The sequence below is a fragment of the Haemorhous mexicanus genome, chromosome 4, assembly GCF_027477595.1.
Source record: "Haemorhous mexicanus isolate bHaeMex1 chromosome 4, bHaeMex1.pri, whole genome shotgun sequence".
Classification (NCBI taxonomy): domain Eukaryota; kingdom Metazoa; phylum Chordata; class Aves; order Passeriformes; family Fringillidae; genus Haemorhous; species Haemorhous mexicanus.
In genome coordinates, this window is record NC_082344.1 from 4991082 (window position 1) to 5279439 (window position 288358).

The 288358-nt window shown below is 42.5% G+C and overlaps 4 protein-coding genes across 7 annotated transcripts; 3 read left to right on the forward strand and 1 right to left on the reverse strand.

The window, feature by feature from the left end:
* Positions 1–20768: 20768 nt before the first annotated feature.
* On the forward strand, positions 20769–43790 carry FGF2 (fibroblast growth factor 2). Its single transcript, XM_059843749.1, has 3 exons — positions 20769–20946; positions 35514–35617; positions 39180–43790. The coding sequence occupies exons 1-3, from the start codon at positions 20769–20771 to the stop codon at positions 39363–39365; spliced, it is 468 nt and encodes a 155-aa protein (XP_059699732.1). The 3' UTR covers positions 39366–43790.
* Positions 37564–51902, reverse strand: NUDT6 (nudix hydrolase 6). Its single transcript, XM_059843747.1, has 5 exons — positions 51708–51902; positions 50578–50781; positions 45718–45773; positions 43179–43233; positions 37564–40231 (listed from the first exon to the last, which is right to left on the reverse strand). The coding sequence occupies exons 1-5, from the start codon at positions 51865–51867 to the stop codon at positions 39843–39845; spliced, it is 864 nt and encodes a 287-aa protein (XP_059699730.1). The 5' UTR covers positions 51868–51902; the 3' UTR covers positions 37564–39842.
* Positions 51851–214315, forward strand: AFG2A (AFG2 AAA ATPase homolog A). Its single transcript, XM_059843742.1, is given in 17 exon segments — positions 51851–51941; positions 51944–52084; positions 52495–52619; positions 53188–53345; positions 54511–54569; positions 55391–56005; positions 58107–58236; positions 58868–58924; positions 59526–59649; positions 60767–61022; positions 72633–72787; positions 76974–77183; positions 88351–88404; positions 88784–88863; positions 100500–100626; positions 181096–181260; positions 213977–214315. Coding segments are annotated over 17 exon segments (2709 nt in total). The 5' UTR covers positions 51851–51865; the 3' UTR covers positions 214154–214315.
* A 6529-nt stretch (positions 214316–220844) lies between these two features.
* SPRY1 (sprouty RTK signaling antagonist 1) lies at positions 220845–236815 on the forward strand. Of its 4 annotated transcripts, XM_059843744.1 has the most exons (3): positions 220845–221008; positions 226675–227552; positions 234503–236815. In XM_059843744.1, exon 3 carries the CDS (start codon positions 234558–234560, stop codon positions 235518–235520), a length of 963 nt encoding a protein of 320 aa, XP_059699727.1. In that variant the 5' UTR covers positions 220845–221008; positions 226675–227552; positions 234503–234557; the 3' UTR covers positions 235521–236815. The 4 variants fall into 4 exon arrangements, with proteins under 4 accessions (XP_059699727.1, XP_059699729.1, XP_059699726.1 ...); XM_059843746.1 differs by lacking the exons at positions 220845–221008; positions 226675–227552 and adding an exon at positions 230470–230623; XM_059843743.1 differs by lacking the exons at positions 220845–221008; positions 226675–227552 and adding an exon at positions 231621–231754.
* The last annotated feature ends 51543 nt before the right edge of the window (positions 236816–288358 follow it).

Sequence of the window (288358 nt, forward strand, 5' to 3'; positions counted from 1 at the left end):
CATAATTTGGAAAAATTGAAAAATTACAAATCTAATTCCTCTACCTGCCACCAGCATCATTGCATTAATTAACCATTTATTGCAAAGCTGCAGGACCAAGACCTTTTTTTTTCTAATCAAGCATGAATAGATCTGCAGTCTTAAAGGGCTTTTTCTTTACAGATAATGTTGCTTGAAGAACCAATGTCCACAGGGATGATTCCAGCCCAGGTGAGAGAAGAGGGAGAACAGCTCGGGTGCATGCACGAACCAGAGACTGGGGTTGATACTGAATAGTGGGAGGAGAAAAAGAACACACCCCTCTGTTCTGGCTTCCTACCTGTTTATTCTGCTCATAATACCCATTTCTGTAGATTTTTGAAAAGCACCCACACTCGTGCTTCTGCTGATTTCGATGCTGCTTTGCTGTTAGTACTGGGATGAAGCTTGTTGCATTGTGCCCCTGAAAACTCTGTAGGGACAAGGGCACTTTGGGGCAGAGATGCAGAATGGAAGGAGAGAGTAGTTCCCCAGTTTCTCCTTCCACATCAGGCCCTGGATGACCCCTGGAGAGTGGCTTAATGTCACATTTAATCGAACCCAGCGTTCCCAGCAGCCATGTGTTCCCATGGTGAGAAGTGTTTGGGAGGAGTCTTTCTCAGAGAGTGGAAAGAAAGGCTGGGCCTTGATCATGCACAGATGGTGAAAGAGCTCATGAGAAAGGAGAGAAACCAAGGGCTGTATTTGGTTTCCCTGCCTAGCAGGGATTCAAAACAAAAAACTGTTTAGATCAAAAGGAATTCTTTCCTTGGGGACCAAGTGCTACTCCAAACAATAGGATTATTTTCTCATTATTGCAGGAGTAGCAAAGATAGCATGCAGTTTTGATTTAGAAGTAATGGGAAGATTTGCCTTGACTGTGTTTTATTCCAGCTGAAATTGGTAGAACGGGGTTTAGTGTATTCACAACTGTTGTCCACTGTGTTGTAAGACCAAATATTTAACCAGCATTGCAGATTTGGAGAGATGACTGAAAATAACACAGTTGGTGAACTTACTTATTTCCAAGGTATAATTTGAGTCACTGCTTTCACTGACTACACTTAAAAACAAAACAAAAACAAACAACAAAAACTTTCTATTTGTTAGGACTGGAGAGCCAGAATCACACCACAGGAGTTGTAGAAAATAAATCTTATTTATATATGTACTTATAAATACACATTCTGGAGCAGAACAGTTTCTCAATCAGCGGCATTAATTTACAGTGTAGTCATACAACTCTGAACTGATTCACCTCCTATTTATGTCAAAGAAAACCATCCAAATACCTCCTTTTTTAGAATGGCTACCTATTATCAGTTTGTTTTCTTTTTTTTCAAAAGAGCCTTGTAGAAAAAGAATCCCTCCAGTAAACTGAAAGGAACTGTGTCTTGTTTGGGGTATTAATTCCTGTATTCCTTCTGCTGCTCCCTGCATTTGCAGTTCTGCCTGTGAGTCACAGCTCCAAGATATGCCTGTACCAGTTTTAGGGGAAGTGAGCACAATTCCACATGTGTAATTCCGTATCAGGATAATGTCTTTGATTCCCTACACTGATGAAAATTACCTGGTACACCTGCAGCAATACAGATATGTTGATTAGATCAGGTTAATTAACTGGCAAAGCCCTGCTAATATAACATCATTCCAGCTCCCTGAGTATTCCTTGCTCAAGGTAAGGGGCAGTCATTGCCCAGTACCTCTCACTGCCTTTCATCTCTTGGTTTATGTGAGCACTGCTTAAATAACCACCCCAGCCATCCCACCCAAACTCTGGTGCTTTCTGGAGCTGTTCAGCTGGGACAGCGTTGCTGATGGCTGCCAGACACCAGGAAACTGAGATGTCACTGGCAGTAACACAGCTTTACTGGAGCTGAAGCCCAAATCTCTCTTTGTTTATCTGAAGTACCAGGCAGTTAACTTGAAAAATGGCCATTTATTGTGACCCTGGCTGTGCAATTATTCAGGCTTGTAATTGACATCTCAAACACAAGAGCAGTGCTGTAAAAAAGCACTGAGAGTTGCCAAATGTCAGTAATTGCTATACACGGAGTCACTGTGGCTAATTTGGGAACTGCTCTCACATCTCAGATTCAGTGCTGGATACTTGGGACTGTTTCCCAGCAGAGCTTGAGGAGGACCTCCAGCTTCCCAGATTCCTCTCACAGCCATTCATAAGGCCAGTGAAACTGTGGAAGAAGAGAGAAGTTTCAAGGCCAGGAGAGGCTGGAGGAAATCCAGTGTCTCTTGTTTGTTCACATCTCATTATTAAACAGACTTATTATTATTAAAGTGCTGAAGAAAGGCCTTCCAAAAATACAGGAGCTAATTTAAAAGAGTTATGTCTGTGCCAAGAGGTCCTGCTTGAATTAACTGTGTTTGAATTAACTGTGTTGCTCACCTTGAATGGGAATTCCCAGATGCTTTTGCTGATGTGTGTGTGTGACGAGATGTAATTTCCCAAATATGTTATTCTCCGGAGACTGGAGAGGAAGGAGCAGGGACCTATCCCTTTCTCATTAAAAACATCAGTGAAGTTGCCATGGTTTTAGGGATTGGTCCCTAAGAAACTGAATTTTGCAAAACCATGATTGTCCTTCTCCCTTCTTCTAAATACTGGCAAAGGGTGGCTTTTGGATATTTCTTAGTGGCAAGACATGCAAAACCAAAGACTGCAAGTGGTGAGGAGCGCAACCTTCATTCAAAGCCATTCTCTCTCAGATGAACCTCTAATAAGCTCAGGTAGCAATAAGCATTGGTAAGGGGTGACATGGAGAACATTTCCTTCAGAGATGCAGTACGTTGGGCCATGCTATCCACAGAAGAATTTGATGAGGTTTAGAAGCCCAGCCCATCCCTGGATTAAGGGATGCCTCCTGCAGGGAATGTCACTTAGGAAGAACAGTCAGCTTTGGAAACAGGCATATCCAGGTCTGTCAATCCGTTTCTTATCTTAAAACTGAAGACTCTGTAGAGAAGAAACTCTTTACTCTGTTCATATGGTCTGTAACAAAAGGAGGCCTTGGATAATAATCTGGAGTCAGTTGTAGGAATGAATGAGTGTTTGATGTCATCAAAGATACAGTTTCTTCACCTCAAAAGAAATTCCCTTGATTTGCAAAGCTGATGAAACTGATGGAATTTCTCTAAAAGCCTTCTCACATGGCCATACACAATTCCCACAAGTCTGAACTCCGTAGGGATAGTATCAGAGTAGCTCCTGGAGAGTAATTGTAGACTTTGACAATGAACACAGTAGCTCTTTTTTGGAATGTAGGGTGAAGATTAAACCACAGCAGTTAAATGTGCCAAGCAGAGCTCTGAGTAGTCCTACAACACACAGTGCAAACTCAGAGGAGCAGAACAGTTCCTCCACATCAGCTGGCAGGATGGCAGGAATGTTGTCTTTTCAAATGCCTGGGAAATGAAGTGAGACCACAGTATATGTGTGAGGGGTTGGAGTTTCACTAATTCTTTTTAACATCTCTTTGAAATAATTCCCCATAATCTGCCACCGTTTCCTTTGCAAGCCATCTCTTTATTTATGGCTTTAATACTAATCTGCAGGGCTGAGTCTCTCTGTGTTTGTCTTGGTCTGACAAAAGTGTTGGAAGTTGCCCCTTGTCACATTTCCTGTATTGCCGGTGCAGTGCTGGGTCAGGCAGATTTGTAGCAATGGTTTTAATATTGGAAGCAAAAAAATGAACAGATTTTATTGCTGCAGGTTTGAGGAAAATCCTTCCTTCTCCTCTTTGGTTTAGTTGGGGTTGTTTTGGTTGTGGTTTATTTTTTTAAGTGGAAACTTAAAATGCTTTTTAGAATTGTGCTTTCATCTGTCTGCCTCTTCCCCTGCTCTGTTTGCTCTTGAGTCCCCAAAATGAGCAAGAGTAATGTTCTAGTTTGCAGTGCAGTAGGAAAGAATAACTTGACTTTCTAAAATGTAATAAACAGTGTAAGACCTGGAACAGGTACAAAACCTTCAGACAAGGTGAAAGCCCCCAGAAGAATACCTCCATTCAAAAAGTCTGGGGATGTCTGCAAATACTGCCAGCAGCTTAAGTCTTGTCCTTTTCCTTTCCAAACATGTGTATTAGGTTTTCCTTTAAAAATACATACTGTATCCCTGAACTCTTCCATGCTCCCAGTCAAAGAAGGTAGTATTTCCTTTAGACCAGTTGATTCATACACAAAATAAAAGATGTGAGACATTATTTTGGTCTTGGTTCTTTCCCTCTTGTGGTATTGATGGAAAACATTCTCTTTGAAATATTTGAGCTTTAAAACCACCAATCATCTCTAGCTCTTGAGGGTTACCTGGCTCAACATCTCAGGAATTCCCCAGGGCCCACATTCAGTTCTACCTGACCTGATCCAGCTCTGTTTAAAATGTCCCTTATCCTCTGGGGCCCGTCTGTGCTGTACAGCAAATCTTACAAATCTGTACACTGCACTTTATTTCTTCATTGTGTTTTAGTTTGGAATGGAACTAACTATGATCTTCCCTCCTCTACAACAAAATACCTGCTTTGCAGACAGGGCAAAAAGGTTTTGTTTTGTGCAGGAAGCTCAGCTACAGACTTACCTTTCTGTAATGCCTGTAGGCTAAATCAATGAAGATAAAGCCCTTACATCCCACCAACTGTTCTGTACCTGGGTCTCTAAATGCACATGGGATGACTTAGAATAATATGCCTAATTTGTTCCTTAAAGATGAGCTTTGTCATTTTGGGGTCAAATATGATGGAGTGAGAGAGTGTCTGTTGTTTAATGTGTCATCTGTTCCACCTGGGTGACACCCATCTGTTGGAGCGTCCCAAGCAGAGGCTAATTTTGTAGCTGTGCTGTTGCCAGCAGCCTGAGAAGGATTCCTTGTGGCATTTATTTACTTCTTTTTATTTGCCTTAAAATCACTGCTGATTACGGTCTGGCTTTCTCTTTGTGGTCAGATGAGAACAGCAGTGAAAATTCCACTGAAATTTAACTTACTGGGAAGGAGCCACAACTGGTCTAGGATTTATTCTTGGGTTGTTTTGCTGTGTCACCATCTTTTATTAGCTGGTGATTTCCTGTTCATCAGTGACAAAGCAGTCAAACAGTACATCCTCTGCGGTGGAGGTTGTCCCTGCATGAGTAGCTTTCTGTATTTAAAGTCTAGGCAAGAGAGAATTCTTCATAGGGGTAAAAAATGTGCGTGGAAGGAAGGGATTAATATTAAGATGATGGCCTCATCATCTGATTTGGCCTCTTAAATCCTTCTGGAACTGCCAGGTCTAGAAATTCCCCCAATTAATTTTCTTACAATCCCCTCTGTATTCTGCTTCTTACAAAGTCCTGTGAGAATGACTGCAACAGATGAGAAAATTAACTGAGATTTGAATCACATTTGAAATTGGCAGGAAAGTGAGGGGCTTAAAGCCAAGCTCCACAACATCCTCAAATACGGAATATTTGGGATCAAGAGCCCAGTGTTTGCTTCTGAGGAGAACTAGGGCTGCTTCTGATTTGCTGCAATCAATCAGGACTTTGCAGTCCCATCAAAGAAATGTCAGTGGGAAGGAAGTGCATGGAAGGGAGAGCCACCCTGGAGGCTTGCCTGGAGAACAGCACCAGCTGTGGCTGGGACCCCCTTCCCGCTGTTGTCTGGAGTGTGGAAAAGCCAGGCTGGAGAATATAATTAATCCATTTTTTGTTGCTGTGGTTTTGTTTGGGTTTTTTTAGTGAGTTGATTAGCAGAGGTTGGCTGCAGTTGATAATGGAAATACCTGTGAGAACTGTGTGACCTGCTCAGATGTAATTCTGAAGGCATTAATTACATATTGCTGCAATTTCAAACCATAATTGGAGATCAATGTTATGTTGCAGCCTTTGCAGTAATCTGAAGCAGCTCAGTTCCACAAGAAATTTTGGAGACAAGTAACCACTTGAAGCCTAAAACTGTTCCATTGTCATTATTGCTCTTTGTTTTCATTTTTAAATCTTGCAATTAGTGTTCTTAAAAAAATAATAAATAAAGCAAAAGGCAAATACAGACCATCTGTGAAACAGAAAGAAATTGTTAAAAGCTGCATCCACGAGGATATCTGGGAAGAGTGCCACAACACAAGTAAGCATTCAGCCAGCATGATATAATTACAAATTAAACATCTCTAAAACAAATTCCACATTGAAAATAAAAATGAATTCTGCTGCTTTCTTTGTGGTAGAGGATCATATTAATCTCAGTTCTAGAAATTACCACCTATCCTGCAAACTGCAAGGTCTGGGGGATCTGCATGCCCTCCACAGGTGGGGTTTTTTGGAGGGGGCATCTCATGGGGCATTGCTCAAATCCATGTTTCATTCTAGAGACTGAGTTCAGGAGGATTTAGAGCAAGTGTGGAGCTTGCTGTGATTTTTAGAGCTCTGACATAATGGCAGGTAATGACATTTTGTATTCATGGCATATAGAAACGTGCTTCTTGTTCCAGGAGATGGCTTATTCAGCTCATATCAACTGGATTCATTGAAATAAAGGGCCATTGACAATGGTCCTTTATGTTGAGACATAATCATTTTTCATTTAACTAGGACACACTCCAATATGTTCTCATTTCTTGCTTTTATCTAAAGGAACATTTTTCTGGTTTAAGCCAGACTGGATCTGATGGCTCTTGGGGCATGCTTGAGGTAAAAGTGCTTTCAGCGAAGCCATCTAAGTATTTGTAATGACAGCTTATGTTATCATTTACTGCTCTGTTTGCAAGAGGAACAAATGGAAACTTTAGTCCTTGAGAAAGAAAAGCCAGTAGAAGAATTCTGTAAATAAATGAAATGGATGATGACATAATATTTAAAATTATTCCTGAACAATTTTGTCATTTAAACAAGACTCTTTTTTTCTAGGCATGCCCTGCCTTTCACAGAAAAGCGTCACCCTCAGTTTTGGATCAGAGGTTAGATCTGTCTGTTAAATAGATCTGTCCTCTCCATCGAAACCAGAAGTATTCCTAAGAACTGAAGATGATTGTAATGAAACAAAAATCTCCAGAATAAGATTTCTCCATGAAGATCAGATTAATCCTGAAACTGAATAAACAAATTTGTTTCTCAGGAAAGTTCAAAGTAGCTGCAAGAAAATGGTTTGACCTGTCAGGCACAAAATAGTACATCAAACACAACACAGTTTTTGGAACCTTCCTAATTTAAACCAAAAGAAAATTCCTGTACCTCATATATATAATTTTAAATAAATAATCAGTTATTAAAATGTTGGGAATAGGAAAAACTGAATTTTCTACTTTGAAGAGGAGCATAAACCAATGGCTTTTAAGGGAAGGCCAATCAGAGTTTCCTTTGGACATCTGAAACCAATGAAGATGTCCTTGGTAAACACGAGTACTGCAATAACTGTAAAAATTCAAGCTTCTTTGCTTGCTGATCCAATGTTTTGCTTTTCCCTTGTGATACTGTTGTAGAATTAGAAACCATGTATTTCATTGTGAATTTCTTTATGCAGTTTTGGAACTTCAACCTTAGATTTTTCCACACCTCTGAAGAGAGATTATTTAATTTCAGAATTCTGTTTGATGTGCATTGCAAGCTTTACTTTGGTCACAAAAGCTCCTGTTTCTGACGCAATTACCACCAGTGTATTTCTTTAACAGAGGAGTTGTATGGGGAAATAATTGCCATTCTTTTTATCCAGTCTGTTCATCTCCATACTTCTCAGCTCTTCCCTCGTGTCCTAGGTGTGTTAAATCAGGAGGTCTCAGCACTGCTGTGATCTGATCTGTGCTTTCTGGCTTTCTACCCTCTTTGAAACCATTCCCTGGAGAGTGCTTTCTGCAATTAGCCTTCTGTGCCTCGTGGGATAAAGATGAGCAGCAGCAGCCCAGAGCTCTTGTGCTCAGTCAACTCGAAGTGACAGCTGCTGTTAATAACAATTAGAACTCAATAAAACCAAGTCCACTGGTGGTTTGTATGAAGTGAATACCTGCTTGCTCACTGGCTATTTAATTGATGTACAGACTGTCAAGCAGACAACAACAGCACTGACTGGAGAGACACTATAAATCCAGCTGACTTCCCCCATTTTCAAATCTCCAGAGACTGCTGACAAAATTACTGAGATTCTTTTCCCCTCCAGTGAATAAGAAATGCTGAGTAAAAGGATATTACATAAATTGGCTGACATTTGGAGTGGACTAGCTAATTCTCATTGCCTCGTGTGTGGTGGCTGTGTGTGTATGTGCACATGTGCCTGGTATTGTCAATGAGCTCCCTGCCCACTCCCCTCTGCTCCCAGCAGGCTGTTGGGAGGCTGAGTTTTGGGGGTTACGCAAGAGACAGTCTAGGAAAACATCCCAACCATTTGGAATTTACCCTCAGCACTAACCTCTTTCCTCCATTGTGTCATGCACTTGAAAAAATTATTTTTTGTTTAGTGGCGTGACCGGGATGTGTCTCATCTGAAAAAATGAGGTCTGTCTGTCGTGGGGAGGGAGTTGGGTGTACCAAAATTGACTTTTGCTCACTTCTGCTTTCCATGGGCTGTGGCTGCAGTCCCTGGAGTCAACAATCTCTCCTTTCTCTAAAAGCTGGGAGTTGAAGATCAACAAGGGCAATCGTGCAGCAAAGGGAGATAAAAATTAGCTATTAGGGCTGTATCTTCACCCTACTGGCAGCAGCTTCCTAGGAAAGGGCTAGCAGCAGGTGCTGTGTCTACAAACATTTCTGACAAATAACTTCCCTTGAAAAGTAACAAAAAGTAATGTTGTGAGGTTACACTTTATGGCCAGAGAAATTGGGGTCATTCGTAGTTTGAATAAATTGATGTGAAAATCATAAAACACATTCCAGTGAAAGTGCATTTCACCAGGAACATCACTTGTTTGCCATGTGTAACCCTCCTCTGAGCTGTGCTCATTCTGAATGCAGCTTCATATTCATGCAGATTTGTGAGGAGTTTTATCCAACAAGTTTTGGTTGGCCTGTCTTTTAACACCAGAAGCACACTCCAGTACACTTTTCTTATACCCCTTTGGAATAGTGCAGTGTTACTTTATTACATGAGATTTTTCTCTTGTGGCCTAGAACTTTAATCCTGATTCCACTCAAGTTTCATAGCAAAGATAAATTTGTGTAAGCAAAGTAATATTTGTGTTTTCTTTTTAAAGTGGTTGGGGTCAGACCTCTAGGCCCTGTCTCTGCTTTGAAATGTTCTGCTTTGAATCTCTTAAACATTCTGTTCTCAATCTTTTGCAGGTTGAAATGAATGAGAGTTCAGCTCCATACAACAGAGCAGGAATTACACCTGAATTCCTCCCAGTACCACTGCTTTTCATATGCTAAAATCAATAGATTGGATTCAGATAGGAGGTAAGCAAATGCAACTCCTTTGTTCACACTCATTCCTCACACATCTGGATTCTGGCCAGTTCCATCCAGTCTCTTGTGAGAATTGCACACAGTTTGTTCCAGTCTTTTCATCCCATTGCTTACAATGCTTACCATTTGTCTTTCTTGCATGTAACCATCCTGGAAAAAGACTCTTGTCTGAGAGGTAATGTAATTGTGTTTTCAATTATCCTCTGTGGGAGTAATCCAAACATCATAATAAAAACTAATTTCTTATTTTGAAGATGTTACACAAAGCTCCTGTAAAGAAACTGGAATGAGAATAAGGCTATTTTGTGTTTGAGTGGAAGAACAAAGGTACCCCACTTCACTCCTCCTAACAACCAAACCTATTCACCTCTGTTGGCTTCTAACACAGGATATAGCAACACACAAGCTGCAGCTTTTTCCCTAGGAATTTGGTGTTGTGTCTTGGGCATGTGGCAGCCTAAAAGCATTTGTTTACCCGCTCATAATTTTCAGGGGCCTCTTTTCCTTCCTCTTCTCAGAAAAATTACTTCCATCTGCAGTTGTTAAAAAAAAAATAGTTGGATAAAGTTAAAAATTATGCTTTTTGCTTTTTTTTACACAAATCACTTCATCATTATTTCTGTCACATCTTTACTCCGTTGTCCTAACTGCACGTCCTAGACCCAGGCAGTTTCACACATGTGATGCATGGAGCCAGGACTTCTAGTGAGAGCTGGCTGGGAACTCAAATGTCTTAGAAACAATGGCTGCCATCATCACTTCAAAGAGTCCAATAGATTTTTATGGGATTTGGATCGAGGCCTGAACTGACTCCAGAGTGCTGAGATGCTTTATTGGTGCTTAATTTGGAGAGCACGGGAGATTTCTGGGAATCAGCTGTTGGAAATGGCAGGCAACATAGGGATACCCAGAGCATTAATTTCTCTAGAGGCTTATGCTCAGGGTATTGAAGGTGAGAGACTAATAAAAAATCAGAGAAAAGTTTTGTCATCAAGCTAACAAATAAATTGTCACAATTCCTCCAGTGACAGGAATTTAATTGTAGTCATCCCCTAAGCTTGAGGAAAGTTTCAAACAGAGCTCCCAAATAGGTCCTGAGTCGACTCCTGAGACACTAATTGTGTGAGTCTGGCAGTTGTGCGGCACTGGCCAGGCTGCACTAAACGTGGAATCAGGTTGGTTCTGAACTAATTGCTTAATAAAATCACAGATTTATTAGATTATTAACCTAACTTTTTATTTGTTATAGGTTCTGGAGAAAACATGCATTGGCAGTAACTCATTCCTTATATTGCACTTGCCACTTCTTCCTGCTCTCCTGCCCTGAGCTCCTGAGTTTTGCTGTGATATTTATAACTGTCTCATCTATTTGCCTTTATAGAGCATGGAATCTTCTAGAAACCAGAGAAGAGCACACAATATAGATCGAGAAAAGCAGGAAAGGGATTGGCTCTAGTGTGTACAGGAAAAAACCCAAACAAACATAAGGAAAGGCTTTTTTTTTTTACTTCCCTAAGTAAATTCCTTGGGCTGTACTCAGGTTGTACTCGGCCTCTCCCCCTTCCGAATTTCTGAAACTGGTTTTCTAAAGATCTCAGCTCTCTGCTGCTCCATTCTGTTCTCCATTCCACAGCCACAGCTGGGAAAGGTATTTATTCTCATCCATGTCTCTGTGGTGAAACTGGCCACTAGGAAAAAATCCAGTGTTCCATAAAAATAACTCTGCTCAATAATAAATTTGAGCATGAGGTCATATTCTTAATCTGAAAATAAATAGCTAAATAGTTAAAAGAAAAAAGGTCCAAAGAAGCAGCAAGCAGTTTATAAGGAAGAGAGCCATACTTCAGCAACTAATGAACTAATGATGCCTTTTGGGCTACTTGGTACCACTGTAAGGAGGAAATTGGAACAAATAATTGTCCTTGAAAGTCACCTCTACAAATATCCTTGATAAAAATGAAGCAGTTGGCATGGCACTGGTGTCACTTTACATTGTCTGTGGTGGGGGGTTGTGACAAGAGACCTGTTAGTGAAAATGACAGGAATTGCTCAGCATGAGTTGAAGTCATTTGATGCACGGCCATAAAGGCTCTTGTACACTTTCCTTGGGAATGCACAAGTGCTTTAGGTAAAAAGATTTCAATACCTTCAGATGATATCTGTGTGCACTAAAAATACCGTCTGGAGGTGACTGCCAGAGAAGTCAGTGAGAGCTGCTGTTTGAAGGGTGTGAGTAAAATGTAATGTTACCATAACTTCCAGCCAAGTAGGTGAGGTAGCCTGGGGATATATCCTGTGCACATCCTGTTCTTCCTTCCGTACTCTGCACGGGGATTCTTCCCTCTGTTCTCTCCCTGCTAACTGTGCATCCAGCCTTTCCCTTGGCATGGTGTCCCCACTTCTCCTGCTTTGAGGGACAGCAGCTTCAGGTACAGCAGCCACAGCATCATGGTAGCTTCAGGGAGGCCAGGGAAGACATTGGGAAGTAAAAACCTTAAAGGGATGTTAACCTTGAAATCACACTCTGCTTGCCTGTCTTCAAATCATCCCAGAGCAATTTTCTTTTACATCAGTAAAAACAAGGAAGGATGTTGGCTCTGAACAAGCGCTACTTAATACAAGCACAGCTTGGCCAGCAGCGCCTGCTCCATGGCCTGCCTTGGCAGCACCCTCCTGGCTGTGTGTGGACACCCAGGGAGCTGCTGCAGGAGCTGAGCCCGGGAGCCAGGCTCTGGCAGGCTGCAGCTGCCCCGGGATGGATCCCAGCCCCCGGCACAGCCCCACACGCTGTGTGCTCCCAGATGTGACAGAAGGCACGGTGCTCCCTGCAGGCCTGCACAGCTGGGCTGAGTGACTAACCCTGGCTGTGCACCCACACACTGATGTCAGGAGAGCAGCCAGTAGCCCAGAGTGACTCTCCTTGTCTCTGTGTGCACGTCAGCCATGACAGTGGCAAACCCAACAATGGGCAAAGAAGCAATCAAAGGAAAACCCAACTTCAGACTAGGAGCAACTGATGTAAAATGGGATGTGTAACTCCTATTTCCAGTGAAAGGAATCATCGATATTAGCTCGCTCATTTTAAAACAAATGAATCACTAGATGACATAGCCCATAAATTGATTCATAAACAGCTGTCATCTTAATATGAAAACTCTGAGATTAATCTGTCAGAAAAATTGCAGTTCAATTGTGAATGGAAACAACAGCTAAAATCCAGCATTCATCTTGGGCAGGATGGATTTTACAAAATAAACCTCAGAGTACCCTTCAGAGTTCTGTCCATCCTTGCGTGTATAATATGTATATGCAAACAGATGTGCTAAAAATGCTGTCTGGCCACCTGGATTTCAGTTAATATCATTAATTGCAATGACTTTGACTTGCTGGTCTTTGAGGGGAAGGCTTCTATCACTGTTTGCTTGCTGAGTTTTTTGTTGTTTTTCCAAGGTAGTTGGCTGTGGTGCAATGACTCAGGGCGTGCGATTAGTCAGAATGAGCCCTCAATACTTACAGCAATAAAGTTTGGCACGTATATTTTTGTTATTTTTCCCTGCAGTGAAGCACTTAGACAAGGTATGGGTTTGGGATGGGTTGCACTTGCCGAGGTAAAGGATGCCATGGTACCTTCTTTGAAGAAGACTGGAGAGGTTTATAACCTGAGTTTTCTGGTAGGCAGGTGATGGGCAGTCTGATGGGACTCAGGGAGACTGCCACCCTGCCAGGGAGTGAAATGGGGAGCTGGGAACTATGGTGAGATGGGGAAGTCCTAGGGAAAAGGAAAATGAAGGAGCCTATGGAAAAATATAAGTTATAGGGTTATGAGGATTTGCTGAGGAAGCAGAACATGGGCTTTGAATTTCAAGAAAGGAGGCAGGGATTAAGAAACATTGGGGAAAGGAAACACAGCTCTGGAACACATGGCTAGGAGCCATAGTGAGATACAAAGGAAAAGTAGTCCAGAGGACAGAGCTTGGCATGAGGAGCTGGGGAAAGATTTAAAAACAGGCCAGGAACCTGTGCCTGACAGCAGGGGAAGGGAAAAGAACAGGGTGGGGACAAAGGACAAGGAGACGAGACAGGCTGGGGGTGGAGGGTGGGGCAGCCAAGAGAAAGGAGGATGAGTCTGTGCCTATTTCAGTGTCCTCCTGGTTCTCACTCCTGGGTCTGGCATTACACAGCCTTTCCCTTCATCTGCTGTCAGGAGACACTGTCATCCCCTGATAACGTGCACTCATGGACTCCTACACAGCAGACAACCTGCCACAGGGGACAACCTTTCACTGTTTGGGACACAGAGTCACTGTGGCCTGTGGCAAAGCCAGTGGGCCCAGCTTTATCTCCAGTGTCAGCTGACAGCCCCCACAGGGGATGGGTAGGGAATTTGTGAGTTTTAGATCAACAACATGAACGGCCCACAAAGGTTTCAGAGCAAACATTCAGACTTGTAACGACTCCCGTAACTCTTGCCTTTCACTCTTAAGTCCCCGTTGCTTGGAGTTTGCGCCTTCAGCATTCTTTTTAAGGTACAGCTGTTTTTTTCCCTGGAAAACTCTTCCCAAATGCCATGTAAAGTATGTGATGGCTGGAATTCATGGCAGTATGAGTTCAGCAGTTAAACAAGGCAGAGGTTGGTATCTGGCCACATTAATGTCAGAGTGAACTTCCTCTTTAACATTTGCTGGGGCGCGCTTGGAGCAGGTAATGCAGCTTTTACAGAGAAAAACAATCAAGACTGCACTTGGTAAAAGTAATGAGGGTATAACAATGTGGCTTACACAGGCATTCATCCTCTATTTTTTCCTGAGGAGGAAAAGGATATAAATTAAATAGTGATTCTTATGTAATGAGTATTGCTTTTGCATAAAAGGAGACAAAACACTGAGCAATTTAACCTCCCAGATGCTTGGATGCTTGGAAGTTAATGATTGCAGGTCAGCTTTGAGATAATAGCCTGGGCAGTGCTGGGAAAGTAATTTTCTGGCAGATAACAGATTCCATTTTGGCATATGGACAGTGGATTACAGTCCTTTAACCACCACGAAGAGCTGCACTAAGCTCTGGTCTCTCCAAGAAACAAACAAGATTTCACAAGAGCCAGCTGGCTTCAGTTGCACTTACAGTACTTGTCACTTCAGATATCGTGGGAGATGCAGTCATGGTGAACTTGAAGACATACAGGGATGGTTTCCTAGCTGACAAAGGGGGGATTGCAGAACGTGTTTGTCCCAAGCTGGTCACTGCATGGATGGATGCATTGGGGTGTGGTGGAGCAATAGCTGCATCCACCCCAGCACTGAACCCTGCCTCAGGCTCATTTGGGAGAGTTCTCCCTCCCTAGAAATAAAAGCTAACGCAGCACAAGGGACCACATCATTTCTTTGCACTTCCAAAGGCATTCCGGGACTTGTCTCTCCTTTCTCAGATGCTGCTGTGCCGATACCCTGTACAGGGAGCTGTCTTTGCAAGGGCTTAATGTGTTCACTGTGCCACTGGAATTCTCTTTGTGTTCTGCATGTGATCCTCAGTCTGTGACCTGCTGCTGCAGGGTGTTATGCTCTGGGGAACCCTTCAGTGGGGCCTAGGTTTGGGGATCCATGGAAACAGTCCTGAAACAAAGAGAAAACAAATGGGAGAGTTGTGACATTCCTTCTGGAATACTATCAGCACAGATTGTTACCAAGAGAGAGGGGTTTCAGTTGTTTCTTTATTCTTGCTGTTTTCTACCTGCCAGCTAATACATCCTACAGAAATGACGCAGAGCAAGATTTTGGTTGTGCAAGTGGTAGAAATTAAATTCATGATGTAGTAAAATAATTTTTTTTCTTTGTAATGTCCCGCTGATCTCATCTCTCCTTGCCCTTCAGTGTGACATGATGAAAGCTGCATGATGTGGTAACTGCTGTTCCTTGGGAATAGTCTGTCTTTGCTCTATTCCTCCATGAGGTTACTTTGGCTTTTACTATAACATACCAGGGAATGGAAAGTGTATTTTCCTCACTTCCACCTATATTTCTATTTCCAGCTGCAGTCCTGTGAATAATGTAACATTCTCCAGAATTAGCCCATGTGGAAGTTATGAATTCTATGACCTGTATAAGAATCTAATTTAAATGAGGATTAAGACAAATCTATAACAAAACTTCCACTATTTCATGATCACTTGCTAGGAGAGACAGTGAAAGAGACATTTTTGACTTGTGAGGGGTTTATAGTTGATGTGGAAATATTTAGAGCTAAAATTATTGCAGGCAGACTTGTTGCAAGCAGCCCTGCTTGAGCTTTCCAACCTTAACTATTCTGTGTTTATGTGAAGATCTGCTTCCTAACAATTTGTGAGTGCTCTGATCAAATGGGATAATGGGTTTCTGAAATGACAACAACCCCACAGGCAGGCACGGGCTGTATCTGCCCCTCACACGCTGATTTTCCCCCAAACACAGGGAAAAGATCTTCCTCTAATCTCTCAACATGTGTTCGAGTGCTTCCAGTGCAAAAGCACTTGCTTTACCCTGTAGCCATACAACAAAATGTGTCTTGATTTCTGAGCAGGGGCCAAGTTACTCCAAGACACTTTTTGCCACCCTTCCAGTGACATGGGATCAGGAGAGATAAATAATTAAACCATGATCTTATGGTTACAATGCAATGCTATGAGAAAGAGATGTGATTTTATGATTGGAATCTCTCAACAAGTCTGGATTTCTTTGAAATCCAATATTAACAGAAATTGTTTGAGTTCATGATGTTTGATTGCAGAGTATTTTAAATTTTTTTTTTATTTTTAATGTATATCATCAATCTTTATACTGACATTGTTTCTTTTCTTAGCCCAGAGTAGTTTTGCTAATTTAGATGTATTGCTCTATGTGATGTGGATACAGAGAGAGAGAGAGAGTGTGTATATGTGTTTGTGTGCACATTGGAGAGGAGAAGAGGGGTGATTTTGCTAATTCTGAACTCTAACCCCCATAAATATTTGTACTTAAGGCATTATTTCTCATTTCTCATAAGCTGAGGTCACTACTCCATCTCTTAGACCTGCAACAGCTGCCAGTGCTTCTAGACAGTTCAGATCTTTTTCCAAGTGCAATTTTTCTGGACTACAGAAAATTTGATTTACTTCCAATTTAGACCTCACTGGATTATTTGTTCTCTTTTCTTCAGCCATGCTGGGCTGTTGTGTTTCCAACATTCATAAAGACAATCCAAAACAAAGCTTTGGTCATCTGTGGCATTCTCAGATTAAGCATATATTGAGAAAATTTTATTTAGAAAGACATATACAAGTGTCCACTGGTGCTTTAGAGGAATAAAGTACTCCTTTGAACTGCAATGGAGACTGTAAGAGGTTTGTAATAGGGAGGAGAATTGTTTTTCTATTGTTGATGTAATGTCTTTCTACTATTTGCACCAGAAAAAGAAAAAAAAAATTGAGGAGGGAAGAAATAAGCTTCTGTTTACAAGAAATATTGATGAAGGGTCTTAAAGTCTTTGGAAAGGTAAATGAAAAGCTGAACTTCTGTTACAGGTGTTTCTAAAAGAGTGACCACACAAGTAGACTTTCCCAGGCACTTAATATCCATATATGTTTCAAGCAGAGAAACTTTGCCTCAAAACTGCACCTACAAAAGTAAGTGGGCAAAAACTGAAGCTGCTTTCTATGGTAATTAATATTTAGAAGGGAAATTCAGTTATAGCCAGATTTGTGGCTGTTTGCTTCTGTCATACAAGGCAGGAATCCTCCCCCCAAATTTAAACTCAAGCAGTTAATGTACATCAAGTTTTTACATTTCCTGTGACAAGTGAGTGTGAGAATTTGTGGGGGAGCTTTGGTGTCAATATGTGCTGGAGAAAGGAGATGGATGACTTTTTCCACTGTTAGCTGAGCGCTAGACAACACAGGAACAGCTTCAGAGGGGACACAGCTTATCCATCTCTTTTTGGCTAATTGCTTCTTGGATATGCACCAAAGAGAGGGATTGGGAAGCCAAGAGCCCCAGGGAGCAGAGAAGCTCTGTGGTGGAGTGGAGACCTGGGCTGATGCTCCATTTCCAGCAGCTGGAAGCGTTCCCTGCCGCCACAGAGACACAAACCACCCACTGAGGTGTCCTCATGGTGGGAAGATGGATGAGCCTGAGTATTCCTGGGTGTCTTTGCTTTCCTGTAGTTCTACTTACTTTTCAAATGTGAGGAGCTTGTTGTTAGTTTGCGTGATTTTAATTCTATAGTAAGTACTTTTCAAACACTATTTTCATTATTCCAGTGGGAGCAAACTGGAGATGTCATCCTGATAAACTATCAAGGACATATGGCTGAAACCTTTGAAAAGCAGCTTCTGAGAGGGGATTGACATTTCCTGGGCTCGTCATATGGCAGGATTTGTAGTAGTAACTGCTGGAAAGCCAGGAAAGTTGTTGCCCCTTGGATTAAAAACCAAAAACTAACGGATGGACCTGAAACTGACAGATGGACCTGATGGAGTTTCTTACTCTTAATTTAAAATATCTCAAAAATGACTCTTGGATTTTTCAGGGTTTTCCTGTAACCACGCTAACAATATAATTTAGGTTTGAAATGTGTTTACTCTGGAGTTTTTTCCCAGATGTTCATGCTGACAGTCTCTAGAAATTTAAGAATTATATATTGAATAAGTGAGATGATTGGATGAGCAGATGAGTGCCTTGTGTTTAGAATGACCTCTGTGTGTGAGAGCAGCACTAAATAAAAGAGCTTTTTCTCTGTAAGAGGTAAGGCATTCCTCTGAGGAACAGGGAATTGGACTCAGATGATCCTTATGGGTCCCTTCCAGCCTGAGATGTTCTCTCTGATTCCATTAAAAATTGTAGCTGGTTACAAAACAGTGCAGGACAAACAGAGAATGGCAGCAGTTCAGATAAATGGATCAGGTTAGAGAAAAGGTCTCTAAGAGGCACTTTTGAAGTAGCAGGAATGCAGGCTCTAAGGCATTGTGACATGGAGTGTCTTACACAGGCCAGGAGAAGACTTGTGAAGGGGTTGGATAATTGATGGTCTGGGTGGAGGGGAAGCAGCCATATGGGTGTGATTGTGTGGAAGATCTGAGTTGAGGAAGGGTGGTGGAAGAGGCCACAAGAAAGGAAAATGCTACTGCCAGAATTGTTTTAGTCAATGTTCAAGAGCAGTATTAATGACCATATTAAGAGGCTGGACTGCAGAAGAAAGTAGAGTGGAGGAAAAAAACCAGGCGTGTTTTCCATTTGAAGAAGAGAAAGGAAAATATATTAAAAAATATAGAAGGTTGGCAGATCTTGAGGTGAGTGTAGATTACTTAGGGAATAGGACTTTCATTTTAGCTCTGTTGTCTTTTAGTTGTAGTCCCCAGGTACACAATTCCCAATGACAAGCTTCTAAAGAGTTCTCAAGCCTCACAATTTTATTGGTGCACTGGATTTTACTGATTTTCAGAAGGATCATTTGATAAGGAATTTAAGCTGGTTGCCATACCTACCCTGCCACCACTGGGTTTGGCCCCCTCATGGAGATCAGGGCTCCAAAGACTGAGAAATACCAGGAGTCTGTCCTGTAAAGCGCGGTGTCTATGCTGCAGCTCTGTGACAGGGCATCCAGCTGAGAGCTGTGAGGGCTGCCATGCATGCAGGGAATGTAAAGTTCCAGGAGTGGCTGAGCAGAACCATGGGTGTTTAGTCTTTAGAAAAGTTTTTTGGTTTTAAGCATTTTGAGATTGCTTTTTTGTTTTTTAAAGAACTTATCAGAGTTTTTTAAATGACATTTTCACCTCTTCCCTTCATCTACTTGAATTCAGCTTCATCTTCCCTTCATCTGCCTTCCAAGAAAGACACAAGGACTTCAGAAGGCTCCCTAGTGCAAGGACACAAAATGCCCTGAATTGAGCTTCTGTTGCAGGGGAGGAGCAAGAGGAAACAAGAAGGGTCTTCACTGTTGGCTGTGACCGTCCAGAGCTCTCAGGTACAGTGATAATGTGGGATTTCCATGAGAAGTAGCAGAGAGTGTTTGAAGTGGATGGGTGGCTGGGAGACTTAGGGAAGGGGGAATGCTCATGGAGCAGCAGGGCTGCAATGCCCATTTAGCAGCAGACGCCTGTCCCTGGGCTGTGCCTGTGGCACTGAGGGGGAGCAGCTGACACGGGGTGAACCTGTGCCTGGGCTGGGCCGTGCTCTGCCTGCTCCCTTCATCATGAGGGTGTGGGAAGCAGCATAATTGTCTCTGATTCTGGTAAAGAACTAAAATTTATGGCTTGCCAGAGGTCAGAGCTGGGCAGGGAAGTTAAGCGGCAACAAAATATCCTTGACTTATTTGCTAGCAAAGTCAATATTGCAAACTGCGTGAGCTGGACGCTGTGTCTGCCTTGGCGTTGGTTTGTTCCTGTGGGTTGCTGCATATCGGCACTGTGAAAAGCCCAGTGTTTGCAGTCCCACTTGGGACTGTCCAGGGCTGCTTGTGCTGCCTTTGAAGCCAGAGAGCTTCCCGAGCTCCAGGCATCAGAGCCAGCCTGCTGTTACACAGGAGATAAAGGGCGCAAAGCATGTTTCGGGAAACAAACCTTTTCATCCTGTTTTGTTGTCACCCTCAGGCGTGAAGTGCATTTGATGGGTCACTATACTTTAAAAACTTTGTACATTTGTTTTATTAGAGGGGGAAGGCCTGTACCAGAATTTTCACCTGTTGCCTTTTGCTATCACTTTGCTCCTGTTGGATGGGAGGAGAACTAGTGAATTCTCTGGTGAATGCAATGGAACAAAACGGTTACCACGGATTTATTTTAAACACATGTGTCATCCTATTGTGATTTAAACAATTTAGTGTGGTGCAGAGGCCACACAACTTCTTCTGATCTAAAATGACTCTCCAGTTACTTTTTTTATAAGGCCAGAGGAAAAGATGTCCGACCGACGTTCGCTGCATCCCGTTTCCAGCGCTGCCGGCAGCGGTGCTCAGCCGGACAGAGCCCCGCGCTCCAGGCCGGGGTCCCTCGGCGCGGGGACCCGCTGCCGCCCCTGCCCGGTCCCCCGGGATGGCCGGCCCGGCTGTGCCGGCGCAGGGAGCGGCCCCCGGCGCGGCGCGGGGGCGGTCGGGGGCGGGGCGCGGCGGGGGCAGCCCGGTGCCGGCGGGGAGCCCGTACCCGGCGTGCTGGGTTCTGCCGCCTGTCTTGCTTCCCGCTCTCCCGATTCCGGCAGCACCGTTGCGCAGCTCCCGCGGACCGGCCGGGACGCGACGTGTCGGGAGCTCGGCGGGGATCGGGGCTTGCGAGGCGAGGCGAGGCGAGGCTGGACGGCCGGGGCAGGGGCCGAGGCCGCCCGGCGCTGGCGGCGGGGGGCGGCGGGGGCCCGGCGCGGCGCGGTGCCGCCGGGGCCCGGCGCATGGCGGCGGCGGCGGCGGGGGGCATCGCCACGCTGCCCGACGACGGCGGCGGCGGCGCCTTTCCCCCGGGGCACTTCAAGGACCCCAAGCGCCTGTACTGCAAGAACGGCGGCTTCTTCCTGCGCATCAACCCCGACGGGAAGGTGGACGGCGTCCGCGAGAAGAGCGACCCGCACAGTGAGTTGTCCTGGGACCACCACGGGCGGCACCGGGGCGGGCGGGCGACTCCTCGCCCGGGCAGCGGGGCTGTGAGAGGGGCCGCGCCTCGGCCGTCCCGCCCTGCCGAAGCTTCGGCAGCGAGCCGTGCTTGGAAAGCGCCCGTCAATGTGCCGAACGTTCCTGCGCGAATAACCGCGAGTACGCAGACGGAGTTAATTCATACCGAGTTAATTCATACCCACATCCCGTAGCCGCTGGTCCCGCACCGGCACCCGCGGGATGTCCCGGGGCAAAGCCTCGCTGGCGGCTCCGCGCTCAACCTGCTGGGTACAGAGCTTGTCAGGTGCACAGAGGTTTTGTTACGGGCTTGAAGGGGTCTCTGTTTGCGTGGCCCTTACACGGGTCTGATGGCACTTGACGGCTCTACACGGCGGTGAATGCGCTGGATGCATCAGGGTAGAGAGGAGGCTGTTCGTTTTCCCGGTGCGGGTAGGTGCTCATGAGTAGGAGCACTTTTGGCATACAGGTACTCTTAGGAACAGAAGGGTAAATGTGGCCAAGGAAGCAGGATTTATAACAAACTGCTGTCAGAACACCTTTTTGGCTTAAAATGTTACATGTTGCATTGTTTTGATTTTTTAAAAAAATTAATTAATGATGATTTAGAGACAGATAAAATGTATGGATACCAGCAGCAGCAGGATGTTGTCCCTCCAGTACCCGATCTTTTGAAGGGAGGAAAGGCTCCTGGGCTGGGAACACAGCCCATGGACTGAATGATCACAGGCTTTCAGGGAGTACGTTGGGCAGGTTGCTGTTACCAACACGGGCTGCTTTTTGTCCCGCAGACAAATTTCCTTTTGCAGAGCTCAGAATATTTTGGAAGTATTCGGCATGGAAGTTTTGTGGATGTAGTGCTGAGTTTTTGATGCACCTGTGAGGCGTTTCCTTCAGCAAGGTACAGGGACTCACTGGGTCAGATCGTCCCAGTGAGATTCCTGGTTGGGAGGAATTTGTTACTGTGCTTGGTGTGCAGGCCTGCCTGCAGGCACTTGGCATGAGGAGCAGGTGAAATGCCTTACTGGGATTCTTCATCTGCTTTGCACCTGTGCTCTGGGTTGTGGATGCAGAGACTGGGCTAAACTCAGGGACTAGGAGGAAAAGGAAGTGAGGAGACAGACCAAAGATTCTTAATATTACTTTCCACTTTGAACATTCACCTTTTGCAAAACAATTAGTTTTACCCAGCAATTTCAAAGAAATCTTGTAACAGGAATCCTTAAAGGAAGTAAATCTCATTGGTTCATTAGACATGTCACCTCACCCTAGAAGTAGCTGTGGAAATGTGCTGCAAAGGGAGGTGATGCTGAGTGGAGGATGTACAAGGCTGAAGCTGAGTCCAAGACATTGCCATGGCTGTTGGGTTCTTGTCTCATTCCCTATCTTTGCTTTTGAAAAGTGCAGGTAGTGGTGTGTGTTCTTGTGCACTCACCTGGCTGGGCCAGGCTGCCCTGAGTGGAGGTGGCATTTATCACTGCTGCCTTTTTCATCATAGAGCTCCCCCATAATAATTTCTTCCCGCCTGACTTTTTTTTATTATTCTCTCAAGAAAACTAATACTAGTTTTTCATTCTTGAGTCTATTGAATGTGTTTTCTCTTCCTGTTGAGCTTTATCAATACCAAAATTTTCAACTGACATCTTGTGCTTTCCTAGTAGTGAATTCTCTCCTTTTTTCATTATCAGACAGCTCTTGGCGTGTTGCTTTTTCTTCTTTCTTTCTTCTTTTTTTTTTTTTTTTCCTGGAAGAAGCCTAGTTCTGAGAAGCAGAGAGAATAATCAGTGCTTGAAGCATCAGCAAGGCTCATTGCTGGGGCATTGCGTGGTTCACATCCTTAGCATCCTTGCTGTAAATACGTCATTCCACACGACTCTGCTCAACTCTGACCTGGTGAGTGCTGCTCTGTGGAAGTCTCTGTGAAATCTCGTGGTATTCCTGGCACGGCAGAGGGCAATAAATCTTGGACAACGTGAGAGGACTTTAAAAAAGAAATTAGCAATGCAAATATACACTTCAAGTAGTTCGGGGTGATTTTCTTAGTTAAGCAAAAGGTTTTGTAAGGTGGTTTTGAGAAAAGAAATAGAATGTCTGCACAATTTGGTTTAGAAATAATTAAAGGCCCATTAGTAGAGATGCTTGTGGTTGCTGCTATTCTTAGGAATTAATTATACAAAATAACATTTCAGTAGCACATCATCCTTCTTACTTTTAAAGGAAGTTCTTATTTTAGAAGGCAAGTTACTGTCTCCTTATGTTTCAGACCAAAGTTTTAATACTATAAACAATTTCCATGACCCATGTCCTTTTTAGCTCCCCTCCTCCTGCCTCTATTTGAAGTACACAATACACATCTGCTTTAGGTCATGGCATGGTTTTACACTCACCCCACTCACCTTCATTTATTCATAATGGTGTTGTTAATGAAATTAAGAATGGAAGTTGACATCCTGTGTGCTGGAGGATTGGGATCATATGATTCACACAGCTGACACCCAGGACAGGGCACCTTCCGTGGCCGTTATTGCCACATGTGACACATGCACTGCCGTGACTCCAGTGAGTGCCCCTTTGGACGCACTCTGGGGACTCTGTCCAGAGTGTTTTCCCTTGAAGAGGTACTTTCAGACAAACAAGAAACAGAAGGCCCTTTCTGAGAGTTTTGTTGTCTAAAGCAAAACAGAAAACATGGCTGGTTTGTTGTTGTTGTTGATCAACAACTGTTGATTTATGCCCTGGACATTGTACAAAGGACACAGTGTTTTTGGGAAGGTTCTTAGAAACTCTCCAGAGGTGTTTCCCTCAAAGAGGCTACAGTGCTGGTGAGGGAAAAAAACCTGGAGAATGGAAAGGGAACACTTATCCATACATTTAGAACATGTCTAGTAGCACAGCTGGTTCCTTTCAGAGTTTCCCTAAATGAGGAATGGTTGGCATTTATGTATTTCCATAATTTCTTAAGCAGCTTTGTTTCATGATGAGCATAACCCAAGACAGTATCCAAGGCAAGGCATCCTGAGCCATTCTTGTCCATTCCTTAATGAGGTGACAAGGCTCCAGCCTCTCACTTGGAAAGGATTCAGCTGTGTGAGCTCAGTCAACGCTGCAGATGTATGAAACATATTCTTCCTGCTCAGTACCTCTCTCCTCTTCCATAAATATCTGAAGAAAATGTAAAATAGGGTAATACTGGTCCAGAAAAATTTTTTAAGAAGGTTCCTTTCATAAATAGTTGTTAATATTAAGATTTTGACTTGTCTCTCTCACAACATTTAAATGGTTACACTCTAAAGAAAGACTTGTTTTGGAAAGACTGCTGAAGTATAGACTGACTTTCAGAGAAGCTCAGTGCAGATGACGGAAATCTGATCACTGATCATGCAGTGGGAGAAAACTCAGGGTGATCCTCAAGCTGAGCAAATGTCAGGACGTGTTTCTGTATGAAGGTTCAGGGCCTGGTGTTTAGCTTTCATCAGCAAGTTGTTTGGGACTTGGATTATCTTCTTTCCCATTTTGGTGTCCCACAGACATGGCCAGAGCTGTTGACAGGGAAGATCTTTTCCAGATCTTAGCACTAAGTGAGAGGTGACTTGTTTAAAAAAAAAAAACCCTGCCCCTAAATGCTCAAATACGTTGCTTCTACCTAATTCCTTCTGGAAACAGACTCTTTTTGCATTACTTTTGATCTGTTGCACAGATCTGGACTGCTTTGCCAAGTACTTTGTGGCATAGCATGGAAATTCCTCTTGGCTCCTGGATGTAGCTGTCTTTAGGGGATGAGGTAGCAGAGATCCCCTGTGTGGAAAAGTTTGGAATATGCTTCCTTTGCTTCTTTTATCAAAGAAATACCATCATGTTCCTGTATGTTCCTGCCCAGGGGAGGATGCCTTCTCATCTCTCGCTGTGTCTGCTACTCCTCTATCCCGGTTCCTGGTGAGTCTTGCCCACCCCAGAGCTGTGTGATTCAGTAGCAGGTACACTCCCAAGGTGAACCAAGGCAACACGGGATGTCTCCAGTGGGCAGTGAATTGTCCTGTCCCTCCCAGCTGTTTTCTGCCCAGTTTGGTAGTGGGGAAGGTTCTAAGGGCACCACCACCCACAGGTACACTAGAGGGCAGGATTTAGTCCTTAGATTGTCTCACATAGGAAATCAGGAGCACTTTTAGGTACTTACATAGTCTGGTTTGCAGGAAAATGATAATCCAGCTCCTGTTAGCTGCTGCACTCCCAGAGCTGGAAAAGAAATACAGATAACATGTGAGATCAGGTGGCTGCTGTTGGTTTTCATTTATTTCATAAATGCTTGAAATTTGTGCAGCTGATTCTAAGAAAAAGTTTATCTGTAGTGGGGTCATATTTAAAAGCATTTTATAGAAAGTAAATTATTTTAGTAACTCAACCTGAATTTTAAATCATAGTCTTTTCAGCGACACTTTATCTCTGTAAGCCTTCCCAGCTCCCCGGGATTACAGATAAGGCAGGCAGTTCTAATAAATAATTATTTGATCACTATGGTTTTTAGCACTCTTGGGAGTGTTGCCCTGGGATCAGTGGCCATCTGTTCCAGGATACTTGAGAGGTGATGGATTGTGCTGAACTGGAGCACAACCCTGGAATTAATGGTGCTTCTGACTGTTGGTGACAGTGTGTTTAGTGCAATTATCTAATATAAGCAAACCAGACCTGAGAATGCTGCAGCCCAGAGAATGCTCACGTTACTGTTGCTGAAGAATGTACGTAAGTGTATGACATCTGTAAATTGAATGTCTATACCAGGTGGTATCTGAAATGCTTACGGCATGATTTTTGAAGCCTTAAAGTTGGTAATGAGATAGTGTTTCAATCCTGACAGAGAACTAATAGCCTTTGCTTTTGTTAGCAGGTTAAGACTACGCATTTCAAAATAAAGCAGCTCTCTCACCCTTCATCATTTCCAGTAATGTTTGGTAACAATATGCAGGTCAACTGTTCGCCTGTACCTCTTCTGCTGCCTCCAGGCTTGTCAATAAAAATATTCAAAGGGCGACTCTCTGGAGTGCTGGTGGCATTTTAGGGTTATTATCTTACGTAGTTTTTTGTTTGTTCAGGGTAGGGCCAGATTTTGACTGGAGCTTGATAGGATCAGCCGAGAATACAAATGAGATGATGTCTGCACTGTTGGGTGGAGGTCATCCTGCAGGAGCTGTCATGGTGCACTGCTGCTGGAGTGACCCTGGCTGAGCCTGTCGCTCCTCTCTGACTTTCAGAGCTTGAAACCACATTGGCCGAGTGATTCACGGGAGAAGGAGACTGAGGGTACTGGGAAAGGGCAAAGTAGGGCACAGACTCCATGGCCATGTGCAGTGCCAGTGTGGTGAAATTCTGCTCATGTGCTGCAGAGCTCGGGGGTTTGTCTGTTACCTTCTGATAGGGTTTAGCAAATCTCATAAAACCAGAATGATTAGGATTCCCGGAATATGCAAGTCACAGAATCCTTGTAGCCATGGCTGTGGAATCCTGCATGGTGGGGTTTTGTAAGTGCAAGGAGAGATGTCAGTTGGGATGCAATTTGAAAATATTTGTAGTCTGTTTCTTGGTTCTTTCCTTCCTGCTCTCAGGCTGGCCCATGATGCCTGATGCAGACTTACCCCATATCCCCAGACACTCGGTGCCATTCTCTGGGGGTGTAGTTTTGGGGTTATATTTGGTGTTAAAGGATGTCGTTAACATGCTCAAGTGTGCAGTTACTGCAGCATCTGGATATGCACTTGGGGGAAGGTCTGCAGCACCTCTGGCAACTAGCATCAATTTTTTGGTATCTTTTCTTGGCATTTCTGGATACTGGGGGAAAAATCTTGAAGTCTTTATTTTTCACCACATATCCATCACTGAGATGCCAAGAAAAGTGCCAGAGCTGGTGCGAAGGAGGGGGTAGAAGTGCTGGTAGTGTGTATCCTGTGATGCCATGTCCTGAACCATCTCGTCTGTTAAAATGCAGGACAGGATACAACATCTTCCCAGATGGATGCTTTGGAAAGCATGAACAGAGTCTATGCAGTAGTCACCTGTGTTACAGTTCAGGTTACAATAGTAATTTTGGGACTGTATTACATAGAAAGTTCATAGAGTCCCACAACTCTGGGAAGACCAATGGAGAGACCAACATTCCTGGGCAGAGTGGCTGTGTGCAGTTACTCTGTGGGACCTGCTGGTATCTGTGGGAACAGGGGTGGATACAAAACCAGGAGCACGTGTTAGTGTGGAGAAGCAGCTACCAATGGCCATGCAGAGGCTGTTACCTCTGTGGAAAAGTCACTTAGGGAATCCTGCTGCATAGACCTGCTTGGCTGAGCAGTTCCTGGGAAACAGTATGTGGATTCAGTTCCTTGGGTTCCTCCACCTGTAATGGAGCAGTTGGGATGAACAGTTGAGCGTGCTCCTGGCTATTCCTTGGAGTATGTAAATAGGAAGGATTCATTTTGTGGTTTTAGAGATGTTTACAGACTCACTGTGGATGTTTTGCTGACAGTAATGTTGTTCATTCAGGAAGATGGAGGAAAAAAATGTAAATGCTCATGTCCTTAGAAATGCAGGAATTCCTCAAAGCTGAAGAGGTGCACAGAACTGGCTCATGTTGCCAGGTATTCTTTATTTCAGTCCCAACCTTCTGCTTGCTTTACAGCTTCAAGCAGTAGCCTCCTCCAGAGTACTTACCTGTGCTAGAGCAAGTACCAGTAGTAGCAAGGTGTTTTCCAGTGATCAGGCTCTAGTCCCATGGATCAGTATTGTCAATCGGATATCTAATTAGGAGAAAATGCTGCTAGGAGCGGGGTGCCTGGCTGCTGCTTTGATGTGGGGTAAGGTGAGAGAGTTTGATGGCCAGTGCTTGTAGCTGCTGTACTGCAGGAGCACCCTCTTGCAGATGTCTGGAGCAGTGTGGGCACTGAAACCATCCCATAGATCTAAACCAGGATATGGGCACTAGCAATGGTCAGGCTGAAGCAGCAGGGAGTCAAGTAGGTTATTCCAATCTGCAGGTTCCAAGGTCCCTCTTGTGTTGTCAGGAAAGTGCTCACATCCCTTCTTAGTATGGTTCAAATGTATTCAGAGTAAAATTGAGGCGTGTTACCCAGTTAGGTGCTGTGTGTTTTATTTTCAGGTAAGGAATTTGATTTCTTACAAAGAAGATTCTTTACTCAAGCAGGGCTGCATTCAAAAGCAAATTAGAGCCTTTTTGTGAAGACTGGGATTCATTACTGTGCTGGGTCAGCAGTGATTGATGGCTCTTGTCCTTCACTGCAGCTCCTGCTGTTCCCCTGTGCATGCTTTATTTAAAGGTCAGCACAGGGTGGTTACACAGCTTGATGGAAGGGGATGGAATAGGATGATGGAGTAAGACTGAGCTTATTGTAGCATTTGCACTGTCCTTGCAATAAAGGAGCTGTGCTGGCACCAGTGCTATACTGTGTGTGCACGTGTATGGCTTTAAATTTTTAAAAATTTGTTTACTTTTTGCAAAAATATTTATTAAAGTCTCAATGATCAGTTCAGTTTCATTGGTACTGGAGATGGGGGAAGTACAAACCCAGCACAGTCGCTGTGTCAACCTTTTGGTGAGGTTAAGAGCAATCTGCTGTAAAAGGCAGCTCAGTTCACAGGAGCTCCTCTGTATGGGATTGTTCCTTCTTCCTCCCCGTCTGCTGTGCCATCTCTCTGGATCCTGGGTGCCTGACAGAGTTCCTTTTTCGCTACTGTGCTCCACACTCCCTGAAATACCATTTACTTATTCTTCTTGGTGTTCCTAAAATCCAGTTTTTCCTTTCCAACTGTATCACTGAGTCTTATTGAGCCTATGGGGCAGCAATGTCTCACCACTGCTCTGGCAGCCTTTGCCTTTCATCTCATGTGTTACTGCTCCGACATCAGTCACAGCCCTGAAATACCGTGTACTACTGAGTAGTTGTGTGAGTTGTACCTGGAGGAGGAGCACTACAAAATACCTTCTAAAAAAAATTACACATTTTACCTTCTCTGTCTTCTGAAATGCTGTTCCTGTGTTTGCCTTGGGTTGTCCCTGGTTTTATGTGTTTTGCTGCAAGAGAAAAACAGGTCATAGTTACAAGGAGATGAGTGAACGCACAGTAAGCATAAAGCAGAATCTCTGCAAGTTCTGTACGTGTCTTCTGACACGGCTGCGTTGGCTCAACACTTGCACCAGCTTTGTTCCCAAGTTCAGCACCCAGAAGGGGTTATTCTGTGATTTACTTGGGTCAATACTGAACAAAGTGAAAGCAGATGAAAACAACGCGGGGCATACCTTACCCTTGCTAAGAAAAGCCCTTTGGGAACAGTCCTGAAAAAACTACATGTGAACAGGCATGCATTATTCTTTTGATAAGGAAACCCTGAAACATTTTTCTAAATCAAGAATATGGAGTGAAAATAATGGTAATTTGGAGACTGAGCTTTATTACCCGTACCCAGTAAGGAATGAAGTTCTTCTCTGGTAAAGTTAGGAATTTTTTCTGTTTGCTTTTGCCCTCTTGACTTCCAAAGATGCATCAGTTCATCTGCAACGCCAAGGAGTCTGCAAACAGTGTGGCAGAAAGCATTTAGAAGGGCTTTACATGACGGTGACTTGGAGTTTCTGGCGTACAAAATCCTTTCGTAATGCGAAGCAATCGCTGTTTACTTTACTCGGCAGCACAAAATGCCCAAGTTGTGCTTTGTAAGCAGAATTCACAAACTTTGGATTTGCTTTTGCATGACATTTTTACTTTTAAAGGGCTCGACTAGGTTTGATCAACCAGATTATGCAAGCTGTGAGAAGTGGAAAAGTGTGGCTGTGCGTGTTTTACATGTGGGCACACAGGCAAGAAGCAGTGTTACACTGGTGCCAGAAGTGTTGGATGTCACACTATTCTGAAATTATTGTCCTGCATGATGACTTTACTGTCTTTTACATGAAATTTATAGGGAGCACCAGAGAATGCTGTGTGTTTGGTAATCATTGTTTCATGGGGAGGATTCCCAGTGTCATAGGTACGTTAGGTAGAACGGGGTACTTGCAGGAATTGAGGTCAAGATAAAAATCAGAATAGGTGGAGATCCTGAATAGGGAAATAATTTCCATTGTATTCAGTATCTGTACTACTTAAAAAGATGAAAACTTTTAAAATCTGAGAATGTCCATGTTAATGTGGTTGATTACCATAGTGGGTGAATGCTTAAACAGTTACACAAGTTACTGCTCTGCTTTAAGCCTTGGTTTACTCTTAAGTGTAATCGGAACTTCCTGAAGTGTTTGCATTTCACGAGTGTGTATTTTTGTTGTAGATGTTTACATTTTGGACACCTTGGGTCTGTCTGCGAGTGGTTTTATGCCTCTGGCTGGCAAAAAGGAAAAAGATACACTTAGAATGTTGTCATGCAAAAGCAAAGAAATGTGCCTTTGTATGGGAGCATGACTCACTGTTTCTCGTCCTGACACTCCATTGGCTTGATTGTTTTTGTTGCAATTCTGATGGTTTGGTTTATAAGCAGCCCACCTCTCCTGCTAAGGTTTGTTGGTTGTTTCTCCTCTCTATTTCTCCTTTCGGTGCCTCATATGTGTTCCAGGTTTTAGGCAGTGTCTGCATTAGTGATTCTGGCAGTGGCTCACTTTTACCATGAGCATATGAACAAGGAGTTGTTCTCTTGTTCACTCTGAAGACTTGGGGATGCCTCGTATGTCAGCGCTTATCAAATAGCAGAAGATGTTAAATTGCTAATTGTGCCTTTGAGAAGGAGGTATCAGAAACTGTCAGAGACTGATGTGAGCAGAGGGACACAAAGATATTTGTAATTCTTAGAGAAAGTTACAGTAGGCATCACCAGGCTGGGGTTTGATCTGATCCAGCAGACAGGAAAAGCCAGAAGGAGGGTGTTAATGTATGTGTGTTTGTAAATGCATGTGTAGCTTTGAACCAGCCCCTGGGTTTGGGAGGGTTTCTCGTGTTAGGTGTGGAGCAAGCATGTCTGACTCCTTGTGTTTTGCTTGGACACCTGGCTGGGAATAGATGTTGCCCCGGAGCATGAAGGAATGGCCAACTTCAGCCACAGAGGATGGCGGGGTGGGAATTCAGCCGTAGGGTGTTGCATTTAGCAAAATGTTGTTGAGTCTCACTTTCCCCCTTTTTTTGTAAACTTCCTTGCAATTCTGATGCTTATTCCCTCTGGAGCTGACCCACCTCTGCAGTGAGGCTGCAAAATAGCTGCTTTGTGCTTTCCTGTGGGCACGGAGGTGCGGCAGGATGGGCAATGGGAGCTGGCGCAGCAGCTTCACCGCGCTGTCACTCAGGGGGCCTCGTGGAAGGATTTTCCTTACAGGGCCTCTGCAAATATGTTGGAGATGGGCCCTGAGCCTTTGGCTGGGGCTGAGCTTTTCCACAGCACACTGTAGTAACACTAGTCATTGATCCAGAGACGTGCAGCCTGGGATTTTTGGGGGTACAGAAACTCCCTTCTCGTAAACTGAGTGAGAGGTGTTTTGCTTTTTGTTCCAATAAAGCAGCTGTATGTTATTGAAAACGGGGGTTGAAATAGTATCCAATTTTTCCTCTCTTCCCAGGCCATGAGCTGCTCTCTTAGCTGCAGTCAGTGTGGCAGGCAGGGTTCTCACTGTGAAGTGATGGAGTCTCTTCAGCAGGAGGTTGGACTAGAGGGAGTCCTTCTGACCTGAGTTTTGTGTGATCCTGACACTGGCAATGGTAATTGTAGTTCTAGTCTGCACTGAAGTCTGTCTCTAGGGTGTTAGCTAGAAGGGTTACAGTGAAAATACAGCTGAAGCTGTAATCAAACCTTTATTTGCTGTGTAAATGCAACCAAAGCCAGAAGCTCATAGTTGGTTTTTACTTCATTCTTTCTCTGATATAGTGGTTAGAGTTCCTATTTTCTTGTGGAGTAGGAAAATGGGGGTTTTATTAATCCCTTTGGCTAATACATCCTCAAATTCCATATCCTTCAGATGTGTGAATTTGCCTCATGCTCCAGTACAGCACCCTCCTGTACTGCCCTTACTCTGCCCTGTCTTCACTGCTCTTTGCTCTTTTTGTTTGCCTTTTATTCCAAATGTGTTTCTGTCCCTTTCTCTCCTCCCTGTGACCTTTATTTTCCCTTTTCCTTACTAATCCTGTGGCATTCTCCTGCCCCAGAACATCTTAGCCAGTGCAGCTGCTGTGAGTGAAATACCAGCACGTGGCTTTGGTCACAGGGATTGCCCTGGGCAAAGCGCTTGCCAGCAGATTCCCACTGGGAGTCAAAAGGTAGTACCAGCTCAGCAGGGAGCAACTTCCAGAATGTGCAGCTTTGTTTTCCTGAAGTATTAAGTTGGTAGGTTTTGCCCAGGTCTTTGAAGTGAACCAATTTTCAAGGAGATTTTTGGCCGAACTGTTTATGATGCATAGCAGTGAAACCTTTTGGGACCGTTTAAGTTGTGCAGTTCCTGGGTCTGGGCCACTCTGAAGCTTTGGTTTATTAGAACTGTAAAAGGACCTGAGAGTTTACATTGTACGTGTGATTTTCCAGTTCTAGTGCTCAGGACAGTAAAAGTACTTTTGGAAAATATTCATGTTTTCTTTATTTTTTGCATTTGCTAACAGCTTTCCTGTCTAGCTACTTGTCCTTAAAATTATTTTCTCCACTGGACTGTGCAAAACTGCCTTGGAAATAATTTTTTTTTTTTTTATGAGGTCTCTAAGAAAACGAGGAAGATCCATTTTTTAACAGAAATCTGAAACTTTGCCAACCACAATGCTATTAAATACCACTTTTCAACTTCCATATTCTTAGAAAAAAGTCTCTCCAAGTTGTGAAATAAATGCCCATTTGTAACTCTCTGAAATACACTGTTTAGTTTAACCTGCAGCTTGTACATCTGTCCTGGCCACATACCCTGTGAAAGAACATCTCAGTGCCTGTTGCAGTGTGCTCCAGCTTCCTTTAGTGCCACAGATTGTACTGGTTTCTGCAGGTTGGACTGTACAGATTGTGGTGTTTTTCAGCCAGAACATCAGTGAATGTGAATCTCTAACAGACCTCTGTGTATTGCTGGGAAAAAACATTCCCTCTCTGTCCGTTTTTATATGAGTGTAAGTAAGGCACTGTAGGTTCACTCGAGCTACATCACTCAGTTTCTCCACTGGTGTGAAAGTGCAAATGTACATCCTGCAATTCATTTCTTCTTATGCAGCAGAATGATTCTATTAAGCTTATTATGATAGAAAAGAAAGTCTTTAATAGGAGCTGTAAATTTCCTGGGTCCTTTGAGTTGGTTTTATTGTTTAATTTAGTAACTTAATGATGACTTAGCCCCAGTCCTGGGGATGTTTGCTCAGCGGGTGAGCTCTGTGTTCTCACAACACCAGCAGGCACCAAGCAGAGCCTTGTGCTTGGCGTTCCTCGTGGATTGCAGGGCATGAATGGGAATAGGGAAATAACTAACTGCCGTGCTAGAGGAGCCAGAATATCTGGGAAAACCAAGGGCTCATTAGCCCTTGGTTAATGAGCTCTTTCACAACAATCTGCTACCTTTTTTGGCCCACAAATTATTGGTCTTAATTATTTGACTTTCATGGAGGGGGTCTTGAGGTTCAGTTGTGCTGAAAACAAGTAGATGTGAAACGATGAACGGAGTCTGCACTGTTGCTGTTGGTGACCAAAGGCTGCAAAACACGCAGATCATCGGTGTCAAGGGATACATTTCTCTTACAACCAATTTAGTTGCAGTGAGCTAAACCTAAAATTGTCACTTCTTATGATGATCATATAGTCAAAATGTGTTTGATCAGTAAGGCTGTGTTGTATCTTGGCATCTCCAGTTCAGTGTAACCCTGTGGCAAATACTCACTGCATTAATGAAGCTGTAAAATAACACGGAAATCTGAAAAACTCACAGTACTGTTCTGGCTCTGTTTGTTCACGTGTTTTTGGAGTTGGAGAGGAAAACCCAGTGAAGCTGATTTTCCTTTTGGAGCTTTCAGTATTGCAGCTCTTTTCAAACTCTGCAGGAATACCTTGGGGTTTTTTTCTTTTCACAATCCATACAAATTTTTATAGGACTTAGAAACCTTCACCAGAAGTTTATTTTTACAGAATTTGAATTTCTGGCCCAGTGTGATGCTGTAGAATTTCATGTGTGTTTTTGCCCACAGAAAGTCATGAAGCATAATAAGTCAGTACTGTAGTAATTAATATTAATTTTCAGCTGTTCCACAGCTGTTTCTTGTTAAGTGTGTGGTGAAAGCTGTGTGCTTGGCACATCTCAAAAGTCCATTTCCCACAGTCCCTGCCCAGAGCACTTTTCCATGTTCTTGCTTCCCCAGAGGCTAAGGAGTTACACCAAAGTGTTTGGAGCTGTTCACAAGTCTGATTTTGGCCTCATAACTTAGGAGCACTATATTTTGGATACTTGATTCTGAGATTAAATTGTGTCTGCTTTTTAACTTTTAACCTGAAAAAGGGTTTGCAGCAATTATCCCAACAGTTTTGTGTTCCCTGTATTCCTGGTGTTGGAGTTTTGGTTGGTTTCTTCAGTGCTGTCTTTTTTTCCCTTCAACAAAAAGCCAAATAAGCAACAAGCTCTCTCTGAATCTAAGAGATGCTCCTTCTCCCGAATTTACAGTCACTTCAGGCATTTATTCTGATGGCTGAAAAGCTCAAGCTATTTAAAACTGCATCTCCAACTGGAATAAAGTACCTGCTGAACCAAAGCAGGTGGGTGAGGGAAGCTCTCATCTGAGATGTTGTATGCAACAGGCAAAGGCAGGGAAAAGGGGAAGCTTTCATGTGTTCATCCAAACTATCAGGTTTGATTTATGGCTAAGAAATCAGTTAAAGTGTTGTGTTAATAACTCACAGGTAGTAGCTCAAAGCTGTGTGATAGGACCTTACAGGTTTTCATTTCTATAAAATCTTTAATTTCTTTTAATTGATGCAAAACATGTTCCTGCCTCGTGTAAGACTGTTTCTTGTGCCTTTGCTGCCTTCACCTACTGCTGCAGTTGTGTTTGTTTGTTCCACCCGCTTGCTGGATGGATGAGGTAAACTAACGATATTTCCTGCTGGGAACTGCTGGAGACCTTAGGGAGCGATACAGACCTGGACAGTCTCAGTTAGGCTCACTGATAGTCTGCCTGTACAGAGCTGTGTGCCATGCTGTTCTGCAAACATTGAGAGATACCTCTGGAAAAATTGCCATGAAAAATTTCCATTTTCTGGAAGTAGTTGACTGTACCCTAAGTGTCCTTTCAAGGAATTTCATGGGTTTTAAGCTGCCTTTATGCGAAATGAAGATGGAATAATTCAGTCTCACCACTGCAGATTTGGAGTAGCTACTTGCTTTCTAAAACTGGGATCAGAAAGCCAAATGTTGAGAATTTACTATTTTCATTGCAAGCTGAAGCTTTCTGTGGTGGAGGGTTTGAAGCACTGCCTGCTGCAATCCCATGATGGCTGAAAAAGGTGAACAAAGGTGAAACCTTTTGTCTTCTCTTTTTTTTGTTTGTTCGCAGTCAAGCTGCAGCTTCAGGCGGAGGAGCGAGGAGTGGTGTCCATCAAAGGTGTCAGTGCCAATCGCTTCCTGGCCATGAAGGAGGATGGCAGACTGCTGGCCTTGGTAAGCAGCACTTGCCTGATGTCTCTGTGTTGCTGTCCTGCCCTTGCTCTGTGTGGGGTAGCCTTTCTTCCTGCAGGACTTACTCAGCTGCTCGGCGTGGGGTTTATCAGGAGAAATGAGCTCTGCACAGCTCCGGTCAGTTACTTTAAATAGGAATTAGGAGGAGTTGGGTATTTTCAGCCCTACGTAGGAGCTGCAAAATTAAACAGGAATGGCTTGTCTGAGAGGCAAAAAAATCACAGTGATCAGGAAATTATAAAAACAAATGAAGAGTAAAGTGTCTGCCTTTTTACCCTCAGGAGTAATTTTTTCTTCTTTCACTTACTTGCACATAAAGCGATTTAAAAGACCTCTTTGAAGGGGAAATTAAAACCAAATTCTTTTAAAAAATTACTTTCATGGTACTAATCTGTATAAATTACTTTCTCATTTTCCTCTTTGTAGAGAATCAAGGTTTTTTTGGGCACTTGTACTTTCCAACTAGAAAACTGGCAAGAAAAATAGTTTTGAAAATGTGATGATAAAATTTTAAAAGTTATATGAAAGTTTGGATAAATTAAGCTGCTCTCCAGTGAGACTAGTTTTAGTTTCAACTCTGTGTATTTTATTGGTATCAGTTGAATTTTTAACTGTGTTTTAAAACCAGTGTGTGCAGACTCGGAGAGTTAATGTCTCTCAGAGCCAAATGATAAATTTTGCTTTAAGAGCCGAAGTTACCTTAATTTTGCTTATGAGACCTAGACACTGTAAATCCTTCATCCACATTTATATCCTTCAGTGCCTGGTGAAGCACCTGGTGAAACACCAGGACATTCACCCTGCCAGAATTTTGGTTTGCAATAGCCCCTGGTGCTTTGTGTATTCACACAGCCCCATTCAGCCTCTGTCCAAGCCTGCTCCGTGGCTGGGGCTAACAATGTGCATTCCTAACCCTGGCTGAACTGCAGCTAATGAAAGACCCGTGCCAGGGGATGCAGAAATTATTTGATTCCCCTCCTCTGCCTCCATGAAATGAGAGTGAAAGTAGTTTTACAGGAGCAGGGCTCCCCAGGACGCTCCTCAGTTCTGGCTCCAGGGAGTTTTGTGTGGGCTCGGGAATGCAGTAAAAGAACCTGCTTCAAGTTACTCGGATATTGTGTGACAGCTCAGTTGAAGAAAATGTGAGTAGTTGTCCACTGTGCTATTCTTGAGTTCAGGATAATTGGGAATTTCCTGTGGTGCTGGTGCGGTGGCATTCGGCTTCCCATTCTAATAGCACTCTGTACCCTGAGTGATGGGGAATGGTCAAAATAGGCTGTTTAGCACCATTTGTGAAATGATAAACATAAGCACGGGGCTGTGTTTATATCTGGGATTTCTGACTGCTGCTGCATGGTGGGTTTGGTTGTAGAATATGCTTCCCTTGCAGCAGTTTCTGTTTGCTTAGTTCCCCTAAGGCGAAACGCTTGTAAAGTATCGTCCAGTCACTCGGAATTACTCTCTCAGAGTATGTGAAGTTGGGTCACTTTGTGCTTCTCGCTTGAGCTTGTAAAACTCTTTTTTTCTTTGGTGTTGTTTCTGGAAATGGGTATTACTTGAATCATGTTTGCTGCACGCAACATTGTTGTTATTCAAAGGTGGAAACTCTACTCTTTTAAGACTTTTTTTTTCTCCAACCAGCCTAACAAACGCTGCTGCAAAGTCATGGCTGTTTTCTGTAGCACTGGCAATGTTTTTCCATGAGGATTTCTGTGCTGTGACTTCCAACAGTCTGTGGCTGGCTGTGCCTTTACCATTCTCTGCCTCTAAACACGTTCATGAAACTGTTTCTAATTGCCAGCGTCTCTTGTTCGGTTAGAGCAGGGCTGTGTTTCATGAGAGCTCGCAAAGAGTGTACACTGGAAATGTCTGTGGTGAATTGCACACGGTGAAACACTGCTGAAATTTCTTTCAAGACATAATGGAACTTTTAATTTCTAATCACATAATTTATTCCTCTAATCAGTCACTCAAGTACTAATCTGTCCTTTTTAATGTCTGGGGTTTTTAATTATTTTTCGGTGTCCAGGATCAATTTGCATAGTGTCCTTCTTTTACAAATTAACGTTTTTGGAAATATGTTTGCAAATTCTTATTCAGGCCTGTTTTTCATCTTGTTGGATGTTTTTGTAATTACTTGTTGAGACATGCTGCAGGGTTTGTTCTGAGCTGGGCTTTGCAGGATGATTTATTGCACAGCCCGTGGACCACTGCTCACCCTGGTGACCTGCGTGGGGGTGCAATGGGTCGTGTTCTTGTGTGGAGATCTGGATGATGCAGCTCTTAATTGAGCATTTTTCATGTTCTTTACTAACAGAGTCAGTCGTGGGGGAGAGGTGATCTCTACCACTGGAGGAAATGGCTGGATGTGAATGCAGATAGTCAAAACCTCCCCTTGGAAAATGCTCTTTTAACTGAAAATATTTGTGCAGAAATGCATCTGTTCCAGCAGATTTTCGATGAAACAAAGGGAAACATTTCCCATCTCACATGGCTTATTTTGACTTTCCAGATGAATTATAAGAATGAAATACTTTCACTTTATGGAGTGAAATGTGATTATTTAATTTAATGAAGAAATTTCCCAAACTTCCCATGAAGGGAAGAATTTTGACTGACTTGTATTTTATGATAAATAATTTGTTATTTAAGGATATGACCTGTTCATTCTGTCATGCTTACGTGGCTTTGCTGTGAATAGCCACGTTTTGCCAGACTTGAAGGACTTGACTCGAAGGGAAATTTTTGTCTTTTGATGTTATGGATTCAAATTGTGCACAAAGAATGTGAAAACACCCTGCATTTAGTTTGAGCAGAGTTCAGGTGTTTCGTGAGGTGCTGAGAAAGCTTCTGCTGTCAGATCTTCACTCTGGAGGCAGCCTGGACTGAAGTGTATTTGAAAGGAAAAACCACAGATATCCAGAGTTTTTCCAGGTGCTGAGATTGACAGTGCAGTGGCTGGCATCCTGCTCTCGCTAGACAGCAGTCCAGCTCCTGAAATGTCACCTCTGGGGGATGTTAAGCAATACATAGTTCATGAAGCCTGAGCTATCATTTGTCACCTTAATGATGGGGTTTATGTCAAAATGTTTACACTGACAACGGACTGTAAGAAAGCATTGGTGTCACATATGCTTTGAGGAGAAATAAGGACTTTTCTTTTTTCACCCTTTTTTGATGTGCCTCTGCCCGAATTTCCAGGTTGGGCAATCGTATTGAATTGTCTATATTCTGCTTAAAGTTTTTGTTCTTAAAGGCTTCTTTTATACATTTTCTGATCAGAACAAAGAATTACACAGTAATTAAAAGAAAATTAAAAGCTGCTAATCTGTGTTAGAGACAATAAATGAACCATAGGTAAAAACCTCTCATTGTAAATTTTTAACAATATTTTCACAGTAAGTATCTTTCTTCAGTTGTGAAACAGTTAATCTCTAGTTCTTAAAACCAAAAATACTGCTCACATTCTTGTAAGTTAGTCCCCTGAATGTGAAGAATTGATTTGTGGTGCTACACCAGTAATGATTTCTCTTTTCCCTTTTAGAAATACGCAACAGAAGAATGTTTCTTTTTTGAACGTTTGGAATCCAATAACTATAACACTTACCGGTCACGGAAATACTCGGATTGGTACGTGGCACTGAAAAGAACTGGACAGTACAAACCTGGACCAAAAACTGGACCTGGACAGAAAGCTATCCTTTTCCTTCCCATGTCTGCTAAAAGCTGACTTCCATGGCACATTCTGAGCACCAGTGCCACACAGCACTAAAGATGTCGCCTTTCCTACGCCTCTCTGAAGTAGCCAAATATAAGCAATTATTTGCTGATATTATAACTACTTTTGCAGATACCAGATTAAACCATGAATGTTTCATACTGTCTTTATATTGCTCTTTAAACCTATTGTGCCAGTGTGCGTGGAGGTAAAATGACTTGCAGAATATATTTTCAGGATCAGTAACACTTTTGTTTTCTTCTAGGTACCTATGTATTTTATTTACCTTATGCTTGCTTTATGGAGTAGAGAACAAACCTGATGCACACTCATAGCAATAATTACCTTTAAAAATAATTTATATCTTAGCTTATTAGAGAATAATTATGTTCTAATAATTACCTAAAAATAAGTCCACAGATAACTATAATATTCAACACTGCAATAATTCTAAATTATTACTGTAAGGAAATGTGAAATGTATTGCTATCATGTCATGTTTCTGTAGGACTCGGGCAGCTCCCTGTGGTAGAGCTTGTAGAACAGGCCTGTGTAGACAGCTGGGAACTCCCTCATGGTTATGTCAATCCTATCAAACCCTTCCCAGTACCCGAACAGTAAGAGCTTGGCCACGTTGCTGGTGATGGGCGTGGTGTTTTCCGTCCTGGCCAGCTCCTCCAGGTCCATCCACTCGCACCGGAGGCACTCGTGCTGGCAGAAGCTGATGTGGAAGGAGGAGGGCTCCATGCGGCAGATGATGTACATGTCCGACTTCCCGAAGGCTCCAGGGTGCTTGTGTTGCTGCCTGATGCTTAGGATGGACTTGAACTCTGACTTGATGCCAGTCTCTTCAAAAACCTCTCGAACTGCTGTGTCTCCTGGGTGGAAAGAGCAATCCTTGCAGTACATCTGAGAGTAACTTAGCACTCCTTAAACCTTTTGGAAAGGTGGAAAGCCTCTTACTCAGCATGTTCTCTATTCTACTTCATAAGGTTTCAGAATGTAGGTCTGTTTTTCCAACACAAGGATAAGCTAATATTTTGTTTCCCAAACAACAGTAATTGCTGTGTGCCTTTCCTGTGTATATCCTACAGAATTACTTTGGTAATGCTGTGCAGGGTGTGGTTTGTAATGGACACTGATGGCTGCTGGCTCCACTGATCTGTTAATCCAAGACAGCACTGCACTGTCTTTGTTGTCCTTTGGATTTCCATCCCTCTTCTTGCCCCTGCCTAGTCTCGGGTTCAGATGCCGTGCAGCTGCACCTGTACTGATGTCAGATCTCTTGATCAGATCAGCTTCACTGCACTTCACCCCAAGGGCTAACAAAATGGGTAAAATTCTTCAGAAAGTGAAAGTTGGTGCCAGGTCCTTTTCAAGATGACATTTTAAATATGCCACAGCACCAGTGCAGCACAGAGCCTGTTCTTGCAGGAAATGTGCTGTAAACGTGCTGCATCTGTGCTGCATGTGTGCATTCTGTGTGCCCCAGCCAGAGTGAGGTCAGTGCTAACATTCCTCACCACAAACGCAGCAGGAACTTTAAGGGTCTACAGGGTCTGTGTGCTGCAATTACAGCCAGAGAACCACCCATCCATCCAGAACTCCTCCAGAGATATTTTTCTCTTCAGTAATAAATTGAGGAGCTCCTAAGAAGTTTTTTAATATTCCACTGACTTCCCCGAAGTCTGCAGTTTCATCATAGTCAAGTCAAATCCTACTTGCCTGGCGTAAGTACTGGTAGGTTAAAATACTGGCTTTTCCCAAATTAATGTATCCTCCTGGTCATCTCTGCTTTGAGTGGTCAATGTCCAGAACTGTTGTGCAATGTTACCTGCTCCTGTTAGTTCATTTTCAGTAAGAAATGTGTGCTGGCTTGCTTCCAAAAGGAAATGCATTTTAAAAGAATTGTAGAGATTCACCATCCTGTGGAGGCTTGCATGTTGCCAAGTCAGAGGAGAACAAAACAGATGTTTCAGGGGTAGTTTCAGATATTGGAAATAGTAACTCCCTGTGGCAGGTGGTTTTGTTAGTGGGCAAGGGGCTACAGAAGTGAACTGAGATTGTGAGGACTGCTGAGGCAGGCTGTGGTTAAGAAAATTGCAGTAATGACGGATTTCATTAAAGCTTTGAGCTTTGCTTTTAGATTAACCGCCATTTTCTGTTTCCATTTTATTTAAATGTGAGTGTGTATATATATATAAATATCTAATGACAATTAAACTAGAAAAAACACTAGGGCGGGAGTTTCAGAAATCCTCAGATACAAAAATGTGTGCACTTTGCTTAATCTGCATTATGAAATTGGTGTCACTTGCATGAGTCAGTTTGCACTCATTTAAGTAGGCAGCCAAGCATGTTGTCACTTCATGTAACCAAAGGATTTTAAGCAAGGTAATGGCAATTTTTAATTGTAATTTAAAATTTAGTCCCTTGAGTGACTTGTGTTTTTAAGGTTTGATGTAAGAATGAAAAAGGAAAATTAGGCTCTATTATATTTTATGCTTGACTAATTTATATCTTCTTATAATATAAGATGTGATGCAGAGAATCGTAACTTTTATTATTCTGTAGTTTAGAAGTGTCAGGAGGGAAGCTGTAAGACCTTTTCTCCTGGGTGATTTTCAGTCCAGGCTCCAGTCATAATCTCACCTGTGAAGTGAGGGATGGCTGCTGTTGTACTCAGTAGCAGTATCACTCTGGGGAGTCCCACTGGAATGCTAGTCCTGATCATTTGTTGTTCCCTTGGGTACAAAAATCTTGCTGCTGCTGGCACTAGAAGTGAGAAGGAGCCTGGCTAGACAACAGCCATGGCATTTGGGATTCTTTTGAAAACATGGATCCATTTCACCATGTTACATTACATTGTCCAGCAAATATTTTGGATTTCCATCACCAGGTTTGACAGAAGGACTTATGAGAACACGACTCATGAGTTACAAAAACTAAACTCAGCCATATCCTGACAACTAGCAACTTTCTCCATGTATTAATAACTGGAATACAACCCTGCCACACATTGTTGCAGGGAGACTGCTAAAACTGTTGGTATTTCTAAGGTACGGAACAGTCAGGAAACCTGGGCTTGACACCCAGCTCGAGTAACGAGCCTGTGGATCAGGATTTTAAGGGCTGAGATACAAGGAGAAAAAACCCAGATTTTCCCTCTCCTCATAAACACCCTTGTTCATTCATTCACCTGTGAAGAAAAACTGCAGCAGTGTTCATCAGCTGTGCTGTGTTGGAGAGAAATGAGAAGTTTCCTCAAACCAGCATTGTTTCCTACCACAGGAGTGCTTCATGTCCCTGTTGGGAGTAGGTGTCCACAAGACTGAGGCCCTGCATTTCACTCTGGCCCTGTGCTGAGGAGCTCTTGGTCCAAACTAATCAAGTGAAGGGGGTGGAAGGAAGCAAGTGCATTTATTGAAATGGAAATTTTTGCTCCATCCATCCCTGAGGTCACTGCCCTGGATTCCAGTGTGAACCGAGAGCTCCCTGTTTCAGTTTTATTTGGGCTAAATATGGATTACCTTAATCCTCTGCACTTCTGGCTCATATTGCAGCACATCTGACCTGCCTACAAAAACTTAGCTGGCCTCACTTAAAGAAAGTGTGGGAAAGAGTAAATGTTGCAAACACAAAACTTCTTTGTCCTGAACATGCTACTGTGTTACCATTAGGGTCCCAGGATTGTGTCACTCCATTTATTCCCCATTAATTCAAGGAAACAATCCATCACAGGAGCAATGTGGGTCATGCTGCATTTCAGTGGTGTTCATGTCTTTATAGTTCTGTTGATGGCTGACCTGTTCTCATAGGACTTACCAATGTCTTCTCCTGGATTAGACAGACCTCCTGGAAATTTCCATGCGTTTATAGTCTGTATTGGAGGAAAAATCCATTAATGAAGTAGTCAGCCTGTGTCGCACTCTTTAATACGAAGGAGACAATTAACACATAACTTTTTTTTTTTTTTTGGTTGAAGTTGCAGTATTGTTATTTTACGAACATCAGTAAGTAGGAACTTGTTTGTTCCTGCTGACAGGATCATTAGAGACAGCTACAGTCTGTAAGAACCATGGGAACAAAACACCTACTGATTGAAAATACAAACTGTCTAACAGTCATTAGACAATGTTGCTGCTAGATAGAGTAGTTGAATATTTTTTTAAAAGCTGCTATAGACTATATAATCTTATATTTAATCACTAATGTATTCCACTTCCATTGTTTTGGCTTTTTAAAAATGTATATATATTTAATCTTACAAACAGGTATTATGATTGTACTGTTCTATACTGCACTGGCTTTAAGATGTGTCTGTAATGATCATTTAGTGTAACTTGTCATTTTCATGGAATACAAGAAATGAGGGCTTGTGTGTGATTTATGTATAGAAACATTTATTGACAATAAAGTTCAATATTAAAACGTGAAGTGCAGGCTTGGTGTTGTTACTCACGCTGCTAAAGGAGTCCCAGTCCCTGCACCTCTGGCAAGAGCACAAAGATTTGTAGGCTTTACCTTTACTTCTATGTACTTTCTATTTCTTTCCTTGTTAAAAGTTTATGTAGGAAGAAGTTACCCTTCTCCTAGAAATAAATGCAGTAAAAAGGCACAGTGGCCCAAAAAAAGCTTTTTTTGTCTATGTAGCATAGCAGGGAAGCTGTGTGCTTTCCAGTGACTTGAAACCCTAATGACTACATTGGAAAACTATTTTTTTTTTCCTGGGCATTCTTAAAGAGCTTGGATAGGAATTTAATGTAATAGATTAAAAATAGTGCAGATGGAAAATACATATATTTGTCTATTGGCTTTCAGACTTACTTTTAGTTCCTGGAAATCTTTGTGTGCTGTGGAATTGTCCTGTCACAATTAAACCCAAACAGCTCTTAAAATTCCAACAGCTGTTACATTTTTTTTTTTACTTTGATTCTGTTCAAGATAATTACTAAGAGGTAAGTATGAACATTTATATTTTTGTGTATAAAAGGGTAAATAATAGGTATTAAGGGTATAAAATGGTAAATTTTTGTGTATAAAAGGGTAAATAAATATCATGTTTCTAATGTTTACAGTGTGCTGTTCTGTCCCTGGAGACTCTCTGGAGCTGGAACCACTTTTGGAGTCTACAGCATGAGAGGTAGGTTTATGCTTTAATTGGTAATTGTTGAATGAAAGCCTGAAAGTCCTCCTAAGACAAGTCCTCATCATTTTAATTTATTGTAAGTAAAAATACAAAATACAAAAATGAAAAATAGATATCTTTAGTTACAGGAAACAAGTTTAGAGGAAGAGAAATACCCTTGTCTCTTGTGTTAGAAGCTCAACATGTGCTATGATTGAACCTGCCTATGAAAGCACTCTTTCATTGAAGTTCATTAACTGTGTTGTAGGTCCTAATGAACTGATGTTTTGGGTCCTGAGGAGAAAAGTCTTAGTAGCTATTTCAGGAAAGACAGGAGAATGCAGCCAGTAAGATTCCAGCATAGTTTTAACTGTATAAAATGAAAAATATGCATCCAAGTGTATTTCAGTCCACCTAGCTAAGCTTTGACTGTTTCATGTTAAAATGGCATTAATCTCACTCTCTCAGAGAGTTAATTAATGCAGTTTTAACATGAAACACTTTAACTTGCAAATGAAAGTGTAATGGAGGCTAAATGTCTCTTGAAAGGAGTAGCACAGGCAGCTGCCAGTGAGCCTGAGAGCTTTCTGCAGCGGCTGAGTTAAAACCTGGGACAGTCTGATAGGGTCTGGCAGACATTTCAGTGATGGATGCTCGGTGACCTCAAGCCACATCACACGAGCCACCCTCACCACAGCACTGCTCTGGTCTGGCATCCTCTGTAGTGAGGGCGGGCACTTCCATGTGTGAGGAATTAAAGATCTTTACACCTGCTGGACCAAGGTGGTCTCCAGGTCATGGCCGACCATGCTACTGCTTGTTTAAAGCCACAGATATGCCTGGAATTTTGGAAACCAAACCAAATCGGAATAATCTCAAAATCTGTTTCAAGCCATGGGGATTTTCCAGAGGTCTGCACGGATCCAAACAAAGATCAGGGACTTCTGGGTCAGTTACAGGGGAAAACAGAAAACTCTAAACAGGAAGGATACTTAGTTCTGATGAATCAGTCTGCAGTTATAATTTGTAACAAAGCTGTTGATTTTTAGAGTTGGTTTTTTTTCCCTAATATGGAATTCAGCAATCTGTTGCTAGATGTGTTTAAGTGTAAAAGGAAGTAACTTTTTACTATCACAATTTTGGACTGGAATAAAAATAAAATATATTTTGTTTTATATTACAGAATAGGCTTATCTAAATGAACTTCTCTATTTTATAATCCTGTAACAAACTTACCTTATTTCTGTCTTGTACAACCAACACCTTTCCAGTGCTTTCATCTAGAACAGCACCTGAAAAAGAGAAAGTGTTGAAAAAGAGAAAGTGTTGGACAACGTCATTCAATCCTAACAACCAAAATTTAACATGTTTTGATAAATTTAACATGTTTTAACATGTTTTGCTAATGTACAGTTAACAAGGTTTGTATGGATGAATCAAAGTGGTCTGCCAGTGGAAAATGGATGCACAATAAAATATCACAAAAAGGTTAAGTATCCCATAGAAAAATTCAAAGCTGGCAGTACCAAGATAAATAATTGCAGTTTTAAGTTCCAGATTAGACAAGAAATGAAAACGTGCTTGTGTTACTATCAGAACTAAAGAATGCAAGATCAAGAGGTTACCCAAACATTCTGGCAAAGCTGCTCACTTCAGCAGAGATGGGCCTGTAATCTTCCTCAAATAACAGAGAATTTTCCAGTGACTCTGGCTGAGAAGCCACCCTTAAGGGGGGGATGAATTTTTCTCCTGTGAAATTCATGACAAAGCCCCCACCTGCTGTAGTGAAGATTTGAGTGTTTTTTGGTTAACAACACACCAGGTTTAGTACTCTGTGCAGATAATGTTCAGCTGTGTGACTATCTCTGAGCTCGCACTACCCAGCTGACAACTCATGACAGGAACTGCACCATAACCTGAGTCAACTTCTTAATCAAAAAGTGTTGCTTCCAAGTGGAAAAGTGACACTGTCACTTGGTGAAAAAACCTGTCTGACTGAGAAGTGCAGCTTTTCCTTATGTCCTCATGCTCAGCCCATGACTTTCTCCCGCAGATTACAAGTTTTCCTACTTTCTGGAACCCACGTGCTTTCATGTTTAATTATGTCATACTTTAAAAATGTCCTTCCCTTAAAACAGGTATTTTTCTCAGATTTTAAAGAGTGCTGTGGTGAGCAGGATGAGTGCTGTGGTGCAGCTTACCAGGGTCTATTCCACATCAGTCATGCACAGCTTTTAAATTAGAGGTTAACAGTAACAAAATGCTCACGTCATTTTACAGCAGGAGGAGGAGGATACAGGCACATCTGTGATGACATGTGCATTTAAAATGCTATGGGGAACTATACCCACAGGAAGGAATTATTAGGGAGTGAGTGTCCAGCTAAAAACATCCTGTTTTTTAATAATACATGGCAGAGTTATGTGTAGGAGGATATTTCAAAGATGAAGTCTTTGAAAGTCTTCCTTCAAGATATGTCAAAGGACATGCTTTAAGAGGGTAGTCACATATCTGCCTTCCCGTGGCTTGTGACTTTATGATTTCATTCCTCCTGTAAATACTTAGCAGTGTCCAAGTTCAACTACTGTAATCATTAAAAGAGGCAATAAAAGGAAACAGGAGGAAGTTTGTGATTAGAGGATTTGTTTTCTAGAAAAGCCATTCCTCAGCCAAAGGCTTAGCTGAAACCAAGGACGGCTGGCGAAGGCAGCAAACTGCCATTTGAATCAAACAGAAAGTGTGTTTGCTCTCCTCTGTTTCCCTGAAATTGAAGCCTGTGAATGTAATTTTTGGTGGGTGAAATTCCCAGTGAGGTGATCAGAATTTCTGCTAGAGGATACCTAAATCCAGAGCAAGAAGGAAGAAAACACAGGAACAGGATTTGCTGCCTGGTCTCACGTTCCCTTGCTGGGCCACACCTGGTTGGCATCAGTGAGATTAGAGTTTGACTGCCCTGGATAGTGGCTCTTAAAACTCTCCCTCCTGCTACAAATGTGGTACCTGGAGCTTTAACTCATCCAATGCCAGGATGACTTTCTGGAAAGGTTTATACTTGAAACCCAACCAAGTAATCACTATTACAATACCATTTGGTTTTGAATGTTCTCTTTTGGGGAACAGGCAAGAAAAGCATTTAAACAATAAAAAGAATCCCTTAGATAACTCCAGATAATGAGTAATGGAGGAGAAATGGAGATATCCTTATCCTACCTATTTATGACTGATAGAAAAATGCATGCAGAGATGTTCAGTGTTGAGATGCACTTGTCAACCACAGAATAAGAGCAGACACCACTGCTTGCACTGTAAGCAACAGCAGACAGGAGAAGGTATTTGTTAAACAATTTGGGAACTACTTTTAAGTCACTTTTCATAAGTGGCTTATCAAACCTATCCATCTCCACCTCCCTGTGCAGTTTCACAGTCGTGCAGCTGCTCAGTTTAGATTTCTTTAAGTACTAGGACTGGCTGATGATCCTATATGTGTGTAGGCTCTCCTTCCTGGAGTCCTTCAACTCCAAGGACTTTATTTTAACAAGTGGATTAAGGTGGTAGCAATGCAAATAACAGCTATGTTGTAAGGCTTGTAGACTTTGTGAGGGGGAAGAAAATGCCTTTCACATTTCTTCCTCTCCTTTTACTTTCCTTCCTCAGCTTGTCCTCTCATGCCATTGTTGCACACTTACAAACAGGTCATATTTACAATCATGTCACTTTCTGGATATGCTGCATATTTACAAACATGTCACTTTCTGGATGGCAGGCCACATCCTCCTCGGAGGTGGAGCATTTTGGAAATGCTTTTTAAAAACACGTTAATCACTTCATACACCAGAGACTCCTCTGTATCTTTACACATGTGGAAAATCCTGCCGCCTACAAACGGATGTAGTAACTTAGCTGGAAGACACATCACACATTCCACTATTTCTGAACAATAATGGCCAAGCCCAATGAGTAACATTTGCTACTCTCTGCTTGGCCACTCTGATCCAGTCTGGTAAAACATGACCTGACCCTGCTTATTCACACCTTTGTCATCACTTGGCTGCATGGTCCTGAGGCACAAGCCCTGGCTGTGCTGCGTTTGCTGCGTGGGAAACTCCAGACAAGAGGAAAACCAGCTGCTGGTCTACTTGGCAATGAGACTCACTACCTGTTCCCTGTTCCTGTGTTGGCTCCCAGCTGGCCAGCCAACCACTCTCCACATCTCTGCTTTCCATTTCAGGATGCTCACAGGACTGACTCCTGCATTTCACAGCTTTGAGATGGAGACTCTCACCAGAAAATTGTTTTTATTTACTGCAGACACGTTCTAAAATACTTTCTGGTTAGGGAATAAAGAAAGCCTTGTGTTTGACCCCTTCCCCAATATCCATATTTAAATACTTTAATATTTCAAGAAAATGAATTAAAAATAGAATGGACCCTTTCCACTACCCCAGGTCTCCCTCCTAAAGTAGAAAGATAATGGAATAAATGTACCAGGTGGTATCTACCTGCTTAGTGTATTTTTGGGATGTGTTCCAGATCCACTGAGAGTTAATAGAACAAAGGACAAAATAACCCCACATAGCAGTCATTATTTCACTTGTTTACCTGCCTAGAACGCCTTCTTGAAGTATTTATGTCCTTTAAAGAAAATCCCAATAATGACTAAAAGTGTACACGTTCGAAAAATGGTAGCAAACAACACATACATTGTATGTTGTGCAATTTTAAAATCCATACAAGAAATTATGAAATCTGTATACCTGCACTTACCAAAGTTTTCTTTAATGTTTTTTTCCTACTTGCAGAGTGCAAAGTGTTTTGAAGCACAGCTGCAAATTATGCTCTGAAAATGTATTTTTCAATATTTGTGAGTCTTTCAGAGTTATGATTTTTCTAATAGCTCTTTCTGATGCCCGCCAGGGTCCCAACTCATCTTTTATGTGATTTCCTTTCAAGCAGCACCTTCAGCTGTGCAAGTTCTATTCAGAAAACCTCTCTTTCACTTAGGTTTCCTCACAAGGAACAACCCAGTGCTTTCGCGAGGAGAATGCACTGTCCTGCTCCAGTTTAATGCCACATATTTTAATGGTGAGGTTTCCATACCTCAGGAAAACATGCTCCAACATGTCCATTGACAAACTCCAAGGCCGCCTTCGTCATCCACCCTGCCCTCTGCTGGCCTGGGAACTGAAGACTCCCACTACTGATGGCAGCAGCACGGTTTTGTAATTCAAGGGGTTTTCACCCCAAGCTTCCTTACACAGAACAAACCATCTTTTGTGAGTTCTTCCTAACTAGATTTTTCAAATTGCTGTTTATGGGCCTTAACACCACTTGGTGGAGAAATAACAACCCACAGAGCCCCTGCAAGCCAAGGACAAACAAGTCAGGGCTGCAACTGGAGAGATGTGCTCTCCCCAGCCTCGTAATTTCTGTGAGTTAATGTAACCCTTAACCAGTACATGAGGGGTCCCAACCAATCTCCAATTACAGGTAAATGAGTGATGGGATAGGTAATGGCTTATCTGTGGAACTCTGCTGAGTGAGAGAACATAACCACTGGAATTTGGTGAAGCTAACTTCAAGATGACTGTATTTTTGGCTCATCCTCAGTCCCTTGTCCTGTGCTATATGAAAAAAGAAAAAAGGGGAAACTGTCTTGTCTAGCTCCTCGGAAATTTTCTGTTATGGAACAACTTTCTAGCTGTGGTTGTGGGAGGTCTAGATGGATAAGAGTATGGTGTTTGAGGTTTTTTTGTAAAATATATGTTTGGATTAAACATTTCTAGGCACAGCTTAGATCAGCTTTCAGACCATTGCCACTGAGGCTAATAGTTGCTTTAGCTTCTGAACAATCCCTGTTGGGTCAAGTTTTCCCCATTTACAGACATTAACTTGGACATAGTTTGGAGAGATATACATATTAAGCACACAGAGCAGAGTAGCGCTTTTTTCTCTACACTGGTGGTTGCTTTTTCATTCCAAAATGCAGTAGCCAGCAGGTTTCCATGGGCTAATTGTACAGAGGAGCAATTCCTACTGAACGGGCTCCTAAGGGCTCCTTCAAGACTTTCTGTAGGTGTAACTACTCTTGTAACTCACCTGCAACCCCCAGCTGGTGTGTGGCGAACCCTGGCAGCCTGCTGGCCCCCTCTCCCAGCCACAGCGTCAGGGTGGACGAGCCCTGCTCAGCGTGGTGGAAAGCAAAGCCTTGGGAAGCCGCCACTGCCACAAGGCTGCTCTGGAGGATGGGGACATGGAGCCAGACAGCAACACGGCCTTCATCCCGCCACTGAGACACAGACTCTGCAAGAGAGGGAAGTGAGGAGGGTAAGGGACCCCTTGGCCCTTGATCTGTGTTGCTTTAAACTTTACCACACACTACAGCTGTTGGTAATGTGCAAAAATCTGTATTTTTACGTCATTTACCACAGGGTAAAACTATTGTTGTTGTGAGAAACTCACCGGCAGTTAGAGAGGCTGCCAGGTCAACATTTTATGTGGTACAACTGGGTGTTCACGTGCAAAATGACATTTAGGGTCTGCCATGAGAAACAGGAGAACTACTCTCTGGAGTGCTGTGTCCAGGTCTGGGCTCCTCAGTATAAGGAAGATAAGGAACTACTGGAGTGGGTCAAGTGGAGGCCACAAAAAGGATGAGGGATCTGGACCATGTCTCCGTGAGGAGAGACTGAGGGAGCTGGACCTGTTCAGTCTAGAGAAGATGAGTCTCAGATGGGACTTCATCATTCCATCCAAATACCTCTAAGGTGGGTGCCCAGAGAAGGATTTCAGACTCTTTTCAGTGGTACTTAGAGACGGGACAAGAAGCAATGACCACAAACAGAAACACCTGAAGTTTCACTTCAACACGAGGAAGAACAACTTCACACTGAGAGTGGCCGAGCACTGGATCAGGCTGCCCAGTGGGGGCGCGCAGCCTCCTTCTCTGGAGACATTCCAAACCCACCTGCTGTGGTTTGTCACTCCTGTGTCACCTGCTCCTGGCGATCGGACTGGATGATCTCTAGGGGTCCCTTCCAACCCTAACTATTTTACGGTGCTGTGAACGATCTGTTTTCCTCCTGCCAGCGCCCTTCACCTCCCGGCCGCGGCTCCGGCTCCGTGAGGGGAAGGCGGCGGCTGAGGGCGCCCCCTGGCGGGCCGCCCGCCGCCCCTCACACACCGCCCCCCGCCCGCCCCGGCACTCGGGACCCCCGCCCGGCACTTGCCCCGCAGCCACCGCCCGAAGGCGGCCCGCTCCAGCCGCGGGGAGCCGCGCAGCTCGCCCAGGTCCACGCTCACACCCCCGAACTTGTCCGTCCTCGCCCGCAGCCCAGCCAGGGCCGCCCAGCCCCTCGCCCTCCGCAGCCCCCGCCACGGGCCCGCCATGGCGCTGAGCGGGGCGGGGAGCGGCCGCCCCCGGGGCGGTGCCGGCCTCTGCTCCGGAACCGCTCCGCGCCGGCCGCCGGCAGCATGTCCGCCTCCTCTTCCAGAAGGAAGAGCAAGGGGCGCCCGGCCGCGGGTGGCAGCTCCCCGCGGGATGCTCCCCTCGGAGCTGCCGCGGGCGGGCCGCTGGTGCTGCGTGTCGCCGACGCCGTGGAGGCAGGTACGTCGTGAGGGAGGCGGGCACGGCCAGCCCCGGCCCCCCTGCCTCAGCCCGGCGCGCTGAGGGCGCCTCGTTTGAATCTGAGTCCCTGCCCAGCCGCTCTCCGGGCGGCTCAGGAACGCGGGACCGGGGGATTTCTCACTCCAGGCCCCCATGAAACCTACCCTTATCCCGGTGGAAGGGTGCTGGCGGTAGCGAAATCCCGGTGGAAGGGGCGGCAGCGGGGACCGGCCGTGTTGCCAGCCCCGCCGGCGGCACCGCCTCACGGGGGTCCGCGCGCTCCCCTCAGCGCGGGCGCCCTGAGGGCTGGCGAGGCCGTGCTGCCCGGGGAGCGCGGAAAGTGCCGGGGTTACTGAGGGGAAGGGTAGAAAAAATTAATTTTTTTTTTTTTTTTTCTCCCGAAAACTTAGGAGATGACAAAGTCCCGAAGATGCTCCGCCGAACGCTGGCGCAGCTGTCGCTGAGCAGCATGAAGTCTGCGGATCTTTGCATAGGGAGGCCGGCCCTGCTCACCTCTGCTGATGGGCGGCAGGAGGTGAGACCCTTTCTTGACCCTATAAGTGCTTTTCCCGTGCTGTTAGCCTGTTCCCGTTGTACTCAATGGAACCTGCATGGAGCATGCACTGAGAAAGATGGTGAGTGTGCTCTTCCGTGTTTTCTGCACTGTAGTTGCATCTGTATGTGTTGGAAAAAATCTATGCAGCTAGTTTTATTTTCCTATAAACTTATAAGTCATGTGTGAGTAAATGGGTTATATATTATGTCTTGCATAAGCACACACATCTGTTTTACTTGCAAGTAAAGTGTATAGTTATTTGCTCATCTTCTTTTCACTGATGCATAGCTTTTTCTAATCAGCATAGCGTATGCTTTTGAGTCATCTCCAGAATGTGTAGAGAGTCCTTGCGGAATTTTTTATCTGTAGGCAAAATATAACCCTATTAATTTTGAAAGTGTCTTAGATCAAACCTTAAGAGCTCAGTGCCCCTTGTCTTTTGCTCAGGGGAACCAGGTTTTAACCTAATCCTTCATATTAATCTTGACTGGAAATGAGAGGGGCAAGACCTGAACTGACAGGTGTTTGCTTTGAAAACTCTTCCTAGGTCTGTACTGCTTGGCCCACCACAGGCTTCCCAGGGGGGAAAATTGGGCTGGCTGAAACCACACAGAAGAACCTGAAAGTAAATCCAGGTGATGCCATCACTGTGCAGCCCGTGACTGGTGCAGTCATCCAGGCAGAGGAAGTCAATGTAAAGTTGAGGTATGGAACCTGTTATAACCTTATTGAGGTTTTTATTCAACCAGATCCCTTGAAAATGTTGTCATTCCCTTATTATTTCACAGAGTTGGCATTTGGATTGTTGTAGAGTCTGATTATAGTTATGTCCTAAATAAAGTTACTTTTGAAAGTGTGACTGTGATGTAAATAAACATCACAGTTCCCAGGCAGTCATTTGCAGCTTTTTTTTTCCATGAAGAAATTCCTCCTGATGTCCAGAGAGCCATAGTTTCATGTAACAAGCAAGAACATAAATTACTAAAAGCATACATTGAAGTTCTGTTGCTCAAGTACTTCCTGCATTTCTAGATGCTTTACAGGTGTTGTTCATTCTCTGCAAATTCAACATCTCTGGGTCGTGCTTGTATGCATAATTTAGCTTTTCCCCCACTTAAAAGAATCAGACCCCAACAACGCGTAGTTAACTATGTGTTTACTCATCAGGAAAGGCTCTGATCTATTAAGAAGTGTTCTCTAAATTATCTCAACACGCCTGTTTTCCATCAGGCTGCTTGCTTGATGGCTAAAATCGGGAAGCGGCTCTCATTGGTGGGCTTAGGGCTCCCCCCGTTGTTCACGCCTGGAGTTGCAGCGGCTGCGTCCGCTGTCCGTGCCCTTGGTGCCGCTGCTTTTCGGCCTGCAGGTGTGTGAGTGCTTGCACAAGTTCAGGGCTTCCCTCTGCAAAATGGGGGTGATGAAGTGACTCTTAGCTCTGAGTCAGTTAACTAAACACCTAGAAAATGCTTTGTTTCCAAGGGAAACCTTGGAGTGTTTTGATAGTGGATATGCAAGTGCTCAAGGCATTGCTTTAGTCAGTAAAAGTTGTGTATGTGTGTCTGCAAGGCTGAAAGAGACCTGCCTGATTTAAATTCTTCTCAGTACCTGTAGCAATGATTATCATGCCTGGACAGCTAAGATGCCTGCTCTGCCTATTTGTGACCCTAAGAAATTATAAATACAATTTAGGATTTTGTTAATTACAACATTTTGTTTGGCAAAACTAGATTAAATAGGTACACTTGTTGTGTTACTATGTATCTAATACCTTCAGGGTTAAGTCCAGATGATATGAAGACTGTGAAGTGCTGTGGACTGTAGTTTTGGTTTTAAGTGCCTGGAAAACCAATTTTTTTCCTTCCTACCACAGGGACAAAGATGCCACCGTTAATGCTGAGGAAATGTCTGTCTGTCTGCTGAGAAACCTTGGTATGAGTTTTGCTGCTTCTCTTTTGACAGTTCAATTTTTGTAGTTCTGGATACAAGAGCAAACATTTTTCTCTATGTTCTTAATCAAGGGCTTGTGGCAAAATTGGGGATGTTACTTTGTTCACACTTTGTTCAGGGATCTGTCTTGGGCTAACTAATTATGTTATGCTGCAAATATCCAATTTCATTAGTTGTGGTTCCATTTCTCCTGTCCATTACTTGTGTTGCTGGCTCAAGATAGTGTTCAGCACCCATTGACAGCCTTCAGGCTGATACTTTGGAGCACTCCAGAGTTTACTTGCACTGTGAGGAAAAGAGTGCACTGCTGCACGTTAATAACAAGTTAAAGGATCAACATTAACTTGAAATTCCAATCTCTGCATCCCTTTTTTTTATGTCGGTGGTAAAGAGATAAAGTTACTCTTCATTGGGTGGTAGGTGTACATAAGGAAGGCGAAAAAGCAAGGTAAAGTTATTAAAGGTAGTGAATACAAAGTTTTTACTTCTTACAATACAAATTCCAAAATCCTCTCTTTGTATGAAATTTAAAAAGATGAAATTAATCATGAGTTTAAGTGTAGGGAGATTACTGGATAAACATTTGTCAGTATCTTATGTAGAGTCTGCTTGTGCACAAAAGGATCATTCAAAGAACCTGAAATTACCTCCTAATTACCTTTTGTTATGTTCATTTATAGCACTTTCTAAGCTTCCTGATAAAGAAGTATTCTGATGCAAGAATATCTGAGTGTTAATTGCTGCCAAAGTAGATTGAAATAGCATCATCTTTGTCTTTTTTTTCTTCTTTAATCTTTTCACAGATGGTAAAATAGTCCTGCCAGGAAACCTCTTGGCTTTCACTTACTATGGCAAACTTTGCAACATCGTGGTGTTGAAAGTGAAGGGGACTGATGGCACAGAGCTGATTGCCCAGGGCAGCGCCATTCCTGGTGACTCCAATGAGCCAGACCATGAGAGGTCTGATTTGGAGAGCAGTGCCTTAGACTTGTCCTTGCAGCTGGGCAGGATGGACATTGGTGACAGTCCAGAGGTTGCCTCCATGAGCACCCCGAGCAAAGCCGTGGATCCAGGCTCACCAGTCACACCCAGTGCTCCAGACTCCGGGCACAGAGACAAAACCAGCAGGGGAGATGGTGCAGACCTCACCCAGGATCTGGAGCTGGCTGGGGAAGGCAGCACTGAGGGACTCCCACTAACTGGCAAAATCGGAGCAGTGAGCAATACAGATTGTTTTTACTTCATTTCTTCAAGAACTAAAATCAATTTTATTGAACCAAGGACCAGTGTAGCAGAGGATGGCGAGTGTCAGTCCCGGGTCACCTATGACATGATAGGAGGCTTAAGCAGCCAGCTCAGAACTATTAGAGAAACTGTTGAACTGCCCTTGAAGAAACCTGAACTGTTCAAGAGTTACGGTACGATGCCTGAGAGTTGGCTTTCTTCATTAACTTTCTTCTTTAATGTGACCTTTTTTTTTCTTATTTTTAAACACTAATTACTCCAGGATTATGCACTGAATTTTATGTAACTGATCTGGTAAATTTATGTGTCCAAACAATGTCAAACTGCTTTATAATTACACTGTGTGGATACTGTGAAGATGTTCTGGTTAGCCTGTGTGAAAAACAGTTGAGCAGGGAAGAAATGTGTGTCTGCACCAAAATTCAGGCATGCATGAGCAGAACTTATAGCAAATAGGACAGACTTCTGTACTTGGACACTTGAAAGGGGCAGTCGCTTGTGTTGTCATAAGATTTTGTGTTGGTAGACTCAGTTAATCATATCTTTTAAATGGAGAAGAACTCAGATTAATTCTTCTGCTTTTTTTTATCCCTGTGTGTTTCTGCAAAATTTTAAGGAGGTCTTTTGAGCTGTTTACTCAAACTGCTCAGTGTGTTCAGCATGGAATTGCAGTGTGGAATACCAGATACATTTACTGCTGCCATATATAAAGCTATAGCTATTATATATAAAAACTTGGAGGATTTTTGTGACTCTGTGCTCTGTATTTATCACAAATGGCTGTGTACCTTGTTGAGGTGTGCATTGCTGTGAGACAGGGCTCTTTTACCTATAAATATTTCTTTACTCTCTTGTCTTGGAGGCCCTTTATTTCTCTCTATGACCTCTTTCCCCACACACAGGGGAGGTGATTTCAGTGGGGACAGTTTCCATAGCACACAGGTGGCTGTTTCCTTGCTGTGATCCACAGGTGTCACCACACCACAGTGGGGTGGTGTGAGGCATCTCCATCACGACTGGTCCAGCTCAATTTGGTCCAACCCCAGCATCGCCACGTGGTTTTGTGGCAGCAGGGTTTGCTTCAGCATGAGTGTTCTTCATACCTAATCCCTGAAGCTTGAGCAGATTCTCTACTAATGACATGATGGATGATGATGTTTTCTCAGCAGTTACAATCCTTTAGCCCCCATCCAAACGTTGGGAGTCCTTGTCTGCTCATGGGCAGCGAGGCTGGAGCTGAGGTGAGCCTGTGGTTCCACAGCCCCTTGTATTGCCAGTGCCAGAAACACCACAGGAGGGAGCAGCGCATGCTTTAATGGGCTGGTGTGAAGGACCCTGTCTGTAGGGATGCTTTTATTTTTTTATCCTTGGTCAGAGGGCAGGTAATTTTTTCTTAGTTTTTCTTAATAGTTTATAAGATTTGGGCATGTGGCCTGCCCTTGAGGCATCATTCCCTGTCTGATTCCCAGTCCCACCTGATGTTTCTTTGGTTGTGTTTCACCAGTGTCTTTTGTGCTGGGGTCAGGCCTTTGTCAAACGTTTGTCTTTGCTTTTTGCTTTCTAATTTTTCAACTTCTGGTTTTGGATTTTGTGCCCATTTGATTTGGCTTTGCTGGTCTTAAACTTTCTTTGGTGGGCTTTTTTTGTGGGATCACAGTTGTGTTTCATGCAGTTTACCTGTATTTTCTGTCCAGCTTCAATTGTACACAGCAGTACCTTGGTCTTCCTTTCTTCCTTATGTTTCTGTCTCTTTGGCTCTTAACATGTGCCATTAAATAGGCAGATTCATCCTTTTAATGTGTGTTTTTCATTATCTTGCAAGCATACTTAAATCAAGCCTCACAGCATTTCTAGAACTTCTTGGAGTGTTGAAGAGAAGTGGTTTTCTGATGTGGGAAATTTGATATAATGACACTGTAAGAATTATGAATAACTTGAAATGTATTCATGGATGTTACCTACTCAGCTGAGTAATTTTCTTGAGAAAACACAGGGAAGATGATAATGAGCTGCTGAAAAATATAATGATTTAAATAGGTGCTTTTTAAACAGAGTCTTTTGGACTTTCAAAATAAAAGTGTGTATGTGTGTCCCTTTTAAGAGCGATCTTTTCCCTGAAAGCCTAATTCATCATAATGACATGTCTGTTAAATGCTGAGGTCAAGTTATTGTTGGTAGTAACAGGGACAGTGAAGTGTGCAAGTGCAGGCTGGGCCTGGCATTTATCACCAGTAACTTCTTTACTCTGTTTTTTCTGCATGTGCTTGTCCCAAGGGATCTCTCCTCCTCGAGGAGTGCTGCTCTATGGCCCTCCAGGAACTGGGAAGACCATGATTGCCAAGGCCATTGCAAACGAGGTTGGCGCTCATGTTACTGTCATTAACGGCCCTGAAATCATAAGCAAGTAAGTCCACCCACTTAATTTGCATTTATTCTGTAAATAAAGTGGCTCAAAATATACCCTGGCATTTCTTCATCCATTGTGGAGAGATGTAGTGTTTGCTGTGGGTTACCTGCCTGAAAGAATCAAAAACAAGTGGGAAAGGGTTATTTCAAGTAGGGCTTTTATTTCTTGTATTAAAAGAGGTTTATTGGATTTGGCCAGGAAATTTGTGTAAGGCGTGGACTGAATTAAAAGATGGGATTAAAGCTGCATCTGCAGTTGCCTGTAGGTTACTTCTGCAATTAGAAGATGAACTTGTTAAAGTGTGTTTTCAGTTAAGGTGACCCTGCACAGACTGATGTCTCCAGAGAGGTAATTTTTTGGTTGTAGGTAAAAAAATGTCGGTAAAATTGTTTCTAACACAGAAGAGAAGCAGTTCCCTTTATCTCTAATGTTTCTAACTTTGCCTGTGCCGCATTTCACCTTAATTTCTGGTCCTTGTGGAAATAAAGATTATTGTAGATTTGCCTGGACTTCAAGACTTTGAAAGTGTGCACTACGGCTTTTTGTAACTCACAAACAGTAATTTTCCAGGTTGCCTGGAAAAGACAAAAAACGCAAGATTTTTATTAAAATATTTTACTTCTCACAGGTTTTATGGGGAGTCTGAGTCGAGGTTACGTCAGATATTTGCTGAGGCTTCTCTCTGGTATGTTCCTTTGGAGAATTTTATTTGTGGTATCTGTTCCAGCCTTAGTGTTCTTAAAAGAAAAATGTTTCCAAGAAGCTTTGAATTGTGCCTTTTTTCATCCAGTGCTTTTTAGAATAAAAGAAATTTGTTCATGTACAACTTAGCTAGGAGGAAAGCAGTCAAATTTTAGGATGCTTCTTAAATCCTTTTGGACACTGCCCTTTTTTAAGGGATGTTAGGGACGGTGCAGAAGTGCTCGACCTGTGTTGTTAGTGCATTGTGTGCTTATTTCAACAGATGGAAGCATGAGCCAGAGTTTCACCAGGATCCAGATTTTCCTCTGGAGTAGGGTGGCATCTTGCCCAAATTTGTAAGACCTGGCTAAGGCAGGCTTTAGCCTTCCATGTGACCGGTGCTCATTGTACATTAGCAAAAGATTATTGCATGCTGAAGGTATTAGTTGTCTAATATATTATTAATTTTAGTTTTTTCTCTGAGGGGGATGCTTGTTAGTTTTTGTAGGAACTGGATGTTTTCCATGAACAGCTTTCCTCTGCCTTAGTGTTTTAAATCTTCCTGAGCACCCTAACATTTTTTCCCTTTATTTTTTTCCCCTCAGTCGCCCCTCAATTATATTTATAGATGAGTTGGATGCACTCTGTCCAAAGAGAGAAGGGGCTCAGAATGAAGTGGAAAAGAGAGTTGTTGCTTCACTGCTGACATTAATGGATGGCATTGGCTCAGTAAGTTGAATCTAATGGGGCAATTAATGTACATGGGGACTCCCTGAACAAAATAATATTGCTTCTACAGTGGAGCCAATTTGAGATGTATCACTTGTGGGGAAATGAAACAGACTTAGGTGAGACTTAGTAGAGTAATCTAGTGGTTTTTTTGGATGCTAAGCAGAGGATGTAGGAGAGGAATGTCTCCTGGAAACTGTTAGTTTAAAAGAAAGTAGGTTTCTTCCATTCACTGCCTTTCCTTTGCCTTCTACCCCTCTTGTAGTTTTGGAGATCAAACTGAAGTTTCAGTGGTAGCCCATCATTGAACTAAACCAGGTATTTTTAATTGCTCTGAAATCAAAGTCATCAGAATACCTCTGGTGATACATAGGCTACATGATTAAAGGCAACAGCAGCTATTTCGAGTGCCAGAGCAGTATGTAGGGCATAAACAAAAACCTGATAAAGATACAGTAAATTTAATTAAGTTGAGTAAATTATGGATTAAGCCCATAAAGTCTGGTAATCTCTCATCTATTGTTTTATGATTATTAGCAGGAAAGATGAAAGAACTCTGTCCAGAGTACGAAAATAAATTTCTTCTGTTTATGTAATCTGCAAGTTTCTCATTATTTTCCTGCATGGCAGTTTGAGTTGCCCAGTTTGGAGTTGTTCACAGGCAGAGCATATTTCCTGGTGGCAAAGGCTGATGGATATTCTTCCTGGAAAGAGTGCTTCATTTACAAGAGGAGAATGACATTACAGGGGACCTCCTAACTGATGGTGCCTCACTGTAAAAATGAAGAAGCAGAGCTTGAGGAAATTGGTTAGGATTTTTGACCTTGCTTTTCCTGCTGGACTTACAGGAAGCTTTATGACCTCCTCTCTCTCTTGGGTTTGATACCTGAACTGATTTGTTTCCCAACGGTGTTTATTCAAGGTCTGCTGATACTGTTTTGTTCTTGTGCCAACACTGCATTTTAGCTTAAGCACTTCTTTTTCTGTCCTTAGTTCTTAATTTCCTGATTTAGGAAAGGAGATTCTTGGGGATTAAAGTGGGAGTGCCTCTTGTATTATCTGTTTGACAATTAATTGTATTTTAGAAGTAATATTTTGTGCTGTTTGATGCCTTCAGGAAGGCAGTGAAGGGCAGCTGTTGGTCCTTGGGGCCACCAATCGCCCTCATGCCCTGGATGCAGCGCTGCGCAGGCCGGGGCGTTTCGATAAGGAGATAGAAATTGGAATTCCCAATGCCCAGGACCGTCTGGACATACTCCAGAAGCTTCTCAAGAAGGTTCCCCATTCGCTCACAGCAGAGCAGCTGGCACATCTGGCTGATAGTGCACATGGTTATGTGGGTGCAGACTTGGCAGCCTTGTGCAAGGAAGCAGGTAAGGCTTTGTTTATCTTATTTAGGGTATTATTTTACTGTTAGTCTCTTCATTAAAGAAAAAAAAATCCGCAGTCTGTACCAATAGCTTTTGAAACACTAAAGGTTTATTAATTTTTGTGCCAAAGAAAACACAGCCAAGCTCTTCCCAAGCAGATGGGAAAAATTCTTTGAATAATAATAACTTTTAACATGTGGTGTTAAGATCAATAACCCTGGGGAATCCTCCGTGCCTTTTCTAGGATCTTAGACAGCTTGCTCTCAGTTAACCAGTGGTTTTGGGAGTTAACTAACATCCCTGAGAGTTTTTCTACTCTCTAGACAGCCCCTTGCACACAAAAATCTTAAGTCGCTCTGTCTGCACAGCTTGTCTGCAGGTCCTTGTTCCCAGGATGTGGAGGCTGTGGGCCTCAGGGGTGTTTCCTGTATCCCCCTTCCATATTTTGTGCCTGTATTCCATTTTCCTGCAGATGAGGAGCTCCTGGCAGGGGCGAGGGTGCTGTGTGCACCTGGCTCAGGTTGTGCAGCAGAGCTGAGAGAGCTGCAGAGCACGCCCTGAGCTGGGGGCTGGAACATGGCCCTTGGCCTTGGGAACAGGCATAGCACTGAAGAATTATCCATGCCAAGGTTCAGTATGTTCCAGGGAACGCTTCAGCGTGAGTTCACTTCTGTTTTCATTGGATGAAATATTGCAAGTATGCTCTATCAGTTCCTGGGTTTTGCTAGAGTACGTCTGCACAGTTTGAGTGCTGGAACTGAAATTTGCCCACGAGCAGCCCTTTAAAACAGCTGAGTCAAAATCCGACTGTCCAGCCCTTCTTACACATATTTGCTCCCTTGTAGTTCACAAATAAGTTTGCTGCATGTGCTGGTTACTTTTGTTTCCTTTGGCACTGGGACAGCTTCCTCTGGCAGTGGCACAGAGCACGGATAATTCTTGCATCGGAACTGACTGTGAAGATGACAGATGTTTTATTAGGGGTGATGGCACCTGGAACAGCAAGGGCTTTGCTTGCCAGCTAGCAGAATTTTTAAGGGATAGTTCTCAAATAGGAATTTGTGGAGTTTTTATGGATCAAGAAGAAAAAAATATTTGAGATTATTCGTCTTCTAGTGCTTTCCTCTTGGCTTCAGTTGTGTTTTAAGCTCTATTTTTAGTTAGAAAACATAATTTTTTTCCTGCTTGTATATATTTGGTAATAAAAAAGATAAACTCCCTTTTTATTTTCCTTCCCCTGTGTTTTTGGAAGCCTGTCAGTCTGCCTGTGTCTCAGTGCTCAAATAGTAAGCACTTAACTAATGTAGTCTCAAATTCTCAGTGAGAAGTGTTGTGGTTTCAATTCCAAACATGACCCAGCTGAGGCTTTTACTTCTGCATGTGCAGATGGATTCATAATCCAGCTGCAAATAGATGATATTTACCCACTTCTTGAGGACCTCTTAGAAAATAAATCTGGAATGTTGTGCAGGTTGAGCATTGCATAGATAAAAACCTTCAGGCATCTAGCTGTGACTGGTTGCAGGACATGTTGTTATCCAGGAACTTTGCATCCAAAGCCAGTGGTGGGAATGAGGGGAGGAGGATGTCTCCTTCCTATTGCACTTCTTTCTTCAAGTTTGAATCCATGCTGTCAGATTTCCCTGCTGTTTGTTACCGTGGGGTGACCTCTGCTGGGGAAAATACAGTCCAGCACCGTTAACTCCTTGCAGCCCGCGTGAAGTTTTCCTCTTCAAGAAGTTGCACAAGCATGAGTCAGTCGAGCTGTTACATAAACTGAACTTAAGTTGCTCATCATTAAGGAACATTCTTAGTTGGAGTCTTTTTTTCTTTTTTTTCCCAGGTAACCACTTTATCTGTTTTTTATATTACATTTTCAACACCTTGTAAAATATTACTGCTTTCACTGGAGTTAAATTTAGCAAATACTTTTATAATATGCTGTTTCTCCTCAGCAGAGCAAGATTCCTTCATGTGGCAAATTTTGCAGTGTTTTGTCTAGTTTTTTGTGTTGTTCCAAGATGCATGGGCTCCTATTGCTTCACTTCAGAAACTCTGCTGTGGGCCAAGCTAGCTTGCTGTCCAGGAATGCTCTCTGAAATTCAGCCTAAGCTTCCCTTGTTTAGTTTTATCCCATTATTTCTATTTACATCCTTGTATAACACGTTTGCTCTCCCTCCTTAGTGTTTACACCCTTCAGATATCTCTATGCTGTTCTCATGTCCCCTACCTCCTCATTCATTACTGAGCCAAACTATAAATATTTAGCTCTTTTAATCTTTCCTCATAAATAAGTCCTTCCTGCCTTCCGAGAAATTGTGTTGATTTTTCTCTGAACTGCCTCCAGTTTGTCAATAACTTTTTTTGGTGATGTAGGCCTTAGAATTGAACATAACATTTCATATGTATGTATATTACATCATAAAACATGGTATAAACACGTAGGTAAGACGTCTAATGCACATTTCTAAATGTCCAAAATGCTTGGTATTAAGACAACATCTGAGTTAAGAATTCTTTCACAAATGTTAAGGTTATTTTTGCTACATTAGGACTTGATGTATATCTAAGTACAGGGGAAATGTGGAAACTAGCTTAGAAAAAGGATTTCAGAACTCAGGAATACATGTTCAGTTTTTGGCATAGGGTTGCTGTTGCTTGCTGATTGTATTTCTGTTGTGGTCTGTGGGAGACTCTTGAGTCCTGCATACCCCATTTATATCCTTAGGTTTGGGGCTGGAAAGACTGCAAGTTTGCAAGCTAAATATGTTTATATTCTTAATACAAAGTTTAGATCATTTTCCAGAGGACTCATCTTTCCTTATCTTTCTACTTCAACTCTGTTTTTTTAACACATGTATGGTGTATATACTGCTTACATAAACCAAGAGTGTAGTAATTAGTGACATGGTAAATGTACTGTTTGTAGGGCTTTTGCATCTCTAGTCAAGTTTCCTAAGATACTTCATTATAAAAGCTTTGATGTTTGCCTTCTATATAATTCTGAAAACCGTTTGTTAATGGGAAGTAAATAACCATTGTAGAATTAAACATATTCCAACTGGTTTTTTGGCAGAAGTTGTTTGTTCTCCAGTGCAAGATTTGCTCAGTGGTTCTGCTGGGGTCAGACAGTCAAGTTTCATGTTCTGGTCAGCAACTCTGCATTTCCATGGGAATTTTGAAGAAATTTTTGGGGCCTGTAATGTCCATTTTGTGTTGAATGTTTCTAGGCCCCCTTGACTATGGTGTGTACAGAATTGTGGTGTGGTGTATGCTGGGATGGGCAGGGAGAGGAAAAGAGGACAAGAAACTTGAGATTCTGTGCAGTGTGATCTGGACTTTCCCAAACAGGGTATTGTGTCCAAAACTCATGACACCTTTATATGGAGATGCTTATGATAATCAGCTAAAGCGGTTTTATTTTTATAAAGAAGATATGCTGAAGATCCAGTTCTAGCCTCTCACAAAAATGAAACCACAGAACTGATTTTTATAGGATATCTACATGTCCAGGGTTACAATATCTGTAGTACCTACACTGGAGAAATTAAGATTTGCTGTGATTCTCTACTGCTTAGCAAGATACTTGAGATGTCCACAGAAGTTAACAGCCAAATGTGATAAACCTGCAGATTCCATGCTGGGCACTGGGCCGCATCCTGGGTCAATCAGCTTGCAGTGGGCTGCTCCTGGTAGCCTCCTGAGGACTTGAGTACCATCCAAGGGATCCACACACAGAGAATCCTTGACAGGAAAAGGGCTGATTTATGTGTATAGCTGAGAAAGTCATATTCTTCAGGTTGGGAGAGGTCTACTGTATCCTAAATTATTTAGTAGACTGGTTTTTAGTGGGAACAGCTGCCTTCTGAATTGTTTTATCTTGAGGAGTGTATAGAAGATAGACTGCCATATCCTGGCTTATGATGTCAGTGTTTGTATGACCTTGAGATCTTGATGTTTCTCCTTTATTTAATTTGCCACGTGGTCTTTTATTAATTACCTAAAAAACTATAATGGTTTTAATTTATTGGCAAAGATAAGCACTGTACTTCTTTAGAAAAAAACCAAAACATATGAAATGTTAATTATGTAGCAGGGACATGAATGGTATAAACTGTACTGAATGTTAGAAGATGCTTAGCAACAAAGGTTTCCAAATATAGCAATTTATTATAAACTTATCCTTCTATGGCTGCCTGTAGGATTTCAAGAGGGTGAATATAAATATAGCTTGATTTCTTCAAGGAGTGGGTTCAGTCATATTGTTTACAGAGAAAGGAAGTATTTGCTTTGTGACTCTCAGAATTTATCTTGAACATCCTTGTTCACTACACATCATTTCAGTGTGCTGATATAAAACACTTGGGCTGTGATAAGATAGCATCGTGAGGAGAGGAAGAACAAATGGCTTTGTTTAAATAGTGGTCACTCCAGCAAGAACATTGATTTGCTTCCAGTAAGGATGCTGCAACCACTGAGACTTTGAAACTTCTGTGGAAGAGGCGCTGGTGACTTTGTTTTGCATCAGAAGTTTTTTAATTGCCTAAAAAAGGTATCACCCTGCTTAGCCTTTAGGATTAGAATGCTTTACTGCATTAGAATGGTTTGCTGGCTTGAGCTGTCTGTTACAAAATAACCTTAGAGAAATAAGAGATTGAGATGCATTTTTGACCAGTATGATTCAGCATGACTCTGCAGAATCTGTGGAGCCACTTTCAGAGGCGTGTGATAATGGTCAACAGAGTCAATTCTTGGTCAGCAATTGTGGGTCTTGTGCTCATAACTTTGAGTCCTGTTGTTTGGAGATCTTGTCTGTGCTGTTCATTTGCCCACTTATTCACCAGAATGCAGGGATAATTAATACAGGATGGAGAGGCTTTATGCTGTTTAATCCATAGCTCTGTATATTGATTTTATGTGGATATTAGATCTGTAAAGGTGTGATTTATTTATAAGCATACTGTACTTAGCTTTTTGTTGGAGCTGAGAAACTTCCTGCTGTATCTTCTACCTCCCAAAAAAGAGTTTCTGCCATCCACTTGCATTAAAAGTAACAATTAAAAACCAATAATCAACTGAAGGTCTGTCTCCTAGGATTTTTCTGGTTTTCCCTGTCATTGGTGGAGGAGTGAATTCCCCTGAAGCCCAGGAATGTCTCTTTGTTAGACCTGTGTGGCTTTTCCCCCCTCCAGCTCCTGCAGTTGCGGTAGCCTGGCCACCTGCAGGAAACATGAGCCGTGTGGGCTAATGTGATTAACAGTGAGGCTCTGTGCACCCCGAGGAGCAGCCCCTGACTGCTCTTTCAACCACACAAACGCTGCCTTCAATCCCTGCCTTCCCAGCCTCCTATCTCCCATCGAGCTCTTCCTTTCAGCTCAGGCACAGCCCTGATGAAACAGCCCAGTGTTAGGGCATCAAGAATATCCTGCCTTTCTTTAAGCCATAAAGATTCTGAACCTTTCCCAGCACTGTCTCCACCGGGTTCTGCTGGGGGTGTGCAACAAATGTAGATATTTTTCTTGGATTGTACTGCTAAATGTAGGAATGTGGGCTTGAGATGCTGTTGAAAATGCAGATTTTGACAGAGGCCGTTGATGACCAAGGCAGTGGGATTGTTTGTTTGGCAGGGTGGATTTTGGTTTGCTTTCTAATTAACTGACTACAGTTACAGATTTGAAAGGGGAAGCACTGCTTGACCTGCTATAATTATTTTATTCCCTTATGGAAAGTGACTGAAAATACCATGTCTGTGTTGTTATTTATTTATTAGTAGCAGGGACAAATACTGAAGCTATGCTTTTGCAAACAATCTGCTATTGCATTGTCTGAGTGCTGGTTCCCATGTGGCATTCAAAATGAGGTGGGAAAGGCTGCTTGCCTTTTTGTGAAAAGGTCATGTAGAAAATGTGGGAGTTTGGGGAATATTAATAACATATCTAGTCAGATGGTCAATATAAAAAAAGTGTTATGAAATTTTTGCAGAAAGGGCAGAATATTGGATTTTGAAATGCACTGAAAAGCACAGACACAATATAAAAGTCAAGATACAAATGAATTTTTGGACTAGGACAGCTAAGTTTTCTGGCACTGTGTTCCATCACTCTAATTTATGGTGTAAGGAGAGCAAGAAAATCCAATGCCCATCTTCAGTGCCCATCTTCAGTGTTGAGAGTGTTAAGTTGGTGCTGTGTCCTGTGGTGTTTCAGTTGGGTCCCAGGAGCAGAGGGTGTTTCTAAACCCAAGCAATTGGCTGAGCAGGTTAGGAGCACATGGGCCCTTGCTTGCACACACCCATGGCAAAGCAGTGTGGCTTTTTTGGCCTCTGTAGCCTGGGTGTTGGGATTGTTTCTTCCAGCAGCAGCTTGGAATAATGGCTTTTCTGTGGAAGTGGCTACAGGTGGCTGCTGCCTCTCTGAAGCAATGCCGGTGCATGCTGTGTTGGTTTTTGAAGTTAGTTTTTTCTTAAAGAAAATCTTTGCTCTTTTTTTGTTTATTTGTTTTGTAATAGTACTTGATTTTTGGTTTTGCACAAGGAACATTGCACTCACTGCAGTCAGGGCATGTGAACTTTTGGTTTTCATCATAACTAATTTTAAGTGTGTGTTTATCCAAAATCTGCAGATAATTGGATGATGGGATTGCTGACTTCATGCACATGATTGTGGGTTGAGTACTTAATAATCTGTTTAAAGCACATCCCATTCTGCCTTCTGATATTTATATAAGCAGGAAATAGGGATTATTTTTCACAAGAGTTGATCAATAACTGTAACTAATATTTTAAATGAACCTTCTTGGCAGATAAGTCACCATGTTCTTTCTTCTGCAACTTGAGTGGTATGAAAGAAATGATGTTACTCATGTGGGGCAATGCAGTCAGCAGTAGGCATTTGTATGTAGAATGATTGGTTACTGTTGGGGGGCACAACTTAAACATTTTCAGGTAAAGTTTTCATAAGTCTCCTGACTTTAATTTTTAGCTGTATCCCTTGCCAACATTACTAATTACAATTAGGCTGGGCAGTTAGCCATTAGCTGTTGCTTATTGTCTTTCTGCCCTTGCTGTTCTGGTAGCCTGGCAGTCCTTATTTTTCTCCTCACACACGTGTGACCACCCTTAGGTACATTTATGTCTGGGAGCAGGCTAGGAACAGGCAGTCTGGTATTCCTTGTTTCCCTCTGTTGTCACAGTGTCGGGATAAATGACGTGTGTGTGTGTACCTGACCTGGGAATAAACCATTTCCTCTACGAAAGAAGTTCTGAAAATGCAGTTCCTCCTTCCTTCCTTCCTTGCCCTCCCCTGTCACACCTCTCAGCAGCTCTCAGGCAGCTCCACAGACAAGTTCCAGCAAATGTTGGGGCTCTTCAGGAAGGACTATAAATCGTGGATATAATCCCTGTAGTAGGTTAGTGCTCAGGTTAGCCCAGTGAATTTGCAATGTTATGGTTACAAGGGATTTAAGGGCATTATCTTTCCTGTGCAAACAGTGCATGAAAGTTCTTCAGGGATTTTTCCCATGTAGCTCTGGCAGCTAAAGACAGATTGCAGAATATGGTTTTGAGAGCAAAAAGTCAAGGTTTCTGCTTCCTGACTTTTTTCCTAAATACAGTTTTATGTACGGGTTAAATTAAAAAAAAAATGTTTAAAATACATTTTTTAACTGACTTTAAGTTACATGAAATGCTCTTTCTATGCATAAACCTGTTAAATTTTGAAGTGTGATATGTAAAGATCTGGAAGTAGAGGAAGATGCCCCCTCCAGTGCCATAAGAAAGCTGGGGTCTTACCCATCCGTGCCCCTCTCTTGAGCATTCCACTGCCAGCCACGTGGTAGAGGATCACGTTGGATCTGACAGGGAGAAATGGTGTGTGTCTTCTGGGTTTGGCCAGAAGAATTTGGGAGGGAAATGCCAAATCAGCAGAGAAAGAAGAAACGTTTAGTTTTGTAAACAATCTTACAGGAAGATAACAATTTCTTTGAAGCTACTTAAAAATTCTGGTATTGGGATTCTGGTAGAGTAAGTCCAGACAGGATGGATTTGCACAAGGAATAGCTGATGGGCAGTAAAAGATGCATGATTAACCATTTTGTTGGGCTCAGTTTATTTCCTCAAGTGCTGTGTATATATTCTGTTTTGGAAACCTAAAGCATATATGTTGGTCATTCTGAGTGGCTGCTTCCTATTATTTACAGTGGTGTGTAATTATACACAGACTCTGACAAATAAGAGCAGTGTCGTGGGATCTATTTTTAGGCTTAGATATTTGTTATTATGACCTAATGTGCCAAAACTTAGCCAAGCTATGAGCAAGAAAATCTTAGAGGCAGACAATGCTGTCGACCTTGTGCACAGCCTGGTACCGAAGAAGGATCATCTGTACCAGGACAGGGCGTTCTGCTGCGTTTTTCCCCTCTGTCCACTTGGTTTCCTCTGTTCTAGACAGACAGGATGAGTTGGTGAGGTAGAGCACACAGTTGCTGGGCTGGAACAAACTGTTTATTTTCCATTGTTTGTAATCATCCATGCCTTATTATGCTGCTCTTTTTTTTTCCTTTTCCTTTTTATTTTATTTAATTTTTTTTTGTTTAAACCGGGGTTTTCCATTGCCACTTCACTGAGGATCAGTGTTGTTCACTATCCCTGTGCTCAAAATAGATATCTCATGCCTGTGTAAAGTCCCACTGATCCTTCAGCACTTCAGTGCTTCCTCCCCTCATGCAGGACTGGAATAAAACAGGGAAAACCCACTCGCCCATTTCTGAGCCCCCCCAGGCAGTGCCAAAAGGGTTATTGGAACTCATTAACCCTAAAGAATGGAGTAACATCTGAAAAGCAGCAAGCAGAGCTGAAACAAGTGCTGTGCTCAGAGCCAGTTCCCAGCAATGACATTACGCTCAACCCAAAACATTCCCATGTGGAAGACACCCAGGTGCCTGGTGTTTTCTGAGGTGTTCCTGTCTGTATCTGCATTATAACTTGTGTAGTGATGAACATGCCTTTGCTGTAGGGTTCTACATTATAACTTGTATCTGCATTATAACTTGTGTAGTGGTGAACATGCCTTTGCCTCTGCACTGCTTCTGGCAGCAGGGTTTGCGTCCTACCCTGCATTTCCTTACATTAAATCCATCTTTCAGCGTCTTGAGACAAGGATGTGTTTTCCTGCCTCTGGCAAGCCACTGGCTGTATCCTTCTCTTGTTACTGAGGCTCCCTCCCCCACCCCTCTTGTTAGAGGTCAATCTGAAGTGCAGGAAAGAATGATTATGATAACAGGAGGAAACAGGAAGAATCATGCTTTCTTTTTCAATCTGTTTTTTATTATTGTTTTAATGTAAAACATTGTTTCAATTAAATGCTGACCTGTGCAGTGGCGTGTGCGTGCACATGTTGAAATGAATTCTGGCTTTGTTTGGAAAGCTGTGACCTCTTTATTCCTGTTCTGGATCAAGGCTGTTGCCTTTCAAACCCACTGCTGAGGACTGAAATTTCACTTGTAATCCTCGTAGCACTGGCTGTAACAAAACTTAAGAGCAGTGGTCTCCTTGGGCAATTTTATTTGGTGTTCTCTCTCAATTTTTAAAATAAATGTGCTTGGTTTTAAGACTTACTCATGTCAGGGGGGGAAAAAAAAAACCCATGACATCAAAAATGCCTCAAATGAGTGCTGGGCTACACTGGCACTCGGTGGAGTAGATAGGTATAGAAATAAGTGGATATCTTTATCGTTTACTTGCTTTCTCTGTGCTTTAATTTTGTGTGCTGTTATTTACTTGCATTTTTTTAAACTGAGATTCCCATATGAATTGACTGCCCTGAAAGAAATGAGAAGACTGGACCCAAATGCCTTCTCCCACCCCACAAAGTCTTAGCTGCAGTGACACTGTAGTAATATGTTGAGTTTGTTTTTTGTTTGGATATAAATTTTAAATCTGGGGGGGGGGTGAATCTATGTTGTCTCATTTAAGTTGTTTGTTTTGGTTTTTCTTTGCTTGAAATGAACTTCTCTGGAGGAAGGAAGAAGTGGGTGAGAAATTTGCCTGAGTTGTTAAAATGAGTCAGTTACATTTTATACTTGTCCTCTGGTGACCAGATTTTCATTTTTCTCCTTGGCCTCATGGAATGTTTTTATTTATATATCTTATTAGTTTTGGATGTTCTGTGCAAGGAGAAACCTGAAATACAAACTTTTTTTCTTTCTGTTATTGTATTAAGAGCCTGCGTATTGGATGCAGGTGCTCTGACTCTGCCGTAATTGGCACTTTATGGAGAGACACCAGCTGTACTGCTTCACAGGGGACGTATTATATCTCTTCACACATTGTATATATTGTAGGAAATGCAGAATTCCTGTCATTGTCAGAAACTTTGCATGTCTGCATCTACCAGTGCCTCTGCAGAAAAAAAAAGACAACAATCTGCTGAAAGTTAAAACCACGTCTATTTTCAGAAATGGCTTATCCCTTTTATTGTCCTTTCATGTAGCACTAATTGATGTTTTGTTTGGTTAAATATAGAAGAGACTTAACAAATGTTTGTCTTTTTATGGTCATGCAAGGTGAGCTGGTGTGGTTTGAAGTGCTTCATTTGTTTTGGAACACAGGGCAACAGATGCTGCGTATCTGGATGTGTGTGTACCTGCACATAAAATTATACTCATCATGTAATAATATGACAAAAAAAAAAGTTTAACACTTTCAGTCACTGGACAGGTTTGGAAGCAGAAGCAATAAAGCTCTAAATTATATTAGGCCTTAAAAGGGATAATTATAGAGGGGAAATGATTCTGCTTTTGGGCATCTTACACAACAGGAGCTTCAGTTGCTCTCTTGGGAATGCCTGGGAGCTGCCAATGGCACTGCTCGGTCCTGCCGAGGAATATTGATGTGTAAGTAGGTGGGACTTGTGTGGCTTTTGAGGGATTGATTTATAGGAGGAAACTAGGAATTAGTATCAAGATTTATAGATACTGTATGTGAGTGATTTGTCCAAACAAAAGAGCGGGTAAAAGCTCTGCCTGCATTTGAAAAGTGTAATTGCTGAAGGGAACAAAGAACTATTGAGTGTCACAGGGAGTGTTTGTTCCATATCAAGAAAAATGCAGGTGTCTGGCATCTTACTGCATGGGAAAATATGGTTCCAATGGAAGTTAAAGCAATCTCATCAGGTTTTTTTAAGAAAGTTTTGAAGATAACTATCCTGATAATAATAGAAGTGGATGAGGTGGATTTCTTCTGAGCTGATTTAACATGTCCTTGAATGTTCATTGTCCTGCTTCCTCTGTGGTTTAGAAATATGTTCAGATCAATGTATGGGCATTTGGAGGGTTTGCCCTGTAAGTTTCATCTCTGGGAAAACGGGAACAAGGCTGTTTGATTCTGTCTTTTGGAACAGATAAAATTTATATTCTATCTGTGGTTGTTAAATTCCCTTTTTTGTGCTGTCTTATCAGAAGCATCCTGCACGTTCTTTGACGTAGTTCAGGCCCAGCACTGAGAGACTTTTGAACATTATTTCCTTTCCAGTGCTGCAGTATATTTGTGTGTGGAACACTCTGCTCACGAGAACCAGGAGGAAGCCTACCTATTTCCATGTTTTCTTGTTTCGCTAGGTTTGTACGCGCTGCGGAGAGCGCTGGGGAAGAGGCCCGGCCTGTGGGACACCGCAGTGGCTGGGTCAGTGATGATTGCTTTCAATGACTTCCTGCAGGGGATGAATGATGTCAGGCCCAGCGCCATGAGGGAGGTGGCAATTGACGTGCCAAAAGTAAGTTGTTTCGTGCTGTGGCAACATTGTCAGGGCCATGTAAGGAGAGGAATTTCATGGAGTGGAAGCCTCAGGTTACTGGTGAATGTTATGCATCATCTTTTGTTTGGGTGTGTGTTTATTTATTTATAATTTCGAAGAACTGTTTGCAGAATGGTTCCTAATGCTCCAGGAAGAGTTTGGAGTGCAGGATCATATCTCCTGATCTGTAGTTTTTTGTGCTGAGTGGATTAATGGGGTAAAAATCTTCAGATTTCTGTTCAAGGGAGATCTGGAGCAGCCATGGAAGCTGGAGCCTTTTGGGAAGCAGACACAACCTAAAGCAGAAAACAGCTATTAGCATTTGTAACCGAAGTGTGTTGAAACAAAGCTGTGAACAGTTTGATTGCTCTGATTTTTATGTAAATGTGGCCTGAATGTCTTCAGTGGTATTACTTGGTTTTATATGAAGACAGAATTCAGTGCTGCAGGCAGATTATGACTGCCAAACAGCCACCTGTCAGGTGACTGTCATTATATGAACAGTTCATTTGGTGGTGCCAGGTTCATCTTTACCATGCCCACAGCCCTCTTAATTACATAATATAGTAGTTCAGTAGCAGACCCAACATAAGTTGAGCTGGGGAATTGACCTGGTTTAAGGCAGCTCTGATCTATGTTAAGAAGATTGAGCAAAAGAATTTTCTATTTAATCTGGCTAAATCCTGATTCTGTGAGCAGTTGTGTTGGTGTTCCTCAGCAGCTCCCCAAGCCCTAGAATAAAACATTTATGTTTCATTGCATGGGAACGAGTCATTTGGGAATTAGATTGCACAACTGTAGGACTTTATTCCCAAACTTATAGGAATGGGAAATAAAATCTGGGAACCGGATGCCGCACGCAGCCAGCTCGGATGTCACACTTGGCTTGCTAAGAGTCCATGCTGTGCAGGGTGGAATTGCCTGGGCTGGCCCCAAACAGCTTTTCCTGGAAATGGTGTCATGGCACCAATATCCTCAAGGCTAAGTGGCTCTGCTGAGAGCCAGAGTTACTGATTCTTGCCTTGCTTGTTGTGCTGCTGGCTCGTGGGCTCAGGTTGTTATTCCTTTGCTGTGCCTCTCAGGCACTCCAGTCCCTTTGGAGTCCAGTGGAATGCTGCCCAACGGCACGACACAGGCAGGTAGAAGCAAGGTCTTGAGGTACTGCAGGAGGTCTGTTCTCAGTCCTGGCCAACCTACTCCTCAGGCTCCTCTTGTCCACTAAACCATCCTCCTAGTGATTGTTTTCCTTGATTGTCACTTAGTTTTATTTGTTAAACATCCACCGAGTTATTGGAGTACTACTGGAATTCATTCCTTTATTAGCAGCATAGTGGAGATTATTTTTGTGCTGATAGGACTTGCATTTCCACAAAGTAATGCATATTCTCTGAAGATGTAGGGTAAATTTCAAGCCATCTGCTTGCTGCCTGGGGTGAGTTTGAAGTAGATTCTGAAGTAATTTGGATGCAAGAGATTTTGTGTCCTCCCGTATCACTTACCAAAGGAAGGGAGTTTGGAACTAGATGATCTTTAGAGTTCATTCAATCTCAAAATATTCTGTGAATGCTGTAATCTAAAAAATCCTTGCTAAAAATAACTTCAAACACTAAATAAACTGTAAGAGGTGAGACTTTTTTTTTCCCCAAAGAGAAGACAGGAATTTGAACTACATTAATAATATCAGCTTTTTAGGTATTTATTGCAGATACAGTACTCACTTGGCATCCCCCTTGGTGTGGATGGACCTTTGGCCCATGTAGTTACTTACAAGTAAAAGCATTGACATACATGAGGTTTTTTTTATTTTTAGCTTCATTTTTCAGATGGTAGGGCAATTTCATATTTCATTGCTTTGCAGTAGGCATGTGCCAATCAAATGGCACATGGCTACTGCAAGAGTTCAAAGTAACTTCTGAATAAAGCCACAATTCCTTCCTCTTGTGTCTGAATTGTGTTGGCTGTGAGCAAGGCAAATGTAAAATCCTTGCTGCCTAGTTCTGTGTAGCATCTTGCCTTCCATTTTGAAGAACCTTTCTTGAACTTTGCTGTGTGTTACAACCTTTTTAGAAAGCTGTTTTTTCTGCAGCAAGGATTTAGGGGAGAGAGGATGCACATTATAAATCAGGAAGTTAATACTGCAGTTCTTTGGAGAGTTGCACTGCAGTTGCCGTTCCTCCCTCTCCTATGGGTCTTTATGAAATTTTTTTCAGAGAGTGCTGTGGGTTTTGCCTGCCTCTTTCACTCCCTTACTGTAATTCAACACTCAGATTTGTCTTTGCAGGCAAAAGATTCTGGATAAGACCTCCTTTGCCTGTCTGCTTTATTTCTTTATTACTGGTGCTTAATAACCTCTGGGGAGCTGCTGCTCTGCATCTCACTCTGAGCCCTGTTGACCTGGGGGGAGCTGAAGATTGTAGCAGTAATGAAATGTTGGTGTAGCAGAGAGCTGCTATTGTATGTGTGAGCCCAGCCCCAAGGCTAATCTTTAAAGCCATTTCCACAGTGACAGAACATCACACCTCATTGCTGGTGTTGCAAGACCTCTCCTTTGAGTTCCTGTGCAGGTGAGAGCTGTGTAACTATTGCTGGTGGACTTTCCCCAACCTCTCTCCCCTCACCTCTCCCCCCCCCCACACTTACTTCTCTCCTTCTGAAATGAGGACAAGTTTGTTCTGTTTAGAATTCACCAGAATGTGAAGGTAATGGTTTATTAGCTATTTTTGCTTTTAATACTATTGCTGCACCAGTTCCTCACCTTGTACTGTCAGAATTTAAAATGTAGGCAAAGTCAGAATAAGTCTCCAGATTGCTGAAAACAACCTTCATGTAAGGTGACCTTACTTCACCTTTTCTGTACAATTCTGTCACTTGTGCTGGTCTTAAATGTCATGTAGTGGGTCTGAAAAAAATCACTTGAACGATGCCTGACTGATATTCAGTAGATTGAATATTTGCAGAAGGTAAATGACTGAGTATTTAAGAGAGTAAAAGTAACATTTAAGTGTTTTCTCCCTGGCTTTTTATGTGCATGTAAAGTACTGCTAATAGATCTTGCCTTCTGTTGCTGAAACTTATGAGGAATTCATGATGGCCTAATTAATTTCAAGATGCTCTTGTTCATGTTTGTTAAAATCTTTTGTCTAGATAGAAAGTCATGATAATAGAATGACTAGTCCCTGCTTTGCCAGGTATGAGTAAAGATTGATACTGAAAAAAGGAGAACAAGCTTATGTTGTCTTCTTCCCTCAGAAAAAGTTGTGTAAGAGTGTCAAATTTAGTTCTGTGCAGTTACAAAGCTCCTATATAGAATCAAGAGCTGTAGGAGTAGGTAATACATCTTTTTAAATGAAATTAAAGTCACACTGTGACTATGAATAGTCATGTTATTTCAAATCTGACTCATAAACACAAACTTTTGTTATGTTTGCTGTTTGCTCTCTGGTCTCTTTGTAATTTTCTTCTACGTCAAAGTCTGACAATCTAAGAGAAATTTGATTTGAAGTTTTCTTGCTCTTAAATAAAAGTGCTTGCACCATATACGAATGCTTTCTTTCAATCCACTTCAATAGTAGACTGAATTACCTTTCTCACAGACTGTCTACTTGTAGTTTCCACTCCTTGTCCTGGCATCAGGGGAAAATAGGGACAAATCAAGGGTGACACCAGATTTCAGCTTGGAGGAAAGGCAATACCTTACCTCTCAGCAACATTCTGCTTGCTTTTCACATGTAACTCACTTTCCAGAGCTGAAGGATGATTTATGTTGAGCAAATTTCTGGAAGAGTGTTTTAAGGCAGAAGATCATTTGATTTAGATGTGTCTTGACATGTTTAATATTTGAAGTGAATGGGAGTGGATGGCGACCAGAGGAAGAACTGGCTGGGAAGATGTGGAGAAAAGTCTCAGGCTTGTTGACAGCCATGTAGGAAGAGGTGTGGCAGGTTTTAGATCTGTCTGCTTTTTTGGTAGGACATAACACATGCCTTTATTCCTGACAAGCCTGTCTTATGCTTCTTGTTTAATAAAGACTTTTTGAAGAAGTGACTCATTAAAAACAACTTTGTTAAAGAACCAGTACACATTTTACAGAGCATTTCTGATTTGTTTACTTTTTCAATAGTTCTGCTCCATGGTCTGAATTCAACAAAAATGCTCTGTTCTGCAGGTATCTTGGTCAGACATAGGAGGACTAGAAGATGTCAAGCTGAAGTTGAAGCAGGCAGTGGAATGGCCTCTCAAACATCCAGAGTCCTTCATCCGAATGGGGATCCAGCCTCCCAAGGGTGTCCTGCTTTATGGACCTCCTGGGTGCTCAAAAACCATGATAGCAAAAGCTTTGGCTCATGAAAGTGGCCTCAACTTCTTGGCAGTGAAGGTAGGCCATTCTCCTGCATGATAACTGGTGGTTTACCAGTTTCCAGTGTTGAAATCCAGTGGCTCATAGTGTTTCTGTTCCCTATATATGCTCCTGCAAACACCTTGTAAATATCAAGTAAGTTCGTGTTTTCTTGTACGCTGTTAAAGAATTGTTATTTATTTTGTCATAGTGCAGATGTGGGATGGACGGGTAAGTTGTGGAGTGAGGTCTTAAATATTGGCATTGTTTAAAGTCTTTCTAAAAGTGGCAACAATATTTATACTGCAGTTAAATCAGTGTAAATGAAAAGTGGCTCTGGATAGTGGATAGCTGCTGTTACTGTAATAATTACTTGTGTGCATGGAAATATCATCTCATCTCTTATGTTCGTTTTTGTTCCTCAGGAAGGTCACTTTCTTTATCTCACTGTTTGTGTTTCATTACAGATTTTTCTTGTCCTATTTGCCTTTTTTTTCTGGGGAAGTAGTTCTATTTCATCAGTTTTCAGAAAGCTTGAAAAATCAGTTATATCTTGAATACTCTTGTATAAATGGGATATTCTCTCAGCGTTAAGAAACACTTAGTATAGAAAAATTTTGGATTTCATTGCCTATGAATCAGTGTAATTGATCACTGTGGGTTGTATGGATAACACATGAATGGAAGTTATTTAATAATAATACTGAGCTTCACTGCATAGGAAAGGAAAAAAAAAAAGATAGAGTGATTCCACATGGGGTAGTCTTGCAGCTGTGTCAGAATGTTAATGAAGTGCAAGAAAAAACATTTGTTTAAGTATTTTGAAAGTATCTCCTCCTCAGCAGTAAGATCACGTCCCCTTCTCTGTTGACCATCTCTTGACTCACAAAGCCTCCTGTGTTAGTTTCCACACAGCTTCCTCCTCCTCCCATCCTTTCAGGCACGCTGTGGATCCTCTCTGGGAGCAGAGGCAGTTGTGTTGACCCTGAAGCCAGCAGCCCTTCACTGCCTGGGCTCCCTGGGATTACAGGCAGCCCTCTGGGTCACAGTCACATCAACAAGGGCAGCCTTGGAAACCTCAGCCCTTAAGAAACACTACCTTTACTGCCTCTTCCATAAAGACAAAGTAGTTCTTTGTGCTCCAGAGTTACTGGTAAACAAGGTAACCTTTTCCTCCGCCTCTGCTTAAAAGAAAACATTCCTCTTTGTCTCACCCTAAGCACTGGTGCCTGGGAGGGTGGGGAAAAAAGGTAGCAGTCTGGAAATAAGGAAATTGGTTGAAAATTGGTGTTGTTGCTATCTTGTATCCCTCGATGGTTTTACTGATGCAGTTAATTGTCTGAGAGTAAAGGGTGGCTCATGCTGACCAGGAGGTATCCAAAGCTGGAGTGATGGGAAATGCTGGTGTACAGTTGTGCAGTGTTTTTCCATGGTGGAGTTCTGCACGTGCAACATTCTCTATCATTGACAAGCTGCAGAAGTGTCTGGCTCTAGGAAATTGCCTGTGATTCCCAGTTGGTTTAAATCCCCTAGCCTGGAACTGGTCAAATATTCAATGTACAGATGTTTCAAGAAGCACATCTCTGGAGCATGTCCAACCTTGGACATGTTGACTCCAGGAAAGGAACGTAGCCCACTTTCTCTAACTTCACATTTGTTTCCTGGACAGAAAAAGGCAACATCCATCATGTACTAAATGTGTTAAACATCGTCTATAGCACTTTTTCAAGCACAACAGGCATGAATTAATTTCCACTGCAAGTGTTCCTGCAATAAATCCAAAGTAGATGAATATGTGGGGTTTTGGTTTGTTTTGTTGGGGTGTTTTTGAGAGGGGATTTTTCTTTTCTTGCTTATAGCCCTATTAATTCTCCCCTTCGCTATATTTTATCTTGGATATCCATCCCTGGAACTGACATCAGGCATTTTGAAATGAAAGTGAGATTCTTGATGATTTACTTTTCAGACTTGCATTTCCCTTCCAGTCTCTCGGGAGTAAGTAATTCTGGTGAAAAGTGTCTGCTGTACAGCTTGTAGGATACTCTTTTGGGATAGTGCAGAGGGCAGAGGTTCTTGGGCCCTTCTGGAGCAGGGGCTGCAGGCAGGAGGCACAGCTCTAGCTGTGGGAGCCTGCTGCTGGATGCTGCCTCTCCCTTTGTCTGTGAAGCCTGAGAGGAGATCGATTCTGTTACGTGCAGTGCTTGCTCAGTTCAGTGATTTTTGGAAGGCTGGGCCTATTGTGTCTGCACGCTGCGTTTAAGAGCCATGAGCACAGTAAGTCCCAGCTCCCATCAGTGCTGGATGTACTGTCCTTGTCTGAGCTGGCTGTCCTGCTTCAGTGCAGCAGGTATCGCCCCAGCCTGCCTCCAGGCAGGCTTTGTTTGCCAGATGTGTCTGTGCACTTTGGACAGCTGACTCTGTTCAGTGAGACGTTTCAGCTGGGTTATGAGCAAACTGTTCAAATGTGACCTTTCCATCTGTCTTGGGCATGGGGAGCTGTCACAAGGCAGCCTCTGGCCCACGTCTGACTGGCCTCTCGTGAGGTTTGGGAGATGGGCTGAGTCTCCATGTCATTTCTGGGCAGAGGAGCTGAAGAAAATAACGTGATAACAGATGTTTGACGTTGCATCCTGTTCTCTCCTGAAATCTATTGTGAGGTTTGAATGGTTAGTGTTACAATGAATGTTGCCCTTTTGTAAACATGCTCTTTGATACTTGGCCAAAAACTTTTTATAGCTGTATTTGCACCAAGATTGGTGACCTTTTGCTTTTCCAGAGCAAAGCAGCTTGTTGGTTGGTTTGTTTTACAAAGCAATCTTGCATATAATTCCTAGGGGGAATAGTTTATTTTTGTTCCTTCTCTTGACTTTCTTTGTCTCTAATACAATGTATCTGCTAAATTTACTTGGGGGGGAGGTTGTCAGCTACTTTCCAGGGGATGGCTCTTCCTGCTCCTTCCTGCCAACCTCTTTTTCTAAATCTCTTGTAGCATTGAGGCTTTTCAGGGTTTTAGTGGTCATCTGGATTATTCCCCCCTCCAAACCTCTGTTACAGAAAAGGCAACTGAATTGTTTCAGCTGCTTGGAGATTTTTCAAAGTTTTGCACTCATGGATACAAGCGAGTGTAAGACTGCGTGAAGGAATGGATTAGGATAATTTTTTCATTCTGCAGGATTGAACATCAGTCTTGATTTATCAACAGCTTTTGATCTGACTGCTTGTTTCAGTCAGCCTTCTTTGCACTTTGTCTTTTGCAATCCTCTTCTGCTTGTACCAAAGTTTGTAATTTTCTTCTGAAATGTGTTTTATGCATTTTTTGTACTAGTAAGAAAAACCCCTTATATTCAGGTTTTGGACCTATCCATATGAATATGATGGGGATATAATTTTCAGCTTCTGCCAGGCTGATGACACCTTCCTGTTATATACAACCTGTCTCTCTTTGACATTTTTGCTTTAGATGTCATCTAGCTTTCTGAAACTGAACATAAAGGAAATGAAGCCCTTTGTCATTGTATTCCCTCGTTTGACTATTTATGCCATAGGTATTTTTGTGGACTGTTTTGACAGTTCCTGCACTTAGGGTCAGCTTTGACTAGCTGGTTTTTTGAGCTATATTTTTGTGAGACCACTAGGATTTTTGTGGTGATATTATATTTTTGGAAGAAACTCACCTGTCCTGCTGTATGGCATAGATAATTATCCCTGCATTTGTCTTGCATCTTGGTTTATTTAGAAGTGTTACGACTGCCCTCTTGGATTTTTAATTTCTTGGTTTATTTTATTTTTAGGAAATCCTGTGTCATTGTATTGTGCTAAGAATCAAATGAGTATTACTTTTCCTTACAGATTTTCTGTTGCTTTTCTGGGAAGCAATTTGCAGAGAGTCTGTGTGGAATTTTTTCCCCCTCCTATTATTGTGCTGTTTAGGTCATTAACTTTACTATCAAATAAAAGAACCATTGAGCTTTTTTTGGTTTTAACCCAATTCAGAATGAACACTGGAGTCTGCTCTTAGGATGTCAGGCTGAGAGGCACCATGAGGATACCCATCCAGATAAACTCTTATCACCCAGCTGTGATGATCTGATCCATGGGGAATTGGAATTCTGTCTTCTGTCCAACAAACAGATTACCTGAGTTTATAAGATATATAGCAAGAAAAATTATGTAACATCTATATGCTTGTGCAGGTTTCAGAAACATCAGTTTTCCTCTTGCTGCTTAGTGTTTTTTAACATTTGTCGGTTTAAAATCACAAGTAAGGCAAAGCCTCACTTAGGGGTAGTGACAAAAACCAGCTTAAATTTTAAAAAGGTAAATGCCTTGCAGTTCAGCTAAGCGAGGCACGGTAATTTTTGTAAACAGGATGAAGCAATACATGAAAAATCCCCACCACCCAAAACAAAGAGAACCAAACCCACCTGTGACAGTAAGGAGTGTTTTAAGGATGTCAGCAGTGAGCAAACCAGTGGTACAGATGATGTGAATGATACTGTTCTTAAACTCTAATTTGAAACATTCATTAGGAGATCCAGCTACAGTGTGATTAAAAAAACCACCAAATATTCCTGACCTTTTATTTGCTGTTACTTAAGAGCTTGGGCTGAAAGAATCTTTTTCTTTTTTCAATGAGCAGTAATTACAAAAATATACACTGTTCCCAGGGCTCTGACTTCACCTTGGCTCGCTTTAGCTTCCTGTATCACCCAGCCGATGCTTTTGTACCACTCCCCGTGCTTGACATGTGCTTAAGCTTAGTTTGTCATCTGGGTCAATTATGTCAAAATATTTTCCAATTCAAGTTTCCTCTGCTTTTCCCTTCAGCTCTTGGCTGTGGCAGCTCCAATAGATTAATGAGGCTTGGAAAGGTCGACTGCTTTGCTTTGTGAAGAACTGTCACTGAGTTTTGGGGAGATAGCTTAGCCTTTTGATGGGGATTTCAGTGAGCAGAAGCCTGAAATAAGAAAGCTTGGTCACTGTAAGTAGTTTAAAAGCAAGGCATTTAAGATGAAAAATGCAGAGCCATTGTGGTTTTATGAGAAATTTTGGCAAACATTTGATAAAATTTCTAAAAAGATTCACAGTAACACATTTTCAATAACTTGTTAGTTAATTAGCAGATAGTAAAAATAACTCTGTTTTAAAAATTTGACATTTTTTACAAGGGATAACAAGTTGAGATACTTTGATGAGCTATTTAATCTAGAAGCTTTCTGCATATTGTACTCAACTAATAAGAAATCATTCATCCATTTTTACCATAAGCTTACCAAAAGTGAATATGCAGGCAGAAAATGGTTAAATATAATCCCTATCTCTTTGTCCCTTCTCAATTACCTTGCAAATTTATTTTTTATTAGCACTTAGTTTCTTTCTCTCTCTTCAAGTTACCAGTGGAGGAATGGAGTGTTGCTGGAGGTGTGAAGTCTCAGCAAATAGGTTTTGCAGCAGGGGTGGCTCCTTTTGTGTGGTTGTGCTGTGTGGTTTTTGATCCTGCATTGATCCTGCCCTGATGATGTCAGAGGCACTCCAAAGGCACTGGTGCATGCAGTGAGTGAAATTCAATGTTTCCAGTCAGCTCATTCTGCAGTGCAAATCCTGGCTTCTGTCTTGTGTAAAGAAGCCTCAGAAGATTGTCACTGGAGTTTGCTGGTTAAGACAAATGGCAAACAAGTAGACTCTGAGGCCAGGCAATAAAGAAAATTGGATATTATAGTTGCCTTTGCAGTCTTACCATTCTGCTTGTTACAACTCCACTGCAGGGATTGGGGATAACAGGGTTTTGCCAGTTTGCTCCCTTACATACTTTGGAGCTCACAAGCACCTGCTGAAATTGAAGTTTTTCAAACTCCAGACAGGTGTCAACAAGTTTTTAAGGTCCTCTGGAATGCAGGGCAGAGGAAAAGGAAGTGATTAAAATGGTGCATGGTGCTCAGCCTGGGGTTTCCATGTGCTGAGAAGCTGGGAGTGATGTAGATGAAATCTTGAAGCAGCCCTGAAAGAGAAGAAGCAGGCTTTATTCTTAACAAGCAAACAGAATGCATTTTCTGAGCAAATATTTTTCTGTGTGGCGTAACCAATTACCAAATCACACATGTACAGCCTCTCCTTAGAAAGAGCCTTACTGTTAAAATCAAGGAAGTTTCAGTGTTTGTCTTTTAACTCACTTCCCTGCAGCCGCCTTGAGTTATGTGCTGCTTTGGTTGGACTGTGGGAGGGATGAAATAGCACTTTGCCATGGAGATTACAGTGCCAAAGGACTCAATAAGTAATTGCTGAGTCTCTTCAGTGTTGTTACAGTAGAGCATAAGGCTGAGAGAATTGAGATTGTTCAATCTGGAGAAGAGAAGGCTTAGGAGTGACCTAATTGTGGCCTTCCAGAACCTAAACAGAACCCACAAGAAAGATGGAGAGAGACTTTTTCCAAGAGCATGTAGTGACAGGATAAGAGAGAATGGTTTTGAAATGGAACAGAGTAGATTTAGATTAGATAGATTAGGAAAAATTCCTTACTGTGAGGATGGTGAGGCAGTGGCAAAGGTTGCCCAAAGAAGTTGTAGATTACCCATCCCTGGGTAATGTTGAATGAGGCTCTGAGCAATGTGGTCTGGTGGAAGGTGTCTCTGCCCATGGCAGGGAGGTTGGAACTAAATCATCTTTAAGGACTCTTCCAACCCAGGCCATTCTGTGGTTCCATGACTCTATCTCACCTTCAGTGTCCAGACTGGAAAGAATTAAAAAAATATGCTGGTTTTAGCTCTATCAAGGGTGTATTGGTGAGGTGGGATCAAACTTTGCTGCTCTGAGCTGGATGTCTAAGCATCTCCTGGAGTCTTAAGAGAAATTAGCATATGGCATCTGAGAGGTGAATGTCTGTCTGCCCAAATCAGCTAATATGAATGTCTAACTCAGATGCCAGTGTGTGACTGTGGGCACTGAACATTGCCCTAGGAACACAATGTGAACAGTTGAAAAAGAGTTTTGGCACCTCTGTACTTTTTTTTTTTTTGTTTGTTCTTTTCTGAGATTCTAGAGACATAATTTGAAATTGAATATTAATTATGACTGATCCTTTAATGTCTGATCATCTCTGCTTTGAATATGGCAAAGAAGGAATTGTGCATTATCTTGTAGTAATAATCTAGAGTAACAATCTAGATAATAATCATTATCTTGTAGTAATAATCTATTGGATGTGATATAAGCTTTCTAGCTGGATCTTTAGAACATAGGAATTGTACTCTGTGGCTAATACAGTTTAATGTGTCTGTGTAAGAGCCCAAAACCTGTATGTGAGGTTATCAGGGTATTTCTGAAGAGTCCAGACTGAGCTGTGTGCTGGAGACATCTGGAGCTGTGCCCATGTGACTCAGAAAGCCTAAGTGCATTACTTGCCTGATTGTCAAAAAAGTGAAAAAAAAACAACATGTAGGAGAAATCACTGACTAAATTTCCTACCCAAGTGGTGGAAAAAATCTGCAAGTGGTCTTAAGCCCTGCTCAGAAAAATGTGTGATACTCTTTAACTTCAAGGATAGCAGATGTCCCTCTTCCAGTTTAAAAATGCTTTGAGAACTTCTGTCAAAACCATGTGTGCACAAGCTTATCTCGTGCTGCTGCATGTATACAAGGGTTTTGTCTTCTGTGCAGTTAATCTTTCAGGAGTTGATTCTGATAATATTTTAAATGCAAGATTTTTTTTGTTTTTATTAAAATAAAAAAGAAATTAAAATTCATCCATTCCAGACCATAAGCAAGTAGAAGGTTTCATAATACACAGGGATCTATCTTGTAAGTGGGGATGGAATAGTCCTTAAGCAGTCTTTATGCCTGGAAACTCTCTACTTTGAGGCTGAATAAAGAAACCTCAGCAGTATCCAGTGGGCCTGAATTGGCAGATTTTTTACTGTCAGTCTGGACTCTAGCTCACAAATGCTTATGTGCATGGCTAAGCTACAACTACTTCTGCCAATTTTCTGCTCCAAATCTTCTGCTGGTTTTGGAGTCCCTCTGCCAATGTCCACAAGAAACAGGTTTTATTTCTTCATGTCTGCTTGTATGGAAGATGACTTGTTGCAGATGAGAACAGAGCTATGCAGCATTAAACTGGCCCATTTTTTACTAGCACCTCTTGGTCAGTCTATCAACAGCTATAAAAAGCTTTTAAAAAGAATCCATATGCTCACCCCTTGGCCAGAAATAATCTTTCAACAAATGTCAGCTAAGTCAAGCTCATGTCATTTGATTTTTAAAGCATTTTAAAGAGCACTGAAAAATAAAATTAAAAAACTCTCCTGGTATTTCTTCAGTGACCTCCAAAGTCTGCTAAAGGTGAGCTTTGTGAACATGAGAAGCTGTAGCAGCTGCCAGCAGGTGACTTTGTGGTGGCCTGCAGACTGCCTGTCCTGCAGATTTGTTTTTCAAATAAGAGCTGCCATCAATCTGAGCTAAAGGGACAGCACAGGTGCAGACAGGGCAAGGCAAAGGCTCAGCTCAGGTGGGACCAGAGCTCACCCAGTTCATTTGCTACCTCCAGCTGCTTTGAACATTTCTAGTTTTTGTGTTGTGGTTTTCAGTGTTTGCATGATTGAATTGTACAGCAATTCCTCCTCTTCTGTGTGTGCTTTGTCTTACTTTGGAGCCTTTTCTTTTCTTGCCATGGACAATAACGATTCTGAGCTGCGCGCAGTAAAAAATGTGACACTCAAATGGAGTGCTGGTATCCCTCATGAAGGGTGAACTCTAGGAAACTAGAGTTCACCTTTCATGCAAACTAATTTTCATGAAAATTCTCCACAAAGAGGCACAGGTCATTAACATGTAGTAACTCACCTGGAGTTGCTGCTTAATGGAGAGAAAAATGGAGAAAAACTTCACGTCGAAGCTTACAGCAAAAAGTTGTGTTAAAAATAATTCTCTTTGAAACATTTTAAATGGTATTTATTGCTTTGATGTTGCCTTCATCATATTTTAATGCTTAATTAAAAATAAAACTACAAGCATCTGAAATGATGTTGTACCTTAAAGCTCAAATAGGGTAGTTTTTTTGCTGAGACAAAAGAAAATGTCAGGCTGTTTGATGTTGGGTCATAGGAGAGGAGCACACTGTTGGCACAGATGTGTGTGATGTTGGTTTCCATGGGAATACTGATCTGAATGAAGATTACTTATGGGAATAAGGGCATGAAAGAGAAAGTCCACAGGCTCCAAGGAAAAGTTAGTGAGAGAAATCTATAATTGTGGGTAGAGTCTGCCGTGATTTCTCATTGTGACAGAGCTGGATGGAAAGACAGGACTCTGCCCTTGGTCCTTAAGGATTTGTCAGGGCCGTGCTATCGGATTCCTCATCTGCCCTGGATGTGATGAATGACGAGGGCCTGGAGCAGCTGGGCTGTCTCTGAGCTGCAGTCTGGCCCTCACTGACTGCTCCACTCTCCTCATTGGTGATGTCAATAGCAGCAAAAGGCTTTGTGCTTCTTGTGATTTTTTCACAAAAAATCACCTTGTTTTTTGTGGTTCTCTCCTCACCTTGTTTTTCCCTTCTGTCTTTCCTGTGTTCCTTGGTTTTGTGTCTGAATAATTCTGGTTCCACACAGGTACCCACCAGACTCCAGTTTTGCAGTCATTGGAGCCTCCAGGTGACGCTTTAGCTGCCACAGCAGTTGCTTTAAGGGTGGATGTTGCTGAAAGAAAAAAATGCCAGTTGTATAATTTACCTTTCCTACAGGCAAGGCACACAGTGCTGGCCCTATCACCTTTTACAGTGTGGCTTTGGCCTGTGTGGTGCTCTCGGTCTGGCTGCTGCACTCCTTTGGATAAAGGACAACTCTTTGAAAAGAAAGAAATAAAAATGGTGTCTATGCCTGGATGCTTTGCTGATATCAGATAACTTGTGCTTTGCTTTTCAGAGGATATTATTTTTTACCCCTACATGAGCACAGGTGTTTTCCAGTGTTAAGGTAAAGTCAGTGCATTAACTGTTACTGCAGGAATGAAAATGAGCGTGGAGAGGGGAGGCTGCAAAAACCAGTGTGCTGCATTTTTAGAGTGATGAATCTGTGTTCCACCGACCTAGGAACAAAGTCCAGATGGTCCCATTCAAAGAGGGCTTGTAACAGAGGCTCTGTCATTGCCAGTGCATAAATGTGTGTCTGCCACACGTTCTTAATTGTGACATACCTGCTGTTAAAACTGCCCTGTGCTCTGGGCTGTTACCTGAAGGCACCCACAGCTGGGAGGAGGTGGTTCAGCTTTCTGACTGTGAAGGATGTTGTTTCTTCTGGGGGAATTACAAGGACACCTGTTGTTGCCTGGAAAATAGATTGGAGCCACTGGCTCTTTTCATTCAGGGCAGCAGATAATGATCCTTGTTTGTGGCTGCAGGTCAATGTTGATGCAAACCAGGCTGAAGTCAATGAGTCATTACCAATCCCAGGAGAAGCTGAGGCCCATTAGGAAGCATTATTTAAGCAGCCTATCTTACAGGATACAGCAGAACAGAAAATACTCTGAGAATCTGCCATTGTTTTACTTTTTATAATTGTAAGTACTTGTTCAAGACTGGAATGCTGACCCTGTGGTCTCCAGTCTGTTCCTGGTGGACAGGGCTGTGAGGATAAACAGGCACCACAGCAGCTGGCACTCATAATCCTGCTTGGCAGCCTCGGCAGAGCAGCAGGAATGTGCATGAGCTCAGACACTGAACAGCTCCCTTGCTAGGGATGGGTTTCAGGTGTGCTGCAGTGGAGCTTCTTGCTTCACCCTCAGAGTGTCAGGTTCAAAGAAGTGCTGTTAGACATTGGTTTAAGTCACTGCTCTGGTGCTTGGTTGGGCAGGATGCAGGTTGAGAGTGCAAGTAAATGCTTTGCTGTGATTTGTCCTTCTGGCTGATTTGCAGCCCCTTGGTGTGCTGTTGTTGAGCACTTTTAAGAACCTCAGAGCATTTGTTTTTTGGGTTAATTCCATTTCTCATGGAGGCACTGGTGAAGTATCAGGATGAGAGGACTAACCAACATGCATAGGAACTAAAATAAATGGAGAAAGCTTGGTACAGGTAGAGGGTAAGTAAAAATGCACCCATAAGACTTACAAATGACAAAATCTCAGAATTTTTTGTAACAGAGCATGACCAGTGTAGCACTGGCAGATTATCTCAGTCATTTTGTATACAAATGTGTAATGCTTTTGAATTTTCTATTTTTCAGGGGCCTGAGTTGATGAACAAATATGTTGGTGAGTCTGAACGAGCAGTGAGAGAGGTGAGAAAAGGCAGGCTGTGGATAACATTAGATGCAAAGCTTCCTTGGCTTTCAAATTCTTCTCTGCTTATGAGGTTACCATTAAAACTTCTGAAAAACTCCTTCTGGTGTAAACTTAAAAAAAAAAAAAGAAAGAAATGAAGCAGCAGGGATATCTAGCTTTCTCCTGCATTGATACATGTTGAATTTGGGATCCTGTGGCAGCTTTTATTATTCTTTAATAAAAAATCTGTTTTAAAATAGAAACAACCCAAGACAGGCTGATGTTTGTTACATGAAGCTCTGTCACTCTTGAGGTGTGCAGGGGGTAATAGTGTGCTGTAAATGCTTCCTTCCTTTAAAACTGGGTATTTCATTGATTTTTATTTTTTTTTCGTAGATCTTCAGGAAAGCCAGAGCAGTGTCTCCTTCAGTTCTCTTCTTTGATGAAATAGATGCCTTGGCAGTTGAAAGGGGAAAGTAAGTAATCCTGTTACAAAAACAGCAGACACTATTTCCTGATAAATTATTCTTACACTGTACAGTCACAAATTTATTTTCCTTTTTAGAATTATTTTATTAAATATCTTCATTCTTTATACAGAAGGGTAATGTGTGACTTTTACTCAAGCCTACTTAACTTGGCATAAACAGGTAAGCTGATGGAGTTCCTCCTTTCTCATCTCATTAGCAGGAATGAATCTACTGGTTCTCATGCTCTTTGGCTCTTTTCTGTGGTTTTACCTTTTATTTCCAGTAACTTAACTCCTTTCTTTTCCCAGGGTTGTTGCCCTGGCCTAATTTCATGTCTCCATCAAGCAAACAGTAGGATCATAAGCAACATAACACAAATTTCCAAAGAGAATACTCATAAAACTAAATTTACACCTATGTTTAAATGTTTTGCAAGACTGGAAAAACTTCATTAAAAGATTTGGGAACACTTGTGTCCTTTCATGTGTGACATTGAGAAGGGATTATTGTGCAAACAGCTAATAGTATTTTTTTAAATATCCTGCATTGTGATGGTTCCAAGAGATGTTTAGCTCATATCTAAAGAAGAATTATTGCAGTTTTGAGTTGCCACTACACAATTTAAGATTTGACAGGCTCTGTAAGTGGACTTTCTTGGGGGATACATCATTATAAGTGAAATTGCTGCAATAAATACTTTTATCCTGTTTTATTATGCATGAAAAGCTACCAGATAGGTGCATTAGAAAGTATTTGTCCTGTTTGAAGGCACACCAAAACTTCAACATTTTTCTGAGAAAAAAGCTCCCTCAGCATCCCTTTTCTTTTTCTTTAGTATTGTGAGAAGGATAACAGGAGAGGACAACAGGTGTCATTTTGATGTTTTGGTGACACAAATAAATTATTTGTCACAGGAGGTGGCATCACATGTAGCACAGAGCTGCCCTGTGAAGCTGCTAAGAAATGAACATTCTTACTGTTGAAAATGCAAAATCTGGTGGACGATGTTTTCCTCAGAGTCCTCCTCATGTGCAGTGTGTGCAGCTGTGAAATTTGTGAGCTTCCTAGAAGTGCCATGCACTGAAGCAACAGAGAAATTGCAAAATTATTTGCTTGAATCAAGCCAGTGGAGAGGAAAAAAAAAATCATCCCCTTCTGCAATTATTAATGTGTTTAGCTTCCAGAACCAGTACTTCATCAAGATCAAACCTCTTGGAAGGTTAAGCCATAATACATTTTAAAGAGTTTTTTCACACAGTGCCCTGGAGGTGGTGAGTTTGTTTGTTTGTTTGCTTTTTAGGTAGTAAACAACCTGATTTTACCTTTCCTGGGACTGTCTGTGGGGGGTAGTAGTCCTGGCAGAGCTTGCTGAAGAATGTGGTGTGACCTGCTGCAGTGGTGTTGTGCTGGAGACATCTGGTTTTGGAGCTTTAAAAAGAACAGGGCGGGACGCACAAATATTTCATTGTCAAATCTGAACCAGATGGGAGGTAAAATATGTAGCAGAGTTCTCATAAAATTCATCTGAAATTAAATGGTGTAGGAAACCAGACAAGGCACTTATTAGAAATGGCCCTTTTTTACAGGCTGACTTTGCACAGTAGGAATTTGCAAATGCACTAGAGATGCTAACGATTTGTGGCCTCTGGAGATCCATTTCCTGTACTATTACTGACTGTGCTGAAGTTTTCAAGGAAACACCTGTTTATATTGTCTCCCCATTCTCTCTGTTGGCTGAATTAGTTTTCTTTGCCTTGGCAGTGAAGAGCACTCTGTGATACAGCTTTGTGAGAGTTTAAATCCTCGCTAGGATGCTGTGGGCTTTGTGCAGAATGTGCTACATTCCATATCTCCTGGGTAGGCAGCCTCTCCTGATCCTACCAGGGTATGTCCAGAAATCCAGAGAATCTGAAACTGTTAAGTTGTGGGAGTAATTTTACCTATAATTCTGATCAGAAATACAGATGTGAAATAACCTCGAGTAAATCACTTAATGCTTTTGTTCTTCAGTGCACCCTGCCAAGTGTTCATTAACTCATTATTTAGATTTGACTAAAACTTGTGGTTGTTTTACTCCCAGCCTTGTGTAGAGATCACTAAACAATCCCTTCTCAGTAGCAGGGGCATGTGAACTAATAGATTTTGTAATTAAATGAGTGTAGAGGTAGACAAAGAAGGCTAAGGAATTTTCTTGTTTGGGCCATTCATGATAACTCCTTTGTATCAGGTAGTGGATTCTGCCACTGTACAAGCCTTTGTGCAAACACTGTGGCTGCACTCAGTTATGCCACACTGTTTTATTTATTACACATTCCCAAGCCATAATTCATTCCATAATTGTAATACATCTAACACACTACCTAATGTGACTGTCTTGTGTAGCAGTTTTGTTTTACAAAATCTATTTGTGTGTGTTTATTAGTTAGAGCTAACAATACTTTGAAGTCAGCAAAAATTATAGTAATTAACACTGTTCACTGTCAAAATGTTTTATTTGGGAAAGTTTATTTCTTATCCAGCCTGCTTAGAAATTCCATATGTTTTATTGATATGAACAAAGCTCCTGGATTTTTTCCTTGTCTGCCCACACCCTCCCTATTTTGCATGTAGTGGACACACCAATAAGTATTGATCAAGGAATTAAGAATGTGGGCTGGACCCATACCAGTTTTAAGGACAGTTTATGAAAATATAATGCTGCAACTCTGAAGAAAAATAGTTCAATGTAAGGAGCTTGAGATAAAAATCTGATGATCACTGATGCAAGAAGTTGAGAGAGTGATTCTGAATGGTCTTGAGTTTCCAGTGTGGCAGTGAAGATGTAAAGATACTTTGAGCTGTGCTCACTTCTGCATTTTGTTCTGTTACTCTGAGCTTCTAATGCTTATGGAGGATTTTTCCATCTCTTTCTGATTTATGTTGAGATGTTAGAGTAAGTTTAGAGAGAACTGAAAATGAAAAATTAGTGGCTCAGTGGCCTGACTGTGGGGAAAAAGGGAGGCATTCACCATGACTGCTTCTAAAGAAAAAATTATAAACCTGTGGTAGAAAAAGGGTAGAAAGTTAGAGGTGTCACAGTGAGGTCTGAAGAGGAGAAATTATTGAGAAAGGAAAGACTTCTTCTGTCGTGCACCAGGAGAGGTGAACCATGAGATGCACGGAGCCTTTTTTCTCTGCTTTGTGGTTCTAATTAGCATTTGCTTGCACAAGCAGATTATGACTTTTTCTCTGCTTTCCCCATACTTTTGAAAGATGCTGTCATGACTTTTTGTAGGACAGATTGCGCCAAAGCAGGACTGGTCCAGATACAGCAGAGTTTGCCTTGAAGTAATCCTGTGCCTGCACAAAGCTTGGGAGACTTTACAAATTACACAGCTGCTGAGAGTTATGGGTATTTGTTACCCTCAGTATCCTGACCATGTAAAACCTAATTCTTCTGGCCATTAGGGGTTGCCAAGAGGGAAATGGCTTGGTAATTAGACTTGAAAGTGATGAATGAACTTGGGTCTGTGTAAATGCAGTGCAGACAGTCTGTTTGCTGAACTTCAGAAATCTCCGTGCTTTGGAAATGGGACATTGTTTATGTAAGTAGGATTTTTAGGATTTTTCAGCAAGAGACATCCTTTTCTTGTTTTTCAGAAGCAAAGCATTTCCCCTTTAACTGCAAGTCTCTATAATGTAGGATGGGAAATGCTGCAGACTGCTGTGAAAGGCAGTGATAAATTCTGTTTTCCATGGGGAAGAAAAAAAAAGGGACAAAATCAGTACCTTGCATTTGACTTATGGAGGCCAAAAGTTGGTAGATGAATATTGCTAACCTTTTCAGAGTGAGTATAGAAGTGACAAAGTGAAGGGACTTTGGTACCAATCCCCTGAAATCACAGAATGATGGTGCTTTTTTTGGGAAAATATATTATCCTGTATGCTGGGGGAGGATAGATTCCTAAGCCACAATTTAAAATCATCAGAACCTCTGCAAGACACACTCACTGTTTTCACTTTAGATATTAAAATCTTTGCAGTCTCAAGTTCTGAGGCTTTCAGGCTTTTAGAAGAAACTGTGAGGAAGAGCAGCTTCTCTTCTGTAATGTACCACCTCTTCCTTAAACAGGGATAGTGATGAATCTTCTCTTTTTAAACCAAGACATCTTTCTGGGATATTTTAGCTCATATTTATTTATCCTGTACCCTTGAACTTGTATTTTAGTTCCTGTGCAGATTCTCTGATGCAATGGGCAGCATCTGTTACTGAAGGAGCTCAGTGTGTTGCATCCAGTAATAAAACCCACTGAATTCTGTGGGGATGCAGCACAAGGGAGAGGTTCTTGGCAGAAATCCACCTTGCACAGGGTAATTAGCAGTACTGAAACTGGAGGAAGTATTGTCCCCCTGGTATTTCTCATGCAAAGACAGGAGGACATGAGCAAAGTACACCTGGAAGATACGGAGTTTTCCCCTGCCATGGTTTTTATGGGGGACCCAATTCTTGTTCAGCTCAGATAAACAACTTTGTGTCTCTGGCCTCTGTTGGCACTGGTGCCCCAGAGCTGAGAGACATCAGCTGATTCCCTGCAATATCTGAGCCATGTTTGCACATGATGGAGAATTGAGGCATTCAAAACTTTTGTGACTGCTGTATAAATTCTTCAAAGTTTTGGAATTTGGTATCCAGACAAATATTGTCTGGGGAAAAAATCTGCATGCCTAGTGCCAGCTTTTTATTTTAGGCCTAGCAAGGACTGGTGAAAGAGGAAAGTTTTGAAACAATTTTATTTTACAGTAAAGCTTGTAATTGATTTTGGAAGAGCAGTTTTAACAAATTGCTCATAGTTCTTGTGTATATACAGTAAATGTCTGCAGTCCCTTTCATTTTAAAGTAATCTTGTTAGTGCTTTTGGCTGTCAAGAATCCTGTATCATAATGTGGTTTTGAATCTGTTTTTCTTCCTTTTGGTTTACAAACCCCAATAATTTGTAACTTCCCAGCCTACTTTATAATTTGGATATTTGAAGTCTACAGAGACTTTCATTAACATCAGCGAAAGCAGGGCTGGATCCATAAACCCTTTTCTTGAAGTCATCATTTTAATGATAGGCAGGAGGAACATAATTGGAACTAAAATTTATGAACAGTGAGCCTATTATACATAAATATTGTTATAATGAAATGAAATCCAGTCTAGTTAGTTACTACTAGGTCTAAAATACTTTCAGCCTAAACTGTGCTTGCTTGCCTGGTAGGCGTGATTGATTACAGATTTAAACTTGATTAACTTCCAGGAATGCACAGAGGAGAAATGCTGAGAAAAACAGAATGAAAGGAAGTGGGAAATTTACTGTGCATCAGGTGTGTGCTTGGTTTGGGGTTGTTTTTTTATTTTGTTTCATTGCTTTTTTTTTTTAAGGCAACATTAGTGTTAGCAGAATAGTAGAACTCAAGATGTTAGCATCCTTCCTGTGTCAACCAGGCAGTGCTAGGGCAAGCTGCAGGTGTGGGCTAATGTCGGTCTTCCATGGATGTGCATCTGGAATCAGCTCCAAGCAGATGGAAATGGGTGATGGATCACCACCTAGGCACTCAAGCATTTGGAGATGTGCTTGGGGAAAGCCCTCTGGAAGAAAGCCTGTTGATTCCAAACCTGTCTCAAGCTGGCTCCTTTCCTCCTTTTCTCTCCTTTCACTGTGTTTCATTTTTCTGGCCTACTTCATTAACTTTTGGAAGCTGCAATAATGAGAAATTTAGGTGAGTGGAAGAGGCTGCTTACACAGCCGTGAAGGATAATTAGGATGTGTCTGCAGCTGCCTGCAGGCCACTTGTTTCAAAGTCACCTGCTGACAGCTGAGCACTGTTTCCTGTTTTCACAAAGCTCATCATCTTTTTAGGAAAGCTTGCTTGCAAGCTGGAGACCACTCAAGGAGTACTTAGAATTCTTTTATTTTTCTGTGCTCTTCTAATGCCTTGCATAACCAAATTACATGAACTGCATTTAACTGGTGAATCGACAGTTGGCATAACATCATTTCGGCATGGAGGTGACAATGAAGATAAATATTCCACCCAGACTGAATTTCCCAGACTTTGCTTAGGTTTCCTCTGGATATTTTCCTTCTGTGGTACATGAATTTTGTACTTGAGACCGCAGGGAAGGTATGAAACAGTATGGTGGGTAGTAGTTGATACAGTTGGTGTGTACAGGGTCCAACAGCATCTAATTGTAAGGTGCTGATGGAGGGAAGGGTTTAGGATGCTCTTCATGCAGGGTTTTCCTGATCACACAGGTAGGAAAATTCCCTCCCATGAGGAATATTTCTTGTCTTAGCACTGAATGGGCTGTGTACTAGAATGTTTTGGGGTTGAGTTTTTTTTTTTCAATGAATAGTGAAGCCTTAAGTGATCATATTAAAGATTTGCATGCTGTATGTTGTTCTTAGGCTTTTTAACAATATCCAAGCCTGTAGTAGCTGTAGTGGTCTGAATAATGATCACTGAACTTGTACCATTCACATAATAGAACATTCATAGAAGTAGGTTTGGCCCAGTATTTTTTTATATTTGATAAGCCTGCTTTTCCTGACTGTCGTGGCAGTGTCCATTCTGCTGGACAAAATGCCCCAGTGATGGAATTTTTGCACAAAATTTGATATCAGGGACCATCCTGCAGTTATTGTCTTTCTGATAATGCAATTGGAGTAGATAATTTATTTTTTTTTTCAAGTGCTGTGGAAAACCTTAACCTGCCAAAGGCGTGTTTCACCCGAGTTGGTGAGGGAGAGCAGTAAAAGCGTGTGACAGTTAATTAGGATCACGGCGGCCGGATGGAAAAGCCAGCCTTGGCAGGTGCTCCTTGCTGACAGGTTCCCCCTGTGCAGCCCCCACACAAATGTCAGACTCAATAAAAATCCTTCAGGCTGTGTGAGCGGGGCGGCTCTCGCGTGGGAGTCTGCTGGCAGGGCGCTTCTGTATTTCAGGGACCTTTTACCTCTGTAGTTCATGGAGAGGTGGAGAGTCCTGCCAGGAGGGTCTATTTGAACCTAATTTTTTTGATACTGAGCGTTTTGTCATGTCAATGAGTTTTACATTTGTTTTGATATGAAATTATTTCCAGAGGTTTCAGTGAAAGGGTTATTTGAGATGATACTGCGTCCACAAGTATTTTTAAAACCTATAAATTTTGATTATGATTGCGATTCTTTTGTTTGAGGGGTAAAAATAATAAAGCCGGGTTTTATCTTGTGTAAATCTTGCCTGATGGGATGCTTTGGAAGAGAAGGTGGGCTGGACTCCCTTGTCACAAAACCTGCATTATAGATTTCAGCTATGTGGGGATTAATCCATCTGCAGTAATTTATCCTGGATACTTCTCCTGAGGTCAGTCTCTGACCTCACAGCTCTGCCTGAGGTAGGGTCTGCTGTGCAGGAGAGGGTTCTTCCCAAACAGTTGCTGTGATATTAACAGCTCTCAGAATGTTACCGTGTCAAGATTTCCTGCATTTCCACATCTACAGTTTAGTGTAATTAAATTAAGGTCCTGATTCTGAAGCCAAGGTGTTCTGACAGGCTTTGGTGCCATTGAAGTCAGTGGTGGGATGGAGAGTCACTGGTTCTCCTTTATGAGATTTAAGTGGTGGTGGAGACTTAAATACATTTTTCAGTGAAAATGACATCTGGTGTTAGAAAGGCAGTGAAATGAGTATTTTTTTCAGAAGTGCTCTAGATGGTCAGATGGTGCAAATGTATGTTTGCTTTAGTTCACAGTGGTGATGCTTACCAAATTTCATCTTGGGGTGAAACCGCAGTGACTGCATTCTCAGGCTGTTTTTAGTTTTCAAATATTAAAGAATCTGTTAGAAAAAGGGTGGGGAGGGGGAAAGGAAATTAAATAAGTAAAAATGTACAAAACAAGAAGTTGCTGTCAAAAAAATGCCTATAGCAGGAAGGGTAACAGATTTAAATGTGATTTCATACATCTGGTTATGTCTGGAAACAAAATCTTCTTGGCTTGAAGATCTGTATAAGCTAGTGAACTGTATGTACTCTTTGGTGCAGTGATAGGATCAGGCTGTGGTTGCTTTTATATCCCCTGGAAGAAGTATGAGAGTGGTTTAAGGTGTCCAGGGGGAAATTTCAGTGCCCACTGATACATGAATCCAGCTGGCTTGAATGGTCATTGGATACAGCCAGAGGAGATAGAAATAAAAGCTGTGGAGAGCCCTCTCCTTCTATATTGATTTTGGAGCTGGTGCTCCTGATCCATCAGGACAAAGGCAGAATTAATTCAGATTAATTGTGATTCTTTGGTAAACTGTAGAATACATGGTTTATTCTGCCAAAATGTGTATTGGGAATGCCTTTAGGCAAAGTAAAATACCAAGGAGTAGTTTGTGTTTCATATTCAGTGTGGATAGTCTTACCTGACAGGCTTCAGGAATCTTTTCTGGTGGTCAAAGCTGAGTGCACACGTGCTTTGTCTGAGACTGGCGGGACACTTGCAGGAGTATCACACAGAGGAGGATTTCTGTCTCTAATTGCTGGAACGACCTTCTCTACCTTTAAAAACTTCATTGAGGATTGTAAATAAAGTGCGGTTGGCAAAAAATTAAAACAACACTTAGCCTAATGTATTTCATTAGGGCAGCAGCAGCAGTTGCCTGAAACTCTCAGGCAGGCTCCTCTTTGCTCACACATTTTTTTATTTCAGAGGTATTTCACGTTGGGGCACAGCTCCTGGTGCACACAGCCGTGCACACACATGGCCCTGCGTGGATTATGTGAGGGGCTTAGCTCTGGCTGCCTGGATTTGCAGGCAGTGTGTTGACAGGAAATTAGTTTGTACCAGGACGTGCCTTTGGAGGACCATTTCCAGGCAGTTGTGAGGATGACATCAACGTGTGGAGGTCAGGTGGAGGCGGGGGGAGCAAGGCAGCCCCTTGGCTGGAGGTTGGTTTTGGCAGTGCCTCCGTGGGACTGGAGGGTTAATCATGGTTTGTTTCTCTGGCTGCTGTTTGCGTCAAAACTCCGGGCAGCCTTAATGAACGTTGCCTGTGTTAATTTGGAAGCCTGGTGGGAAAGCATGGGAAAATGGAAAATCACATCCTTGCGCATCACCCCTGGAATGAACGGCTCGGCAGCACCAGAGCTCTCGGAGCACACCGTGGCTCTGAGGCAGCTCCCAGCAGCTGGGGAAGAGATCTCTCCCTGTGCCTGCCTGGGATTTTTATAGGGTGTCCTGTTCAGCCAGAAGCTAATTTATTGTAGGCTGTGCTAAAATGGTGTGATAGCTTAGTGAACTATGTCAATAACAGCACTGACATCAGAAATCCATGGTGTCATAGGAACCAGGCACTTCTTCACTGGATACTGGTTTTGTTATTGATATTTTTTGCATGCATGGACTTAAAATTGTTTAATTCACTTTTAAGAGATAATAGTAAAGCCCCTAATAATGTCCTAGAAGCTCTGCTATTTTTTGAGCTGTATTATGCCATGAGTGATTGCCTAACTTCAATTTTCTGATGATGCCCTAATTGCATGGAAGTTTTTGCAAAGTGCATTTCCCTGTGGGGATTTTCCTTAGAATAAACATTTCTTTAATGTGTTGTGGGTTTTGGTTTTTTGGTTTTTTTTTTTTTTTTTGTAGTCAGAAGCTTGTAAGGGAAATGTTTATATTGGTGAAAGATGCAATATCCGTTCTAGCCACCTCTCTCTAAAATGAAATATTTCTTTTTTTTTTTTTTTTAAGGAAATAAAACCTTAGCATCTCTTCCAAAGTCTTCTAGCTTCAGATCATCTCAAATAATGTTAACATTTTTGTCCCAGTTTTGCAATTCTTTTTTCCTTTGCTGCTTAGCATTTTCTTTTGCTCAGTCTATTGGGTATAAAGTGGAGTAAAATTGAAACTCATGCAAGATGGGAGGCCTGGATCCCTACTGAGACTAGCTAATGTTACAAAGTTGATTTTAATTTCCTTTAAGCTGTGTGTCTTTCCAAAAGCATTTGCTATCCATGTCCAACACCTGAAGTGTTTTATCACACTCAGCCCTCTATAAGTCAGTGGGACTCTGACCCATGGGTGCATTAGAAATACTCAAATATGGCTTGGGAATTTCCAGTGTGGCTGCAGAAACTCCAGAATCTGACAACCAGGTAACCCAAGTCCCTTCTCTAATATTTCTTAGCAACCTAAATATTTTACTCTCTTAGCCAACATTTATTATAGCTCCTTTAAGATGTTTTCCAGACTTGGTGTGATAAGTTCACTGTTGTGCTCTGGAAAATTGCAGAACCAGTTGTAGGATAGGAAAGTTAGGGGATTTATTTGGAGCTCTGCAACAGTGATGGAGCCATTACTGTTGCTTTGGCTCTGGGACATCACTGTGGTGGCAGTGCTGCAGCAATATATGTGTATAATAACTGTACAACTGTACTTGTGCACTCTCTATCTGATGGAAATAATTGAAGCACTTACATTTTAGTATATTTAATATTTTTATTCTTTGGAAAATAAAAACATCAGGAGGATCAAACTGCACTTCTGTGTGTGTAGGTGCCTGTTTATCTGTATAAGCCTTAAACAGGACTTTTGGAAAAGGACTTTCAAAAAATTTGAGATTAAAAAATTACCTCAATCCTGGTCTGGTTTTAAGTATCAGACTTCTTTTTGCTTCTTAGTTTATAGGGATCCAGAAGAACTGGAGAGATTAATTTTTTAAATTAAATTGTATTGAGAAGAGCCTATTTAAGGGTAGAGAAGTAAAACCTTCCCCTGTGCAGCAGAGGAGGGAATAGCCCTGGAAGAGCAGTCCCATTGGTGAAAGATGGAGGTGTGTGCCTGCCATCCAAAGGGGAAGGTTGTGTGGAAAACAGTGAGGTTTTGGTGTGTGCAAAGAGAAGGATTCCCAGTTTCTGGCAAAGGAGGATAAAACTCACATTTTTGGTACAATCTCCAGCTGCTGTCTCTAGTCTGCTTCAGTTTCCCTGCCCCTTCTCAGCAGAAGGAATACTTTATGCTTGTCTGCTTAGGTTTTTCACATATTGGTGATTTTAAAACTGGAGTTTTCAGTTTTTTTAGTGTTGGGTTTTTTTCCCTGGTATCCGGAAAACAAACTGAGTTAAAGGACTGACAATGCAATTATGAGGCAGTTGGTCAACACTCAATTTATTCTCACATGATGGAGAGAATATAAAAATGTAGAGCAGCTCTGCAAAACACATAACTGCCTAATTTTTTATACTGCATAGGGTGGTATAAGCTCTCACTTGGATGGTGCTAAAAATGAAGGTTTGTCTGACTAGTAAAGAAGCGTCTTGAATTCAGTTTTCTTAAAAATGTTTATTCCAGATGCCCACATTGTGCTAAGTTCTTTACAACCTCCATAGCAGGGCAATAAGTAAAAAAACATCCAAATCTCAGTTTTTTTGCTGAATACCAAGAAAACCTATGGAACTCAAGTTCTCTAATTTGGTTTTACTCATTTCATATCACTGATGCCACTTCAGAGGTTGAAAGCGAAAATAAATGTTATGAAGAATTAAGGCAAAAAGGTGCATCCCTGTGAATTGGAAAGAATAGTGTATGTTTTCCTTTCTCCTATTTCTAGGAAGGCAATGATAATGCTTTGACTTTTTTTTCCCCTGTAAATCAGCTCTTCAGGTGCTGGGAATGTAGCAGACCGTGTCTTGGCTCAGTTGCTGACGGAAATGGACGGAATAGAACAGCTGAAGGACGTGACAATCCTGGCAGCTACCAACAGACCAGACATGATAGACAAGGTACAAATAGATACACTGTTTATATCCTGTTCCTCTTGAAAAGACCAGATTTTGGTATAGTCTCCAAACTGCTGTCTGATCAACTTAATGATGAAGAGTAGAAGTTTGAAAATGAAGACAAGGCAAAGCAATGGTCCGTATCCCTCGCTTTTTTTCCCCTCTCTACAGAATTTTTAACAGAAAAAAAAATGTTTTATGGTAGCCTTAAATATCTATTTCCTAGAAGAAGCTTTCCTTAAGCCAAACTCATTGAACTAGTGCAGCAACATTTCTGTCAAAGGGCTGCTGTGGTTTTTGCTTCTGTTGTGTTTGTTTATGCAGGAGTTTGCTGGAGTTTGGTTTCATTAGTTGCTTCCTTTCAAGGATTAAGTGTCTCAGCAATTCAGTTACCAACTGTAAACAGGGAAATTTCTCCTCAAATCCCACAGCAGCTCTGCTGGTGTGACAAGAACATTTCAAGTTCATAAAATCTGGAGGGTTGTAACACTTACTGCAGAAAACATCCAAGCACAAACCCAACCCAGCAGCCCTCTAGAAAATCCACTTTAAAACAGTTTACCACTGTGATGTCTTCTCACAGCTAAGTGCAGTAGATGGATCAGTCTGAAGTGATTTCCTTTAAGATAGGATTTGTGATGTTGGTAAGATTCTTTATTCCGCAGCTTTTCACCTTCACAACATTATTGAATTTGATGACACATTAATTCATTAAGTTTTTATTATCTTTTTAGAGTTTCTTAAATAATTCTCACATTCTAAGCTGTTTTTGGAATAGTCTTTTCTGTTTTTCTTGGAGCATTCAGGCATAAAATACATATTAATTGTATATGTTTAAGGTATGGTTTGTATGCACATGAAGTCTTGAGAAAAAAACTTGCCTTTTGGCTCCAGAACACCGACTCTTCCCTTTTGCACTGAAGGAAGCCACACAGCTGATGGAGACCTGACAAAGGCTTCCTCAGAGTTTACTTGTACATTTATCTGTGAGCCTGCCATGGCAAAGCAGAGCTAGCAAAGAGTTTTCAGTAAAAGGTAATAGAGCTCATCAGTAATAGAGCTCATCAGTGAAAATGATCAAGCAAGATTGAAACTTTCAAGATTTCACTTTTATCAAATTGATTTGTGTAGGCACACAGTTTGTGGTGATTGGGAGTGGGGCTGCAGCTGAGCCTCATCCCCAGTTGGCTACAGGTGTGCAGAACAGGTGAGCAGCATTGAAGGTAAGGAGTGCCCAGGGGCACTGACCAACCACCCGAGGGAACAGAGGGCACACAGGTGCAGTGCATCAACAGGAGGGGATAAAAGGTTGGGCTGAAGAACAATAAGGGCAGATGCCTGCAGCCTTCTGAAGTGGTGTGGTGTGACTCTGTGTGGGCTGAAGCCTTCTGGAATTGTATGGTGACACTCTGTGTATTGTGGCCATCTCAACTGCAGTTTATCGTGTGACAGGTTTGGAGTTTTTTTGGTTCTTTGGTGTAAGACTAAGCTGAATTTGAAAGCATTCTGATTGTTGAACAGCAGGGAAATTTCCTTTGGTGTCGGTTCAATATTCTACTGTGTTGTCTCCATCAGCACCTGGAAATTGAGTTCTATGTCATTCTCCCTTTTGCTGGGATTCTCCTGGACACATGGAGAAATATAATATAATTTCTTATATAATATATAAGAAACAGTGGTTTCTTATATATTAGGTTTTATTTGAAATACTGGCAAAATTGGAACAGAACTACCATGAGTCAAGGGTGCCACCCAGCAACACAGAGGACTTTAGGATAGCACCTAAGTTACTATGTACTGTACCTATATCACTCCAGATGCAAATCCACACCTCTTTGCCTGGGAATGAAAGTTTTCATTTTGATATGATGCATAAAAATGTAATGTCTTCCGTACATAAGAATTTCATGGGAATAGTGAACTTTTAAGAATGAACAACAGTTTTGTTATGCAGACCAGACAGGCTGTACCATCCCACTGTCTTTTCCTGGGTCCCTGCAATATTTGCAGTGCATGAGTTGTACTTCTTTTCCCTTCCCTGGAAGAAAGAAGATGATACCAGAAAGCATTTGTACTTCACTAATGGGAAATCTTTCAGTAGGGGTTTTAGTTTATAATTGGTGATCCCTTTGAGAAGGTAAGAGTTTAAGTTAGTATTTTATATGGAAATAGTTATGTATGTCAAAAAGTGAATGTCCTGTTTTCATAGGTAGGTATGGTGACTATATAGTAATTTTTGAGGGTATGGCTTATCCATATGGTATTAAAGTGCAATGCAGTTTCTGTTCTCTACTGCCAAGGACTGAGAAAACGTCTGCAATGCTTTTTTTGTGACTATTTTTCAGTTTTCAAATCAAGAAATGATTGAGGAATGTGTGTTTTCTAAGGTTTCTGTGCTTGCAAAATTGGTAACAATCCATCCAGCATTTTAATTTATGTGCCTCCTGCTTAACTGACAATGATGTGATGATTAATCTCTTGTAATTTGCAAACAGCACGTGGGGATATCAAATATAAGGGTATTCCCCAGAGCCTAGTGCAGACTTCATTATCCCTGCAAACACTACAGTACATTGCTTTTGGAGAGTGAATAGATTTGAGTCAGACTTTATACAAAGTTATGTGTAATGAGAAACTTGTTTGGGCTTGTCACGGATGCCTATTAATAACTTATTTCTCTAAGATGTCATGATTGTATTGAAATAATACTGCATCTCAAAGTTGTTTCTCATGTTTGTGTCTCAGCTACTTTGCATCTCAATCTTGTGATGCTGGGGAGACTTTGGAATAGTTTCTATTTTCTGTAAGAATACAAACCCAGCACGTACTGTTTTCAGCCATGTATGGTACAGAAAGTGATTTCTCTTGGAAGGGAAATATTCTGGAACAAGATGTTCTGAACATTCTTTGAAAGTGATACAGAAACAAAACACTCTGAGTCAGTAATAATAGTAAAATCTTTCCTTTTCTTCTTCATTCTATAAGCAGAATTGATGAGCAATAAATGGAAAAACTGCCTTTTGGTTTTGGTGACTTACCCACTCAGGAGTGATTTTTCATGCCTAAAATATGTAGCAGTAACTTTATGGAGCTGCTTATGATTCAAAGCCTGTTTGTATTTTCCTATGCATCAGTTGTCCTAATGAGAGATCACTCATCCCCACATGAAATATTTTGAACCCTGTGTATAAACTGATCAGCTTGAAGTGAAATGTTCTGTCCAAACATACATGTGAACGAGTTTTCGAGTATGGTGTGACAGATTTCCGTGGAAGAAAACCTATACCAGCTCATCAGGATTTGTGTGCCCTGTTTTTCTTTTTCTCAGTGGAACCTGTGTTCCTGGTCTTTTAGTGCTGGGCTTACTTCTGGTGTAAAAAGGGTGAATTGGTATCATTAGCTACCCATGCCGATATCTTTTTTCCCCCCCTCTTAAGCAGCATTTCAAACTCCATTAACAAGAGTACATAGGGAAAAAAAGGGAGACTGTCAGATCCCCAGGGACCTCGGTGAATGTTTTAGCACAGGAAGCAATATGCACGTTTCTGCATCGGATGGTTTTCCCTCCTGCTGGGTCACATTTGAATGTCAAACACTTTAGCTGTGATGTAAAACACGAGGTGAGGCGCTGAGTGAAGGGATGGCCCGTGGTACAGGGTGACATCCTGGTGCTCCTGACAGCTTCACTTCTCCTTATCTTGGGGTGCAGAAAAGAGTATCCTCAAATATGCTATTTGCATAAGAATGACAGGATGTGATAGGACAAATGAAGATTAATGGGTGGCTGTGCTGTCAGCATTGCCCATTGTCTCCAGATTGATGATGGTCTGGATTTTGTCTGCATTCATGGGCTTCAGTGTAGTTTAAACTGGAAGCTGTCCTGGTACCAGAATACTGAAGAGCTGAACCTTTGCAAATGCTTTGTTAGCACAGGAGGGCAGTGCTCGGCTCCCATTTCCAGCCATCCTGCTTGTTGCTATAAAAACATGTATTTTGCATATTGTGCCGGTGCAGGGGATTTTTCCTGCCTCCTTTTGCATGTTTATTTTGCTTTTAAAAAACTTCCTGCTCCCTAGCCTTCGTCCTTACTTTATTCCACTTCCATCACCTGTAAGTTTTTCTGCTCCTTATATAAGCTTTGTTGACTTCATTCTATTAACCACTGGCTTTGAAATTAGCTTAATTTGTTTAAGAGTCATGTGAATAATACTGAGTTTTCTGTTATGGTTGCATGAACAAAATAAAACAGAACTGCAGATGATATTCTTCCTAGCAACTGCCTAGCATGAGGAAAGGGAATAAAACTCCCTTCCCCATGCTTCAATTGGATTTGAAGGAGTCTTCTGGGCAGAGAAATCAAGCAGAGGTTTATCAAATTGATCTGCCCCTCAAAATGTTGATTACTATGTAGTTATGGGACAATCTTAATTTAAAGTGGCTTATTTTGATGATAATAAAAAATGCATGATAGAACCATTTGGCAGAATCAGTAAAGAAATTATAATTTCTTGCCTGCAGCAAAAGTGAATAATCTTTCCTCTTTAAAAACATCAAAGTTCACTCATTCTGAAGGCTCATGGAAGAAATTCAAATATTTAGGTTTGCAGTTTTACAGGTTAAAAGGAATAGGAAGGTATCTTGCACATTTATTCCTTATTGTCTGGAAATGTGTATGTGCCATTACAAAGCAGGTGATGCAGTGGCACAATCTTACTTCAGTACCACGTCACATATTCTCCTGGTTACATATTTGCCTGTTTGTGATTTCTGTTTTGCCCAGATACATCTTACTAAAGGTTATTCCTGTGTTACAACTCTGACTTGGTAGGATTTCAGTTTTCCCACATGTTGTGTAGGACTGTAGAGTTAGAAGCCACATAATCCATCACGTGTCTTGCAGTGGTAGGGAATGAGAAGGGAAGGAAAGGGGGATAAGTGTCTTGCTGCCACTTCTCAGCAGTGCAGATTTCATCCAGATTTGGAGGACAGGGGACCCAAGCCTAGGTGCTTTTTAGACAGAAATGTTGTAGGAACATTTGACTTTCCCACCTCTTGTATTCTTGCAATGCAGTATTTCGGAATAGGAATTAAAGTATGGGAACGCAATCACCACATCTCTCCACACTGCTGAACCATTAATTATTATTTTTTTTATTTTATATGCTGAAATGCCTCTCTGCTTGTCATAGGACACTCCTCACATTCTTGTGAAACCCTGGGATTAAAAACAGTGAGTGAGATTTTGTGGGTCTCCTTTTCAGTCAGCCAGCACCTAGAGCATTTACATCATCTTGGCCAGGTGCAAGTATGATTCTTTGAAATAACAGAAGATGTGGGATTTCTTTTGAAGACAAGATTGTTCTGGAGCATATAATAAATTTTCAGAAAATGAAGCTTAAGGGAAAAATGATATCAAACTACATGACATTGAAAAGAGGATCAGATATTCGAAAATACTTTCTCAATTTTGGCACCATCACATTTTCCATCAATTGGTTTTCTTTGGTATGTGTTTGAGTTTTTCCTTTTAATTTTCACAAACTTGCAGCTCTGACTGGGACAAAGAGGTGCTCTGGAAAGTTTTTTTGAGGTTCAACTTTCCCTAATCACCCAGCTTTTAGGGTGATTAGAAGCTTATTACCTTTACCTAAAAAAAAAGGAGCAAAAGAGTAAAATGTAATTATTGAAAAAATTTTACGTGTTCTTTTCACCAAACTGAAATGGCTGAATTGATACAGCTGATGAGCAGTGTGGTTTACTGGCTGAGACTTTCAAGGGGCTGAGACCTCCAGACTTTGAGGCTGGATTACGTAGAAAATCCATGGCTTCTAAAGATCCTGACCACTCTTACTATGCAGAGGTAGTTTTGGGGTTTATATATATATATATAATTTATTTGTATCTCTTTAAGTCAAGAGCTCAGTTTTAAGATTCACCTGAATCTCCCTGTCTCCCTTCCCTTCCCCCCTCGCCTCCTTCCTCGCAGATGAAAACTTTGTTTTCTCATGAGCACAGCAAATAAAATATTTCCAGGTGTGCAAAAGTGATTTTTGTTCCCAACTATTCGATTGTCAGAGTGTGGAGGGCTGAGTAGTAAATCAGCCTTAAGGCTGCTATGGTTTTAAAAACAAAATCTTAGTGGTGACAGCTGAAGAGCACAGTGACTTTTTCACTCAAGATTTATTACTTGCCTGAAAAGAAAGGTTGGAGGGAAAACTTGTTGGTCTGCATATTTTCTCCTTTAGCAGATATACTATAGGGCCAGGACAAGTTGGCTTTATTTTGTCCGTGAAAACATACATTTAGACAATATATGTAAAAATATAATAGTTTTGCTTCAAATAGAACAGAAGAGTCAATACGCCCTTCTCTTGTTGTTTAGAGAGGAAAGCGTTCCTTGCATCAGCTCGGTCGTGTGTTTTAGCATCTCTTAGACTTTTATAAACTTCCCTGCAGCACATGCCAGAAAATTTACTTCAAGGTATCAATGTGTTTTTATTTCATTCCAGAGATGGAAAGGTAAAGGCCACGAGCCAAAGTTTGTTCTTACTCAGACCTCCTGCCTGGAGGTCACAGAGTCCAGCTAAGGTACACAGGGTGCTAGCCAGCCTCTGGACACAGTGGGAACTTGGAAAGGCTCTTGGATTCATGTCTGTTGTGTAAATGCTGTCCTGGTTCAATGAGTCTGTAACTGTGATAGCAGGTGTGGTTTTGGAGGTTTGTGGTTTTTTGTTTTGTTACTTTTGTGTGTGGGATTTTTTTTAACAGTGACATGGAAATTATGCTGTATTTCTAAAATAACAAGGGAACATCTGGGCTTAAAATGAATAATGCCTCTAAAAATGAAGGGCATGTAAGCAGTACACAGACTGGGTGTAAATTCCTCATTGTTGGGTTAGATCAAGTCTATTCTTCGTGTAGGTTTAGTGACAAAGCAAAAAAATCTAGAAAAGTAACACTGATTTTATGACTAAGTGTAATGTACGTGTACAGCAAAGTGCAGAGAAGCAAAGTACAGCAAGGCAATATGGCACTATATTCTACAGTCAGTGTGCTGCACGGCATGAGTCTTGGTTATATTTAATTAGCTCCATTAGAGTGGTGATAACAGTTAAAGGAGAGACATTCCAAACAGCCTTGGGTTTTAAATATTTACGGGAGTGTTGCTGAGAGGGATGTAAGTGTTATACTGAGAGCTGCAGAAGCTCGAGGAAGGGCTGCAGTTAGGGTATTGGAATAAAAAATCCCAATATTGCCGGTAGGAACGTGCCTGGGCTCGTCCAGCCCTAGTGCTCTGCACCAGAGATATCAGCTGTGGATATTTCACCTCAGAGACACCTTTGGGTGGCTGGCAGTTAGGCACTCGGAATGAGTCTAGGCAAAGTAGAAACTCAGTTTACCTCTAGTGGAAAAAGTTCAGGCGATGGTGAAGAGAAAGAGAGCGGATTCTGCCGGAGGGTTAAATCCAGAGTTTATTCCAGGGTGACAGAGTTCTGAAACTCGGTCACAACTCCAACAGAATACAGACCACATCGGTTCAGAGTCTTTTAAACCCACAGGGAGGGGGGAGGGAGAGGATGGGTGAGCCACCAACCAGGTGGGAGGGGGAGGGTCTCAGGGGACAATGACACCTGGACAGGCCAATGACCCCAGGTCTGAGAAGCATCTTTTGAACTTCTGCCAATCACACAATGCCCTAGCTGGAATGTGGAACTTGACAGACAGCAATTAGGAAGAGGGCAAGGGGGCAGGGGGAAGGGAAGGAAGAAGTTGGCACAGCTGAGGGACAGGATATAGCTTCACACCACAACATTAGGGTATTTGGGCTGTAGCCACAGACACATTTAGAGCTTGCTTTGCACTTGGTCTTCTGCCCAGCTTCCCTCTTTGTGGATGCAAAATGCACAGTGTTTGTCCAGCTTTTTGTGTATGCTATATTAAAATAGCATTATAGGGGATGTTGTGATTGTCAAGCACTCATGAGTTAAGAACTTGCTACAATCTTCATTCATTCATCTGTGTGTGCATCATAATGCAGTCTCTGTTTACATTAATTAAACATGTGTGCATTGTGCACAATTAATGGAATTGCATTCATTTAGAAAATTATTTTTGCAAGTCATTATGATTGCCTCTACTTCAATTACTTTAATACTCACATTTCCTTGCTTTTGGGAGCTCTGATTAACACTGTTTACAATCAGATGAACCATCTCTAGTTTCTGGGGGAGAATTATCAAGTTTCATTGTTTTGTGTCATACTGAGAACTTTGTGGTTATCAGCAGTACAGGACCCTCTGGGTCTGCCACAAAAAACTTGTTTATTTGAAATATGTGATAAATTGACAACATTAAGCTCCTTTACTTAACACTTTACTGGTTTTTTTTGTGGGGTCTACTGCACAAGAATGGGACTTTTGCCTGTTACCCAGGATATTTTCTGACAACAAAAGAGTGCTTTTGCTCCAGTGTCCAGACCGTTGGCTTTCAATGTGTTCTCTCTTCACATCAGGTATTTAGTTCTGGTGTCTTTTTCCTTTTGCTTGACTATATTCAAATAGCTCCAATAAGGGGAGAAGTCGCTTCCCTGCTGTCGTTTTGGGAGCCTAAATCCAGCATGGGCTGCAGACTCCTTGAGCCTTGGTAGGATCAGTCTTTGAGTGGGCAAAATTTGGAAATGGTGTCTACAAAATGTCGAGAAGCCTCACAAAGCCTTTTCAGATTGAGATGTTTCAAGTCCTCTGGAATGTGGTCAGGTCTCAAGACCTCTCTCCAAAGGTTAGGGTGAAAGAGTTTTATTTTTATTAATTTTTAAGAACTGTAAATAAAGCGACATTTTTCCTGGTCTCCTTCTCATGCAACAGCTGAAATGTTTTGACTGGAGCATTACAAAACAAATCAGTCTAAGGCAGCCAGCCAGCTTGGAAAGGACAAGAAGGTCAAAGCTCAGAATAGCATAAGCTACTAAATAGATTATTTTATAATATAAAATGTTGAGTGACTTCTATATTAACTGTTGATAGTTATCTTCCCCTAATAGGGTAGGGAGCTGTTCCAGTAAAAAGGGAAGTTGTGGTGAAATTGGAGGCCTGGCTTTGTACAGATCACTGGTTTGGTGTCAGTCAGAACCAAGGGCAGCTTGAGAGGATAAGGTGGCCAGCACACAGTGCCCCTGTTTGGTTGCACACATAAAGATTGTGAACTTTTTACTTCTTGTTTTAGGTTTTGGAAACCTCTGAACCTCAGAGCTTTATAATGAGCAAGCTGAAATACAGTCAAGCTCTTTGCATCAGTAAAAGACTCTAAAGAACAGCTGAGTTTAGGGATTAGGTGCTATGCACTTGTTTCTCAGTAAGGATTTTAGTAATCTTTTATTTAATGTTCTTTATAGATATTAGATGCCATCATTAATCCTTTCAGTTGGTTAGAACCATTAATTTGTGAAATTTCTGTGGGGAGAAGGAAAAATAGGAGATTACAATCAGAATTTCTAACAGCTGATTTTTAGAAAATTTTTATTGTGTTAGAAGAGATCCAGCTTTAAATTATATTTGCTCCATCTGTGATGAAAGCTGGATGTCTTACACATGTGCTGCACATACTTTCAGGGATGAATGGAAATACCCTTCCTGTGCAGTATATATAACACTGAAAGACAATAGGTTTGTTCAGGAAAGACAGCTTCTTTCTCTAAGAACTTAGTGGAGTTCTTAACATAAAGCTGAATGTGGTAGTGTAATAATGTAGCACAGGAGGAAAGGGAGCAATCTGGAGGTGACTGATTAATAATGTATCATTTCATAAGGTGTGTGGAAGGATTGATGTGCACTGAAGTGCAAAGCTAGGGCTCTCCTTGTCCTTGTGAGATGATAACATCTCCTGTGAACAGTACAAATTTGGTGAATGACTGCTAGAACACTGGATACCTCAGGGTTTGGATATGCATAATAACAAAATTTTGGGTGTGTTTTAGGCTGTGTGTAGTTCAATGTGTGGGCAACTGTAAGAGTTAGCTCAGACTCAGGACAATTTGTGATATTTTTTGGGATAACCTAGAAAAACATCTAAATGACAAGGTGATTGAGAGCAAAGGGTCTGAAAGTTTAATGGGTATTTTGTTTGAGTGGTGCCAGGTGGGACTCAGCAGTTCTGGAAATCTGAAGTGAGTGCTTCTTTTGGGGGTTATATATTACATATTCTTACCTAGCTGAGGAATTCAATTAAAGAGGGTGTAGTCACTTTTTCCTTTGTTTTAAATGTATGTGTATTCCCTCTGTGGTAAGTGAAGTTTTGTGCTACAGAGAAGCATAAACCAGCTATATGTGCTTTGAACACACTTTAAAGTAATACTTTGTTGTCTACAGCATCTTCTTGAAGTGCTCTTCCTGGTCAGGCACTGGAGAAGAAAATTTTGGGAACTGCCCTTTTTTGGGGGGGGGGGGGGGGGGGGCTTGGTCATGTGATATTGTTCCATGCAGAATGAAAGGAGAATCAACTCTTCCTAAACAGAAACTGGTTTATGCTTTTGATCATCCTATCTGCCCTCCTCTGAACCTCTTCCAGATCTATTACATCCTTTTGGAGAGAAGGGGACCGAGGTGCAACATGGGTTTGTGTGATGTTTTCTGGTCTGATCTTCACCCTTTTATTAGCAGTCCTGAGTTTTTAATGCCAGAATTGCTTTTTTGCCTGCCGCCAAGAACCAAGCTAGAGTTTTCATCACTGTCTATTAAGATGAGAAGTGGTAATGATTCATCTCATGGCACATCTGTTTATTTATGAAGAGACTATTGAATTTCCCCATGTTTGGTGCTTTGCTTTTACTTACATTGAATGTTATCCAATTGCTGTCTCCTGAGAGTCTTGGACAGTTCTTTACCATCAGTCTTCATCCCAGTTTCTTTGAAAAACTCTATCATTAGAAATTATGGCTCCTATATGATGTAATTTCTCTGGTATTAAACCTCAGGAGGTGTAAATTAAACGTAAAGGAGGTGTAAATTTTATACAGGAAAAATAGATGGAGATGAAGGGGTCTGTATTGTGTCGCAATAGAGAGGTAACAGGAAAGGCCTCTCCCCTGCCAGTGCATGCTGTTATCTACAGACAGATCCTGACAAGCACAGTTGGACTCTTACTGGAAACAGAGAAACAGAAGAATGAGAGATAAAGCATCACACAATATAACGAACTTGGGGGAATTTGTATTCCTTTGTACTGCTGTTTATTGGTTCTGAAAAGGAAAGGGAGAAGAACGAGAAGCCTGGCAATGGTTTTGGTGCAAGTTTGGGTACAAAATGAGCAAGCAGAAGCAAAGCAAAAATTAAAAAAAAAAAAAAAGTTAGAGAAGGATCATTCTAAAAGAAGTTTGTCTCTGTAAAACAGCGTACATGGAGAGAGCCTAAACATGTACGTGTGTGGAGAGCCTAAGCCTGCCTATCTGTTTCTAAAGAGGAAAACAGTGAAACAGGCAGTCATTGAGGTTTACTAGGTGGTAGGAAAAAAAGCAATCTGTAAGGAGGGCTGTGTCTTAACAGTAGGCAGCAATGCACAAGAAAAGTGCTGTGTGCCAGTCCCCCCCTGTTCTGGGGGGATGCTTTCCTGAGAGTGGCACAGAAAATGGAGGGATCACAGCGTTGGTTCTTGCAGACAAGAGTGAGTCTTCTTCAGACTGCAGAGAGCTTAGCTCTGCTTCAGAAGTTGTTTTTCTTAGTGGTGAATGCTTTCTGCAGAAGTCACCGAGCGAGGAGAGGCGGCGTTAGCCAGTTTGCAAGGCAACTCTTATTCCATTACTTAACAGGGAGGCACGTGAGCTATGTAAGCAAGAACACACGCCAGGGTGTGTGTGTTCATCAGTCAGCATGTGGGGTGTGTGTAACTGGCAAACACACACCTTGGAACATGTTCCTGCACCTATAAAATGGCCATTTATTTTAGTTTTATTAAGGAATGTAAATACCCTCTGCTAGCTTACAAAATTCTCTTTTTTACATATATAAAATCGAAACACTGTTCTTTCATGCGTTTAGTGCTTAAGTGTGTTCAAGTCTTTAAATACCTGTTTTAGTGCTTAAGTACTAGTTTGATCTGATATCTGAGCTTCTCTGTTGTCTCCATGCACTAACAATTCCATTTGAGTGGGTGTGAGGAAATGTAACTTGACTTCATCCTAGATTGCCCTGTTGATTCCTATTCCTTGTGCTCCTCTGAGCTTCCCCACCTAAGTACAATATACCAAGTATATTGTATTTAGAAACAATGTATTTCCCAGGGGAGCTGCAGTACAAACCTTATTCTTTACCCAGGATTGGCTTCAGAGGATATCACTCTTGGTGATGTGTACCAGCAGGGAGGGATTTTATCATGTTGCTTCAGCTGTCTGCCTGCTCTTCAGAAAAAAAGTGTTGTCAAGGGGTGGAATAGAGAAAGAATCAGTGACATGCAAATAGGCTGTGCTTGAATCAGTGACATGGAAATAGGCTGTGCTCCTTGCTGCAGTTATGGCAGTGTACTGCCTATAGAAGACTGACACCTTCTTATTGAAGGCCTCTGTCTCCTCTGTGCGTTGTGAGCAAGAGTGATGGAAACAAAGTGAAAGAGCTGTAATTGCTGTAGGCACTGTAATTGAGGCATTAGGTGCAGTTCTGTCACTGTTTCTCCAGAAATTGCTGATTAACATTCACAGAGCTCAAAAGTCTTCCCTCTGTGCGACCCCACTGTGTATGAAAGGATTTCAGAATTATGGCTGAAGGGGAAGTCTTGTATTTCCTCCTTTTTGGGTTACTTTTTTTTTGAGTTACTTTCCAGCAAAGAGAGCAGGGAAAGGAAAGAAGCCACCACTGAAGGCTCTAGATCATGTGCAAGACTTGTACAAAACTATTTACTGGCTTTGTAGATAATAGGACTCTGTCCTGCCTTTGTTTTTCATGTGAAAACAGAGTGTGTTTTACAGGAGATGCCACATCACAAATAAAGAAACTGTTTTAGCAGACACATTTCCACAACAAAGGCATTTTTTGACGTCATCTGCCAGCAATGCTGTGACAGAACATAAATAATGTGGGCTCTTAGAAAAGGAAAAATATTAATTGGAACCATTAGCCTTCTGAGACAGTGAAGATATTTGGAAATAAATGATTTTAATTAGTACTGTTCTAAGAGAAGAAAAGTTGTGGTTTGATTCAGAATCTCCAGGATTTGTATACCTGGCTTGCCACCTGAAGTTTTGGGCTCACAGAGAAATGCAAACTCATTATTCAAATGGCAGCCTGGTTTGTTTTGGTTTTTTGTTTTTATTCTGTGGTAGGATTTCCATGGGTTTACATTTTATTAACGTGGATCTTATTCTCATAAAAATACTGATGCAAAAGATCTTAACCTGGAACTCCTTCATGCTCAAACAGCTTTCTTTTCCTGGAAGCTGAGGATTGCATTTCTTTCTGACACTGGAATCATGTATGTATATGCTTTACTGTAAAGCTCAGTGTGGATTTGAATGTCTGCAGAATTGGAATTACAGAAACTAGAAAAAGGGTGACTAAAGTCAGTATCTGATTAGGCAGAAATACACCATGCATGCAAACAGGGCTGAAACAAGGTTTGTTTTGGCAATTCTGAACCCTTTAACATTGTCTGCTTATATAAATAAAACACATTTATACAGCATACCTAGATAATTATTAATATAATTGCTTGTTTTTCTACTTTTCTCATATAATAATGGAGTGAAAGAACAAAGCTTTGCTGAAGGAAAAATATTGAGAAAAAGCTTGTGGGATATAGGAGTTCTCCCACCTCACCAGAGGTGAGGGAGAGAGTGGAAAATGAACTCAGTGCTTTCTCAGCCAGATGGTCCTGATGGCCTGGGCTGATAACTTCCTGCACATGGACAGGCTGCACAGCCATCTTTTGTAGGTGCACCACATAAAGCTGAATTTGCCAGAAAAAATGTTCTTGTGTGCAACATGAGAGTACATCTTGCTGCTTCAGTTTCAGCTTTGAGCAGTAGCAATGTGTCTAAATGTTGGCTTGTACTGATAAAAAACATTCTGGGTTAGAAAAAAACCCACACTTCAAGCCCTGTCCTCATCCACAGTGTGCTCTCTTCCAAAGAGGTTGTTGCTGTATTCACATCATTCAGCCCTTCACCAAGTATATGTTATCTTGGAGGAAATAAACAACAAATGTCAGGGTCCTGAAGGTGAATTTGCTTTCTTTTGTGCATGTGTTTTATTGGGGTACGATGGAACAAAGACTTTTTATAATTTTGAGTATTTTTGAGGTAAAATGGGTTGTTGTGGTGTTCTCCCTTGTGGAAGAATATAAAGATAGTCTGTTATTATTCTGTATTTTCCTTGGGTTTTTTAATAGTTGCTTCAACTGTGATTCCCTATTCTGTAGGGATTCTATTTCTAACTATCACAATGGTCCTGGGCATTACATGCTTTTGTTTCAACAGGCATTTTACTCATGCACGTGAAACTATTGAATTTTCTGTGTCTGCTAATCTGAAAATTAGCTAAGGGATTCTAAATGTCTGGACACTTGGTCTAATTGTATTTCTTTAAACAAAGACACCTGTTATCTCTAGTTATCTAATTTATTTGTTACCAAGAACTGGAAGAAGAAACACTGAACATTTTGAAAGTTTTGTGCACATGTTTTTAAATTAATCTTCAGGTTCCCAAAACTTGGGATCAGCAGATGGCAGTCAAACCAAAGTTCCATCTCTTAGCTTGCACGGAGATTTCCAAATCCTGTGCCTGTAGGAGAAAGTGGGAAGAGAGACTCTGTGGCAGAGTTGTGTCAGAAGAGATGTTCTTACACATTTGTAAATAGATGTTTGTCAGACCTTACAAAAGAGAAGCTTTGATTTCTCTCTGTCTGGCATTTGGAGAGTCTGTTTGTTTCAGGTCATTGGATTTGGGAAGCTCTTGAATTTTATTTTTTTTTTAAAGCCTCTGTGGATGTTTTGAAAAAGAGCAAACTGCTGATTAGATTGTCTCACTAGTGTTCTAGATATCTATTTAAAAATATATTCTTATTCAACATGTGTAAGGAAAGGGCTTTGATTTTATACCTGGAGTGTCTGTCTCACTTTGTAGTATGTGTTTTTTAATAATTATTTTTTTAATAAAAACCGTAAGTTTCTTTAATTCATGGTGGTTAATGCTGAAAAGGAAAGGTTTTTTTTACGCTTTCTACTTGTAGTTTTATTATTTTTTGGTGGAAGATCAGCTAAGTGGCTGAACGTTGTTCAGTATTATATGGTTTTTTTATTTAGATCCTATTCTAAATAGTTTGACACTTGCAAACCAGTACAGCTGTATTTAAGTTGTCGATGGAGTAGCTTCCTAGAGCTGCACCTTCCATGTAACACAGTTATTCCAAAGCTTAGTTACTGAAAGCATGAGAACTGAACGGAGTTGTAGGGTTTGAGGTATCATTATGCATTTATTGTACTATTACTTTATTATATTTTCATGTTTTTCACTTTACAGTGTCATTGAACTCTAACCTTTGCCTTTTTTTTTCATTTATATTGCAAATTCTATTTTCTGTTTTCTCTGTCTGCTATGAGGAGGGGAGAGGGAGAAAATCCCCCTAATGGAAAACAAGCCAACAAAACAAAACACTTTGTGGGAAAAATACTCACAGGTTTTATCATGAGTCAGTATTTTCAGTTCACACTTCACATCTCCCTTTTCCCTGGAGGGATTAACACTGCCTATTAATTGAAGAGCACAGTTTATACTGAGCATTATTTAACATCTACTGGTGGAATTACTGTACTTCCTGTTTTGTATTCACAATAATGGGTTTCTGAAGAGTTGCCTTTGTATAAATACCTCTCTGACATTTTAGGCAAGTGTATTCATGTCTTGGAGTAAGCACGAAAGAGTAATGTGTTGGAACACTGCAAAAGAAGGAAATCTCTTTGTGCTTCATAAATGATACCCCTAAAGCCTTTTAAAAATCTGTGTTTTTAAATGACAGCTCTGCAATGGTTTTGTTTCTTTTTTTTATGTTATTCTGGCTGGAATTGGCTGTAGTAAAGCATAAAAGGAAAATTGTGGCTTCAGCAAGGAATCTTCTCTGCACCTGGAGTGCTCTGCCAGGAAGCCTGAAATGTTGTCACATGGAATAGCAAATCTGCAGAATGTGTTAATGTTAAAAGGAAACGAAAACTTCATAACAAACGAGCTATTAATGCAAGTACAAATTTCCTTATATGTCTCTTAGTCCCATTTAAAGTCACTTGCAAAAAATCAGAGGGCCATGGGGAGCCCAGGGAGTGAAGGTTTCCACCAGACTTCATGTCCAAGTTTTGTCTGTAGTGGTTGTGGGACTGCAAAGTTCTTATGATGGCCAAAGCTGATAATGCATGATGGAGATCAGGTCAGAACTAATTAGGTTTTATTATCAAAAGTCATTTGCTAATGCTTATTGACCATCTGGTTAGTTCTGAAATTTATTTTGAGTCTCTAGAGAAAGAGAAAAAGATTAGAGATAACAGTAGTAATGGCTTTTTTTTACATGAATGTTGAAATTAATAGAAGATATTTAGCCTCTGTTAAAGGGTTGTTAGCTCTCTGATAATGTTTATATTTAAGGCTTATTTTTTCAAAGGTGCACAAAATTGACACTGGGCTGAATCACTGGTTCTGTTTTCTTTACCTCTTAATTAGTTTTTACCATGTGATGTAGGCTCTCCAGGTTGTGTGAAGTGGTTTCTTACATTCCAAAATGTGTAGAAAAAGTAAGAAATGGGAGGATATTTTTTTCTCCTTCAAATGAAAGTTGCTGGGTATAGCTTTACATATTTGCCACATTTACATATTTGTTGAAAATACTGTAGAAAAAAACCCAGTCTTGTGTTTTTGTGCTCTCAGTTTCACTCCAGTTTTCACCTGGTCTGTAAGTGACACTACAAAGATAATGTGTGTTTAATCCTGAGATCATCTTTGTCCTGTTTCATAGTCTGAGAGGGGAAAAAATGTGGGGAATTTCCTTTTAAGATACCCTCGTTTCCTGCCTTCTCTTTAATCTCCACACAAGATATGCTTCCCAGAGAAGTGTCAGCTGGCAATTGCTAGCAGTAGCAATGCTGCATGTGCAGGCCCTCAACTGAGAAGAAATTCAATCAAATGACACATAAACCTGAATTCCCAGCAATTTAAGCAACCTGGCAATACATCTCCCCTGTACATGAGTTTTGATTTGCCTGCCTGAAGCTCTTCTCATGTCTGGGCTGCTGACACGGTTTGCACATTTGTGACAGTGCTGGTGGAACTGAATGTCCAAGAGCTGCATTTCTCTGGCTGAGTTGGCAGAAGGCTCTGGTAAAGACTTTCTGCTGATGTAGCTGTACCTTTTCCCTGAATGATGTGAGCCAAGCAAGACCAAAGGAAAAAAAAAAAAAGCCTCAATTCTTTCCAATTCTTTGACTGCTGTGGTACTGAACCTATGTACCCCTAAAGAAATAATGTCCAGCATGAACCACTCTGACTGAAACATTCTGGGCTTGCTCTTAGTTCTGGGCTGACTTGTCTCTTTAAGGTTTCATGGCAGTGTTGCCGATGATTCTGAGAATTAAAAAAAAGAAAAATAAGGGCATAATTTGCCTAGATTAAATCAAGTCTCTGAAAAACTCCAGGCTCTTTATCTTTGGAGCATTGGTGATGATCCAAACAGGAGGATTGCTTTCCCTGGAAGGATTCACCTAGATTTGGCCATGGAAAATATATTTGCTCAGCAAATTTAATCAGCTTATCACAAAGTTCTGCAGGCATGTTCTCTGTGTTTTGGGTAGTCTGGACAACATACTGCTTTCTGAGTAGCTGCAGCCCCATTGTTCGTGATGTCTTGTCTGCAAAGCACAAATCTGGACTTGGGGCTTGGGGAGAGGAAAGAGCTAAGAATTCTGAGGTCCCCCTGCTGTGCTTTGTGGCAAAGAAAAGGGCAAAAGGATCCAGAAAAATCCTAGTTTCTTGAGTGGATGTTAGCTTTCTGGATTTTATGGTTGTCATGGCACAGTACTGCAGACAGAAGGCAAGCAGGGAGCGCTCACCCTGTTTGCAAAATGACATGATTGAGATGTTGCTTGTGGTCATATTAGATGCTTGTGGAGAAGCAGAGGTCTAATTGTAGCTGCACCAGAGCTCTTAAATAGCATCTATTTAGTCACCCAGACTTTGAGAGAAGTCTGTGTTTGGTTGTGATGCTGGTAACCACTGCACCACATTCCTCCTTAGGGGCAGAAAAAGAAGCCAAGTCTTATAAAGAAATAATTTCTCTGCTGCCTTGCAAATAGTAGTGCAATCCACAGGCTACGGATCTGTGGTAGGGTGTTCGGGTGGCTGGGCTCTGCACAGAATAACATCCTCCTGCTACCACAAGTTGTTCTCATCATCCAGATGGGAAGTGTCTGGGCTGGGGATTGGCTATTTATGTTGGTAAATTCAGGAAGGCCATGGTGATGCACCAACACCACGTTGGGCACTGTACAGGAAAAAATCTGTCCCTGCCAGCCCCAAGAAATGAGGACCCCAAGTTCCCCTTCTGTCAGCAGTGTGTCATAGGATAGACTTCCTGCTTCTCCTTCCAGAGAGCTTCCTTTAAGCTTCAGAAATAAAACCTGCACAGAATCTGATAAAAGACACTTTAAGGTTGTAAAGGTAGATGCTGGGAGTTAACCAGACCTGCATGGGCAGCTGCAGCTTGATTTTGTTCTCCTGTGTGTGTGTTACAGGGTCCTGCCAGAGATTTCCCAAGTGCAAAGTATTTGTTTGAGGGATTACTTATGGATGGCCTAGTGCCAGTGAAAATATCTGCTCTGAGTACAGCAACAATCAAAACCCAAACAAAGCATTTCAAGATATATGCTGAGCAGTATGGGCATGATGTAAAAATAGTTTGGTGTTTTGCTCTGGGATGGAACAACGTGGCCAGTGCCCACGCGGAGCTGTGGAGGAAGCTCAGAGATCAGCATCAGTCCTTCCCTTCAGCCACTCTCAGATAAGGGAACATGGCTTTTATCATTACAATTTTAAACTTGGCTAATTAAAAAGAAGGCAAAAGTGGATGGGAAGCAAAGATGGAATAAAAATATCTATTTGTATTCCTTGTAAGCTGAAGGAGATAATTACGCTGAGTGGATAAGCAGCTACCTGGTGACTTACAGGGCTAAGTGGCTAATGAAAGAACTGACTTCAGAAAGCTATCAAAGAGAAAAATGGCTCACAGCAATCACTGCCATGCAGTGTCACTGAGGTAAGCATCTTAGCCAGATTACACAAGGGATTTTCTGTTTGTTCAGGTAATGAAATGATCTAGGTTTTAAGAAAAAATATTATAAAAATGTGTTTTGTCATGTCTAAGTCCTTAAAGTTGATTATATTACTCACACTCTGCTTCCTGGAGTTTGGAGAGTCCTCACCAAGTGGAGGCTGAAGGTTTTGACACACAAACAGCGGCAAAGTTGTGGTAACTCTTCCTTTGCACAGCACGTTCTTCATTTGCTGCAGCAAATGTGTGGTAATTTGCCCATCTGGGTTTGAGTCATACGCTGTCTCTCAAGGAATATGTGTGTTCCAGCCACCATGGCAGGGAACCTGAAAGATCAAATGTGGTTGCCATATAAAAGTGTAAATAATGGAACTTCTTGTCATCAGATGAGTCATGGTGGTTCTAAGTCTGTAAGTACATGCTCAGCTTGTAGGATGGAGAGTACACAAGTAATATTTCTTCTCTGACAAAGGTGTGTGTGAGATGACATGTTAAAATAGGTAATCTTTGTATAATAATGGTTGCTCATTTTCTGATTTGGAGCAGTTTTCTGCTTTATGCAGTTCTTTATGAGGGAGTTTGTTGTTGCAAGCTCTTTTATTATTATTTTATTTTTATTATTGGTTTTATCGTGTTGGCTGTGGAAATATTGCCAAATCCTTCATGGTGAGCTGTAGCAAAAACACATGGGATTAATCAAAATGCAAAATAATATATATTATTTCACTTTTATAGGGTAGGAATCCCATGTGTGCGTGCCAGTTAATTTTGTTCAAGGAAAACTTTCTCTTGCACGGCTACTTGTCACAGAAGTAGAACTAATATTTTAGTTGCATTTTTAAAAATCCAACACTTTACTCTGAAGGTAAATTGGAAATTTTTTTGGTTGATTTGTCACGATGCTGTCAGTTAACTGGAACAGAAATAAAACCTCTTTCAGTGTGAACAGGCAAGCAGAAAAGCAATGCAGAAGTGTTGCTCTCTTTGCCCTGTATACAGCAGGTGAATATTAACATGTACTTGTAGGTGTAAATACCTGTACAGAGTATAGGCATATACAAGTTACATTTTTACATGTCCAGATCTATCTGACAGCTTTGGAAGATACAAAAATGGTGCAGTAAGGAACAGTCCTACAGACAGGTGAGTCCCAGCCATGATTTCAAACATCCCTGTGCAACTTGGATAGTTTCACACACAGTAGCAGACCAGTGCCTTTTATAAATAAACAAATGTCATAGATGATGAACAGTTAACTAATTGAAACTGTCCACCCCCAGCCAGCTTTATAAATGGACTGCCATTTAGCAAGTCAGAGAGGGCTGCACTTCTTTTTTTTTCTGATGGTTAGATGAAAACTCTTTTATTTTAAGCAACATTTTCAGTAAAGTGGATTGGATGTCAGGTTCAGTAATGCATGTAGAAAAACTTGGTAATTTACTGAGGTGTGGGATAGTTTCACTCATGTGATTTTGATGTAGTTGCATTACTCAAACTGTGGCTGTAGGGAGCTTTTTTAAATCTGTGTCAATACAGTATTTAAACCACACCAAACAAAAAAAAGCCCATGTAGTGCCATTTTTATATGTCTGTGCCATATAATTTTTTGAAAAAGCTTTGTTGAATGAAAATGTGTTGACTGTCCTTATGATACTTTTTGGTTAATCTTGAAACTGACTGCTCCTTGTGCTTGTAAGAGATGACAGTGCTTAATTAAGAGATGGTAAGAAGTAAGTCTAAAATATGTAATTAATAATATCTAAAATAATCATAGAAGCATGGCCTGGTTTGGATTGGAAGGGACCTTAAAGATCATCTAGTTCCAAGGTAGGGACACCATCAACTGCACTGTGTTGCTCAGAGTCCCATCCAGCCTGCTCTTGAAGAAGGAGGTCTGCTGCATTGCAACCTTACCAGCCAAGGAAAAAAATGTCAGAAATACAGATTTCATGGTGAACTGCTTTTTTGGCATAGTGGTGGCTGTCTGGACTGGCAGATTCTTGGGGAGGGTAACTATCAGATGGTGTGCAGGGCAGGCAGATGATAGTGCAAGAGTGGCCCATCCCTTTATGTGGTTCTGGAATTCTGGCTTCCAAGTGTCAGTAGTAGCCAAATGTAGACAGTGATTAAATTCTAATTATTTGAACTTGAATAATGTAATTCTTCATATTTTAGTAGCTATCTCTTGATTCTTTCTTTAGCTCCATCTCCTGTCTCCCCTTATCTCAGCTGTTTCATTTTTGCATGTCAAGGGAGAGGAAGAAAAGAGGCTGCAAATGTGTGGGGACAGCCTTGTGCCTGTGGAGCAGATTACCTCCGGGACATGCAGCTGAAGTGTTTGAAACACCCTGGAGTTTGGCAGCTTTCCGTTTGCTTTCCCTTTTCCTTCCTTTTTTTAGTCCTCCAGTAATAGCTCCCTTGTTCCAAAGAACAAAACCAGCACTTAGTGGTCATTCAGAAAGATTCATTAAAAACAGGAATGGAGTAATTGTAAACAGGCACCCCCCTCCTATCATACCTCCCCGCTTCCATTCTAGCCCAGGGCACAGCAGCCTTGTGTTGTCTGGCTCCAGACAATTTTTGGGAGAAAAAATGGAACAATAGCCTTTGGAGGTTAAAATAACCTTTCCTTATTCGGCTGTTACAGTACTTTCTTAGAAAACTGAGAAAATAACTACAGTTTTAATTTTTTGAAACCACACACTTTAACTGATAAATGTTCTCTTGTTGTAAAATCATAGTATGACTTTTATAATAAAATAGAGGTAATGATTGTGCTCAGATTTCATTACAGAAGGTAAGAAAGGTGTGAAACAGCAATGAGAATGTTAATTAATGCAGTTTTCTTATAGACTGGGGTAATCAGTGGCTGATAAACCTTGGTTCACTCCTGGTTTGTCTTTTTTACGAGAGCTATCCAATAATATTGGAGATTTGTTAACCTTTGTGCTTCCCAGGAATTATTGGCAGCTGTATTGGCTGCAGGGAATGGCAGTGGTTTGCTGGATAGGAGATGTTTGTGGAAATTGTTTCATGGCTAAGAAACTTTTTAAATTATGGAAGGGAGTTGAAGATGTGCTCTGGGTACCTCTCTTCCTTCCCCTTTGCCTCTGCAGCTGCAGAACCCTTGTAGAGTATCTGCTGCCTTCCCACCCTGTCAGCTCTGCCCAAGACTGACCTGGAGCTGCTAAAATGCCATGGATTTAGGTGCAAAAACAGGTGCAGAGTTGCAGCTTGCAACTGCTCCAAAATTGAGCTTACTGTTGATAGCAACCAGTGCACCGGACAAGGGGTGGGTACTTAGTAAGAACTGTGGCATTTTTGATTGGCAGATGGTTTGGCAGTGCTTCTTGTAGAAACTATTTCATTATCTGCAGTAGTGTGAGAAGCTAGAGTTTGATTGGAGAACCAGCCAACTTCAAAGCAGGACAATCCATGTGGTTGTCTGACCTGGCATGGGGTTGCTGAGAGGTAAACTGGATCTGAGTGAGGCACACCAGGCAGTGACACTGTATGGCAGTGATTGGTATGAGCAATTTTATTTTTCTCTTTGATAAACAGTACAGTGGCAAAACCAGCAGAGCTGCTCCTCATGGGGTGTGAAGAAATTTATTTAGTCTGAGGGCTGCATTAATCAAACTGGTACACAAATTAATTGGGTTTGAATCATCCTGGATTCCTTGTCATGACCCACTGTTTTGCCAGGAGGGGATCTAGGTGGAATTGCTATGAGAGGATGGTACTGCAAGGTCAAAGTACAAGGATGTTAAGGCCAAATTACAGCCCTGTTGCTATCCTCACTGGGTAATGTAGCTGCTTAAAAATACCATTAGGAACAGCCTAATCCATTTAAGTATTCACTGTTGTTATGCAAGTGATTGGGAAGAAATCCTATGATTAGCATTCCTGGGCTAGGATCTATGCTGTTTATTTAAAAGCTTCTCAGAGTGACCCATTTCATCCCCTTTTTCCTCTCTGCCTTAAGCAGAAGAGGCCAGAGCAGGAAAGCATGGGAAGGACAGCACATGTAGGGTCTCTTCCCGCAGCAAATGTTAAGAGACAGGTTTGGTGTGCTGGATTGATGGGATGTGGCACAGCTGCCCTCACCTCCAGCCTGACCCTTGTGGCAGAAGACAGAATAAGTGCTCCCAGAAGCCATGGGTCTCTAATGGGAAGTCGTGCATGGCTGTTGAGCTGAAGCTCCACACCTGTTGTGTGTCACAGCAACATGCCCTGAACAGAGGGGAAGTTCTATGAGTTATTTATTTGGGTATTCAATTCCTTATATCCTGTTCTATCAGCAATGCTTTCACCTAAGTCTTTTTGGCTTGTCCTCCTAAACTTGCATGTAACCATGTGCATGTCTGCATAGACCATTATTGCAAAGGCCTCTGAAGTCATACTGGATGAAGGATAATAATTACTTTTTTCACAACTTTTTGTCACTTCACAAAGTAAGCATGAAAAAAATTTTGAGAATTTTCTAATGTATTATGGAAGAATATGCCAACCCCACCCCTGATTTGGCATGCTGTTATCCCATTTAGCCTTCCTTTAGCTCTGGCCTTGACCAGATTTGCCTGTTACAGATTAGTGTTTTCAGTCAGAGACTGTAAAAGCATCACACCTTGGCAGCATCTTCACACCCACACAACCACATCTTCCTGTGGTTTTTGACTTGCTAACCTCAGTCTTTCATTGGTTCATACCTGTTTAAGTAGGTGGTTGTGCTGTGTCTTCAGAAAGCATCACCAGAGCTGTGTGCTTCAGATTATGCTTAGGGAAGATGGAATTTCTCCCTAAGCCCGTTCAAATTGCAAGGGAAGTGCATTATCATGATCTTAGTATTAGTTTGGGTCAGTGTCACCCACCATAAAGCTATTATGCTTTGATAATGAGTTATAAATACAAGGGTGTCACTCTGAGAGTGGTACTTGGGGGCTTTCTTTTATCATAATGCATGTAGTAAGTTTCTTTTGGTATAGAAATCTTAAAGCTTAGTTTAATATTGTACTAAATATCTGCATACCTTATAGTCATCTACCTCTTCCCTTACTCCGATCTATTTTGTAATTATTTTACATTTGGCTGTGGTTAAAGACCCCTGATGAGAGTGATCAGGCTTGGGATGCAGTGATTAGTGCTGTTTTAGATATGCAGATACCATTTATACAGCTGGACCCAGCTGTTTCTGCCTGATTTTGATTCCAAGCTGCTAATTGCTGTTGGCAGGGTTTTTTTAACTACTTTGCTGCCCTTGGTTGTCCTTGTAGTTGTGAACTGTCAAAATATTGGGGTTTTGGGGCCCTCATTCTTCACCACATCACAGTTGTTGTCTTGAACCTTGCACAGAGGGGTTGTTGCAGGGATCATCCTGACTTGGTTTGTGGATGTGAGGAATTACTGAAGTTAAGGCACACAGGGATTATGAAGTACAGGCATCTTTAGAAAACAGGATCATTGGCCCCAGAAAATCCAAAGCAAAAGCTTCTTCAGCCTGGCCTCTCAACAATGTTGAGGTATAAAAGAAATCTGAGGAATTTGTGTTTAGAGTCTTATCAGGATTTCTGAATGTGCTATTGAGAGACTAAAATTTATGTTTAAATAGTCATTGCATGTTATTGCTAGGACTTAGTGACAAGAAAGGAAGTTCAGGCACGTGATTTTCCTGTCATAGAAAATGTCTGTGCTTTTGAGTAGGAAGACATACATGGAATATCTCAGCTTTCTGTGTGTGTTTTTAGTTCTGACTTCCACTGTTGACATTCTGCACAATAGCTTTTGTGAGGTGTAGATGTAAAGAGTGTCCAGCAAAGGGTGGAGGCAGGTCATGGTATTGACAGAGGAGATAATACTGGGTGGAAAAGAGGAGAAGAAGCAGGGAGGCAGTGTAAATTATACTGATTCAGTTACTTTTGAAGTGGTAAGTGCTGTAGTATTACCATAGTTGCTCTTCCTTGCCTTTGTTCTGTCATTACCTAAGAGAAGATTGTTGTTTGATAAACAATGTGCAGCATTGGATGCCAGATGAAAGCATAGCCAAGAGATTAGATTACATTATCAAGGGGGAGAGGAAGGAAGATGCATTGAGAATGGGTCTGTTACAAGTCACCAGGTAATTATCAAGCTCCATAATTATAAAGGGACAGCATCTCCTTTCTAATGTCTGTTTTAAATGTTACTTGTGATTAAAAGCAGATCATTTTGGGAGGGAAGAGGGAGCTTTGTTATTTCTCCATCCAGATTGGTGTTGAAACAAAGAAAAGCTGCAAAAGTGGAAAAAGTCCTCTGATGGTGTCTATACATGTGCATGTTGGGAGGGCAGAGATGTGATTGTGAGAGCTCTGAACTTTGATTTCCCAGCAAAGTGGATGCAAAAATCAGTCTGAAAATAGTGTGGCATGAAGTAAATTAGTTGTTCTTCTGGTAATGAAGTCACAGGTCTGGTTTAGCTAATGTGAAGAGTTGATGGTGATGTGCTATGTTGGGGTGTCCCCACAGGTTTCAAAACTGGAGGAAAGACCAAGTTCCAAATGTCAGGTAGCTTATTCTGTATCCCACCTAATGCTGATATCTCCACTGACAGATATTATTTGGCCATGTGACATCCTTTTCCTTCTGTGTCACAAGTCATTAGAAACATAAATTAAATTTTGCCAACTCCAATTACTATAATCTTAAAAGGAAAGACAAGTTTTTTCCTCTTTAGAATCACTATATATGTGGTCAAATAAGGGCTGTTTTTCAGGCCCATTTCCTGAAATGGCCAAACAGCCAAAACAGGTTTCCACCCAGATAAAATTGTCTAAATCCCACAAGCAATGCTATGGAAATACCTGCATGACCACCGCTCCTCTGTGTTAAATTCTCACTGGTGATCTATGAGGATATTGGGAAAGAAGACAATCTCAAAATTATGCACAACAGTTTAGAAAATGCCTTTTTATGTCTTCAGTGTTTCTAACTCTGACATGCTAGGAAGATTGCCAGTATGATGGGACTGCCATGGCCTTTCTACTGGTAGAGTTCTTTATTTTCTGTTGTTGCTACATTTGCCTTTTCTGCCTGTCTGTGGTTGAATATGTTGATGCCGTGGTTGCAAACATTTTTCTAGAAAGGGTGAGGCTCACCAGGTGCAGAGCACCTGTCACTGCGAAAGGGCTTGGGAACACCTTTCAGAGAATGTGTCCTGGAGAGCCAGGGAAAGGACAGACTATGGCTAGAAACATACTTTAATTGGAAGAGAATTAAAGTTCCACAGAAGAGGAAGAAGAGAAAAAAAACTGATATGAAAAAACCCCAAACCAAACAAATTACCTAAACAGCTTTCAGAAATATGAGAGAAGGCTTCTAATTTGGGCTCAGACCTGAAATATGTCTTAAAACTCAGACTACTTTGTCAATTAAGTTCAGTTGCAAAGGGAGAGCAGTCACATGCCTTTGGGAGCCAAAGAGAAGTATTGATAAATAAACTGCAATGGATAGTTCTTCCATTCCTTACAAACAATGCTGTTAGAGAGGACAATGAGGGTGTTGTTTTAATGAGATTCTAATCCGTGACTGGAATAGCTTTGCATAGAACATGGAAATTTTGCTTTGTCAGAGGCCTGCGAATGGTACTGAAACTGTAATTGTGGTCAGTGCTGTTGTGAGATGCAAACACTGGAAGATGTGGTCTCTGCTATGAGTTTTCACATGTTCCTTTTATGTGCCTGGTGGCTCCTGGATAAAAGCCTTTTCATAGTTGGAAGAGCAGGGAGCAAATGGACTTGCTAATGCCAGAGAGTCAGCCCTCAGTTGGCATGTGGATGGCTGTGGACTCAGCAGCATTTACTGCACAGTCTGCTGTGTTTAGCCTGTTAGTCCAGAGTAAAATCTGAAATTCTTAGAGTCCCATGTTAGACCTGATTCTCTATGAAGTGATTAACAGGACTCTTTATGACATTCACTACCATATGTGGTCCACATAATGTGGATTTGTCTGTGAGGAGCAGACTGCCCTGACGAAATAGAACTTAGCCTTCATGAAAAGCTTCTTCCCCTCCCACACCTTTTTTTTTTTTTTTTTTTTTTAAGTAGTTTTTGTGGAAGTGAAGTATTCCTGTGGTATTTCAGAACAGAATCCTTAGATCTTAAAAAAAAAAAAAAGAAAAGAAAAGAAAACTAAAGGCAGGGGGCTAGAGGGATGGAGGAAGAGAAAAGCTCTGCATGGCAAACCATTGTCTCCGGAAATGGAACACGCCCACTAGGTATTTTTCCATCAGGAACTATTGAATTAGTCCTCTGCATCCTGATCAGAGAGATTGTAAAAGTAGGAGGCTTGCAGTGAATAGACTGCTTTTTGTCAATAGCTTTGAAACTGCCTGCCAGAGCTCGCATGCTTTTGTGCAGTAATTTGTTTATTATTACTTCCTTCCTATGAAAACAGAATAAAAGGAGTGACAAGAAAAATACACATTTGGGTGAGATTTTGCAGTTTGAAGTGTTTCGTAAGAATAATTCAATGGTGTGCGTTTGTTCCCTCTTGCAGTGGCAACCCAGAGGGGGATATCTGCTGGGGTGTGCTCTTCAGGAAATGGGAAAGCAGCAGGATGCTCCATCTCTGCAGGGGACACAGTCACTACTGAGATGTGAGAGATTGCATTGAACTCAGTTCCTTGAAATACTTCACGATACCATTAAAAAAATGGTTTGGCAGCACAAATTAGTTGCATCTCGTGGCTACAGCAGTGTGGTGAAAGTGTGGGTCAGCAATCACAAGCTGCAGAGTTCCCAGGTTGTGTGATTTTGCTACCCCTGAGACAGGAGTTGCTGCTGAGAAGGAGTGACTGAATTATCAGTGGATGGTTCTCTTGTGCCAAACAACTTAACTTGAGCCATGAATGTGATTTACCTGAACTCATTTTACTTGTTGTTTCAACCTGCAGACTTTAACTGGGGTCAGAACTAAGGCTTGAAAATGTGAATTTAGGTGAAGGGTTTTGACCTTCAGGTAGCTTTGGTTGGTTCCTCTCCTTTGGCTGTTGTGTCTCAGTGAGGAATGTCACAGTGGGTTGGTGGCAGGGGCAGTGTGAACGAACAGCCACTCGTGTTAGCTCAGCGCCATCATGTTTAACCAAACAGCTGTGAGGGGAGATTGCAGCTTTAGATTTCTCTTAACCACAGGTAAGAATAAGTTGCTGACCCTCAACATTAGGCACTCCCTACCCCACTTCTTGAGCTGCCTGGTTCCTGGAGGAATAGGTACACTAATGTATTTTTTTTTTTTTGTTCAGAAGACAAGACATGATTTCACATCACCTCTTCTTTAACAAAATAAGTTATACACAAGTGCAGCACAGACTTGGTTAAAAAAGTTGGAAGTCCCTATTGTTTTTTATAAGTATTTGCTAGCTATTCATTTCTATTCAGACAGCATGCAATGCCTGGGTTTTTTTTTCATGGAGGCTTGGCATAGTCAACGATGAGACCATCTTAACCTTGCAGCTCTCAGCAGCAGTGAGGTGAAGGGAGCCTGGAAAGTGGGACGTGTATTCCATAGCAAGTGTGGGTGATTAGCAGTTGGCAATGAGCTGATATGAAATGATAATGCAAGAGTGGCTGTGGTAATTGTTGTGTTGTCTGTGTCTCAGGAAGAGGTGTGTCTGCCTCTTGCCTGCAGTAAAATTGATGACATGGTCTGATAGACAAGTGCTACATAAAGACTGAGAGGAATTTATAGGCACCTGAAGGCAGTACAAGCCGATGATGAAAGGCGTTCTCAGTGTTAGACACTAATTCATAGTGAAGTGAAATCCTCACAGGGGCTTTGTGTCTGCAGCGCAGCTCACCGGGATGAAAGCCCACCTCAATGGCAGCAGGTTGTAATTCAAACACACTTTGGTGCCATGTTCAATTCACAAGCAAAAAAAAAAGGTAGAAACATTAATTAGATCTTAGAGCTGCAGCAAGAAGTTGGCAGCTTCCTTAAGAATCTTCTCAACTACTCCACCTTTTACTCATCTGTTATTTTGCTATCTGCTTTTTTTCTTTTTGGTTATCTCAAATATATGTATTCAATGCACATCAATAAATGCTTCAGAAGCAGTGTAAAAGATCTATTTGAACCAATTGGGTTAGGATTTTACAATTGCCTCTTTTACAGCTAACTAAGCATTTTGTTCTGGGGAATAGCACATTTTCTCAGTCTTTGTCTGTCTCCAGAGCCTGCTTATGTAGTTCATCAGGTTTCTTGAAATAGGGGTAAGGTGACACACTCAAAAGACTTAATAGTGCTTAAGAGCAATTTCCCTTCCTAAAATATTGCTCATGGTTTAGGGACTGCTGTGAACTAGTCTTACTATTTTGTTTTCTTCCAGAAGGTACCAGTTTCCAGTGATAATCCACAGAATTGTTATAGTACCAAATGCAGAATAGAAGACTGGGGCAATTTATGGGAGCAGATTAATTACTGTTATGTCCTGTGCTGTAATCATGTTGTTATGGTCATTGTGGTCTGGCTCTGGAAGAGAGGCCAGGCTTGTAGAGAAATACATGAAAGAAATGGAAGAAGTTTCAGGCACGGGTTACCGTGATCTGGAGAGTGATGTGTTTGCCAGGAGCCTGCTTTTTTTCCTTTGTCAGCTGATTCATAAAAGATAGTGCTTTTCCTGTGTCCTGTTGGAGAGAGAGTCACAAACTGCATTTTGGATGATGGTAGCGGTCTGAGGTAGTGAAAAATTGGTGTCTATTCAGAACCATCCTGTCAGATGCTCAGTGCACTGGTGGAAGGCCATGTTCTTTCATTTCTCAGAATGCTGAAATTCAGAGACTCCATTTTTATGTATGTATAAATATTATTACATTGTACAATTGTCTTGTGCTCACCTTTTCCCCACATACTCAAAAATGCTTTTCTGTTTATGGTCTGTATCATTATGTTTGCTTGCAAAGCTAAAAAGCAGTGGAGTGGCAGAATTCTTTTAGAAACATTAGAGGTGCCAACAATAATGGTGATGATACAAAGTTCAGAAGTATTTTTATTTGTTTCAGGACTAATTTCTTTCACAGTCTCTCTTCACACTTTGTCTTTTTGTAAGTTTGAAAAAAAAAAAAAAAAGAAATTGGACTATGTCATTACGTCCCGTTAAAGGAGGTCAAGTTGTACTTAATGCCTAAAGTTATCTGAGACTCTTCTCAAATATGCCAAACAAATTCTCCATTTCCAAGGTCAAAACCAGCTAGATTCCAGTGACTCTGGAGGCTGTCTTTTTTTCCTTTTGGAGCCATCTTGCTGTTCCCTGGATGGCGTCTGCTGTTCACTCATTCAGTTCATTCACTTGAGTTAGTCTTTACCAAATTCTGTGTGGGTTTCCCCCCCTCCGCCTCCAAATCTTTCTCAATTGTTTTTCTCTGAACCACAACTTGCCCTTTTCCACCACTAATGATGCTTTTTTTTTTCCTGACTTGCTCCTTTTGTGAACACTGGCCTATTCAAGGCTGAATTTCTCATTGCTCCCAGCTTGACCTTTCTTCATTTTGTTGACTTCATGCTTTCAAATTTTGCCTGCTTTTCCTCCCTCTCTTTTTGTTCTTCTTCTCTTGTCTTTTCCCTGGCACTGTATTTCTCCATCTTAGTGTGTCCCACCCTTCCTGTTCATGTCAGCTACCTCTCATTTTGTCACTTGTGGCAAAATCAATCACCTTGGTAAGGAAATTCCCAATTATATTGTATTTTCCTTTTCAAATCTTTGCTTTGGAAATGGTTTTCCTGATTCTGTCCCATTTCCAGCAGTCATTTACTACCTCAGGTTTTACAAATTGATTAGCGAAAAGAGATGTACTGAGTCAGAAGAGAATCAGCATCTTCACATCAACATCCCTTCCTCCCAGAGCTAAAACAGGAGCTCCCACAAAGCTGCAAAACTAATGAAACTTATGATAAATTTGCACTTCTGCTTGTTGACTGACTTCTGCTGAATTTTAGGAGGGCTGCAGCTGAATTTCTGGTGTATTAAATACCATAGAACCTACTGCAGGAAAGAAATAGTATGCCCAGCAAGCAAGGGCTAAAACCTTAACTGGAGTTATTGCCAGTGTGGACACTGGATAATTCACATGGGGATGGTATTGTCTCTGTTAGCCTTGGACACAGTGTCCTGGCACAGACCTGATTTTCTGGTGAAAACAGACCAACATGTGTCAGTGGTCTCAGATCTGGCAAAACAAAATTCAGGAAGTTGAAGACTGATACATGTTATATGTGTATCTGTTTGCTGTTGTAGTTATTTGGTTTTGGTTTTGTTTTTTAGTATCTTGTTCCAGGTGTAAAAGCTTTTAAGTGTTTTTCTAAGCTTTATTTTCCTCTGATTCCTTTTACACACTTCCAGCATTTTCTTCAGTTGCATTTCTTTCTTTACTGACTCTTGTCCATTCCTTACCTCTGCACTTCTTTCCCAGACTTCCCTTTCCTGTTATTTCTTGCTTTGAACTGATGGTTGCTATGTAACATATAGCAAACCTTTCTGTTTTTTCTGAAACTCTTCTGGTGAGATTTTCTTATATTATAATTTCTACTCTTATTTCTCCCTAGTGCTAACTAAAACAAAGCCGTCGTGGTTTGAATTCACATTATCACTGTCTTTTGACCATTCAGATCCTTTTCTGAAATGGACAAGTGGTTTCTTCAGTAACAAAAGCAGTGATGCCACCCCAATTCTCCTTCCCCCTCCCTGCAATAGCTAGTGAATTAAAGTTACAACAAAGGGAGACAAGGAAAAGGACTTGTGATGGCACAAGTGGGCAGCAGTGTTGCTTTGGTTGCCATAGCAATGAAGTTGCCCATTTTGGCATGAGAGCATCAAGAGATTTAAGTAATGACATCCATTAAAATATGGTGTGGGTTTCCTGCAGGTTGGCAGCAGGGCTGCAGGATTATTCTCAGCTATCTGGGGCTTTTTTTGTCTGCTCTCTTAACCTTCCTGATTGACCTGTTTGCAAAAACATTCTGTATCCAGTGGCTGCCTTCCAATCGGAGACAGCCCCGAGGGTAAAGTTCACTGTTTAATTCCACAAGTGCTTAGGGACAATGCCTATTATAAAGGTACACAGAAGACTGTTGTGCTTGCTCTGCCAGTGTTAATGGAACTAATGTATTTGTCAGGAGAGGAAAATACAGCTACCCCTCTCCAGAGGGTAAGCACAGACTCTCACTGAAAGGAGAAAAAAGAAGAAAAAGTAAATATCAGGAAAACTGTATTAGTAGTTATATGAATTCTCTCCTGGTCTGTAGGATACATATACTTGGAGAAGAATAAAATGACAGCTAAATCCTTGCTTCAGAAATAAACCACAGATTGAAAATCTCTTTGTAAAGCATCCCTTTTCTTGCTTACAGCATTACTTCTTCTGCTACAGTAGCTTTTGCAGAATTTCTCATACTTGAGATACTCAGCCATTTAAAAACCTGGTAGCAATATGGCTGTATTCCTTGGCAGAGATGATGGCTATTAATTTGTCAGGGTGACTTCTGAAATGTTTTTTTGTTGCTGTGGTCATTTGGTGCTGTTTGCAGATGTACTTGAAGGTGCATCCTCTTAGAATGCGATTTTTCTTTTGTTCATGGCAATATTTCTGCTACAGATATTGAGCTGTATTGCTTTATTTACACCCCTTATTTTTACTAGCAGAGGAAGCATTTCTGGATATTGTCATAACATAATAACATTAAAGTAAGCATTGATTTTTCTAATCTAATCTACTCAGAAAGTAATGTGAATGGAAGGGACATTTTCAGTTTGTGAATACTTCTTTGTTTTTACTTCTGTGCTTGCAAGTCAGAGTATTAAATATTTATTTAAGTATTAAATATTTAATTATTTTTCAAAGCCCTGATATTTTTCTGCTTGATTGTGCAGCATTTGCTGTACTTAATTAAAAAAGAAAACCAAACCAAAGGAAATTGGATTCCAGCTGTCTGTGACTGTTGCTCGTAGAAATAAAAAAGTTAAAACTTGAGCTGAATGGTTGAAGAAAGTGTGAGTTTAGACAAAGCTTATTAATTGTTATTTAGCCTGCACCAATGAGTATTAGGGAACACCAACATAAGAGTTTTCGTGTAAACCTGCAACCACAGCTATATAAACAAGTCTCTCAGCTCCTTTGAAATCACAGGGAGCTTGAAACCATGAGCAAGTTTCCTATGGAAATAACTTCGGTTTAAACCCTTTTAAATTCCATTGGCAGTTGGGAAAATAACCTGTTATTTAGGTCATGGAACATTTTTGTCCCTTACTTTGCTTGTACCCATTGCATCAAAAAAGCCTTCCACTTCTATTAAATGTGACTTCTTACAATTGGTTTTAGGCTTCATGTTTATTGTAGCTGATGGTGGGGGGCAGTGGGGACTAAACACGTTTTGAGTCTAATTGCAAGTGATTGGTTTTTCATTTTTCCTTACATGTCATTGTTTAAATTCTGCTCTTTTGACATGTTTTGTCCTAAAGCACTGCCTGTTTACAATTCAGTACTTCTATTAGCTTAAGGCCCAGCTAAGCAAATCCTGTTCTGTGTTAGTAAATGTCTTAGTTCCTGACAGATGCTGCAGCAGGAATCTGATGGGTATGACATTTACAGCATTAAAGCTGCAATGGTGAGAAATAATCTCTATCTTGTCAGTTCACAGTAGAATCAAACATCTCTTTTAGTGGAATGAAACAGTAGCTGTTTCCCACTGCAAATTAGAGATACATTTTTGGTTGGTTTTATTAGGTGGGATTTTTTTGTGATTTTTTTTTTTTTTAATTTAATAGGAAAAAATACTCTTTCCGACAGCAGTCTGAAATTGTAAAATAATTGTGGTTGTTACAAAATTTTATATAAAATGTTTGGATCCATAAGCATGAGGAGATAAATATCGTATTTCTCAGACTCAGAAGGCTAATTCCAAGTCTTTTTTATCCACCCAGATGTTTTGGATTTACTGGGTCTACACTGAAAACTGGGTGAATTTGGCCCAGAAACTACATGACTTGATCATAAAAAGTTGTGTTATCTTATTAGAAAGAAAATTTTCATGGTAGATGGAATAGTCCCTGAGCTGTCCAGCGGTTCCCAAAGTAGCAGACAGGAGAACTGCTGGTCTTGGCTTTCCTTTTCATTTCAAGTTAACAGGAAAAGAACAAATGTGTGGAGATAAAGGCTTTATCCTCCAAGGAAGTTCTTTGATCCTGTGGTGGCTATCCCAGTGTAACTCTTTACGAGGACATTTGTATTCCAGGATGAAAATTCCCCTTTTTTCTGTGTACAAAATACAAGCAGGAGAGGGTAGGGAGCATTAATCCTGGAATACAAGTGTCCCAACAGGATTAGCATGACCATTAATGTCCCTTTAGACAAGCCTGAGAGGAGAGAGAGAGAGAGTTAAATCGGTCTGTATTCTCCTAATTTTCTTTTTAAAGTTCAAAACACTCCCTGCCATGCCCGAGGCTAAGTTCAGAGTTGAGGGATGCTTCATTGTGAGTGTTTTTTCTGTATCTGCAGTTTCCCCTTGGGTATCACAAAGAGGTTTCACACCCAAAATCTGCAGCAGGCTGTTCACCTGTCCCAGTCACAGACCTTGCTAGAAGGGAGTGTTTGCTTCAGGTGGGGTAAGACGAGATCTGTGCTGCCTCACTTCCAGAGCTTGGGGTTATTTAGCATGTACAGTCATTCCCAACTTGCTTTTTTTTGTTTTGCTCATCAGTGCAGACGTGTTCTTAAGGACAAAAATCACAGTGGCCTGAATAAGAAGGAAGCTGCTGACAGCTTTACTGCTGGTTTTTAATTGCTGTTATTCTCTGTGAGCAGTGTGGCTTTTCCAGAAGTAGTTCTGTGGAATTCAATGAAATTCTGAAAATCATACCCTAAGTGTTAAAAAGGTGCTGTATTTTATTGGGAAATCTTCCTTACTTATTTTTTTCCCTCCTAAAATTATGATAATACTGTTCACTTTTTTCCGTATTTATTATTCTGAAGTAGTCCCCACTCTGCTTCATAGTTGACCTTCTAATTTGTGCACAAGTACTACTTTTTTAGGAGTACTGGATTTTTAACAGTAACAGCTTGAATTTAAATTATTTTTCCAAACTCACAGGCAAACAATATCCCTGTTTTATAAAGAATGGGTGGAATAGACCTCAATTGCCAATCATGGGAGCTTTCTGAAAAGCTGTGTGACAATTTTAGTTATACCAAGGGTGTGAATTTTTTTTTCCAGGTTTTCATGTTTTAAGGAGTCTTCTGAGGTTGAATCTATTTGTAATCCATACGCCATGTGTGGAGCACTGTCCTTTATTCTTTATTACACTCTGCAGGTTGTTGATTACATGTACCTTTTGAGTCTACCCTCTGGCATCCAGGAGCATAAACAAAGCTGCAGACACTGTGTTTTCCTCTCCCAGCAGCATGATGTGTTTGTGAATTAACCAAGTAGCCTTGGGTTCTACTTGGGTTTCCCCATTGCAGGAAAGACAATTTATTCCTTTAATGAGACCGGAGATTAAGGATTGAATTAAAGGGAAAGTGTGGGTTGATACAAAAAGCAGTTAATAAATAAGTTAAATGACTGGTCTTTTTCAGTTTTAGTAGCTGATGAGGTGTTGGCTTTCTTTTAACAGTGCTGAGTTGTTGTTTTGGTTTTTTTTTTCAGTTATAACCTCTAAAGAATACTGTGCCCTTAGTTTTTCATAACTGAGAAACCACTGAAGTAAAAAAGTAGGCAGCTCCAGAAGTGGGAATGTGTGATTTAGGAAAGATCATGTGAAGATCCTGTGGTTTAGAAAAGATCAAGCTGTGAGGAGGAGAAACCACCCAATTTCTAGAGCGGCATAAAAAGATTCACCGCAGGAGGGATATTTTGCAGCCATGTCTGTGAGCCTCCTTAGCCATGTTAGGCATGCAGCCACATGAAAATTTAAATAGGGAAACCAAACACAGTTCCCAGATGCATCCTAGAATCAATCAGGTGTTGGCTAATGGACCTCATTTCTGTCTCACTCCTGTCTACCGTGCTTATGCTTTGCCACCCTGTGCTTTTTCATATCCTGAAGGGAGTTTTATCTCATTGCATGGTGGTGTTACATGGGTGCTTCTCTCTCATGGCTCCTTGGGGATGTGTGCCTTTTCCCTTTCCTCTTCCCTGCATCTCCCTCTTTAGAAGAGGCACAGTTCAGAGCCAGCTGCTCTTACCAGAAATTCACACAGTACCTGGCAGTAGAAAGGGAAACCCTTTGAAGTTGTGAGTAGGAAGGAGCAAGGACCATCTTGGGACTCTGGTGTGTGTTTCCTAGGCATGGCCACAGGCTCTGAAGTCGCAGGTGGCAGGAGGGAGCTCCTTTTAGCCCCAGGTGTGTGGGCAAGAGGCCACCCCGCAGGTGGAGGAAGCTGCAGCACTCCTGAGCCATCTGGCACAGGTTAGGCATGCTCATGGGTTTTGCTCCTTGTAGTCCCTTACGGAGGTACAACAGGGAGCCAGCCATGGCCCAGGTCCCTTTGTAGTTGCAGGGGAAGTTGCTGGCTGGAGATAAGGCTTCCAAAGATCCGGCCCAAATCAGACTGGATGTCTGGCACTGGGCTGCAGCCGCGCGAGGAAGTCCTCCGGCATCGGAGTCAAATGAAACGCGGGTCAGAGACTATGGGGTCACAAGACAAAAATTGCTAAGTTAGCTTGAAATTCCAGGTCAAAAGTTTTTCCTCCTTTTATTAAACACAGCAAAAGGCATTTCTGATTACCAGGGATACTGATAATGCAGTATTCTAGAGATGCAGATCCTTTTGTACTCGGCCTCGCACTGCTGCCTGTGCTCTGAAGATCTTTCTTGAGGTTGAGACTGGTACATGAAAGCAGTATTCCCTGGGATTTTGTGCAAGAAAACTGGCATATTTTAAAGCAAAACAAGTATTGAAAACCATGATAGCGCCATGTTTTTACTCTTTTAAAATTACTATATTATACCTAATAAAATATAAATAAAAATATCCTCGATCATGTGCAGGGTGAACAACATCCTGTATGTTCCAGGGTCCCCTGTCTCATAACCAAAGCCATCCTGGAAGCGAAGGGGGGATGTTCCCCTTGAGACCATTCTCCTTCTCCCTCTTTACTGTGCTATTCTAGATTTGTCTCCTTCTCAGTGGCTTTTCCACCTCCTGTCCTCTCCTTGCCCAGGAGCTACCTCAAGGACATGAGCATTTGCCCTTATTGGAGTTTCAATCCTTTTTCTAGGCTCTTTTCCCCACTCCCCTGCAAAATGGACTTGCTGTTGTTGTGTTGTTGGTTGTCTCTTGAATGGTTCAGTTTACTGGCTTCAAGGGTCTGAATGACACAGCTTTCTGAATCGTGTGGCTGACATATCCTCTTCAGATTTTTGCTAGCAGTCCAGATTATAAGTAATGGTAGTAAGATGTGTTTGCAATCAAAAGTACAGCATGTTATTTTCTTGGAGCCACTCTCTCCGCTGTCATTCTGTCTCGCTGTGTACAACACTGTATTTTCCTCCACATTTGAATGTTTTGCTTCCCTCTGAATGAAAAAGCCATAGAAGAGCTTTCCCTCTCTGACAGTGGAGTCCTTTTTTATGATGTTTAGCCACATATGTTGGTTCATCCCTTTGAATTTACCTTTCTAATTTACCATTACCTGTCCTTGTTTGTCTGTGAAGTAACTTCTTGATGAGACTGCAGCCCAGTGGCGGCTCGCCAATATTCTCTTAGTTGTTCTTGGAACATTCAGTTTAGGAAGTGGACTAATTAGCACGTAAACATTGTTTAGCAGAAGAACTCCAATTAGCAGTGTTTGGCCTGGCTTCAACGATAAACAAAGTTTGGATGCACATCAGTGTTTGTCCTAACAGTTTATAAAGTCCATTTTGTGGTCCTAGGGGACAGCACACATTAAATAGTCACTGCAGTTGAGGCCATGAGAAAAAGCTTGCTGTGTCAAGCTTAATAGGCTGTGCATGATACATTAGTGAGCTACGTTGGAAGTTTTCCATTCATCTTAATTATTCTGAAATACTAACTAAATCTTTACAAATATGTCTTTTTCTTGTTATTGTCTGTCTGGTACCATAAGAAAAAAAACTATGAAACACACTTCAGTCCTTGTAAACTATTGGAATTTAGGTTTTCAATGTGTATTTTTGTGTTGTCACTGTATTTTTTCCCTGTTTTGTTAAAGCCTAAAACTAAGCTAGATTCTAATCAGCACAAGCATAGGCAAGCTTCTTGCCCCAAGAAAACAACTATCCTTGTTTTGGCATGACAGAATTAATACTGATGAATGGGTGGGATAAGCTTGGACTACCCTTATGGTAATATTGCAGGTAGCCAAGTGTAAAAGCATGCACTTGGTGGTTCTAAGGGGGAGGGATGCTTGTCCAGCCATGGGGGGCTTATCTGTAAGAAACTGAAGACAAGAAGGTTGTTGAAGTGTATAACCATTCCTCCTTCCCTGCTCCACATGCCTTAGTCACAGTTTTGTTGACTTTCTTCCTGGTTGTCATGTGAATTCCTGTATATGAGCAGGGCAGTTGGAGAGAGTGGATAACTTCATGTGCCCATCCCTTGTGTTGGGACTTTTAATTTATGATGTAGGCAAACTGGCTCAGAGGTTGAATCCAGTAGTGCTATCTTTAGATCATAGACAGTATTAGATGACTAAAGTAAATATGAAATATTCTGTGGGTACTAAAAATACTTGAACTAATGGATGTAATCCTAGCTCTGCTTGAGAAGAGGATGCATGGAAGCTGCTGTTAATGTTTTGCTGGATTAGCTCTATTTGTATTTCAGAAATTACTGTAACTAGAGGATCACACAGGACAGGTCTGTTCTTAGCTGTATAGTGGCTTGAAAATCTCTTTTTTGGTCCTGACAGCAATACACAGACCACAGAGGCAGCCCAAAAGAAATCCACTTTCTGCTGAAAATCTTTCCAACCGATTAAAAGACATTGTTAAATTGTCTAAATTTAGATTTCGTCAATCTAAATCTAGTTAACTGAAAAAAAACAGATGCAAATAAAGGAAAACTATTTCCTTTTTCTTTTAGACAGTGAGATAGATCCAGAACTTCTAGGCAGCCATGCAAAGGTGTCTGTTCTTCACTGCAGAATCCTGGGTTGCATGTATATTACTTGTCATTAAACAGTGCAGGATGTGAAGCTGCCCTTTCCCTCAGCCCTGGGTGGTTAACTGAGAGCGTGAAATAGTCCACTCACCAGGGGAAGGAGGACTCTAACCTTAATGTTTAACTATTCCTGGCACTTCAGTGTCACCCATGCTCTGCCGTGGCAGATTCCTTGTGTATGGAGTCAGTGGATGGCATTCTTGATACTCCAGCTGCAAGAGGATCATGTATTCCTCAAATTAAATTTGTTGTAGGTTTTTTATAGCAGTTGGGGAAAGCTCTTTCTTCAAAAGTGAACATCAGAATCTACTGTTGTTCCTGAAAAAAGGATTGGATGTGATTGGTGACGTGGTTTAAATTCATGTTAGCTTTAACTAAACACATCCACATTTTCTATTTTTTTCCCCTTTTATGAATATTTTACTCTACTATGTTTTCTAAGTTACCAGTATGTCTCCTCATTCCCTAATGTTCTTCCATTTCTCCCTCTCCCTCTCATTACTCCCCTCACCAACAGACCAGATTTTGATTTAACAGTGTCGTGGTTGATACCTCGCCCAAACACTTGAGGAATTATCAAGTGAATGGTGCCAAGGTTCTATGGAAAGATTTGCTCCTTGGAAGTTTTTTTGTCTTCTACAAACAGATTCAATAAATTAGCTTATAATTACATTAATTAGAAAATAAAGACTCTTCCTACCTGCCATCACGTGAAGATACTTCAGAGGAGTAGCCAGGTATCACTTAAAATTCTTTATTTGGTTTGTAGTAGTGGAGTTCTCCATGACTTTAGTATATCTAAAAAGAAGTCTTTAAATATATGCCATGTGAAAAGGTGCACAGAAAATAATTTCATTTTAGATGTACAAATTTCCTAATTATTCACATTTGTAAATTTAGTTCTCACTTGCAGTGAACTGATAAATGGTGTCTCATTAATTTCCAATTTGGTCAAAGTTTGTTTGTGGTGGGTTTTTTTGTTTTTTTTTTTTTGTTTTTTTTTTTTTGTTTTTTTTTTTTTAATTACAGGGGACTACTCTTGGGAAATATTCCAAAGGCCAGGTTAAAAATGAGCTGTGATAAAAAAGGTCCCATAAAAGATAGGAACTGATTGATGGCAAGGTAAGTTGATAAAAATTGGTCTCACATCAGAAAGTAAGTTATTAACTGCTTGATTTTTCTTTATCTTCTGTTCCCTTGAGCCTTAGAAACTTTATTGGGGTTCTAAAACAAAATATACCCCTGATCTAATTCCAGCACACGCCAGGTAGGTGTTGTGCACTTCTCCTGCAGGTTTTAGAGAGACTGCAGGTGGTTTTTGTTATACTTGCAGTCTTAACTGTGGGGCTGTATTCTGGAACACACCTTTGTGAAAAAATAAATATGATTTGAAAAGATACAAACAATTAGTGGAAAGCCTGTGAGTGATACCTAAAAATATAGATTCATTAAAATAGCTCAGGAGCTCGCATTCATGCAGTAATGGATGGTGTTTGTACATCTAAGAAACAGGTGAAGCAGTGAGCAGCTGTGGCAGCACAGGTTACACTGTATAGGAAACTCAGAGCGAGCTAAGAATTACATCCAAGTTTCTTCAAGTCCAGTAACCAATTTTGCTTAACTACTCTTTTATGGTTTTTTCCCCTCCCTGTTGATTTTTTTTAAAAAGTTAGCTACAGAACAGGGCTTTAGTGAATTGAGCAACAACTCATTTCCTTTGCCATCACCAGGAAATACACTGAGCAATTAAGGGTGGCTGGATGGGAAAATGGCTTTCATTTCACTGAGATACAAAAGTTCCCAGGCTTTCCTGGCTTTTCAGCAGCCTTCCAGGTGGTCTGACTTGGAGCTAAGTCCCCTATGTTCCAATGTCCATGGCAGCAGCAAATTTGAGGAAACAGGACTGACTGCTTGAAGGATTTAATTTTTTTTCTCTGTGTTTCATGGTTTAACAGCTCCTGTACGAATCTCAGCTTCTATTTCCTGTTTCTTTATTATCTATATAAAGAGCAAAGAACTTCCACCAACAGCCTATAGATTGACAGAGTTGTTCTTTAGTAAGAAGGAATATTTCCCAGTATTCCTTGAATTCTCAATCTGTGTAAAGATTAACAAGTATGGGGCTGCAAGGGAAGGTGACCATCTGCTGGTCTTGTTTTGCACAGAGATGCTCAGTGGCTGTTTTTCTTTCAAATGTTGACCTAAAAATGTAACATTTCCCCACGATGTGACAGCAAGTTGTAGCTTGTTGAAATGCACTGTGCCCACTGGTGTAAAATGAGAGTATCAGGATTTCATGTGGAAACATGACTTTGGCTTGAAACTGATATAAGAGATTTACAAGATAAAAAACCTGAAAACTCCAGCAAGTCCTAACAAAATGCTCTCTTTAAGTAATGTGCACTGAGTAAATATTATTGTTTATTAGAAACCCTTTCCCTGTTAGAGTCTGTTTTGCTGTTTACTTCTCTAGGATCTGAATGACAATGTCAGGACTATTTTCTAGGATAAAAAAAAAGAAATCCGAGTTTTAGATCTCTTTTAAAAATTCAGAGTTTCTTTTTTCATTGCTGATTTATCCAAACTGAAATAAACTGAATTACAGACATATCCATATCTAATAAGGTGGTGTCAGGTTCTGCTCCCTTGCCTCCATGGTTGAGAACTCACTATCTGCTGTTAAACGAGATCTCACAGTTATAACAGATGCCAAATGTACTCAACTGTTTTGTTCACTTGCTGATAATACTCTGGGTTAATTTATTGTAGAGGGGTTTGTGTGTGGGGTTGTGTGCACGTGTGGATTATCTCAATGTTGTGTTGTTTCCCTCCCTTATATTAACGTTCATGCCATGGCAGTGTTTTCAGTGCCATTTTGAATTAAGTTTAAAGCTGCTAGCCAAATAACTGTTCTGAATGTTAATTCTCTTCTGAGCAGTGGTAGAGTTCCTGTGTCCTTCCTGTCTGAGGCTCTTAAGTGCACTGTGATCTGTAAGACCCATCACAGGATTAAGGAACAAGAAGTGCTAATCTGAGTTTTACCCCTTCTGGCTCTGTAGTTTAGGCTGCCTATGAAAGGAGAGAGCTGACATGACTTTCTCACAGGGCTGGGTTGAGGATTAATTAACTGCAGACACAAATTGTTGCATGGGTGCTGGGGAATGTTTCACCAAGATTTTCAGCTGGTGCAGTTCAGCTGAACTAAACAGAAACTTGCCTTTTGTTTCAAGAAATATGTAATTATCTGATGGAAATAGATCTGAAATGTTTTTAGCCCTGTAAAATGCAGAGGAACAATTTCTCTTGTATCTCACGGTTCAATATACAGACCAGACTTTAAAATTTGCCTGCACCTGTTTTGCCATCCAATCCAACTAGGATTTTCTTTCTGAAAGGTAGGAATGCAGTTTGTAACCTGGAATTGTAAAAATAGAGATCGGTGCCTTATACTGTATCAGCAAAATGTGTTCTCAGCCTTCAGCAGGGAGTTTTGAGTGCAGTTCCCAAGGGGCCTTCACTACCTGAGACTTCCAAAGGCTCAGATGCAGTCAGCTGGAAATCCTGGCCTAGAAAAATGTTTGTATATTTTAATTTTCCACCTCAATTTTCAGTAGGTACTCCAGTTTTCAATAATATTATTTGTTAGCTGGAGCCAAGACCAGGAAAATATGACCACACTGGGAGTACAGTTTTCTCTGTGTCCAATGCTATCAAACCTCTTTAGCTTTTGTGGAGGTTTGATAGCATTGGACACAGAGAAAACTGTACTCCCAAAGTAGTGTTAATATCATTGAAACACCTGATTTTTGTATAATCTCTTTTGGAGAGCAGATGAGAGAGAGGGTGCTCTATACATGTGCACATAATAAATGTCAGTCTGGTTTATTCCTTCAGAATTAATGTATGTGGGACTGGAACTTCTGTAAAAGGCATTAGCACGGTGAATATTCTTGCCAATGCCACATTTGTGTGATTGATGAATGATGCCTTGGTCATGAAGCCCTTGAGGAACAGAGTGCAAATAGCAGATTTTAATTTTTTTTTTAATACTTACTTTTTCAGAGATTTTACAGGTAAATCTTTGAATAGAGTAGAATTTTTTAAATGTTGTCTTTTGACCACAGTGCACAGGGTGCTACATTTCCTTCTCCTGAGTTCCTGTTTGGGACAGACAAAGCAGATGTTTGGCTTGGAAGCAGGCTTTATTTGGCATGGTGGCAGGAAGTACTGAGAGATTTGCTATTGACATTTAATCCCTGATGTTTCTGTAGACTGAAAGAACTTTTTTTTTTAATTTCTCTCTTTTTTTCCTTTTTTTGTTGCTTGCTTGAATCTATGTAAAATGAACTGAACTCATAATACATATTTGGCAAGGGAGCTGGAAACACAGTATTCTGTTTCTTACAATCTTGACAGTCTTACTCATAAACCCCAGTCCCCTGATTCCTCTGATCACAGTGAGATTTTTTTTCTTGCAGGTGTTTAAAATGTGAAATTAGATGTTTCCCCCAAAGCTGTATGTCTGATCTCCATCACTGCAGCAATGCGACTCAAGGGCCTGTCCCCAAATCCTTCTGGCTTAGGGAAGTTTCTTCCTGCATCTGGTACACACTTTGTGTTAATCTGCATTAAGTTTAATTAATATGTAATATATTAATCTGTTTTAAAATTAGGTTGTAAAAAAGGGGGGAGAGCAGCTGAGAAGATAACTGGGCTGTGAAGGCAACCAAGCTGATTTGCATGAAATACTGGAATGAATTACTGTTTTAATAAATTCTGATGGTTTTTCTGTAAAACCGCTGGGAAGGGAGTTTTCATGCATAAAGTTATTCAGCAGAGATTTTTGCTGCAAAAAGCATAAGTGTTACAAAAAGAACTTCACCTTTTTTTCCATATTTGCCTTTTCACACAACAGACTTTTTCTTTTTTGGGTGATAATCTTGGTTTGTGGAGACCATGAAACTGCCCCTCTCTTTTCCCTCACCTGTTGTTCAGGCTGTGATGATCTGAGCATTCCTGTGCTGTGCTGGAAGCAATGAAGTGATGCTCTGTGCATTTTATATACAGCAGATTTGAATCCTGCAAAAGTAAAGTTTCTGGGGGGAAAAGCAAACCCATGGAAGGATCCAGCTAGTGAACTTCATTCTGGGTCAATACCTGGAATGCTTCATTTTTAGTGGACTGGATTGAGGTGGGTTTGGGCTTTAGAGCTGCACCAGCTTGAACTGTGTCTCAGATGGGAGTATGTGAGGGCAGCTTCTGTTGTAATAGGAATGCTTTGGAACCAGAATATAACTCCTCTATTAGACAGTCAACAAAAATTTTAAATGCCTTTTGTTCTTAGGGGTATTTTTATAAAATCTTAACAAGCCGTGGTTTCCCGTTTAATTTGAATATAGCTTAATTCACCAGCTTGCCTTTCAAGATGGTCCTGGATTTACCACCTGAGCCACAACTTCCTTAATGTCATGCCAAAGTAGTTTTAAGGGAAGGATATACTCAAATAATGTGGAAAATGTGTCCAAGAGAATGAGTGTGTGATAGCTCTCGGGTTACAGAGTGCAGCAGAGTCTGCAGGAGAGGAACATGTATTACCCTTTAACACTTCACAGAAATGAGTCCTGCAAAAATAGTCACTGAATGGAAAGAGTAGAAAAAAGAAGGCCAATTATTTTTCTTCACCAGTTCTATTTTTCAGCCCTTCCTGCTGATTCTTGAATGTGGGTACTCTGTTTTAAAGAAGAGCTTATCTGTATAATTATGCAATTCTATTATTATATAGTGACTGTGTGCTTACCAGCAGTCACTAAAGCAGTTCTTCCACACCAGGTGTACCTGTCCTTGGGTGGCACTGAAAAACAGAGTGGTTTTTAAAAGCTGTTTCAAAAAGCAAAAGAAATAGTAAAGCCAGCAAACATACCAGGAAAGAAGCACTGGGAATGTGAAAAGCTCTTCTTTAGAGCAGGAGGCTTCATGCAGTAAGAAACGTTAGGAGTTGAAGCATTATAAAGGCCTAAAACAAGATGTTCCTCCTGCCTTTCCACAACTGGAATATTTTTTATTTTGTGCTTTAGTCCCAGGCCTTGTTTTTGTTTAGGTAATCTTTATGTCAGGTTGCAGGGTATGTTCCTGTGCATAGTTTTTTCCTAGTACTGACAGCCAGAAATGGCTTCCAATCCATGGTTTTTAAAAGTTTTCTAGGCTATTTATGAATTAAATGAAGCTGCCTCAGGTCCAATAAATTTACTCATTAATGGTATCAGCATTAGGTTTTGGAGCTTTCTGTTATTCCCACTGCAGCCTCCAGACTGTGGTCTCTCACCAGGCATTTCTGTGCACACGGAGCTGCCAAAAAATCAGAATAGGAAAGAATTACATGCCTCAAGTTGTCGTCACATTGTTCACGGGAGCCTGCCTGTGGGAGAAAAAAATAAATATTGAAGGCAGAAAACTCTCCTCCATTCCTCAACCAAAACATGGCTGTGGCAGCAGAGAGAGCTTCGCTGTCCCTAAGGAATGAGGTTGTCCATTTTTTTCCCCACTGTTGATCAGCTGTGCCAGAACTACCCACCCATCCCAGGTACTTGCCTGTGCCTGGTTTAATGGGAAGAAATCTCAGCAGCTCCAGCAACCCAATTCCCTCTGCAAAAAGTACATATTCCTTGGCACAGGCATGGCTGTTGATCCCCAGAGCAATTGGGATTGGCCTGGGAGTCTTTGGGAGTGGGGAACATGGGCAGGAGGTGGTGATGTCTAATGGGTGAGGCCTGGTGAGAAAGGGTGGAAATTTGGTTTTTTTTCCTACTGCTCCAGTTGTTTTTGATAGGAAAGTTTGGCGACAGAATAACCCCAGGCCTTGTGTCTGGGAGCTAAAGGATGGCAAGGATAAATTTAAAGTAAATTTAAATTATTTAAATCTGTTTTTTATTTTAATTTCCTTTTTTTTTCCCATGGTTTAATAAGTTAGCACACTCTGATATTTTTATCTACAGCTTTAGCACGAACAGTAATCGTTGCCAATCCCTGTAATTATTATTTTGTGATCCTTTGGGAGCCTGCTGTACCAAGGCATTCTCTTCCCGTTTCTTCGGCACCTGGGAATTCAGGCTCCTATGATATTTTCCAGCAGATGTGACTCTCGGGGCTTGTTTATTTTTAGCTGGGGATTGTGCACCTTGATCTCGGTGGGAAGCTTCCTGTCCTCATTGTCTTTTACAGCCGGTTGTAAAGGCAAGTGGCTTATAATGACCTACCCTTACTTCCCCTTGCTGCTTCCAAAAGACACAGGAATGTCATCATCACATGTTATAATTTACTCAGGGACTTTCCGATGAGGACCTCACAGGTTTAACCTTTCCAAAAGCTGTGTTTGTTCAAGAGGGTAATAGTGTTGGTAGCTTAAATGTTGAGGCTAAGAAGTTAGCTGATTGTGTTTGGTAGCTTCATTGATCTTTGTTCGCTGCGTGGTTTTTATTTTGGGGCAAGTGGATCTGTGTTTTTCAGTGGTACGCATATTTTGATCACCTGATTGCGTTATAATGAAATTTCTGAGGAAAACCATTTTTATTTTTAGTGTTACATATCAAAGTTCTAACTGTTCCTTATTTAGTTTTAAATAGTGGAGAAAACAGGGGAACATACAGGCATGATTTATATTTCTCCATCATAAATGGCAGCAACTACTTTTCTTAAAAACGTATTTTAGAACATCTTGAAACTTTAAGCCTTGTGTGTGCTTGTGCTCCTGCACATAGGTGCCTGTGTTTACATTGTCTCTGTGTCTTTAGACCAGTTTAAAAGCCTTGCTTAGCAGGTTGTGAGGAAAAGTTTTTCTCTTTAATTTATAGATACTTCCAATGTTTGTTAAATGGAAAAAGATTCAGCAAGAAGGGGCTCTGATCCCAGGCTCAGGTATTTCTGTAGCCCCTGCGAGTGCTGCTGTTGCAATGCTGTTTTGTCGGTTTCCTGTTGTATGAAAAACAGTTTAAGGAGCAGATTTCCATCTATTATATTCTTCAGAAAGCAGGCAGGATGATCCAGCTGATGGTTGGGTTTCATATACAGGGGGTTTGGAATAAAGCCCAAGCTTGTGGATCATTTAATCTTTTGCTCACCTAACTTGTTTTGCCATTACAGGGAAAATAACGTTTGTGTCCTAAATATTCCATGTGGTAGATAGTGGGAACTCCATGCCCACTATCTTTCTTCCCCAGGAAGATCTTTCCCCACTAACGATTTGCAGATTTTATTTTTGGCAATTGTTTTGAATTTTGGAAGAGGGACATGATACAAGGATCCTCTTTCAGTATTCTTTTATTAAAATTGGAAAAGAAAACAGAGCTATTTTTTTTCTTTGCAAGGTGAGCAATTAACAGGAGAGTGCTGCTGCTGTTGGTGCTTGCCATGTGATATTTATTATGGGGTAACATGGCATGCTAATAATCCTATGAGTTGTGTTTTTGGGAAAAGACTCAGAGACCTTCAGTTCTCCTTTGAATTCTTTAAAAAAGCCAGAATTGTTTTGAATGGTTTGTTTCAAACACCTGTCCCAGAACCATCTTTAGTGAGCTGTTGTGATTTCCAGTGTACTCTGAGAACAGCCTGCAAAGTTTTGATGCTTTCCTAATTGCTGTTTCACAATCATCACCAAAACAGAACTCCCCAAAATATCTGGGTTTTTTTTTTTTTGTTGTTAGAGCAGAAGGTTGTACAGAAGCTTCTCTTGACCCAGAATTATTCTCAGTCAGGCCACTGTTTTCATCCCTAACAGGAGAAATCACTCCTAAAATGCATTCTGTTGTCAGTGAGGGTGCTGCAGAATTTTGGCTTATGTAAAAAACAGTCAGTCTTGGTAGGAGGGACGTATTGGATGTGTTGTGCATTTTTTTCCACCTACTTTTTACAGTGTTCAAATCAGTCCACACTTGTAAAAGTGATAAGATGGTCTGAGAGGACCTGGTAAACTGGTATGGAGATCTCCCTGTTTTGTTCTAAAAGCATTTGTGTGCACTCCTGGTAGTGATCCTGAAAAAACCCCTCCCAACATGTACCTACAAAGCTCTGTTGAATGGCACATCCTGACATGTGAAAGGAGAAGTAGTGGGGCTGAGCTACCTGAAGGAATGGCTTGGCATTCCTGCAGCTGAGGAGAACTGCTTTTGAGGAAAGAATGGAAATGGGGAGGAGCCTGGCCAGTGGTGAGGGGGTGGGAGGGGGATCAGGAAGGCAGGCTGGAGCTAAAAGGACCACATCCCTGTTTTTCCAGGTGTCTCTTTTGTAATATTTCACTTTTTTTTTTTTTTGTTTGAAGAGGCAGCACATCCAGTCATTCAGACAACTAAGTGACAAGAAGAGAGAGAAGCCAGGCTTGTGCTGTGCTTTCATTAAGTGTTTTACTGCAAGTGGAACCTCATTTTATAACGCTTTCTCAATTACAGGGTCTCCCACACACTCATTGCCCCTCATTTTCTTCCTCATGACTTTATTGCTTTGTTTAATCCTTTATAATGTGTCTAACCCACTGCTGGGGTTGCTTGCAAAGGTCAGGCTGCTCTTGAGATGTTTTTGCTTGAAATAAGTGAAATGGTTCCAAATTGTCTGTGTTTAGTGTGACCAAAAAAACCCAAACCAACCCAATCTTTTAAAGCTTCAGAAATGAGTGACTTCTTCCCTGATCAAACAGGACTTCCAGAATTGGTGCTTACCTTTACTTAAAAAATTCAGGAGGCCCCCTCCATGCTTGAAACATATATAAATGATGAAAACAATTAAATGTGTACATATTTTACAAGATTTAACTTGACAAGCCTGAATAAACTAGCTTCTGCCCTGCACCTTTGTTCTTGCCCTAGGACTTTTTGTGTACTTGTGATAGACTTTCAACTCAGTCAGAAAAAATTCTTCATAACCAAAAGACTTGGCATCAGAATTAAAACCCAACTGTTTCGGGAATTGCTCATACCTTTCCCATTGCTTTGGCAGTATGACAATTACAGGTAGAAAAATTAAGCCACAAAGTTCTCCTGAGCCCCCTTTTGCTGCAGTTGTTTGGTGCAGTTTTTACAGAAGGATGTCCTGCGAAAGCAGCTCGCTAAGAGAAGAGGTAGTGTGTGCTGCAGTAAAAAAATCTGTTTTTCAGGTTAGATTTGCATCTTTCCCTTGCATTGTTTCAAGGTGAGTTTCAGTTGTAAATAATAAATCTGTCTGGAACTCTGCACTGGTGTATCTTGTGGGTTGGGTGTAGTTGTTGGTGAGAGCTTCCATCTTATTATCTCGTCAAATTTATTTTCATTTTGATTTTATATGGTTCCTGGTTAACCAGAATATATTTGTATATTTCAATGTTTAAGTTCAAAATATTTCGGTCAGTGATGTCAGAAAGGCAAGCACTATGCTGACAATATTTATTCAAACTTTCTCAGTGTGAGCAAATGAGAAATTTTTTTTTTATGGCAAGTGGCCTTGAAAAAGTGTCTTCTTTTCCTGTTTTTCTCGAGAGGTGAGATTTAGTTCCATGTTGCTGGCTTTTTGACTTTGGATTTTTTCAGCATGTAGTTCCAAAAGTTTATTTCATTTTATAGCTCATGAGCCTGTTCAAGGTTCTCTGATCATTGATGCAAATGAATACATTGATGCAATATTCTGGTGTAAAAGAAAAGCCTTGTGACTCTCGGTGATATGAAGTTGTTTACATTTGAATTTACAGGTATTTCAGCTTTTTTCCTTAGCCTCCTGCTAATTTTTCCTGTTTCAGACTGATCTTGGTGGCCATAAAGCCTGATTTCCATGTGTGTACAGCTCTCCCAAGTAGCAGAACTATGTATCTTATGCACACACACAAAAAATCAAATAATATCATGGTGTAAGGAAGAAGCCTGATGGTGTCTGCTTGTATTTGTGAGTGAAACTGTGATTCCCCCAGAAGTTATGGCTGCCTTTCTGGTTGTAATCATTTACCAGCTTGTTGAAGGGCAAAGGGGCTCCACTACCAGAAAAAAAAAAAAAAAAAAGGCACAACTTATATTGAAGGCATTATCTTTGAGTATAAAATGGTAAATAGCAGTAGCTCCTTTGTAATTTGGTAGTGCACACTGAAGTTTAGGAATGGTAGCTGGGGATATGCAGTATAGCCAAGAAATACATGAGACTTTACAATCAGCTAATGCATTATGTTGTTTGTTTTCATGGAATATTGAATTGTGCAGGAATTAAGAGGCTTGGGGAAGTGTTGAAAGAAAAACCTTCACTAGAATTGCTGGTAGGGCAAGAATTGTTCCCTGTTCCCCAACCTCCATGTTTTCTAAACTCAGGTGGCTTTGTAGCAAGGAAGTTTTTCAAACAATTTTTTTTAAGATATTGTAATTCAAAAGTTGTCACGTGTCTCATAACTTTTAGTGAGTGATCTGAGCTACTAAACTGACAGAACCATCTTGGTAAAGGCCCATTAAAGGATCCATTTCTGGCTTCTCATACAACTATTGTGGTTTTATTATTGATGACAGAGTAGGAGACCCAGTGATATAAAGGACATATCAATTTGGAAGCATAGTTGGCCTTTAAAGAAAAAAGTTGTTGTTATGATTGTGGAGAAACCTGAGCCATGAAGTTATATAAGTTGCAAACAGCACTGAGCTCAGTTTACAGCAGAGCTGTGTGTGATGCTTCTGCCTCTCACATGACTGTAAATTAGTGTTACCTGTCAACAGGTTGTTATTCTGTCTGTTTGGCCTGTGACTGTTATGGAAGGAACAGGGAAAGGGAGGAAGTCAGCTTTGGTCATGACCCAGAATCTGATGAAGATATTGGAAAGATTTTTGTTGATTTTATTATGCTTGAGGTCAGATCCTTGGAGTTTGAAAAAAAAAAAAATCCAGGAAAGGAGAAAAAAAACAGAGGCTTGGAGAAGAATTTATGTCATTTTATTGCTGTGTGAAACTATAGGTTAGTTCAGGGCAAGCATTTTAGTCCTGAGTAAAGAGAAATAATTTAGACATTTTTCACAAAAGAAAGCTTTTCTGGGTAGCCATGATGTGAAAAACTTTGTTCATGCACAGGTGCTCTGCCAATTTATCAGGTTGTTTTAAAGTAATCTCAGGAATGGCAGAGTAGCCAGACTAAGGATTCATCTAGTCCAATTTCCAGTCTCTAGCAGTTGCCAAAAAATAGATGCCTAAGAAAGAACACAGAATGACTTAAATTCCCAATTTGCTGCTTCTTGCAGGGACAGAGCACCAGAACATGTATCAGGAATACTGCTACCTTTTCTCTCCTGTCTCTTAGAGTAATTGACAAAATACACACAACCAATGGTTTCTTGACTGAGAGAACTGCAAAGTAAACAAAATAAGGCCCAAAGGAAGCTTTCCACTAAGACTGAAAAATATCATTGGATGGCAGTGATACAGTTTTAGCTTTGCCCATAGAAATGCTAAGTCACAACCCTAAGTTATTGTTTTACAACTCTGCCTGATTTTTCATTATGAACATTGTCTTTGGCTATTTTGTTTTCAAATATTGTTGGATCAGCTCTATTAATAAAGGTGCCCTCAGGGTATTTGCAGCTAGTGAGGTGGTGTTCTGGGTACTGATTCAGCACTGAATAAGAAACTATTTGTTACCTTTTTGTTTGCAGCAGCAACAAGTTTTAACATTAAAGCATTATGGTATCTGATTGCCTACAGGAAAGGGATATAATATTCACTTAGCAGCCAATGAATGAATGATTAAAATCTTAAAAGCATTTAATAAGATGGAAACACAGAGCAGGGCTGTTCTCTGGTGTAAAGTTACAGAAGAGGTTCACTGGGTCAGAGAAAGAGTATGGGAGATTGGATTTTTTTTGTTGTTGAAAAAATTTGCAGTGTTACTTTTGCTGTCAAGTCAAGACAGCTCTGAGGGGAAAACCATAGATGAGTGATGGTATGTTAAAAACAGCACAAAACCAAACAAAAGAATTGGTTCCACGCCTGTAATATGACCAAAAAGAAAAAAAAGTCATTATTATACAAAGATGTGCACACAGTTTCTATCCTGACCATTAGGGTGATATAAACAGAATCTGAATGTAAGGGAAGTACTCAGCTGAAACTGCAGTTCAAGGAGTTAATTAAGCACAGGTACAGCCTTGTTGCTTGTGACAAGCTCTGCAGTCTGACAGCTACCTCTTGCTTACTTGTTTATTAATAAACAGGCTGTCTTTAATGACATCTGAATACTTCAGTAGTTCAATATAAAGTGTTTTGTGATGCTTTGTGCATTTTTAGTTTGGCAACCTCTCTCTGGAAGATGAGAGGTTATCATTGGCTCTTTAAGGACGTTAAGTTGGCCAAAAATTCCTGTTAACAATTTTTTATGAGCAGGGAGAGAGCCCAGGGTGTGATGTGCCCAGCATCCCAAGCACAGTTTGTGCTCAGGTCCCCAGGGTAAGGAGCAGTCTGAGAGACATCACAGATGAAACAGGGAGGAAAGGGCACTTTGGAAAGGTGAAATTATCTCCATTTAATCCTCTATAGCTTGATGAAATTTTGCATCTCCTGAGTAAGTTGTACTGGAAGTCTAGGACTCCAGGACTAGGGGGATGTATCTCTGCATATGGGAGCTGCTAATATTTTCCAGGGATTGTTCTTCTCCAACTTCATGCTAAGGCTTGGAGGCAGAGAAATGGGGGCAGTGCAGCTTCAATGTTCCCAGGAACACTGGAAAAGCCTTGGGATACCATGGTCTTCATCTGAAAGTGCTATTAAAATAAGTTATGTGATAAATTGGAGGGGGTTTCCTGACAACCCTGAGCTGTTTCATTTTCTTCCATTTCCGTCTGTCTGCCCTGTAAAACCCGCATTTGTTGGGTACAGAAATTGGATTTGGCTAGAATAGGATCTTCTGTTCATTCACGAGTTTTTCTGAATGACTTGATCCAAGCTGATAATTGCCTGCAGAGGAGAATGCCCCACCTCACCAGAGCATCCCTTCACTTGTATCCTGGGCATGCAAACAACTGTGAGCTTTGCAGTCCACTTCTTGATTTTTCAGCTTTAAGAAAATAGCTTACTGACATAAGAATCTTAATCCTGTCAATAATATAACAACAAAAAAAAAAAAAAGGAAAAGGAAAGGGGAGGCTGACAGGTTTCTCTTTTCTCTAACCCTGAAGACTGTGAGGTGTTGGAAAGATTTTTCCCTTGTTCCTGTCTGTCTCCGCTGCCCTCACTCACCCTAAGGACAGCAGCACAGCCTCTCGCCATCAGTGCTGGTGGCGGCAGCCAGTCTGACCTGGAAAGGAGCCGAGGCTCCGGAGATCTCCCCTCAGACCCGGAAATGTCAGGAATTCCCTCCCTCATCCCGCTGTGTTTATTCAGGACGCTGAGAGGCGGCTTCACCTGATGGCACTGTCAGGAGGCAGCCGGAGGCTCTTCCACAGCGGTGCCTGTGGCTGGGGCTGGCTCGGCTTTGTGCACTCCGTGCTCTGTGTGCCTCGCAAGGGACAGACTTCCATCCAGGCTTTTCTTTAAGTCACAGCACAGATCAGGGGAGGGCACTGCAAGGTGCCCAGTGAGTCCCTGGCAGAAGCTGAGCTCCTCTCCTGAGCTAGTTTGAGAGACAGGTCTGTGTCTAAAGATGTGTGACGTCTGGTGATGTGGACTCCAGACTCACCTGGACTGGTCTTGGGAGATGACTCCTTTCACTGGAAAGCATTAATTTATATTATCTGTGCAAGAGATGGTGTTGGCATAGGTTCCACCCTGGAGGTGGCTGGGATTTAGTATTGCATGCAGTGATGCTGGACCTCGTGCTTTAGAAGTCCTTGGTATGAAATGAGACCTCATTAGACTTTTCTTGGGTCCTGTGCAGTTATTTCCACAAGGTCCATTTTTTTCTGGTAGATGGAAAAGCACAAGCACAGCTTGTGATGTTGAATTTTTAGTGATAAGCCTGCCCTTAAAGCCAAAAGTTTTTCATTTCCCTCTAACTTTGTGGAGAATATTCTCAGTACTATGGATTTTATTCTCAGTAGCTCCGTTTCAGAATAAAAGCTGTTTTACCAGTTTTAGTTGGTAAAGAATCTCCGTCTATGCTTTAGGAAGACAAATATGAATACCTATATGGATGTCAGATAACATCATTGGAAAACGGGGGGAAATGGTTTGAATATTGGTGAGGAACATAATTTCAGAGGATTTGTGTTAAAGAGACTGGTGGAAAATGTCAATGAGGACAGGAAGATCAAGATGCCACGCAGATATGGGAAGAGGGTTGGGATTGGGCTGAAGTGAAGAATGAGATTTTGAGGATGGTAGAAACCAGGGATGTGTTTAATGGAATAAGAAGTTCTAAGTTCTTTTTACTTAAGTGGGAGAAACAGAGCTGACTGAGCTAGGATTGTGGCAAAACTAACAATGCAATGGAGGGCATCAGCCAGACCTTGAGCCTTCCAGCCCAGATGATCGATGGCACAAGAACAAGAGCAGAGGAAACGGGTGTTGGTTTATTGAGAACATGCAGGTCTCATGCCAGGTGTTTGGTTATTAGTGTGTCACTGAATATAGATAGTGTTTCTTAAGTCACTGTTTAGAAAATTGTTTCTCTGAAAAAGCCTCGACCATGTTGTCCTCTTACAAAAGTTATTCCTGTCCTAACATGCTGTGAGTTGGCAGGAGAAGGTGTGACTGTTCCTGCACTGTCTGGAATTTGGACAGTTTTTGGCTGTAACCTCTCAAGTAAAGGTAACAATAACAAGAAGTCATTGCCTTATTGTTTCTTTTTTCAACTATAAATTACAGACTTTGGGTTGTACTGTCAGGAATTTAGAGCTGGAAGCAAGTTTCTGCCACCTTGTTTCATTTATGTTTTAAATCTTACTTGATGAGTAATAGAAAGAGCAGGCATTCTAAGTAAAGCAGGATCGAGGGAGTGAGATTTTTAGAATTTTCAGCAGGACTGTACTGGGGCAGGAAGAAATGCAGGTTAATAGAGTTCAAGGAGTTGTGCTCAGAACCTTGCCGTTGCGTAAACCAACAAAATCAGGAAAATTATTGCTGGGATTTCTTTGGTCCAGTCTACTGCTGAAGTCCAGTCTATCTGCCTTTATTACAGATTGCTCTGTGGCAGTGACATACACGTTTGTACAACTCAGGAATTGCTTGAGACCTGTGAGGGTTAAAAAGCTGCACAAATGTAAGACTAGAAGTGAAAAGCTGTATGCTAGTTCTAATTTGAACAAAAATTTCTATGATCCTTCTGACAAACCACTCCAAGTCTGTTCTACCCAATTTCCACGTCTGTAAAACTCTGATATTCTTTGTTTCACAGAAATGTAACAAATATAAGCTATTGCTGTTATTATTACAGTACTTTGAAGATGGAAAGTGATAAATTATTAGCCTTAACCTGTGATACTGCTTGCCTGACAGAAAATCAGACGAGCTGTGGATGCCCTCTCCCTGGAAGTGTCCAAGGCCAGGCTGGAGCTTGGAGCAACCTGGTCTAGTGAATGTTATCCCTTCCCATGGCAGGGGTTGGAACCAGGTGATCTTTAACCTGAGGCTTTCTCTGATTCTGTGAATATCAGCTGCCAATCAGCAGGTTGAGAAAGGCTGTAGCTTGGAGTCCTTCTCAGTGCTCAGTTGAGGGCATGGATCTGTGTGGGTGCTGGGTTTGGGGACAGTTTGAGAAAGCAGAGCACCGAGAGGTCCTCAGGTGGTTTCTAGAAGTGCAGATGTTAGGGGTTTTACCTTTTTGCCTTCCTGTTCCTCCCCCAGAGGAAACATTTTCTGCTGATTTTCCTTCCCAGTAATGATGCATTTCCATGTGTTTTGTGTGAAGTTGCAAATGAAGGTGAAGTTGTTTGGGTTTTTTTTTTTTGTCAGGGGTCTGGCTTTCACACTCCCTCTCTCTCCAAGTCCAGGCCTGCAGTCTGTCCGCTGCGTATCTGATTCGTTTTAGTTCCTCCAGGGATGTGTTTGTGTAACCTTTTAATACCAGGGACCTGGGTGACCTTGGCATAACACCATGAATCATATATGGGAAATGTAAAGTTAGCAAAAAGAAATGAAGTAAGCGTAGTTACGGTCAGAAAAGCAACTGTACAAATCTCATCTCAGGCAGCAGATAGACTTCCTGTGTATGTTTTCAGTTGTCTCTGCTGACTTCCCTGACAAAAAATGAACCCACAGGGATCTTAATTGGCTCTCAAAACCCAAGCTGATCTTACAGGCTGATAATTAGTGTGTTTCTGTGAGCATGTTTATATACATGTTGAAAACAGCCTGTATCTAATTTAGATCCTATTGAGAGACACAAGACAGGGACATCCATGGTGTGATTTCTGTTACATTTATTTCTACAGATTTCTAAAACTCATTAAGAGTGCATTCTGCACTCTGGACTCATGACACATAAATCTGCATGTGTATCACTAATTTATTATTTTATATAAAGGCCCACTCAGCACATCTTAAATCAGATGTTACCACCCAACAGTAAAATCAGCAAGTCTGTAGCCACATAAATCTCTCCAGCCTGTGTCCATCTCCTCTTTGGAGTTCAGTTGCAGTTTGAGCACAAGATCATGTGTGGCACATCCTGGATTGCAGGCACTCAAGAGTGAGTTATTCCCGAAACAATTTTTGAAAATTGCTTTTCCTGAAAGGACTCTTCTTTTTGTTTCTTACCCCTTGCCCTCCAGCTGAAGAAATGTTATTAGCAACTGTGCTGAAGGTGTCTCCGAAAATTGCCTGAGCTGTAGTCATTTCTCTAGGTAATAAAGATATTTTATATAGTACTATATCATTAATTCAGTATGATGAGACCTCACTCTAGGTGAAACTCTCAAAAGTACTTTACTGAATCTTTTTTTTCAGAGCGGAGGGCCTGACTTGTCACTGGAAATAGGAAAGAATCACATATTTGGGACTCGCACTTAAAAAGCACCTTGAAAAATCTTGCAATGCAATATGAAATTCAAATACACATTCCCTAGCTGACTTAAGCATTCGTGTTTTATGATTTAGTCTAGTTAAGCAAACTACGGTCATTATTCCAAAGATCCCTGCTGGCTTTTTGGTGGAATGCTTTAGAGAAAACAGATATAAAATAGCAGAAAATACTATTGGTTGTCATATTTTCCCCCCTGCCTTTGCCTCCCTTCAGGTGAGAAGTTCATTTTCTTTGACAAGGCTATGCAGAACATTTCCTGCATGTCACATCCAATATTCATTTGAATTTAAATGATTTACAAGTTGTTATTTTAATATGTCAACAGAATATTTTTAAATTAGAAAGCAAATGAAGGCACCCACATCTAGAGGGTCCTTAAAAAGCCACTGATACTTTTCATCCTTTCTCTGTGCAAGGTCATGGAAAGATCTAGAATCAATTCTACTAAGTTTGGGTTGGAGAACATTTTTTTCCAAGCGACTGATTAATGCTCTGAAGTTATCAATAATTAACCGTTAACTTTAATTAGCGGCAAAACATGCCCATTAAAACAAATGGCTCCACTTCTGGTTAAGATGCAGCTGAGAGCTTTTTTCTTCTGACATTGCTTGCTGCAGTCTCACCTTCTCTGAAATGTCTTTTTCTTCATCTTTTGTTTAGTTTAGTTTTATTTTGTTTTGTGAGGAGGTGTCATTACGGTGCAGTTCCGTGCGCAGCCAGCAGGGGCGCTGGTGGCTCCCGGCCGGGCAGGGCAGCGCTCACATCTCCCCTGTGAGAATTCCGCCTCCAGGGGGCGCCGTGGCGCAGCCGCGTCTCCCTCACGCGGGAATGGCGGCCGTGAAGCGGCTGCAGTGGGAACCTCGGAGACACGGCTGGCATTGGAGAGGGAGGCACCTCCCCGTGGTGACAAACAAAATGTACCAGAAAAGTCCACAGCCTTAGCAGGAGTCATGGAGGTCAGGTAGACACACAGCCCAAGGCAGTGGCAGCCAGCTCCTCTGTAGCAGCTGCTGCCCACAGCCGGGAGCTGTGCTCCCCGGGAAGGCGTCGGGGTCCTGGGTTTTCCCCTGAGCCATCCTGATGGATGCTGAGGGGCTTTTGCAGTCAGATTGAATGTTAATAAAGTTCAGCTGCTGCTCTGATGAGCAAAGCTCCACTCAAGGTAGGAGAGGACAGCAGGAGAGAACCCCACGGTGGTGGCGGATTTTCCCCTCAGCGATTGCGGCCTGTCTCCCATGGGATAGTGAGAGAGGGAGAGGAGCCGAGCCCTCACTACCTGCCCGAAATCTCCTGGTGTCTTTGCCCTCCCAAAGAGAAAACCCCTCCAGGTAAGAGAGTAGCTGCACCCTTCCCACCTTGGCCATGTCTCTTCTCTCAGTTGTTATTGTCTCTCAGCAACAAGTGGGACAAAATTCTGTCTTTCATTGGTAGTTTACCCTTATATGTATGACGGGAGGCAATCTTTAATTTTCCTTCCTCTGAATGAAGCTCAGATTTTCAACTATCCCTTAATTTTATGTAATACCTTAATTTTATGCTATATGATTGCCTTCTTGGCAATAAAATCCTTCATACTGTGCTGTATGGTAATTATTCTCCTTTGGAAGTCAGCGTGTTTTCATCTCATAATTGTCCCTCATTATCCAGGCCCTGCTGCAGGAGGAGCTTTGTGTTTCTGAGAAATATTTGGAGCCAGTTGGCAACTAAGGCACCCCAACATAGTTAGCAGAGAGAGCTGTGGCCTCACTTAGGCACGAGTGTGAGAGTCTGCATGTAACTGGAAACATTTGTTTTCCTGCTGTTTGTGAAATTATTGCCAAGAGAGGAGCATCAAACAATGCTGTAATGTCTTTTGATGTTTCTCCCTTGGTCTTAAATTGGGCTCTGATGTTAATTAGTTTGGTGAGGTGGGTTTGGTTTTTTTTAGTAATTTAATGATGAGTTTTCGAGTATAAATAAAATCATTTTCTTTGCCTGCACCAAAATATTGCGGACTGGTGAGATGCTACTAGAGGATTAGAGAGGCTGTGTAAAAGCCAGGGCTTTACACAAAAATTCTGTCAGTTACAGACAGAACAAGTATGAGTACAAATTCTTTAGCAGCTTTAGGGTCTGCAGTTGCAACCAAATGTTGATAGGAGCTGAAAAGTTCTTTCAGTAGCTCCTAGAGAGCCAGGAGCCACCCAAGACAAAAGGTTAACTGGTGGCACAGGGTTTGTAAAGCCCTACCAGCAAATCTTTGTGTTCAGTAACTTGGGTTTATTCTGAATCTTTCAGTATTTCTTGATGCAGCTTTCCCCCCATCCTTGGAGCACCCTTTGTTTTAACAGAGTTTTAGACTTTCTGTAGCCTAATATGGACTATTTGTGTTCAGTAGAGTTTCTCTAAAAAAGCCACTATAGAGAATGACCTTTAAGCAGAGAAGAATGGTCATTCCAGAAGATTGAACAGTAATAACTTGAATAAAATTAGGAAAAAACCCTTATGACAGCTTAATTATATACAATCATCTTATGACTACACAAAATTATATTCATTGTACTTCTGGACTATGATAATCTGTATTTTCATTTAGAACATACCAGATAATTTAAACTATTGCACCTGTTTAATATCTGTTGTTACATTAGCATTTTGCCACTAGTCAGATCTTTTAAGTAGTGTTTGTTCTTAGTTATGCTGTTGATTATATATTATAATTCAATATCCAGAGGCCACAATAATTTTGTAGGCTAAGCGTTAAGGGATACACAAATAAGATGATAATTTTATTGGTGTAAAAGCAAATCATAATAAATGCTTCTGGGTTTTCTTACATTTTTACCTTGGGTTTGTAGTAGTGTTGATGAGGGTAGAAATAAATTCCAGCAGTGAAGAGCAAAAAAAGGATTCATCTAAGCTAACCAAACTGGTTTTTCATTTACTGTGATGTTGGAACAGGCTGGCCAGGGAACTGGTGGATGTTCCACCCCTGGAAGTGCTCAAGGCCAGGCTGGATGCGGCTTGGAGCAACCTGGTCTGAGGTAAATGTCTCTGCCCATGGCAGGGGAGTTGGAAATACATGGTCTTTTAGGTCCCTTCCAACTCAAACTGTAATTCTGTGCTTTCCTTTATAGTCTTTTGCACTTTTATAGTCAATTGAAAGTTTAAAGGCAAAAATAATTTTATTTAGGTATCTTTGAATGAAAAAAAGAATTGGAGCTTGAACTGCCCTGACTATCAGTGGTGTGTGCAGTGATTAACTTCAAGACAAGCAACTGGAACCCCAATTCACTGAGGTTCATTATCAGACACTTAAAATGGTCATGGTCATGACACAAGTCTGACTTACCCTCCTCTTAAACAAGAAAAGAAAACACTGGAATATTCTAAAGAGAAGTTTCTTTAGGCCTTGCTCTCACATAATTATGCCATTGCCTCTCACCCACAGAGACAAAGACCCTAAATATTTTGTAGAAGTCTTTGATCCAAGTGAGTACATTCCTGAGAAGTATTTTTTGGGTGTAGCAAAATTATTGATTTTATTTCTGAGTCAATCTATGAAGGTAAATCATAGATCAGTTTAATATTTCAAGATCAAGTGTCTAGATGTTTGGCAGGGACAACATTTTGCTTTCGTTGGGAGATTATGAATTTTGAGTGTTGCCCTTTTTAAAGCCTTCAGAAGCTTTTCCCTGTGTAATGTTGTTCTGAGACTGGAAGAGAAATGCCCTAAGTATAGCTAATTATTTACTTCCCTCATCAAAGGTAAGCAACACTACTCCTTGGGGTGAGTATGTGACTCACCACACTTAGCTGTATCTGCTACCTTTCCCCTCTTAAATATTTTAAGTAGAGATAGTGGAATGTGAGCATGCGTCTGGAGCCATGAGCTAGAATGTCAATTTTCTGGGAAAAGAAATAAAGTATACCTTAAAAGATGCCACAGCTGATTCTGAAATTCTGAAATTGTTGTCTTTGCTGGCAAGGTGGAATGGCACATCCATGCAGCCTGCCTTAGTGAAGCTCAAGTCCTAGATGCTTTTTAGAATTATTCTGGGTGATCTAGATAGTGCTGTCTGCACTTCAAGTTGTCCAGCTCTGCCAAATGGATTGGTTATAGGAATCTTTATAATGATGATTCTTGGGCCATTGGGACCATTGTCTGCTTCAACCTTTCTGCATGTCAACAAAAACCACTTTTGTTTTTCTCAAGAAAAGCTGACAGGAGATTATCTCTCACCACAGTTGTTGGTTTTGCCCATACCAACATTGTTGGATTTTTTTACTGTGGTTTGGTTTAGAAATTCTCTCATCCCTTGCACAGTATGCCTGTCATATCTTCAAACTTTTCTTGTGTACCTTTTCTTACCTTTTTGAAAGTTCTGTCCAGATTTGGGTGGATTTTACTTCTAGTAAACTTTCTTTTCCACACATGACAGAGTCTGGCAGCTAAATTAAACAGTTGTCATTGGGTGTGATCCATTCTGGCGTGGCTGACACTTTGGTTTTGTCACCCCCATCACTGAGAGGGCTGAAAGTTGAGAACGGGGTGTAGGGGAAGTGTGGAGAGTGACAGCATCCCTGTAGCTTGGTATCAGGTGGCTGAACAAATTGGAGACAACTGATGTAGAAGTCAAAACTGGGAAAATCAAGCAGATGGATCTTGTAAGGGGCACTTTAAATGTCACAGAGAATCTAGATTACTCTGCACACTTATGAAATCAAAACAGAGCTGTGAAACCCAAAGGCAGGGTATAATCTTCGTTTTCTTCTGCTGAGTGGCCCACCTAACAGACTGCTACTGCTTTATTAGTTCCAGTGGTAGATGTCTGTACTGATATTTCACATAAAAACTGTATTATTCCATATGGTGAAAGGGGTTTTCTGCTATGCTTCCTTTTCTAAAATGTCACATGGGAGAAATTCCCATAAATAATGTTGTTTTCACCCAAACAATGTTCATACTAGGAATGGTTTTCCTTTCTCATAGTATAAAACAAGTTGGGTCATTCTGGAAAATATTGACCTAGTTCTTTCATGTGAAAAAAAAAAAAAAAAAAAGGCAAAGGGAAAACCACAGAAATGAACAATATAGTTAATTCCACATGGATCTCCTTTTGTATTTTTATATGTGAAATAGCATTATGGGCAATAGTAAATAGGCTTTTAATGTGCCAGGAATTTAACCTCAGGTATTTGGCTGCCCTCCCACGTCCTGCTTCTACTGTTCTGTCAAACCATACAAGGATAGCCTGTCCCTGGATGCTGTGTGTGCATGCTAGCAGAGACTCCAGGGTGACATGTTCAGGCAGTAGGGAAGGTTGGGCATATCCCCTGCAGGAGCTCTAGGATGTGCTTATCAATTTAAAGAATAGGCATTGTTACTGTGTTCAGTCCTTCAGATTGATTTTCAGTAAAATGTTAGCAAATAGTTTTCATGCTCAAAAAAATTATACAAGAATAATTTCTAAAATTGTTTGACATTGGCTAGCCTGGATAGAAAAAGATACCTTTTGGAAGGTGCTGCTGTAGGTTAAAAAAAAGAAAAACAAACAAACAGCTTTTTCTATGAATAATCCATGTTTCAGATTGGTTTCTTTTAACAGAAATTAGTGTTTTCTTTGGTAGCCAGTTGGGGTTTTTACAAGAGACATCTGGTCATGGGAGGATATACTTTGGTTTGGAAATGCTCTTGTTGTGCTTGCAGAACATTTCCACCAAAGTTTATGGCATCCAGGCAGAGCCCCAGGGAGATACCATATGACCTTTTCTGAGTCTTTAACTTGATTTTCTGACCCAAAAGTTTTTAGCCTAAAATTTTTCCCAGAAAATGAAGGTCTGCAAAACCTGTGCAGCTCTAGCTGCTGGTGTCATTCCAATTCACTGTCAAGCTGCAGTGCTGATTGGGGCAGATCCTTCCAAGAGCTGCTTTTGTGTGTGAATCCCATTGACATCTTTGACTCTCTTGACTTACCTTAATGGAGAATACTCTGTCTTTCTGACTTCTTCTATTATCTTCCTCCTCCTATGTTTCTCCCACTTTCCTCTCATCCCTTCCTCTGTGGTCTGGCTCCAGCTCCAGGTGCTTTTCCTCTGTGCTAGAAACAATTAATGCTGGTTTAGTTTTTTAGCTACAATTCCTTGGTAGAGAAGCTCTTTAACCTGGGATTTAATTCCCTGGAGCAGGGTGGAGCCATCTGTAATCCTTGGGTGTTGATCACAGTGAGTTAATTTCCAAAGCCTGGAATTCCTGGTTGGCCAGGAGGATTCGGTGATGGTACAATGAGTAAGATTCAACCACCCAAGTTTTAGGATTTTGAGATTATATAAATTTGCTGATTCATATGATGAGAAAGCCACTGGCCACTGTTTAATTTCTGGGATCAGCCTCTGCTGCTGTAAATATTAACACAGTGCCAGAAGAGAGGAGCTGCTGTGGTTTACAGCAGCAGGCTGGGGCTCTAATGTCTTAATAAATAAGTGTGCATTGTTACAGTGATTGTAATGTAATAAATGCAAGTGTGCATTGTTACAGTGATTCTCCCTTTGCTGGACTCATCAGTGAAGAATTTGGAAAGGTAATGGAATGGTACTGTAAATAATAATAATCCAGGCTCTCAAAAAAATATGTTTCTAGTCTATTATAGAACTGACTGTGAGCACTCCAACTGAGATTGATGCATAAAAACACAGTACGTTGTGATGTGTAAACTATTTGTATTATTAAATCTCATTAAAATGATTGCTGCTGTGGAAGAGATTTTGTCTTCCAAAAAAACCCCAAAACCCACGCATGATGCAGTTTCCTGTTAGAAGAATGAAAATTGTAGAGCTTAACAGCTACTTTTCTACTATATACATTTAAAAATGCCACCTGAATTATATTCTCTCATCAGTTATAAATGGTATTTGAATAGCTTTTTTCTAGATGAATTGTCAGATTTGTAGAGCACACTGTTAATTCAGACTCATTTGGAGAGATTTTTCAAAAGCAGAGCCGGGTATTTTAAGAGGATTAGAAAACAGTGTTTGGAAATCTGATCAGGTCTTCAATTCCATGGTTTTCTCTAAATCTTTTACAGCTGCTTGTAGCCTCTTCTGACTGATTTTCATTAGTTTTATTGCTCCAGTCCGTTCCTGCCAAGTGTGCTGCAGACTCTGGTGTCGGTGGGGTGATTTGCAGGCAGAGATTCTGTGCGAGGGCCTTGTCAGTCTGGTTCCTGATAGGACCAGCTCCTCATTAAACTCCCCTAGGAACACTGCAGAATGAACTGCATGTACATTGCCCTGCAAATAATGCATTGTAATTAATGTAAAATGACTCACAGAGAATAATTTTCTTTGATAATCATGCCATTATTTAACAATAATTCTTGTGGGTTTACTTTTAAGTAACTTCTCGTAAGGAGTGTATATGCCCACAGGTACTGTTTAAAAGCTAGTTGGGTAATTAAACATTTTTGCTGTAATTGTTACCTCTTACAGCTGCTTCACTGAAATTAATAAGAAAGAAAATCTGGAGGAAAAAACCATCAGGAAATACACAATTGAAAAAAGTCTGACTTAATTTAAAAGAAAATACAAGTAGGAAGTAAAAGGAACTGTCTCTGATACAACTTGGATGTGTCAAGTTTCTTTTCAGCAATATGAATAGTAACATGAGCTGCATGATGATAATTTACCATCCATTAGTATACAGTACTGAATTGAAATTTAGAAGGCATTTTTGTTTTATTCCAGGCTTGCCAAGTTGTAATTAAAAAATGAGTGAGAAATCTTCCTTTTGATAAATTCAGTACCGTTTTGCAGTGATTATTGTAAAGGTGATGGAATTTTTTTTTCTTTTATCTTTGCTCTCCTCCAGGCACAGACAGGGAAGGCAGGGATGTGGCTTGTTTCTGTCAGCCTGGCTGAGCTGGTTTGTGGATACAGAACTGAGAGGAGGGAAATGGACACTATGTGATGAAATCCCAGCAATTTGTGGACAGGTGAAGCCTGTGCTTGAGAGAGCTCTCAGAGCTCCCTGGATTTCTGCAGATAGAGTGTTTCCTTGTCAATGGCTGGCATTTTTGGCAGGCAGAGGACCAGGGATGCTTGCCTGGCAAAGCCCTGCAGTTCTACACAGCTGTGACCAAGCAGGCTTTTGTCCATCCTAGGACTGCATTGGCATAAGGAAATTAAATAAAATATCAAGGACTTTGCAACTCTGCATTATGGGCAAGGAATGGGAAGATTTTTCCTATGAGCAAAGAGGAATGAAAAAGCAATGTTAACTGGGAGGTTCATTTCCACCCTCTCAGCCCCCCTGAAGTTTTTGTCTGTGGATGTTTGCACTCTCAGAGGGGCTAAAAAATGTCACTTTGGCTAATAAATGTTTCAGGAATTTTGAAGCCCGGTGAGTTATGGAGCACTCATGTTGGGCTGTATGCAGGTCTACCAGAAGTTAGGGTAAAACCTGCAGAGATTCTGAGTGCTGCTGTTGGAGACCGTCTGTGCTGCTGAGGGGGTCTCCAGCACAGATCTCGTCACCCAGCTGTGTAGATTATTGTGGTCTGGCGTTTTTTTGATTCACTTCCCTTTGAATGCTGGCAGTTCTGAAGTTACAGTTTAAGAATGGAAGGTTTCTGAGCTTTTAAACTCTGTTCTCTGTTATACAAGTGCTGGTTTTGAAATATCTGCCCGTGAAAAAGAGATGTTAAGTGTGTTTGCAAAGGGGGGGGGGGGGTTTGAATTGTGCATTAACTGAATTTTAACTTGCCTTAAGCAGATGGAAAGTTGTAGTTTTGTCAAAATCTGACAGTCATAATCCCCAGCTCTGTCCAGGGAGCAAGTTATTTCCATTTACATTTTATTTGTCTTCATTTTTGTGTTTAAAATGGAGTTTGATTCATTGTCAGCACCGTTTGTGACCATTTTGATGGTGCTCTTCATGAGAGAAGCTGACTTTCCTGGCACACATTTCCCATAGAATAATTTTTGCATGCATGTGCCATTGGTACAAAAAGATTATATCTTTGCATCCCCAGAAAGAACCTAAAACTCTTGCTTTTTCCATCAGAGCATCTTGAGCAAAATGAGATTCTCTGTTTCCTCCTGCATATTCTGGCCTTCAGCCAAAGCATGGCTTTATGAATTCAGAAACTTGAAGAATGAATATAATTTTGAAAGCTAAATAATATGTGGGAGGAAATGTCGGTAGTTGTAAAGCTCTTGTGTTAGAAATGTAGCTATGTGAAGTAGGATTTTTTTTCCCCTGAAATTCCTTTGATAAATCCTAACCCTAGAGCCCAAGAGTTGTCTCTATTCAAAGGGCAATTTGTATTTCCTCTTGGTTAGAGGGCAGCTTTGAATACTGATGGCCCTGTGAAGTAAGTTAGAGTAATTTAAATTTTAAATGTCTCAGTGCGGTTCCTGCAATTTGCAAATGCTTTGGGAAGTTCCAGATCAATAGGAAATCGAGGTAGGTGTCTCCTCAAGAGCCACATTGCCTTGGGGCAACATCAGGCTCTGGGCACACCATTCCTGAGCTGCATCCTGAACTGGGCTATTGTCTGTCTTAAATGGTACGTCGGGAGGAGTAATCAGATAGTTATGTTAAATTGACTACGTTTGAATCTTCCTCTGAACAGTGATTAGAGCCCAAGATAAAGCTGGTGGTTCAAAGTGACTCCCTGGCAAGTCTCTTAAGCTTTGAGGATCAAACACTGCTAAATTCCGGGAAGACCTTAGCATGAACGCTGAAGATATTTCCTGTTTCCACGTTGCAAAAACTTACCACTGTAATTAGGTAGGAAAAACACAACGTTTCTTTTAATAATGGGGCAGTCGAGTCTTTTATCTAATACATTGCAGTTCCCAGGTGCTGAAGAGGGGGATTCTTGGCAACAGGAGGATGGGAATGTAGCAAGCTGTTTACTCTATTAGCTGACAAAATGTACAGCTTGGGTTATGGCAAGAACTTTTTTGTGCTTTGAAATTGCTTATGATTTCCAATATCTGCATTCAGTAAGGAGAAGAGGCTTGTTCACTTAGGAAGTTCACACCTAGTTGGACACCTCTAAACTGAAGGGGAGTAAACCTCCCTCAACACTTCACAAGAAAACTTAGCTGAAGGAAAAAATTCACCTCAGGAGCTCAGTGTGGCTTCTTTTGGGCCTTTCTGCCTGACAGCTTCATAGCTGGCACATGAATGCAGCTTTCCCGACAGCCAAAAACTAATAAATCATAGTTGGTTTATATATGTAAAAGTTGTTGAAATTATGCAAATTCACTGTTCAAACAGACCCTTTCGGGGGGGAAAACCCAATTTCTGTGACTTATGCTACAAGTAAATGCAGTCTGAAATGAGATACGTTGCTGACTGTATCAAAGGAGCATGAACAAGTGTTAAAAAGGTGATAGGAAAGCACTTTACCAGCATAGCTTATATCTCAGGAGACTTCCTCAGGAAATAAACTAAATATTTTCAACAAGAAGAGAAGGAAATAAGCAATGATAATATTAAACAGCTGAGTGGAGCCATGATCTCTAAATCTTGGCAAAGAAACAAGCTATAAGTAGACCATCATAAAGCTCACAGTAGAGAGAGAAAAGCAATACAAAGGGAGAGCTGTAAATGAATATGAATCCAGAAAATGACAAAAAAAAAAAAGGTAAAGGTAACTGAATTTTTAGTTGTTAGAAAAGTGTAATTAAGGAGAAAAAAAAAAAAAAACAAAAAAAAAAAAAACAAAAAAGAAGAGCAGAAATTAAAGATGGCCTGAACTGCTGTAGTACTTAATATGGTTCTTTGCTTTTTTTTGTTGCTAGAAGAGTCTTCTCCTCTGGTGTTTCAGGCAGGATAAAGGAATGAGTTGAAGTTCAGTAGAACATGAGTTGACCTTCAGTAGAAGGTCATATGCTGACCAAATTTAATCATGAGCATAACTCAACTAAACCCTTATTTGAAGCACTTCCCCTGATGTTTTAAAATCTAGATTGTACTCATAGTTTTAGAGATATTTGAATCTGTCCATCAGGACTGGTACTGTAGCATTTTGAAATGATGGGGTTTCTTAGGAGAAGTTCATTGTGGCTTTAGGTCAAGGTGCAGCTTTGTTGATTAAGTACAGGTTGACTTGGTGAATAGTCATTTATGCAGACAAGTAGAGGTGCAATCTTTCACCCCTGCTGTTTGGAGCCACTGTTCATTTAAGTGGGAAAAAGTGAGAGATAAATAAGGTAACTCAGGTAGAACATACATTATGTTAGTTAACAAAAACCACAGCTGGGTTATTTTCCAGCAGACACGGGCAAGAGAAAGGGGGAGAAAGAAAAGAAAAAAAAGAAGGTGAGTTAAAAATCAAATAGACTTAATGAGAACCACAGTAATTTTCAGCCCTGATAATGTGATGCAAAAATAAGCAAGATACAAACCAGACATCTTCACTTTGCATGGTAGTAAGATGGGGATGGACAGGATGTCCAGAAGGGAATAGTGCAATATATCAATGAGGCAGCAGCTGCATCTGACCAGCATGAAGAAGATGTAGATGTTGATAATCCACAATTTAAAACTGATGTAGGAGTCTTCCACTGGAATTCTGTTTTCCACCTTAACAGTTCGATGTGAAAGCTGGAAATCCACCAAAGGTACAGACAGACGTCTAAAAGCTTTTGAAATTAAATGCCTTGGGGAAATAGTAGGTATTAAATGGAATGAATTTATAACAAATACTGAGATTCGTCGGGGAGTTGAACAAGACTTAATCTCCTAAATTATCCAGAAATGAAGATGGAAATATCTAGGATATGTGGTAAGAATGAAGCCAGATCTGATGCCAGACTGTCTGCCATGGCAGGAATGCCTTCAGGCTGACTGTAGAACATGTAAAAGGGATTGACCAAAATAATTCCTCTATGGGAAAGTGCTTAGAGCCAGAAACATCACAGGTGGCTTCACAAAGTGGGGGACAGTCAAGGAGAAAACCAGATGGGCAACAATCACCAGGGTCCCGCATTTGTTTGATGGAACTCTTGGCAGCGTAGGGAGAAAATGTGAGTTCAGTGGCACCAAATGCTTTCCTCTAATATTTTGTGTCTGCTAGGGTTTATAAACGCTTGGCAGACCTGCAGAATGATTTCAGGACTTTTATCAGCACTGCTGCAGTCCTGATGAGCTGAAAGGGCGTATTTTAACCCCAGAGTTGCAGCTCTCTCTGTCGCTTGCAACTGGCAGCTGCAATGAGCTCTGTAATTTATGTAAACCCTGCACCACCCACAAGACTCCAAGATCAACACACAAAGTGGTTTCTGCCGGTATGAGGGAGAAAACCACCAGGTTGTCTTCCTGCATCCGGGTGGAGGAAGTCAGTGATTGTCTGCTTGCACTAATAAGAGGAGGCATGTCTGTGGGGCCTTTTCTCCAGGCAGAATGTCTTGGCTTCTGACCCAGCCAGTGCACTGCTGTTCTTAATTAGCCGTGTCTTGACTGCATTAATATCCTGGCATGCAGCTATCAGGGATTCTGGAGTCAGCCGTGCAGTTCTTCAGTGTTACCCGCTCTTTGTCACTGGAACCCTGTCACCTGCTCTGTGGCACCAGCTGCAGCCTCAGTGACCACATCTGGCTGTTCCCAAAGTCTTTTTGCTCATCTGGACCTAAGAAAGTTCTTTAACTGCTTAAAGACTCATGCTGCATATCTTCTGCCAGATGTTCTATGTCAAATATTGCTTCGCTGTGTGGGCATCTCACTTTGCAGGTACTGGTTAGAGGCTTCTTACCCACCTGTTTCTCTTTTTCTCCTCAATTTATAACTTAAACATGGGTTGAGAATGCACCTTTTGAAAGAAGGAAAGGGCTTCATTGGTGTTCAGGCATGTACCCATAGCAGAGTTGAAATGAGATGGTCTTTAAGGTCCTTTCCAACCCAACCATTCTGCAATTCTTCCACTACCAAGAAGTGAACTAAAACCCATAGTGTGTCTTCTGGTTGTTCCTTTATCAAAAGCATCGTTGACATCCTATAGACAGAGGCATCCTGTGCTGTTTGTTCTACTCAGCAGGCTCCTGCCTCGCCACCAGCTATGCCCTTGGCAGGAAGAAAGATCCCTTGGATCTCCCCAAGACTGCCAGGTGTTCCCAAGGTTGTCTTAGTGTCGGTCTCAAATGGGTTTGGCACCTGCATTGTACCCGGTGCGTGTTAGTGTGAAAGGGCAGGAGGGCTATGTCTCCCAAAGAGGGGGGTTTAAACCGGGATGTGTTTTTTTCACTCCCTGTTTGTTTGGAATATAGGCCTCAAGATGGGTTTGTTAAAGGCATAATCACCTTGGTGTTCAAGTACACATGAGTGATATATTTTGTACAGTGGCTTTATTCTCTTTCTGAGTTGAATGACTTTTCCTTTAGATTACAGTTATTGTGACTGGTATCTACTTTATTGCTTTAAATGGTCTTCCAGAACCACAGTAGTAAAATAAGATCTTTCAAATAATGAAAACCAGAAATTTATTTTTTTTTCAGCCACAGCGCTGGCAGTAATGACGGAAAGTCATTGATTTCCTTTTGAAACTGTTTCTGAATTGTTTCCTTGATGTTGCCTACCTCTCTGCTGATTTCTTCCTTTAGAAGCAGCTGCTTTCACATATGCGGTTTGTTCTGGGAATATTTCTTTTGCACTTTGTTTATCTGTAGTTTGACAGACAGGTCTGTAAGGTTTGGTCACAAGCCAGGAAAAGTCATGAAGAATTTTGTGGTAGGGTGGTCACTGAAGTAACCAGGTGTAAGGAATACAGAAACTGGTATGACAAAAGGGTATATAAAATGGATCATGCAGCTTTTAGAAATACTACTTCTTGTCTGCAGAGCAGTTTAACTTCTCCTTGTCATACGCTGAAGTATGTGGCCTCAAGAAGTGTTCAGAGCATGTCCTGTGGATGAATCCTAGGAAAACAGAAAGTAGGAGATGAAAAGCTGTTGCAAGACAGGTCCTGATGGAGCTGACCTGCTGTCGGTTTTTGTCATTTGAGGCTAAGTTGTCTCTCAGAAATACATCTCATCCCATGCTGGTAATTTAATCAGTCAGAGCACTGGTAATCTAAAGGTAAAGCTTATATATGGAAAATAGTGCATTATGTGGTAGATCATTGTTGCAGTGTTCGAAAGCTTCTGAGGAGATTTGTGCTCTTTTGGCAGGGGTTCAAAATTCTCTTTCCTACAAGGAACAGGTTCGGTGGTTTGTTTTTTCTCTAACATGTCATTTTGAGGTTACATGGTAACATCTGTCAGAGCTATGCTAACCTCTGTCATCCAGCTGTTATAATTGTGATATTTTCCTTCCTTTTCCTTCTCTTTCCTCTCCTTTCTGCTTTCCCTTTCTCCCCCCTCTGAAAAAAAAAAAAAAGAAAGTAAAAAACCCAGCAATGAAAACCACCTCCTTTTATACTGAAACTTCAGGTGGAATGAAGTGGTTATAAAAGCATCTGTCAACACAGGAATGGTTTGCCAAGCCAAGTATTTGGGTTGGAAGTCATGCCTTCCCAACTGCTTGAAAACAGGAAGTATCTCTGTTAAGTGATGGATAGCTCTACTTTGCTGAGAGGAAGAAAAGGCTTTTTTTCTTTTTTCTTTTTTTTTCCCCTTTCTTTTTTTGCCTCTGGGCCAACAAATGAGTTCTTCAGTTGTTCCATGTATGTAAAGAAAGATTCCTGTGGAAATGTAGATATGGGTGCACACATCTGTGTGTATGTGTGTAGATAGATATATGTATGTATTTGTGTGTGTGTGTGTATTAATATACAAATGAGAAAAAAAGTACAGAACTCAAAACCAACAATACACTTTGTACATGATTGGTCCCTGTCAGAAGCCAGCCCAGGCACATCTTATCCCAGTGATTCCTGTAAAGCTCTCAAAATCTGTCAGAAACAGCCTGCAGGATTGCAACGGCTCCTGGGTGATTAATTGCCAAAAGAGTCTGGTTCCAGGTTCCATTACATGTAATTGTTATCTTTTTCTAAAGGGGTTCTTTCATTAAACCCCCACTCACCACCCCCCCCCCCAAAAAAAAAAAAAAAAAAAAAGGGAAAGGAAAGGAAGAAAAGAGCTGACATTCCTGAGGTTTTGCACCTCTTAGACAGGAGCATAGAGGACTCTCTTATGTAAACATACACTGAAGAGGGTGTGTTATGTTGTTTATTAGGTGATGATAGATTTTTTTTCTTCCCCTTCACTTAATTTTAACTTTACAAAAAATCATTTTATTGGAAATGGCGAGAAAAGGCTGCCTGGAGTGGGCATCTTCCAGTGTCTTCTCCACATTAAAATCTCACTGTGAGACCCAGGAAGTGGCAAAGGACTAGATTGTTCCTGCTCATTGCTAAAATTGCAGGAAAACAAATGGAAACTGGACATCCTCTGTGCCATTGTGGTAAAACTGCTCAGACTGGACACGGGGAGAGGACAAAACCCTGTGTCTGACACCCGCTTTGCAAAGGAACTTTGTGGCTTTAAAACATGTGGCTGAGTGTCCTGAAGGTACGGTCAGATTATGAAGAATAAATTGTTTTTTCTGAGGCCATGTTGACAAAGCAAGGGGGGATTGAGAGCCTGATTCCGTGGCGGTGCCTCAGTGGGTTTGAACACACGTAATTTGGAGCTGAATTTCTGTGGTGCCAAACTGGATTTGTATCAGCATGGTTGCTTGGGTTTGCACTGCTTTTACTGCATTGAAAATGGGCCGTGTTTCTGACGGGTTTAGACTTTCATAGATGGAGGCCTGGGCAAAGCTTGGCTCCCAGTGAGCACTGCAGTGATTTGTGCCAACTGGCCAATTTAACTGTTTGAAATATCAGATGGAGAAAAAAAGCATGGAGATACTGGTTCTGCAGCTGCAGAGTTTCTGTCTGCAGATGTTTCTGCCAAGAGAAATGGTTGAAACTCAGGTTCTTGAGATATTTTAATCCTATCTGAACAAAACTACATAAAAACGTGCCCTGGTATTGTCTGCATGGGCCAAGGAGCACATTGTTCCTCACAGTTGTGTTTGCACGGTCACATTGCAGCAGAACAAGTCTCCTCAAGTCTCCTTTCTCCATGATTCCCTGTAAATTGGCTGTATCAATCAAATCCTGCCAGTGGCAGGATGGTGATGTGCAGTGGTCAGAGCAATGCTATTAGTCTGGTTAAAAAGATGAGAATGTTTTGTGGCATCCAGCTTTGTGCAGGTTTAGAAAGCCAAGCCTGGCCTTCCTTAGAGGTTTTTGAGGCTTGATATGCTTTCACATCAACTCTGGAAATTTTTGCTTTCTTGAAGCACTTAAAGCACTGCCTATTTGTAGTTATTGAAGTTACATTCATATCTGTTTTAAATCACCACCTTTAGTGGAAATGACTGGGTGCTGTAAAACATGCAGAAGCAGGGCATGTTGTTCCAGCAGGTGATGACAGTGGTTTCAATTGATTCAAGGCAGTTCTTTCCCCAGGTTTCATCTTGTAAGGAAGGATGATCTTGCTGTGTTCCTGCACATTGTAGGGTAAACTGTTTTGCTGTATATAATAGCCAAGAGACTGATCTGTAGTGCTGGCTGAAGGTGTTAGTTCATGTGGGTAGCCAGCAAAGAGAGCAGTTCCAGAGGACACGTGGAATTACATGGAGAAGTTTCCCTCTGTTGATGTGACAAACTGGAAACAGGTGTGAATTAGGTTGAAGGGAAAAGATTAACTGAAGATGTATACCTGGAGGATGGGCAGAGGAGTAGCTGCTGCACAGGCAGGGGCATCTGAGGGACAGATCGTGTTCTTGTTTTGGAGATGGTTCACTCTCTGTATCTTTTCATCTTGCTTTGGACTGGGATCACCTCCCAGTTGGAGTTGGTTTGCTGTTTGCCAGGGTATCAAAGCAGAGATTTGCCTTTAATTCGTGCTCCTGCTGAATGCCTGAGCGGAGGGTTCCTGCCGCGCGGCTGCCACTCGGTAGCGTGTTCCTGCTGAACACCTGCTGTCAAACTATCATGTCCTTTCTTGTCAACTTGCACAACGCTCCAGGTCTTGAGCAAGACTGACACCACGGAACGGCTGTGCAGCCTGGCTTTTATAAATCCGTGTGCAAAGCGAAGCCTTCGCATAGGGAACCTGCAGCATTTTCTAGGAGCTGGTCTCTAATAATATTTGATTAAATTCTGTTAGCAAATGCATTTTATGTAGTAGTGGATGCACCGTAGGTTATGGAACCAAAGTGCTCCACCCTGAGAGGAGTAGTAGATGTTGTGTAATGACAGCAGAGAGTAATCTGCACAGATCTTGGGAGATGTACAAGGGTGGTGACCAGCAAAAAAAGTCATCAAAGAAGGTTAGAGATGTTGGCATGTGCTGAGGGTGGTGACAGACGTTGGCACAGAAGGAAGAAGGTGGGGAGGTGGAGGAGTGTGAGGAAAGGGGCTCTTGGCAGGAACAAAGCAGTATCGCTTGACTCAGGAGCCTGTAATTACAAGACTCCAGCCTTGTGACACAGTGAATAAGTGTGTCACCTGGAACAGAGGAATTTGGAGTTGCCTCCTGAAGCAGCTAGTGCCAGATGGAGTGGAAGTAAAAACCTTGTGGGAGAATAACATTTAGTCTCCACTGCACTATGGTTTTAAAGTCTTTAATGGTAATACTCCCATGTGTCTTTTCCCCTCAGCACCTTCTGTTAATTTTGGTAATTAAGCCATGGTTGCAAAAAAACCTCCAGTAATCTCTCAGACAGGATGGATGAGCTTCCTGTACTTGAAACTTTCAAAGATCCTGAAATGCCTGGCGCTTCCTGAGCTGTTGGGCTGGGAGCATGACCTGCCCTGGCACAGAGTGAGAACGAAAACATCAGGCACTGAGGTGAGCCTCAAAAGCGTAGGGGAAGCACCTTGATGGGAGCTGCCTTCACTCCTGCCAGAGGTAAATGATGGCACAAGAAGGCCTTAACACTTCCCACACTTGCAATGCATCTGTCCTGACATGTGGGCAAAACCATGGAAAACATCTGACAAACAGCTACTGCTTGCACAGGCTGCAGGAAGGCTGTGATGGGGTGGTGAGGCCCTGGCACAGGCTTCCTAGAGAAGCTGTGCATTCCCCATGCCTGGATGTGTTCCAAGCCAGGCTGGATGGGACTTGGAGCTACCTGGTCTAGTAGAAGGTGCCCTTGCCTATGGCAGAACTGGATGATCTTTAAGGTCCTTTCCAATCCAGGCCATTCTTTGATTCTATGATTCTATTTCTTTAAAATGACTTAGAAATGTTCAAATACTGTAATGGTGAAAGTTTAAAAAAAAAAAAAATTGCCTTGCCCCCAATGAGGTTACAAGATACAGAGCATCTCTTGTATTGAGGAGTCCATGTAAGTAGGAGCCCTGACCACAGTTCATAAATAGCACTTGTTAATCTAAATTGGAAGGATTGAGTTACAAAGGAACCTATTCCCAGTCCTCTCATTTTCATCAGTGATCTAATCCCTAATCAGTCTAATCCAAGGACTCTGGAGTCCTTTGACTCCAGGGGCAAAATTAAACTTTTAGTTGCCTTTTTTTAGGTTTCACATTAAAAGCAATGTATTTGCTTGAAAGGAAACAAATTTAGTATAAAAATTTGTTCCTACTTGTGGAGATTAATTGCAGCAGAGAATATGTAGTTACACTGATTCTCCAGATGACCTTCTCTTCTCTACCTCCTGAACTGATCTGCTTTCTCTTACTCACCTCAATATGCCACTTATTGCTTGGGAGTTTTCAAGTTTTATTTATTTTTGCTAAAGGTAGGTTACCCTCTTGCACAGTTCACGTGTGAGTTTTTTGTTTTAAGATGTGATTAAGAATGCTTTTGATGAATTAAGCATGGCTGCTGGATTCCCATCAGTAGGAAAATAATTTTTTTTTCCTGTCCCATAGAGAGCTCAGCTAGTTATGCTTCTGCCATTGTTGTAGTTCTGCATTCTGTGACAGTGTGATTTTTAAAATGGCCAAGTAACCTTTGAGAAAGCTAACTGAAGGTAGATGCTTAAAAAAAAAAGGGAAAGGGAAAGAGGAGGAGGAAAATTAGCAAAGCCCTAAGGTTAATTCTGGTCTGCTCTCAACAGGAGCCACAAATATTTTCCAGGCTTTACCTATTAATGTTTTCTTTCCTGAAATAATTGTCTTCATAATTGCACACAAAATACATGTTTTTGACCTAGCTATCTTTTCCAATGATATATTTTGAGGAAATAATCCATTTTAATTACAAGAAAATGAAACGTTTCTTTTTGAAAGGGCGGCAGTTTCTCCTTAAAAAACTGTGGTTTTGCTGTCGATGATACTCTATATTACATGAGAACTATTCCACTTTCCTAGTCTTCCCCAGAGGAGCATTCTATCTGTGTACCACTCATAACCTTTCAGTGCATGAGCACTTGCATAACTGTTGTGGTAACAACAACAACAACAATCACACAAACCTGCAGAAGAATTGCTCAGTGGTACGAAGTATTCTGGGTTTGAACTATTCTGGTTTCTATCAAAACCCCAATTACTTAATTTTGTGCCCTTCCTGGTTGAAGTAAATTATGCAGCCCTCACATCTCGACATCAGTGAATTATGTAGCTCTGTGCACACATCAATTAATTTTGGCCCCATCAACTTCCCACCTCCTGTGTGCTGCTCGCCCCGAATCGGGTTTGCATCTCCCAGTCGCCAGCAGTTCATCTCATGCTCCCGGCAGCTGCATCTGCCCAGGCCTGCAGCCCCACTTCAACTCTTCACCCTCCCCCTCCTGCCTCTGCTCCTGCTGAATTCCTCCTCCTCTGGCTCCACAGCTTGGATCTATCCTCCTGCTGAATCCCTCCTCCTTCTCCTGCTCCACAGCATGGATCCATCCTCATGCCTTGCCAGGTGGTCACCACCTAATCCTGTTGCACACAGCCCAGAGCAGTGGGGCTGGCCCAGAGGTGATCTGGCTGTCCTTATCGCTCTCCTCCCCATTTTCAAAGTGTACATTGCAAGATTGAGGCTCCATCTTCTGGAATGTCCTGTGAAAGTCATGGCATGCTTGGAGCAGCCATCTGCAAATCCCTGCCTGTGGTGAAGACTGGATCACACTGAGGTCATCCCACTGAGAAAAGCAGAAGCTTCTAGGTCTGTACAAAAACTGGTGTTAAGGAGAAAGGTGGTGCTAGCACCCATCCAAATCAGCCCTGCTGGTTAGCATGACCTGGGCCTTGGGCTTGAAGTGCTGCAGGTGCCCACATCATGTGTCCCAGCAGGTTTCCCTAAGCAACCCAGAAGAGTTCACTTCTCTCCAGTGAACAAAGACATCATGAGGGATGTCTTGTTCCCTTACTGCCAGCCTCTGTGTGCAGCTTGGTTCTGAATTCTGAGTTATTTTGGCCAGAAAGGAAAAGCATCTCAGTGAGAAGTGTGCAGAGTTGAGAAGCCTGGGAGGGCAGCGTGATGCCCTGCAAACGAGAGAGGCCTTGACTTGCTGTTGTGTTCTGAGCATCCAGCAGTAGAGCAGCTCTGCAGCCCACCCTGGGCCCCTCACCAGGCCCTTTTCCTCCAGGAACACCAGATAGGTCAAAGAAGGCCCCTTCCTCACCCTCTCCTGCTGATTTTAGCTTCTCAGGAACACGGAGAGGGGGAGCCTGGTGGCTTGCCAAGGTGGTGGCAGCAGAGCCAGGAGCAGTCAGGCTGTGCCCAGGGTCTCCCAGGGTCACCACATTGGAAGGGCTGATGGAGAGCAGCTCTCAGTTCAATCTGCTTTTGTCTGCAGGGGCTGGAGGGAGCCTGACTCTTGTCTCAAGCTGAGGTTATAGAATATTTTCTCTCCTTTTTTTCTGTGTTGATATTGCCAGCGTGCACTGCTGTAACTGACTTGTGCTTTTTTTGTACAGTTCCCAGCACATCTGGTCGCCTTGGATAAGGTCCCTGGGCCTGATTGTAGCAAAAAAGTAATCATAGCATGCTTAAAAATTGGGCCTTCAACTACCAACATATGTAAAACACAAAGCACTGGGGACAAACTGGAGGAAACACAGATTTTAGTCACTGACCAGAAAAAAGTATGTTCACTGTGTTAGATCTGCAGTTGTGCTTTTTGTGTCTTGGAACTGAGAGCCAGGCAATGGAGTGCTTGCTCCCAGCTGATTGGCATTGAGCATTTTCCCTGTCCCACCTGCACCACAGCCCTGGTCACTCATCAGTGGGAAGTTAAGCTGGCTCTAGAAGATATTCGAATTATCTGAGTGTCCTGATGAAACCTGCCTTGGTTTGAAAGAGGCACCACTGTACTCTCGTGAACATTTCTTGTTTCTTCTAAATAATAGAATTAGCTATGGGCATTTCCTTAAGAGCATGCAGAACACAATTGCAGTTTAATTCCACTCCTTCCAAGCCTAGTCTTGAAACATGCAAATTTCTCTTTCAAGTGTGTTGGCAAAAAAGGGCAACATCCTGATGAACACACACGATTTAGACACTGAATTATACGCTGGTCAAGACATTGTCAGTGAGCTGAGTTTTTGGGTGGGTTCATCAGGAGCGGAAAACAGCACAGTCTGCTGAGCAAATATCAGTGGACAGCTTGTTTCTTGCTCTATTTTGTAGGGATGCAGCATTGGCCACTGCAGACACAGGGTGCTGGGCTGGGTATTGACTTGTGAGATTCCCAGCTTTGCTCTGTCCTTGCACAGCTCCATGCAGCACCACAGGACTATGCATTTTCTGCTGAGCATTTTCATGTTTTGTTTTAAAAATAACGAGATGTCTCTTAACATTCAGGATACATTTTTCTGCTCTGAAGCACCACAACAGTCTTTTTAAAGAAACTCTAGGAAGGGTGTTAACTTGATCAATGCTGTGCAGGAAGGAAAGCTCTTTCCTACTGTTTTTTCAGCATGACTTTCACTGACATGATCAGGCTGGGAAAAGACTTATTGGCTGACAGCCCAGGACAGCCATGCAATATCTCTAGTCATCTGGAACTCAAACTAGTCTACCCAAGGGAGAACCATAACATAAAAACAATTTAGGTTACACGCTGAATCTTATAAACATTGTTCCGTTTCGAAAAAATAGTTTAAATACTATTTATATGCATTTGCTGTGCATGGGATTATTGTATTTCACTTTTCTTTTTTTTTCCAAATGTTAAGCAAGAAAGGCTGGAGGGTTTTTTTTTTTTTTTTACTGTAGATGGTTTTCAAAAGTCTTGGAGATTTTTTATAAACATAGGGAAATGAGCTTCCTCCCTTCCCATAAATTTAAGAGCTTGGCTTCTCCTCTATATTGGGTATGATTGTTTTATATATAGATAAAGTTTACTTTTTGACCCTGTCCAGAAAGATGTTTGAAGGGGAGCTTCCAGAGGCCCAGTGGTCTCCCTCCAGCTCAGGACTTTCACCAGACCAGATCAGAAAGAGCTTGGCTTCCTCTGCTGAGCCATAAAACCCCCAAAGGCAGAATTTCCACAGCCTCCCCAATAACCTGCCCTGAAGCTGTGCTTCTCTTGTATGAGTTTTTTCATCCCATCCAGTCTGAACCCGTTGTGGGCATTGTCCCATCTTACATTTTCTGTCTCTGTTTGCTCAGCCACCCTCCCACCTCAGTTTCAACTGGACACCTAAAGGTCATGCTACATGTGTGTGCAAGGCCAAACACATGTAGCACGAAGCTGTGCATCACTGGCCTCTCTCTGCTCTTATCTTATTTTGCATAAAAAAACCTCACCAGAGTGATCTGCTTGTCTGTAAGCATGTGCAGCTCTAATAATGTGGGATAAAGCAACGTGGATCCACAATGTAAGATTCACTCCAGCAAAACCCTTCTTTTCTCTGCTTGTTGTCTTGTTGGAAGAGCTGAACTTAGGATGTGTCAATTGCCACCTGTCCTTCTGCCAAGTCCAAACATTCCAGCACACCTTGCAACAAGTCTAGAAGTATTGTTTTAGGAAAATGAATGTGGTTCCTTTATGATTCCTTTTTTCCATAAACTGGTATTTCACAAGCTGAGTAGCCTCACTGTCTTTTCTTGTGCCGGTTCATGCTTTGGTTTAAACTGTTGCTTATTTGGTGGTGGTGTTGTTTTTGAGCTGTGGTTGTTTTACTTCCTTGATGTGCTGTAACTTTTGCTGTGACGGTTTCGTTGCAGGCCTTGCTGAGGCCGGGGAGAATAGACAGAATTATCTACGTGCCACTGCCAGATGCAGCCACTCGCATGGAAATCTTCAGGCTTCATTTCCAGTCCATGCCAGTCAGCGATGAAGTCTGCTTGGCCGAGCTCGTGGAGCGCACGCAGAAGTACTCGGGAGCCGAGGTAAAACCTCCTGGAGTCGGTGCACAAAGGGTGTTTAAAGTTGAACTCCAATGTCCCTTGAGCTTTCTTGGAGTGCTGGTGGGAATTATGAAAGGAAGTATTTCAGATGTTCCTGTGTTTTTGCAATCTGGGGCTTTTTTACTTCAAGGTCCCCATCAGAGGAGTGGTGCCAGGGGAAGGGTCTCTTTCAGGGTGAGCCTTCATACAGTTGCAGGCAGCCTCATTAAGGGTGTGCTGCCAGGACTGGAGGGAGGTGGAGGCAAGCTCTCCCAGACTTCCCAGACAGATCCCCCACATCTCCAGGAATCTTTTTGAGTGCAGGATTGTGACTGAGAGCCTCAGGAGGAGAGAGGAGAGACGGAGGTAAGAAACAATGCAGGAGAATTGCAAAGGAGTCGCTTTGAATCTTGTATTTTCCTATTCCATATAATCAAGACTTCACAGCAGCACTTATTGTTACAGCTCATTGCTATTATTTAGCTTCTGACAGTGGATGTCAGACAATTATTTCCTGTCCTGGGCAGAAGGAGAAACTTTTTCAGATGCTGCTGCCTAGCAGTTATACTAAATATCAGTACATTAGTGGTCACCGTTCTACTCCCTGAATGTTATTCATGTCAGTGTCTCATGAAAGGATATTTCGTTCTTTCCTCATTTTAATTAATTGAGAGTAATTATATTAATTCAAAAATTCCAAGAATGTTAATAAGGTTGCCAAGTTGAGCTCTTGAAAGGTATGAAATACCAGAATTTCCACCTTGCTGTAGCCAGCCCTAGAGTCTGCATTATCACACCATCTAATTACATAGCCACCTTCTGCTTTTTCCATAGCAGAGTGGAAAATGCGCTGTGCTTGCCTTGGCTCCCCATCTCTCTGTGTGCTGTTTACAAGGGCAGGGAAATAAGCTAAACTTTTGTTTTGGGTGATTGTGGAGGATTTGTGTGATTGCTTGAAGGGCCTTCTCAAAGGACTAGTGGTGCTCCCAGGCCGAGCTTCTTCTCATTTAGCTATCACTTAGATGCTGGTGGGCTGGAAAATGCTGTGCTGCCTGCTCATAATTTCTGGCTGGTGTGGGCACTGCTGTGTGTGCTGTGGGGTCATTTTGGGAAGCTGTGTCACAGCAGACACCAAAGCCAAACCCATGAGAGATTTCCTCCTCCACAGCACAGGGCAGACTGCGCTCTGGGAATGAATGAATGATTGGAAGCTGTGTAGTGAGCAGAGCTGGTTTGTGTAGCACATCTCTCTGCCCAGAATGTGGGCTCTCACAATGAAAAAAAAGGGGCAACAATGAAAAGGATTTCATGCTTAAATGTTGGTCTGGAAGACTGTCACAGCTTTACTGCTTCCACGTTTTGGAGCAGTGACCTGTAACAGTGTTATGTTTATATTTGGGGGACAGTGACACAACTTGGGAAAATTTATCTGCCTCTGGCTGAGTGACAAGCCTCCAAAAACATAAATATAAACATTTCCTCTGTTGCATATGGCAACTGTCGCCTTACCAGGCAACAACTGCAGTGCTTGTATTTTAGAAATTCCAAGCATATGGGGATTTCCTTTGGATCTGGATCAGCTGAAAAGCTAGTGGTGAATTCCAGTGCCTGGTTGATAATGAGTCACAAATGTCTTGGTGCTGGCTTTGTGCAGAATCAAAAATAAGTTAATGGGTCATTGAGTGCAGCTACAGACTGGTTGCAGGGAAAAAAAGAAAAGCTGCCTGTTTCTAATATGGCATTTCTCACGAATTTCGTTCTTTTGCATCATGCAAAGTATTATAATAACTGGGATGTAAAGAGTAAATACAGAAAAAGCCTCAGTCAGGGTTCCTTGGAAGAATATATAAAGTCTTGATAGTTGGCACGCACAGTGGCCAGTTTCATTAAAGCCTTTTCTTCCCAGTGTCTCCAGCTTCCCAGCTTTACAAACAGTTTCCGCTGCTGAATGGCAAGTTCCCATTCCACTGTTCTAGCCTTTGTTCAGAGAAAGAAATGGAAAATGCCTGGTTTTGTGACTAGAAGATGCTGTATGAATAGGGAGCTGCATGTAAAGATGCGTTGAATCATCCTGACATGAGCTGAATAAACAGCCAGGAAAGTGGATAGTTCAGTGTGCTTCCAACTTGGCCCCTTTTCAGATCAGATACTTGTGTATTTTTGCCTGTCATTGCTTATGACCAGTTATCTCTGTTCACCTGCTGGATGTACGTTTCTCTTAATGACTACCTTTAAAGATACATCAAGATAGCAAAATGGGGTGATTACTTCCCACTGTTTCATGTGAGAGAAGGTGGAAGATAATTTATGAGGGTGAATTACAGTTTCCTTCTCTTGTGTGTCAGTGAAGTTTAATAAGAAAAAAGACATTAGATGAGCAATGTCTGTACAGTTAACTTTTAGGTCGAAGAAATCCTCAGCTTTCTGGAACTATTTGAATTTGAGTGCAATCTTCATTTCCAGACCTTTCTGAAGTAGTGCTTAGCAGCAGTACTTGGGCTCCTCTTCAGGGACACTGCATTTTATTTTGGGCCAAATTGCAGGAGGTCCAACTTTTATATAACTGATAATTTTATAATGGTTTTACATAATTAGAATGACTGCACTCTGAGCTTGTTCACAGTTTGATCACAGCTTTTCCTAGAGCATTTTCACTGTTGCACTTCATGCTGAGAAGTTTTATCTGTTTCATTTCCCACTGAAGTAGCGATGATTAGAGATCTGACCACAGAAGTATTTAAAATCAGTGTTTTAAAGTACAAGCAGTGTGAGTTTTTTGGGTCTCATTTGCTTGTTTTCATGGTGCTGCCACAGCCAGCTATCCTTAGGAAAGATAAGGCTTTCCACAAACTTAGGTGCTCCATTTTTCAGTTTGGGGTTAGAGAAGCAAGGGATAAAGAGAGTGTTTCCCCACTGGATAAATATTCTGTTCCAGAAAGTAGGTGATAAAAAGGAAAACAAACCCAGCAGAGTGAGAGATGTTCTTTTATTGTCTTAGCCACAGTCAGATGAAGTTTTTGTTGCGATTTAAAAGGCAGAGAGGGAGGTTGTAGGCTGAAATCAAAATCAAGTGTTGAGTTGTTTTGAGTTTTAAGTTGGTTGGAAGTAATAAAAATTAAATAATCTGGGTATGATGACAATATTCTTCAGATGAGTGTGCTTATAAAAGTAAGATAATGGGGACTGACTGCTTTTAAATTGGTGGAAAGCAGGTCATGGTGAAAGCCAAGGCTGGCATGGTTTCTATAGTATTATCAGTTTCCATGCTTACAGAACACAAGAGTAGAGCAGGAATCTTGGAACCTGTAAATCTTTCACTGGTTCTGAATCGAAGTGGAACAGTTAATGTAAAAAATATCTTTCTCACTTCGCAATAACTCTCAATGGGAGCCCAGAAAATGAAAGGGAAGAAAAGCAAGCTGATGAAGGTTTGCTCTGGCTCAAATAAGAGCAGATGTGATGCCAAAAAGATTTGTGCAGCAGCAAACTAGCTGAAATAAACTCAAGTCTTTGACTCTTAAAATATGTATTCCAAAACATGCTTGTTCTTGTTTACCAGATATTGACATATTTAAACTTGTAAGTTTAATTAAAAACACCCCCAAACAACCAGACCTCTCCAAAATCCTCTGTTTCACGCAGAGGAAGGTACTAAGTACAAAAGAAATGAGGATGTGTTCCACCACAGGTTCACAGGAGGGTAAAGACCCATTTAAGAGACTGGGGAAGATTTGTCTGTTTAGTAAAGAACATCTACAGTAAAGGAGAGAGAGGGTTTAGCTATAGGGGAAAACTGGACATTCAAAAGATAATAATGTGTTATCTTCTTTACATCTAGCTGTACATGAAGGAAAAGATCTTCCAGACTTAAGGAAATGGCTTTCTGCTTAACAGTATTAAAGGGCAGTGGATTCAATCCTATACAGTAGCCTGAAGTATTACAGTGAAATGTGATTTTTCATGGTGAGGAATGCCATCAAATTGAAATGTAGCAAGATTAAGGCCTCAGGTGAACCTCTGATGTTTCTCTTGGACTGGTGCGGAGGATCTGGTAATTTATGTCACTCATTGAAAAGTGAACATTTTTGTGTGGGTGGATAAGGAAAAGTCTCAGCCTTTATCCAATATGGGTAGCATGGGATCACCTCCTTCCTACACACATTTATCAGTGCTAAGGATGTGTTTGGCACAGGTGTCTGGAAGGTGAGGAAATACCTGGCATTGGGAATGTTTTCCAAATGTTAGTGTTTGGGATAAACGAGATGAATCACCGGAAAGGAAATCACTAACTACACAGACTGCCCATGGGAGTTTGCCTGCTGCTGGTCTCGCAGGAGGCTCCTACGTGCGGAATGTGCTCGGGCACACTGGGAGTGAGGGCAGTGTGAGCACCTGGGGATGGCTGGGAATGGCATTGGCGTGGCAGTGCTGAAAGCAGGACGTGGGGGCATTACTCTGCCTCTCCCTGCTGTTTTCAGTCACTCCAGAGAGATCTGGTTCCTGTCGCCCCTTTTCAGAGGTGTTGCCCAGAGTGGGTGGATTTTCATGGTGCTGTGTCTCAGCTGAGGCCTGATAAAGTGCTGTGTGCTCTGACCTAGTGAGGGTGTAGAGCATGTTTGGCAATTTATGCCAAACATGAGGTTTGGTGTAGAGGGGAGTATTGGCACTGAAATTTATGCATGGCAAGCCATCTGGGAAAGAACATTTTCTCCTTCAGTGAGATAATGATTTGCTAATAGTTTAATCAAGCAGGGGAGATTTAATGCATCTGGCTGAAGGGACATTAGTGTTTCCGAAAAGGTCAGACACATTAACAGCTCAGGAGGACACAGTTGAAACTGCTTCCTAAGGAACTCAAAGAACAGTGATCCTCAGAGGAACTTGGGGAAAAAAGCCAGGGGGAATTTGAATGAGCACCAGCCAGTGCTGAGGTATGAAATTTTGCTTGCTTCTCAAGCCTGACTTCTTTTTTTCCCCCCCCATTAAGCCCAAAGAGCTGATATTTTGATTCTGTAAATGCCAAAACAATTCAAATGCAGGAGTTTTACAGCTGATTTCAACATGTTTTTCTTCATTAACTACTTTAAAGGTATTGTCCACCCAGGTTCTTTAAGTGAGCACTCTTGTTTGCTTTTGTGGGGCTGTTTTGTGTTGTGTCCAGTGTCTAGACAAAGAACATGAGTAGGAGCATCACCTTTTTCATGAGCAAGCTCCTTTCCCTTGAGCTTGCACAAACCAGCTGTACTTTCACCAAACCAGCTGTGCCCAGGGGAGATGCCTGGCTTTGCCAGCAGCACCAGCTGTGCTGTTTGCCTCCTTTCCCTGTCTTCTCCTTCCCATTTTCCCACAACCTCACCCGTGGCAGAGTAACCAGGAGCTCCCAGTTGCTGAGGGTGGCAGAGGGGTGCATGCTGCCAGCACAGCAGGGCACTGCTGAGCTGCCACTGTCACACAGGCTTCTAAAAGAGGGACCTAGGCCCAGCCTCTGTCAGCCAGCTTTACTTGCCCTCTGCTCTTGCCTCTGGCTTTGCTTCTTTATTGTCCTGGGCTTGGCTGCAATTCCCAGCAATGGAAAAACATGTTGCTCTTTAAAAGCAGATGGGAATTCATTCCTGAAGGAAAAAATATGTCTCTTTAGCCTACTGCTATTGTTTTCTTTGAGTTTTATTTTTTGCCTGTGAGTTATTTCTAGCAACTTTTAATTTAATTTTTTTTAATCAGACAGTGGGGATTATTCTTCAACGTCTTAAAGCACATGCTTTTAGTGTAGCACTGATCACAAGTGGGGGTATGGAAAGTTCATAGTGAAAATTGCATTTGCAGTGATCAGGAAGGAATTGAAAGTGTTGGCTTATTTCTGCCTTTTGAAGTACTTTCATTGGTGTAATACAAATACTTGTATCAGCTCAGAGTTGAAGAATTGGCTTTTGTGTTAAAAAAAAAAGGGAAATAAAAGATAAAAAGTGTGTTTTTCCTCACACTGACCTGTTTTTCTGTTTTAAACCTGTAGTGCTGGCACTTGAGCTCATAAGTTATGATGTGTCATGGGGTATGTGGTTAGGAGTGAACTTGCTGCTTGGAGTTTGTCTCAGATCTAGTCCTAAAGTATAAGACAAGGTGTACAAATTGGAGAAAGTCACCAAAAAGTTATTGCAGTTCAGAGAAAACTTATTCCTGGTCCTCTACTCTTATATGACAACTTCAGGGCCAGATCCTCTCAACATACACAAGTTGTTGTAAATATTTAGTACAGTAGGAAAAAGTATGTCTTAAATTTTCTTGTTTCATTGATTTGTATCCACTTTTTTCATAAACTGGGGTGAGTGGGGAAAGTAAATATTCTTACATAGTCATTGCTATTTCTCATGCCCTTAAGATTAGCAAGTGTCTGACTTGCTTAAGTGCCTGTTATGATTGAATACTACTAAAATTAATGTCTGACTGTCCATCCTCAGTGTTCAATTTCTCTTTCTTTATATGTATGTTAATTTTTCCCCTGGATATGCTGCATTAAGAGGAGGGCCACCAAGTTGTATAGAGGGATGGAGCACCTTTCTTATGAGGAAAAGCTGAGGGAAGTTGGATTATTCAGCCTGGAGAAGAGAAAGCTTTGGGGTTACCTTATTGTGGCCTTCCAGTACTTGAAGGGACCGTGCAAGAAGGGAGAAGGACTGTTTGCAGGGCTTGTAGTGACAGGACAAAGGGGAATGGCTTCAAAGTGAAAGAAAAGAAGTTTGGATTAGATTTTTATGAAATTGTTCCCTCTGAGGGTGGTGAGGCCCTGGCACAGCTTGCCCAGAGAAGCTGTGACTGCCCCATCCCTGGAAGTGTTCAAGGCCAGGCTGGTTGGAGTTCTGAGCAACCTGGGATAGTGGAAGGTGTCCCTGCCCGTGGCAGGGGGTTGGAAGTAGTTGATCTTTTGGATCTTTTCCAGCCCAGGCTGTTATGTGATTCTGTGATTTCAAGGAATTAGCACCAAGGCACAACGTCCAGCATCAGCTTGGCCAGGAGAGCTGCAGAAAGCTCCCCACTTCTGCAGTGAAATTACCTTCCATCCTTAATAGAATCAGCCCTCCAAAACCACTGTGCTTGGTCAGTGAGATCTGAAATGGTTCTGATTGTGATCTTAATTAGCACTAGGGATATTTAGATGTAGTACCTGAAGGCTAATTCAGGATGTTTATACCAGATGAAAGCATCCAGAGGAACACCTTGTGCTGACCTACTTGTGTTTCTGGGACTGTGCCAGTTCAATTGCTGTCATGGTAGAAGAAATGTTAATGAATGGCAGAGGAATAATAGGGCCCAGGTGTAAAAGCCTGTTAATCTACCTGGCTATTGTTGCTGTGAATGAAGAACATGTTATTTTAATGGCAACACTGACTGTTTACACTTCACTGAACTGCAAAGATTGGAGAGCTGGGGCTGTGTGTGTGAATTAAAATGTTTGAACATATATTGGTATCTTTGTGTGCAGGGAAAATAGGATGTTTGCTTTTGGCAGTCATCTGCAAAAAGTCATTGTTTCTGTTGCAAAAATTTGGAACCTAATAATGAGTAATAATATCTAATAAAATCAAATCACAACAGGCTGTGACTTTCTTGAACAATAAATGTACCTAATTTCAAGGTAAATGCTTTCACTAATCAAACTACCATTGTGTTGTACATGCACCAACTATTCAGCTTCCATTGCTTTCTCCCGTGATAGAAATGATATTTCACTTGTGTAAAGTGAATTTTGAGTTTGTTTTCTGAGGGGTGGTCACTATTGATGAAACATTTGGAGTGGGAGTTTTTTTTGCTTCTTCCTTGAGAATGTGATTTGCTTTGATACTTCCTGTCCCTAACAATGTGTATAAGGCACAGGCTTATGCAGTTGTCATCCCATAAAGTTATTTGTGTTAAAAAATGCACTCTGGTATATTCCTTTCAAAGAGGTTTTGATTATGTGGAATTTTTTTTTTTTTCTAAGTGAGATTTTTTTTTGAGATAGAATAGTTGAAATGTCTGCTTTTGTTCCACTGGCTTTTTTTTATCCACAAACTTTAGCAATGGCATTGTTGGAGCTGGTGGCTTTTTGGTGAGATTAAGCTTCTCAGTGTGATTTGTGTAACCATTTGGGAAGTTGTTGGTAATTAAGATAGTCACTGATGATGAATGTGGGAACACGGAATCTGCAGCCAAACCTACATTGTCAAACGGGGCAGTTTTCATTCTTGCCCTGTAACTTCTGTTTTCCAGAATGCTGCTGGAAAGCTGATGGGCACAAGCCCTGCTGTAGCTCAGATTTTTGCATAGCAGAAGTTGGAAGTTATTTCCAAGTTATCTTTTATGGTTACCCTTACATACATATGGAAAAGCTTTGGATTGCCTTTGGCAAAAGGATTAAAAGGTTATGGGCAGATGGAAGCAGCACAATAACAACTCTGCAGCAAATTATTAGCTATGTTAGAAGCAATTCCATGGTCTGTTTTACTTTTTAATTAAACTTTTTTCAAACTATCACCTAGTTCTCAGCTTAGGCTTTTTGTTTCCTGTCTTTGAGTAATGAAAATGTCAAGGATAGCTGGGTAGGAAAAAAGCCTTTCAGGTCCTAGTCTTCTGTAATTTGTCCATGGCATTGCATGTATAGAAGGGAGCCATCGGATCTGGCCTGACCACTTGCAGTGGGAGAAAACAGAGCAGACTCCAAGATGACTGCAAGTGCTAATTGGTCTTGACATCCCCATTGTCAGGAAAGGAGAACCAAGAGTGTTTTGTCCAGTTTAAAAGAGCTGCTTTGGGGTTTTTTTTGATGGTTTATTTTCTTATTTTGGGAAGTTGGGGATGGGAGTTATTTTCTCAAAGTAATTGGCGTCTTACAGACGTGGCGCTTGTTACTTCATTTCCTAGCAAACAAAGTGAATTTGTGATAAAACTAGAAAATTACTATTACATTAACATTGCACAGTGACACACACTGTTGGAGGGAAAGGAGGGGGAGAGCAGCAATTTGTCCTCTGTTTTGTCCTCTTGCCCGCTTTTCACTGGGATAAACCAACTTTGTCTTTTTCCAGAACTACTCCCAGTGAGCTCTCATTCAACGATAAACCAATGAAGAGGGGGTAAAAAAAAATTTACCCAGCTCATAGCCCAGACTCTGTTTGTTTGTATTTGTGGGTCTGTGTAAGGAGAACTTTTTCTGCTCAGTTTGTTCAGCAGCTGATTTCCCTTGCACCACATGAGTTTTGTTGTTCAGCTGGGGATGAGGGACCAAAGAGCAGGAGCCAGCAGGATGGGTTGTTGGGGATTTTTCCCATGACAGGCAAGGACAGGGCCTTGAGTTGTTCATCACTGCCACAGGCAAGCAGAAAACACCCACCCCAAACCCAAAAGCCACGTGCCACTTGTATTTCTGGTTACCTGTGCCAAGTGGTGCTCGTGGCTGTGTACCTGGAAGGAGAGGGGCTTTGGGGAGTCCTCTTGCCAGGGAGGGTGAAGTGTGGCTGGAGGGCTCATCACAGACTCCTCATTTCATGGGATCTTGCCATTTCTGTGGTCATCTCTGGGTATTTCTGTGTTGTATAAACCATGGGGCAGGGAACCAAACTGTGCTCCTTTGTTAGTGTAACAGAATTTGCAAGGCAAGAAAATGAGTGCGGTAGTTTACTGTAAAAAAGAGAGAACAAAACTTTTCTTGATTTTGGCTTTTCTAGCTTAAGGCTGAGGACTTCCAAAGAAGTGTTGCTGGCAGTCTTGTTTTAATATTCCAATAGCAAGAGCTCATCATAATGAGATGTCAGCTCTCAGAAGTGGAATATGGAATGTAGTCAAAATGTTAAAAACTGAAAACTTGCTCTTCATCTCTAACATTTGTTACTACTAAATTTGCAAAAGTATTTGTGAAATAAGCTGACAAACCTGGGGTTTTGGGGGATTTTAGGAGTTTTTTTGCATATAGTTATATGTATAAAGATCTTTCTCTTCTTGTTTATGATTTTCTTCACAAGAAAATAAATGTCATGAACACACCCATACAAAAAAGGTTCTGGTTTTTCCTCTTTTTTATGTACTATCCTTGCACTCACAAGCTAAAAAAAAAAAAAGGTTAATTTATTAAAATAATCTATTGTTTGTCTTCATTAAACCATGTTTATTACTAACAATATTTATAGAGGAGCAAGGAAAAAAAAAAGAAAAAATAAGTTTGAAATTAATTTGTCTTCTGTCAGTGCTTGGAAGTTGGAATAAGAAAGGGAACTGGAGCACTGAGACAGTATCTTACCCTAGGCTAGTTGTTTACCATTAAAGAGAGAGCTTGCATGCGGGAGGGAGTGTTATGTTTTGGACTTACTTCCTTGTAACTCATAAATCTTGGCTGTATAAACGTTCAGTCATTAATTAAGGCTTTCAAATTAATCTGTTTCCTGACTGGACTTGGCTGGTTTTGCATAGAGCAGTGCTGTTGCCCAATCTCCCAGTTTCGGAGTGCTCTCAAACGTGTGGTATGGGAGGATGGTGTTTATTGTGGAGAGTTAATGAACAGCACCAAAGGAGGGAGGGGGAGCCCCTGGGTTACCAACATGTGCAGGAAATAGGGTGCTGGTTTTGTGCAAAATGGTTTTGTGCACTTTAATTGCTTCCCTTCCTTCAAACAATGGCAAAAGTGGCTATTTTATATTGATAAATGTCAGGCCCAGACAGAAGTATTTTTCATTCCTTTCATTATTCTTACATAGCATTCTGATTTTGCACTTCAGCCAGTTTACTCAGGATTATGTATAAATACAGCCAAAACATCTCTCATGTGATGGGAAAAGATTTAAACTTTTGTTAGAGACTTTTTAGAAATTCATTGTATTATCACTCAGGTGCTGCTCATCTGAGATTTGTGTCCTACTTGTTTTACCCTTTTCTTTACAAATGTGTAAATGTGTGTGTGTATATATATATATGTGTGTGTGTGTGTGTGTCTCCTTTCTTACTTATGCAGCCATGGAGGAACTTTTATCATACATTTAATATTTCTCAAATATTAAGTATTTTCAGAAATTTGCCCTGGAGATGTACTACTTTTTGTAGGCATTTTAAACCAAAAATATTTTCATTACCTGGGTACTAGATGTGGATTAAAGCAGTCAGCTTCCTTCAGTTCTGCATGTGCAAAGGATTTCATAAATAACTTGTAAGGTTTAGATGAAACACATGGAAGAAGAAGGTGGTGAAGCCTTGGCACAGGTTGCCCAGAGAAGTTGTGGATGCCCCATCCCTGGAACTGTTCAAGGCAAGATTGGATTGTGCTCTGAGCAACCTGGTTTGGCAAGAAGTGTCCCCGCCCATGACAGGGGCATTAGGACAAGACAATATTTTTTTTTTTTCTAGAAATGATTTTTCCATATCCAAGAAAACCCTTTGCATTTTAATGGCATCAAAGTGAAGGTGTCTTTTCAGTGTCACTTAGTCCCAAACTAAGCCATTCCAAATATTTCCAGGTCTTTTCAGTGTTGCTTTTTACAGATTGTTGATGAGAGGCATTTGTGAGGAGAACTGGCCAGAGGAATCCCTCTGCTTTTAATCCACACTTTGAAAAACTCAGTGTGTCTTCAAAGCTAATGTCAGCATGTGAAAGAACAGCCTCACCTTTAAGAACAGCTCTGCCAATCCTGTGTGGTTTTGGAGCAGAAAAAGAGATGATTGTCAAAATTTTTCCAATAGCAGCTTCATCTCTAGAAGTTTGCCACAGAGAGCATCAAGGATGTGCAGGAAACGAGTGACCCTCTGAATTGGGCAGGTGGGCTTGTGGTGCTGGCTGAAAGTACCATATGATGGAGCATGATAGGAGCACTTGCTAGATATAAAACATAGCATTAAGAAACTGTGGTAATAAATTTCTCTTCTTGCAGTGTACATTCGATTGGAGACAGTCCTGGGCTTGCTGGGAGATAGGATGGATTGTTGGATTGTCTCATTGGTTTCTTCTTTCTTATGGATTTGATAAATCACTTGACACATTGTATTTGGTAAAAAGTAAACTGTATTTCAAAGCCTGAAATGATGGCTGGATGACATTTATAACTTGAAATCTGTTGTTACATAAGACTTGACATTGTGTTGTGTTCAGTGGTGTCTCTGTGCAACCTGAGGGGCAGAGCAAATGGCAATTCACCTTACTGCTTGCCATATACAAAGTAGGACTAGTTTGCCCTATGCAGATTCAAAATGAGGAGCTACACTCAAAATACCTGTAGGGCTTTATTGCAGATGGTGTGGTTTGGGCTACCCATTTGTTCTGGGACCTGTTTCCTGAGGGGTGTTCCCAGGAGGTTGCATCAAGCCACTTGGGAATGGCTGGTGCTGGTTTGGGTGCCATTCCAAACCTGTACTGCACAGCAGAAGTCATTCAGCCTATTAAAAAGGGGCTTAAAGCTAACTAAATAAAGTACATAAAGGGATCATTTAACATGGTGGTGGGAGCCATGACCAGTGACCACTCCCTGGACCACAGGAGCTGCTCTGCTCATCTGACAGCCCTGGAGCTCTCCCGGCTTTCCCAGCAGAGCCAGTGCAGAGACCCGTGCAGGATTCTCTTGTGATCATTGCTCCTGCTGTGGTTTCCCAAGGTGAACAAAACAATGATCCCGGTGTTAAAATGATAAACCAAGTCCAGTCCTAGCCCAGTCAGGATCTGCACAGAACAGGTTGTTCCCTGTGAGGTGGAACAACGCTGATAACATTTAGCAGGAATAGCAAATACACATTAATATTTGCATTATGATAACAGGAAGAGTCTATTTTGAGGTTTATAGTTCGTACTAATAATTCATCCTTGACTTTGAGATGATTCTTGAAAGAAAGTGTCTGTTTCCTACAGGAACAGTCTTTCTTGTATGTCTCTCATTTTTCAAACAGAGAGCTTTTAGTGACTTTATTTTTACCAATTGAAATCCAGCAGTTTTATTGTACTAATATTTAGCCTGCCAGGACTTTTTAGCACCAGATTTTTTTTTTCCTTTGAAAATAGTGAGGGGCTTTTTGCTGTTTGTTTCTTCTTAATTCATATGCAACATTTAAGGAAAGCTTAATTAATCCCAGCATGCAGGGAGAGGGAAAGGAAACAGTGCTGAGCAATTGAGAATATATTTAGCTACATTTAGACAGAAGTGATTGTATTACCTAAAAATCCCTTTTTCTTTTTCTTTATTTTTGGATGAGTCTGGGGGCTAGGAACGGAAGGCAGGCACAGGCTTGGTAAAAAGAAGTGGAGGGGGGAAAATGCTTCCAGGAATTTGTAAAAGAGAAATATAATGAGCTGTCTCTGTGTAGAGCTGAAGCAGATCTTGCTCTTAAAAGTCCTCGAGTCAGAATTTATACTTCAGTTTTAGGAGGTTTGCAATGGCTGGAAAAGCTGTGGAAGTAGAATTCTATTCTCAAGGTGTGAACATAGGAGCAGGCTGATCATGGAGAGGAAGGCCAGTTCTCATTACTGTTTTTTATTAAAATATTTTGTTACTTCTGCTGCAAATTAACATTGGTTTGAACATTTTCTCTCTTAAGTATTGTTAAGTCTTCCTCATTAAAAAAACATTTCCTCAGTAATAATAGGTTCCATATGTAGATGTACTGTGTATGTAAAGCGATACATATTAATATAGCAATTGCCCATGAAAATGTGTTTTTTTGCTTTTCCACCATGTAATGACCCTTCCTGCTCCTGCCCCCAAACAAGCAGAACAACAAGAGGGCCCTTTGAACAGAAATGTGCAGTTTTAAACCATTTTCCAGATCCGATGTTTTCCAAGCTGGAGCGGAGCTGGCGGAGGAGGCCGGCAGAGATGGATCGCTGGCTGTTCCAGGAACAGCCTGACTGCAAAGCAGGGTCAGGCCTGGGGCTGGCGTGTGCCTGACAGCGAGTGCTCGGCTTTCCCGGGAGAGCTGCTCCCCAGGTGCTTCACCAGGGCTCTCCTCCTGCAGGACCCTCCTCTGACAGCTGAGGCTCACTCAGGTGCTTCCAGCTGAGCCCTTGCTGAGCGCTTTGCTGAACGTCAGTGCTGCAGTGAGATGGAAACGCTTTACAGTGCTCTGCGCCTCATCTCACAAACCTGTGGGTAAAGCATTCCTTAAGAGGCAGGAAAACAAACCCCCTTTTGGTTCTTAGAGGGTTACAACAGTATCCCAACATCTGCCTGTAGAAACAACACCCAACCTCCATTTCATAAAATCATAGAGCTCTAAAAAGCCAAGTTACCTTGTGAAATCTCTATTTTTTTTTAATCTTTATGCATTTAACAAAAGGAATATTTCCATGTGTTCTGGTTAAGTGTTGGAACATGATGCAATAAGTCAGTTTGGCTGAGGAGATGTTCTCCAAGTATCCTGCAGCAGATGAGCCTGCCAGCTTCTGCAGGGAGAGGAGGTGGAGGAGAGCTACAAGCATTCTTCATTCTTGCCAGTTGAGAGTTAAAAGACTATCAGAACCATTTCCCAAAGCAAAAGGGAAACAGCAAATTTTTCTTCAACCCACGGGTTGACTGGAAATGAAAAAAAAAATTTAAATCCTGAATAAGATTAAGTGGTCTCACTACTTACATGGGAAAAATGTAGATATTAATTTTACTTTTATAAATTTTGCTTTAGACTTCTTCTGATAAAAAATTATTCAGAAACACTAAATTCAATAATTTCTTTAGTTCTGTATCATTGACTTAACTTTTTACATTAGAAACGGAATTCAGAATGTTTCACCTTGAAAAGATTTTAAATATTTCAATTCAGAATTACTTTTTCAAGATTTCCTTTCAATTTTGTTGCTAAATAGAATGGGTGAGGCTGAATTTGACCCTTTGTTTATTTGGCTTTTGATAAATTAATATATTCTGCTTGGGAAATATTCTACATTCTATTCAGCAGAATAGAATGCTTCTGCAATTCTGCTTTTGGATGAACTTAAAATTGGAGGGAGTTGGTTTTATGAAACAGAGAATTAAAAAAGAGGGGTTTTTTCACATTTTGATAGATACATTTAAGCATCAACATCTATTTTCAGCTCTTTTGCTGAAAGCAAATTTATAATTCTTTTGCTAAGAAAACTGAGCAGCCTGGACTGATAATTTGCTGGCTGCACTTTTATATGGACCCAGGTGTTCATGTTCTTCTGTTTATATTGATTCCACAGTTGAAAGATAAGTCTTTCTGTCTCAGGTGGAAATAGTAAAGTTGTAGGAAATAGGTTTTAGAAAGAGGAATATTTAGTTGATCTGTATCTCAGAACGTATTCTGTTTGGAAAATGTATTTAAATGATTGTGTGATTATACATAGTTGTGGGCGACTAATCTAGTCTGTTGCTGCAGGTCATGGGAATAGCCATAAAAAGTATTTACTGTGAATGTGAACCCGGATGCGTGCTTTCCCGACATGTTTCCCATATGGTCTGTAAGTAAACAGTAAATCAGATAGAGAAGAGCTGAGGAAAGAGAGGAAGTGGGTACGTGGGGATTCTGCAGCATTAAAACCCTGCATGGTTTGAAGCCCTAGCTTGTTTTGTCTCTGACCAAAAAAAAAAAAAAAAAAAAAGAAAGAAAAAAAAAAGAACACATTTAAACAGAACAAAGATGCTCTGCAGACCTAGGAACCCATGGACATTCAGGAACAAAAAACATAACTTCTTTATTAGAAAAGCCTTGGTAGAAGTGCAGAGTCGACTAGCCAGCTCTAGAAATGACTTGCTATTTGCCCACCTACACTTACTGCTGTGGCAGAGCCTGGCATGCATCTGCAGACTGCAGCCTGCAAATTCTTTTCCTGAAACCAAACTAGTTTTAGGAGTTTGCTGATTCCATTTTGACAACTCACCATTCATGTCAGACTGTCCCTGTCAGACGTGTGATTCCCCCTTAGTCCTCTCTGCTTGCTTTGGGAAATCTGAACAAGGGAGGCAGGGATGTGTCAGATGGTCTCAGTGGGTGTGGATGAGGGTCTGAGCTGTAAGCACTGCAAAAATGCCTTTTTATATTGCAGCTGAAGAGCACACAAGAAGTCCTGAGTTGCAAACTCTGTACCCTGGATGTCTGAGTGGGAGAGTAGGAGTTGTGCCTGGCAGGAGAAAAACTGTTTTCACACTGCCATTTCAATATACATGGAAAGTTTCAATCTCTACTCATATATTTGCTCTGTGTTTATCTGTTTTACCTGATTTACCTTTAAAGCCATCCCAAATCTCTGAGGTGTTGTTCTTCCATACTTGTAGCCTAAGCAGGCTTTCTTTTAGCCACCATGGAATTTCTCTGTCACTGAAAGGGGTCATTTCATAGCTCTGGTCTGTCAGGCTGGGAAATTTTCTCTTGGATACAGCTCACACAGGCTTTCCATGCCCTGCAATCCCTGTGATTTTCCTGATTTTTGTCTGCTTTCACAGACTAAAGAAAGTACAAGTTTTCTGTGGAAATGATTGGGAGATTAGAGAGACAAAGTTGGCTCCAATCCAAAGGGTGGTGAGATATATTAGCACAGTTTGTAAGATAAAGCCAAATCTCTATTCTCTGTTACCTTGTGAGACTCCAGCCTAGGGCTAAATGCAGCCACAGATGAATGCTCTTGTACTTCTGAGGGCATGTCAGTGTGAGGAAGTTATCCTGGAATGAGATAGGCTGTGAATGTAAATGCAGTAGCTGTTCCAGCCTAACATCCTGTGGAGACAAGGCCTTGGTGAAGTGACTAAAAGCAGTGGAATGACTCCAGTGGCAGCTGAGGATGCTGAGCCCCCAGTGCATTCCCCCCTCAGCAGCCAGCCCTGCAGGCAGAGGACGGGCTGGACACCATCTCCCAGGCCTTTTTTTTCAGTAGGAATACAAGATCTAACCATCTTTGCAATGGCTGCTTTTCCTCTCATTGTGGAAATCATGATTTATTGCTCATGTTTTCAACTGTCAGGATGAGGTGGATAAGGTGATGGCCAACAGCATTACCATAGGTGTCTTGTGGGCACAAAACATAGTTTAACACCTGCTGTCATGGGCAATATTTTACCTCTGCCTTCTCTTACTGCTTTTTGTCATTCCTACAGCTTATCACTCTGGCTTTGATTGTCCCTGTGGGTATCTAGGGTCTCTTAATGGACACTCTCTTGTAGTGCTGGCAAGATTGGTGTGTGCACACACTCTTCCTGTGGTACTCTGGGAGTTAAAACTCAGCTTTTTTAATGCTTGAGAGGTTGCTACACACCAGTTGTTAGGCCTGTGCAGTGTGATTCAGTTGCTACCTATCCTTTATGGTCTGCTGGAAATGAGTGTTTATTTTTAAAGTGCCTTTTCCCAGATTAAATAGAGCATTAATTAGTGCGTGAGAGGAGCAGGCTGCATTATTCCACCGCAGCTTTCCGTCGCGTTGAGAGCTCATTACCAGATGTAGAGATCATAAACAAACACATGGCTGCTGCATGTAAATCTTCTGCAGGAGAAATTACTGCTGATCCCTCCTGATTACATCACTTTGTCTTCCAGCTCATTAATACACTTTTGACCATGGAGACTATTTAGGTGCTAATAACTCACAAAGCAATATACAGGAAAGTATTACCTTTCCATATTTGTTAAACATATTTCCATCTGGAATTCCTGTCAGTGGTCTAGACTACTTTTTTTTTTTTTTTTTAATTTTGGAAGAGTGGTTGTGGAGTCAAAAATTTTCCTTCATAATTAGTGTTTGCTTCCACAAGGTCTATAGCAGGATATACAAATAGTCTTCCCAAAGCCACATGAAGATGATGATACAGAAATTAATCTGAAATTATTAGGCCAAAGTCTTTGCTGGCACAATCCCCAGGGGAGTTATGCCAGCAGGTAAATTGGCCTAAGGATGAATAAACTTAATGAAATCTGGGACTCACCAATTTAGGACTTGATCCTGCCTGTTACTAAGGAATTAGATCTCACTGCAGTAGCTCCCAGGGCAGTCCCTGAAATCAGTCCCTGCCATGCCAGGTGCTGCAGTGGCTGCTGTAACCCCTCCACTGCTGATGGTCCATGAGGTTTGGGACATGAATGAGCGCTGACCTGAGGAAGGCAGCTCATCCCAGGTATCAGCAGAGCTTGCTAGGTGGTGACAAATGAAATTCATGACAGAGCCAAGACTAATCCTACCTTCAGTCCCTCTAGGAGTGACTTTTGCCTAACTCTGCTGGGATCCTTGGCAGGTAATGTTTCACATAGTCTAGTGGAAAAGACCATGTTTCATACTCTTCTTCCACATGTCTTTTCCCTTTCCCAAACTCTCCAAGAGCACCAGCCACATGCTGCCTGAGCTGCTGACCACAGCAAAATGACCTGGCAGGGATGAGTAGCCTTGTACCAGAGTTTCTTCCTATTTTCCTTTTACTGGAGACACCAATATATAAAAAATAGGTAGAAATATAAAGCACCAGAGGAATGTGACACACTGTCATTAATCACAACGTCTTTCTGTGACCAGAACATGAATTTTAGCATTTGTAATTTGATTGAATCCTGCATTAAAATCTGCCTTTACTTCTGATAGTAGATGTTACTGAGTCCAAAGTTTTGCAAAGCCACAAAGTACCATCACCTTAAAGGCAAAAAAGGTCTTGTTTGTTCATGGTACTTGTCCTCCTCAATAACTTAGAGCTTCCATTAAGCTTCCAGTTATTAAAAGCAGATAAGGGGTTTGGAACATATTTAAGCATGTGCTTTACTTCAGTGGTGTTTGCTGACGTCAGAGGAACCCAAACCAGATGCCTATGTGCTTTCAGGGATGCTTTCTTGAAATAAGGGGAGAGGAAAAGAGAGAAGCCTCTCCTTCCCTTTTTGGCTCTCCTCTTTTCATGTGTGAGTAACACACTGTGCGCCTGGTTTTGTTTAAATCCAAGGATGGCAAGCAACCACACTCTGTGAAAACTTCCTACTTCTTCCCATCCTTCTTTATGGTTTGTTTTTTTCTTCTTGCTATTGATATTTGGGAACCTGTGGAGACAAAGTGATGCGAAACTTGGAGGTCTGACAGAGGAATTTATTCTGGCAGTGTTTGTGTGAAGCCCTGTGGTGCCATGAAATCCCCCTCAGTCCCACTGCTTGCTTTGCTTTTTCAAACACAGGCATAGCTGAGCTGGTGCTTCATTTGCAGGGGGTCTGTCAGAAGACAGGGAGATGGATGGGAGAATCTCCCAGCTCACAGGTTGGTTGAATTGCCTCTTTTAAGGTAATAACATTCCTGAAGCATGTTCTAATATTTTATAGCTTTTGTGAAAGACATGGATACTTGTCACTAAATTACAAGTCTGTGAACCCAGTAAACCTGCTGGTTCTTCTGAATCAAGGGTGCTTGATGTTCAGATGAATTTGTATCCCGTTAAATGGCAGTTGCACTCATCCTGTACTTCAGCTCTACAATAAAAGAGTGTGTGTACAGACTCATCTTTTAATAAGGGAAATAAATTTATAGGGATTTTGTTTGTGGGTTTATGTTTTGGGTTTTTTAAACAGTGAAGCATTCCCTGACAGGTTTGCAGCAGCTAAGCAAGATGTGTGTTGAATTCACATTCATCTGTGTTACGTGGCTGTCCCTGCTTTGCCAGCTGCTCAGTTCATGTGGTGACAGACCAAACAACTGCTAAGTGACAGTGCTGAAAACAATTTTGCAGGTTTCTCAAGAAAGTGTAAAGATCACTTCTCTACCATCTGAGCTTAAGGGCCATGTGCATCACATCTGAAATATTCTGTGCTTTGTAAAGATGAGGACAGGAATATTTTGGGACTATGAGTGTACATAGTTGGGGCACTGACAGCTGCATGTCACATCTTTTTCTCTCCACCAACGTTTGGTTTATGTGAATAGGGTTAAGCTGACCCTAACCACAAACTCTAGTGCTGATCAGAGATTTCAAACCCACCCTTCTCTGTGCAAAAATGTCATTGTGAACTCGTGTTCAAGCAGTATAGACTTGATTAGGTTCTCCTTTTAATTGAGAAATCATATTACAAAGTACATCTTCCCCAATAGTTCTAAGAAATGCCTTGTGGAAATTAAAGCAATTGCTTGCTCAGTAAATAATACCAAGAAGAAATCTAGCACATTTTACTGATTTTTTTCCCCTCCTAGATACATGAACTGTGTTAAAGAGAAGGATCAGCAGTCTGTCAATAGTACCTAAATTCAGAAGTCCCTTGGTGGTTGATTTAATAATCTAAGTAGTGTGTACTAGCTAAAGGAGAACTGGGGCACACTCACTGCAAGGCTGTCAGGCAGTACTTGGTTATACATCTCGCAAAACTGAAAAAACCTCACCCTGATAAGATTACCAAAACATGACAAATGGCAGCCACAAATAGATTTTTGACTTCCTGCTCATCTCTTCTTTCTCCTGCCCTTCGCACTCTGTCCCGGTGTAACAAAGCTGTCAGGGCTGTGCAGCTCCTCCAGGTGAAGGTCAGCTCTTGATATATTTTTGATCGTTGTGTGAAGTTCCTCTGTTAGTATGTGGTCCCCTTTTTAACCTCTTTGCAGATTCCCCCGATTATCCCAAATCACTTTCACATGGAGCTGAGGTTAAGCTTTATTTCTCTTGGCTTGTCCCTTCCATAGCAGACACTTCGTCTTCACTTTGAAAGGACAAAGCGATGTTCAGCTGCCTGGGCCTGCGCCCAGCATTTGATTTATACATTATTTAATTTCCTTTAGAAAATTGGAAGCAGAACTTTAGGAGTGGAAGTCAGTCCTTTTCATTTGTTTAAGGATCTTTTAGGGCTAATATAATCATCGATAGTAGATGTCAGCATGATTAGGGTGACTTAAGGTAAAGCAAAGAAAATTGAATACCAAGAGAAACTCTTTCGCAGAGGAGAGGGTGCCAAGATTTATAGCTGTTCACAACATCTGTGGGTTATGAATTGGGGCATTAAAAAATGAAAATAGAAAATCACCAGGTTTTTGAGTGACACATTGAAAACACCTGCCTCCCCTGGCTGCAGGTTGGGGCAAGAAAGGCTCTCACCCTTTGTGATATGTTTGCAGTCGATCCTTGGAGTGTGGGTCTCTCTGGAACTTAATTCAACCAAGGAACTAATTCTGCAGAAATTCCTCACTGAGTCCAGAGGTTTGCATTGGGGCTGACACTGCATTACCTCCTGCAATTAGGTCTGCACATGCTGCTAAGTGACCGCCAAGACAATTTGAAAATTTCTCATGCAGTGGAGTCAGGAAATTAAAAATTAACTCTGGAAAGGACATCATATAATATTTGGCAGTGTGGTTTGAGTGCTGTGTCCACTGAGGGGTAGAAAGTCCTGCTCTCACAAAAAAAAGAAAAAAAACCAAACCAAAAACCAAAAAATCAACCCCAAAAAAACCCAAAAACCCTCCACCAAAAAGTTGAAATATGTCTTCCATGGGATTTTGCATGATCCACAGCTGAGGGAAATATGGGAAGGGGAAAGGCTTGTGGCATGCATGTGCTTATGGATACAATATGACTTACTTGTGGCCTTTAATTTAGCAAAATAGCATTTAATGACGCAGAGTGAGAGTCCCACATAGTTTCAGGCTCCCTGGTGCTACGGCTGCTGTTCCCAACATGGTTATGTGGGGGGAGAAAGGGCTTCAGTGTCACTGTGGTGCCGTGCCCATTCCAAGTCTCAGAGTCGTCCATTTGATCTGGAAGTCCCTTGATAAATAGGAGGGGCACATGGCAGCACAAGAGAGGCTTTGTCAATCATAGCCCTTTGAGCTAAAACAAACACCTTCACCACTCTGGGCTGCTGAGAAGTACCAATTGTGTGATGTCATGCAAAATAAAAGGAAGGACTAAAGTCCAGCTTCCCTGAGACATTTCATGCATTTAAAACTTGTTCACCCCATAAAAAACAAATGATTGATATCAAAGAATCTTCCAGATAGCATGAAAAGTATTAAATATGATACCAAGTGGGAAATGTTAAGAACATCTGCTCTTTGCAGTACTGAATAATTACAAAGCTGAGAGAAAATAGCATCTGTTTTTTGGTTCAGTATGGAAAACTGTGCTTCTGTGGCAGCATCCTGGATGTGGTGTCCCGATTCTTTTGGTCACCTTTTATTGTTTTTGCAGAGGCGTTAAGACTTTCTGTCTGTCCTACTATCTGTATATCTAATGTGAAATTACTAAATACAATACACAGGGAAGTGGAAAGTTCACACTTTCTCATGCACACAGGCAATTCCTGAGCAAATCAGAACTCAGCTCTTGACAAGGATCTGGAAACAAAAACAGTTGTAGATAGCCACACAAGGCAGAAAGAGCAGCATCTGCTAAGGACAAAGTCAATGATACAATTAAGGGGTTCTTTTTTTCTACCTCACAGATTGGCACGAGCTGTTGGATGCTGTCATCCTTAAAATCCTCTGTGCTATGCAAAGTGGGCTGCTGGGTGATTCCTGAGCCTGTTAGGTAGGCTGGAATGGCTTCAGGGAGAGTAGTTGTGCTTTATTGTGTCATTTTATAACTTAGCTACACAATTCAGCACAGTAACATATTTATGAAAGTTCAGGAGAAGACATATGTGTGCTGCAGTCTCTAGATAGCAAGAGGAGTACACCCACAACACTGCATGTAAGAGGAGCAGATGATCTTTTCCTGTGTATTCATTTGGGCTCTGGTAGGCAAAGCAGCCCTACAGCAGGAGGCAAAAAACCTGACGGTGACTTCAATATTTGGGTGTCCCTCAAAGTGTCCCTCAGGATCACTTCAGGACTGTCCTAGCACCGGTTGTGTGTTTCTTAGAGGCTTTTTATGGTCTTTCAGCTGTGGTCCTTAGTTATGTTAGTTTCTGAGCTCGCTCTTGTGGCATCCTCCTTTGGGCTTCATCCTCTCCTTCCCTGAACACTATTAAGCATAGTAGCAATTTATTAAGCATAAATTTCCTACTTTTCTGGCCTTAAATTGAGTATCGTGCTAGACTGCAACTTCTAAGAGGCTGAAATGCTGTTAACACTAAAAAGCAAAGCTGCGTACAACATGGAAGAAGGGTAAGGGAGACTCCTCTGCTTCCCCCTGTGCATATTTCCAGAAATGCTAAGGGTAAATTTTGAATGTAAAGCATCTTTGTGAAGAGAAATTCAAGTGACCTGTTTCCTAAGTCTTCATAGTGTTGGAAATTTGCACTACATTGTCTTGCCTAGACAAGGAAGGAGGGGGGAAAAACCCAAGAGACCAAGGAGGTTTTTGCAATAACATGGCACACAAATGGAGAAGGAGTTTACAACTATAAAGGAGAAGAATTTGTTGAATTAGATCTGTTATCCATAGAGTAAGCAGATCTGGATCACTTTCAGACATTACATGGATTCAGTTTCCTCAGCTGGAGGAGGAAACCCAAATTTCAAGTTGTAACGTTAGCATTGCAAAAGCAGATGCCTTAATTGACTTTCTGTTCCATTAAAATAGAACTCTACCATCAATTCTTAACTCAAGGTAATTGTTGGTACCCCACTTTTCTTGTTCCATATATTTGCATCATCTGTGGTTTCTTTTCTAGCTGCAATTACTTCATTTATTTTCTTGCACAAGCAAACCCTGCATTAAAACTTGAATAAGTTCTTTTCCAGCATTTTTTGCTTCTTCCTTTAGGAGTAATAACCATACACAAAGGCATTTTGCTGGGGCTTAATGGCATTGCTTTCTAGATCTGCCTGTCCTCCCAGCCACACTCTGCCTCCCTGGAATACAGGCACGCAGTAGTCCTCCTCCCTGATTTTCCTGGGAAACACGAGCAGCTGGTGTCATGGGAAGCTCCAAGAGGTAAACTTAGAAACAGCTTGAAATTCCTTTAGCTTTCTGCTGAGGAACTAGATACTCCACAGGAGACATCTCACACCTTCCAGGCACTGAGAACCCAATAAATAAAAGCTAGAGAGCTTCCATTAAGGACATTATGTGTGTTCTCCCCAAATGTCTTTTCTCACCTCTTGCCTCAACCCGGGATGTGAATGCACGTGTCACCCAGAAAGTATAACCCTTACTATTGTAGCATTTGTGTGTTTTCTGTCCAAATTGACAGAAAAACTAAGTTTCTAGAAAATGTGTCATTATTTTTAACCGAGTGAGTTTGCTTTTACTGTATTGTGTTATGATAGCTTATATGTAGGTAACTACCATTGCTGTTTTTAACCTGCTGTGTAAGGTCCAAATCAGGACAATATTTGCCATGGCTCCAAAGACAGGACAAAAGGCAGAGTTTAAATGAACCCATGAAAAAAATATTTCTTTTGCTTTCCTTCTTTGCTAGTTGGATTCAAAAGTTTGGGGTTGTAGCTACCTTTCAATGGTGATATAATGTAATAGAAATGTGGCTGGAGCTGAAAGGAGATGAAAGACAGTTCTAGACTGCTTGTGCTCTGTTGACCAAAAAAAACTATTTCTAGGGAAGGCAGAGCACTTCTCCCAGTTCATTTGCAGAGTTGCTTTTATTTGCTTTGTTTTGGTAGGAGTCTGAGGCCTCTGCTCAGGTTAAACTTGAGAAAGGAAAGGCAAGAATGATCTTCCAGTGCAAGAAATAGGGAATATGCTGAACATATCACCCAACCTCATAAGTGCCTCGAAATCTGAAAAGCAAGCAAGCAAATGCAGCAACCACTTAACACCTCCACCCTGATAGGTTTCATTAGGTGGGAGCTGCCAAATCTGTTTTATGCAGGTTTTTTTTTTTTTTTTCCTTAGGGAGAAACTCATGACAGCCACAGCTAATGATGAAGTCTTCTAGTTTTAAATTTTCAGTTGCATAATCCAATCTCTCTTGCTGACGGCGTTCGGCAGAATACCCTTGGCTCTGTGTCCAGGCCCTCTGCAGCACCAGCAGACTGTGAATGAGAACACAGGATTCTCTTAATTACTTTTAATTAAAATGAGTGCCTGCACACACACACACACACACACACACACATAGAAAGACTCTGTTTTTCTAGTGGCTTGGCTTCCTTTTCCTCATTGAAGGGAAGAAGTTAAACTTTCCCATTAAATGTTTATATAAAAATGAAATAATTCTGAGGTTAACCAGAAATGCAGCTTAATCTTGTATAGAAACATGCATGTGATTTTTTTTTTTTTTGTGGGGGGGAGGGGGTTGGTTTTTCTGGGGGTTTTTTTTTTTTTAGTTGCACAAATATAGCTGAAACTTGAAGTTGGCAGAGAGTGCTGTTTAAAAATATTTAGTCCCAGCATGTAAAAACTCGTTTTGTTACAGAATTCCTTTGTGAGAGGTGTAGCTATGCCATGTCTCTGCCAAAGTGATGGGAGCCATATCGGCGGAGTGCCTCTTGGAAAATAGCTGCGTTTTGGGCTTGTAGTTACAAAATTGAAATCGGAATTTACACGTTTTATACATTGCTTGGAAGGATACCACATCTAGTAATATTTTTTAAGAGAGTGGAAGGAAGAAAAAAAGAAAGCTTGCAGATGGAGCCGAGGCTTCGCTCTGTTAGAACATGTCGGGATGAGCAGAGGTATGTGTGATGACACTTAGCATGTACCACTGAGAGCTCTGCTTTATTCCCCTTAGCTGTCATCATGTGCTGGAGTTATGATACATACACCTAATTTTGGCTACATACCTCATCTTTCCCTTCCCTGGGCGTGTGTGAGCTTTATAGAATAGCAGGAGCTACTGATACATGTGATGCTGTCTGCTGCCCGGGCACAGCCCCTGCTCAGTTTCTGGTACTGGAAGAGCAATAAAGGCAGCATTTTGGGGTCACTGCCTCATTAATTGTTGCTATGATTGTCCCACGTGTGCAGCTGGCCAGTTGTCTGGCTCACCTCTTGGTTCACCTTCAGCTGATTCTGAAGCCTGGCTGAGACCAGGAAGAGAGGGAAGGAGAACTTGGTCTTTGCTGTGGCCACCGTGGAAAGGGTGAGTGGGAACCCCCATCCTGGTCAAATCAGATGTATTCAGGCAGCAGGACAGCTTTGTGTCCCTGTGCAGCAACCTCAGCTAAGCTGTGGACACCCACACATGTGGCCACTTGTACATTAAGCCACAAAATTAAACAAATAAGTTTGTGTAAAATATATTAAGTTGTGTAGATTTGGGGCAGACTGCTCTGAACTAAGGTCACTTACAGACTTCATTAAAGGAGCCGGTTTTATTCAATTACATGTGCTTAGCAATTTCTCATTAAAGGAATCAGGAACAGCAGAGATCATTTGCTCTCAGAGACACAGGATACACACAATCCTGGGTTTATGGTTTGAGATGGAAGAAACCTTAAAGATAACCTCATTCCACACCCCTGCCATGGCCAGGGACACCTTCCACTAGAGTGGGTTGCTCAAAAAGTAGTACCTGTCCTTTCCATTTAAGAATTGCAAAGATGCTGCCTCAGTACAGACCTGTTTTAAAGTAGGCAGTCCAATGTCTGCTTATAATGAATGTCTCTTTAATAAACAAGGGAGAAAGAAGTCTATCTTTTTAATAAAAATAATATCTAATTGTAGACTATCATTGCTGAGGGAAGGAATTCACCCACTCCAAGGCAGTGTTCCTAAATACAGAACTGTAGAGATATAAATGCTTAACTTGAGGAAAGCTAATAGCAGTTTACAACATAGATGCTTAGAGATCAAAGAAGCCTCTGTCTCACTGAGACATTTGTGCAGCCTTTGAGGGCCTTGCACGCTTCAACTGGGAAAATTTTAGGGAGCAACGGTCGTATTCTAAGCAAATCCACACCATAGGTCCCATGGATCAGTACATGAGGCTGAGGAGTGAATGGATGCTGTCTGAAAAGCATGATGCTAATACACTTCATCATTTTCTGGTTAAAGCGGATTATTTGCCATTTGCAAAATGCCCAAATGTATAATTGTATCATTTTGTGGATGCCCCATCTGTGGAAGTGTTCGAAGCCAAGTTCTGAGCAACCTGGTTTAGTGGAAGGTTCCCTGCCCATGGCAGAGGTGTTAAAACTAGCTAATCTTTAAGGTCCATCCAACCCAAACCATTATTTGATTCTGTGATCCATCCCATTTAAATCTACAGATCATAGAACTGAGCAGAATGAGGAGATGCACATGATTCTTTGTCTTTCAAACCTTGGTCAAAATTTATCACAAGGTGTTCAATAGTTCCATAGTATTGGAAACTCTTTCCTCTATAACAGAACAAGATTTTTAGCAATCTGTAACGATTGCTCTGTGCAGATAAGAGAAAAAGCTGTTTTCTTGTCTTTCCTTAGTATATACATAAAATGGGGGAAGGTGAAACACAAGAGAAGTACTACATTTAAGCCTTTTTGGAACACATCAAAAACTTCACCTCTCAGCAGCTAAGACCCTCTCAGTTTAGCATTTTAAAGAAAAAAATTATATTTGTGACATCTTAAAATAGCATTCTCATCTAGGGCAGGTCTCCCCAGCAGCTCCTGGAGCATAACACATCCCACTTGCTGTGCTCCCCACTCCTCCCATGCCGACTTGTCGAATCCCCCCTGAGCCCATCTCAATACCCCAGCAGCAAGCTAAGGCTCTTTTTATTTTATTTCTGGATTAGTTTTCTGATGGTCTGCTGCATTGAATCGGTGAATGAAAGGGCCAGCTTAGCACCGGAGCCAGCACAAGAGCCGGGGGGGAGCCCGCAGCCGGCAGCGGGTGGTGCCTGCACAAAGGAGAGGGGGGAAAGCGGGGCCGTGGGGTCCCACACTGAGCAGGAGTGACCTGCTGGGGGTGGCACAAACCTTCGAGGTATTTTTACATCTCTGCCCAGCTCTGCTTTGAGCCCCCTACAAATCCCTTGTGGGAAGTTGTGTGCTCTTGGAGCCGCCTTGAATTATTTATGTGGATTTTAAGAGTACAGTCAGCAACCTCTCCCATCTACTCTCTGCCTGCGGAGCAGCCTTTCGATTTGAAAAGGCATCCATGCCCACCTTTCCCCCTAGTCTCGGGTGGGTCCTGAGAGCTTTCCAGCTATCCCTGTTTTGTGGGGATAAGTCTTTTGCTCTCACAGGGCAGCTCCTGGCACCGGGGTAGGGCAGGAATTTGCCGGATTGAGACACAGATGTCGAGACCCGGGGGTTATTAATGTCTTTTTCAAATGCTGTGTGTGAAGCTTTTATCCCTCCCTGGCTGAGCGGGAAACACGAGTCCCCAGACCTGGTCCCGGCTCCCTTTGAGGTGCCCGGCGGGCGCTCAGCCTCGCAGGTACCGCTGCTCCACCAGGAAGAGCCCCAATTTGTGCTATTCACAACCCGCAGGGCACTATTCTTGTTTCCAGGCTCCTAATCCCTCTCTCACACACAATCCCTTACAACTTGAACTGGCGGGGTGGAGGAGCGAGTTAAAAAGGAAGGAAAAAGGAAAATGAAACACAATGTAGGGCCAGGCAGTGGCTGCCAGTTACGGTGCACACAATCGACACCAGCTGCAGCCCAATTAAACCCGACATTCACAGGTGTTCCCAGCACACTCGGCCCTAACAAAACCACTTTCTTGAAAATACCTAAGGCTTTAACACAGAAGAGCTTGCTTTTTTTTTTTTTTTTTTTTTTTTTAGGTTCTTTAAAGCTATTTAGAGCACTTTAAAGACAAAGAAGCTGAAAAGGACTTGAGTCGGCTGGAAAGAGTTGGTGCTTAATGCCAGAATGGGGGAGAATTGGCGCAGCTGAAGCAGCCAGTGTAACCATTGGTTTGGGGGCAAGTTGGGGGAAAGATGGATTGAGCCCAGTGCTGGTTATGCAGGGAACAGTAACTGGCACCGGGCATTTTATTGTTCCTGGGAGCGGAATGTGGCAGGAGGGAACGACTAGGTGTAAATCCTTTTCTGCTGGGGGGCTCGTAGCATAGCTCTGGGCTGGTATGTGGCTTTGTTTCTTACTGATCTCTGTGTGTGTGGCTCAGACAGCAAATTTTAATTCTCCTTTCCTCCCAGGAAAGCTTGATTCTGGTGCCTTTTTCACTTTGAAGCAGAATTCTAAATTAATTGTTTATTTTCTGATCTTAAAGATCATTCCTGAGGTGATAAATCAGTCCTTCAAGAAAGCAATGCACTGGTTTTTTATACATGAATTCAAAAGTATTCCCATGGTAGGAGATGACTGTAGAAGACAGCAGATGAATGCATTGGTTGGTAAATTGCTCTGACTCCATTGGAAATGAGAATTCTGTTTGGTAAACTTCCTTTGATAATGATATTAATAATAACCAAACTAGGGGATATTCTGGTACTCTTAGATTCAGCAGCTTTTTACCTCACCTGGCTGCCTCTTTACTGCTGCAGTAGCACCCATGTAGTTACAGTAGGTACAACTTGGTTACCTGGTGCTGTTTAATCACTGCTGTCTCTGACAATCACTTCATGCCTTCATTACTGCCCTAGAGTGGGTGCTGAAAGCCACTCAGGATTCAGATGCAGTCACAAAATATCTATTTTGTCCCTCCACACAGTGAGATGTATTTTTGCTTTTGGAACAGGACTAGCATGTTATTCCTATTCCTCACAACACACAGAGATCCAAAAGACTGCACTTTTATTTGTCCTTTTTTGTGTACTGAAAAGGTAAAAATGATGATACGTTGTATTTTTATTTGAAACTCATTAAGAATTGCCTTGCAGGTAGGTAATGTTGGTTCTTAGCATTCATTTATCGAGGTAGGCAGATGCTGTTCATCCTACTAAATGCAATGGAGAAAAAAGAATATCACCCAAGTTGCAAATTCACAAATAATTTGGCCTAAATTAGATACTGTCACTTGGGAAAAGATGCTGGAGGCAGTGTGAATAATTTTCTGAGAAAAATCCTCTCAGCACAAACACAATGATAAGAAAGGGACAGAGCTATGGCCTGGTACAGCCCCCTCTGTGTCCTGCACAGCTTCAGGCCCTCAGCAGTGGGAGCTCAGGGCAGAACTGGCCAAGGCAGCAATGGCAGATGGGAGGAAGAATGGACAGGTTGGGCAGGAGCAAGGTCTGAGTCACTGAGGACTCTTCAGCTTGCAAAGACTTGACTGGGAGGGAAGGAGAGAAAACGCTGTAAAGTCATCGATGGTACAGGGAAGGTGAACAGGGAAGAGCAGATGAATCACCATTCTCATAACACAGGGAATAGGAGGACTTGCTGAAATTGCCAGCTTTAATACAAACAAAAGTGCTTCATTATGTAAGAATGATCGGACTGTGGCACTTGATACAGATTGATCTTGTAGAGGCCAAAAGAAGAAGAGATTTAAGAAAGTCACAGGAGAAGTTCATTGGGTGTAGACCTGTTGCAGGGTTTTAAAGCTAGTGGTGTGGATGCAGCTTCTGGGTTTGAAGTGCTGCTAAGCCTAGGGAAAATCCATGTCTTGCTGCAAAGGTCTCCTTCCTCTGCTGTCAGTTACAGCCTCTTCTGTGGCCTTCCCTTTTTTCCTCAATCCACAGAAATGACATTTGAAAGCCCTTCTGTTGCTCCATCTGGTAAGAAATGTCCTAATGTGGCTGTGACAAGAAGTCTCCGTGACAGACCAGTGACCTTAGGCCAGTAAGGTCTGAATTCACCAGATTAATTCACCTTCCTCTCACTGTGGCTACACCACTACTTCTGTTTGCTTTCCATGAGTGATTTAGCTTTATCAGCTAGTGAGAATGCTTGTGAGGACTTTTTTTTTTAAAGTTTGCATACTGAACAAAGCAAAATAATCAAACTTGCCTTGTTGAATCTCTTACCTCAGAAACCTGATCCACTAGGTTAGCCAAGGAATGGAAACAACTCCATGTGACTCTGTGACCAGACACAAGGGCCTGCATTTTCAACACTATGCTGTAACGCCTGCTGTTTATTACTCAATAATATAGAAAATATTTAGTCCACAAAAATTCTGAGTGCAGCCAGGGAAAGGGAGAACAATAATTTATGCCTTAAATGTATGCCTTTCCTTGTCCCTTAAAAGCAGCTGAAATGCTTTTAAGAAGCCAAAAATAATGAGTTTTCTGGTGCTTCCTCATGTCTAGTGATTTTTCACTTATCACAGAACTTATGGTTCAATGTTTAAAATTAAAACAAAACAAAAAATCCTTTGGAGGTGAGTTGTCATCACTGTTACTGATAGTGTTGGCAGAGAACAGAGAACAGGTGAAAGCTTCATCAGAGCTATCAGCCTATGGGTGAATTCCTCCTGAGTGTATTGGTGTACAAATGAAATGGGACAAAATAGGATTGGCAGTGGTGTCCCTTCAGTTTTGCATGTGACAGCTTGACAGTGTCTCCTTCAGCTTCTCCTTCACTAAACCAGGTGCTGACAAGTGAACACCTTGTCAGTGTCACCCTGCTTCAGCATTTCATGCTGTGGATAGGTGATGGTCTCTGTGAGAAGAACAGGGCAGTCAAAACCTGCTGGACTGCATCTGGGGATTTTTTAATAATGCCTGTGAAAACTTCCAGAGAGTCTCTTCATTTTGTGGCCTTACTGCAGTATTTATCGAGGGGAAATGAGCCCTTCTTTCAAAGGCCAACACAGGTTCTGAGTCCAGAATGCTTGGGATCTGTTTTTCCATCACCAGTCTTCTCCCTTGTGAAAGAATTCTGGGGTCAGTGGTAGGCAGGGAGTGTAAGGGGTGTTTGATCTGGTGCAGGTTTTTTTCTTAAGTAGCTTAATATTCCTGTTCGAGATGGGGACACAGTCACAATGTCTGCTTAGAGAAAAACTTGCACAGAAAGACCAGGGCCTCTCTGTTAACTTTCTGGGTGATGTATTACTGATCTCCACAAGAAGCTGGTGCACTAAATCTCAGCTGCGCTTCCACGTTCAGCTGTCTCTGAAGTCCTGAAAAGCATTAAAATGCGTAACAGCAGTGTTTAGCTTTGGTGCTCATTAGAGCAGCACAGAACTAATAGTAATATTGTTGTAACTTGACAAAGCCATCTAAATCCATGCATGTTTTCTTGTGAAAGCTTCCTAAACATGCTGCTAAATCCCCTAAAAAGCTACTAAACGGCTTTGGCAACCATTAGCAGAGCATAAGCGAGGGAACTCCTTTCAGTAAGTGAACAAACAGAGAAAATATGCTGAATAGCCGGACAAATGTGTTTCAGTTGGCTCTTTCATTTACAGATATAAGGGAGCAGTCAATATCAATCACTGTTTTCCCTGTTGCACTGGAAATCACAATATCTCTTTTCATTCCACAAGCTCCTTTCACCACAGTAATGTGTCTTTAGAGTGACACTGGCATCAGTCTGTTTCCGCTGTCTGAAGTCCAGAGAGCTTAAAAACACATTGCAGGGTATGAGACCTTAACCTTCCTCCCCTTCCACACACCCCTCTCCTCCGAGCCTCCTTTGGAATTAATTGTTTTTATTTCTTTCCCAGTGCAAGGCTGGGAAAGAAAAGTGTCTGCAGAGCCTGGGAATATCTGCTCTTGCACTTTGGGGATGGAAAAATGTATCGCCCGTGGTTGGGATTTGAATTTATCAGGTGTTGTGGGGAGTTTAACACAAGGTAATATGATTAGTGAGTTAATTTGCAGCATGCTGTAAAGTGAAATGTAATGTATTGTGGTTTAAAGTTCGAGCTACATCCTGTTTTTTTGGATGTCCTCATCGTCCACAACCTCATTTATTTTAAAAAAATTTAAAAGTTGGGAAAACTCTACTTGTGATTATTTGACATTTGGAGTGATTTGATATTCTGGGGTTCTCTTTCTTCAAGTAATGTAAATAATAATAATAATAATAACAATAACAATAATAATAATGCTGCTGTGGGGTTGTTTTTTTGTTGTTTCTTTGCAGATAGCAGCAGTGTGCAGGGAAGCAGCCCTCCTAGCTCTTCAGGAAGACATCCATGCCAAATCCATCAAGGGCCGGCACTTCCGGAGCGCACTGACGGTCGTGAGCCCAAGGATTCCCGACTCGTTAATCCAGTTTTATGCAGATTACCAGCAGCAAAGTGGACTGCACGCGCTCTGAAAGGCAAATTAATACATTCCCCATTCACTGTGTGAATGGCACATTTCCTTTGTGAAGCTGTCAGAAGCCCAATAGTTTTGTACTGTGAGCGAGTGGAGTGTCTGGAGTTAACTGAATGTGGAATTGCTGCAATAAAAGTCCCTGTGGAAGTTTTGAGTGCCATAGACTTGTCCTAAACTTTAGATTTTACCATTTTAGTGATACAACCTGCCTTTTAGAGGTAGTCAGATTTCTGGTTTAAGTCAGTTTATCCATGTATCAAAAAACCCCAAAAGATCAAATTCTGAATTTTGGTGGATTCATGGCCCTAAAGAGAGAAGCAACAAATGCTGTTATTGCCTTGATTTGTTCCTGCCTCGACCACAGTTTGATCCCAGGGATCATCCCAGTGAGTGGCCTCATTACAAAAAATCCTTAAAATTATTGTGAACTTTTTGATTTATGATCTCCAGCAAAGCTGCCAAACAGGCTTTCTGAGATAAAGCCAAGGCATCCTGGTTGATTACGGCCAAACATTTATCTTTGGTCTTCCACCAGCTCCTTTTTAGACATGCTGGCAGGTAGGCACCTTGAAAAACTGTCCAGCCCTTCACTGACCTGAACTCACTGTCAGGTGTCAGCAAAAGATTCTTCTTGTTCGTGTTTGTTTCCATCAAAATAAATAGGAATGTTGATAAAGTAGGTTATTTAAAGCTGGCTGCGTAAAATCCATAATGAACCCTAATTAATGGATGAGAAAACCTCCTTGCAAAAACTGTTATAAATGACCACAAAATACTTCAGGGACAGATAAAATCTCCTCAGGTTGTTTCTTTGTTATGTCATCTGTTGAAACGATGACAGGTCCTTGTGGGCTCTCTGCTCTTGCACTCAGGATCAAATGCAGTTAAGCAAACTAATATTCAGCTTTTTTCCCCACAGCAGAAAGGCTGAGCTTTTCTAGTCCAGGCATAAAGAGTTGAGGGAAAGGTAAACCAAAACTAACACAAACTTCAACAGAAAGGTATTTTCTTCACCTTGATTATGGTTTTTCTCTCTTTACTTAGTTCCACACTATACACATTTTGTAGCTTTTAAACAGAAATCTACTATTTTTAAATGACAGCTTTTTTTCTTACTCCCATTCTAACCTATTGTTGCTGTAATTTGCATTTAATTTTATTATTGCTGTAAAGGATTAGAGGATGAGGAAAAGGGGGTCCTTTACTTAGTTCAGCTGATGTGTATGAAGTTTTCTTCTTTTTTTTCATTGTTTGACTCTTTAGTAGTCCAACAGACAGAGGGAATTAAGAAAATTATAAACTGGAAGAGTTGCCTTGGGGATCAAGACTGCATCTGAAACTACTTTATCCTTCTTTTCTGAATTCTACATACTCCAGCTTGGAGCTCAGGATGTGAATCATTCATCATAACCATTAAATTTTTGAGGTTTCCAGAAATTAAATGCCATACCTTTATCCCCTGGCACTTCACTCCAGTGTGTGCTCCTGAAGGGAGGAAAGAGAGACTGCAGTTTTCACTGCCAATAATGAATTCTGTTTGTGATTTTCTACCCTAAAAATAATACTACGTGCTGCTCCAGATGAGTGTTAAAACTAGATGGCCATTCCTTGAGAAGTGCTCGGGTTTATTGGGAACATGCACCAAGGAGTGAAAGTGAACTGAGAAACTGCAATAGAGGCAGGTGGGAGCTGGCTGCCCTGTCCCTTTGTGGAACCCTGCTGCCATCAGAGGGAAATTTTGCACATCAAATTTTAGGACACTAGGAGAGAATGCTGGCCCATGTCTGCTGTTTGTGCCTTAGGAAAAATCCCATCCCTGCAAGCATTTATCCTTGTACCTGTATAATGCCACATTTATCCACAGAGCACCAAATCTTGGTATGTACCCATATATCTGAAGTGATTTTAAATGTAGGAAGCTCCTCTTTTTATCCTTGGGTTTGTGGAATTTGATTTTTTTAGAAAGAAAAATACTCTTTAAAAAAAAAAAGCAATGACAAATTTATGAAGTCCCCAGGAGGTGTCTGTTGCTCTCAGAAAATTCTGTTTGGAAAATTTTGCCAGTATGATGATTTCCTGTCTCTTTCCTAAAGAAAGATCACTGCTACTGTGGATGAGCAAATCGAAACCAGGGTATCAGACTTCTGGAAAATGACCAAAAATTTGGTTTTGATTGAAACACAGGGGCAGTGTAGCCCTTTCATAATGCAGCTTGCTGAGAGCTCTTGCACCCTAAGCCTCTCGTTGGAACTTACTGATGAGGGCACTGTAGGACAGAGCACTCCAGGAGCATCTCCTGTCGTTTACAGGAGCAAGTTTTGATTCAGAGCTGACTCCTCACAACGTCTTTTGCTGAACACCTCGTGCCTTGGCACCCTCTCAGTTCTCTTGCAGTGTGAGCCCATAAAAGCCTGAACACCTCTGTGCTGCAGAGCAGCTCAAAGATAGAGGCAACTCTCTCTTCTGCTGCGTTTTGTTGTTGTGTTTCCATGAGATTTAATTTTAATAAAAGGATTGAGGCTTGGTGAATTTCAACAGAGAAGGCATCTGAGAAGAATATCTCTGTCCCATCCTCCCTTTAACTGCTTAGATTCCTAGGCTTGCTTCTTTAAGTTTTTGAGAAACTCAGTCTTTTTCCTGCCTGCTGTTATCTTTTGGAGCTGGATTTTGGCCCAAATTCTGCTTGAGTCGCAGAATTGTTAACATTAAATCAACTTCTCAGTGTTTCAGGAACACTTTGTTTAAATACAAAATCTAAATCTACCTTTTTTCTCTAATAACAACCTCTTGCAAAATGGTATAAAATGTCTTTTGACAGTTTGGCCAGAAATGACCAGGAGTAGATTTATGATCAAAATGCAAAATTGTCTTCTCTTAACTTGAGAAAAACTTCAGTCCTGTGTTCTACCTAATGCATAAAACAGATTTTCACTGCAAGCATGATATACAATTCTTAATCCTAGAAGAAAGAATGAGGTTCATTGTGGATAATTTTCTTGCAGCCTCTAGATGAGAGCAGGACATAAGTTTTACCAAGCTCAGGTGCAAGGGCCAACATCAGAGACAAAATAAAGATCATTTATTTCAAAGGTGGTTATTCAAAATCATTTAATTTAGACTTTAGATTTGAAATCGGCCCTTTCAAATATTATGTCCTTAAAGCTGATTTTTGTGGATTCTGTATCCTGGCTCTTTGCTTTCAGCTTCTTTACTCATTTTGAATGTCAAAGTGTGGTGAGTCCTCTCTGGAAGCTGGACACATGCCAAACAATGCTCCAGGAACTGAGCATCCATGGAAGGCTGGGAGTGATGTTTCCTGGTGAAGCAGGAGTCTGATTCCACTGCTAGAGTGGGGAGAGGGGAGAAGTGGAAGTCAAATCCAGTGTTTTCTCCTGTAGTGCCCAGGAAGATGAAGTTCAGTGATGGATACAGGTTGGTGGGCAGGAGAACTGTCTCTGCTTATTGCAGTCAGGGCTGTGAGGAGCCTGACCCTGAAGAGTTTTGATTGTTTCTGGCTCTGCCAGAGAAAGCAGCTGATGTATGGGTGAAACAGAACTGCCAGCACTAGAATTGCTGACGTCCAGGGATTGTGGTATCCTAGTATGTAGTGCTAGAATTTGGGAGGAATTGGACCTCAGAGATGAAGAATCACCCACTAGAAGGTATCCTAACCTTGGCAAAAAACCCTGAAAGAATTAGTAAAAAGCAGGAACAAAGAACTTGCCTTGCTTTCTGTGATCCCAGAGTTGGGATAAAACCAGCTGTGCTTCCATTCACACTCGTGAGCCTTGGGATTACTCCTGTGCTGATGCAGTCTGGGGCATGGGAAGTGGCTTGCAGTGGGGGCAGAGTTACATTTGGAAAATCAGTTTTACTGGGACCCCTTTGTATTGGTATTTAATATAGTTGCTACAGCTGTAGTGAATTACAGTAATTTTTATCTCTTAGGAACCCCAAAATCTTTTGCTGGTGGGCTTTTTTCCCTTGACATGGAAGACAATCCCACAGGTGACATTAATGTGTGCAGTTCCATAGGGAGCGTTTCTGAGGTAGTAGGTGCAAGAGGCAGAATTGCTGCTGTGGCTGGGCATGTTTTGCCCATTTGGCAGGCCAGCATCAGGAAGACAAATATTTCAGCTGAAACCTCCTCCTGATCATGGGGTTTGTGTCTGCTCCTTCTGCAAGTGCTACCTGTTCCTTTATTAACCTCCTCTCCTGGAAGCTTCACGGAGTGTTTTCACCAGGGCTTTATGTGTTCTGGGTTTAACATTTTAAATGGCGTCATTCTTCCACGCAGACTTAAATCCAACAGCTCCAGAGCCCTGACAGAGAAGGAGATGTGTGTTTTCTCTGTTAACTGGCCTGCCAAGGACAGGAGGGATGAGGGGGGAGAGCCCCTCTGTGTTTGCGTGGCAGGACTCCAGCGAGAGCACAGGTGTTGCGAGAGAAGGCAATGGCAACCAGATGACATTCCTTCCCCTTGGACTAGCCATTGCTCAAACTGATTGTGGGTCCAGCCATTGGACTGGATGATCTTAATGGTTCATTTCCAACCTAAATGATTCTGTGATACCCTTCCAACAAAAGTGTTGTCTCCGTGTGCCTGTGTAAAATCCATGACATTAAAGCTTGGGTTCTTCTGACTAAAAGATTAGGGGGTGTGGAATCACACTTGGCAACCACTGGGAGGATACTAGAAGGTAGTCCAGACAGTGATTTATCCCAGCTGAGAAGTGAACTGCCTTTCTGGAGGTGCTGATGGGGCAGCTGTTGTCAGAAGAGGCCCTCAACATTCACCTAGAGAAAGTGCCTTAAGGTAGATGGAAGAAATTGAGAGCAGCAACCCGCAATATATTGAGAAAAATATTTTATCAACTTGTGCAAATACATCCTGTTTGCCTAAACGATTCTGGAAATGCTGCTGGTCTCTTCCTCTCACACCTGTGTGTGTGTGGCATTAACCATGCACCCCAGGGATTTTTTTAATCTCTTTTGCTAACACTGAGGAGTTTTCACATCCCTGTTTGGTAAAATGGCTCTGCCATCAGCCAAGTGTGGAAAGGGCTTTGATAACATTCAAGGTGAAACACTTGTCAGCTCTCACTTTATCCAGGAACGGATTATCTGGGCTGTGGAATAATGAGGTCATGTCTTTCCTCCACACCGCTGGCAAGAGCTTCGGATTTCACACAGGGGCAGCTGCTTAGACCAAGCCTGCTCTACTTAATGCCTTTAAAGCTACCCTGCCTCCCTGTCAGCGAGCTCTCCCCAAGCTGAGGGTGTGAAATGTGCTCACACAGCCTCCTTTGCAGGGCCTGTGAGGGGGCTCCTGGTGCTTGGATTGCTGTCCTGTCCCAGAGTTGAGTGGCTAGGATGCGGGAGCACAGGACATGAGAAGCAGAGTGACCTGTGCGTTGCTACTGCACCTAAAATACAGGAATGTGGAGCAGGATTTGTGGGTGGGTGGACCAAAGCCATGCAGCTCTTTCCAGGTGTCCCGTCAGCAGCTTGCAATCTGAATCTGCAGCTTGAATGCAGAGCTGTGGCAGTGAGAGTGGCCGTGGACATGAGAGATCCCTAAAGCACACAAGTTGTGGGTGTTAAAGCCTATGGGTGCTTAAGTAGATTAGCAAACAAACAAATCCTTTAATATTCTGGAATGCTTCCTCACCACCTAAGTAGGGATTATTCCACCAAGCCTTCTGCCTAGTGAAAAGTCTGCCTTTCAGATAGCTGTGCTCTTTAATGATTTGTACTCTTAGGTTAAAAAAAAAGGATAATCTGAAAGTGTATCGAAAGTGTCTGTGGATTTCAGGAAAAGCACAAAAATAATGAAAAGAGCTGTTGAAAATATTCAAGACCCTGTGAAAACTGAGGTTGCTGCAGTGCAGGCAGTAGCATATGTAGGATGCTACACCACAGAGGTTGCTACAATTTTATCCTTAAAATTTGCTTTACACAACCCACTATGACTCTATGTACAAATACGTGACACAACTCGCCCACCGCTTTCTTCTTAGCACTGTGAAAATCTTGGTTAAACTGTCAGCTTTCTATCTGAAACATTCAGAAACAACCAGTTACCTTGGTCTGATTCCACTTCCAGGCTTTCATCATCTGTGATTTTGGTAAAAAGCTGCTTTTGTTAATGTGTAATGCCTCATAGTAACCGGTTACACTTTTACTACAAAGGGGTGTTTTATTTTCCCGAGGGATGAATAGTAATCAAGGATCAGCTGGTAGTGCCAAGTGCCCTGATAACACAATTGGCTGCATACAGCTTTGTTAGGCCCCTTCCTGCAGTGGCTGGCTGGGGAGACTTTAAGAGAAGATGTTGGGAGAGCTGTTCTTTACCTACTTGGCTGTTGGGGAGCTGAATTTTGGGATCACTTTGTCTGCTGGGTGAGGAGGTAAGAGCTGGCTTTGGAGCACATGAAGCCCTTGCTGATTAAGGACAGCGAGGGGAGGCTGGGAGAGGGGATAGATGGAAAAAATGCTTGAAAATAAACATGTGAATTAGAAAAGTTACCCTGGAATTCATCACTGACTGATTTTTGTGGAAATGTGTGGGGGTTGATGGAGTTGGAAGGAGACAGAAAGTGGGAATACCGATTCCAATCAGAGTAGGGGCTGATTTGTGTTATTTTGATGATGATTTAGGTGAGCTGAAGGAAGGCTGCAGTCACCCTAGCCTGTGGTAGGAAGTGTCTCACTGCTAAGCACAAAGTGGAGTCTGGCTTTGATTTCATTAACCCCATCAGCACTGGAGCAGCAGGTGTGTTTCTGGAGCTTGACTCTTTCAGACACTTGAGGTGCATAGAAAGTGGCAGAGATTACTTCAGAACCAAAAAAGGTAAGACACAGATCTTCCTATCTTCCTCTTGTGATTTTTTGAGAAATTTAGGGTCCAGTAATGGTATCAAGAGAGAGGAGGGGAATTCTTCCCCTTTTCTCAATGAGAAGAGGAAAAGTTGGGGGAATAAAAATATGAGAAGTGGAGATTTCTGAACTCCACAAGAAAAACAATGAGATGGAGAAGGGAAACCTACAGCAGCAATAAGAGGGAAGAGCATCTTGGAGACAGCTTTGCACAAAGGTGGGCTTTATATCTTGCAGTCAGTTCTGTTGGGATGTGACTTAGCCTGATTTTTTTGAGAATGCTCAATATCGTTAATAAGTGCCCTGTGATTTTAAGCTGGATTTATCCTGCTGGATTGTCTTGGGAGGAAGGGTCATAGCCACAGAAGTTGAGCAGACTACTTTGAGACTTCTGATTTAAAAATAGGATATAGAAGTAAAGTTGTGTGTGAGCTCGAAAATTCCACTGTTCCATCAGTCAAGGACCCCCCCTCGTGACTTTGATAGTAGAGTGTGGGTGGAAGGAAAATAATGGTTGTGACTTGCTGAGCCCCTCCAGTTGTAACACACTTGTTCTGTCTTAAGTGAGGGCTGGAAACAAAACTCACATCATAACCTCAGGTTTTTAATCTCTGCAGAACATAATGAACTGTTTTGAAAGGGTGGTTGGAGGGTTAAGCTAGGAAGGACAAACTGGTAGTGTAATAACATCTATATTAAAAATAAAAAAAACCCAACCAACCAACAGAGATGTAATGTATTATATAATCTCTGTTAAACTTGCTCTGGGAAACCCTCCAAGAGCCAGTGTCAGTCTCCATTTTGTACAAGTCTGTACATAACCTTTGTAAGAATTTGTGTGAAGTAGGGTGGGGAAACAGAGAAACACAAAGTAAGAACAGAATGTAGCCTGGCCAAAGCCTTTCTACAAGGGTGCATTCGGAGCAGGGACACAGAGGGGTTTGCTCCTTCCTGGGCCTTTCCCACCATGCAACCCCCTCAGCACAGGTGCTGTCAACCTCTCTTAGTTGCTTACAGATACAGCAATTAATTTAATCACTGCTAATAAGTAATGGATAGAATAAGATACGGGCTATGCCACAGGGCTGTTTGTTTTCCAGGAGCTCAGTCACTGCCTGTCTCAGCATAGATGGTGTTCACTTACCTCCCAGCAGAGAATAGCTTGGAACAAAGTGCATTCAGGCATGGTGTTTGGATACAGGGGGAAAGCTGCTGAAAACAGAGGAATCATAATGATAAATCCCCTTGTGAAATGTGAAAGAAGTTTTTTACACCTTTCTGACAAAACATCAGTCTGACTGTATCGATCTATTCCTGCTGAGCTCTTGTCAGCTTCTGTCCTTTCCACCTTCCTCCTTCCCTGGAACTACTGTCCCAGTCAGTTCTTCTTGTGACACTTTTGGAAGTCATCTCTCTTAACAGAGGTGCTGTTGTGCTGCTTCATTCCCATTCCCTGCCAGGAAGGATTGTTTTCCTCTGCACAAATCAGCAGAGCAGCTGCTGGCACTGAAAATATTGATGATGTGGAGGTGATTTGGAACATGGCAAGTTCCAAACAAACAAGTAATGCAGTTACATTCATGGGCTTTGGCTGAGCTATCCTGTCATGAAATACACTGAAAAAAATTTTTTCCAGGCTTTCTAAATTTTAGTCTGAAACCTACGTTTAAAACAGAGCTGATGGACCAACTGTCTGCTGTCTAAGCTATCTTTAACAGGAACAGTAAGCTGGTTTAGCTGTTCTTCAAGGAGCAGACAAGGAATAATTCCACATTTACTACATCTCTCACATTGAGTCTTTATAAACACAAACTAGGATATATTTGGGTATCCTAATACCTAACAGCGTGTGGAAAGAGGGATGTGATTTAGAAAATGCATGCCTTGGAAGTTCTCAGCATCTCAGCTTGGTTTTCCTGACATGATCCCTCCTTTCAATCTCTCTTTTCTTTGCTCAGAGAGGTCTGACAGTAGGAATTGTCCCTTCCTGCCTTAGAAAGAACTCTGAGCAAATTATTCTTACTGTGTCGTCCTAAGAAGTGCTGAGCACATTTACTTTATAGCAATTGGCACCCTGGAAAATTTAAGTCTGCAGGAGCTAATGAACCTACAGGAGTGTTTGTAATTGACTCAAAGTTGTTGTTTTTTCATGTGGCAAGTTTTAAAAAAACCTGAAGATGGTTTTGAAAGGTAATTCTTGACATCAGTCCAGCTCCAAAAATGTTGTTTTCCATTTGCTTCCCATGTTTCACACTGTTGGTGTGTGATGAAATACGAGTAGTGCTACTGCTGAGCTGCTGTGCTCTTGTAGACTTGTGGTGAGAGATCTTTTCCATGTCTTTTCAACCATGAAAGTGTAAAAGAAAGGTGTGGTGTTGGCTTGTTTGTTTTTCCCCCTGTACCTGCAGCAAAGGCTCAATGAATATGGTAAAATATATTGAATACTGATCTTAGGTGCATAAAGGTTTGAATTTTCTGGAAGTGGGACATTAGGAGGAGAATTACAAAAGTCATGTTGGTTTTCTATGAGAACAGAGTGGTGTGTAAGTTCTAACAGACTGATGTTTAGGTTTTCATAACTACCCTCTGCAGAGCTGAAATCCAGCCAGGTGGTGACAGCTATTTCACTACTCTGAGAGGTATGGATGTAAATAATAGCTGAGCAGTTGACCTCAATATCTGCTGGTGCTGAAGATGACCTTTCTTGAATACTCTGAGGTCTCTGTCTGGCCTTCTATGTAGAAAAGACTAGAACCCACTAAAGAATTGTTGTCAGGGATTTTTTTTTTTCCTTTTGTTTAATAAACAGGGAATTGCTGCAAGCACTGAGTTCAGCCAGGCAATGATGTCCACAGTTCTAAGCTAATACAAAGTGTGTGTTTTCTGTTTTTCAACTGGACACAGTTGTCATTCTTATCTTTATTCAGATGCTTCTTTTAGGTTGGATTATACTGCTGAAAATCTATGGAAAGATTGCTGTAGGCAACAGTGCAATCCCTCCCTTGGGAATGCTGTGGTATTACAGTGCTGCTCCAAGAAATCTCACCTTGCAGCAGCATCACTGCAGTGTTTTGGAAGGCTAGTGGGCTGGCTAATTTTGGAGGAAATTATATTTTCTGCATGGATTTCAAAACTACTGAACTTGGAGGCAATAGAGACAGATCCTGACTAGGCTTTGAGATACTTTGAACAGGGTATGTGTCAGTAATAGATGTGATCTTTGTAGATGGAAATTCTTTGGCTTCTCAAGGACGGCGTGTTTAATTGATCAGGGAAAGAAACAAGAATCACAGGAGTGGTTTCAAAATAGAGAGTCATGGAGGGAATCTAAAAGAGGGACCACCCCCCCAACGCACACAAACACAGAGTTTCTGGTGTCACAACCTCCCTGTGTTAAGTGTGTGTCTGTACACGTCCTCCTGGGTGGGAGCCAGCAGGAGAGGCAGTGCAAGCTTTCTCCATGGCTTGTGTGGAACTAGAGCAGCCTGTCTCCCACCCCAATGGAAATGAGGGGGGTTTTCATCAACAACGTGACAGTATGTGCAGGGACGCGTGTGTTCTCTGTTCCTCACTGTCAAGGGTTTTCCCAGTCCTTTTTGGTGGAAGAAATCTGACCTTTTCAACCCATAGGCTCTTGATGGATATTATTTTTTACACTGTCTCCAAAATACCAAAATCCCCTGACTTCCTCAATCTCAAAGGGAACCAAGGTTTACTTTGATTTCCCCAAGAACAGAATCCGGCCCTTGACACTGAATGTTCCTTGGCAGGTCGTTGTCACTGCAGAGCAGAATTCCATGATGTGCCTGGCAAGCTCTTCTAGAGTACAACAAACCACATCAAACATGCAGGGGGTGTCTTGGCACTTTATACTTGAATTGCCAAGTGCAGAATCTGTCAGAGAAATAAGACTCAGAAAATGGGAAAAGGATGAAAAAATAGAGGTTAATAGCAAATTATATTTTATCATTCTCTTGTTGGGATGTGGGAAAGTGACATCACTGTAGTCTTGTAGATTTGTGGCAAGAGATTTCAGCAATAGAAGAGTAAAAGAAAGATGGGGGGCTGTTTATTTGTTTTTTTTCCCTGAGAAGTTAAAATCTGTAAATATTGAAGTGAATGATGCTGTGGCCAGAAATCTGTGTGGCTCCTGTGACACGTTCCTTTTCCTGTAGTCGGTTTCTGGTGGGAAAGCAGTGACAGCTTCTGAGCTGAGAACTGGCTCTCTAGATACACACTTCCTTAGCACCATTTGGTACCATACAATGTATGAAGGCTCAGAAGAAGAAGTTGCCATGAAAAAAAATTGCCCATTGCAAACTTCTCTTCAAGAGATCCATGGAAGAACTTTCTCCCTGTTTGCATTTGCCTGTTAAAATCTCCCTGAAATGCCTTTCAGTGGTAAAGCAGAACCAAGAACATGACACAGACGTGAGGCTACTGCTTCCCCACAGAAGCTGCTGCAGCCACGGAGGGAACCTAAACTTTGGTTGTTGACACACTGTTCTCGAGAGCGACAAGAGAGATTGTGTTCATTAGGCCAACCCCATCATTCTTGCTAAAAGCAGGCTCAGGTTTCCATGTATATTTTCAAATCAAATTAGAAACGCTGCTCCTGAGACCTCCTTCAGCTGACAGTGACGGATTGCACAACCTGGTAAACAGGAGGCATTCCTGGAGCTGTGCTAACACCCCAGTCGCCACAAGTGCTTAGATAATAAAAACATGCACAGGGCCATGTATTTAAATTAGCAGAGAGCTTCTCCTCTTCCCCCAGTAAAGCAGCCCACTCCTGGGGAGAGGCCACTTCTCCAGCAGAAATGGGAACGGTTTATGCCTGTGCAAGGAATTGTGTCTCAGTGCAATGGAAAAGGCAGTTTGCTCAGCGCTGGGACAGGAGACAAGGACTTGCAGATAATTTATGGTAGATGAGAATAAGTTATTACTGATTTTCAGTAATAATGACAATTTTACTTTGTCACAAAGCTGTTTATACAGATGAAGATGAATTCATATTAGCTAAAATGGTTAACAATTAATACAAAGTAAGGAAGATATGATCAGTAGCTTAGAATATCTTGTGCACATGCAGGTAACCCATGTAGCAGCTACACGTGAAGGCTAGAGAGGCAGCTGTCCCAAGGAAGATTAAACTTGATCAGAACTGATTAGTAACTATGGGTACCTGAAGGCGAGGTGTAGAGGTACCAAGTCGCCTGTATGTCAAAGGAGTGGTGGAAAATGAAGAGACTTGCTGTGGCCTACCCTTAGGAGAGTGAAGTTTTGCCTGTGGTTACCCAAGGAAAATAACTGGTTTCTTTGATACAGTGCAGGAGATGGGGAAGGGAAAGTGTGTTCTCAGACTCTCAGCCTATTTTACAAACCTTGGCATTTTCTTCCTGTTTAATTTGGGCACAGACTAAACCCCTCTCTCTGCAGCGTTTCCCCCGTGCTTTGATTCCATATTCAAATGTTCACGAGGCAGGTTCACGTCGAGGTTCGTCCCTTTGTTCTTGGAGGTTTGCCTGGCTGCTGCCTTTTACTGTCTCCTCTGCCTCTAAGAAAAACTGATGTTATCTCCTGAAGTGAAAACTACAGGTTCTATTTGTAACTGAGGATTTCCTGTGTGCCTTTCCCCAGCCCGAGCAGTGACGGCAAGAGGCAGCGGCGCACGGGCTGCGCGTCTTCAGAGAGCTTTGAGAACAGCCCCTGCACAGGAGCTGAAGAAATCCCCAGCCACCCGTGCCTTTGATCTCAGATAAAGGTCAACCTGTCTGGTAGAAAGTGTGATGGGAAACGCTGCCACATCAGCCTTCGCTTTCTCTTCCTTACGCTGAAGTGATTCACTGTACGTGTCAGGGTATGCCTTCACCACGGCACCCGTGGTGTTTGGCTCTTGGGAGCAGCTCTGTTTGTCTCATGCACCAGCTCAAGCCAGGGCCAGCAAGATTTCATGAGAGCTGCTGAGAAACTGCCCCACAGCACTTGTTATTACAGCAGTGTTCCATAGCTTTTGTTGGTTTGTTGGAGAGTTTTTAAATCATGGAATCATTTAGGTTGGAAAAAAATCTTCAAGGTCATTGAGTCAAGCCATCAGCCCAGCGTCACCACTAGACTAGTCCCTAAGTGCCACATCTGCATATCTTTTAAATCCCTCCAGGGCGGGTGACTCAGCCAGCTCCCTGGGCAGCCTGTTCCAGTGCCTTCAGTGAAGAAATTTTTCCTGTTCCCCAATCTAAATCTCCACTGGCACAACTTGAGACCATTTCCTCTTGCCTTGTAGTATATATAGGCCTAGTGGTTTGTTAAAAAATTAGTTATGCTGGTCTTGTCCCAACAAGCATTCAGAGTTTCTGAGACTGTTCAAGCACTGACAACTGCAAAGTTCCACCTGACATAAAGTCAAAGTTGCTGACACAGAAAGCTTTGGGGAGCTGCAGGTTCCAGTCAGTTCTCCTGATGCCACCTCTGCAAGATCATCACTGGTGAGGGAAGTACTTGACCTACACATGCTACAGGTAAGACTGGCACAACAATTTGGTTCATAATTTTGTTATAAATGGTAATGGAGGGGGATGTTTAGTTGCCTTTGAATTCCTCTGTAACCTTAGAAATGTTGTTGGAGCTGTGAAGATTGGTTATGAAGTCACAAGTAACATGCATAAAGGGAAACACTTCCCCTGCAGAGTCTCCTCAAAGCCATGTTGGCTTTGTGACTGGGGCTGAGTGTGTGTCTTCCTTCTGGACTGGGTTTTGTGCCTTAGCAAGGGCTAAGAGATGCTGCTTAGGGAGAAATAGAATAATATTCCCAGGTGGGATGTACCATGGAAATAGTTGTTACTGATAGTGGGAGGATCACAGTTTATCCAGTGCATCTTTACAAAGGTCATTTAAGTCACCTAGAGATAAAAGTTGCTTCTAGGTGTGGATTAGGAAGAAAACCAAACAAAAAGCTAAGGATGGATTGTGCTTTTGTTCTGTCCAATGCACCTTCTGGCACTCAGGCTGCCATGAGGGAGAAGTAGCATCTGACTGCAGTAGCTGGGGATTATCTCCAGTACCTGATCCTCAAAGTGAAAGTGGAAGCAGGGATTGGATCACTGCTCTTGGCCATCATTCAGTCTCTTGAACCCCATTCTAGCAGGTTTTTCTGAAGGATTTCCTTCAGGCATAGAGGGCTGGTCTCTATTGACTTGGTGTCAGCTGAGCCACCTCTAGATGATGGTTTGGGGATAGAAAATACTTGGTGGCATCAGATTCCTGCCTGTGCATCAATCCTCAAATTAAGGCCATGCAGCCATAGGTGCCAGTTCATTCTCCAGAATGTAGCTCTCCTTTTTCTAATCAGAACTTCTCACTGCTATAATTTCCAGGAATAATCTAGTGAGATGGACTTCTGTGAGGTACAGGAATGTTTGCTTGAGCCTGTGGAGAGCCATTGGATATCGCTGGAGGGTTTTCCCTTCTTTCAGTGAAGTATTAATTCAGGTGCCAGGTGATAGTGAACACCTGCCAGTACTCTTGGTTATTTGACTGACCCATTTAAGCCTGGTATTATGTTTCTAAAATCAAGCTCTTACACTTGGCATAGGTTTTTTAAGGTGGTACTGGCTTTAGAGATGTGAAAGGAGAGATGTTGAGGTGTTTTTATGGTCGTGTCCTAGGAAAAATGTATATGGACTTCTGTGAGAACAGAGCCCTGCTACTTCCAAAGGCTCCAAGATGAACTCGCACCACTAAGACTACTCTGCAGGAATGATGTTTTTTTTAAATTTTCTTAGTAATTTTGGTTCTTGAGTTGGATTTTTTTTTTCTCTTCATAGGTTTTTGTAACTCTTTATAGGTTCCAAAGTCTTCAGATGGATCACTGAAAATGGTTTTGTGCTTTGTGCTCAAGGTGTGCCTGAGAATGCTTTTGGTGAACAACCACACTTTCTAAATCCCACAGCAATATTAATGCTGATCTGGAATACTCTGTTTCCACACCAAGGATTTCTATGCCATTGTTTGTCTTTTGAGCCTCTGTCATTGGAGAGCAGTATTTATGGTTTATCTGGATCAGCAATCTTTAATTACAAACTCAGAAGTATTAGGAGTCTTACTACCACTAGTACTATATTCTAGTATTGGGTGTAGAACCTCTAATGAATGCAAATTTTATTTAATAGAGTGATAGGTGGTTCAGGTAAAGGTTGTGCATAATGATGGAAATTTTAAAAATGCAGTTTAGGTGATTTCTTTCCAAACTTAGTGAAGTTTAATGGAAAACAACTGTGCCATATCCACGAGTGTGAGCTGGGTGCACAGACTGTCACCGAGTACTACCATCGTGGCACAATCCTGTTTGTAGGAACTGTTTGCTTTTGGATATATGTTCCTGCTAAGCAGCTCCACATATCCTTAGCACATTGCCTCTTTTCTCTGGGGCAAAAGGTGGGAGAATGTTTTTTTTTATGAAAGAGATTGTTAGTGTGTTTCACATAAACTTAAGGCTGAGTGGTGTTTAGCCAAGTACTGGAAGTCTCAACTCTTCCAATACTTTACATGTTGTTATGAAACAATTTTCAGAATTTGGATGTGCTTTACATCACTTTCTCATATTCTTTTGGTGGCCTGTTTAAATACTCCGCTCAATGAGGAAAACCAAACCAAACCCCCAAAAATCATATGCCACTGCATCTCTGGCCATAAAACGACTGGCTTCGAAAGCATCCCTGTATCTCTTTGGCACCATGGCAGAGATGCAGTGGTGAGCTTTGGATGGGACCTTGCCGAGGCAGGGCTGGAAAGGTGGGAGAGACACAGCTGGGTCGATCAGCCATATCATCTCTGGTGCTGCAGTATCAGCCGTAAAACGGTGGGAAGAGCTGCTTCCTATCTCATGGCAGGATGACAAGAGGGAATGCTCTTCTCGGGTCCTCAGCTGCCGCTGTAATAGTCTGCAAGAAGCAGAAAATATCTTGCGAATATAAACGAAGGGCTGTTCCACCTGGCTTGAAGGGCGCTGACGGTAAAACACTGACAGGAATCTCTGTAACGCTGCCAGAGGAGCGTGGCAGAACTTCAGCCCTTCAGCAGAGCCCAGTGCCCGGCGGTGCTGCGGCAGCTCCTTGAGCTCTGCCCGCCCGGCCGAGCGCAGGCGGGGGGCAGCGTGTGCAGACCGGGCAGCCCCGAGCTCCGCCGGGCCGAGCCTCCGGGGCGCTCCCTCTGCCGGCGGGGCCTCGGGGCCGGGAAGCGCCGCGGCTGCGGGACAGCGCGGGGCCGGGGCCGGAGAGGGGCAGGTCCACCCTCCTTCCCTCCTTCATTCCCTCCCTCATTCCTTCCCTGGCGGCCCGCGGGAGTGGCGGTGCCCGCGCGGGAGCGGCTCCCGGCGGGAGGGCGGGGAATCCACGCCGGGATTTCGGAGGCACACTGACATCAGGGGGGCGCGGCCGGCGGCGGGCGGGGGCTGCGCGCTGAAAGGCGGCGAGGCGCGGCCCGACTCACTCCGGAACGGCGGCGGGGCAGCGCGGAGCGGCTGCCGGCACTGCCCGGGCTGGATCCGCGCCGCCAATGTGCCGCGGGAGGCGGGCGCTCACCCCGGCCCTAGGTAAGCCCGGGCGGCGCTCGCCGCGCCGCGCACCCACCTCCCGCCGGGTCAGGTGCGGGCGGGCGGCCGGGGCGCCCCGCGCCGCGCTGGGGGCGGCCGCGCTGCGAGGCGTGCGGGAGGTGCGGGCGAACCGCGCTTGCTGCTCCGCGGGGCACCGGGCGGGAGAGCCGGGGCTCGGCTCCCCGGGCCGGCAGCGCTGAGCTGGGCGCGATTCGCTGCTCACAGAGAAGCTCCGGGTCGGTACTCGCCCGTCCCGCCCGACGCGGGGTCTCCGGCGTGTCGGAGCTTTGCGCGACCCTCTCGAGCCTGCGGAGACCTCGGTGCCAGACTGCGGCGTGCGGGGTCGCCTCTCCTCGCCGGGTCCTGCCCCTGCCCCGAGCCTGTCACTCGGCCCCCGGCAGCGACAGCCAGCACATGGCTGTGTGCGGGGAGCTCAGTTCGCAGGGCCATTGCATTGCGCTGTCTCTGGCTTCGTTCGCAGTTCGCTGAGCTCTGCCTGGAGAGCCAGACCCGCTTCTTGATCGCTTTAAAAAGAAAATAAAAAATCAAAACGAAAAAGAAAAAACCCAACCCAGTCTTTCGCACCAGAGGTTTTGGTTGCACTTTGCCAGACGGGACTTGCGGCAAGGACCATGCGGTGAAGCCGAGCGCCGGAGCTGGACCGCAGCGCTGCACTCTGCGATCGTAAAGGGAAATAACAAACAGCCGGAGTAGGAGCCGCGCACCCGCCGCCTCTTCTCGGAGACCTGCATCGCAACAAGCCCCGCTGCCTGCCGCAGCCTGCAGCCGCCTGAGGCTCGATCCAGATACTCCGCTTTGCAGGAAGGGCTGGATTTGCTCCGCGTCGCCTCCGAACCGAGAAAGCTGCGGCCGAAGGAGAGCGCCGCTTCCACGGGCGGCCGGGGCCGCTGCATGCTGACCCCCGGGAGAGGGGAGCTGCGGTGGGCAGGAGAGCGGGGCTTTTCTCCGCTGGCTCAGTAGGACGTGGAGATCGGCGAGGGAGGGCTGTGCGGGGACGAGGAGCGCAGCCCGGCGGCCTTCCCCGCCTTAGGGGCCGGGAGAGCGAGGAGCCGAGGCCCCGCCGCCCCCCGCCCGCTGGATTTGCCGTTCCCGGTGGCTCCCCGCACATCAGTAAGTTGGGGCCCGCCGTGCGCTCACACCGGGGCCGGCGCTGCCGCAGCGAGCAGGTGCCGCGGGGCGCTGCGGCGCCCGCCCGGTGAGGGGCGGCCCCGACCACCCTCCCACCATCCCCCTCCCGGAATGGAGGCACCGGGCTGCTGCAGGAAGGCTCGCTAGGGACCGTGGCCGGCTGCGAACGAGCAGAACGTCAAAAACACCCCCAAACCCTCCTTGCAGGTGGGGGCCGGCGGGGCTGAGGCGGGGCGGGTGCCGAGCCGCAGCGCGGGGAACCCCCGGGGCTGAGTGGCCGCTCCGCTGCCGCTTTAAGCGCCAGGTAATCTGCCCTCCCGAGGCAGGGACGGGCTGCGATCTGCCTTCCCCTGAGGAAAAGAGAGAGAAGGAGGGAAACGAAGGAAAAAAAAAAAAGAAGCCTATGTTTTCATTCATAACTTTTTTTTCTTCCCCTTTTCCCCTCCTCTTCCTTCCTCTCCGTCAGCGCCGTGATCCGCTCCGCTCCGCTCGGGGCGCAGAGGGCGCCGCGCCGCCGCCGCCCGCCCGGGGCTGCGGGGAGCGGGGCGGAGCAGGGCGGGACGGGGGGGCTGGCGGCGTCCGAGCGGGTGTGGAGAAGGGGAGGGAAGCGGGATCCCACCCCCGAGGTGCGGGGAGGGAGCGCAGCCCCGGGTGCAGAACCGTGAGGGCTCTCGCCGCCTGCGCCGTACGTTTTTTTATTATTTTGTTTTACTCATTTTCATTTCATTGTCCGGGGGGGGAAGCAGTTTACGAGCGATCTGTGCGGGGCTGTAGGTGGCTGGTTCAACTCTCGCCCCGGTCTGCAGCTGGGCTTGTCAGTCTGCGCCGCGTTGATGTTGCGCTTTCCCCCCAAAGATGGCACTGGATGTCTTCGCATTTTCTTGGGGATATTGTTTTTCATCCCCTAGGGAGCCCAGCTCCTGGCTGGTACAGCTGTAAATCTTTCCCTTTTCGCATTCATTCACCCTTGGTCTGTTGTGGATTTGTATTCAGTGCTCGTGAAGAAGGCTGCTTCTTGTGTGGGGTAGGAGGAAATTCTTTGCTGGAGGGTGGTGAGGCACTGGCACTGAGGAAAAAACTGTGAATGCCCCATCCCTGGAAGTGTCCAAGGCCAGGTCGGATGGAGCTCTGAGCCACCTGGTCAAGTGGAAGGTGTCCCTGCCCATGGCCAGGGGCTGCAGGGTCTTTTAGGTCCCTTCCAACCAAGCCATTCTGTGATTCTATTCTCTGAATTAGAAGTGAGAATGTTTGGTTTTCTGTTTAATCTGGTGACCACAAAGCCCACACAGGTGATGTTAGATGTAAAATATGATCTTTGAGTACTGGGTGAGGACAAAGATGTTGTGTGGTGGCAGAAGCTGTCACTTTCTGCCCATGGTGACTGCCTGCTAGAAGAAACATTTCCTCTTCTTGTTCTTCCTGTGCTTCCACACCACGGTGCCTTTTACTCTCTGGAGTGGGGAAGAGCTCCATGCTGGCTGGGGTTTGGGTATGCAAGACACTCTGATAGCATTATTGGATGAGGTTTTGAAATGCTGATAGCACCTTTCTCTGCTTTCAGGTAAACACATCCGGGGGGTGGGGGGGAGAGGGTGTGAAAAGGGACTTTTCCTCTGGCTGACAGTAAAGAAAAGCAGTTTGTCTTGGTTCCCTGCATAAATGCTGCACTTGTAGATACTCAGCTACATTTTTGTGTAGGTGCAGAACTGTCACTGCAGTTTTCTCAGTGTTGCAACCTTGGTGTCTCTAGCTAGGTAGGATGGAAAGGGATGGAAATGTGTAACATCTCTACTATTCTCCCACTATTTAAAAGATAGACAAGCAGATGTTCCGTTTATTTGAGAAGCTTTTAATCTGTCTTGTGAAAATGGATTTGTTCTTTGTTTGTGTTTTGAGGTTCTTGTTGAAGGGGTTTTTATCTGCTCTCAACGTTCTCATGAATGCTCAGGTACTTCTTGTTTGACACCTAGTTCATCTAAGTGTTTTCTACCCCGCTTTTCTTTCACACTCCGGCCTGTGGTCAGGAAATATTTGAAAACAGGTTGTGTGCACCCTTGCTTTAATTTTATAAAGGAGCATATTAGATGTGTAGGCTGAGTTACTTTCTCACAGAAAATGTCTTGGCCACTTGACAGCACTTCGTTCAGGACTCTGTAATGCACATACGTCACTTTAAGAGGGAGGCTTTCCAAATGCACTAGGAAGCAAATCTGTGGAGCTTTCTGATGCTGCAGATTCAGGCAGAAGAGTGAGAACTGGGCTCGTTCCTCACTCTGCCATACGAAACATGAACGTTGTGGTGTTCTTGGCCGTTTCCAGCTCAGCGTCGGGGGCGTTCGGAATTGCTGTTGCTAGAGACAGATGTTGAGTTCAGTAGCAAGGGAGAGGCACTTCCCATGGCTTGCCAAGAAAGCATACAAGTTAATACTGGATTTTTATTTTTTTTAGGTTTTTTTTTTTAAATGGCATGGGGTCTCCTTTGCATTCCTCATCCGTGATGCCATACCCAGACTCTCCCCATTACTGGACTTTGGCCAGATCCTCAGCACTGCTGTAATCCCCTGCTGAAAGTGATCAGTACCAGGTGGCTGGGGCAGTTTGGGCTTTGCCAGATCATTTCTGTTTTCAGAAAGTATCCGGTGCTTTATCCCTCCGCTGCCCTTGATCTCGTGTGTGTATATGTACACACGCAGTGTTTATTTACACCTTCTGTCTCCTTCCTTATTTCAGGATTTCAGATGCATGCCAGGTTCCCGCTGAATGCCAGCAGCAGAGATCACTACAGATGGAGCCCCAAAGTCAGCACGGCAGCGGCGGCTCCCTGGTGGTGATTCAGCAGCCCTCCCTGGACAGCCGGCAGCGCTTGGACTATGACAGGGACGGCCAGCCCGCGACCATCTTGTCACTGGACCAGATCAAGGCCATCAGGGGCAGCAACGAATACACCGAGGGGCCGTCGGTGGTGAAGAAGTCGGCCCCGCGGACGGCGCCGAGGCAGGAGAAGCATGAGAGGACTCACGAGATTATACCGATTAATGTGAATAATAACTACGAGCACAGGCCCGGCCACGCGGGGCACGCGGCCCATCAGCATAACGCCAGGGCTCCCGTCCTGAGCCGATCCACCAGCACGGGCAGCGCGGCCAGCTCCGGCAGCAACAGCAGCGCCTCCTCGGAGCAAGGGCTGCTGGGGCGCTCGCCGCCCTCCCGGCCGGGCTCCGGCCACAGATCCGAGCGGACGATCCGGGCGCAGCCCAAGCAGTCGGCGCTGATCGTGGACGATCTGAAGGGGCCTTTGAAAGAGGACTTGACGCAGCACAAGTTCATCTGCGAGCGCTGCGGGAAGTGCAAGTGCGGGGAGTGCACGGCGCCGCGGGCCCTGCCCTCCTGCCTGGCCTGCAACCGGCAGTGCCTGTGCTCGGCCGAGAGCATGGTGGAGTACGGCACCTGCATGTGCCTGGTCAAAGGCATCTTCTACCACTGTTCCAACGACGATGAAGGGGACTCGTACGCGGATAATCCCTGCTCCTGCTCCCAGTCACACTGCTGTTCTAGGTACCTGTGCATGGGAGCCATGTCCTTGTTCCTGCCTTGCTTGCTCTGCTACCCTCCAGCCAAAGGATGCCTAAAACTCTGCCGGGGGTGCTACGACCGCGTCAATCGTCCGGGGTGCCGGTGCAAGAACTCCAACACGGTCTATTGTAAACTGGAGAGCTGCCCCTCCCGAGGTCAGGGCAAGCCCTCATGATTTTGGGAGGGAGGTTTACTTCCTCCAACTTCAGTTTTTCAGGTTGTAGCTGATTTTTTTTTTTTTCTCTCCTCCCATCTTTTCTTCTTCCCCCCCTCCTCTCCCATTTTGGGAGGACTGTTGCTTTCCTTTCCTTTCTGTCTGCCCAACTCCAAACACATGAGCTCTTCCCCTTGCATCTTTGCTCTCCTCCTCCTGCTGACTTGGCTGAGTGTGGAGCGTTTCACGCAGTCGCTGCTGCTCTTTGGTAAGTGTGGACCTGGGATCTGCACCTGCCACTCCCTTGGGCAGGGTCTTTGAGTTTGTAACTGAACCACTCCTGAAAGAGACAGTGAGGGCTCACTGGGCTCTTGAAGCTTCTTGCTCTGTGAATATCTTCCCAAAGATGGTTTTTTCTTTTTTGTTCTCAGCAAGTTATGTTTTTTTTTTTTCTCCTTAACCTCCTGGGTGCCAAGGAAGAATAACTTTCCTGAGTGAGCTGGATTGTGAAATAATTTTTTGTGTGAGTTCTTTCTGGAGAGGGATGTAAAATAAAGGCTTCACCAAATGAAAGGCCTGACTCTTCTATAAGCAGCCTGCTTCTTTTTGCATCTTTTTTTTTTCCCTCCCCTCTCTTTTTCTCTTAACTTTTGGAACATTCTCAGACCTGAGAATTGCCCAGTTTTTTTTTTGTTTTGTTTTGGTTTTTTTTTTTTTACATTTTCAATGTAACTTCAGTTTTTGCTACACTACGTAGATCTTCACATTGGAGACATTGTGGCTGCAACATACTCATTTGTTTCTTCTGCTGTCCAGTCTTTGAAGGATATTGCTTACTCTACCCTCCTAATCCAGTTTTTATAGTCTATCAGTAGCAGTTGATATTAAAATTGGTGGTGTTCATATATCCAAACAGCCTTCAGGTGTCATTGAGTCACCTAAATGTTCTTGAATCCTTCAAGTCTCTTGTGATCCTTTGGCTTAGTGAGTTTAGCTCTGCTCTGTACTTTATAATTTTATTCTGTCCCTGTTTTATTGCCTTAGCCACAAATTGTGGTCCTTTTTTGTATATTTTATGTATAAAACACAAAGTTGAATCCCAACTATTTTTAAGACAAAAGTCTGTTAAAACTTTTTTTATTGTAAAGAATATTTATTATGTGAATCTCTATTATTTTATGATATTTATTGCAAAAGACTTCGAAAATGTACTCATGTCTGAATATAACAAAATATCAATACTTAACGAAATAAGGATGACACGAAGAAAGTACATATGTTAACTATAATGCAGAAAATATATTAATTAATGAAAATGCCTCTGGAGTTCTTTTGTTACAACGACAGGTTGTGAGCTACCTGTGTGTATTGCTGGGCTGTTCCTCCTCCTTCAGGTCTGTCAGGTGGCAAATAACCTCCTATTGATACTTCAAAGCCACTAGTCTGTGCTGTAGTTTAGTTTACCTAATTTTAAGTTTAAGCCAACTATATATCAAATAAGGGATGTTTAATACAATTGAATCTGTGTTGTGCTTAACAGTGCCAAGAAATGGAGGCTCTATTTATTTACCAAAGCATTTGGAAATACATTTGTGGAGGAGGAAACCACAACTTCCAAGTTGGTTTCTCTTTTGGTGTTTGGTTTGTTGGTTTTTTTTTTTAAGGAATACCACATTAACATGCAAAGACATTTAAAATTTTCCTATATAGAACTTCCTGGCTGGTTAAATTGTGCAGCAGCTGAAGAAATTAATCCCCCCACCTCGATTCTAAATAAAAAGCTTGGAGCCAGGATGAAAAATGGTGATTGTGTTGCTGCAGTTTGGTAGCTTTGAAATCTGGGAATGTGTGTGTGTTTGGGCCTATGTCTATGACTTATTTGGTTCTTTTCCCATACGTTTTCCAATGTCAGAGGAGTCTTCTGTCTTTAAATTAAAGGCTCTTAAGGGTGACCTAAGTGTCACAGCTACTTGTGGCCATTTAACACACATTCAACAGAAAAAGCTTTTCATTAAGAGTGAATGGAGAGACCTCATTCTTTTTCTGTGTGGGTCAAGGTTACATCACAATTCTCCTGAACTTTAAAAGTTTTAAATGGATGCAATTTCACATGGTGTTCAGAGTAAGTGGTTCTAGAGAAGCTCCACTTCAGAATAGAGCAGTGACTTGATAAATGTGTCATATCTTGCTCTTTTTTGAAGTCCTGCTGCTTTGAATTACCATATTCAAGCTGCTATGACTCCCAGCATGGTGATGATTTGAATAAGCTCAGCTTTTTGTAGTTAATTCCATCGGAGCTGACTGAGAAGCTGCTTTTTATTTAACAGCACAGATGACCCCTGAGAGGTACAAAGAGAAATCATCACCTGAGTACATCTAGGAATGCTCTGCAGGGTGTGGGTGGTGCTGCTCCTCTGTGTGACAGAAGTGGCAGCCTGGGGGGCAGCACCGGATGCACACAGATGCTGCTTTCCAAGATTTCCCGAGAGGAATCCAAGGCAGGAAGGTTCCTGAGGAGCAGGGACTCGCACTCCGCTGTCACCACGCGTCTCGAAGAGCGACAGCTGCAGGCGGCCCCGCGGACACAATGGGGGCCTTGTCCGGCGCTGGCCAGAGATGCCCACTGGTAACTGAGTGCTGACACCCGGGAACACGGAGCCAGCTGCCTCCACTGCTGCACCACAGCCAGCTCCCTGCTCAGGGCCTTTGCTCCAAGGAAAACGCTGCCCTCTGTACATCTGTCTCTTTTTTCCAGCCAGGTGACTGATTTATCTGGGGGTTTGGGTTGGTTCCTAGCAGAAGAGAAGAAATCGCAGAGGACCCACGTGTTCTCCATCCTTTAATGTTTGTCTTCCATCAGGAGGTATCTTGTGACACTGGTTCAGATCTCTTTTTAAAAACAACAGCTATGCTCTCCGTAGTCATACTAATGCTGCCTTTACTAACCAGATTTTGGGAATGACTTGAGGTTGCAGTGCTTCTGGAGAAAAAATTTGACTTGGACCTACACACCAAAGAGAAGAAAACAGTTCCTTGCAGGTCTTACATGGTTTACTCATTGCCAGGTAGAGCAGACAGTGTTAGAAAAATAAGAATAAGGTGTTTTGTCTTGATGCTGTATGGTTTTGTATTTAACATACAAATATGTGGGTACACTGTGGTAATTGGGAGAGGGGCTGCAGCTGAGCCTCACCCCTAATTGGCTACAGGTGTGCAGGACAGGTGAGTGCTGTTAAAGGTAACGAGTGCCCAGGGCACTGCCCAATCACCCAAGGGAACAGAGGGCACACAGGTGCAGTGCATCAACAGGAGGGGATAAAAAGTTGGGCTAAAGAATGAGATAGGAGATTCTTGCAGCCTTCTGAAGTGGCAGGATTTTACTCTGTAGGGGCAGACACCAGAAGCCTTCTGATGAGGTAAGGTATTACTGTGTATGGGAGAATGCCTAAAGCTGTCTGAAATGGTCTGGTGATACTCTGTGTGTCGTGGCTGTCTCAGCTGTGACACAAATACATCTGAGCTTGCTCCTGCCTGCTTTGGAACACAAGGTCATTGCCCCTGTGCCATGGAAGTGACTGGGGATTCCTTCAGGCAGTTGGGTTTTGTGGTGTAGAACCACGCAGGGTTGGGTAAAAGCACACGAATGTCTTTCCAGCTGAAAGAGAAGGGAGCAAGCTGATGGCTGGAGGAAGTGAAGCTGCAAAGCCTCCACAGCCTGAAGAAGCACAGGTTACTTTAAATATGCCCCAAGTGGTCAGCCACTGTGTCTGTTCTACTTTCCACAGTGGAGTGGCTATCCAAGGATGCTGTGTCCTGTTGGAAGGGGAGGTTGCTGAAGGGGTTTCCAGCAATTAGGGCACTGAAGTGCACATTTCAGTCCTTCAACTCCAAATTTATCAGTGGGGCTGTTTGAGGTTACCCCTCCATGTCTGCAGAGCCTATTGCAGTGTAGCTCATAACAATTACTTTTTTTTCCCTGATATTTCTGAGATCTTGTTTTGAGAAGCCAAGAGAGCTCTTTGTAAAATGAAGGTGTAATTAGGCAGTAAATTCAGCTAACCTACTGACCTAATTGCATGGGTGATGGATTTGGCTGAGGTTGCCATCTGCTTCCAACAGCGAAGGCCTCGGACCTGTAAGGTCTGGGTTGAAGGAAAAAGGGAAGTCCAGCAAGCTGGAATTCTCGCTTTGCTTAGTGTCTTGAAACTTGTGATGAGAGATGAGTTTAGGAAACAGCAATTTAGCAATACAAACAATGGGTAGATAAAGTTTCCATGTTCTATGCTGGAGGAATCCATGGCCGGGGTGAGAACTTGCCCTCAGAGTTGGGGTGCTTCTCCATTATACCAGTGCTGGGGTGGGTGAGGGTGTTATCTGAGGGGGGGATAATGCCTCACAAATGAAAAGTACTTGCTCTTATTTATGGTTCCATATCATAAAGACAGGTGGGAGAGGATTAGCTCCTCTGTCTGTGATAAAGCAAATCTGTTAAGAGGGATTAAAGGGGCTAGATGAAGTGTTTTAATGGACTTATATGAAGTAATAGATTTTTGTCCTGGAGGAATGTTCAGGACTCACTGATACTTCTGCATTTCTTGTTCTGCTAAAATTGCCTCCAAATTCTAAGGAATCCTGATTAATTGTTGGCCTTCTTCCAGCTGGAGCATTTGTGTCAGTCATGGTGGTGCTTCAAAAAAACCCCTGGAATAAAACTCTGTTCTGCTGTCACACAGGTGGATTTAGCAGCCTTACACAGCACATGGGGCTGCACAGGTCTTCTTCTGATGACCCTTCATTTGCAGGGCAGTTTGCTTTTGGGGCAGCTCTTGGTCATTTGGAGTTCTTCCCTGTGGTCGTTTTTCACCTTCCTCTGGCTGGTGGGAGGAGCCAAGGCATGGCTTCTCCCCTTGGCATTAGTTGCCCAGCCATGAGGAGCCTGTGGTAAGGGGCTGCTCAAGAAGGTCACTGGAAGGATCTGCTCAAAAACCTTGTGATCTCAGAGTGGTATTTACGGCTTGGTTTATATTTGTGATAAATGGATGCAGTGCAGTTGGTTTTCCCAGCAGCTGCCATTCCCGCTCCTCCTGGTGAAGCTGTCTTGAGATATTGCCTCATTTACTTACCAATAAATTCAAATTTTGGAAAGTTTTCCTGCAAACTATGCATGGCTTGGCTTTTTAGTTTGTGTGTATGGGTGACACACTAGTCTTAATGAATAACCAAATAACCAAAAAAAAAAAAAAAACAGGAAGTCGCCTGGATTTTTCAATATTCCTGGTATATGCATGGGGCAGTATTATAAGAGAACCAGTGTGCTTCCAGAAGTGCATATTCCAAAATTAGCTTGTAAGTGTGGTAGCTCTTTATTTTGGAGCAGAGAAGCATCCATTTGGTCAGTCCTTGGAGAAAGGTGTGCCTGATAGCCATGGCTCTGGCCTTGTAAGCACGCCCTGTTTTGTGAACCCTTGTCTACGCGTTGGTTGGGTGCCCCGACCTGAAAACAAACATCCTGCAGAACACGATGTCAGGAGGCACAAACAGCCTGACAGAGGCTCTGCCCCCAGGGGCTGAACCCCATTGTGTTTGTGCAAGAAGGAGCACAATGGGACATCCTGCCTGACCCCGCAGGGTCGCTGCCAGAGTATGAGCGGGTTTATTCCATGGAATATTTCTTCTCAATGGAGCTGATGGATTTACACCAGTGAATGAGCTGGCCAGGCAACAGTGTCTGCACTGCCTTAGGAATGCCCAGTGCTCATAAATGTTAGGATGTTCTTAGTTTGTGGGATACAGTCACTGTGAGAAGTAGCTGGAGCTCCCTAAATAGGCTGAAATTACATAACTGATTAACTACTTAATGGCTATTTTAAATGAAACCTCCTGTTCTCTGGCACATGCTTCAATTTCCAAACCACCTGAAAGTTCTTGCAGTACTGTGAGGATTTCTCTTTCACAGTCCAAGCAGGATGAAGAGATGAATTTACCTGGCCTGGTGAAGGTTCTCTCCAAAGCTTCATTTCTGCTGTGATGTCTGATCTGTTGTTTTTGGATCTGTGCACTTTATGAGTAGCACACTTCCAGATGAAAATGAATAAACTATTGCCTGAAAGGAAGGGTAAAGTGCTGGAGCTTTCCTCTAACCTGGATATTTGGAGATTGCACAGTACCTTCTTTTTATACCCAAGTCTTATCTAAATCCAGTCTCTCATTTACCTGACCCCTTCTTTTTAGGGAATAACTGTCCATTTGTTCATTTTTCTACGTGGCATGCAAAGTTCTTCTGGATGGAATGTGCTATGACTACAGGAGAACCTGTGCTGTCACTGAGGCACTTCTTGATTTAATACATTTTTACATGTCCTCTATCTCATCCAATTCAAGGTGAGGATAAACCTGGTTAGTCAAGGTGAGAAATGCAGGATAGTTGGATGTCATGAATTTTTGTTCTGAAATTCAACTCCATGTATGAACTTTGCCAAACTTTGGCTATACCTTGGCTTGAATTTACTGATCTGCCAAGAGTATGTGAGGAAATACTGTTAGAGTTGAAAATGCAGCAGTTCTGCTGTGCTAAATAGCCAAAGGTCTCTCTGGAGCAAGTGGTAGAGATAGAAGGTGCCATTCTAGAGTCTCCACAGAGATTTTTGTATGGGCTTTCAAACCTGGAGTTCTAGGGCCTGTGTTCTTGTATCCCCTCTTTCCATCCCTTGCCCTGTACTGGAGCAGGAGCACTTGCCATGGGAGTTCCTGAGTCATCCATCACTGCTACCAGGTGCAGAGAACATCCCCTAGAAAAGTTACCCTCATCTGCTCTCCCTCCTGACAGTTCTAACACACTGGGGTTGGGACAACTTTATCTGTTCAGGTGGTAAAAATTGCCAAGTATCTCAGAGCATTTTGCACTTGGACTTGTATTATTTCAAATTAACTGTGCCTGATAAAACAGCTCCGAAGGAAACTGTTCTCTTTGGCTGCTGGGAAATCGGGCTGGAGGGCTGTGGAGCCACGCTGTGAGGCACTGGCACAGCCAGGAGCCTTTGACCAGCAGTGTTTAATTACTGAGTCATTCTGTGCAGAGGGATGGATGGGAGAGAGGGGAAAAAAAAGAAAACCCATCCTGCTGGAAACTGTAGCACTTTCTGGAGAACATTTAAAACATGCCATAGATGGGGTGTGTGGTGGTTTAGAAGGATTGTTCATACTCTAGGGGGAAAATACATAATCCCAAGACAGGGACCAATTTGAAATGTGCACTGTATGGTATGATCCACCTGTAATGAACAGTTTCCACCTTTATTAGTTGTTGGGGTGTTTTTTTTTTTAGTGGCAGTGGTGCTGATGTCTGGGTGTCAGCGTTTGGTTATGTGGGAAACGAGGTAAGGGCCTAAATAATACATGTTACTTGAGGGGCTGGAAACTAGAGCCATATCCTATGGCCTTCTAATTAAAACTCTTTATTTCCACAGATTTATTCTGTGGGCCTTACTAAATAGATCAGCCTTGGGTTTCTAATGGTGACTACTTGAGGAGGAATGTCGCCTTTGTTCCCCTGAATGGTGGGGAGCAGATTACCGGGCTGCCAATTTCCTGCTGCCTTTCAGAGCTGCAATTTGAGCCCTATTTGCTCCTGGCTCTTGCACAATTGGAAACAATAGGTGGCTTCTTTCAGGTTTCACTTCAGAGCTCTCAGAAACTGGGGAAGTGGCAAAAGCCCTACTTTACAGGTAATTAACAATAGATAATGTTTGCTCTGCGTCCCCCCCCCCCTTTTTTTTTCTTTTTGCCTTTTTTTTTTTTTTTTTTAAGATCTGATAAAGGTAGAAGTCCGCACCGAGCTCCCAATACAGAACCCGCAGGGGCAGTTTTATGGATGCGCTCCCGGCCATAACCCCATCAAGGTGATGGTGTGGGTCAAACCTGCAAGCAAAGGCAGGGGAAGCCACACCAGAAGAGCTGCTGGGCTGCCAGCAGTGCTGAGGGCCCTGTTCCAATCGGCCCGGTGCCTGTGAGTGTTTGCTGGTGTGAACCTGCCCTTTGATTTAGGGCCCCTTTTTATTGTAGCCTCTATCTCCTTTATTAGGTGCGCTCTACTCATACCTTGTTGACGTTTATGTAGGATAGTTAAATGTTTTCTTGGGGGTATTCCATTCTAGGAAACCACCTGTCCTGTAAAGTTTATCTTAAATACAGAAGCTTGTTTTACCACATAAAGATAGAAGTGGCTGTTGTTTAATCTTATCTTGCTAATGGGGTGCTGTGGATGCCTATGAAGAAGATACAAAGATATGCTCTTGCAATGTTATTAAAAGTTGCCAAAAAATGGTTTGGGGCAGATGGACACTGTCTGAATTGGGATGCTCATGCCTCTCTGTGTTAGAGGTGCTCTCCTTCCTTACCTCCCTGCCTGAAGGCACATCACTGTAGGTGGCTACTGGAACTGCAGATGTGGATGCAGGGCTATGAACCAAAAATGGGATGCATCCAGCAGCACTGAGGAAATTCAGACCCTTCACTCCATCCATGTATTGCATTTGAACATGTAACCAAAGTATTAAAAAACAAATGAAAACAAGAAGCAGTTCTTAATTTCATACCTGTGTTTCTGAGCTTCCCATGGGTACTGCAGAATTTCATTAGCTTTAACTGTGAGCATAGCTTTTGCTTCTTGTTTTCACCATCTGCAAGGCCTGGACTCAGTAAAATACTTCTGTTCCTCCTCCTTCCTGTTGCAGATGCCCCTCTTACTGCCATGACTTCAGTGATATCTTTTAGGCTGTAAATTTTACCATTGAAACCATCCCAGAAGGAGAGAAGGGTTAGAGTTGCAACATTTTGTATGTATCTCTGCTCCAGAGCAGGAGCAGATGGAAGGATGCCCATGCCCTCAGATGCTCATCCTCACTGAGCTCTGAAAAAGAGGAGGAAGAGATTCTGAGCAGAGGCTTGGAGCCAAGCTGTAAAACTGCCTCACTGGTAGGTTTGTTAGGAGATTGTGATTATTTCCCCCTGTCTCCAGTTCCTTGCAGATAATTACAGAAGATGGAGGAGATCTGAATGAACAAGGTATGTGCCCACCACCCTTCCCACCTGTGAGTTTGCAGCAGTGCTGCCATGAGATGCCAACACAAAGGGTTTTTCTGGCTCTCCTGTGCTTATGGACAATGCAATTATATAATCTAGTAAAACAATAATGAAAATGTCTCCCATGACAGGAGCTGTATGTTAGATAATCCTTTCCTCCTCCTGCATTCTGTGGGCAGAGGGACACGTTGGGGGTATTTGCACATGCACTCCGTGTACACCAAAGGTTTTCCTCTCCTGCCTCTAAGGCCTCCCCAGCGCCCTTGGGCAGGCTGTTCTTTGTGTCAGCCCCGCTCCTACGTGATGTTCTGCTGGGGAAAACGATGCTTCCCTCCTGTTTTTCAGAGGATGTAAATTTGCCAAAACAAATGTCGGGGAGGGGAACGCCTGACAATTCTGTTTTGATTTTATGTAACCTTTACAATGCCCTCCCTGCAATGCCTCCCAGATAAGAAGGTGGTGTGCCAAAGAAAGAATGGTTACAACTCCTGATGACCTCATCCCATCTCCCCGTTTCAAACAAGGCGCTCGTTGATGGGTTATGAGACATGACATCAGAGGTCTCGGTTTTGTGCCTGCAGCGCCGGTGGGAAGCATCCCACAGAATGAGCCCACTGGCTGGGTAGAAAGGCAGTAGTGAGACAGGAAAAGTGTGAGTGACAACAGCCACAAAGCAACGGAGGAGTTGGGCAAGGTTGTACAGTAATACACCAGAGTCAGAATGGAAAATGCTTTTTAAAATTCCCTACATCCTTCTCCTGCCATCAGCTTGCGTTTGAAACAGTCTCTCACAACTGGACTGCCAGGGCAAGGGCTGGAGGCTACAGGCTGTCAGGCTCAGCAAAACCTGGAGTTAAGCACTACCCCAAGTGAAGGAGCCAGTTCTCACCTGGATGTAGTGGAGGTGGATCTGTCTCTGTTGCCCTCCTGCATTGGAAATGCAGGGACAGCCTGTAAAGCCAGACCCCAGATGGAATTTCTGTCTAAGGAGTCTCAGCTTCAAGCTTCTGCTGAAGCCTCAGCTCAGTCCAGCCATCCAGAGGAGTTGCTACCTGGCAAAGGAGAGCAGGAGAAAGTACTGAGTCACCTGCAATTATTTCTCTAACAAAAGGATTGGTGCTGTCAGGTGGTCCATAGCCTGGGGCTTATATTCTTATCTAGACTTGGGCAGGAAACCCTTTGATTTACAACTGGATGTAAGAAATAGCGATTGCTTGTCTCATCTGCACAGTAGATTGCTGGCATGTATTTCCCTTAGGTTACCTAAGGATCCTAAAGGATCCCACATCAGCAAGACACTGGCAGTGTGTGTTGTTGGCTAAGCCAGTTAGGATGCTGAGAACATGGCAGACCAATGCTCCAGGGTAAAAAGAAAAAAGCCTGCCTGGAAAGCTCTGAACAAGTCAGCTGGTGGCAAACTCCTTTCTGCCCTTTGAGAGCACCTGGGATGCTCCACAGAATTAGAAGGGCCAAACTCCCCACAGCTGAGGGGACACCCAGGACAAGAGCCTTTGGTTATATAGAGGCGTATTTAGCAGGCCTGCTCTTCTTGAGGCAGGTCACAGTATGGTCTTGATCTCCTTCAGGCTTGCCCTAAGGCCTGCAGCCTGAAACCCAAGGGTTTGTGACAGGAGAGCTGTGCTGTTCTCCTGCATCCCTTCTGGAGCTCCAGTGGCTTTGGTGAGTCTGTGCTAAAGGTATCAGCTAAAACTGGCCTGTGATCTGTGATCAGGCTACAGGGCCTTGATATGAGAATTGCAGAATCTGCTCCCAGCAAAATGCTGGGCTTGAGTCAGCCAGAGAGACCAAATGGAGGTTCTTACCAACTCAGTCTTTGTTGGGTGCCTAACTAGAGCTAAGCCTCCTGCAAGGACGGGGCTTTGGCTGCCTTTTGTGATACAAATGGGTACGTTTAAAGCCCTGTTTGTGGCTGGGAGTGGGAAGCTGTTTGTTTGAGGGTATTAACTGTCTGGTAGCACTCCTGGCCCTCATTGAGGTGGCCCCGGGAGCAGGGTAGCTTGGAAATGCCACTTGCAATTAAAACCTGTATTTTAAAGTGCAGTTCTGCTGCTTGTTCATGCTGAGAAGGGTTTCCTATCTTTCAGAGTCTTTTGGTCGCTGGGCTACACTTAATAGGATGAGATTTATTTTTTTTTTCCCCCCTTTCCCCCTTGAACCACAAAGCTGCCAAGCTATCCAAGAAAGAGGCTTGTAATTAATGCTAAGTGGAGTGGAAAGCAGGGTGGCTGCTCAGTGTAGGGAAGGCTCTGGCCTCAAAGAATGCCAGTGGAGCTCTGAAACAACTGTGAGTCTCCAGGTTTTTAATCATGGTCCGTGGGAGTAGGAGCTGCCCCCACTGCAGTGAATCTGTTTGGCTCCATTGTGGCTGGAATGTGAATATTGTACTGCTGGGCCATGGAAACATCCCTTTGGATGGGTTTCTCTTTTGGGGCACTCCAGAAAAGGCTGGATTTGCTTCTCTTTAAAGGCTTTGTCTAAGTTCCTGTAGGTTGTGCCCTTGCATTTGGGGCTGTGATCTTCCTGGTGATAACCTCATCATCTTGCCTTGGCCTGTCCCTAAAGGGTCTGTTCCAGGGACACATTTTCCCAGCCATCCCCTCCTCCTTGCACACAGCTTCTTGTTCCAGTAAGTGGTTTCACTTTCTCAAGTGCTGAAAGTGGCTGTTAAAGCAGCAGCCCCCTTAACCTGGGGCTCACCTGCCTTACATTTGGGATTTTTTCCCCTGCACCTTAAGGCTGTTTTCCCACTGGGTTTGATGAGCAAGTGGAATGCAGTTTCCACGTCTGCTGTATGGGTTCTAGACCTCACCCTGGGCAGTAACAGGGCAAGGCTTTTTGCTCAGCTCTGAGAGACAGGGAATGTGATGGACAAGTCCTTTGCCTGTGCTTTTCCAACCACTTCTGGGTGTCTAAAAATCCTTAGAGAAAAATGCCTGTGACTGCCAAGAAACCCTTAGCTAAGAAAACAGAGAATAGATCAGTACTGAGTGGCCAAAAAAAAAAAAGCGAGGAGCAGAAGGAGTGACATTGGGGTTTTTTAACCCACTTTATAGTAGGTCCCTTTCAACTCTGTGGTTTTACTTTTGGGTTTTGCATTCCCAAATTGCATCCTGCATTTCCCTGCCTGTTTGGTGAGACCATAGCACAAACACTGGTATCTTTGCAGTGCCTCAGCTTGCAGAGCTGTAGAGAATAAGTACCAGAGCTGTTGCCTTGGCCATTTGGTCACCTTGCTGTTGGTTGTGGTTTTGTTATTTTTTTTTCATTCTCTAACAAATAGGCTGTGGCAGAGGACCTGCTGTGTAGGTTCTCAGTTTAAACTTTTGCTTTGTGGTTTTTATTTTTTGGTGTTGGTTTTACCCCCCCACTTAAAACAAAGTCCCTCAATTGTCAAGCTGTGTCTGACTTACTCAGCATTCCTGCGTTTTGCTTCCTTTTTGAAGGTGGCAGTACAGAAAACCGATGTATGGAATATTTTTCTCCTCCAGCGTGTGCGTGGATCTCCCCCCAGGCCGTATGTCGGTGTTTCCCAGCTGCCCTGGTTTCTCATGCAGATGAGCCCTGCAAAACGGTTTCCTCCTGCACCCTGTTAGGACAAAGGCTCAGTTGTTGTTTTCTGTTGATAAACTGGACATTTAACTGCTTCGTTTCCCCCCTACTACAGCAGAATTAGTCGGGGGCTATTTGCTCAGGCCCCAATCCCTGGGATTGCTGGGACAATCGCTCAAGAGGTTCCGATTTAGAAACCAATGAATGTCAAGCTGAGCCTCTGAACTAAACTTTCTTTGAGATGAGCCAGAGTGACCTGCAGCGAGCTCTAAAGAAGAGTGCAATGACCCCCCCTCCCCTTTCCTTCCCGAAAGGAAAAATATTTCCCAGACCACTGGGAACCCTCCTGACTTCCTCTCCTGTGAATTCTGGATTAGTGTGATTTGCATGCTTAAAGTTAATTCACTGGTGAACGGAGGAGGTGTCTGGGCGCTTGAATAGATTCAGCTCCTCGCCGCCGAGTGCCAAAGGCCTCGGGTGCGAACCGCGGAGCGAGGGAAAGTGAGGACATGGAGGACAACTGCAGGGCTGAGGGGAGGGAGGAGGGACTGTACCATTTGTACTCAAGTGTTTGCAATTCTGCCCTCCCACAGGCCATGGCAACTGGACTGAATGTAATCTGGCCCTTTTATTTTCTTGCTTTCATTCAAGTGAGGCCATATAACAAGTAGGGAGAGAGAGGAAAGGGAGAAATGCATGAAGTATACATAATAAAGGTGATGCTTCTGGAAATGCTGTTTGCTGTTTTAAAATGCAACCAAAACCCAGTGTACTGGATGGGTTGGGAATTGGAGTCCACTAGGTCCCTGGGAGGCTTCTTCTTTAAGCCATCCTTAAAAACAAAAGAAACGAAAAAAGCCCTGTCTGGTCATCCACAGACCTCGCTCCATCCACATGGGCTCCATCTTGCAGCTTGTCCTTGATAAGATGCGTCCATCTGCCCATTAGGAAAGCTCAGTTTCCAAATTTTTGGTGCCTGGGAAAGCTGCTTTAAAATTGATGGGCGACACGAAAGAGGGGGAAAAAAAAAAAAGAAGAAAAGTTTGAATCATTGCATGGAGTCACTGGCCCCGCTGAGGGGGCTTTCTCTCTCCTCTGAAGAACAGACCACGCACAAAGCCAGATGGTTCCCGTCTGCTGGCTTTATTCAATGCACTTCCTCCCACAGACGGGAGCCCTTTTGCCCTCCTTCCACCCCCCTCTTTCAAGCATCCACCACTGGGCCTTTCTGTTCTGCGGCTGGAAATAATCTTTTATTGCCCAGTTGTTCGGAAGTGACCTTTTGCCCTTGATTAGATAGCACCAGGCTCTATCGCCGGATTGCTTTTGAGCTGGCAGTTGCTTTTTTGTGTCCGCTGATCCGGTGTCAGGGAGAACAATGCAAGGCTTTGCAAAATTTTAGTCCGGCTAAGGCTCCGTGTGGGATGGCGGGGGTAGGGAGGGACGGCGTCGGATAAAGCGGCCTCGCGGACCATGATTAATTATATGAAAACATTTCCTTTAATAAACTGAAAAACAAATCGTGTTTTGCTTTGGGTTTTATATTCATCTCGCGCACTGATGCGAACCGCTCTGCGCTCCTTTCCAAGCCCTTGGATCCCTGTCGGAGGCAAAGGGGCAAAACTGCTCCTTGTTCCTCTCCTACGGGGTTTTTGTGCGTGGCTGCTCAGGCAGGTGAGCTGAAACCTGCCCCCAAAGCCTCCAGCTGGTGTCGAGCTCAGTGTTTTACTCATGGGGTGGATGGAGGAGTTATTTCAGGGACAGGCTCTCAGGCCCTGGAGGAAATAAGTGATCCTTGTCCAAAAAGCAGCTCTGGTAGCTTTAGAAAGGGGAATCTTAGTTACCTGTAGACATAATGTCGGTATTTAAGAAAAGTAATGGAAATTCTGTAAAATGTAGTAAAATAGGAAAAGAAAATACTTGAGAAACTTTTACCCCAAAACCTAGAACTGAATGTGCATTACACTTCACTTGGCATAGGGATGATATGCTCCTGTATTAATTTCTATCATTATTTTCTATTGAACATAAAATACACTGCATTGGGGAGTGGCAATCTCTTTCCTAAATAAATGGACCTTGAGCTTTAGCCTAAAACCAAATCAAACACCAAACCTGCCTTTCCCCTCCCCATCCAGCTTGATCTGGACTGACTTAGAAATAGCAGGAGAGAAGCTGGTGGCTTGTGGGTTATTCAATAATCTGTAAGCTAAAATCAAGAAAGCTGTTTTTTGGGTATTTTTGGAGTCAGGTTTTCAGTGTTCAAGACAGCTTAGTCTTAGGCAGCCTGGCAAAATTAAAAAAAATAATAAATTTTTAAAAAAGTAAGTACATCTGGTTTCCAGACCAGGAAAGGAGAAAGATCCTTGTTCTGCATTGATTTTATTCTTTGTGCTTGGGTCTGGTGGGGTTTTTTTTGTCTGGGTATTTTTTTTTTTTCCCTGATTGGATTCTGTCACTACCCAATTTTGGAGGAATTTTCTCCAGGGAATAATTCGCTGCTTGCTACAATCCTTTTGTTACTGCTGTGCACTACACTGCTTCCTTGAATAGTAACCTTTAAAAAAAATGTGCATCAGCTCTCTTGGCCTCACAGATTCATCAGCAGCTTTTAATTCTGTCAAGGCCACCCCTTCATCTGGCAAATGGCACGAATGTCTGTGGTGTGAATTGGACACGTTCTGTGTCACGAAGGCAGCTTGGGAGCTCTGTTCCCTGCCTGCCTGGGCTCCAGCTGCTGGAATCCTGGGCCCAGTGAGGAATGGTGTCCAGCCAAGTGGCCACCTCTGCAGGTACCTTCACCTGGGTTCTCCTGGCTCTCAGAGCAATCTGTTCCACAAGCCTGTTGGTTTCACCACTGTCAGATGTCACAGGACTTCTCTGTGAGGAAGAGTTTGCTTATGACTCTTAATTAATTCCATGCATTTTTTCCCCTCATGCACCTATTTTAGCCACTGAACTGTTATCTTTGGGCAGTAAGAAAGACTGAAATATTTGTGTAGATTCAGTTGCACTGCTTGGAGCGTTTGTCAGGTGGTAACTTGAGGGCACCTGAGAGGCACAGGTTGTATCAGCTGTCTATCTCTCCAGGCAACAAGAACCCTTCAATTAACACAGGCTGTGTTAATTGAACCCATATCTGTCCCCATATCTGTTGGTTGTTATCACAGCAATAACTGCTGCTCTGTCTTCTTCCCTGTGCCAAAGTTATTGCTGTGATAAGCAATTTGTATCTTAGAATATTTTAGGCTGGAAGGAATCTCAAAGCAGTAGTTCCAGCTTAATTTGTTTTTATATAGGTTTTAATTTGTGCAAGTTAAGCATAGATTTTTTTTAATGGGAATTGATTAAGAACAGCTATAGGAAAATTCATACTAGCAAATTTATTTTAATTCTTTCCACTTGCCCAGTCTCTCATGTGGGTTCAGTGATGGTGGCACGATAGCTACTTAGTCAGGTTTGAAAGAAGTCTGTGATAGAAGAAACTTCAGAGTAACTCATGATTCTTTATCAAGTGGAAAAAAACATGAGCCAGTCTGTGGCAAAGCAGCAGATCTTGTTTTTGGCATAGGAACCTCTGTGTGTGTGTGTGTGTGTTTGTAAGAGGGGACTATTTCCACTTGCTGATGTCAGTGCTGCTGTTAATGAGCTGCCCACGGCCCTCAGAGATGTTGATTTCAGATTTCCACACCTCTTTGCCTGCAGACTGCACCTGGTGGCGTGCTGTTCTGGGGGTCTCAAATGCACCTCAGCCCTTCTGCCTTCTGCTGGGCTGCTGAAGGGCAGAGACAGGGAAAAACAAATGCTTGATCTTTTCCATTCTTTTTTGTGTGTGGGGGTTCAGGTCAGGGCTGTGAGCTGCTCCTCCTCCTTGGTCACAGAGGGCACCCAGGAGATTTGTTCCCCTCTAAGATGCTACCAGGTCTGAGACCGCTCCCAGCACATGATAGGACAAGGGGGAACCTTGCCAGCTGAAAGAGGGTGGATTTAGATTGGACAAAAGGAAGACATTCTCCCCCGTGAGGGTGGTGAGGCCCTGGCACAGGGTGCCCAGAGAAAGCTGTGGATGCCCCAGCCCTGGAAGTGTTCAAGATGGGGTTGGATGGAGCTCTGAGCAACTTGGGATAGTGGAAGGTGTCCCTGCCCATGGCAGTCGGTTGGAATTACATGATCCTTACCAAACCAAGCCATTCTGTGATTCTATGATCAGTCCTGCCATGTCTAGCCTAGGGTGATTTTAACTTGAAGCAATACACCTGCTATTATCCAGCTCGGATGAAAGGGGGATGGAGCTAACTGGGAAGCTCAGGGGAGGAGTGCATTGAATTATTTCATTTCTACAGTGCTTGAATACATTTTTCCTCCCTAGACAGTCATTTGAATTCCACCCTCACCCCCCCTTTTTTATTTTTACTACTTATAGAGAAGGTTGAATATCAGAGCTGGTCTTTGCTCTCTCATAATGTTTTTTCATGAATTATCTTTTACAAGTTTTTTTTGTGGTGTTTTTTTTTTTTTTTTTTTTTTTGTGCCATGTTAGATCTGCCTAAAGAAATTGCCTTGGAAAACTAACAAAGTGTTAAGACACTGAAAAACTGGGCTGCATACAGAAGAGACTTTAGATACTTGAAGTAAATTCAGGAGTTTCAGGATATGCATGCATGTGGTGGGCGATGGGAAATGAGTTAATTTTCTATATTCCTAACTTGTTCCTTTCTTCTCCAGCACTGTTTGCCTGGGAAAACAATGATTGCCTTTCAGCCTTTTCTTCCCTTTCAAAGAACGGGGATTTAGTCAATGGGACTATTTACATGCAAAACGTGAAGCATATGCATAAGTGCTTGCAGGACTGCGGCCTTTCATTGTCGCTAAAGCAGCGCTGCTTTCCGGTGGCAGATGAACTTGTCATTTTAAAACCCGTAATAAACAAAATTAAGTCATTGCGGGCAGGTAATTAGGCTTAAGAAAAATAAACAAACTTTAAGGAGTTTAATAAATGTTTTCCTCAACCCCTCAACTGAGGAAAATGAGGCACTGTCCTTTGGAATAATACAGAAGTGCAGAAATAGACATATTGAAATAAAATGGGCGACGATGGGAAGTGGGGTAAAACTGCTCCTGGTTGAGTTGAAAGCAAAACTTTGAATAAGATGCACAGAGAATTGGGTTTTCTCTACTTAGTTTATATTTAGCTTTGACTTATTTTCCTGCCTGCACTGGGAGACCTGCAGATACCTCAGAGCTCTGCTGACCACACGTTCGCTGAGTGTGTAAAGCAACAACAAAAGCTCGACAAGCAAAATTTCCAGCCACTCTGCTGTCGTTCAGCCTGATAGCTTTAATTTTCTTCTTTGGATAGATTAACCAAAACACTCTATTTCTGTCTAATTTGGTGACCTCAGAACACAACAGATAAGGAAATTTGCTTATCAAGATATAGGGTGGTAGAAATAGCTGTAAGTGTGAGAATATGTTGCAATGCTCACGCTCTTGTTCAGGCTCCTTGAGGTGAGAAAAGCTTTGCTGTAGAACTATTTTCCATGTAATCTTCGTGTTGTAAGTATCCTACTTGAATTGCACTGGGATCTAATTCCAAAAATTCAGGTTTTCCTTGGGTGTTCAGCCAGGATTTCTCAGTGTGTAAATATTCAAGCCTGAGACAGGCTGTAAAAATCCCTGGCTTCCTAGAGAGCTCTCTGCCTCGCTCAGCTCCCATCCTCATGGCAATAACCAAAACCATTCCAAATAAAGCCGAGGGATCACTGTGCTCCTTGCTACGAGCAAGGGCTCTATGTCCTGTACTCCTTGCACAGGCACTGAACACTTTTTGAAAGCCAAACAAATAATAACCCTATCAAAATAAACCAATTTAAAATGGTGGCAAATAAAAGAGGAATACAATCATGTGCTCCTTCACCTGACTAATGTTTCTATGTGCTCAGCCCTCGGTCTTATTGCCTTTATGAGATTTACATAAATTAGTCATCACATTTTATCATTTTCCTTTTACATATGTATGGCTGTTAGACGTGTGTGAAAAAATGTCATGAGTATCAGAGGTCTATTTGCATTAGAATTTCCAGTGGAAATGTCAAGTATGACCTTTCCCTTGTCCGGGTGGCTAATCCCATTTGAAATTCCTGCCATGCTCCTAGGGAGGGTCACTGCGCTTGTGAATTCAAGCACAGCACCTGCCGCAGCCTCGGCTCCTCCTCTTCCTCCCCGAGCTCAGACGACGGAGCTGGCAGCCCGCAGAGCCCGGCTGATGCTCGGCCTGGCTGCAGTTCACTGCGATCTCTGCTCCCCAGTTATGGGGATAAAATGCTTTGCTACGATTTTTTTTTTCCCCCCTTTGTCGGCATGTTGTTTTTGGAGAGTTTAAAGAACGTGAAGGAAAGACGTGGCAGACGGATTAATGGTGACTTTTGAAATACAGGAATGGTGATTTGGAAATTTTAGGGCAGAAAAATAAGACCTTTTTTTTTCACATTAAGAGAAAAAAAAGGCAAGAATAAAGATGTATGGAGGTTCATAATGGATAAGAGATGCACCTCTCATGATGAAGCCTTCCCTTGTGGTTGTAAATCCATCTAGAGGCTGTAAGCAGGTGCAAATATATTGGCAGGATATCCACATGTAATAAACTAACCCTTGCTTTGCCACTACGTGGGTCTGTTGACAATTTCCCATTACAGGAAGTGCTTTTTGATATTCAGAGGAAATCTGCTCTTGGGTTATAATGTCTATTTCTATCGCAGTGACTTTTTAATCCCATTGTATGCTGAGGGGATTGGAAGTAAAATTTCCTGCAGCCTACAGGAAAATAACTTTTATAACCTAGCTTATCTCCAATTACATTTTATTATTTTTTAGATGTTAGTTTATTTAAATATTTACTTTGGGAAATAACCATCAGAGATTAAGTTCTTGGTTCCTGTAGTCATGTGGCTATTATCTGTTTATGGCTCCTTTCTGAACCAGCCCTCAGTCAAATAATTTTCTATCAGACTGCAGCTGTATTGGCAAAACAAGAAGCAGTGGTGCCTTTGTAATCAGTTCCTGACATTAGAGATAGTACGGCGAGTTCCTGGGCCTCCTGCATCTTATATAAAGTGTGATTAAAGCACAAAGCCAAGATAGTGGGAATGCCAAACTTGCTCCCAGTTCTGCTGCCAGACTGCCCCATGAGCTGTAGCAAACAACCCATTTATAATCCCTAAACTTTACACCCCTCTATGAATTGACAATAATTCCTCATAATGTGTGGAGGAGGCTTGGTGAACGGAGATTCTTGGGGGGAAAATAATTAACTTTGCAAATAAAATTCAGCAGTAGCTTGTGTAATGCTGTTGGGAACTTGTGCAGCCCACTCCTGCTCCTGGTTTGGACCTCCTGGCCTGGGTGGGGACCTGGTGCTCATGGGATGCTGAGAGCAGCTGAGGTCCACAGGGAGCCTGCCTGTTCCCATGACTCACAGACTGCTTTCCATGCACGGCTTACACTGCACTGTTAAACCACCACGCTTCAATCTCTGCGTGACAGCAGGATGGTCACTCTGGGTGACCAAACCAGTGACCACGCCAACTCAGCTATTCCCTTTCCAGCCCGAGAGGATCCCCTTCCTGCAGCACCTGATTGAAATCGGTCCCAGCACCTTTATTGTTCCCCAAGTCTGAGCATTTGTCGTAGAGCAAGTGTTTTGGTGGGTGATCTGCATTCTGATACAGCATAACCTTCAGTGCTTTTCCTGAGGAAGTGACTGTACTGACAAATGAAGCGTGTTTATCTGCTGAATAGAAAAAAATACAAAGTAAGAAATGTATTTAACCGGGAGGTGACTCAGTATGTGACAGGTGGGATGCTGGTTACATATTTTCCTTAAGGAGTGGTAAAAGATGACAGGAACAAATCTGTCATGTCCTCCAGGGTGTGTACGTGGGCAATGTGAATCAATATATTACAAACACGGACATTGTGGTGGGTGGTTTTAAACTCAGTGCTCTAAAATCTCTGGGGGCTAAAGCCAAGGTCTTTAAGGGACCTCCAGCCCTAATGCACATGGCTAAACCCTCCCCGTAGGTTACAGTAATGGCTGGATGTCTAAGCAAGCACAGTCAGGACTGAGTCCAGTGAGAGCAGGGCAGCTTCCTTTGCGAAAAAAGTCTTGTTTCATCATGTTCTCTGTGTGTGTTTATCTGAAAACAGAACATATTCTTGAAATGACTAGTTATTGTCTGCTAACAGTTTCTGAGTCAGGAGTGCTGCTTGCCTCTCCAGGGAGCAGCAGGGCCTGCTGCCAGCACAGCACCTGGAGGGAAGTCTGAGAAGGCTGTGGACACAGCAATTCCCCTTCTGTCTCTCTGAAAGTCTGGATGTGATACATCTGCAGTTTGTGCCATCAGCTAGACAGGCCAGCACACACCATAGCTGAGTGTACTGGGCAAACACCAGCTCATTAAAACTGTAGGAAATACACTTTTTTAAAAACTGGAATCTTTGTGTATCACTGCTAGTTTGTTAGGCCTTTCTGTGGAACAGAGGAGAAAGGAATTCTTAAAGGCTGGAAAGCTGAGCTTACCCTTCACAGTCAGCAGTGGGAGCGGATGCAGTCCCATTCTCTTCCCCTCGGACTCCCTCATGACCACCTCTGGTACCCCACACTGCTCCTTCAGAAGGGATCTGACATGGATGAAAGGACAAGGATGTTTGCTGTAGTGCCCTGAGCCCCCTGGCAAACTTCTGCTTACTGCCTGGTCATTCCTATGAGCTCTTATGAGTGTTCCCCATGTTGGACAGATGGCTCCAGCCAACTGGTCTCATGGGAAGTGTTCTCACGTCCTCAAACATTCCCGCAAGCCTCGCTTTTCCTTTAACACAGAGCCTGCTTCCTTAAATAGGAAGTTGCACTTAGAAATGCAACCTCCTGTGAAGATTTAGGAGCCTCTCCAGGCTGCTGTATCTCTTCCAGGCTCTGTGCTGATACAAACAGGCTGGGATTCTGATGCTGTGGAGACCTTACAAGGTAGTGGCCAGAGCCTCTGTAATAAAACCCTTCTGCTTATTATTGGCTTCCTGCAGCTTTCACACGCTACGATCCAGCAGAAAACAGCCCTTCTCCAACAACTCTGCTTCCAGGGGCTTCACCCACTGGCATTAAAAATCCAAGTCAGATCAGAAATATTCTTTAATGCCTCATTAGTAACAAACACTTCATGATATATCAGTAAAATGGCATGGGTGTGACACGACGTGATTGTACTTCAGGAAAGCAGAAGACAAATAGGGTCATAAACAATTTTTATAGAGCTGGGAGTGGAAAGAGAGAATTCAACATTCTAAGGCATAATATTACATTTGAGCTACAGATATGTCCCCCTCCCCTTTACTCCAGTCTCCTGAGAGGGCTGTACCATAGATCAGCATTTTTCTTGGTACACAAGTGGCACAATTTACCTCCTTTGTTTATTTATTTATTTATTTATTTATTTATAAAGATGGTGTTTCTGAGGAAATAAGGGGACTAGAAATAAGGGGCTTGTTATTGTGCCCTGGCTGAGGAACAGATATCACCAATGGTAATCTCTGAGATCTGAGCTGCACCAACACAGCATGAGTGGAATTCAGGTGTAGTCCATTGCCTTCCTGGCTCACTTGGATAAATGGGAGCTAATTAATTGTCGTACTGGCTTGTGAGGTCACTCTCAATCCAGGGAAAAACTCCCCAGTTTTGACCTCATAAAGGTTTAAATCCTAATCTGTTAATTCCGTCCACAAGATACTTCTCCATGTGTTCAGAATTTAGGTCCAAAGTTGCCCCCAACACATAAATATTTGACAAATGCTGCTAAGTACTAGATAAAATAAATAATAGATTGCATGACAAGTAGGGTGGTTTTTTTTAGATTTCTCTATTTTATATGACTGTGATTTCAAACATATGTGGTTAAGCTTATCGGATTTCTAAAAATGAATGTTCTATAAAAATCACACTGGGCCCCTCAGCTGTGTTTTCCTCTATTATTTATAGACAAATTGAAAACAAATGGTCTTCTCTCTTTCAAAAACAAAAAAGCACAATGAAATGGAAGCAGCTGTCAGAATGTGCTTTTCCTCCCAAAGTCATCTGCAGCACAAACTAAATTGGAGATTATTTCCTTTAATCTGAAGTGCGTTGCCATTGCATGGTGGTTTTGGTGGCAATTCCGGTGGAAGCTGAAGGGAAAAGTGTCAAGATTGTCACAATGGGAGAGAGCTCAAAGGTCCTTTTTGGGCCATGCCACACACGTGCAGTGCTGTACTGTTGGAAGGGGTGTGGAGGAGGCTCCTTGGTTGTTAGAAAACAAGATACACAAATTTAAGGGGTGGATAGTCTGGAGTCAGATTCATGCTTCCTAAAGGGGACCTATACCCCATAAAACATCTGGGAAAGGATTTGGAGCTCAGAGGGGACACAAGTGCACTTATTGCACTGGAGTACAGCATTCCCTCTAGCTGCCTGTGCTTTTAAGATGTGAGATTGCAGAAAGCTTCTGAGCTGGTTTAAAGGCTTGTGTTTTGCACGGCGAGAAAGGGATCAAGAATTCCATGTATTTAGCTTATCAGAAAGAAAGGCTGAGGAGAGAGTTGATTACAGCACTTTCAAACACCTTTGTGGAGAGGAAATATGTACTAAAGGGCTCTGCAATTTAGCTGGCTAAGTCACAAGACTGAACTTGAAACCAGAAAACTCAGGGCACAGGCATGTATCTTTAGCAGGGATGTTTAATAACCACTCTAATAAACCACTGAAGAAAGTGATAAATTCCCCAGCTCCTGATTTATTCAGGTCAGGGCTGCAGTCCTGCTTGGAAGCGTTGCTTAAACCAAACATGAGCTGCTGGGATGAGCAGAGAGACAACCACGATTAAATGACCTCTTGTACAGGATTGTGAGTGCAGTCCATTCCAATAGTAGATGGCAGCCTGAACCTGGCTGTGAAAATCACCTCACAGGACAGGGCCACAGAGCAAAAATCATCCTTAGAAATAACTCCACATGGCACTGGCAAGTGTTACATAACTCCTTGCTGGATCACAAGGCTCCCGTAGTTCTTCTGGTTTTAGGTCCTGTTGGAGAAGGTCCAGCTCTAGCTTTTACTTCTGACTTCAAACTCAGACACTCAAACTTCTATTAGCAAACAAAACCATCTTTATTTTGTTTTATTAGGAAAGAAAACTGCTGATTTTTACTATAGTTACCTTCTATGAAATAAGCACACAAACATTCATAAAACAAGCATCCTTACAAAACCTCTGGTACCAGATGAACTAATCTGCTTGAGTTACCCCAGTGTGTCTGTTTGCCTCCAGACAATCTTCTCTGCGAGCCTGCTAAGAACAGTGACTGAATGGAAGCGAGCAAAAGGTGGTAGAATAAAGTTTACAATGGGAGGGGCAAGAAATCAAGATGATGAATGAATGCTTTGATAGCGTGGAATGTTGTTAAATTTCTGAAAGCTGAAGCAAGGGCAACAGGAAAAAAAGAAGAGATCCACCCTATAACCTTTGATTTTGAAATAACCCTGGGTGTGTTGCTTGCAAGGTGTCTCTATTTCTGAATTTTAGAGGCTTCAAGGACTGAAAGCTTCTGCTGATCTATTGCATTTTGTGTGCTCCACAGTGTCCAGCTTTTCACCCCATCTCCGCACTTAATACAAGTCCAAGTAGCTCTATGAAGGCCTGGACCAGGAAGAGCTCTGACATCCCCTTACATTGTCATTAATTAAAAAAAATAATAAATTACTTACTTTTGGTGCCATTGAGTGCTTTTTCAGCAGCAGAGAATCTGTTGCTCTCCACTGATCCAATATCCAAGCTCTGAGTGGGATGGCCCTCAGTGGCATCAGGTCAGCTGCATTTTCACACTGCCTTTGTGAAAATCTGGTGGTGTCTCCTGGTTGCTTCTCCTTTCCATACAGTGCTGAACAGAACAGGATTATGGCCTTAAAAGCAAAGTCTTCAGCTTCTCAACAGCATGCAGTGTGTGTTAATAGTTGCTCATATAACAGTCATATGTGATAATATATGACTTGTTATTTTAGAGACAGGAGCTTGAGTGAGGGTGATGAAGCGAGCTAATTAATGCTTTGGAATTGGTTACTGTAATCATGTTACTTGGAGAACGTTCAGCGTGCTCTGAAGCATTGTCCAGGGTTACTGTCAGGGACAAGCTTGTGGCCAAAAGGAGCTGTTGTGCTGATAATGTATGGCAAATCCTTACAAGAAAAAAGAATCAAAGTAAGAACTGGTTAGAAACTGAAATATCTTATCTAGATAAGATATTCACACCTTCTATTTTATTTTTGGATCTTTCTGGCAAAACCACACAGTTAATGGCCATGACTAAAGAAAAATATCCATTAGCACAGCGCTACTGTGTGGTGTGTGCTCCACAGCCATTACTTTCAGAAATCACTTAGTTTAGGGCACTTCCTTGTGACTTTTCTCTCAAACACACCCTATTAACAATGCACTTTGTCTCCGACTGTATTGCAGCTGATGATAAACAGATGGATCTCGGTCACTGGATGAATATGAGAAAGCTGCTGGAGCATGGTATGGTTTGTATTCCCATCCAGCTGCCTCAGGCTTCTGTCCTCTTGAAACCCTGCTGAATAGTGAAGGCTTCTAATTAGGGTGAGGTTGAGGGTCTCTTTCTGCCCATATATCACTTTCTTTGGCAGGGCTTCCATGGACTCGCAAGAGGGAAAATGCACGATGCTGTCAAAACAGCGTCTTCTTCAGAATGACCCGAAGAAAAATGGGGTTTGTGTGAAAGCTGGCTCTTTGGGGCAGGGTGGGGAAGGGAAAAGAGGAAAGAGCGATGGTGAAAATCATTGGCATCTCCTCTAAAGCAGCTCCTGGCGTGCGGATGGGTTTGAAATGATGCTGCGAGTCACTGAGGACACAGCCCAGTATCACAGGTTGTGGCACAGCGTGCACATGTGGACCATTAAGCGGTGATCTCTGGATGCTTGAATTTCACTTTCGGCCCTTTAAAGATTTTAATGGAGTTTCTTTCAAGGATAACTTGAAGGGGTTTGCTTTCACGTTAAGGTTCCCTTTCGTGGCAGTAAGGTCTAATACGGCACATAGTGCCACTGTGGCGAGAAGATTTTATCTGTGTGAAGTTAAGTGGTCTGAGGTGGTTTTAAGTGCGCTGAAATCCGTAGGAAGTACACTTCTATGTGGCTGATGCCCTGTGAGGCTGGAATGGAGCCCTGGCACTGCCTAGATGTGCCAAAAGCACCCGCCAACCTCTTGGAGAGCTGTTTTTTGTCCCGGTTTTTAGAAAGCGATGGCCATAGCGAACAAAGTGGGTATTGAAATGATAGAAATCGGAGTCAGCGGCCGCGCTCGGCGGATTCTTTGCCCGCTTTCTGTCTCAAGGGCTGAGCCCACCTCACCGCAGAGGTGACGAAGGGACGCAGAGGTGACACAGCGGTTTCCCCTCTCAGGGCACGGGTGTGGAGGTGTTCCACGCCGGCTCTGAGGGGCACGGAGGGCGATGGTGCCGGGCCCTGGCGCCGTCTCCACGGCGGTGGGCGCTGCCTCAGGGGCGCCCTCACGGCGCCGCCCGCCCCGGGGCTCTGAGGGGCGGCCGAGGCGGCGTGCCTGAGGCTCCCTCACGGGCCCGCGCAGCCTGAGGCGACCCGCGGAGGGCCTGGCGGTGCTGAAATGGCTGGAATTGGGCGCTTTCCAGCAGCCTTCTTCGCAGGGAGCACACACTGTGAGGCGTGAAAAGCCCGGCTGCAGCTTTGTCTGCCGTGCCATTTCGGGGTCGTGGTGTCCAGCCGTGCTCAGGGTTGAGGTGATGTGCGGACCCACCCCCCCCCCCCCCCCCCCCCCCCCCCCCCCCATCCCGGTTGTCCCTGTGGGGAGGATGGTGCCCCAGACTTCACTTCTTTACTTCCAGATGGGCCAGGAGGCTTGGTCACCGTTTTGCCGCAGGTTTTATAATAAGGTTTTATATCTGCGCCGAGACAGCCTCCCATGGAAAGGGGAGAGGCCGCCCCGGGGCGGCTGGAGCTTGGCTTATCCTCAGAAAAGTTGCCCCGCTGGGTTGTTTCCGCTCCCCGCCGAGCTGATAACCCGCACCTCCCCGACAGCAAACAAAGCCTGCCGTTCCCCAAAGGTTGGGACACATCCTGCAATCCCGCCTGGAACAGGGTCACTCACAGCTGCCAGAGAGTGACCCAGTTTTCCAGCTGCTGCCAAGCGCGCTCAGCCTTCAGGCAGCCCCGGGGGCTTCGAGCTGTGGCCCTGCCCCCGAAAAAGTGGTGATGTGTGGAGAGAAAATAAGAGTTTTAGCAGGGGAATCCCGTGTCCTGGTCAGTAATATTTGAAAACCAAAAGGAGGCTAAGATGGGTGTTAAAAAGTTAGAGTAAAATCAAAATCTAGTTGTGGAATCAACATGTACTTCCCCGGCATTTTTTCCTCACTGTAGGGACCATCACAGTTTAGGTAAATCTAATTTTAGAGGGACATTTAAAAAATATCCCAGACTGATCCTGCTGGAGGGAGGGGGGGAACAGCTGTTTAAAATGAGCCTCTTGCAATGTCTGTGAAAATCAGAGGTTTGCCTTGTTTTAACATTACCTTTTCTTGGGTTTAGATTTGCTGGAGGTTTGCTGTATACAGGAAGGTGGACCTCTTGTTTCCATGTATTTCTTTCTCTTTCTCTTTTCCATCTTATTGCTCACTCAGACAAACCCCAGATGGTCACTTTCGCACTGATTGCACCACTGTCTTCTAAGCTGTTTTTGGAAAGTGACTAGAAAACCCTAAAATAGATTTCTCACCTCAAGGGTGGTATGTATCTGATACATGTATTGGGACTGAATATTTTCAAGCAGAGGCTCGATAGAGCATTTATTTCTGCTGAGCCATGAGAAATAATCTTAAAGGCTTTCTTGGAGTGTATTTTGTGCATGAGTTCAAATGATTTTCAAATAATTTCAGTAGTTTTTTGAAAGAATGATGCTCATAATTTTTTACGTGTGAGAAATATCTATTATGTGATGTTTCCCCTTAGTAACTGAAAGTATTCATATCTATATGTGAAACTGATGTTGATATCAATGCATGTAAATTTCATACACATCTCCCAATTTGCTCCTCTTGCGTTACAATATTTTTATGTTATGCTCTTGTGTGTTACAATAATCTCTCCCTTTCACCTTGGGAGAGAGAAAGAATCACCTGCACATCTGTCCCCACTCTCAGAATAATACAACCTTTATGCGCCAATGAATTTTCCTCTCCAAACCACGGACACCAAACTCCTCAGATGGAGCTGCACAGGGAATTTAAAAGTAGGATGCCCTGTGGCACTTAATCGCAGCTAATGCGGAGCCCAGGAAGAAGAGGAAATTATTTTATGACTGTAAGTGGAAAAAAGGACAAGTCAACAGGGCTGGGAAGAGGAGCTGCCGTGTGCAGGGGAGCCTCAGGCTTTTGGCGTGGTTGCAGGAAATGGGCTGAATGCATCATGAGGGTTGCCCACAGATGCACTCGGGGCTGTCACAGATGTATTTAGGTCACTGACACTCTGAAAGCTTTATACTTTTTGAGCCCAGGGGCTGTGACAAAGGGCTGTATACCCAGAGTGAAGGCTAGCATCCATCCGTGGCTGGCCTTATTGTATCCACAGGAATTTCAGATCAATGAAGGATGTTAGCAATTATGTGCTGAAATAACTAAGTACAATGGGATGAGGTAAGGAAAGCGATTCAGCCTTGAATTTGAATTTCTTTTGGTTTCAGTCAGTTTGTGCCAGCACCCCTTGCAATGCACACAGAGTCTCTGGGGCTGTCCTATATTGTTAGGACAGGAAATTTGAGGGACACAAGTTCAGCAGCGAGCTCCAAAGTTACATGTGTGGATGTGATGCTTTCCCTAGTGTACTGGCCGGTTTCACTGCTTGGACACCTGAGGTATTTTGTCAATGTGATGCTGGTTTCTCTCTTTTGGCACAAAATATTTTACAGCAGGTGTTGTTCTGGTTTTTAAGCCTGAGAAATGTCACTTGGCTTCCTGCAAAGCTCCAGCCCCTGGTGGGCTGTGAAGAAAGTCCCATGTGCCGCCTCATGCTCTGCTTGTTCCCTGTGGTTCTTTCCGCTTGTGATTCCCAAAGGGCCAAACACAGGGCTGTATGGCTGACCCCCGTATCCAGGCCACTGGGCAGACTGAAGGAAGGAGGTGGAATTCCTTTGAAGTTGTGGAGCTGCTCCCCAGTAGCTGACTGGAGCCCAGTGGTGGGTGCAGTGTCCCATGCTCCGGTCGCTGCCTCACTGGAAAGGATCTGATTCCTGCTGCTCCCTGCAGTGCAACCACACCAGTTCCACTACAGTGCAGCCTTCTCCGACTTGCAGAGCAGTGGGCTGAGCCTGGCTCTGAGCAACCTCAGGATGACAGACACTCACAGAAAACCCCATTACAGACTTCCTTTCTTAAAAGCCAAAACACACGCTAGGAGAGCCTGGAGTCTGTGACTTCCAGTTAGAGCAGTTAATCAAAACGTTTGCCATGTATTGTGTGAGCTCCTTCACAGTTTGTGCATTTATCTTTTTAACATCTGCAGAACAGCATGGCTTGGATAGGTTTCTGTTACTACTCCGAGCCTTCATTGGCTCTCGAGAATGAGTGAAGAGGAGCCAGACAACATAAAGGGCAGGCAATCAAAGCTTTTGACTCTTAGATCCTCGCAGATGGGCCTTCTGATGAAATGACTAACAACTGCTGCCAGATCAGCAAGTAGCAACCACAAGGCACCTGTATTTATTTAACTTTCCTTTTGCCAGATAACTTGTCTTTATGCTCTTGGAGTTTTAACTATGAATTATAAGTCATGGGGCTTCCTTCTCATCTCCCTAGCACAAGTGCAGAATGAGTCACTTGAGATGGGTCAGTGATTAGAGTTCTTCTACTGTGCAAGTGGTGGAGGATTGGTGCAAAGGCAGGAGGATCAGGCCGAGGTGCAGATGATGAGTCCAGTGTTGAGTTTGTTTCAAACATCTTTACTGCCCGCCTCCGGGATGAAGCCTTCCTGGGGCACGCACCAGAGAGAGGCAAGGTTTTTAGCAGCAGCCTTTGGTTGTTGTGAAAATAAATAAATAAAAATCAGTAACCTCATCTATCTTTTCCAAATGGCTGTGCTGCATCTCATGAGTTCGGCTGTGCAAACGGACACTGCAGCCAGGCCCCCCAGCTGCTCCAGCCTGCCCGGGTGAAGCCCTGGGTGAGGGGCAGCCAGCTTCCCTGACTTCCCAGCCGCCTGCCAAAGCCGAGATGTTGCCAGATGCCTCGGGCTACAAACCTCGCACCTCAGAGCGCTCTGCTCATCCCAGGAATGACTTGCAGGTGGTGTTGCCAGCAGCTCCATGGGAGCTTCATGGCTCAGGCCATTACGGAAAGAAACAAAACCGTGGATGTGGCTGTGTCCCAGGATGACCTGGTGGCGCTGGCTCCAGCAGCTCCACTGCCCTGTGCAGGCACAGGCTCTGATTGCCCTGTGGCCCTAGTGCCAACCCAGCCCCGCTGCCAGACACCTCAGTGTAGCCCTGGCACATGGAGCACACTTCTTTCTCATGGACCATGTGGGGCTTCCTAATTCTTGGCTATCCTCTTGCCTTCCTTGAAGGTGCTCATGCAGAATGTGCCATGCTGTATATTGGCTTCTATCAGGACAGTTTAGAATGTGCTTTGTGGCTCTGATTGCTGCTGCTTTTGGGTGCTGTGAAGGGGCTCCCAGTGAGTGCTTGGCTGTTCCTGGAAAGCAGTCAGCTCCCCTGTTCCTGGAGTCAGATATCTGAGCAATGGCAAGTGCCAAATCTCTAATTATTTCTGTATCAACCCCTGGATTTATAGCCAATGCTTTACCTGTGTGCTGTTGGTCACTGGTGGCTTTTGTTCACCAAATAACATCCTGCCCATATGTGTTGACATAGGATAAAGTCGGGTTTGTTGGCATAGGATAGAGTCACAGGGCGAACCTGCTCAAGTGTTAGAAGCAACGTTGCAGCACTGCCATCAGACTTGGCCCATGGTTTTTAGCAATCCTTGCAGCTGTGTCTGTCCTCCAGGATTTAGGGATATGCTTTGCTAAATGAGCACATGTATTCTCTGTCTGATAGCGGAAACTAGTTAGAACACAGAGTTCTGCCAAATTTGATCTTTTATTTTTTTTTTGTACGTCTATAGCAAGATCTGATAGTTTTAAAAGGCTTCCATGTGACTTTTGCTGGAATGGTTTTCCTCAGTCACTTCTGTCTATGCTCTCTTCTGAGTCCAACTATTATGAGGAGGCCACATAGCTGATTTAAGTACTTCAAGCTAGCAAAATTAGACCAAATTGATTAAGGGCATGTGTGGCAAGCACAGCGCCTGAAAGCCAACCAGCTGTTTCCTCCTGAGAAATGTTCTTACCGAGGCACTTGGAATTCCCATCACTCCCAGGTTTTCAGTATCACAATTGTTAAAATATCGAGCTCTGCCTGATTGCTGTCTTTAGGCTATAGGGTATGATCTGCCTTTTTAGAGGAATTCTGCAAGGAGAGAAATGAAATTGAGGGGAGCCAGGGGATGCTTTGTTCTATAGTGTATCACCAAAGCAAGAGTGGTCCCATCTTTCCACAGTTCCTCAGCTGGTGTGTTTGCTTTACTGGGGCTTCTTTTTCTGGAGTCATCTCCTGCAGGGATTAGTTTGGATCTGAATTTATGCAAATAGGGGAAGTGTCTTGCACTGTCCAGAATCATAGTCATGAAATGAAAATGCTGGTTTTGCTCATGGCTTAGAACTGAGCTCAAATGTGACTTTCCTGGGCTTTGTGCATTTTAGAAATCCAATTTACTTTTGCATTAACATCACATCTAAACCCCAAATTTCCTTGTTTGTTTTTAAGATAAGGGGGAAAAGTCAGGAACAAGACATACACTAGCCACACTCATTATTTGTAGATGAACAGCTTCAGCCAGGAAGTAAAAGTTGTGTGTGTGATGAGGTAGGATGGAATGAGGCATCACTCATGTCCTTTGTGGTGCTTCAGTTGGTGATATTGATGAGGAGTCATGATGGAGTGCACAAATCCAAGCCTTTGCATGGCTCTGGACACACTTTTGAGCTTGTAGGGGCCGGGCTGGCTTTGGGAGGGTATGGCTGCTGTAGGAAATGCTTTTCAGTCATGGCTTACATGGGATTGACCAATGTGCTGTGAAGAGCTGGTTTGTCCAGCTTTACAGATAAAACACACCATTTGCTTGTGGCAAAAAAAAAAAAAAAAAGCACAAAGGAGGTTGACAAAACCTTTTTTTTTTTTCTGAGTGGTTCCCTGTACCTGTCAAAAGGATTTTCAGAGATGGAGAGTGAGGTACGTACATGGTTTCCTGCGCTGTGCCTGAAAGGAGATGGATTTGTTAAGATGATTTTGACAGTGCATTTTTTGCTGCAAGGGAACATTTAGGAAATCCTGTTTGGTGTGTTTGAGTGAGGCAATCACCCTGATGCTCTTCCTCATGGCAAACTGCAAGTAACCCTACCTGGGAGCAGAGCAGGCATTGCCCCATTCATAACAAAGGTGTCGAAACCCTCCATGCAGCAGCGTCTCCAACGTGGTACCGGGGGTGGATCTGATGAGTCAGCAGCGGGGCAGCTCCACACACCGTGCCTGGAACTACGGCAGCGCTCCTCTTATCTCCCGGTGGGCAGGGAAAGGCCCCAGGAGCGGCAGAGCTGCGAATGAACGCTGCCAGTGTAAGGAGCAGGATTCCCATTTATCTTGAGAGTAACCTGAACTTTGCTGCCCTGCCCTTGCTGCTGGTTACGTGACAGCGTTCCCTTTGCGGTGCCATTAGCTAATTGTCCCTCAGACTGCCTGTTAACGAGGTAATTTGCCGCATCTGCTTCCACTTTCCATGTCATGGACAGTTGCCGGCTTTGCAAAATGTTTTGTGTTTGTCAAGCTGCTCTGCCTGCCTGGAAATGTTTTGCCTGCTCAAATTTTTTCGGCTCATACCTCAAGGACTTGTTACTAGGTAACAGAGTTCCATTTGCCAATTGCCCACTATTTCCTTCTCACCGTATTACAGGCCTGATTATTAACATTTAGTTCAGAGAAATTGCTGTCATTATGTGAAGTAACTTCCTTTAGAGGTTACTCATTAACCTTAGGTATTTTACTGTGCGATTATAATTGCCAAATGCCATAGGCATGGAAAACCTTTGAACTCCTCAAGGTATTAGTGTATGGGAGAAATGGTATCAGCTGTGATTTTTATACATTCTCCATCCCCACCCTGCCTCCTCAGTTGTTTTTCCTTTTGACTGTATTCTCCTTCCATTCCTGTTGGCATGTTGCATAGCATACAGGGCCTGCTCAGCTGCTGGAGAAGAGAATGTTTTCTTCTGGAAGGGAATCAGCCTCTCCTGTTCCCCTTCAGATCTGAGATTAGCCCTAGCCAGCTCAGGGGCCCATTATCTGCTTTGCAGTGTGCCACTAAGAACAGAATTTGATCCCTTGCCCTTGCATGAAAAGTAAAATAATTGGAAAGTTGTGTGGCACGCTCCATGCTGCTAACATGTAGTTTTCCAGCATGGCTCTTCCATGTTTGCTTTGGGGAGATTTTCAACTCTACTGCTCTAGATTGTGTTCGAGGAATGGAAATTTTCAGACAAAAATAATTCTCCCTTTGTTTTTTTCTTTTATTTTCTATACAGACACAATCAGCTGCATACTAAGTTGTTTGCTTCAGGGCAACATGTGTTCTCTGGAAAAATCTTACTAAATATATTTGTCTTTCTCCCCTAACCCATTTCTCCTTAGAAGTCCCTTGACATTCCTGGTAACTTGATGCCTCTGACAGGATAGAGCAAAGCTGTAGTGTAGGCCTGTGTCATCATGTGACTTCAGTGAGGAAATATACATCATACCCAGGAAATTAGGGAACAAGTGAGATATATATACCTAGTGCTTAAACAGAATGAAAAAAAAAGAAAGAAAAATTACCCATGCAATAGGAATGTTTTTGCATGGAGTCAGACCTAATTTTGATGGTAGCAACCAAAATGTTGTGGTGGACAGGGGACATTAATCTAGTAAATCTTCTAAAATATAACATTAGACAAAAACAGTGCTATAAATTTAAGAAAGGGAAAACAAAGGTGGAATTAACCAATGAGTCCTCGTAAGTCTGAGCCTGGCAGCAGGGAGGATAAAACATGATCATGACAGAGCAACTTCTATCAAGCACTTGACTTAATATTGCTCACCCACTCTGCTCTGTGCATTTGATCTCAGCATGAGTTTCTGGGTTTTCTTGAAGGGGGAAAAGTGAGGAAAAACCAACAAAACCAGTATGTCCTTTCGTAATGCATGCAGTACAATCTCCATTATGAAAGTGCTAAATCAGTACCATGGTATTATTAATAATGAAAAATGTTTAGTAACACCATTTCAGATAGTGCCCCAACCCTGTGGTTTTTCTGTGGTAACCTGTTTCTTCTTTCATTCTCTAGAACAATTCTTGCTCCTGATATCAGTGGGTATTCTCATGTGACAATGTGTCAGCTGTGACTTCTCAACTACTGCGTGATGCAAAGAGCTAAGCAGTGGAATTTGTGGTGACATCTAATGCTGCTCTCCAGGATAAATTTAGCAGTTCACAAAGTCCAAGCAGTGCAGGAGGTGGGTAACACTTCAAAAGTTCTTTTAGTAAAACTGTGCTTCACTAAATTCCTGTCTGCTCGTTCTACTTTACCTGCTCACCTGCAGCACCAGGTCTGATTCATGGATGCATCATTCAGCACTGTCGGAATAGCTCAGTGCTCAGCTCTTGCTTTCTGTTTATTGTCAATAAATCCACATCATTTAGCACAGACCACTAGTATGCTTTGAAACCAAGCACACCTCAAACTAGCATTAACTACTTGGAGCCCTTCTGCAGAATACAGCATGAAATACAATTTGCTGGTGTGTAATGTGAAAATTACTGGCAAGGCTTTACACATGAGAAAGCATTTGGGGAAATTAAAAGCCTATTGCTTGTCATAATGGCACTCTGTACACTCTGTACAAAGATTCTGGATTACAGAGTTACAAAATCCTGCTCTACTGAAGCAAGTGGATGTAGAAAATTGGGAAAACATGGTTAACACCAAAGACAAGGCATGTTCCTGCCAGCTGTGGCAAGTTTCTTGCATTCATGAACACCAGCAAATGCCTCAACGTATTTGTTTATTTATCCTTCTGTCTGTTTATTTATGAAATGTCTAAATGTGTCTGTTCTCTATTGTACAGGCATTACAAAATATTTACCTTTATTTTGATACGTGACATTGTTTCTTGGAGCAAGTATCATGGAATAATAACATTAAGTGTCAGACACAGGGTACCTAAAATTTTTTTTCCTACAGAAACACCTGTGGTAGTTCAAATGTTACATTTTTTCCACGTGTTGAGTTTGCAAGTGCAGAAGAAAGAGATGTATTTTTAGACCTAAATTAGACTACGTGGTAATACACAGTAAAGTACTTTCTCCCACGGAAGTTGTGGCAAATTTTAAGTTAAACAATGATTATTAAGTTTCCATAGAAGAAAGTGCACTGGGATAAATCTCTCTTAGCAACCTGCATTGTAACTCTGCTTGGGAGGGGGGGCAGAACCAACAAGGAAACAAAAAAGTGGCCTGGAGTACAGCATGAACAGAACTGTATGTCCTTAGGACATACAATAACAGGCTGAAGCTGTCATAAACACTCTTTATTTCCCTAAGGTATGGATATGTGTCTTTGCAAGTCTCATCGGAATCAGGATTTATTGATCTGGAATCTCTTAGAAACACCTGTGAGGTTCAGTGTATTCTTATATGAGTTTGTTTCTTTTTGAAAATGAAATGCCTATCACACTTATAAAACAGACAAAATGTTATTGATTTTCCCCAGGAAGGTTACGTTTAAACTTACCTAGAAAAAAAAAATTCAAGATTCCTAGTAAGGCATTCTGCTTTTTTCTTTTTTTAAAAGTTATTTCTCTTGACTAGTCCTGATGCAGTCAGGCTTAATTCCTTTCATTGGGAAGGGAAAAATGGAATCTGTGCTTGATAGTGTATTGGTTACTAGGCAATCTCCAAAAGAAGAACTGGCTTGGTTGGGATTTTTTGGGGGGGTGGGGGGGTGGGGGTTTGTTTGTATTTTCTTCCCTGGAGGGGAAAGAATAAGAAAAAAATTTGGTCTCTTAAAAACGAAAAGAAAAGGCAAGAAACTGATTAGTCCTTATGATTTCAATAATGTTTGACTCGCTGCATTGTGACGACAGTGTTTGATTTTTCTATTTGCTTTTCCCCCCTTTGAATGCAAGGCTGGGATCTGTTGTTTCTGATTAAATGTGTGCTGAGCCGTGTGGCCTTAGAAAATTGCACTCCCTGAACCTCCATTCCTCATGCTCTCTGTTGCCCAATGTGGAAGTTGTGGCTCTATGGGGATTTACTGTTTCCTCTTAGGATCACCTGTGCTGTGGCTTAAATAAAAGTTTGTTTCTTCAGCTGTCTGCCTTCGGAGTTTATCTGACTCAGGCTGACCCCTCAGTTTTATAATGAGCTAGTTTATTTGCTTGTGCAAATTGGGTTTTCTTAGACAGAAATATAACAGACTGTAAAGAGGCCAGTCTTTTGATCATTTCACCTCTGGAAGGGGGAAGGCTACAATGCCTTTCTGCACTCACTGGGCACTCCCTGGGTTGTTAATAACATTAAGTTACTTTTCCTGAATGCTCTGTGGTTGGATTTTTATTTTTTTTTTTCAAACCGTGTTATAAAAGTCTGGTGTGCAGAAAAATGCTGTTTCTTCTGTCTATGCTAGGAATATTGATAGGGTTTAGAATCTAATTACTTCTGTATTTGTAGGAAATACAGAGCCTTTGCTTAGCAACCAGTCTGCCTGTTTCCAATTCTTCTTTAAGTATATCTTTGTGCTGCACCTATAGCCGTGCACACGGGGAGGCACGAGGCGGAATGCTGGAAGAAAAGGAGGCGTGAACACTTAGTGAAAATGGTGCCAGTTTTTCCTCGATGGGCCTCGAGCCTCCAGTGCAGCCCAACAAAGCTGAGAGTGATGCGTCAAAATATCTTTTAATAAACAACCTAGGCACTAGGAAATAGTACTGGTCAGGGCTTGTTTTTCTGGCTCAGGGCCTCATTCCAACCTGTTGCAACCAGCTATTGAACGTCTATGGGGACACCCCCACACAAGAGGCCCCATGGAGGAAAGGAACTTTTACATTTCTGTTTGACTGGGATCCTTGCCAGTGGCTAAGTTCAAAGTGCAGTTTCCAGTAATTTGCTGTTACTACTCCACGCATTTGATAGGCCAGGACAGAAGCATGCAACCCGAAGTAATATTTCCTGATTTCTGACATTTCTCAAGATATGAATGGAGGTTGCTGAGGCACTAAAACTCGGAAGGGTTTTCCTGACTCCAACACCTTCGATGCTTTCCTTTTCTCCTCTTGCACAGCCCCTTTCCCTGCCCCCATCTCCTCCCTTTGCTCACATTCCCTGCTGTTGTCAGTTCCGTATTTGGATGACATTCATATTGATTGTTTCCCTATGCAAACACTGTGTGCCTGGTCTGATGCAACCAGAAGAATCCTATTGATTTACTGAGTGTGAGGGTTATTTAGACTGATATCCTTCTGGAGTAGTGATAATGCTTTCATCTTGCCTCAGAATTATGGTTAACCTTTCCATTTTGGGGGAAGGGCATGGAAATGAATTTCCTTTGCCCTGTTAACTGTGGTAAGAGGGAGGTAAGCACAGGGAGAAGCCACTGGAATAACTACTGTTCTCTCCAGCATGTGCAGTTGTAGGCCATGTGTATGCCATTGTGGTTATGGAAGAAGCATCCTCTGTAATTAAGATTATATAAGCATTCCCATTGTAATCCTTTGTTTTCAGCTCTCCAAAACTTGCCTCTTTTGGGCTGATGTTTTCCTGGTTTGTTCTTTGCCATGTCACAACTTAATTATTTATTTTCCAAGCAGGGATGCAAATGTTGGAGAGAGCTGAGGAAATGGACTTTTCTTGCCCATTTGAAAACAGCTCTTGACTTTTTTGAAAATTAGATCCAAAATCCAAATGAGCTTTAGGTAGGAAGGCTGTGACCACTGATGAGCTTTTGGGGAATGCTATTTTAATTACTGAATAATCCACATTTGTGCAAAAGGTAATGCAGATGGGCTGTGTAAGGGCAGAGATGAGGTTAGGAGGGCAGGCTTCAATGCTTAAAATCCTAATTCTCTTTTTTTTTTACAGCTTAAGGGTGTGGGGGTCCTAGTACAGCTACCCACAAAAGCAGAGGGGTAAGAAATTTAAAGGTGCAGAGTTCAGTTCTAACTGCCCCCCTGCAACAAAGTCAGTGCTCACAGGAACAAAAGCTGGGTGTTGAAACTGTGTTGCTGGCTTTGCACTGAAGCTTCACTTTTCAGCTGAAACTGTCATCTCATTTCTGTTTTAAAAACCAAATAAAATTCCTTTGACTAGTATATAGTTTCAGTTTTCAAATAAATAAGCAAGCAAATACCTTTTCTTCCAGAGAGCACTAACAGGTGTTCACACAATCCAGCCACTCATGAGGTTTTAATCATTAAACTAAACAGTTCCTTGAAAGCAGAGGAATTTGGAGTTAATTCTGATCTTTATACTTGTGCTGATCGCATCCACTCCAGTGTGTCCATGCAGTGACATCCATGCCTAAGCAGCAAGCAGAAGGAAACAGTGAGTACATATTTTTGAGCTGAACATTTCAAGCACTGTAACTGGAACTGCATTATTCATGATTAGTGCCTTTTTTTCCGATGTTTAGTCCAAAATCCTCGGGGAGGGGGGCAGTGGGAGAAAGCACGGAGTAGCAAATAATCCCAAGATGCTCTGTGGTGGGAGCTGATTTGCCCACGAGCGCCGTGCGCCGCTGGTACCAGGGCGTGTGTCATGTGGCCGGCAGCTGTGCTCCCTTGCCGGATGCTCAGCCCTCTTCCATAACCAGCTGCAGGGCCCTGGCCTCCCTCTCTGTGGATTTTTAGCCAGAAAGATGTGGAAGGGAGAAGGCTGCAACCTGGTCCATGTGCTGGGGGTTTTGTTTTATTAATTACTTTTTTATTAATTTTGTACAAGAATAACTCACCAATGTCTGGCTGCATAAGTTTGTTAAGGCCACAGTTTCCTGTGGGTGACAAAGCCTCTGGCTGTGTTACAAGTGCTCTGAACTGATTAGAGAATGTTGGGTTGCATCATGAGACCAAACAGCAGGTAAACAAAGGGAGCATGCTGTGTTCAAATGAAACAACTCCTCATAAACCTGGAGGATTGCAGTGAACTTTGTTGCTCAGTGGTTTCTTGGGAAGGAGAGGCACCAGAGATGTTAGAGTGAATAACTGTAAAGGGTTACTACACTGAAACTGCAGTCTAACTCTGTTGAGGAAGATGCAGGGCTCACTAGATCCCACAGGAAGTTTTCTATGTAGTCCCTTGTGTCTTCATTGTTGATATGTGAAACCAGAATAATATTCTAGAGGCTGTGTTTGGTTTCCATAATATTTGCTTGAATGTGAATGGTACCGAGGGAGTTGGGTTTGTCCTTTGAGATCATCTGTGCAAAACAAGAAGTCGTGAAGGAAGGAACGTGTCCTGTTGTTCACTGTAACAATAAACATGGAAAATGATTCAATGATCTGTGAAGCTCAGTGAAATTTATGAGAACACAGCAGCTGTCACACTAGATTAGATCAAAGATTATTGTGAGTAAGTATCCTACCTCCAGCAGAGGCTGGTGAGAGTGGGATGGGGAAAGGGCCTCAGAAAATAGATGTATATTTGGAATTATCTTTCCCTGCTCTGTCTTTTCAGCTTCTGACAAAGAGTTGTGTAGCAGCTTCTGAGGCTGACATGTGCTTGGTAGCTTCTCCTGGACGTATTCGTTGTTCATTCCTCTGATCTCCATTTGAACCTGTCTGCTGCTTTGCCTCGACCAGCCCCTGTGGGCACCGAGTTCCACACTGTAATTGTTTTATGAAAAAGCATTTCCTTTTGTTTCTAAATTGCTGCCAGTTTAAAACAGGCTTCCCGACTTCCTTTATTACATACAGTAAATAATTCCCTTTTTTACCACATCATTCCATTTCATTATTTTTCAGATGTTGATGCTGTCCCCTCTTAGCCAGCTGGCATGTTCTAATTTATTTCGTTTCTTCTTGTCTGGAATTTGTCCTTTACTTGTTACTTTCCATGGTGCTTTTTCCCTTAATCTTTCCTGGTTTTGCTGTGTGCTCTGTGAGATGGTGTGGAGGTGAATGCAGCACTGTAATCAAAGGGCCCTAATGAGTAACCTGGTGGGGGTGCTTGGATGAGCAAAATGCTGGTGGACTTGAGCCAAAGGTTGCACTGATTAGCCTGGGAAGACCGGTGCTGTCAGGCTTTGTCTGTGTGGTGTCAGAACAAGATAAAGGTGTGCAAGTGCTCCTTGTTACCTGCCTTGAGTTCATCATCTCCCTTCTGAAGTCACAGCTGTGATGCCAAGGCTTTGGGTGAGCCATACTTCAGGCTCTAGGACCTGAAACAGTGGGTGCCAAAAGAAGAAGATTATACTGGCCATGGTGGGGGGATGAAGGTTTGTGTCACACCGGGGAATGAGGGGAGAAGTTCCTAAGGACTTAAACAAAAAATTATTGCGCCCCCCCCAACCCCCCCAACCCCCCCAATCCATAAATGGGTAGTTTTTTGGGGTTTTTCACGATCCTTTTGGGTTATTTGCATAGGTGGATTTTCGCCCTTAAAAAGTGATTTTGTAGTGGAAAGTGGGCATGCGTTTGGGACTGCTCTCAGATCTTGGCCTCATGGGGCACTGCGAGCCCTGACAATTCAGTAACAGCCCTTTGCACAAGCCTTGCAGTGCAGCAAAAATTCAATGGTTCCTTTTGTGGTGAGGTTACAAATCAATAACTTGAGCTCGGATTGTGTCCATATCCGGTGAGGAGTGAGGATTACATCCCCCACCCCCTTTCTCCTCGCAGTCCTGCCTAACAAATCCAGACCCATTCCCCGCAGGGAGCCCAGGCGAAAGGAAGGGAGTGTCATCCCCCTGGGAGCTGTTACTGCATCCGCTCCCCCCCTCCCCGGAAAGAGGAGGGAGGAATTCCGACAATTCCTTGCCAAGCTATTCCAAGGGTAGAGCACTTACACCCCACCAGCTAATCAGGGCTGTTCCTTAAGGCTTTATTTTAGCATCTGGACTTCAGTAACTTTTTTTAAGCCTAGTTTTGTACTGAGGATTACTGTGAATTTAGATCTAAACCACTGCTTGAGTTGCACATCCAAAATAAGCATTGTTAACAAAAGCCAAGTGCCTTATGTATTTTATTCAGTGCTAAGAGCAGCTTGACTGCTAATATTTCTTGTGCTGGAAGAAATGGAGCTGCAGTATTTCGAGCTAATTCTGGCACTTTGAACCACATCCTGCATGGCAAACTGTAATGCCCATGGTTGTGCCAGTGGTGATCAGTTTGAGGCCAGTGAGATGCCAGTGGGTGCAGAGAGATACAGGATAGAATCCTTATGAGAAGGCAAATGTGCCCTTTTCCATGTTTGCTTAATATTGCATTATTAGTTTTTTGAAGTGCCTTTGTGTATAATGTCTGCCCATGTTACCTTTTAAAATTTTTTCCAGGTCTGCTACCGTTCAAATAAATCATATGGCTGAGCAAGAATTTGTCCTGCCTCCTCCTAAGGCATGTAGGCTTAATCCTTTTTCTGCCTAAATCACAGTCATCCAGGAAGGTTTAAACAAAAATCACAGTCATGTTAGGAAGGTTTAAACAAAACTCTGCTGTATTATATCCCAGCAGTTACTTGGGAAAAATATGTGGAGAAGGGGGTAGAAAGGTGAGAAAGAGAAAGAGGAGATCACTTGCCTCTCTTCTCTTGCTGTGCAAGTCCAGCCTGAGTGTGTGCACAGAGGAGCTTTGAGTTTTTCCCTTTGCAGGGATCCCCGAGCACAACTGGGTAGAAGCAAGCAGGACTGAACTAGCCCGGAAGGTGGATTACTTTTTGTGCGACAGTCATGTGTCTCTCCAGCTCTGGCCAGGTATTCTGGTTTTGTGCAGCAGATGGCTACATAAACAGATGGAAAGCTCAGTTTTCCTTGCATTGCTTTTGCCCTTTCTGCTCTAGACTTCTCAAGGAATGCCATTTTGTTGTGTGTTGAACTGAAGGATTCCTAAGTGAAGGCGCAGATTATTTGTTCCGTGCAGCATGCGTGTGGGTGAAAAATGCAGTGTGCTGCGTTTAGCCCGATTCAGAGCTGGGTGTAGCGACGGCTTCCACTTGCATGGGTGCCTTTTTGGCAAATACAGGGCTACAGGAAGAAATGGAACAACTCTCCCAGTGTGCTGGAAGACAAGGTCCAGATAGGTAGTGTTAGTAGCCAGTTGGGAGGGCAGTTAATGAGCAGGTGGAGAGCATCCGTTCCAGGTGAGAGATCTGAGTATTGGAACTGCACTAACCTTGGGGTTGCTGACTTTTACTGTAGAGTAATTAATAGGAATGGGATGTGCAGATAAGTGAAAGCTAACTTAGTGATATCTAGCTGTAATCCCTTTGTCACAACCCCTTTTATTGTCTAACACGCAGAGGTGTGGACATCAAAGTCGAGGTGCAAAAGGATTCTGAATTGCCTTTCTCTTTTTTTTGCCCTTGTAGGGAGAAAATGGTGCTGATGAATGTAGAGATCTGTAGGGCAGCAAAATCATAATTTGATTATGTGTATAATGTGACATGTTGCTTGAAAGGTAGAAAAATGGACATCAGGAATCAAAGCTTTTGACTGTAAACTACTATTCTCAAAGCTTTTAATTGTAAATTGGGATTCTAGGTGTAAGTTCTTGTAAATTAGGATTCTAGGTGTAGGATCTTGATTAGATTTGCTGTCTCCCCTCCCCTCAGCTCCCTGGGATATTGATTAGTTCACAGTCCAAAGCTGTCGCTAATAATGGAATCAATCTATTAGCTGTTTGGTTCTGCTAATATTATTTGCAATAAAAGGATTGGTTAGAGTTGCATTTGCATGGTAATGGCTGTTAAGGGTGGAGAAACAGATCAGATTGCAGGGTTGCTTACAGAGTCAGAAACATGGGGTGGTGCTGGCTTATAGTTTGTTCTTTTGGAGATTGCTGTTCGTAGTGAAGCATTAGGGAAGCTAAAGAGATAAGAGATCTGGTGTCTAGGACACTGAGCTGTCTGGAGGGGGACACCAGCTCCTTGCTCCAGTGAACATTTGGAATATTAATTTCTCACCTCATCTTTCTTCTCTTGTCTTGCTGTATGCACTTTTCTTCCCCTATCACCAGTCTTCAGGGATATGGAAACTGTAGGAAAACAGCTGTTGGCTATGCTGGGGTTGCCTGCTTTCCCTACCTGCTGCCAAGAAGTCTTTTTGAAAGATTTCTCAGGCTAGATCTTATCCTGTGATCACAGCCAATGTGTTTTCTTGGAGCAAGGCTTGCAAGTGCAGTAGGCAGAAGAAAAGTTAGCCTGAAAATCCCACCAAATAAATTTTAAAAAAGGAGCTGAGAAAATCAGTGTCCTAGGAATCAAATTCTGAATTTATCTGCTGATCAAAATCCAGAGCCCTGCAGGATTAGGATTAGCTAAATCAGGGTGTGAAAGCAGATGGTGCTACCAGTGAGAGATGCTGACATCCATCATTTGGATTTAACTTTGTAGGTTAACTCCTAGAAAGATGAAATGTGCTAACCACACAGTTAAGCTCAGAGCATCCCTTTCCTATTTCCCTTGGCAGCCAGTTTGTTTAACTGTACGTCATGCCAGCAATGAAAAAACTGAAACAAATCAAAGCTGCTCTGCATTTCCCAGCCTGACTCTCTCACCTGCTGCATTGTGGAGCATCACCGTGGGAAGCTCACACTCTGCCACATGCTGTGGGATGTGATACAGCACAGTCTGACCTACCCAGGCTGTGTCAGCCACAGGAAGTCTGAAAATATGATTTCCTGAAAAACAAGTGAAAGGAGGGGAAGTGCGCAGTTTATGTTTTGAGGATGGCATTATTGGAAACTCCATGAGCTCTTTCTGTCAAAAATACCTACGAAGTAACTTTTTTGTCCTATGAATAGTTGCCATTAATTTACAAGGCGTCTGTGTGTGAATTAGGAAAAATCCTTTAGCATCTATCAGACCTCACAGAGATGAGTAATTCTGTGGAAACAGTGTGCGTGTCAGACGTGACTGATCGCTTGTTACCCTGCATTCTGTCCTTTGTTTTTCAGTAAGACTCCAATGTATGTGCTAGCAGTGATTCAGTATGAACCAGGGGGTGTCTGGTAGAATCTGCTTGTCTCTTGCATTTCAGCAGAAGATGCAAGATTTTCTTACGGAGAATTTTCTTGACAGAATCAAATAAGTGAGGCAGTTTCCCAGTTGGTGTCAGCTGCTAAGCATTGGTTTGCATCAGGCTAGGACCTGATCTCTCTGCTTACAGGACAGCTGTCCTAAAAATGCATTTCCCAAAATGCAAAAGCAGTTGTTGGCAAAACCACGATGTGCCATGCAGAGCTGGTTCTCTGAACTCTATATGTAGAACAGAAACTCCTGGTTTCAGCACCTGTGGTCTAAGGTAGGAGTGGGATCTAGGAACTGGAGTCATACTTGGGGCCTCTCTCTTTAGGCTCCATATGTTAACTTTAATTACTTTTCTGTGTGATTTCCTTGAAATGTTTCATGGTTTTCCCAGTGCTTTAATACTGAATCTCTTATTTCCTGGACAAGTCCCCGAGCAACTTGATCTAACTGGACCTGCTCAGAGCTGGGAGTTGGATTAGATGACCTCCCAGGAGTCCTTTACAATGTAAACCATTCTGTGAAAAGTAAAAGATGCTTTTGGGACTGAGAGATGAGGTATAACAGAGCAAACTGTGGAGCTGGGGAAGCCACAAGCACTCAATTTTACCCAAAGATACGAAGCTCTGTTATTTTCCTGTATTTGTTGTTTCCATCTTCTTGCAGTAAATTCAATTACCATCGAGCAGGACTTTTTCACAAGGGACTGGCTAGGAAATTATCTGCAGAGGGCTGGATATAGAATTTCTAGCTGGCAAGTAGTGTTAAGTTGGCCTTTCCTAACACTAGTTCCAATTCAATGGATGTAACTTCTGTAGCTGTAGTTTAATTGCAGGCAGAAAGCAAATCTTTGGCATGTAAAATGATGCGCATCTGCAGAGAGCTTTAGCATGAACTGGTGCAACTTTCCTGAGCAAAGAAACATCTGGAGATGCCAGCAATAAGAAATCAGAGAAGAGATTTATTTTTAAAGCAGACAGAAGGGACAGGGAAGATTAACTACATCGGATACCTTGTCCCCATGGAAGAGAGTAGGAGTGCCATGGACCACAGCAGACCTTGTCTGCCCCACGTGTTTCTGCAGGGATTTCAATCCTGCCAGGCCACCAGTACTCCTGCATGATGGGAGAGAAAGAAGGCAGAGAGTAGAGTCCTGTCTGCAGTGAGAGAATTTGATTTGTTCCTCCTCTGGCCAAGTAGCTGCAGCCTACAAGGCAGTTGTGGGCCAGCTTTGTGCCCAGTTCTTCCCTGGATTTATGTGGTTGGGAATTGGTCAGCCACTTGTAGAACGTGTGTTTTCTGGGTCTCTATTAAATCTCTTTGCTTGGAGCTCCCTACTAACACAGGTGGCTTATGTTGGGCATGTCATTTTAGTCCTTCAGTGTTGTGCATGGTTTATGCACAGGGATGATTTCAGTGCTTTGTGAAATCACTGTTACAGACACCTGAAATGGTGCATTTTAATAAAAATGAGGGCAGGTTAAATTTATTAATTCAACAAGCAAGGATTGTTGACATAATATAAGCACTCTTGTGTGCTCAGGAGTTATTCTGCATAATTGTGCTAGAAGTGTGTCTGTGCCTAAAGGAATACAGATGATAACAGAAGGATGGATATGCAAGGAGAGCTGTTTAATTCCTGAACTATCAAGCTTCTGAAGTAATGTGTGACATCTCTTTGTTTCCCAGTTCACTTGTGGCATAAATATCTCGACTGGTTCCTTGCTGTTCGCCAAAATGTCCAAGTCCTCCATCATGCTTTGGACAAAGGCCTTGTGGAAGGACAGCATTTAAACTTTTTACCTGCAGAAAAGCTTCTTGTTCAGGCTTTGTCAACAGATGCATGAAGCGCAAGAATTACTGTTGACAGTGAACACTTTATTATGGGGCAAAAGATCCTCTTAAGAATGTAAGGTCAGCAGTCTGTTCGTGAGGAATTTCTTATGCACATCAACACACAAATGCTTGATGCCTAATCCTTTAATATGATTTTTATGGATTGGTTTCAACAGGAATCCAAGGACAAATTTTCAGTAGCTGAACAACCTTCTTGCAACAAGCTGGCTTTGTTGGAATTCATGCTCAAAAATTATCCCACTCTAGTTGCTTTTTAATATTGGGATTGCCAGGGCCCAGTCCTGTAGCTTGTCTTCCAGTTTTGAGTGGCTCCTTACTGAAGCAATCTCCTATTGACCTTTTTAGAGTATTTTGCTGAACCAACTATTCCTGTTTATAGGGAGATGTCTTAGGAAAGGCTATAACAACATGTGGATGACTGTCACATGGCTTAGTCTGAACTGACAATGGGATTGTCAGTCATGGAAAGCTACTCCTGATTCAGAAGATAATTTCCATTTCATGTGTGCTTTCAGCCTGACTAGGTGACTTCCCTTGCAAGGCAAATGGCAATTGGCTTGAGAGTAAACTCTTGGCCCTTCAGTAATTTCTCTGTGAGAGTCTGTCCTCGATTTGTCTGGAGCTCTGGCTTGTTATCCTGAGACTTGCTTAGCCCTTTCCTTCCAAAAATAACCTAGTAGCTGTAAGTCTGTCCTCTAAGCTGTCACTACTTTTCTGTTCTGTTTTAAAATATCTTTCTGCTGTATCTCATTTTTATGTGGAACGCAGCCCTTCTCTGAACTGTCCTGCAGTTTGTAGGGAGCTCAGGAAGAAGAGGCATATGAAAGCTACTAAAAACATCATGTTTCAAACCCAGCAGTTGTCAGAAATAAAGATACCTTTTGGTTTAAGTGATGGCTAAACTTTTTCCAGCTGTTGCTCTTGTTAAAGAATTTAAATCTGGGAGGAAGTGAAGGCTTTTCACTGTACTACTCCTCCACCTGAGGTACTGCTTTAGTTCACTGCACTCGAGAAATTCACTAATCTTTCTGAGCAGAGGAGCTGGACACGGGTTTGTTTAGTTTAGTGTGCAGGTTCTGCCTGATCCACCCTGTTTTCTGTGATCTGTGTATCCAAGGACAGTGAACCCCTTAGACTATGCCTGATTACTTGACCCAGGAGGTCTTCCCAATTCCTGGACTAGGTGCCTGTGCCAGACATAGCCTGAATCTACATCAGGGTGAGATCCTGGGCTCAAATTGGCTTCCACTTTACCATTGTTTCTCCTTAGAGGCAATCCAGGTGAATAGACTGGATGTGAGGTTTAACACACTCTGACAGGTCCCAGATCTGTTTGAGGGCAAAGAGGGAATGTCAAGATTGGAAAGCACGCCAGGCTATCTCCAGCAGGGATCTGGGCAAGACCTTAGAAGACCTGTTGCCTACAAAGTATCTGGAGAGATTTCATCTGCTTAATTTCTCATGTTTCTTGAGTTTGTTTCATTACAAACCTTCTGGTCATTCAACATAATGTTGCAAAGACTGTGACCTGGATTCTTCATGGTATCCATGGAAGATGTGGGCAATTCCTAGGAGAGGAGAGATTCTTAAATCTATTTCAGTAGCTCAAAATCAGGCAGCTTTCTTTACAGGGGCATGTTTATCACTGTAAATCCTGAACATTACCTACCTTCTGCTAGTGCCTGGAGCTTTGCTGTCATTGCTGATACTGCATTTCTGGCACTGAAGACCTGTGCCCAAAATTAAGATAATATGTGTTCAGTTTGCTGATTGTTTCTCCAGAAAATGCTTTTGCTGAATTAATATCCCACTTTCTGTTTGAAAATCTGAGTTCTATACAAAAATTACTCCAAGTTTCTTATTTTCTTCTGTATGTGACAGTATTTAATGATATGGGGAAAATATAGAAAATAAGGTGTTTTTTTTTTTTTTAACTTGATTTTTTTTTAAATGCACAGATAATCAGGAATAAAAAATTAAGGTGCATAAGTAAGTCTACACGGTGCTATGAATTAAATGGATTAAAAGGTCCATTTACTGTGAGGGTGGTGAGGCACTGGCACAGTTTCCCCGAGAAGCTGTGGCTGTCCCATCCTTGGCAGTGTCCAAGGCCAGGCTGGATGGAGTTTGGAGCAACCTGGGATAGTGAAGGTGCCCCTGCCCCTGGCAGAGGGGTTGGAACTAAATGATCTTTAAGGCCACTTCCAGCTCCAATCATTCTGATTTTATACTCAGCTTCCCTTACATATATTTGTGACATAGTAGGCCTGTGCTAAAAGTATTTTTATTCTATAATCTGAGGGCAGAAAATAACACCAGTAATCCTTTCAGGTCACTTCTTTTTAGCAGCAGCTGCCTCAATCCAAGACATTGAGTGCCTTTCCTGCAAGGAAAGGGTTATCTCTCCTCTCAAATGTGAGAGCACACCCTGCTCTAGCCTGCAGGCACACAGATAATAATAACATGGAAGGATGGCAGCCTGTGCTCTGGAACGGTTTATGAGGAGGAAGTCCGCAATTACATATTTCTGGGCAAACATTAACCAAGGCTGAAGCCTAGCTTCGAAGAAAAACAACAGGCTGGAACCTCCAGTAATATAGCTGTTATGTGGACTGGAAAGAGCAGTCATGCATTCATGGAGCATTAGAAGCTAAGTAAGAATAGCACGACAACAAAGCAAAAGGCTTGATAATATTAGCACATCCTGGTGTGAGCCTGCAGAAAGCATCTCTGCCCCTGCCCAGCCCTCCAGTGATATTGGAAAGACCAAGGGGATTTTTTTTTAAGTACTCTCTAGCTCTCTTAAAACAGACCTAAGCCAAAGTAATGGGACTATTGTTTGCTGTGCTCATGGCCTAATCCATTTATATCGGTGGTTTCAGAGCTTGCCACCACACACTGAAGTTTCCCCTTTAAAAAACAAGTTACTTTGGGCATCTCTCAATCACTGCGGTTACCACGCTAGAAACAATTGCCATTCTGTGCTGTGGTTTTGTAAGGCAGCAGTCTTATTTAGAGCTTTGTGTGCTAAACTCGGGTATGCCCATTCTATTACGGACACTCTGTACCTAAAAATGGAATTGTTACACTAAAATTAAGGAGACAGCCAAATGATACATACTTCCTCTGCTTTGTTTTTTCTGACAGACCACAATTGCTGCAGAGAAGCTGTCCAGTCATTACTGCAAACTCTGGGGAAAAGGAGTGACAGAATTTAGACCTGTATGGGAGAGGAGCGTTAGTCTAAAGAGACACTTGCTGTGGCAAGCATAATATGTAGATTTGGAAAAAGTCCAAAAGATGAAGATACATACATTACTGCTGCTGGGGGGAAGGAAGGGAATCTTAAATGTCTCCATAGAGAATATTTACTTGGCTTTTCTTCCTTTCCTTTTTTTAAAGGGCAAGACAGCTGTGTCTGAGAAGCCTTACACTTGGATTAGGCTATTTGGTTCAGGTTTAATGGTAAAAGTTAATTTATTCTGTTGTTAGCTGGGCTAAAATCAGAAAATAGGATTACTGTCCTAACATCCTTCACTGCTAGGGCAGGCACTTACCTACCCACTCCTGTTAGTGACCTGAAATCATTAACATCCAAAGCCCTTAAGGAAGCTAAAATGAACTTACTGGTTCAGCTGGCTTCACTGGGGACAGTTGTTCCTGCCCCAGTGCTGTCTTCACAATTAGCAGTGATTAACAGTCCTCCTGCAACCAATACTCCACAGCGAGACTGGAATGGAAAATGCAGCCTTGGGGACTATGTGAGGTCTCTCCCAACAACAAATTATCTTCAAAAAGCAGCTGATCCCACTTTGCCTTGTTCTGATAATGGAAAACTGTGTTCTTTGGTTTTGTCTTTTCCCTTCTCTTCTGTGCCCCATACTGTATGCTTTTTAATGCCAAAGTAGCTTTTAAAGGCACCCCCTCCACCCCCAAGTGTTTTAGCAGGTTAATCTTCTGGAATATTTTAACAAAACACAAACTATGACATTCAGTCACAGAGTGATTTCTGCTTGCATTTTGAAAACCCAGAATATTTCTAGATAAGTACCAGTAGATTATTTTAGATACACCAGAAGAGATTGGGTTTGGCATTTTGGAAAGGTCCCAGTTCAGAGGGATAGAAAGAACTGGCCTGTTCTGATGAGTATGGCTGGATTGTATCATAATTAAGGAATGAAGAATTCTGACTCCTAAATAGGTAAAATTCAGAATATTTTAATCTAACCTGAATAAAGCCATGTTTGTGTTTAAATAAGTAAGATGAATAATGGAATAATGGGAGGTAACAGAGTTTCACTTCTTGTAAAAGGAGTGCAAGTATAAACTTGACAAAAACCTGCTTTTTTAGTTTGTTTTGAGGATGGACAAATCACAGCTTAAAGAGTTGCACAGGTCCTTGGCCTGTCCTTTCATAGTTTACTGCATCTTTCAAACTATGGTTTCAGAGGCTGAACATGGATTTAGGTTAATCTTTCAGTGATGCATCTATATAAGCTTTTAGATGTTGATATAGGAGTAAACTTGGTTCCTTCTTGTCTTCTAGTGATGTGTCCTTCTCCTTTTGGGAAACTTAGCACAAATCAGTGAACCAGCAAAGGATGAGAATCTAAGCAGAATATTCAAGTCAGATTTTTTTTTTTTTTTGCCTGTTTCAGAAGTTACTCATTGCATTGTCATTCATAATCGTCTTCCCGTGTGACAGGATGGGCTCATCAGATCCCAGGGAGATAAAGCGGAATTTGTCAGCTCCTAGGGGGCCAAAGTAAGCATCCTTCTGACTAACAGTCTTTGAGCACTGTGTCAGGAGTTATGGGAATTTGGAGTTACGTGCTGCTGTTGAGTGGCACAGCAAAATATGGTTGTGTAAGTGTGGTTAGTGGTTAATGATTTCTTTTTTTGTCTTTCCTTCTCTGCCTTCTGTGCTCCTTGCTCTGTACACAAGAGCAGGAAGGAGGATTTGGATGGAGCAATGCAGCCTCTTCATCTTTTCCTAAATGAGTCAATATTGTTGCTATTTCTAGAAAGTCATCTTTGGTCTTTTCTAAAAGACCATCAAGAGATGAGAGACATCTTTGACACGGCAGTCTGGAAGGTTGAGAGTTCTCTGGCACACCAGGAGCTCTGCCTGCTGGCTCTTCTGATTGCAAGCATAGCATATATTTTACATTCTCCCAGAGTCTCATTTTGCCTCCCTATTGCACCGCTTCAGAGCACGAGCCTCTGCAGCACTGGGTGTGAGAGAGACCCTTGTGTAGGCAGCACTGTGTTGACAAGTGCCTTGTACCATCTGCTTCCTTCCTCCACAAATCCATCAGCATCCATGCAGCAGCTTGTACTTGCTAAGAGCACTGCAAGGAGATGTGATTTGGATTTAATCATTAGCAAATGTCCCTAGACTGCTTCTCAGCTGCCCCATCTGAGTTTAATTCCAGGAGAAGGAAACTGATGTATTCCTGCTTTCAGGTGTAATTACTTCAAGACAGATTGACCGTTTAAGCACACACGACACTGCTTAGCTTTAATTAGAGTAAATTGGCAGAATTTATATGACCGGTAGTTTTGGGGACTGTCAGATGCATGAAAGTATATTTTGCATATCATTTCCTGCTGAGGCTGAGACCAAGGTACTAGCTGAAAGGCTTGTAATTAGGATAAAAACACTTTGTAAATTTAACCCTATCTCCATTAGGAGCCAAGTGGAACTGGCTGGGGAAGGGGGTGGTGCTCCGGGGAGACAAAAATATTTGAAAGAGAATGAGAAGCAAGAAGTACCTGGAGACTGTGCAATAACACAGACAAGTGTTATTGCCAAACTGGAGTCTTTGTGATTTGTGAGTGTGTAAGTAAGATTGATAAATCCCAAAGATAATTTTTTTCTAGAAGGCTGTTCCAGTATATTGTATGACCCCAGTGTTGATATAAGTGAAATTGAAAAAGAGGTTTGGCTAGATGTTCTGTCACAACAGTTCCTAGTGCACCAATTCAGAGTGCCCTGGAATAATGTCAGCTTTTGCTGGATCCGTTCCTGACTTGACCCTCAGCTGCAACAGCAGGTCAAGCAATGATGTTTTAGTACATAAAGAGGCCCCAGATAATTGGCTGAGCAGCAAGGCAGCAAGGGAAGCACTGTTGAGCCCCTTCTGTAATGAGCAACCTGGAGGGAAGGGCCTCTCATTGCTGTGCCATAGACCTCCTTCCTGGTTGGAGAAGCTCTTTCCCAAACCAGGAGCGGAGGCTGCCTTGTGCCAAGCACCTGTTGATGGATGTTTTCAGTGTAGTTTGGATGCAGTTTACAGTCTGTCTCTGCCTGGCAGCTGGGGAATCTCCAGTTAAAAAATTGTGGAAGGTGAAGGGTCTTCAGTTTTCCCAAAGAAGGAATAGCTGACCACAGGTTCAAATTCAATTAAATTATTGGCACAGGGTTTGCTAACTGATCTCTGCTTAATGTTGGGAGATCTTACTGATGGTATTCTGTAAGAATAGAGTTGGAAACAGAAGGGTTTTTTTTTTCTGGAATAGACCAAATTGTATTAGTTTCTGTTTTATTGCTTGGCACATAAAAGGTGGCTGTATCACCTTGCTGATTTGAAGTTTCGTGAAAAGGCTTGGTGGAAGTGGTCTCACACATCTTCTGTGATGAGGTCAGGATGGAATAGGAATCTGTTTGCCTGAAGATGCTGCAAATATGGTGGGTCCAACATACTTAAGTATACTGCTTTTCATTATCTGCATAATTTGTCCTGGGCCTGAGACCTGTGAGGAAAGTGGAGGGGGAGCTGTGGTCTTTCACACTTGGGCACCAATATTTAAGTTGCTGAGCAGCTCAGAGTTCTGAGGGGAGTTTTTATTTCTGTGTCAGCTGTACCTGCCTAGGCACATCTTTGCTTTAATTTGGTGCAAGTGCACGACTATCC

Coding starts and splice junctions, on each gene's coding strand:
- SPRY1 (XM_059843744.1), top strand. CDS start 234,558: ATGGAGCCCCAAAGTCAGCACGGCAGCGGCGGCTCCCTGGTGGTGATT.
- NUDT6 (XM_059843747.1), bottom strand. CDS start 51,867: ATGGCGGGCCCGTGGCGGGGGCTGCGGAGGGCGAGGGGCTGGGCGGCC. Junction 43,234..45,717: donor TTGTACAAGACAGAAATAAG/GTAAGTTTGTTA, acceptor CCTCCAATACAG/ACTATAAACGCATGGAAATT. Junction 40,232..43,178: donor TAATCCAGGAGAAGACATTG/GTAAGTCCTATG, acceptor CTTTCCACCCAG/GAGACACAGCAGTTCGAGAG.
- FGF2 (XM_059843749.1), top strand. CDS start 20,769: ATGGCGGCGGCGGCGGCGGGGGGCATCGCCACGCTGCCCGACGACGGC. Junction 20,947..35,513: donor CGAGAAGAGCGACCCGCACA/GTGAGTTGTCCT, acceptor GTTTGTTCGCAG/TCAAGCTGCAGCTTCAGGCG. Junction 35,618..39,179: donor ATGGCAGACTGCTGGCCTTG/GTAAGCAGCACT, acceptor TTTCCCTTTTAG/AAATACGCAACAGAAGAATG.